Source organism: Schistocerca cancellata, chromosome 2 (genome assembly GCF_023864275.1).
Source record: "Schistocerca cancellata isolate TAMUIC-IGC-003103 chromosome 2, iqSchCanc2.1, whole genome shotgun sequence".
NCBI classification, from domain to species: Eukaryota; Metazoa; Arthropoda; class Insecta; order Orthoptera; family Acrididae; genus Schistocerca; species Schistocerca cancellata.
This window is the reverse complement of record NC_064627.1, coordinates 543,617,684-543,836,997: the sequence shown is the minus strand read 5'-3', so window position 1 is coordinate 543,836,997 and position 219,314 is coordinate 543,617,684. Positions and strand designations below refer to the sequence as shown.

Below are 219,314 nucleotides of genomic sequence, written 5' to 3'. Positions count from 1 at the left end.
ATGAGCCCACTTCGAACCATCTGATATTGTGTAGTAAGGTTCTGCAATCATAAAGGAATTTAACAAAACTCACCCCCACAAATTTACTGGCAGTTGTCATTGTTTCTTTGGTGGTTTTTGTTTTATGGTTATTATGCAAAAGTATATTCCTTTGCCTAACATTTTGCCTTTCAATTTGAAGACGTCATCAGAGGTTACAGATACTCAGATAGCAATATAAAGTTCAACAAGCTAAGCAAGCTGAGCTGTGTATATCTATCCATTCAATGGCCAGTTTGTGAAGTCATCAGACCGCTGCCTAATATTGCCAAGTCGTGCCAATATGTGTTATTTTATGGACTTTGTAGTTGTGAAGATTGCTCCTGTATGCTTTATTTCCATAGCAGCTTCAGAAAACAAGTTACACTTCATCCCACATAAAGATCATTGTGCTACAAGATCAGTGCATGGTCATGAGAGAGTACATTTTCCCAGTTTCGTACAGAGATGGTTCTGCTGTAGTATGGATAACTGGTGCATCACAATGTGTAATTGAAATGGTGCGACCAGTGGAAGTGGACACCGAAGTTGAAATATGTATGATAGTTTGATTCTTGTGGACAAAACACCTAAACTGGACACACATTCACCATGAAATTCAAGCAGTATATGGGCCAAATGTTGCATCTAGCTGTTGTGAAATTGAGCCAACAATTTGACCAAAGCCACACAGACATCAGTGGTTGTGATGTGGAAATTCATCTTTTCGGCAAGCTCAAAGAACATCTATGGGGAAAGAGATTTTTCCAATGAAGAGGACATTCACGCAGTGTTTCTTGAATGGCTCTGTAACCACAGAGTGAGTTTCAGCCACCAAAGAATTGAACAGTTGGCAGAACATTCCAAATGGTGCTTACAGAGACTTGGTTAATATATTTAAAAATGGTGACATGTATCTGTGTCACATTGACATATGGTGCAACATTCAATAAAAGTTACTTGGCCTGTCATAATAATGAGTAACTTACTTTTTGAAATCTCCTTTATCTCTAAGGCCCATAACTTGTCTAGTTTCCATTGTCCTTCTTTGCTGTTGAAGTTGTTTTTGTGATTTTGAATTTCTATGGCTTTTCAGTACATCTTATCATAGTAACGCTTGGGTCTAGATAAAACTATAGTATCTCGGAGAAACAAATCTCTACTGCTGCTGAGTAATCTGTGTTTTCCAGACAATTTCTTAAGTTGGTTGTTAATGCTTCTTGCTGTAGTTCTAGTGTACACTCAACTGTACACTCTCCTGCTGTGAGACACAGTGGGTCTAGGTACTTTGCAATGTACAAATAGTCATGCACCTTTCTTATTGGTTTAAACCCTGTTTTAATACTGTGTCTTCCTACTATGAGGGTGGTTTGAAAAGTTCTCAGAATCACGACAAGAGGTCAGCAATAGCGCAACAAGTTGTTCACATAATATTCATTGGGCTGTTGCTTCTAAATGTGTGCCACGTCAGTGCTTTTGGAAGAGAGCTGTGGTGGTGATGCTGTTGTGATACGGCTCTGTTGTTGTTCCCCTGTAGTGATTTGTGAAGATGGAACAAATTGAGATTTGAGCTGTGATTAAGTACTTTGTAAAGAAAGGTATGAAAGCAAAGGACATTCATGCTGATTTCCAGAATACACTGGGGGACTCTGCTCCTCCATATTCAGCTGTTGCCAAGCGGAAAAATGAATTTAAATTTGGTCTGGAGAGCTTAGATGATGATCCGTGCAGTGTTCGGCCAAGATGTGGCACTACTACAGAAATTATTGCAAAAGTATACAAAATAGTCATGGAGGATCACAGATTGAAAGTGCATGAAATTGCTCACGCTTGCCAGATTTCATCTGAGAGAGTATATCACATTTTAACTGAAGAATTGGAAATGAAAAAATCCTCTGCAAGGTGACTCTTGATGCTGGATCAAAAACGCACGAGACTGGACATATCGGAACGACGTTTGACCCGTTCTAGGAGAAATGAACAAGGTTTTTTGCGCCGGTTTGTGACCACAGATGAAACTTGGGTGCACTACTATACCACAAAGATAAAACAACAGTAAAGGCAGTGGAAACATGCTGATTCTTTGCCACCAAAGAAAGCAGAGACAATTCTTTCAGCAGGGAAAGGTCATGGCATCAGTTTTCTGGGATGCGAAGGAGATTCTGTTTTGCAGATTATCTCCCCACAGGGCAAACAATTACTGGAGAATACTATGCTAACCTCCTGGACAAACTGCAACAAAAGATACACGAAAAAAAGGCCAGGTTTAGCAAGGAAGAGAGTCATCTTCCATCAAGACAATGCACACATGTGCCACCACCATTTCAAAATTACCTGAACTAAGGTATTAATTGTTGCCACACTCGCCTTATTCACCTGATCAGACTTCATCAGACGGCTCCATCAGGCTTCCATCACTTCCCAAAATTGAAAATTTTTCTTGGTGGACGAAGATTTACTTCAAACGAAGAATTGATAGCCAGAGTTGACAACTGTTTTGCAAGCCTGGAGGAAACTAATTTTCGAGGTGGGATCAAGGCACTGGAACATTGTTGGACCAACTGCATTAATCTACAAGGAGACTACACTGAAAAAAAAGGGGGGAGGGGGTTTCAGTGATGTAAGTACTTTTTTCCTGTTCCACTTTGGAACTTTTCAAATCACCCTTGTATCATTCTAATGCAATCCGTGACTATTTTCACGAATCCATGAATATTTTTATGAACGGGAAGAAAACTTTCCCTTTAGACTATTCTTCTTCACTAGAAGCTCCAGATCTTTTAGGGTGTACTGTGCAATTTCTCTCTTTGTCATAGTAGCCATACATCATGTGCTGGGCCTCTATGACACAGACAAAGAGAAGAATGCAATGTTCATTCTCCTTGGAACTTCCACACAAAGATAAATCCATTGTGAAGCTGTATGAAGAACTGGGTTTCATCTGCAAAGACGGTGTGGCGCCACATCTGATTCCTGTGTTATTGGACATGTCGCGTGTGTGTGTGTGTGTGTGTGTGTGTGTGTGTGTGTGTGTTTATGAGAAGCCACAGTAATGGTCTCCATGCTTGACAGTCTGTGATACTATAGACATCATCGTACCGTCCATGCGGATACTTCTCTTGTTGCAAACAATCTCCCTTTCCTCACCCAAGGTAGGTGACATTGCTATATGATAATCAACATGACACTTATCATGTGTGGCCAATGATGTCCTTCATGGCATTGAGTGCGGCTCCTCAGTCCATTGACCCCATTTTGAATAAAGTAGTTTAGGGTATTAGGCCAAGTCATTGTTGAACACTAAAGCAACTAAATTGCCGTTATTTTGACCGACTTTGCAGCGGTTCTCTTCAGGGCAGTTAACTGCTGGATACTGGTAAATGTCTCCCCCTACATACAGCCTATTTTGGCTATCTGATGTTTTCTGATGTCAGATATCTGTGATGTCATTGGCCAATTTGAAGAGAGCTGTTACATAGGGGGGTTGGCTGTACAATATGTTATTGCATGTGGTACTCTGATAGGTGACCAGAAGAAAACTCTAGTTGGTGATTGTTAGGCAACAGCGAATCTGCAGGCTATTGCCTGTGTACTCTAGTAAGTGACTAGTAGGCAACTCTCGAAGAGATTGGTAGGCAATAGCAAATCAGTAGTTTGTAATCAGAAGTAGTGTTATCCTGCAGTGAAGCGTTCAAGCCACACGGCAGTTTCTCATGGCTGCTGTTTAAACTGTTAAACCTGGATTGAGTGGTGCTGCTGGCTGGTGAACACAGGTGGTCCACAGACTGGAATCAATGGTAGGCTGGCCATAAGGAACTTGCCTCCTGTGCATACTATTAAGGCATTTGATTATTTCAATAAAAACTCCACCTGAACAGGCCATGAAGGACCAACAGTACCAACCAGCCACCATGTCATCTTTAGCCCACAGACATTACTGGATGTGGATATGGAGGGGCATGATTATTTCAATAACCTCTCTTATTTTTGCTGCTGCACCCACAGCTTCTGGGCAAACACGTAATGTTCATAAAAACTGATACAAAGGCCACATTCCTGGTCATGTTCTTGTACAGCTGACTTGTTGTTCTGCCCCAGTCATACATAATGTTCATGCTCCAAAATGCTAGTGCTAATGAGTCTCCTGGTTTCGCCAACATAGATTTTGCGGCATTCGCATTGAAGTTCGTAGACACCTACAGTGTGGAGAGCATCTATAGGAGCCTTTATGGACCTCGACAGATCTCTAATCTTGCAACAATTGTGGAATATGTGTTTGATTTCTCCACAGAACTTTGCCGATAAAGTCCCTGACACCTCTCGCATAAAGTACCGGTAAGTGAGCAACAGGAAGAGTTTCTTCTGTACCTTTGTCTGTTTCGCCTTCACTGTACCTCAGAAGTATGTATCTGTTGCTATATCCATTAGCAACTAATGTTGTCTTGAGCTTGTACAGCTCAACTTGTTTGTGGTTAGCATCACTAATCCGGTTAGCTTTGGCTGTCACTACCCATAGAACAGCGTTCTTTTATGCTGGATCGTGGTGCAAATCTGCACATAGGTACCTGTTGTGTGTAGCTTTCCTGCAGACTTTGTACTAGTTTGCCACTAGATGTTCTGCAAACCTCCATGTCCAGTAAAGGAATTGCTCCATTATTCTCCATTTGTTGTGTGAACTATGGGTTGTTATGTAAGCTGTTGGAGTTATCATGAAATCTGTGCAGTTCTGCTTCCCCATGCAGCCATATGGTGAACATGTTCTTATGTGAGCTGTTAACCATGCAGTCATTGCAATGTAAAAACAAACTAATGGATTACATATGTATGCCATTTTCTCAACCAAAGAAAGAGGCCGTTGAATTCTGAAAATTTTTTGTGTGTTTTATATGTTACCCATAGTAATGTTCATTAAAAACTATCAACAAAAAGTAAGTACAGTACCTCATATTTGAAAAGGCAGTGAAATTTTAATAATGAGTCACAGTTTGAACTAACACGACATCATTGGCTTCGACGTAGTTTGAAAAAATATGCATTTATACAAATTGAAATCTAATCATGGTTTTTGGATCAAGACATACAGATGACCTTGGAATGACGGGGGCAAATGCATTTAATACCTACATCACACACTTTTCGTGTACTTCTATTTCATGATCTGCAGGTATAGCAGCAACCCACAGAACACCTCTGTGTCATTCACGAAGTTGATGGCTGACTTTCCACCAGAGAAACGCCAAGAAAGTCTTTTATTTTGAAGGGTGGCTTTCTTTTCTTTTTTTTCCCTAATCTTCGGTGAGTCAGAGGTTTCATTCAAGGCAAAGACAGGTCAATAAAAAAATCTCAACTTTGAACGACAGAGTAGTTTTGGTTCACTGTATAAATGTAAGATGCATTGAGGGTGCCAAGATACAACAAATCATAAAATACAGGAAAAACTATCCTTGAATTTCTGGATGTCATACAGCATGGACATCTTATCAACTAGATCCACACCTTGAGATCAATGATATTATCGTCCAAAAAAAGGGGCATGTAATCTTCAACAGTAGTTTTCTGTTGGGGGTTTGGGGGAAGAGACCAAACACTGAAGTCATGGGTCTCATCGGATTAGGGAAGGACGGGGAAGGAAGTCGGCCATGTCCTTTCTAAGTAACCATCCTGGCATTTGTCTGGAGTGATTTAGGGAAATCACGGAAAACATCAATCAGGGTGGCCGGACGCAGGATTGAACCGTCGTCCTCCCGAATGTGAGTCCAGTGTGCTAACCTCTGCGCCACCTCGCTCAGTAGTTTCCTGTTGATTGGTTCCCTTAGGACCAGGACGCACACATACAATGTCAGGAACTCTAGCTCTTAGTATATTAAGAGGAGAAGTCTTTGACCACATTATGTAAACTACACCAATGTAAAAATCAACCAGTCTGTTTCTCCGGGATGGTTCATCACATGATAATTCAGGACCACTCTCAGTTGTCTCACCTGGGCCTTCTCCCTCTTGTTTAGTCAGACTAGTGGTCCTGCTCTTCCAGATCTTCATCTTCTTCATTAGAACTTGAGTCAGGAATATCTTTCTCGTTCTTAATCCCCTTCAGCCACACTAGAGTTTGAGCTTCTTGCCTCTTGCCCATAATTTTGCTAATGAATTCACATGAGTATTTCAAATTTTTATACATTGTAAAACAATAAGAAGTTAATATAATAAATGTATCACAACAAATAATGGAAAAAACTGACTAAGAAATAACAACGTGTTTCAAAACGTACTTACATATTAAGTCGCACAGATTGCAATGTTAGGTCGCTGACTTTTCTGAGCTGCTGTGGTACAACCACATGACTGGTGTTTGCGCAACACTGAGAGGGTCGTCCAGCAATTCATCTTAAACTACACAGATGCTCGAAGCATTGTCGGTACTCGACTTCCAGATTTTTTTAAAAATTTCCACAAGTGGATTACATATGTAATCCCTGTGAGCAATGCAGGGTTAAGGTGCTGATGGAATCTGCATAGTTTTTACATGATAACTTCTGAATTTAGCAGACTCCAGCACCATCAAAGCTTTCTTCTTGAGAAACTTTGATATGATGGTTCGTTGATGACGTTTGAATGCTGCCATTTCAAATGCATTGTAGAACACATTTTGTCTTCTTTGTTTTTTGGCCACTTTTTTTCCACAGTTGCACATATACAAGTTGTATAGCTTAACTGCCATCTTTAGCAACTGTAATGAAATTCTTATTAAGACCAGACATGTTTTGCTTTATTTTAAAGCACATTCAGTGGTCATAGTAACCATATGGCTTTTATCTCGCAGTTTTGTTTGTTATGATTATTAACAGTTTGCATGCTTTACTTGTTGCTATAAACAGAGCCAAACACTCAGTGAAGTGAAAAACCAGAAAAAGAAATGTCAGGTATGGCCTTTCTGCCATACATTCCCAGAGTGATGGACAGAATCGGCCAAATATTGTACAAACACAATGTAAAGACTTATTTACAAACCGACAAAGATGATCAAAGTGTGTCTAGATCTGCAGAGGAGAAGAGAGACCCACTTGCAATGTTGGGAGTATACCGCATACTATGCACATGCGGAAAAGTCTTTGTTGGAATGACTGCACAATCAGTCAACACTAGGACCACAGAACATAAACGAAATTGCAGGTTGGGGAGGTGGAGAAATTGGCCATGGCAGAGCATGTGCTATTTGAGACTGACTACGTAGTAAAATTCGCCAACACACAAGTTCTGGCTATAGATAAGAACTATCACACCTGCTTGTTCAGAAAAATTATGGAAATACACACATGAGAATAGCTTCAACAAGAAAGCTTCAAGGTAAACTGATCCTTGCTTTCCATGCCACAGCGAACGACCATTGCCGCTAGCAAGAGAACCACACCGCAAGTGACCACGGAGAAGCCCTCGGATGTCGGCATGCCAGGTACGCGTAGTCTGCAGCCGCAAGCTCTGCTCCAGTCCACCACCAGCAATGGAGGGTGAAACTTTGACAACACCAGTCACTCGTGCTGGCGAAATGTCAGAAATATCATCAGACGAATGTCGGCTGAGGAACCTGAGACAGAAGCCAACAGGCAATTTGTTACTTTAAACAGTCTTTCTTTCTTTTTCTCTTTTTGTTTGTTGCATTCTTCGTCATCTTCCATATGTATGTGTTGAATATTTGCACACAGCACTTTCACTGCAATTAATGCATTTATACTTAGGTGTTGGGAAGTATCATTGTCCTCCTGCCATTTTGTGTGTTTTGTTTTGCAATTGCGGGATGCGTTTTGTGTTCCTTACACCTTATTTCAAAAGTTCTGCCTCTTTTTTTTAGACATTTATGTATAGGGTTGTTCCTTTGGTATGCAATTTTTATTCCTTGTTTCTTATGTGGTGATTTAATATTATTTTATGTTTTTCTGGATTTTTTCAGTTGTTATTGTGGATTAGTGGTATCGATTGTTTATTGATATATGAATAATTATATGCAACTCCTTGTTATAGTTACGTTTGCCATTTGGTGCTGTGCTTAATCTATGGATCATAAATCTGAGGGCAGATTCGTTTTGGACCCGTGAGTGGTTAGATGATTGATGTAATATTGTGACTGTTATGGTGTGTTTTTACTATAATTGCAGACTGAGTGTTGGTTACCTTTCCTTGTGATGGCTATATCTACGAAATTTATGTAGCCTGTTTGTTCAGTCTCTTAGGGGAAACTTGTTTTAGCGTTATGTGTTTATCGCTGCATGACTTCTATTTTGTTTTTTTGGTTCATACATCAATGTATCAACGCCAATAAAGTAAATGTATTTTTCTGGTGCTATTTTCTGGAAATTTTTGTTTTCATATATTTTTTGACGAGGATATGTGCCAACTTTACAGAAATGGGGTATCCCATTTGCAAGCCTTCTTCTTGTATGTTGGATCCTTTGTTGTACGAGAAGAAATCATGTTATAGTGACCACTGAAGCTGCTTTAAAACAACGCGAAACGCAAGACTTTTATTACAGTTGCTAAAGACGGCAATTACTTATCCAGAACACAATTTAAATCCAGAACACAATTTCATTGCATGCCTTCCTCTGTGATAACAAGAATGTAATTTGTTTTTTGCTCCGTCTGCGAAGCACCATATCTTTATTTATAATCTTTGCCGTGTGTACTGTGACCGGTTCAGACATAAACATGATTCGATTGTCATCATGTATGGCGAACAATATTTAAGTTGTTGTTTATGTGTTTAACCCAATTGTGCGCGATGTGTGTATGTTCATTCTCATAGTGAAAAGAAAATGATATGAAGTATTAGTGTTATGCAGTGATAAAGCTGTGGTTCGAGTTAAGAGCGGTCAGCGCTGATGACCCAGTGTTTACAAGGTAAAATTAAATCCCGCATCGCTGAATCTGCATGACAGTGGTAACTAAGATTTATTTCAGAAAAATTGAAGAGATTGGTTGAAGTATGTAATAGGAATGACACGAAAAAAAGTCCTACCACTATTTCGACCGGCTGCTTCGTTTTGGTAGGTGCTCCACGCTCGATACTAAAATGCGTTAGATGTAATGTACTTTTTGGATCTCCGCAGAACTGAGATAAAGAGCAGTTGCATCGCAGGGTCGTGAGTAAAGAACTCAGTTGAAACAGTTTTTAGCAAGGTATTTGTAATTGCATATGCCTTGCAACTATTGCCTTATTAGTGTGTGAATTGCAATCGGTGATGTTTTACATAATCCAGTTTCGTTTATATCTAATTGAAATTATTAGTATTGCTGGTATTATATGCTTTACTGCTGCAGTGATTTTCGATCATTACTTTTTTATTCAGTAACTTTCTTTGCCCTTTTTAGAACATTTAGTTCACCGTCTCGCGGACGAAAACTACTCCCCCTATACAGTTTTTGTCGTTTAATCCGGAATAAAATTTGTGTATTCATCCAGTAGCCGGCATGTAAAAATTTAAATGCACCCAGTAGATTCTGCTGTAATTTGCTTTAATTATAATATCAAGAAAAATTGTTTTATCAAGACATTTGGCACAATTATTTGCTCCAAGAAACGTAATGGCATTGCATCCAATTTTGATCTTGCTTTTCTTAATTACTGACAGATATTGACTGCTATTAATTAGATTTTGCCCTGCAGTCTGTGAAGTGTCTGCTGAACTAGTTGTTTGATGATAAATAGGTCATACGACAGTAAGTTCTTATCTTATCAAGCACTTCAAAGACAAAATACCAGTAGTTATACTATACAGTGGAAAATCGGTGCTTTTGGGATTTATGGCTAACAACATAACCTCTCCATGCGACCAACTTCAAAATTATATAGGGTCATTTTTGGCAGAAAGAAATGCCTCCCTCCCCCTCATAGATCCATTTTGTTGATACATTTTCCAAGGGATGAAACCAAAAAACTATGACTACAATGGCTCTATACCCCAGAAACTGTAGCATAATACGGAATTTTTAGAACATTATTGAGAGAAATAAGTCAAAGGAAGTTCAAACATTGCAGCTCAGTGATTCAAAGTAATATGTAGGTAGCTCTGTTGTTATGTGGAATAGGCCAAGGCCCAAAGATTAAGTGGTTGGAAGTATTAGACTGGAGAACTGCTGGCCTTGATTTATTTACTTACCATGGTATATTTAATATAACTGAGCCCACATAACTCCTATCAGCATAAAGAAGAAATTAATAGGTGGTCAAGTCTTGCAGATTTACTGCATGATAATGCTGTGGTAAAAGCAGCAGGTCTTGTCCAACGACTGTTGGAATGTTACTTTACCTAACTAATATGTATTTTTATTTTATTGAATCTTTGAATCTAAAATTAAAGAAATTATGGCATTGTTGGTTTGAACACTAAATATGTGATTCTGTCAGAGTGATAAGATCTAGCCTTTCATTCACTTGTGAGCAGTTACGGGGATACTAACAGTTAGTGTGGAAACTAGTCTTTGGGGTAACTTCAGAATCTCCTTGTGTTTGCAGAAAAATAATCTTAAACTATGCAAGTTGTAGGAACAGATGGGATTGGAAAGCCAAACATGCAGCTACCTGAATCACTAAACCAGTCTTAGATTGTGATATTTACTAAATTAAATGGCATTAATATTAGAAACGTAAAGACTCTCAGTTTGGTTGCCAAGATTGTACTAGGTGATATTTTACCTTGCATTTAAGAGTGAATCCAACTTCTTATGTGCACTGTTAGCTGAAAGTGGTGCTGAAAATGTATGTATTGGACTATATGGAACCTAATACATCGTATTAAAAGTTTTGAGAAGAGGATAGGCGTATAAATAATAGCCGGAAAAACAAACTGTAAAAACACTGATGTCATAAGAGAAAAATAATATTTTGTAGCACCATATGCTGTAGAATGGGGAGGGTGAAGAATGTTTGTAGCAGAGTGAACTGGATCTGTGCAGTGCTGAACTGGTGATAATGTGCTTTTCAGTCCATAGACTGGTTTACTGCAGCTCTCTATCTCTCCTGTGCAAGTGTCTCCACCTCTGCCTGAGTATTAGAGCCTTGGTCTCCCACCACAATTTTTATCCCACAGACTTCCCTCCATACCAAATAGTCTCTTTGGTTGATGCCTTGGGATGTGTCCTGTCAACCAGTCGTTTTAGTCACATTTTGTTATAAATTTCTTTTCTTCAATTTGATTCTGAAAACTTCGTCATTAGTTATTTGGTGTATCTATCTAATCTTCACTATTCTTTTCTAGCACCCAATTTCAGAAACTTCTATTCTCTTCTTGTCTGGACTTTTTATCATCCACATTTCACATCTGTACAAGGATACACTCGAGACAAATGTAGTCAGAAAAGTCTTTCTAACAATTGAATTTATATTCGATGTTACGAATTCTTTCTTTTTCAGAAATGCTTTTCTTGTTGTTGCCTTTTGGCATTTTATATCCTCTCTAATTATCCATCATTTCTTTTGCTGCCAAAATAGCAAAACTCATCTCCTAGTTTTAGAACCCCCCTTGCTTTCCCCTTCACACTCTTTGGTACTTACACCTGCAGTGCCTTTTCAGCATAAATTTTACGTAATCTTTACCCATTGTGTTATCCCTGCTACCTTCACAATTTCAAAGAATGTAGACCAACATTGTGAAAAGCTTCCTATTATCTCACAAATGCTATAAAAGTTAGTTTGCCTTTCTTTAACCTAACTTTTAAGTCATAAGGCCATTAGTGCCAGCATAGTCTTCATTTTTTCTGGAGCCCAAACTGATCTTCACTTCAGTTGTCCTCTACCACTTTTTCCATTCTTCCGAAAATAATTCATATCAGTGTTTTGCAAACATGACTTGTGAATTCACTGTTTGATATTACTCACACTTGTCAGCACTTGCAGTTTTTGGAATGGGAATTATTGCATTCTTCAAGTGTAAGGTATTTCATCTGTCTCGTATATTTTGTAAACTAGTTTTGTCATGGCTGGCTGCCCCAAATTCTCAATGATTCTGAAGGAATGTCGTGGTCTGACGTAGGTCTTTGTCACTGTCAAATTCTCGCAGACTTCTATCCCATGCCCTGTCTTCATCTACTTCCTCTTTCTTCTCCAGAAGGTCCAGAAGTTGGTGATAAATTAAGGAGTACAGTGTTGATATGATATGTTGTGACATCAAAGAAAGCAGTATCCCTTTACACGCTCGAGAACCTCTTTGTATTAGTTTTCACATTTATCACTGTGTACTGGACATACTCCATTGGGTAGCGTCTGGTCATCGTGGCTGTAATTATTATTTAATTGACAAAACATTCATACTTTGTGCTATTTGATGGAATGAGTCTATGACATTTTTCAGAATTAATGACAAGATGGAGCCAATTAACTTTGTTAAAGTAGCATCGTGCCTATGGAAGAGATGACACAAGGACAACATGAGCGCCAATCTTGGTTAGGACATGTCAGTGCTGCCTGCCTGGAATGTCAGGAATTGCTTTTCACTTAGTCGCAAAGGCGATGTTGTTTTTCTCTTTGAAACAAAGCTTGCTAATGGAATCTGGTTTTTCTCTTTTGAAACAAACAGAGTTTGGGATTGTACTTTCTTTGCCTTGCAGCAGATCTAATAGTTCATCGATCTTTTGCATCAAACCATAAATGTAGATTGCAACTTTTGTATTTGCTGGTTAAAGCCTCACCATTCATGCCTTTGCTTTGATAATTACTGCCTGGTGGTGGACGTTCAAGTCGCCAATGTGCAATGTGGACTGCCAGGTGATTATGTTGGTGTAGTTCTGTTTGGGGCCTTGTGGAGTTTAGAATTTTGTAAACATTTGCTGCTATTACATATCCAGTTTGGTATGTGACCACAAGCAGCCATGCATGTTATTGATGGAGCATATGTCAATCAGTACTGCATTTTCAGTTGTGTTTCGTATGAAGGTGGTAATGCCATAAGCTTGGTCATGTTGCTAAAATTCAAAATTAACATGAGTTTCTTGGGATAACAGTAAGATCACTATAATTATCTTCAATGAGTTTGTATGCGTCAAGTGTAAACCAGACATGCGCAAGCCTTGTTGACCTGCAGACCTGATTCGCATACTTACTGAGGCTCGCGGGCCACCTCTTCACATTGCGCGACAGCAGCGCTTCTATCACATGAAGTCCAACAGAAAGCGTCCATGACTGTTTGTGGCTTGATGTGCCAATATGAATGGCACAGCTTTTTAGACACACCACACCAACAAATTATGCCTCAAAACACTCGTTTTGAGAGTACATTCATTTTATGTTCTCCCGATCTTCCAGTGTCTACATTTCCAAGTATTTACATGTTGTGAAAAGAGTACCTTTACTTATGGCATTTCACAACTATCTTACTAAATTCTGTTGCAAAATTGTGCAATGCCATTAGAAGCATAATTAGTTTTTCCATAACCTTTCCAAAAGGGTTTTCCTTTCATTATCATCACAGGAAAAGGTAGCCTACTAATGAATGTTCACAAAAGCTGGTGGCATTAGAGGGCAAGAGGCTGTTACATCTCACGCAGTGTGCGTGCGTTCAAGTGACTTTGGGACCAAGTGAGGTGGCGCAGTGGCTAGCACACTGGACTCGCATTCGGGAGGACGGCGGTTCAATCCCACGTCCGGTCATCCTGATTTAGGTTTTCCTTGATTTCCCTAAATCGCACTAGGCAAATTCCGGGATGGTTCCTTTGAAATGACACGGCCGCCTTCCTTCCCCATCCTTCCCTAATCCGATGAGACCGATGACCTCACTGTCTGGTCTTCTCCCCAAAACAACCCAACCCAACCCAAGTGACTTTGGAAGGCTAGTTTGAGGTTGTTTCCCAGCTTGATGAACCACAAGGGTCTCATAATAAAATTGTTTGTCTCGACTTCCCATACATGAGTGTGATATGTTGTAAACAGTTACCGTTTACTCCTTTTGCGGAGGCACTTAGCTATGCTTGTGCTTCAATATTTAGTTTCAGGGTCAGATTGAGGCTTTTTTGCTTATGGGACATGGGTTCAGTGCAGTTATCCATTTTGATGCGTAGTAGCCAGGAGTGATGATAAGACTGGCTGTTAGTTTACACTGATGAACCAAAAACATTGAATACTGACAACCGCAAGACTGACTGCCGTTTTATGGTGTGGCGGGCATGTGACATAGAAAGGAGAGGAACAGAGATGAGTGAGGAGTCATTTTAATGATGATGTGGCCCGCAAAATGGGGAATTCCACTGACATAAGTGACTTTTACAAAGAGTAACATCAACAATGGAACATCCAGGAAGGAATAATGGCAGTATTATGAAAAGGATAGGTTGCTACTCATTATGCAGAGGAGATATTGTGTCTTAGAGAGGTACAACAAAAAGATTGCTAAATGTGTGAGCTATCAGCCAAAAGGTCTTGTTCTAAAGTAGGCAACCAACACACATTCACACAAACAACTCGCATACATGTGACCACTGAGGGCGGACTGCGAGCAGCTGCACATGAAGGAAGAAGCAGTCTGTGTGGTGGGGCTAAGGAGAAGGCTAGGACCGGAAGGGGGAGGGATAGCAGTGTAGGATTGGGGAGCAGCCTGTTTAGTGCTTGGTGGGGACAGGGAAAGGGATAGGTGGGTGAATGAATGATGGGAACTAAAAAAGCAACAGGCCTATGGGAGAAGCAATAGGCCAATGGGGTTACGAGGACATAGGATATATTGCAAGGGGAGTTCACACCTGTGCAGTTCAGGAAAGCTAGTGTTGGTAGGAAAGATCCAGAAGACACAGGCTGTGGAGCAGTCATTGAAATGAAGAACACATTATGGGTAGCATGCTGAATAACAGTGTGGTACAGATGTCTCTTGGCCCTTCATGCAGGCAGACAGCTTGTTGGTTCTCATGCCCACATAAAATGTAGCGCAATGGTTGCAGCTTAGCGTGTAGATCACATAACTGCTTTCACAAGTTTCCCTGCATTTGATGGAATATGTAATGCTTGTGACAGGGCTGGAGTAGGTGGTGGTGGTGGTGGTGGTGGTGGTGGTGGTGGTGGTGGTGGGAGGAGGATGTGTATGGCAGGTCTTGCATCTAGATCTATAACAGAGATACAAGCCATGAGGTGAGGGGTTGGAGGCAGGAGTAGAGTAGGGATGGATGAGGAAACTCTGTAGGTTTGGTGGGCAGTGGAATGCCACTGTGGGAGGAAAAAGATAGTGGGTAGGATATTCCTCATTTCAGGGCATGATGAGATATAGTCGAAACCCTGACAGAGAATGTAGTTCACTCCTAGTTGGTACTGGGTCACGACGGGAGTGCAGTTTTGTGGGCTGGAGGGGAGTGGGGGGAGGGGAGGGGGGGCACTTCGGGAGGTGGTGAGTGACTGGATAGATATGGCATGGGAGATCTGTTTCTCTACAAGGTTGGGAGGGTAATTTCGGTCTGTGAAGGCCTTATTGAGACCTTTGGTATATCTGGAGAGGGAGTGCTCATCTACAGATACAACAGCCACTGGTGGCTAGACTATGTAGAAGGGACTTCTTGCTATGGAATGTATGGCAGCTGTTTAAGAAGAGGTATTTGGTGGTGGTTAGTATATTTGATATGAACAGTGGTCCTGATGTAGCCATCTTTGAGATGGAGGTCAACATCGAGGAAGGTGGTTCCTTGGATTTAGGAGAACCAGGCGATGAGAGTGGAGGAGAAGGTGGTGAAGTTCTAGATAGGGTGTCCCTCACTGTTGAGTCACATAACGAATATGTCATCAGTAAATCTGAAACAGTTACAAGGTCTAGGATTCAGGGTGGTTGGGAAGAATTCCTGTAGATGGCCTGTGAATAAGTTGGTGTAGGGTGGTGCCTTGTTGGTGCATGACAGATTTGTTTATAGGTGATGCTTTTAAAGGTGAAGTAATTATGGGTGAGATTATAGTTTATTGTGACAAGGAAGGAGATGGTAGGATTGGAGTCTTTTGGCCACTGATAAAGGTAGTGTTCAATAGCAGCAAGGCCTTGTGCACTAAGGATGTTAGTTTAAAGGGAGGTGGCTTCAGTAGTAATGAGCAAGACACCTTGTGGTAGAGGAATAGGAACTGGTGGAGGAAATGGTTGGGGGTCTTTTATGTTGGAGGGTAAGTTTTAGGTAATAGGCTGAAGGTGTTAGTCTATGAGGTCAGAAATTCAGTCAGTGGTGGCACAATAATTGGCCACAATGGGGTGTCCTGGAGGGTTGGTATATAATAGGAAGGACAATTGTTGTTTGGTAAGGGCAAAGAGAGAGAGAGAGGGTTTATATATATATATATATATATATATATATATATATATATATATATATATATATATATATATATATATATATATATTCTTGGAAGGGCCTAAGGATTCGAGCCGAGACTGAAGATTCTGTTGGATTTCTGGAATGGTGTCACTGTGGTAGGGTTTGTAGGTGGACAAATTTGACAATTGGCAAAGTCCTTCCATCAGGTAATCTTTGCGTTGTAAAGCCATGGTGGTGGAGCCTTTTTCGGCAGGTAGAATTTTAAGACCAGAATCAGTTTTTAGGTTGTGGATTGTGGTTCTTTCTGTGGATGTAATGTCAGCTTCAATGTTGAGGGATTTGGGGAATGTTGGTGGGCAAGCTCTGAGGTTAAGAAATTCTGCAGTGTTAACAAGGGGTAATCTGGAGGCAGTCGATGTGGATCACAGTTAGATGGAGGAGTGAACTGAATCAGGCAGGGTTCCACATTGGTTTTCGTTTGAGTCTGATTGGTAGGGTTGGTGGTGAAAAAAATCTTTCTGCTGTAGGGACTGGGAGAAAGTGAGTGGGGCAATAGGTCTCTGAACCAGGGTTTGTCAGCTATGAGGGGATGTGGGGGAAGTTTGGAGGCTGTTTTAGAGGTGGTGGATTGTGGTAGTCTAAGGTGGAAGTAGGAGGTGAATGGGTCAGACAGTCTTTTCAGATAGCGTTGTTCATGCTGCTCTAGTTCCTGGTTGGCAGGAGTTTCAATCTTTGCTGCTTTGTATCCCATGCCTTATGGCTTACATCCTTGTAATATATCAAGATGCAAGACCCATACATATCGTACCACAACCAACTCCAGTCCAGTCACAAGCACGACTTATCCCTTCAAAGGTAGGTTGCATTATACATGGGCTTGACAACCAACAAGCTGAATCACATGAATGGCCACCAACAATCTGTGGCCAAGAGACAGTCGAACCACCCAGTTGTTGAGCAGGCTGCCAACATAACATTCTTCATTTCAGTGACTGCTTCTCAGTCTGTGCCTTCTTGATCCTTCGTACCAATGCCAGCTTTTCCATGCAATACTGTATACCCTTTGTTCCTGTAACCCAACTAGCCTCAAAATTCCTTAGTTCATGTCTTTCACCCACCTATTTTCTTCCCTATTTCCACTCCAGCATTATAGTCTTCTACTCCAGCAATGCATCCACAGCCTTTCTTTTATCATCCTCTTCTTTTCTGCTCACTTCACCCCCCCCCTCCCCACTTCCTCTAACCTCTGAACTGCAAATAGCTGCCCACCCTGTCCCCACCTCGCTATTTCCACAAGCATTGCTTAACTGTCCTCCACCCCTACTCTGCTATCCCTCCCCCTCCTCACCCCAGCCTCTTCCTTATCCCCGCAATCCGGATTGCTTCTCCCATCATGTGCAGTTGTTTGCAGTCTGGCCTCAGTGGCCAGATAGTTCTGATAAAAGGCAGATCATTATGCCTTGGCACCTGGGAATGAGCGTGTCAGAAATGGTGTAGCTGGTCAACTTTCCACATGCTACTGTTGTGGGCATCTGTGTAATTGGTTGAAGGACAATGAAACCACTAATAGGAGGCAACATGTTATGTACATTACTCCAAGGCATTATCATTTGAGGTTGCTGTGGCCAAGGGATAATTGAGAGAGGAGAATGGATCAGTGGAAATGTGTCGCCTAGTTGAATGAATCGTGATTCCAGTTAGACCACATTGATGGTCATATTTGGATATGCTGACATTCAGGGGAACTGCTGCTTGAAACATGCCATGGACACTTGTGGTTGGGTACAATATTATGCTATTGGAAACATTCATTTAGTTTTCCATGGGACCTGTAGTATGATCAAAGGCACAATGACAGCTGTGGACCGCTTGTGTCTCTTCATGCTTGATGTCTCTCACACAGCAATGGCATCTAGTAGCAGTAGAAATGTCCATGTCGCAAGTCCAGGATCACTGCATTGGTTAGAGGATTGTGGTAGTGAACTTAAGTTGGTGTCGTAGCAAACAAATTCGTCTGATCAGAATCCTATGGAATGCTTGTACATGGGTGACATTAACTGCCACCAGCTTCGCACCTACTATCCATCAGCCCATAATTTATGGCAACTGCATGACCTGTGCCATATACCCCGGGGAAGCTAGAAAGGAGTTGTTGAATTCATGTCGTGCACAATTACTGCTGTATTGGATTCCAAAGGTGGACCAACGTGCTGTTAAGTAGTTGGTCGCACAGTTTTGGCTCATCAGTGTGTTCCAGTACTTTTAGTGTTACCTGTGGTACACATGCACAGTTTCACTACACACACAACCTAGCTTTATCCTCCACTGTAATAACAGAAAATAGAGAATTTAAAAATCAGATGTTACTACAGTAGCTCTTCTGAATCCACAATTCAGTGGAATAAAACTGTATACAGTAATCAAGCAGATTTTGATGGATTACCTTTGCATGGTGTGTTTCACAGCTTAAAACTGAATGAGACTTCACAGCGATTGAGAAAGTGGTCTCGTATTCGTTAGGAGTGTGGGCAGAAACAGTCGAAGTACATCACCAGTGAGCAATGTTCAAATGTGTTTGGCTAAGTTTTTCCTTAATAATGTTCCATTCTCTTAAGTAGGCCTACAGAATTAAACGACAAGGTAGTCTAAATAGTAGGCTTTTTATCACAGTTTATGAGTATAATGACGTAAGGGGACACCCATTAATGATCTGTTTATGTGAGGGATTTTCTTAAAATTTAGACCCCCTCCTCCCTTGGAGAAATGTGGTGACCTCCCCACATCCTCCCCTGAGGTTTACCACGTAGTTGGATGAAGATATGTTGCAATGAAAATTGCTTGGTGTGTTTTAAACATTAATCAAAATACTTTAATAAAACCGTGTTTTATTTAGAAAGTATATTAAATAGTGTTTTTAATATGTGATTAAAACTTTTACACTGTCAACCCTGAGTAATATTCAGGGCCTCACGAAAATAGTGTAAACGTTTTTGATGGAACCCTAAAAAGTTGACTTTTTATTGGTGTATTATATGCGTTAAATGTCAGTATATTTTACTTCGCAGATGAAATACAACATTGTTTGTACCTTCCTTTGAACGATGTGATGACGTAGTTTTTCAATCACTTCATTCATTTGATCACTAAGAGAATTATTGTTGGTGAACTTCAGCTAGGCTTCCTTCCACAAACAATTAAATTCTTGTTCGCGCATGTATTTCGACTTGGCGGCATCCCACTTAATATACGCCTTTTAAAAGTATTGATACATATTGTGTTGAACACAATAACATAGCATTTATTTGCGTTGCAGAACATCACGAATGATTGACTGACTGGCACGCAGTGAATTCGAACGGCGCGGCAGAAAACTCCCGGAATGAAATCTGACACTTGTTTTAAATCGGGGAATCTCGGGCATGCACAAAAGTAAAGCGTTCAGTTCAGAGAGGCCATAAAGATTTGTGGGCACTTTAATATTGTCCTTTATAATAATATATGTCCCCTGAATTAAAAAGTTGCCGCACCACCCATTTCAAATGAGAGTTGGTGATATGACGCTGGTCCCCTCCCCCCTCCCTATTTTGAGCTCACGTAAATAGTGTCATACACCTGTAATTAGTGTCATACACCTGTGGCTTACATCACATTTCTTGAATTAATTTCGTTTTCCATTTGTCATTGCTACAGTATAGAATTATGAACTTGTAGACTCCATTATTTGAGTATTTGACACTACCGTCATAGGCCCTAGGTAAGGCAGTACACCAGTTCCTCCATTAGTGGACTCAGATAAAGACCACCCATGTGTGTCCTAGCCATAATTTTTTATACATTTGGAGTGTTGTTTTACAATATGACGCCATTCTACACCCAGAAAACTTTTACGTTTATCACCAATCTTTCTTCCTCGAATGCACACTAAAACTACTAGGTAGAGAGCAATTACATTACGGAGGGCATCAATCATTCCGAGTATTGGTACGTCCGAAAACGAATAATATCGAATGTGATTTGTGACAATAAACATTGTTCTCTTGATATAAGAAATAGTTTGACTCACAAACTGTCATCCTGGCAAACAGAAATAATCGGGAATTGCTCAGTTCTTGTAATATCGAGATGTTCGTCGCTTTTCACAAAAACTGTGCAAATGTGAATGCTGATTGCTTCCTCTTACGTGAAACCCCGATCCAATTACCAACCTCTTTAATTTTCTGTTCGAAACACATTAACTAGTTGGCAGCTTTTTCTCATTCACAGTTTCACGCTATGATCACTTCCGGTAAGAACGAACTTGATTAAAGTGTTTTAGATAATTTAGAAGGGCCATTATTTTTTTGCTGAACCAGTGTTTCGTTTAACCAGTTTTCAAAGCAGTTGCGTAATGGTCCGTCTGCACTCCAGAAAAATCGGAAAATAATTGCCGGGAGAATTTACTCTCAAGAATAAAATCTTTTCCTTTCAGCTGTATATAAAAGTCTTACTTTGCCAATTCTCTTATAAAAAAACCACACTGCGCAACGCACGTGAAGAATAACTTTTTTGAAACACCGTAATCGTCTTCCACTGCGATACAGAAGTTCCAAATTTGTCTCAAAGGAGTTTATAACCTTCTACCGTAGTGGCACCCTGCGACGCCACTCTCGGGGACGCTTCAAACCGCAAGGTCTCAGCACATGCAAATAAAAGGCGAGAGCTCAGAAGTTCATGTGAGCTGTAAGGTGGGTTAATAACGTCACATTGGCCCTCAAATTTCACCACACTTCTGACCAACGCCACTGTGGGCGTGTCACATGACGGGAAAGGTCATTATAACTCACTCCCACCTATATTTCACCCCTTACTTTAACGCCTCAGCAATGGAGGTCAGAACCACGACGTGTAGCGTTGAAATCATGTGAGTATCTTATTGTATGAATGGCTGAGGAAAAAATTTCGAACATACCACTTTTCGGAATCAACGCGAGAAGGCCCAAAGAGCGTCAATGAAACCACCCCTTCTCGTGGGGCGTTCATTTAGGCACATTTCGTGGTCGAAATCGATTCTTTGCAAAGTGATGAGCAACAGAACACTGTTTTTGTCAAATTTTGCCACTGCTGACCTCTCTGGGCCTCCAAAGAGCGTGATCTCACTCCGTCGGATGGTAGCGTTACCGCAACTTTTGCTTTGGAGACCGTTCAAAACCATTTGAAAGAATTTGAACGTTGATTCGAAACAGAAAGGGTGTGTATGCTTTTTCATCCTCCCTTCTTCGCACTCTCCTGTGGCGTGTGCATGGAGGGGTGCGTGCTGTATAAAGATAACACACAGTAAGTTTGGTACCAAAAGTCCCGTGGACGTCCCTAGAGCGGCAACGCCACAGGAAAAAAGAGACGCATGCTTAATTAAGTGTTCGAGCAAAGTTGTGAGCTACACGTTGTAAGCCAGCCCGAGTTACTAGGGAGTTCCTGCCTTCAAGTCGTCAGTGATATATAAGCAGCTGCCGATAGATAGTGGAAACAGAACAGTGAATAGAATGATTGTGTATGGACAGAGGCCGCCTGCCTAGAGATTTAAGAGTAGTGTTGGTTTGGAATTGTTCTTCGAATAGTACTTCAAGAGAGAATATTAGTTTCATTCTGACTTTAGTTCAGAGAACATTATTTAGTTTGTGTTCACGAAACTGTAGTCAGCGCAGGACAGATAAGCTGAAACTTCGCTGTTTTGTGTTACTTTCATTGTGTGTGTGTGTGTGTGTGTGTGTGTGTGTGTGTGTGTGTGTGCTGCCCTAGAATCCACGCTTCCCGTCCTACCAGGCCACCTGTATTAGTCTTTTTCATCAAAGTGGACGCATCCAGTGCACTGCAGGGTGCTACGTTCACACACACGTGAATGAAATGGCAGTCTGCCCTTTAAGACGCCGTCCCCCAGTTCGGCAACGCCCTTGGTACAACTCTAGCACCTTTGTTAGGCCTATAAAAATGTCCCTGTACTGAGATACTCATTCACAAATCTTTTCCTGCAGGCGGGACAGGAACTCACAGCGCACTAGCGCTTGTTGCCCGCATACGAAATCAGAGGAACGTCGAAAGGGTTGCCTGTTTGGCCGGTGGGTGGCATTAGGTAGATGGATGTCTCTGTACAGAGACTTTTTTTACAGTTCACAGGTGCACTGTGCGAACAGGGGTGAGGGAGGTCAAGGTCGTAGAGGGACCCTTTGCCATTTTAATCATGTGCGCTTCCATGTTGCATCTCTCGTACACAGGATGGTGCAATAAGGAGGGATGAAAAAGAGTACCACCCTTTCTGCTTTGAATCACGTTCAAATTTGGCGAATGGGTTTGAACAGTCACCAGGGCTTCCATCTAAAGCAAAACTTGCAGTCCAGCGATGTCCTTAGAAAACGGCTGAATCGCTCACGGGTGTCAAAATTTGCGATGAACGACGTCCTCTTGTACATCGCACAGCAAACTGTCGTTTTAGAGCACGAAATGTGCGAAAAAGAACGCCCTTTACGCTACCTCCTGCAGCCTTTTCGTGTCGATTCTGAGAGGTGACGAAGTTTTCTTGAGCCATTCGTAAGAAACTTGCGTGATTTCAACGCTGGGTGTCACGGTTCTGACGTCCATCACAGAGACGTCAAATGAAGGTGTGGAATATAGTTAACAGGGGGCGTGGCGGCCTTTCCATCGTGTTACTAGTCCGCGGTGGCGTTTGGCAGAGTTGTGGTAAAATTTTGTGCCAATGTGACATCATCAACCCACCGTAAACTTCACAGCGGTATTCGCATGTGTCGACACATTACTATTTGAAGCATCTACGACCCCGAGGATGACGTCACAGGCCGTCATGCCTTTGCTCCAATGTAGAGAAATTGGAGGTACCTCCGAGCCAAATTTCAAACTTCTGCGTCGCAATGGGAGAAAATTGCGGGGTTCCTAAAAAGTGATCCTTTAATTGTGTTGCGTTGTGTAATTTGTTGAGAAAAGCGTTTGAGAAACATTTTACACTCATGGTTTCGAGGGATTACAATATCGAAATTTTTGCACATTGCTTTTAATTAGCAACCAGTTCATCTATGCTCTGAACAATGTTTCAGTGCTTACTTTGTTCTTGGACGTGTCTTGATTGTTGAGATTCTACTGTTTGAATTATACTAGAAATATTATCTCAATCAGGGATCCATTTGCGTCGTTTTCTTCTGCGTGATATATCATAGACTGAGAAAGGTTACGTTAGTGTTTTGAGGTAACGTAAGACGTTCTAATACTGTATATTTTTCTCTCGTTGAAACGACATACGTACGAACATTCATACATACGAAAGTAGTTATACATATGGAGCAAAATATTCGTACCCCTAATACGATCCGTCAGAGGAAGTACGGTAAAGTAAGCGGCATAAGCAATAAGCTCGGCGTCATTGCCAAGCTGTCAAATAAAGGGTAATTACAATCATTCCGCGAGAGTAAGAGAACGAACGTAAATTAACGAAACATTACGAGGTAAATGGAAAACTGAGAGATTCCTCTATATTTCATAAATTAAAAAAAAAACTAGTTTCATCGGGCATTGTGATGGAAGACGCCTAGGGTGGTAGAAGGTTTTGTCCAATGTTCTAGGCCAGGCACATTTTTACTCTCTCAAATTTTGTTTCCTGTTTAGAGTGTAATAGCTATTTCTTGTAACGCGACTCTTTAGTTGTTAGCATTGGCCAGTGATAAAAATAAACTATCGCAACAGACAGTAGTATGCATGATTGCTTAAGATGTCCCATATTTATGCATTTGCAAATGTAATGGTAGAGTTAAGTATAAGTTGTGCGGATACCCTCAAAGGTTCGTCCTTATATCAGCCTAAATCATTTCATTTTTTCGCCTTTACTGTTACGTCTGCCGCTGCCATCGTGATAAACTGCGTTTAAAAAATGTAGTTACCGCTGATAGCGATATATACACCGTTTTTTCGGCCGCACGAACAGGCTCTTCACTCCAGTAAGCGCCACGAAAGAAAATAATCAGAAGAACTTAATTTTTTCGACCCTTGTCATTTTTGTTTTTCACTTATCCCACGAAAATTCCTCTGCTAATAGATTGGGTACGTGTTCCAAATATAGTTTATCTAGTGGCTACTAGTGGGTTTCAGTATAGTGAAGGAGCTACAAACAGGACGATGAATCGCTGATTGTTCTTTGTTTCTACTGAGCGAGTTCCATGAAATGGCTCTTTACATACTACTTCTACATGCATATGGCGAGAATCTCAAGAATTGCAGCGGACCTACTTTCGTTGACATGGGGCAGTAAAATGTGTATGTATAGTTGTCGAAGAGGAGCGGCAGCCTTTTCACTAATTGCAGTATGATTAACTGATCTGGCCTTGTAAAATTAGCCAACTGTGAACGGCTGAAAGCAAGAGGAAACTTACAGCCGGTATTTTTCCCGAAGGGATGATGATGATGATGATATCTTCTTGGGCAAAATATTCCGGAGAGAAAATAACACTCGAATCGCCGGGCGGCAGCTACTCAGGAGAATGTCGTCAGGAGAACCGAGATTGACGTTTTATGGATCGTAGCGTGGGTTGTTAATCCTCTAACTGGGTGGTCAGGTTAGAGAATTTAAAAAGGGAAATGGATAGGTTGAAGTTGATTGCAGTTGAAATTAGTCAACTGCGGTGGCAGGAAGTACAGGACCTCTCGTCAGGTCAGTGCTCTGTTATCAACACAAAATCAAATAGGAGTAATGCAGAGGTAGGTGTAATAATGACTAAAAAAGTAGGAATGTGAATAAGCTACATTGAGCAGCATAGTCAAATACAAGAAACATTGCCATCACCTTCCACAATAGTACAACAAATGCCAGCTGAGCTCCGCAAGTGAAGAGATTGAAACAATGTGTGATAAGAGGTAACAAATTATACAGATAGTCAGGGGTGACGAGTATTTAAATAACAGGTACTTGGAACTCGATAGTTGGAAAAAGGATGAGAAGGAAAAATAACAGAACAATGGAGCGGATGATGGGAAGTACCGAGCACAATTTAATCACAGGTAATACTTGGTTTAAACTATGAAAGAATCTTTTATACGTGGAAGAGAGCTTGAAACACTGGAAGGTTTCGAATGGATTACATAATAGCAAGACAGAGATTTCGAAACGAGATTTTAAACTGCAAAACATTTCCAGGGGCAGATGTGGATTCTTACGATAACTGTAGACTCAAACTGAAGAAACTGTAAAAAGGTAGGAAATTAAGGAGATCAGCTCTGAATAAGCTGCAAGAATCAGAGGTTGAGAGTTTCAAAGGGGGTATGAGGCAACGATTGGCTGAAACGGGGGTAAGGAATATAGAAAAAAAACGAATGGGTAGACTTGAGAGATGAAATAGTGAAGGCAGCAGATTATAAAATAGACAAAAATACGAGGTCCAGTCAGATCCCATAGATAAAACACCATGTATTAGAATTTAATTGACGGAAAGAGAAATATAAAAATTCAACAGATGAAGCAAGAAAATGGGAATAGAGACGCCCAGAAGATAAATTGGCAGAAAGGCCAAAATAACTAAACAGGTATGTTACGACAAATTCGAGGCTGTAGAAGCACGCATGAGTATGGAATAAATATATGCCGTCTACAGGAAAATTCTAGAGACGTTTAGAGAAAAGATAAGCACCTGTATCAGTATCTTGAGCCTAATGGCAGCCCGTACTAACCAAAGAAGGAAAAGTCGGCAGATGGAAGTAATACATAGAGGATATGTACGGGGCGAGATACGTAACACCTCTTTTATTTCGTGAACTGTTCTAGGCGCCGTAACGAGGTTTTCGGCAAATGGTAGCACACTAAAGGGGACGTACCTTCTATACGTGATAAAGAATCTTGTATTGATCCTGATATTGAAACATGTATGATTTTCGAAATAGAATGGTTTACTTTTTTAACGTCACCCGAAAGCTCTCGAAAATACGAGTACATTGATATAAAGCCTGTTAATTTTTAGATTTTAAATATTCGCGAAAGAATCTGGGAAACATTCTAAGACTGAAAGGCCAGTCGACCGGAATCTGCCATTCCGTTGTAAATACGATCATGCCACGCTCCGTCTCTGTACCAAGTCTTTCGATTGTTTACTTGTCTGCACTGCTGAACTAGCAGCAACTGTCTGCTTGAGTTTCTTGCATGCAGACGTGCTATTTTTATACGATGAATGCTGTCGAAATGGTACTACGGTGGTATAGGGATACCTCTGTCCGTCGCGCCAGGCAGTTGGATGAATTATTAGGCCACTGATGCGAACAGGCAGCTGCAACGCCGAACAGAGGTCGAAGACTGCGACTGACAGAGCGCTTGAAGGAGCTGTTCTGGCTATGATACTTATCAGTACTCATGGTGGCACGAATGTGGGATCAGCCAGAACGAGTGTCATTTGCATCATCATAAAAGCCACCCTTATCACGCGTCACTACGTCAGGCTCTCGGAGGTCGTGATTTCGAACGTCGTTTAGAATTTTATCGGTTTGCTCTGCAGCGCCTGGGAGATGACACTAGATTTTTGCAACGTGTGGTCATCACCGATGAAGTAACGTTTGCGAAGCACGATAATGTAAATTTACGTAACATGTTCTACGGGGCAGCTGGAATTTCACCGGCCTCGAGTACTGCAGCTCATTGTCGCCCGCCAGTCATCATTTACGGTTTCGAAGCTGACCATACGAATGCTGTCTTTCATCACGGCGGGGCGATCTGTCACACTTCACGCGAGTCAGTATCGCGAATCCATGAAAGGTTAACAGAAGAAAGAACTGTCGCAAAGGATTGTGCGGACCTAACCACTTGTGACTTTTACCTGTGGGGCAATTTAAAGGGAAAAGTGTACACAAGTAACCCAGTAACGTTAGAAGACTTGATGGACAATATTCATAACGAAGTTTTTAGAACTAATGTGTGAGAGTGGTGCAAAGTGTACGTACAAGGAGATGATGGAAGTCATGGGATAGCGATATGCACCTATGGCGGTGGTATCGCCTACACAAGGCATAAAAAGGCATTGCAGTGGCGTTGCAGTCACGATTTATGCGAAAAAGTTTATGACGTGATTATGGCCGCACGACGGGAGTTAACACACATTGAACGCGAAATAGTAGGTGGAGCTAGACGTATGCGGCATTCAATTTTGGAAATCGTTAGGGAATGGAATATTCCGAGATCCACAGTTCAAGGGTGTGTCGAGATACCAAACTTCAGGCATTACCTCTCGCCACTGACAACGCTGTTGCGACGGTCTTCACTTAACGATCGAGAGAGCAGTGGTGCTTGCGTAGAGTTGTCACTGCTAACAGACGAGCAACACAGCGTGAAATAACCCCAGAAATCAATGTGGGACGTACGACGAACGTATGCGTCAGGCCAGTGCGGCGAAATTTAGCGTTAATGGGCTATGGCAGCAGACGTACATTTTCTAACAGCACGACATTGCCTGCATCGCCTCTCCTGGGCTCGTGACCTTATCGGTTGGACCTTAGATGACTGGAAAACCATGGCCTGGTCAGATGAGCCCGGATTCAGTTGGTAAGAGCAGATAATCGAGTTAGAGTGTGGCGCAGACCCCACGAAGCCACGGACCCAAATTGTCAACAAGGCACTGTACAAGCTGATGGTGTTTCCATAATGGTGTGGGCTGTGTTTACATGAAATGGACTGGGTCCCCTGATCCAACTGAACCGATCATAGACAGTAAGTAGTTATTTGTGGACTTCACGTTACCAAACAACGATGGAATTTGTTTAGATGACAATGCGCCTTGGCCGTGCGGTTCTGGGCGTTACAGTCTGGAGCCGAGCGACCGCTGCGGTCGCAGGTTCGAATCCTGTCTCGGGCATGGATGTGTGTGATGTCCTTAGGTTGGTTAGGTTTAATTAGTTCTAAGTTCTAGGCGACTGATGACCTCAGAAGTTAAGTCGCATAGTGCTCAGAGACATTTGAACAATGCGCCTTGTCAGCGGGCTACGATTGTTCACGATTGGTTTGAAGAACATTCTGGAGAATTCGAGCAAATGATTTGACCACGCAAATCGCACGACACGAATCCCATCGAACATTCATGGGACGTAATCGACAGGTCAGTTCATGCACAGAATCCTGCACCGGCAACACTTTCGTAATTATGGACGGCTATAGAGGCAGCATGGCTTAATAATTCTGAAGGGGACATCCGACGACTTGTTGAGTTCTTGCCAAGTCGAGTTGCTGCACTACGCGAGGCAAAAGAAGGTCCGACACGACATGAAGAGGTATCCCATCACTTTCGTCACCTCAGTGTGTGTGAACATTTCAGGTCGCGCGTCAAAGTGCACTCTTTGCATTAGCTTATTTGTTATTTCTTTAATATATAATTATCACATGGTGCGGCATTGTAGGAAATTCCATTGAGGGACCTTAATTCATCCCAGTGGCGTTAAATGGTTATACGACGCACATTTTTCCTGTTCTTCTAGAAGAGGTACCTCTAGATAAGCGACTGTATCGTTCCAAGACGACGGCTGTCCATCACACTTTCCCCGTGTTCAACGCAAACACTGAATGACAAGTTACCTGACCGTTGGATAGGACGGAATGCTGCAGTACAATGACCGGCCAGGTCACCGTATTTTACTTTTCTTTATTTCTTTTTATGAGGAGCACTGAAAGATGCAGCCTGTCACGAAGCACCCAACTACGCCAGACAATATGCGCCATAGAGCAGCCACAGCATGCAACAACATATTATACAATGTACTTTCATCTTTTCATCTATCGATCGGCGATTGCAGTCGATGGTAAAAAAAAAATAATTGAGGACACGTTAAAGCGATGTTCAAAACTACATTTCCTTAAGAAAAGTATTTATTTTGTGAGTTCTGAATAAAATGTTTAGTTCATTTAAAGTGTATTCTAACTGCTGCAATTTCAGGTATACTCCATTAACACAGAAGATAGACAAGATTGTAAGGCTAAATTCCTAATGTTGTTGACTTCATATATTGAGCAAGCCGCAAGGGAAAAAAAGAGAAATTTGGGAAGGGTATTAAAATTGAGAGTTTGCCGGTCATATTGTAATTCGGTAATAGATTAGCAAGAGCAGTTGTCTTGAAAATAAGTTATAAGCTGAATATTAGCGAAAGTAAAAACAAGGTAATGGAATGTAAATTAAATCAGGGGATACTGATGGAATTAGATTGGGAAGTGAGACAATAAAAGTAGTAGATGAGTTTTCCTCTTTGTGGAGCACAGTAACTGACGATGGCCGAAGTAGAGACTGACAACAGCAAGATAAACGTTTCTGAAGAAGTTTGGGAACTCTCTTGCGAAGGCTATCTGAATGAGAGTAGCCTTGTACGGGAGTGAAACACGGAGCATCAGCATTTTGTACCAGAAGGTTTCGATATGTGGTACTACAGAAGAATGTTGAAAATTGGATGGGTAGATCGAATGACTGATGCGGAAATAACTGAATTGAATTGGGAAAAGAAGAAATTTGTGGCACAGAAAGGATCGGTCAATAGAACGCACCCTGAAGCATCAAGGGAAATGTGAAGGGTAAAAACTACAGAGGGAGACCAAAACTTGTATACAGTAAGTAGGTTCAAATAGTGACGTAGGTGGAGGCAGTTACACCGAGACCGAGAGTCTAGCGCAGTATAGACTAGCGTGTAGAGCTGCATCAAAACCTGTTTTCGGATTGAAGACAACAACAACAACAAGACTGCCCATCTGCGGTTGAACCAGCTAATACTGCGACACCTGCAGGCAGATGTACGAGGGCGTGCTGATAAGTAATGTCTCCGAATTTTTTATGTGAACACTCTTAAAGCTTTTCAAATAAAAAGAACTGTATTAACATTCTACATCTTAATTCTTCATTTCTCCATATTTTATTTCTCATCAGTCACCCTGTAGAATAATACATTTCTCCCAACGAGAGACCACTTTGTTGATACTGTCACTGTAGAATGTCTGACTTCGTTGACGGAGCCTCAACCTCATCTCTGCTTGCACCGCTTCATCACTATCAAAGTGAATTTTTCGAATGTATTCAATAAGTTTTCAAAACACTCCAGTCTCTTGTCACAGACGTTGAAGTCAGCACCAGCGTTTATTTCATTGCGAGAACGAACAATCTAGGGTCGCGGATTACTGATGTCGATACAATCATCACCGTACACAGCTTTCATTCTTCTATGGGTTTTAATTGGATGTACCTTTTCTGCAGGTAGAAACACTATTACAGAACGCTGTTTCTCGCGTACCGACATATTTACGTTACACACCGTGATGTTATAGCCGATATTGAGAACCGAATAAAAAAATTGAAGGTATTACATTTCAGTTCACCCTCATGTAAGCTGCAGTCTGAAAAATGATGCACATTGCTCTGACTTCTCAATGTATTTTATTTGGAATAGTCATTTAAGTCCGGAGATGGATTAGTCAAAATTTTTACCGTACATTTCCAAACATAACGAATAAAGTGGATTCTGTATGCTTATAATTATAGATAAGCATGAATTCCGACGGCAATTTAAACTATGTGTTCCTGGAATTCTGCGTTTAATGATGTGTTGGTATTGCGTGAAAAGTGGTAGATAATATCCAGCTGGATTATGTGCAACGAAAACCAAAAGATGTAGGCAGTTCTTTGTCGAACTTGTTCATCTATGCGCGAATATTCGCTTGGTAGTTACTCGCAAGCCTGCGAAATACACATTGTTAAGTATTTGAAAAATTTTGAATTTTTTCCTTCACTAAGTTGCAGAAAGGAAGAACGCGCCAAGAGGCCTTAGCGCGGATTACCGTTTTTTGTTACGACGCTGACGAGACAAAATACACAAAACAAGGCTTTGCTTACGCAAGTCGTCACGCCTACTGCTTTCCTTTGCTACAAAACAAGCCAAGGGCTTGAAGTAGAAGTCAGTGAAGCAAGCATTTGCAGGGAGCTTTATTAAAGGATCCAATACTGGTTATACCTATCATTTGCATTTCTGGTCGACGAAATGACAGCGGCGACGGTAGCTGCTACAGGTTAAAGTTAAGTTAGTCATCTGTTGCGTGGACATTACTGTCGTAGGACAGAAATCCACCCGAAATAATGAAGTGAGTGTTTCTGTGTCCAATGCGTCCTTTTATCTACAGAAACTTTACTGAAAAAGCGCAGGTCGTATCGGCGTGCTTGCTGCACCGTGCCCATTTATTGTAGAATCGGTTTGGTTGAAGCTGAACAAGTCCAACCGAATGAGATGAACTACTTTTTAGAATTTGAATTTAGCGTATCGCAATCTTCGAAGAGACAGGTAGAAGTCTGATTCCACAATGTCTTACCCCGCATATTATGTAATGTTCACTCTATCCTAGCGACGTAGTATTTATTTTTTCGAAATTACAGTTTGACTCTTCGAGGACAGTGTGGTACGTTTCGAATAGGAACCTTTCCAATAATAGCTCAGTCTAAAAACACGACGTTCCCGTGCTGCAGGAAGGAAAAGGTGGAAATGTATTCCAACGTCCTGCGTTTACGGGGCGAAATAGCGATAGGATTGTACCATGACACTCGTAATTACTGGTCCTACATCTGTAGCCAACTAACCTGTATGGGTACAGTCTCAGTACTAAGGGACCAAAGAAATACTCAATGCGTCTTCTTGACTGATTGTGCAACGAATTTTGTGCGCCGATTTTTGTGAGAGATTATTCAGACCAGAAACGAATCAGCAGTCAAAACAGCCTGTTGAGCTGATGAGTTCACAAGAATAATTGTAGTTATCATAACGGACATTTTACGCATATTGGATTTCGTGACCGGTTTATCCGCCATTTTGATGACGCTATGAGTCAAAAAATAAGGGTGGTTCGGCAAATACAGTTGGCCATCTATTGTTATAAGACGGGCAGTCAGTTGAAAACATGACAGATGGAAAAAAAGCAAGGAAACTGGTTATTATTTTAAAAGCAATCGCCGTATCTGTTAATATACTTATCTCACTGTAAGACAAGACGAGCATTGCCATTACGGAAAAAAATATTTGCGGTTGCCTGAGGAATCATGGTTGCAGCCAGGCGTGCGCCTCTTCGACCGAAGCAAGTCGACTGCGACGAATATCGTTTATCATCAGTCGCATGGGGAGAGTTATGGCAGTATGGAGGGTATGCAGGCCTTCCTAGCTAAACTTCTGCAGTTTAGTCGAAACAACTAGCCAACAAAATGGCCGCCCACATGTTGCCAAGGCGTTTCGAGTACACTGCAGAAGTTTTGCTGGTGATCTCCCACAGTCACGATCTATCCCCATGAGATTTTCGTGTTGTTGGTGCACTGGAGAAACACATTCGTGCCCCTCAATTTGCTTCGGACTGGGTACAGTCGTGGTTCCGAAGGCATCCGCAAACATTTTTCTTTGAAGACACTGACCGTCTTATCTCACAGTGGAATAAGTGTATTAACAGTTGTGGCGATTAGTTGTGAAATAATGTCCGTCTAAGAACTGCTGTAGGGATTTGAGATCGTTTTCGCTAACACGAAGGCGTGCTGAATAGTAATGCCTCCGAATTTTTTATGTGAAAACTCTCAAAGGTTTAAAATAAAACAAACGTTACTAACATTCTACAACTTTATTCTTCATGGCTACATATGTGCAGCGCTATGTTTCTGGAGTGTTCCGAATTGTAGCTTGTAACACGGTGGCGTGTAACGTAACTATATCGTTGCTTAGACTAACCCCTTGGGTTCACTATAATCGATCATCCTCCATACAGTCCCGACTTGGCTCCATCTGATTTTCACATGTTTCCAAAACGCAAAGAACATTTTCCAGGATTTCACTTTGATAATAATGAAGAGATGCAAGCATATGTTAGGTAGTGGCTCCGTCAACGAAGTGGATCATTCTGCATTGACATATCAACAGACTGGTTTCTCGTTGGGAGAAACGTGTTTTATCACCAGGGTGATTTTCTTGAGAAGTAAATATGTATACATGAAGAACAAAGATGTAGAATGTTAAAACGTTTGATTTATTTAAAAAGCCTTAAAGAGTTTTCACATACGAAATTAGGAGGCATTACTTTTCAGCACGCCCTCGTAGATACACTGATTTACGAGGAAGTTTTTTGTGTATAATTTGTAAATATTTCGACAAATTGAATTATAAAAGTTAAGGTGCGAAAATGATGCCACTGCGAACAGCCGCCATAACTCGAGAGAGTAGCAGTGCTTGAGTTAGCAGAAAGCATGACCAATTTCGCATGTGGTATGGTGAAGTAGTGGTAAAGCATTGGGCTGGAAACTGAATGTTGTTGGATCTAATCCCGGCTGGGTCACTTCTTTTCACTCATCCTTAATTTTAAGCTAGCCTTCCCCTTTAAACCATGTGGAGATTCGTCAGAAACGGAACGTGGCTGGGTTCCACATGACACTAGCTCCCCATTCCCCGGTTGGATAACTGGTTAGGGATATGCAAGTTTGCTTAAGTGACATCCAGTTGTTTGCTGTCGTTTCAGAAATAATGCATAGCGAAGAAGCATATTTTTGCCTGTAGTTTTCAATTATTTATGCATAGAGTAAGATGCAGCATCAGATGCAGCTTTACTTCCTTTACGTAAAGAAAGTTTTGCAGCAGCGCAGCAGATGTCTCACTTTTGTGCTTTCCTCGAAACAGATCTAGTTGTGGACACGATTCTTTGCATGTTACGGCACAACGGTCTGCCATAAAAAGTCCACGACAAAATATTGCGACAATGAGTCTCAACAATGCACCACAGTGCATAGTAAGCTTTACAAGAGGAGTACTGTAACACGACCTAAACATGTATGATATTTACATTGGTTGTAGACATTTTACTCAACACGTTCGCTGCCATCGGCGCACCTGTGCGCCCGGCCGATACTGGTGCACATGCCGTGGAAACGCCTGCGCGGCGAGAGACGCAGCTGTTGCGAGGCACCGCGATTTAGTCGGGCACAGCCATTCGGTGAGTTTTATTCCGCAGGCCGGTGAGTTTTATTCCGCAGGCACTCTAAGAACGTATTGTTTTCAATTTTTACGGTTGCGGTTCGGGTTTTTTCCCTACAGTTTTTCTCTGTTGTTGGACTGAAATTGGAAAACAATCGTGACACGGCGGGCCCTTCAAAACCTAAGAAACTTAAAATACGGGACACAATAAACGTACAAAAACTAACGGATGCGGAATTATTACGAATATTAGAAGAAAGCGATTCGGAAACTGAATTGGCCATTGGGGAGGACGGGTGGGAATCCAGTGAAGAGTCTGACGGAGCCGAGTTTACTCAAGCTGAGTCTGTAGAAATGACTGTGAATCCAAGCGACAGGGAAAGGGCAGATAGAGTGGTAACAAGTGGTAACGTAGCTGATACAAGTGTTGCATGGGAAAGAGAGCCAGTTGGAATGATATATTGCCCGTTTATAAAAAATGAGGGACTGCTGATTGAACCAACCGGAAATACTCCCTTAGATTATTTTTGCCTTTTGCTGACGGACGAATTTCTATTGAAAATTGTAGAAGGAACCATTCGAAACGCAGTTGAATTATTCCTTTCTGTGGGAACCAAAGAACAATCACGAATTAATTGTTGGAAAGATGTGACGGTTAGCAAATTATTAGTGTTCTTGGGAGTTTTCCTGCACCTGGGAAATGTAAAGATGAGGACTATTGGAAAAAGGACTCTTTATTTCACATGAAAGGAATTGCCGATAGTATTTCACATAAACGTTTTCTTCTAATACTACGTGCATTGCATTTTTCTGAAAATTCAAAACAGAACCAACCAAAACCATCCGACAGGTTGTATAAAATACGTCCAGTTCTCAATTTTTTCAATGAAAGGATGTGCCAAGTGTACTACCCTGGACGGGAACTGTCACTGGACGAATCAATGACCCTTTGGCGTGGAAGATTACTTTTCCGCCAATACATCAAAAATAAAAAGCACAAATATGGCATAAAGCTATATATTTTGACAACTCCCACTGGAATGGTCCTAAAATTCGCGGTATACACTGGCATGCTGGACGATTTAAGAGGCAATGCGCAAACAATTGTTCTTCATTTATTGGATGAAAAGATGAATGCTGGTCACCACGTGTACATGGACAACTACTATAATACCTTCACATTGGCTAAGTTGCTCCTGGACAAGAAGACTCATTGAACGACAACTCTGAGGGCGAATAGGAACGATACACCCAAGGAAATACAGAATGCAAAATCAGGAAAAGGTGAAGCCGTTGCCAGATTTGCATAAGGAGTTGATAGGTACGTGGCTTGATAAGAGGGAGGTTTGCTACATTTCTAATGCATTTACAAATGAAACTGTTGAGGCTGAAAACAAAAGAAAGGAGAAGAAATCTAAGCCCTTGGCCATTGTAAACTACAATAAATTTATGTCGGGAGTTGATCGGCACGATCAGATCTTATCACATTACCTCTCGGAACTAAAAATCATACATACACTGGTACAAAAACTTTTTATCCACGTTATGGAAATGATTCTGACAAACGTACATGCCCTACACAATAAATATTCTGGCACAAAAATGCCTCTCCAAGAATTTAGACTCATTATCAGTATTACAAGAACACCATTGCCACAAAAGCAGGTAGAACGGCCAGTCAGAAATCCCCAAAAAGTTGTGGTAAAACGAGAATCAACTGGAAAATCAAAAACACTGAGAAGAAGAAGAGATCATGCGCCAGCCGAGGACAACGAACAGACACGATTTACGAGTGCCCAGCTTGCCCAAATAAAGCAGGGTATTGTTTGGATTGTTGTGTTATTCACCACCTTCAAAGGCAGATAGCACTTTCGTTGTTCTTTCATTTTTCGACATTGATGCGTGGGTGCTATTCTTAAACTTTATATTTATTTTATTTGTTTAAGTGTAATCGGTTAAGTTCTTGATTGTATCTTTTCTGAGATTTGACATACATTGTATTCCAGAAGTTTCTTCAAGATCTTGTGTTGTTTTTGAATGCTGTTTCTAGTATATCTTTTGTTCAATAAATATGTCGTTTGTCAGTAGGATGTTTCGTTTTATTTTTGAATATAAAATAAAAATGTAGTACCCCGAACTGTCTCAATTTTAGGAAAAATAAACGAGACGCACTAGCGCGTTCATGGCCACCCGCTACAGAAGGTGGCCTGATATGCCACTGACGCCTTAGTGCGCAAAAAAAAAAAAAAATCACGAGAGTAAATTTTATCTTTCATTTATAAAATAAATTCATTTCATATTACTTTTAGCAATACAGTTTTCGATTCTATTAAAAAAAATAATTGGTTACGTGGCAACGCAAGGCCAATTACAGTGGCAGCGAACGTGCTAAAGGGGTCATATGCGTTCCAATAATTACCATGAAACGTCCCCTTAGAACAAATTATACAAGACTGTGCTTAAACTGACGCACAATATTTTTAGCGCAACGCAATCTGACTTTCAAAAATCCCTACAAAAGAATGGCCCTGACTAACATTAAACTATACCTTTCAGAAATCACTTACCTCACAAAAATCTTCATTACTCGAACTACTGCAATACAGCGAGCGCCACTACTGCCAGCTAAATAAAAGTTTCAAACTACTGAAGGCACTAACTACTGATAGGGATAGATAGCAAATGAAAGATATTAATAGAGAACAAACAATGTATTTACCTTAATAGTCATCACAAGTCATAATATATGTAATTTCAAAACTCCGCCATCTCTCTCCTCACTTCCACCACTGCTGGTGGCTCACCTCCAACTGCGCAACGCTACGCGCTGTTCACATCCAGCTGCCACTGCCTAACACTACAATGGCAGACAAAAATGCAAACTAGCCACAGACTGCACACAGCACAGCCAGTGATTTTCATATAGAGCGCTACGTAACGTTGCCAATAAGAAAACATAAACAGCCTACTTACATAGCCCCCATGCTCCCCAAAAAAAATTTTACAAAATATTTTTGGGCAGTGGCCAATAATGATTTGATAAAATTTTTCATAATTACAAAAACAAAGATATCAAATGCACACACTTATTTATACAATGTTGGTCAAAAGCTAAAATTTTCTCACAGTCCATAAAGATAGTCCTGATCATTCATCATAATAGTAATTACAGTTTTTGTTTTTCACAAAGTCTCATTAGTAAAAGAAATTGCACACAGAAGTAGTGGATCTCCATGCAGTCTTGAAGAAGTAGTGTTGTCCTTCCAACGGAAAGACAGTGCTGACTCTTGACATGCAGACAGGTAATGGGCCACAACAGAGCAAACCCACAGCAGAGTCAGTCGCAGTTTTGAAGAAGATTGTTAGGTAGGTCGTCACAGAGCAGACCCACTGTAGTCCTGGCAGAGAATATGGTATTGGTGGGCCACCAGAGGCGCAGACCCACTGCAGTCCTTGTAGAAATAATGGTATTGGTGAGCCATCAAAGATGCAGACCCACTGTAGTCCATGTAGAGACGGCCAGCAGCCATCTGTTGTGACTGTGCAGGTGCACAATCACCATTGAAGAGTCTTGCAGATAATATAGCAAGTCCATAACCACCACTTGTGCACTCACAATTTTTTTGGAATTCTCCTTAGAAACAGCAATGCTGTTATCCAGTCCCTTGCTGAATTATTAACACACGTGCAAACACTAACATTCCCTACTTCTCACATATTGTCCATATACTATGACCAACAGAAACGTGTGCAGTGAAATGTAACGTACAAGTTACTTAATTAGATGAACTGGTGTCAATTACAATTTTATAACATGAGAATACAATTACAAAGATACAAAATACACCATTAAAAACATAACAATACAGATAACATTTGTAGTAATATGGGCGTTACAAAAGAATTGAACTAACATATACATCAGTGTTACAGGAATTATGACATGAGTACATACATAAAAAATCAGAATAACTTGCGAAACATCAACTTCACACATGAGCATTAAAACAGAATAAATAATGTCTAAACATCTTTACAAAGTAAATAACATATTATCAGAAAAATTCTACAACATAGCTCTCATCAGCTAAACACATAAAGACAGGAAAAAGACAAATAAACAAGGGTACATAAACATATAGCGGAATAACACAAAAGGAAAGGACAGGGTTTGTTTTACTGCAGTATTTTGCATGGAGATCTCCCTTCGTTCATCATTATTCCCAAAAGTCCTATTTAAGCCTGCTTTCTGTATTCTGTTCACATCCTCTGTCAAAAATAGTTTTTCTCCACTGTACAGTATCCTTTTTTTTTTTGCCCAAACCATTTTCATATAGCTTCTCAATACATTTCTTCCAAGTCATCATAGTTAGTTTCTTATATAGTCTACCCCTCTTAAGCTAACTTAAATCTACTGAGCTCAGATATATATACCAAGGGACGAGGCAATGCAGCAGCATAAAACAATTAACACAAACAGCAATGACAAAAAAATGCCAATTTGCAAAGCAAGCAGCAGTAAATCTAAATTAACAGATAAAATGCAAAATTACAACTAATATGAGCCAATGTGCAGCAACAAGAAAAATAAATCTGTAGTAAAACTAGCTTAACAGAGTAATACAAAGTCAAATTTAGCAGCACTATGCCTGGCAAACAGCAGCAGCAAACATGACATATCTCAAGCAGAAAAAATATTACAGTAAAGACAACAATGCAGAAAAGGGAAATGTCTATTCACATCTTAATGTCTATGTAATTAAAGTGGTGCACCACAACAACTTATTGTAAAAAAAATATTACCATGTACTTCAAAAGAAAATTATGTGTCCAGTTACTGTTACTAGTCCCTTCTAATTGTTCTTTCCTTTCCAAGTGCTCCTTTTTTAAAGAATGTGGATTACAAAATTATTATTTAATAGATCTGTTGACAGAAAGTATTCACATTAGCAAATGCATTTTATTTTATAAAACTAATGCTGCAACACAGCTGGAAAACAGGTATCAAATGAAATAAGCAATTACGCAAACCAAAGCATAAAAACATCATTCAATAGCTATGTGGCATTTCGTAAGTCAGTAGCTCTCAATTCTAGAGAAAGACGCTTGCCATAATCAGGTGTGCAGATGTAAGCGTGTCGTATTTGCGGTGCTTTCTCTAAAGGAATGTCAATGACGAGGATAATGGCCTCTTTTTTCCTCCACCTAATGGCTTTCTTTTGTCAGACGACTACCTCTCAGCTGGGCGCCCAAAACGCATTACGCCAAGGTCACTTACCTTTCTTACTGAAATATTTACGACAGCAGTTTCCGCTACAGTGACAGTCTCATATACAAAATTTCACGGGTCGAGAATTTGCGTTGCAAATGTGTAGAAACAAAACCCTATAAATATAACAGTGCCCAAAAAAATTTTCGCTGGCATTGTGATACATTCACGCATTTACACACATTTCATAACTCTTAAAGTACGATTCTTGGTTTCCAACATCCTTTTTCACAAGTCAAGAGTCCCTAACTTCTATTCATTATTCATATACATATAAACACGTAATCACATTCCTCATATATGGTAGCATCATCTTATTGACATAAACATACCTCAACAGCATAATACACATCGTCGTCGTAAAAATAACATCATAACACCTCAGTCAAATCTCAAAATCGTCGTAGCTTCCTCCAATAATTTCAAAACCTAAAAGAATTCTCTGCTCATTTCAATAGTGTCATCTGCCTCAAACGTACTTTAAAAATCATGATCTCATACCAAATACATCATTCAAAGCTCTCATAGTATCACAATGGTTCTGAAAAAATATGAAGAGTTCACAAAGTACAGACAAAATACAATTTCGTAAGTGTGAAGTTATACAATAGTGTAATTACGTAAACATGTGTCACTGACGTAGTAAAAACATGTTTATCTCTCAGTTAAATGATCAGATAGCTGTGTAATTTATGTGTTAGAGGAATATGGTACCGATGTGTAAAGTTGTATAAGCAAATACCATATTAGCTAGGGCTCCTTGTGCTTGCCAAACACATGGTACACAAAGTAGGCGTGTACCCCCCTGAGGATTAATGTAATTATACCCTCAGGTGTTACAGATTACAGCAATGGAATGAAATGTATCACGGAAAACTTTCTTTGTAATTCAAAAATCTTTAAAAATAAATGTTTTAAGTACAAAATTAATCACTCAAATACATGTCCTGTAGCGCTAAATGTGCGTCTTGCTGTAAGATAATCTCTGTGGGAGTGTCGTAGTTATCGTCCTCCAAAAGCTAAGTTCTGCAGAAGTCAGTGTACTTACCTCATGATAAACAAAAGTGAAATGCTTTGCGTATAGATATCTTAGTTATTATGCTTATTGCCGTGATGAAGAAAGTACTGTGCTGTAACGTATTGTTGTGCTACAGAAAAGGCTGTCTCCTTGTAGCTATACCACAAAAGTTACTACTAAAACATGTTTTACTTTCCAGAAGAATTCAGAAAAACTGTGCAGATATAAAACAGATACACCGCAAAAGCAACATTGTAAATTGTCACTCATTAGTAGCGTCGTGATATAATCGTGTAGCTGTCACATAAACTAACCACTGTGTCATCTGGTATCTCACAGAAAGTACTTTAAATCCAGAACGTATTTTCAAGTAAACCAAAATATTGCATTAGAATCTCATTAGCAGTACCAGATATAATGTTATTTTTCTCGGAGCCAGCCGGCGCACGTGTATGCCTGCGGTGCGAGTCATTGTCTGTCTCTTTGTTGCCGCGCGTCGTTACTGGGATTAGGAGGCCTAACTTCCACAAATTCGCCTTGCCGAGAGGGCCCAGCTCTGTTTAAAGCTCGCCAGTTCTGATGGAATTCAGGTCTGTCGTTTTGTCGGTAGTTTACACAGTTTCTTTCATGTCGGTCATGTGGTGGAGAATTTCTCCCTGAATTATCAGTGCATGGTGGAGCGTTGCGTCTGAAGTTATTCTGTCTCCTGTGATAATAATAGTTCTGGTTGCCAAATTGTCTGTTTCTATGATTGTCTCTGTCATATTCATTACTACGGAAGTGCGATCTTTCTCTGTAACTATTATTACTCTGCCAGTGGTTGTCACATGGGTGGTGTCTGTTTTGGTCACGATTTGCGTTGTAAAGATAGACTTGTCGTGGCCATTTATTGTTTCTGTCATCACGGAATTGTGACGGATGTGACCTGTAGTGGTTGTTTTCCTGTTTTCGCACCCCGCGACTGTCTGTGTCAATTTCTAATTCTTGTAAGAGTCCCTGAAAAGCTTCAATGTCGTCTTTGCAACGTCCTGCCAAAATAATATGCCGTAAATGTTCAGGTAGTTTGATTAAGCAAATGCGGATGAGTTCTGAGGGGCTGTATGGGTTTGAAAGATACTGATTCTTATGCAACATGTCTTCAAAATATTTCATAAGACTGGAAAATTCAGATTGTTCGAAATGTTTCATCATTATGATGCCATGTTTTACTCGGTCTTGTGTGGCTTGAGACCAATATGCTGAGAGGAAGGCATGATAAAAATCTCCTTCACTGTGACAATCGTGAATGACCGATCGCATTCTTACAGCTGGTTCATTCTCTAAGTAGCCACACATAAATTCTAACCTGTGCTCCAATGACCAGTTGGGAGGGAAACAATGAGAGAATTGATGGAGCCACGCTTGTGGATGAATGTCGTTGGCAGAATTCTTAAACGTTTTGAATTTACGTGTAGTAATGAACAGCTTATAGTCAAAATCATCGTGTCGGCGAGTAGCATATCGGTCATTGTTACGACGTGTCGGCGGTTCCATCTCAAAATTCGGTGTACCTTGCCAATTTCTTTCATAGTTACCGAAATGCCCTGTGTTATTATTTTGTGGCTTTTCTGTATTTCTAAGTTCCTCTTCCCATGTTGGAGCGCAAGTGTCCTCTGAAATATGTAATTCTTGTATTACCTGCGTCAACTGATCTTGTACTTCCCGGATTTCTCTTTTGTACTGTGTATTGATTTGATTTTGATTTTGTTTGAATTTTCTTATTTGTTCATACTCTTCTGTGTCAGTGAAGGCTACGGGTCTTGTGTCATTCAGATCATCATCTACCTTTGTAGATAAGTTAGTGACCTGATCCGAAAGTTCGGCTACTTTCTCCGATAGTGTACTTATTTCCTCCATGTGTCTTTCTGAACCAATTTTCAGGGTATCTACTGTGTCCTTTAAGTTTTCCTGAGTTTTTGCAAGTTGCGTAACCGAATCGGTAGATGCAACTAAGTCAATTTTAGCTTGCAAGGTCTCATGATTTTCATGAACAATAGTTTGCAGTTCTTTTATGGCTGCTTCGTGATTCTGTAATGCATTTTCATGCCGCGAAAAAATAGGTTGAAAATGCTCACAAATTTGTGTTTTTACGTCATTACAGACTTTTTGACATTTCGATTCAATGTTATGTAACTCAGTAGTTAAATCTTCACGTGTCTGTTCAAGTGTAGTGTCTAACTTCCGAAGATTTTGTTCCATTGTGTCTAACTTTTTAAGATTTTGTTCCACTGTTTCTAACTGTTGCTGTGTTTGTCTCTGGTATTGTTACATTGTGTCTAACTTTTGAAGCTTTTGCTGTGTTTGTCTCTGATTTTGTTCCATTTGTTGCATTAATTCTAATAACAATGCATTAGTGTCTGGAATCTGTTCCTCTATGCTTTTCGGCAGTGCATTTGCACCGGCAACATTCACATTTTGACAAGCAGAAAATGTGTCTTGACTCATTTGAGAAAACGGTGAGGACCCAAAACCTGAATCTACAGTATTTGCAAAATTGTGTCCTATCATTTCGGATTCCTGAGGCGAGCTGTTGCCGAGCGATCGATCGATAATGCTTCCCTGTTCACTAATTGGTTCACTGCCTACGCCATTGTTTGCCGCCCGCTCCATTTCCCTATGCACAGTTACCAAATTACTATGTTGAACATTAGTTAATTCATTACATGGTGGCGCTAAAACACTACTTTCGTCTTCACTGTCATTTCTCAGTTTACTTTGGAGCCTAGTATTACGTTTTTCACACGCCATTATTGTCACAATATTTCACACGACAACACAGAAAAACACAATTTGAAGAGCAAAAATAAGAGAACACATTAACATAGCACTGAAAATAATATCTAGTTAATTGCAGCTGCGAAATACTTGGTGCAAATCTACATGCATGCCACAACTGCTTTACTGTGCAACAATGAAAAACCACAACTACCAAGGAAATTCTCTCTATAATTATGCACTAGCAATAAACAAAAGCTACACTAAATACACAAACTACAAGAAAAAATCAGAAGATTCCAGTGAGGTATCCTGGCAGGGTCGCCATATGAAACGTCCCCTTAGAACAAATTATACAAGACTGTGCTTAAACTGACACACAATGTTTTTAGCACAACGCAATCTGACTTTCAAAAATCCCTACAAAAGAATGGCCCTGACTAACATTAAACTATACCTTTCAGAAATCACCTCACAAAAATCTTCATTACTCGAACTACTGCAATACAGCGAGCGCCACTACTGCCAGCTAAATAAAAGATTCAAACTACTGAAGGCACTAACTACTGATAGGGATAGATACCAAATGAAAGATATTAATAGAGAACAAACAATGTATTTACCTTAATAGTCATCACAAGTCATAATATATGTAATTTCAAAACTCCGCCATCTCTCTCCTCACATCCACCACTGCTGGCGGCTCACCTCCAACTGCGTAACGCTACGCGCTGTTCACATCCAGCTGCCGCTGCCTAACACTACAATGGCAGACAACAATGCAAACTAGCCACAGACTGCGCACAGCACAGCCAGTGATTTTCATATAGAGCGCTACGTAACGTTGCCAATAAGAAAACATAAACAGCCTACTTACAACCAGTCCAATGTTGTTGTTATGGTGTTCAGTCCGAAGACTGGTTTGATGCATCTCTCCATGCCACTCCTTTCCTGTGCGAGCCTCTTCATCTCCCAGTATCTACTGCAACCTACATCCTTTTGAATCTGCTTACTGTATTCATCTCTTGGTCTCCCTATACGATTTTTACGCCCCCCCCCCCCCCCTCCCCCACACTTCCCTTCAGTACTAAACTGGTGATCCCTCGATGTTTCGGAATATGTCCTATCAACTGATACCTTGTTTTGGTGAAGTTGTGCTCCAAATTTCTTGTTTCTTCAGTTCAGTTCGCTACCTCCTCATAAGTTACGTGCTCTACCCATCTAATCCTCAACTTTCTTCTGTAGCACCACATTCCGAAAGCTTCTATTCTCTTTGTGTCTAAACTGTTATTCGTACATTTTTCACTTTCATACATAGCTACACTCCCTACAAATACTTTCACATCAGACTTCCTGACTCTTAAATCTATATTCGATGACAAATAACATCTTTTCCTTAAAAATGCTTTTCTTCACATTGCCAGTCTACATTTCATATCGTCTCTACTTTTCGCCATCAGTTATTTTGCTGCCCAAATAGCAAAACTCATTTACTGCGCAGACGTACTGATATATTATTTGGTGCCTTCTACACAGAAGAGTCAAAGAAACTTTACACCTGCCTAATATCGTGTAGGGCCCACGCGAGCACGCAGAAGTGTCGCAACACAACGTGACGTGGACTCGACTAATGTCTGTCCATAAATCTCTAAGAGTACGAGGGGACGGAGACCTCTTCTGAACAGCAAGTGGCAAGGCATCCCAAATCTGCTCAATAATGTACATGTCTGGGAAGTTTGGTGCCCAGCGGAAGTGTTTAAACTCAGAAGAGTGTTCCTGGAGCCACTCTGTAGTAGTTCTGGACGTGTGGGTTGTCGCATTGCCCTGTTGAAATTGCCCAATTCCGTCGGAATGTACAGGATGCAAGTGATCAGACACGATGCTTATGTGCGTGTCACCTGTTAGAGGTCTCATATCACTCCAACTCCACACGCCCCACACCGTCACAGAGCCCCCACCAGCTTGAACAGGCCCCTGCTGATACGCGGAGTCCATGGATTCATGAGATTATCTCCATACCCGTACACGTCCATTCGCTCGATACGATCTGAAACGAGACTCGTCCGACCAGGCAACAAGTTTCCAGTCATCAACAGTCTAATGTCGGTGTTGACGGGCCCGGGCGAGGCGTAAAGCTTTGTGTCGTGCAGTCGTCAAAGTTAGGGCCTTCGGCTCCGAAAGCCCATATCGATGATGTGTCGTTGAATGGTTCGCACGCTGACACTAGTTTGTGGCCGAGCATTGAAATGTGCAGCAGTTTGTGGAAGGGTGGCACTCCTGTCACGATGATCGATTCTCTTCAGTCGTCGTCGGTCTCGTTCTTACAGGATCTTTTTCCGGCCGCAGCAATGTCGGAGATTTGTTGTTATACCGGATTCCTGATATTCACGGTAACACTCGTGAAATGGTCGTACGGGAAAATCCCCACTACATCGTCACTTCGGAGATGCTGTGTCCCATCGCTCGTGTGCTGACTGTAACACCATGCTCTAACTCACTCAAATCTTGATAACCCGCCATTGTAGCAGCAGTAACCGATGTAGCAACTACGCCAGACACTCTTTTATATAGGCGTTGCCGAGCGCAGTGCCGTATTCTGCCTGTTAACGTATCTGTATTCGAAAATGCATGCCTATACCAGTTTCTTTGGCTCTTCAGTATATAGTTCACCACGTTTGTTATAATCGTTGAAATATTTGGTAAATTGGCTTGATTTCTCTCTGTTTTTTCAGGAAGCAAGTATACACAATAATTTATGTCAATTTTACACTCCTGGAAATGGAAAAAGAAACACATTGACACCGGTGTGTCAGACCCACCATACTTGCTCCGGACACTGTGAGAGGGCTGTACAAGCAATGATCACACGCACGGCACAGCGGACACACCAGGAACCGCGATGTTGGCCGTCGAATGCCGCTAGCTGCGCAGCATCTGTGCACCGCCGCCGTCAGTGTCAGCCAGTTTGCCGTGGCATACGGAGCTCCATCGCAGTCTTTAACACTGGTAGCATGCCGCGACAGCGTGGACGTGAACCGTATGTGCAGTTGACGGACTTTGAGCGAGGGCGTATAGTGGGCATGCGGGAGGCCGGGTGGACGTACCGCCGAATTGCTCAACACGTGGGGCGTGAGATCTCTACAGTACATCGATGTTGTCGCCAGTGGTCGGCGGAAGGTGCACGTGCCCGTCGACCTGGGACCGGACCGCAGCGACGCACGGATGCACGCCAAGACCGTAGGATCCTACGCAGTGCCTTAGGGGACCGCACCGCCACTTCCCAGCAAATTAGGGACACTGTTGCTCCTGGGGTATCGGCGAGGACCATTCGCAACCGTCTCCATGAAGCTGGGCTACGGTCCCGCACACCGTTAGGCCGTCTTCCGCTCACGCCCCAACATCGTGCAGCCCGCCTCCAGTGGTGTCGCGACAGGCGTGAATGGAGGGACGAATGGAGACGTGTCGTCTTCAGCGATGAGAGTCGCTTCTGCCTTGGTGCCAATGATGGTCGTATGCGTGTTTGGCGCCGTGCAGGTGAGCGCCACAATCAGGACTGCATACGACCGAGGCACACAGGGCCAACACTCGGCATCATGGTGTGGGGAGCGATCTCCTACACTGGCCGTACACCACTGGTGATCGTCGAGGGGACACTGAATAGTGCACGATACATCCAAACCGTCATCGAACCCATCGTTCTACCATTCCTAGACCGGCAAGGGAACTTGCTGTTCCAACAGGACAATGCACGTCCTCATGTATCCCGTGCCACCCAACGTGCTCTAGAAGGTGTAAGTCAACTACCCTGGCCAGCAAGATCTCCGTATCTGTCCCCCATTGAGCATGTTTGGGACTGGATGAAGCGTCGTCTCATGTGGTCTGCACGTCCAGCACGAACGCTGGTCCAACTGAGGCGCCAGGTGGAAATGGCATGGCAAGCCGTTCCACAGGACTACATCCAGCATCTCTACGATCGTCTCCATGGGAGAATAGCAGCCTTCATTGCTGCGAAAGGTGGATATACACTGTACTAGTGCCGACATTGTGCATGCTCTGTTGCCTGTGTCTATGTGCCTGTGGTTCTGTCAGTGTGATCATGTGATGTATCTGACCCCAGGAATGTGTCAATAAAGTTTCCCCTTCCTGGGACAATGAATTCACGGTGTTCTTATTTCAATTTCCAGGAGTGTATTTTATTCTTATGACTTAGTTCTATAAGGTTGTTATATAGATTTTAACACTTTCTGAAGGAAGCGGGTGTAAGTGCATGTCATCCGACCTATTTTTTCATCTGAGCTATGAATGTTAATCTCGGAAGAAACACTGAATATTAATTTTACGACATTACTCTGATAGTTTTTGTGCATACATAATTATGTCATCTGAATCCTCTGCTGCCATTTAATACTTGGCCAGCCCCCCCCCCCCCATGTGTCTTAATCACCACTTTGCGCCGTGTAGGCATTGATAGAATTAACTATTTGAAGTATCCCTCACGCCGTTCATGAAACCTTGCACGGACACGAGTCTCCAACAGTTCCTGTCTATTCCGTGGCTTCTTTTGTGTGACATCATTTTGTATAATCTTCCAAAAGTTTTCAGTAGGTTCGAGATTGGAGCTATTTACAGTCCTTCTCAAAGTTTGAACTCCATTTTGACTAAATCGAAAGTTTTTATCCGATATGTAGAAATTCGTAACAATGAAGTTGGAACATCCTTTCAAGGATGCTGGTGTATAAATTTGTACTGACTTTGCCGCCTTCGTTGGCCGAACGGTCCTAGGCGCTTCAGTCCGGAACCGCGCGACTGCTAAGGTCGCAGGTTCGAATCCTGCCTCGGGCATGGATGTGTGTGATGTCCTTTGGTTAGTTAGGTTTAAGTAGTTCTAGGGGACTGATGACCTCAGATGTTAAGTCCCATAGTGCTCAACAGCCATTTATATTGACTTTGCTATTTATGAAGCCTACACGACCTACTCCATGGGTAGAAATGCAGACCATCTGTTCTGCTGAATGTTTGAGTGTTTGTGTTATACACCAAGGCAAAAATTCTTGATTGGAAAGAATAGTTGAAAGAAATTGGAAGGTAATTTATGAATCTGTACACAATCCTAGGTGACTTTAACTGATACCAACACCAACAGATCTATAGTATTAATACATTCAAGGTCAATATTCATAATTTGCATTACGTAGTGCATCACATTAATTCCATTGTGCCAATCTGCCAGGAAGTTTCATATCAGCGCACATTCCGCTGCAGAGTGAAAATCTCATTCTGGAAACATCCCCCAGGCTGTGACTAAGCCATGTCTCCGCAATATCCTTTCTTTTGGGAGTGCTAGTTCTGCAAGGTTCGCAGGAGAGCTTCTGTAAAGTTTGGAAGGTAGGAGACGAGGTACTGGCAGAAGTAAAGCTGTGAGGACGGGGCGTAAGTCGTGCTTGGGTAGCTCAGTTGGTAGAGCACTTGCCCGCGAAAGGCAAAGGTCCCGAGTTCGAGTCTCGGTCCGGCACACAGTTTTAATCTGCCAGGAAGTTTCATATCAGCGCACACTCCGCTGCAGAGTGAAAATCTCATTCTGGAAACATCCCCCAGGCTGTGGCTAAGCCATGTCTCCGCAATATCCTTTCTTTCAGGAGTGCTAGTTCTGCAAGGTTCGCAGGAGAGCTTCTGTAAAGTTTGGAAGGTAGGAGACGAGGTACTGGCAGAAGTACGGCTGTGAGGGCGGGTCGTGAGTCGTGCTTGGGTGGCTCAGTTGGTAAAGCACTTGCCCGCGAAAGGCAAAGGTCCCGATTTCGAATCTCGGTCCGGCACACAGTTTTGATTAAAACCTATCTTAGAGGATATATCTCGTATGCTGAAACAAGCTGACGCACAAGCAGGTATAGCAGCTTTCTTCTTCGGCATTAATTCCTGTCCATCTTTCACCTCAATGTGTCAACACAAATTGACTATATGGACACTGATTCATATAGAAGTTCCCAGAACTTCTTAAGATAGAGTTGACTGTGGATATTGTATCACAGACACAGTCCCATTGACTGTTCAGAGATGTCACTACACCTGCCCAAAGATTTAAACAATCATGCATGAACAGTGCCTATTAGACGGAGGGGGTCCGCCAGCCGAACAGTTCCAGTCATTCCACCAGGAAGGAGGTACGCGGCTTGTGTTGTCTGTAGTTCAATCATGCCTAAACGGTCAATACCGCGATTCGATCGCGTACGCATTGTTACTTTGTGCCAGGAAGGGCTCTCAACAAGGGAAGTGTCCTTGCGCCTCGGAGTGAACCAAAGCGATGTTGTTCGGACATGGAGTAGATACTGAGAAACAGGAACTGTCGACGACATGCCTCTCTCAGGCCACCCAAGGGCTACTACTGCAGTAGACGACCGCTACCTACGGATTAGGACTAGAGGAATCCTGACAGCAACGCCACCATATTAAATAATGCTTTTCGTGCATCTACAGGACGTCGTGTTTCGACTCAAACTGTGCGCAACAGGCTCCATGATGCGTAACTTCACTCCCGACGTCCATGGCGAGGTCCATCTTTGCAACCACGACACCATGCAGCGCGGTACAGATGGGCCCAACAACATGCCGAATGGACCACTCAGGATTGGTATCACGTTCTCTTCGCCGATGAGTGTCGCATATGCCTTCACCAAGACAATCGTCAGAGACGTGTTTGGAGTTCAGCTCGGTCAGGCTGAACGCCTTAGACACACTGTCCAGCGAGTGCAGCAAGGTGGAGGTTCCCTCCTGTTCTGGGGTGGCATTATGTGGGGCCGACGTACGCCGCTGGTGGTCATGGAAGGGCAGCATATTGGCGAGGCTTCGCCTTCATGGACGATAATTCGCTCCCCCATCGTTCCCATCTTGTGAATGACTTCCTTCAGGATAATGACATTGCTCGACTAGAGTGGCCAGCATGTTCTCCAGACATGAACCTTATCGAACATGCCTGGGATAGATTGAAAAGGGCTGTTTATGGACGACGTGACCCACCGACCACTCTGAGGGATCTACGCCAAATCGCCGTTGAGGATTGGGACAATCTGGACCAACAGTGTCTTGATAAACTTGTGGATAGCCACGACGAATACAGGCGTGCATCAGTGAAAGAGAACGTGCTACTGGATATTAGAGGTACTGGTGTGTACAGCAATTTGGACGACAACCTCTGAATGTCTCACTATATGGCGGTACAACATGCAATGTGTGGTTTTCATGAACAATAAAAAGGGCGGAAATGATGTTTATGTAGATCTCTATTCCAATTTTCTGCACAGGTTCCGGAACTCTCGGAACCGAGGTGATGAAGAACTTTTTTTTATGTGTGTAGATGACAAGTGTGGCAACAAGGTGTTGGATATTGCTGGAAAAGGATGTAATAGGAATGAAACAATAAAGGCAAGAATATGTAATCGACGGGTTAATAACCATAGGCCGGCATAACCTGAAGCAGACAGCCACCAAAGACAAAATTATGAGAAATAATTGGTGATGCATAAAGAATTCCACCACTGTAAAATCCACTATTGTCTACTGGTTTGGAAATTTGTCCTAACTAATTAAAGAAAGTCGTATGGCATTGTTGGCTGACAGAATGCTAAAGGCAGGTTCAGCCGCCTAATTGGATATGTTTCCTGTCTGTCGTGCACAGTGACATTTTGGCGAATTGTGATAGTTGTGTATTTAAGTGTTTTTGTTAAGTGTAAGTAAGTGTTTTTGTTAAGTGTAAGTGATTGTGAATGGGCGTGTGGACTGTGATGTCTTGCTTGTGCTGGTTGATAGTGAGAGAAGCGAAAGGGTGAATCTCGATGCCGACACGTAACGAACTCCTGCCGAATAGCACCTAGCTTAACGTCTCCATGCGACCGACGGACCACCATTAATAGGTTCGCATGCCCTCACTTCATAATACACAGCAGAGAGGTTAGAATTTGAACCCATGGCATTGACATATAGACTGTTTGTCAGTAAGTTAACGCCATCATCTTCCCTCCCCTTTCCCGCAAAGGCAAAGAGAAAGCAGTCATGTGGCGTACCAATTCAGTTACCAATTCGAGTCCTGGCCACGCCCAACGTTGTGTAACTTCGGTGATCTGACGAGAATCTATGTACTCAACGAGGCAAGGCCGTTGGCCTCGCGACTAAGTAAATGGATAAAGACCGCCTTCGGAGAATTACTGTTGCCCTACCTGTTTACGGTAATTCCTGGACAAATAGGTGTGTAGTGGCGGCCGGTTATCATGTCCTAATATGCCACATCAGACTGTAAATGTCGCACTAATGGCCATTTTTCCTCGAATTCGAGCTGGAAATTACATTAAAAGTACACCATTTCTCTACGAATGCTGGTATGCAAAGAAAACGGATAAAAACATGTTTTGTAACACACTCTTTGCGGTAACTACACACCAGTATTGAGTGCTGAAATGATGGTCAGCCTAATAACGATCAAGTTAGGGAAGGGATGCAGCTGTCTGTTTTTGACTGTGTATGCTCTAATGTGACGTCATCCCTTCCGGCACTACGTATGCTATATTGCTCACAGCACCAGGCAAATATTTTTCTTTGAGATTGTGCGTAGCGTATTGTACAAGCGTAGAGTATGAGGAATTTTTAGGAACTGTTGTCATAACGTCACTGCAACGGTATTGTGACCAGCTTCTGAACTGCCCAAAACTAATCCATAAGATCGAATACAGAAACATTCCTCAAAACCTGGAAAAAGAGTAATTCCATCTATCAAAGACTTTGAAGAAGTTATTAAAAACTTACAAAGCTGGTGGAGAAGACTCTATTACAGCAGTACCTTTGAAATGTTCTCTACCAAAAATAAGAAAGGGCTAAAATTAATGTTTGAGAAAACCTGGAAAACAGAAAAACTCCCATATGGGTGATAGGTGGCCTTGATGCATCCACTACATAAGAAATGCAGTAAACAAGGTGGTAACACCTGCAGAATAATTGCTTTGCAACCATTTGCATTTTAGGCGCTTCAATCTGGAACCGCACGACCGCTACGTCGCAGGTTCGAATCTTGCCTCGGGCATGGATGTGTGTAATGTCCTTAGGTTAGTTAGGTTTAAGTGGTTCTAAGTTCTAGGGGACTGATGACCTCAGATGTTAAGTCCCATAGTGCTCAGAGCCATTTGAACCATTTTCAGACCTGTTGGTGCTTGCCCACTCATCTCGTATGGGGTGGCTAAGGGATGCCGCGTTCTCGGAATACTATACAACAATTCAAACAAATAACATCAGTAGTTTTATTTCTATAAAGCAGATTGATAATACTTAATTTTAATGTACAAAGGTGTCGCAAGCGATCTGCGTCATGCAACAGTAAATCCGAGTTCTTGCTATACACAATGCTCCTGCAAGTTTGACAAGCGTTACCACTAACTGGTCTCGTCGCGCACTCTGCTAGGCCGTCCACCAATGTCCGGCCGAGGCTGGGAGGAGCGGCGTTTATATTCACTTCTTGCAGAGGTCGCTCCTAGCGCGGCGCGGTTCGGATCAGCGGGCTATTGGCTGACGTTTCCTCACCGCCTTCTCTGGTCTTGCGTTCTTCCTCTTCGCTCCGGCGCTTGTGGTTACTCCAGAACAAAACCTACTGCAAGACTAGCAAGAACAGCGGACCACGATTTCATAAATGAAAGGTGGATATTGTGTAAGATGCTTCCGGATATCCCTGTAGCGTTGATGCACAGGCAATAAGTATTCGAAAAATTGTCTGTCGTAATAGCCAAACAGAATTTTAACAGTAGTTGTTTTAGAATCCGCCTATTCAGGATGTTTCCAGAGGAATGGCCAGTATTCAGGGATATGATATCCGCCTGTACAGGAAGGAATGGTCAGTATTCAGGGATACGACAGCAGCTATCAGTGGAAGCAAAGAAGTCAAGTAGACTTGGGCTCTAAAATGCATATCTTAAGAGCTACGAGCACTTCTTCATCTTCGCTGCTGTGAAACACCTATCCTGCTTTTAAGGTACGCTTTTTAGAGCCCATGTTTACTGAACTTTTTTGCTTCGAATGATCGTTCCTGTTTTATCAGTGAGTATTAACCATCCCTCCTGGGACACTTTGTATAGGATACATCTTCCACCAAGACCATTGCGCATCTGCGACAGTGAAGAAGAAGATGAAGAATCGAAACACTTATCCCACTGTTGCAGTATTAACCGAGAAAAAAACTGTTTAACTGATAAAACAGTTGGTGATGAGTGGTGAAAATGTGGTACTTCGGAGATATAATTATGAAATTCATAAATGGCTGTACAATTTCAAAAAAACTGTTTTGTAGTCCTCTGATTTGCATTTTCTATAAGTCACTTAAATATAATAAGTGTTGATAAGTACCGCACCTACAATTCTGAATTATGGTTTTAAGTGTTAACCCTGATATAAATATGCCGTGCGACTTAGCTCGATGTTTTAAGGCTCTAGACCAGTGGTCCCCGTACTTTTTTGCTAAAGAGCTCGGCACCTTGGGCCCCATATGCACCGATCTTATTATTAATTGGTGACCTACATAAATTAGTTTGTTACGAGCCCCCAGTACGCTAGCAGACTAGCTGTTGTAAGGACGCGATAACTTGACGACCGGCTACCAAGCGCTGATCGTTAAAAGTCGGCATCATTCGGAACACTTCATGACAATAGTTCTCTCTTTCGGATTGCTGCCACCCTCAGCGACCCCAAAGTTGTGGCACTGTAATTGCCTGACTAAGTGTTGTGTTGTCTCATTTAGCGCACGATTCATTAGTTTCAGTGCATTATGCAATATGACACACGATCACAAATGTTTACTAAATGTTTTTAATGTCATTTTTAGTCTACTCATTGCGTTGTATTAAAAATCCATAATAAGATTTCATATTCATTCCTACAGATATTAAGCACATTTAAAGATGACCGCCTCCGTGCTGCGCATTCACAAGTTCATGTTGTTTCCGTGTCAAAATTCGTACCGTAGCTACTTATCGGTACGAGTTGCGCACGCCCGTGAATTGTCAGAACTGGAAGACAAAAATAAAACATTGCCTCCCTGACGTCCTTAACCCCGCAGTGACAGCGCTTTTTAGCCCTCAGCTCCTGATATAAGCGACCAACTTTACTTGCGTACGCCCAAATTCTCCGACGTCAGTTACAGTTTAGAACATCCTTACACACACTATGTGATCAAAAGTATCCAGACACCCCCGAAACATACGTTTTTCATATTAGGTGCATTGTGCTGTCACATCCTGCCAGGTATTCCATATCAGCGACCTCAGTAGCCATTAGACATCGTGAGAGAGCAGAATGGGGCGCTCCGTGGAACTCGTGGACTTCGAACGTGGTCAGGTGATTGGGTGTCACTTGTGTCATATGTCTGTAAGCGAGATTTACACACTCATTAATATCCCCAGGTCCACTGTTTCCGATGTGATAGTGAAGTGGAAACAGTGGAAACGTGAACGGACACGTACAGCACAATAGCGTACAGGCCGACCGCGTCTGTTGACTGACCGAGAACGCCGACAGTTGAGGGTCGTAATGTGTAATAGGCAGACATCTATCCAGACCATCACACAGGAATTCCAAACTGCATCAGGATCCACTGCAAGTACTATGACAGTTAGGCGGGAGATAAGAAAACTTGGATTTCATGGTTGAACGGCTGCTCATAAGCAACACTTCACGCCGGTAAATGCCAAACGACACCACACAATGTGGCGATCCGATGGCAGGGAGTGGGTATGGCGAATGCCCGGTGAACGTCATCTGCCAGCATGTGTAGTGCCAACAGTAAAATTCAGAGGCGGTGGTGTTATGGTGTGGTCGTGTTTTTCATGGAGGGGGCTTGCGTCCCTTGTTCTTTTGCGTGGCGCTATCACAGCGCATGCCTAAATTGATGTTTTAAGCAGCTTCTTGCTTCCCACTGTGGAAAAGCAATTCAGGGACGGCGATTGCGTCTTTCAACGCGATCGAGCACCTGTTTATAATGCACGGCTTATGGTGACGTGGTTACATGACAGTAACATCCCTGTAATCAACTGGCCTGCACAGAGTCCTGACCTGACGCCTATAGACCACCTTTGGGATGTTTTGTAACGTCGACTTTTTCCCAATCTTCACCGACCGACATCGATACCTCTCCTCAGTGCAGCACTCCATGAAGATTGGGCTGCCATTCCCCAAGAAACGTTCCAGCACCTGATTGAACGTAAGCCTGCGAGAGTGGAAGCTGTCATCAAGGCTAAGGGTAGGCCGACACCATATTGAATTCCAGCATTACCGATGGAGGACGCCACGAACTTGTAAGTCTTTTTCAGCCAGGTGTCCGGATACTTTTTATCACGTAGTGTATTACTGTCTTTGCAGGCATTTTTATTTGTTACTGAACGGGAAAACCACATTCTTAAGGAGCTCGTAACACCAGTTGGAGTTTTCGGATTCGGCTGTTAATTGCTAGATGCATATTATAAAATACGGCTGAGAAACGCTTGCCGCACGAATACTTGATTCAGGCCGCATGCGGATCTTGGGTGCAGTTTGGCGACCGCTGCCCTAAGGCCCCCATAAACAATGAAAAGTGTTTGACAAAATCGCTTTTATCTAGCCACGGATTTGCCAAGCAAGACTGTACACGTTCAAACAATGTTTGTCAGTTTAACCTCAATTTTAAGCAGATGCTGTTCGTGTTCGTGTGTGTTTTCAGCATTGTGAGCACGTCCACAAATGCAGACAAAGCAGTCTTGGCATTGACGTTGGTACTGTGTTTAAAGAAGAAGAAGAAGAAGAAGAAGAAGAAGAAGAAGAAGAAGAAGAAGAAAACAAGACTCTGCTCCAGGGAACAGCTTAAAATGAGAGATTTACCCATGTAAATATGCCAAAGGAAATATTACTCTCAGAACCCGAAAATTATATCAACTTTCTTCGATTGGACAATGAAACATTTTAAAACGTATTAAGTCCCTCCTAAAAGAACAAACTCGCCTGTCAAGTTCGCTCTTGTCTAGCCACGGATGTGTCAAACAATTCCGTACTCGTACCAAGAAAGCTTTTCAATTTAACCGTGCTTTTGAAGCAGACACTTTTTGTATCTGCTGTATTTTGGCACTAGTGGGAACGGCTACAAATGCAGATAGCATTTCTAACACTACCTGTGGCACTGCGTTTAAAGGCGAAGAAAACAAGACGCTGGTCCAGATAATGGTTTAAAATAAGAAATATGCAACCGGAAACCTGTTAATGGAAATATTTCACTCAGTATCTGATGAGTACATCAACATTCTGCGAATGGACAGTGAAATGTTTAATAACTTGTTCAGCGTTATTTCACCCTTACCTGAAAAAGAAGACACAAGTATGCGAAAATTTGTTCTCCATCTACTTAGTTCTCATCAAAATACCGCAACGTGAGAACATATAGCCCACATCGTCCGTGGAAGAACCGGAGAATCTCAAATTCTTTTATTTCATTCGACTCCGCTTGTATGTCACTATATGGGTAAAATACTTTGTTCATAACCTCTTCATGCGTAATATATGGCAGAGAAAGAAGTGGTACCTCTGCCATTCTGGTGGTAATTGTCAGCGCTATTTTGCTTGTATACTTGATCGTAATCTCAGTAGTGATTGCAAACTGACGATACGGTGGGATAAATGGTAATAAACAAATTTTTCACTAAACATATGCGGCGAAACGTGAACACAAACAACGTCCGCCTTCTTGTCAAACTTTCTGCCACTCAAAATTTCTCTTAAATACGATTATGCTTGACAAACACCTCGAACTGCATCTTTCACAATCAAATATTTGGCAGGGATAGTTACGTCTGTCAAAATGTTTCATCGTTTACGAGGGTCTTTAGACTCATATTCGGGAGACCGCCGGTTCAAATCCCTGTCCAGCATAGTTTAAATTTTCCGTAGCTTCCCTAAATCGCCTGAGGCAAATACCGGAATGGTTCCAATGAAGAAGACGTGATCGATTCCCTTCCTCATGCTTCTCCAAGCCTAGGTCCTGCTCCGTCACTAATGGTCACGTCGTTGACGGGATATTAAAGACTGATCATCTTTCGTTCTTATAAAATGCAAATGTTTAAGTACTAGCATATGTACAATAAAGCCTTTTAAATTGTGATTGATAACTGAGCCCATAAAATACGGAAATTATATTAAGTACTATTAGCATATATAGCTACAAATTTCAGTCGAAGTAATTCAATTAACAGCAGAGCTACTATCCCAGTGAGGAATGATTATTCATTAACGAATATCTCGAAGAAGAATTTGTGTGTGAGTATATGAGGGCTTTCACAAGGGAAATAAACTTAAAAACTGAAAATACGATGTTGCAGTTGTTTTATAGAACACAATATACACTTTGATTGTCGTTGAAAGACATGTGAAATGTATCTCATTTCTGCGATGGGGGAAATCCACCAGGTTTACATTGCATAATACTGCTGCCATGCGTTTGACAAAGCAGACACGCGAGCAAAGGCTCATTGTGAACGATAGCTTGTAAAAGAAAGGTGATGCCAGCCTGATGGGAGTTCATTGTCATACTTCTAAAATAGACCTTCGGCGTGCATTACGAAAATGTGCTGACGTAACAGATGTCGATGTCACGTAAGGGCCGCGCGCATTGCGTGTGCGACCCACACGCGATCTTCGCTTCGTAATGCCTAGGTGAAACTTCGTCATGCGGCTGGCTATTATATTAAGACCATAGCACACAATAAAATAATTTGTCAAAGTTTACTATGTTTGCCACATATTTGATTGTGTACATTATTGTTTGACGGGTTTGTCAAATATACAGGGTAGTCCATTTGAAGTTTCGGATGAGATTATCTCGAAAACTATACATCAGGTAAAAATAGCGGGTAAGAAAAGTTCGTAAGCTCAAAGGGGGGGACATGAAATGATACTACACGTGCCCCCTTGGGTGGGCGGGTCAGCTTTTAAATCTTAAATGGAAACTCCTAGTTTTTATTGCAGATTCGGATTCTCCATAAAAAAAGTAATCAGGTTTTGTCTGAAACATATTTTTAAACCATTGGCAGATGGCACTGAAATCGAGAAAAATTGAAATTGGGGAAGAACTCCGATTTATTTAGAATGATCCGAGAAGGACGCATCGATACAAAATGTGCACCAATTCTTTCATTACGCCAAATTAAGCTATTTTTTTTACAAAGTGTATCTACCCACCACAGTTTTTGATAGAGGGAGGCGGAATGGTATTAAAATCTCGTTAGGGAACTCTTCACAATTGCACTACTCACCCGACTGTTGTGCTACCGTGGCCAAACTGCAAACTATGGCTCAATATAAAGGTCGGTGCAATGCCATCAGACGTCACTTCAGTTTCAGATTGTGAACCGTAAACATCAGCTAACGAAAGTAAATTGTTCTTTAGCAAAATATGGCTCACTATCCTCCTACAGAGATTGTTGATATGATGTTAATTTTAGGTGAATGCCATAACAATTACGCTGCAGATGCGCAATTGTATGCGGATCGTTTCCCAAACAGACGACATCCAAGCGAAAACATTATTCGAAATTGCACTCAACGAGCTCGAAATGGATTCATGCACCGTCCACCTCGTCATCGCCAATACATTGAAAATGGCGCTCGTACCGTTCTCGCCTGTGTTCAACTGGATCCCGAAATAAGTAGTCGTGCGATTCAGAGACAAACTGGAATACCGAAATCAACGGTTTTGAGGATTTTGAAGGCACATATCATGCATATCGTATCACACTGACACAGGCATTAACGCCGAAAGATATGCAAATACGCGTGCGTTTCTGCCAATGGGCCTTGGAAATAAGAGGTGACAATGATTTTTTTTAGATACGTTATATTCACCGATGAAGCCACATTCAAAAGCAATGGTGAATTAAATCGTCATGATTGTCATTATTGGGCCCCTGTCAATCCACACTGGCACAGACCCGTTAACAGGCAACACAAATGTTCGTTAATGGTCAGGTGTGGAATTTGAAACAGTTATTTGATAGGACCGTTTTTTTTTTTTTTTTTTTTTTTTTTTTTTTTACCGAAATGTTACTGGAGAATCTTAATTACAACTTCTCCGCGATGATTTGTTGGCGCTAATGGAAGATGTTGATTTAGAAGCTAGGCAACGAATGTGGTTCCAAAATGATGGAGCAGCTCTCCATTATGCTAAAAATGTGCGGAACGTTTTAAATTTACGGTACCCTGGTCGGTGGACAGGACACAGCGGACCAATTCAGTGGCCCTACGTCTACCAGACCTAACATCTCCTGATTTTTTCTTGTGGGGTTATTTAAAAAATGTTGTTTATGAAAGACAGCCCACAACCAGAAACGATATGGAGCAAAGCATTCGAAGAGCGTGTACAGCCATACCACGGGATGTGCTGCTCAAAACTGTGGACAACTTTCGTAGACGATTAACTTTATGCATTGAAGCAAATGGGGATAATTTGGAACAATTTATTCGGGCTAATTTCATTAATTAAGCACCCCAAGTCGTGAGAGGCAAGGGTACTCACACTAATGAAGCACCACAACATGTGAGAGGCAAGGGGACTCACACTAATAAAGCACCCCATGGGAAAATCGTTCTACTACGTCCGTGTCGTTGTTCCTGGGTAACGCTAAAAGTAGGATACAGTACATTTTGTACAAAATAGCTTAATTTGGCGTAACGAAAGAATTGGTGCACATTTTTTATCGATTTGATGTGTCTTTCTCGGATAATTCTAAATAAATCAGAGTTCTTCCCCAATTTTACTTTTTTCTCGATTTCAGCGCCATCTGCCAATGGTTTAAAAGTACGAGGGTTGCCCAGTAAATAATGCCCCATTTTTTTCCGAAATAAAAAATATTAGAAATGTGACACTTTAGGTGCGAGTTATTTGAAGTTTCCCGCGTGTGTACGCAAAGTTTCAATTTCCTCCGACAGAGAGCGGTGGTGTAGGAATGTTCTAAAATGGCGTCTGCAGGTGACATCCGTCATAAACAACGTGCAGTGATTGAATTTCTCGTAGCAGAGGAAGAAACCGTGGGCAATATTCATAAACGCTTGTGCAAAGTCTACGGAACATCTGCAGTCGATAGGAGTACTGTTGGTCGCTGGGCACAGAGGGTGAAAGCATCAGAGGGCGGTGCTGCGGAGCTCCGAGATTTGCCGCGGTCGGGAAGGCCTCCCACGGCTGTCACGCCTGACATGTTGCAGCGGGCTGATGTTCTCATTCGACGGGATCGACGCATTACGACTCGACAATTGGCACTGGAGTTGTCAGTAAGCAAAGGAAGTGTGGATGTGATTATCAATCAGCTTGGATACTCAAAAGTGTGTGCAAGATGGGTTCCTCGGTGTCTTACTGTCGATCACAAATCACTTGTGAACACATCGCGAAACTGGGTTGGATAGTGTTACCCCATCCACCCTACAGCCCCGATTTGGCTCCTTCAGACTTTCACTTGTTTGGGCCAATGAAGAATTTCATTCGTGGAAGACGTTTTGCCGATGACGAAGAAGTGATTCACGAAGTGACAACCTGGCTCCGTAGGCAGAGTACAGATTTTTACCGGCAGGGAATACACGCTCTTGTGTCTCGCTGGAAAAAGGCCGTCGAACTTGAAGGAGATCATGTGGAAAAATAAAGCAAATAGACAAAACATCAGTCTTTCACATATGTAAATTTGATTGTTGTGGAATAAATACTTCTGGAGAAAAAAAATATGGGGCATTATTTACTGGGCAACCTTCGTATATTTCAGACAAAACTTGATTACCTTTTTATGGAAAATCCGAATCTGCAATAAAAAAATTGTGGTTTCCATTTAAGATTTAAAAGTTGCACCCGCCCCACCCAAGAGGGCGGGGGCTGGAGGTCAAGTGTAGTATCACTTGATGTCCCCATTTGAGCTTACGAACTTGTTTCACCCACTATTTTTACCCCGATGTATAGTTTTCGAGATAATGTCATACGAAACTTCAGATGGACCCCCCTGTAGAACGTGTTTGACGTGTTTGGAAGAAATTTTGACTGCTGGAAAATTCGACAAGATGGCGAACGTTGCGCGCGGGATAAAGATAAATAATACGGAAGAGAAACTTTGAATAAGGAACAAACATGCAATTACGCTCTTCAACAGGAAGAAAAGTGGACACGCCGAGAACGGAAATTGTGCTGGCGATAATATACGAGTGTGCAAAACTTAAGGACGAAAGTAACCTACGCATGTTGTGTCACTGTCAAGTAATGTAGTTCGATGAAACATGGACCACAGAAAGAACTGCTGCAGTATGCTACAGAAGTCAGTACATCCATGCTGCAGTATAGCTCTCCACACCATAACGGTTCGACCACCAAAACAATCGTGTTCGACAATGTTGGACGTACTCTCACATGGGGAGAGGTGGAAACACGTAATGCAAGAAGGAATATTTTCGAACGTGATCGTTTTGGTGATCCAGGACTTATAGTGTGGGGAGGCATAATGTTGCATGGGCGTACTGACCTCCAAATCTTTGAACACTGTACACTGATTGGTAAGTCGTTACTGTGATACTATACTCCTTCATCATGTGCGTCTTTTCAGGGGTACATTCGGTCCTAACTTCCTTTTAATGCGAACAGTGCGCGAGCACATCGAACAGCGCAACTTTCTTCCAACCTTGTGGCCAGCACGTTGCAGAGCATGAATTGCCGTCCGTCGTGATAACACTCTCTTATGAGCCGGCCGGAGTGGCCGTGCGGTTCTAGGCGCTGCAGTCTGGAAGCGAGCGACCGCTACGGTCGCAGGTTCGAATCCTGTCTCGGGCATGGATGTGTGTGATGTCCTTAGGTTAGTTAGGTTTAATTAGTTTTAAGTTCTAGGCGACTGATGACCTGAAAAGTTAAGTCACATAGTGCTCAGAGCCATTTGAACCATTTTGAACCACACTCTTATGAATTTTTGGAAATTTGTGGTAAGGCCTTATGGGACCAAACTGCTGAGGTCACCGGTCCCTAAGCTTACACACTACTTAATGTAACTTATACTAACTAACGCTAAGGACAAGACACACATCCATGCCCGAGGGAGGACTCGAACCTCCCGACGGGCGGAACAGCGCGGACCGTGACAAGGCGTCTCAACCGCGCGGCTACCCCGCACGGCAAGTCACTCTATTGAGAACCATGTTGTCCGGGGGAACATCATAAATCGCGGCTGCTTCAGTGTAATTATTGTCTTTTAATAAAAGTGTCATTTGTGTTCGTCTCGTGGAGCTTTTCTTTCAGTTGCATTCTGTGCTATACTGTAGCAGTTCTTTGTATATACGTTCGAAGTCTTAGTCGAGCTGTGTTACATGGCGGTGAGACATCATGCGAAAGTTACTTTCGTCCTTGAGTTTTTTGCACAGTACTGTCGGATGGAGGATATAGAGCATTAACTTCAGCCGGCCGGAGTGGCCGAGCGGTTCTAGGCGCTACAGTATGGAACCGCGCGACCGCTACGGTCGCAGGTTCGAATCCTGCCTCGGGCATGGATGTGTGTGATGTCCTTAGGTTAGTTAGGTTTAAGTAGTTCTAAGTTCTAGGGGACTGATGACCTCAGAAGAAGTCCCATAGTGCCCAGAGCCATTTGAACTATTAACTTGAATGGAGGAAAATAAGGAATGATAATGATCGTGGCCTATTCAAAGAACCAGTTTTCCTGTTATTTCTCGGTTGAGTCGCAGTTACAAATTTGTGTGTTGACTTTTGTGGCATGTTCTCTTTTGTCTACCCTCGACCATTGGGGTTAAACTGTATTTATAACCACAGATCTTGCCCTAAGTGAATGTTCGCTCTTTCCCCAACACTTATCGAGGATGATGCACCTCGAATAGCCACAGACGTGTATTATGTAGGCGACAGTGTGTCCAAAAAAAAAACATATTTGTCGTTTTTGTACCATGTGGTGTCCGTACTAAGCTTTTTTTTTTTTTTTTTTTTTTTTTTTTTTTAACTGAAGTGGAAAAGCTAATCTGCGCATTCTTAGACAGTATTACAACGCTGTGCCGGAAGCTCTCCCAGATGGGTCGAAATGACCAATGGCGAAAAAGTATCTTCTTCTTCTTCTTCTTCTCTCTCTCTCTCTCTCTCTCTCTCTCTTCCTCTTCTCTCTTTCTCTCCCTCTCTCTCTCTCTCTCTCTCTCTCTCTCTCTCTCTCTCTCTCTCTCTCTCACACACACACACACACACACACACACACACACACAGGCGCGCACCTCACTTAATTTTATAACATTTACTTAGTGTCGTGTGTGTACCAGGGAGTTGATGCCTTAGGAAAGCCTTTGCGCTTAACACCCTGTCCACACAGAGATAATTACCATATCTTCTGCACTTTTATCTACCATTTCGCTGTTTACCGGCCTCATACCTCCTCGAGTAAGTGCGCTGGAATTACTGTTTTAGGAGGTGGGGAAAACGATATTTTATATTTTTTTCAATTGCTTTTCGTGTACTGCCAAGCTGCCAAAGCCATACCACATACACTCCTCACAAAAATTGCACCATTTGCTCGTCTATAAACGAGTCAGGGCGTAGATTGGAAGGGTGCAGGTAATGAAGAAAAAAGCTTTATAGGGAAAAACGTTTCTGCAAAATAAAAAGAAAGCAATGAAGGGAATAAAGGCAGTCTGATTAAAAATGCACGTCTTCCCATAGCCGTGAAATTAAAATATACTGTTGGATAGCATTCAGTACCGTTTTCAATATCATAGGCAATTCCATTCATTTGATTACTGACTGCTGGAGAGAGATGGTAAAGACATTGGTGCACCGAGTTTATGCATTACCTTTTTTAAAGGCGAAATCACCGCCAAAATGTTGATTCTAGAGCTGAGTAGAAGGTTGGAAGATCCTGTACTCACGCTGCACAGTCCTCAGATTACTCACGATGTCGATGGAGTCCTCGGGAAGATAAACATTTTTTTACATCGAACGTAAATTTGTGTGTCGAAGAGTATTTTCTGGAGCGTAGTTTTGTAAAAAAAATTGAAATGTGGAAAACAAATCGTTGGGACGGAAAAAGAGTAGAAAGTTTTGAAATGTGATGCTACAGAAGAATGCCAAAGACTAGATGGGTAATTGGTTAAGCAGTGAAGAGGTTCTGAATCGACTTTGAGGGAAAATAATGGGTTATTTGATAGGACACAAGGTGAGCATCAAGGAATCGTCAATTTGATAATGGAAGGAGGCGTAAGGGATAAAAATTTTAAAAAGAGACCTGGCTTTGACTTTAGTAAGAGGTTCAATTGTATGGAGGCTGCAGTAGTTCTCCAGGGTTGAAGTGGCTTACACAGAATACATTAGCGTGGAGACCTACGTCAAACCAGTCTTCGGATTGAAAACCACAACCCAAGGACATCTATACTGGCGTCAGACATCCGTACACGGCATTGTGTCGTTTTGCAGTGGACGCATGCAGCGTCTAGTTTGATAGCCTGAAGATGGTTACTTTCTCTCCCTGTCGATAAAGCTCTTCCAGTTCCCAGTGCGCTACAGAAAGCATGTGCGCAGTTCTGTAATATTTACCTCCAGGCACCTACGAACCATAATCTGTAGATAGCGGTTATGAGCTGATAGTGTTGACCTGGGCGACACTTAAGAGGCTTGGTTTGTGTCTCACTACAGCGCTTGGCTGTCCGGATGATGTCACTGTGATGCACCCCAATTCGGCGGACATGTTTCTCTGCAGACAACTCTTCTTGCCGTCAGATGAGAGTGCGCACACATTCTAGATCCGCCCTCACACGGCTCGGGGCAGCTAACACAGACGTGGACGTGAACGGGACATCTGACATCACTAAAGACAGCCGTCAGCACGCGGGACGGGCTAGGTAACGTGATTTGCGTGCTCAGCACTCTCCGGCGGCCATTATCGGCTGTGTTTGTCTCACAAACTACAGGGTTTCTTTACGAAAATGGACGCGCGTAAAGTAGCTGCGTTAACTCTGTTAGCGATTATCGAAGAAGACCGAAGAAAATGGTGAAGAAGATTCTGGTTCAGAATGGCTCTAAGCACTATGGGACTTAACATCTGAGATCATCAGTCCCCTAGACGTGGAACTTCTTAAACCTAACTAACCTAAGGACATCACACACATCCATGCCCGAGGCAGGATTCGAACCAGCGACGGTGGCAGCAGCGCGCTACCGGACTGAAGCGCCTAGAACCGCCGGCAAGAAGATTCTGGATTCATCGATTGCTTGAACAGCGAATTGTCTGTAGAGGAACACTACATAATGTTTTACAACGATATGAGATACATACTAGTAGGCTAGAAATTATTCGTTAACTGAATTGAATTTTTCTCCAGTTTTCGGTTTTAAACTGATTGTAGTTAAGGTGCAGAAGGAGTAGTCGATTCACGCGGGAATGATGTCCATATTCTCGATGTTGCACTGGCTACCAACACTGAAACAACATACTTCATCACAGAGTTTTCTAGACCGAGTTCCTTGTCGCAATTTCGTTCTAATGGAAGAGGAGATATTTTTTTTTTTTTTTTTTTTTTTTGAAGCCGCTCAATGTCACTGAAAATGATATTTACATGAGCTAGTCATTAAACCATTATTTTACAGAAAGTTTCATAATAGCAGAAACTTCCAGTTTGTAACTTCTGTTACTTTCATAGACTGGAAGTCACGCTAAGATTTCTCGCTTCTGGAGAAATATTCCAGTCGCTGGCCTTCGCAACAAGAATTACAGGAGATACATTGTTTATAATAAACAACATCAACTTTTGCGATCATACTTCCATTAAATGAATACGAAAGACTCAGAATCTTCTTGAAAACAAAAGGTGAGAAAAAGCTGGAAGGAGGTGGGCGGTCCTGCTACCTTTTCCTTCACAACTCTCGAGCTCACGACGCTCCCAACTGTGCTACAGCTTCAATATAGCAATCGGCATACGCTGTCTGAAGGCTGTGTTTTAAAATGTCATTATTTGATATTTAATAGGCAAATTATACCAAAAAGATGCGTTTTTGACAGATGATCATTGTGCCGTAGCAGTGAAGTGGCGTACTTCTGTAGCACACGAGTCATAACGCTAAAAACGTCAACTACAGGAAGCCTTTACGTACCAATATGTAGTTTCCTGCCTTTTGTTAGAACAAATTGTAAGTAAAACGACGCGTTTTGTTCATGCCACATACTCTGCAATAAAAAAATAACTACGGAATTTAGCTCTATACAGTATGGCGGCTCCAAAGCTCTGCTTGTGAGGTAAAAACGATGTCGCTTCTTATTGGCCATGTTCCTCTCCACGAGGCAAAAATCTGAAAGCCAGATTCTTTATTTTGCGCTCTGCAGTGTAGTGGAACCTGTAATTCCACGCTGTGATGTCAGCAGCTCCTCGTCCACTGCGTTTTCATGTTTCGTGAGAGGAAGGCTTAAGTGTGAAATGACCCTTCAAGGCATGTTAGCAGACCCTTCGTGCACTAGCTGCGTTGTCTCCTCGACGATTGGGAACAGAACGCGCTCTACTGAACTGCACTAACTATAAGAGTGCAGGCTTACTACTTTACCTCTTCTGCACAAGTGGCCATACATAGCGGTTTTTTGTTGTCAAGATAGTATTGAGGAAAGAGCTTTCAATAAAAGATACAAACAATACAAGTTATGAGGATGTTGCAATTTTGAGAAGTTTGCTTGTTACATTTGATTCTCGTTATAATTATTTCATAAGAACGTGTCATAATAGCTGATTTTGTTGTCGTGGTGAAGTCCGAAGACAAGACCGATGCAGCTCTCCACGCTACTCTATCCTGTGCAAGCCTCTTCATCTCCGAATTATTCCTGTGACATATATCCATTTGAACCTGCGTACGCTATTCGCCTCTTCGTCTCTCTATAAAATTTTTACTCACCCGCCCACACACGTCCCTCCAGTACCAAATTGATGATTCCTTATGTCTTAGATTATGTTCTATCAACCGATCCCTTTTTTTTAGTCAAGGTATGCCACAAATTTCTTTTCTCCCCAATTCTGTTCAGTACCTCTACGCGACCTACCCCTCTGATGTGATTTCTTCTGTATAACCACATTTAAAAAAGCTTCTATTCTCTTCTTGTTTGAACTGCTTATCGTTCAGTTTTCACTTTCGTACAGGGCTACACTCCAGACAAATACCTTCAGAAATGATTGCCTAACATCTAAATTTATATTCGATGTTAACAAATTTTTCTTTTTCAGAACGTTTTTTGTGGCATTGCCAGTCTTTATATTCTCTCTACCTCAGCCATCATCAGTTATTTTATTTCCCAAATGATGAGACTTATCTAGCACTTTTAGTGTCCCATTTCGTAATCTAATTCCCTAAGCGTAGCCTGAGTTAATTTACATTCTTTTGTTTTTCTTTCGTTGATGTTCATATTATATTCTCCCGCCCATTCCGTTCATCTGCTCACCCAAATATTTCTTCTCGAAATTTTTCTTTGGTCTCCTTTACTGTTTGCTCAATGTACAGATTGAATAACATCGGGGATGGGATACAAGCCCGACTCACTCCCTTCTCAACCACTGCTTCCCTGTCATACCCTTCACTCTTATAAGAGCTGTCTGATATCTGTAGAAGTTTACATTTGGTTCCCTATATTTTACCCCTGCCACCTTTATGTTCTAAAGAATGTATTGCAGTTTAGGTAGCCAGAGGCTTTCTCTACTCCTACGAGTGCTATAAACATAAATTGGCCTTTCTTCAGTCTGTCTTCTGACATTAGTAATAGAGTCAGTACGGTTTCGCATATTCTTACATTTCTCTGGAACGCAAACTGATCGTCCTCAAGGTCCGTATCTACAAATTTTGGCTTTATTCTGTAAACAATTCGTGTCGGTATTTTGCAAACATGACTTATTAAACAAATAGCTCGGTAACGTTCGAAACTGTTCGCGCCTTTTGTCTTCTGAATTGGAGTTTTCTTTACATTTAAGGATATTTGCCTGTTTCATATATCGTGCACACCAGATGGAATAATTTCGCCATGGCTTGCTCTCCCATGGATCAGTAGTTCAGACGAAATGTCGTCGACTACAGGTGCTTTGCTTCGACTAAGATCTTTCAGAGCTTCGTCAAATTCTTCTCGCAGTATCATATCTCCTGATTCAACTTCATCTGTTTCCTCATCCCTTTTTGTAATATAGGCTTATTGTTCATTACCCTTGTATAGCCTCTCTACGGATTCCTCCCATATTTTAGCTTTCGCTTCTTTGCTTAAGAATAGTTTTCCATCTGAGCTCTAGATATTCATACAGCTGTTTCTCTTTTCTCCGAAGGCTTATTTAATTTTCCTGTAGACAACATCTATCTTTTCCCTAGTGAAAAATACGCTTCTAAGTCCTTACATTTCTCCTCTATCCATTCCTGCCTAGCCATATTGCACTTCTTGTCAGTCTCATTTTTTAGACGTTTGTATTCTCTTTCGCATGCTTCATTTGCTGGATTTTTATATTTTCTCCTTTCATCAGTTAAATTCAATATCTCCTATGCTACCCAAGCATTTCTGATAGACCTCATCTTTTTACATATTTGATCCTCTGCTGCCTTGTCTATTTCATGTCACAAAGCTACCCATTCTTCTTTTATTGTATTTCTTTCCCCTGTTCATGTCAATTGTTCCCTAATGCTGCCTCTGAAACTCTCATCAACAACCTTTGGTTCTTTCAACTTATCCAAGTATCATCTCCTTCATTTCCCACCTTTTTGCAATAACTAATTATAACAAGACAGCATTGTAACTCGCAGTACGAGTAAGTAAAAATACTTTAAAACATTGAGAGGGGAGGAGACACGTAAGCAAAAAAGTGCAATATACCGACTTGGTGTACAAAACATTCTCGGACTTCTTGCCTCTCCAATGTAGGTTAAATCCTTATTCTAATACCGACTTGTTCTTAAGTGAAATTACGACTTAATCTTCTGGGTACACTATTGCTTACGTAAGGTAATGATTAGCAACATGTATATATCACCCAACAGACAGCCCATAGGGTGCATCGAAAGTTTTTTTGTGGTAGTCGGACTCATTTATATGTACGGAACCGTTCTTGTGCGTTGTTCATAAGAATTATGAGTTAAGTGTTCCTTCCGGAAGGGAGCACGTACATATATTTCATTATTTACAGGCTTTGTACGCCAGTAAAGTTTTCGAATTTTTGTGGATGGTTGAGGTGGCGCATCTGTTGAAAAAGAAAAGAAGGGACCATCTTTTACGTCTGGAGTAGGATAATTTCCATACGTCCTGATTAGATTGAGTATTTTTTCAGATATTTTTATGTCGGTCGCTACTCTTAAAACGCTGTCCCAGAAATCAGTTGTTCGTTTAATAATAAATCTTTTCGGTGTCTGTTTTCCATATTATATTCTGCTACCTCTGTTTTCTCGGAAATCTGTAAGCGGGAATTCGTGTGGTATGTGGCGCAGTTCTGTAGTGCGCCCAGTCCGTCCAACTTGAAACTGTCCACACCCACACGGTATTTTGTATGTTCCTGGCGTTCTTAGGCTCACATCATCTGTCACCAGTCTCATAAGTTGTCGAATTTTTTATTCTGTCGTGAAGTCTGAATCGATTCCAGGACTCCTTACAGGTTGGCTATCTTTCCTGATATTGAGCCATAGAACGGTAAAAACGCAAGCTTCTCTGTGTTCACCTCAGTGGGATTCCGTTTACGAGTCTTTGGTGAAATGGCTTCCTAAATTTGATGGTGGTTGTAGCCGTTTTCCTTTGACATTTCTGTAAGTGGCTCATTTCTTTCGGCAGGTTTTCAGCGGCTGAAATTGCTTTCGCTCAATGCCTTGAGGTCCTCAGAACAGAACGTGATGGGCGATAGTTGCCACCTTGTAGGTGCGTTGTCGGTAAACACTGTGGCTGAGGCACCGTCCGACAGCATTTCACATCCATGAGACCATACAACGAATATGTCGTCGACATAATGGTAAATGCAAGTAGGGTTTGCAGGAGACATGTCCAGCACGATGTTCTCAAAGTATTCCGTTAACGGGACGTCACAGATAGGGCAATACGGGATGTACATTAATAAAACCGACAAACTGCGAGGATGGCTTCCTTACTGGAAGTGGAGGGAAAAAAAAGGGCTCTATGAGCGTGTGTCCGGAAATGCATCGTTGCCACGGTAGATGGCACTGGCGAATGGAAGTCCCTCTTACTGCGTGCCGTGTGTTCCTTGCGTTGCAGACTGTGTGATTGACGCAGCGTATTAAGCAGCAGAATGATTCGGTATTCATGTCGGGAACAAGTCGATTGGTGTTTTCGTACGGCCAAGCAGGTGGAAACAATCGAGAAACAGCACGGCTATACCAAAACAAATACCATCACAGACACCAACCACATCACACAACATTTCAAACCCATTTTGGGCGCCGGCCGGAGTGGCCGAGCGGTTCTAGGCGCTTCAGTCTGGAACCGCGTGACCGCTACGGTCGCAGGTTCGAATCCGGTCGCGGGTTCGAATCCTGCCTCGGGCATGGATGTGTGTGATGTCCTTAGATTAGTTAGATTTAAGTAGTTCTAAGTTCTAGGGGACTGGTACCTCAGATGTTTAGTCCCATAGTGCTCAGAGCCATTTGAACCATTTTGGGCGTTTGTGTGTTTATGGGTCCTTTCAGACAGACGAACGTGCAGGGAAACGGCGGACTGTGCATACACCAGAATTGGAGGACTACGTTCTACAGGATATTGAGACGAACCGTAGTACAAGCTCCAGGCAAGTGGCCCGCCAACATGGTACAAGCCAAAGAACAATTATGTGTATCCCCCACGACAGTCACTACTATCCCTATCACCTGCAACGGGTACAAATATAATCAGCAGCGGATTCCGCTCAACGGGAAGGATTTTGTCGGTGGTTTTTGCACCAGACCATCACAACTATGGCATTACTGTTATCGGTCGTCTTTATAGACGAAGCATTCTTTACCAGAACGGGCATCATCAGTCTGCATAATCATCATCTGTGGGTTACAGACACGGCACGTGGTCCGAGGAACTTTCATTCGTCAGCGCCATCTACCGTGGCAACGATGCATTTCCGGACACATGTTCATAGGACCTTTTTCCCTCCATTTTCAGTCAAGAATCCGTCCCTGCAGTTTGTCGGTTTTATTAATGTTTACCCTGTATGAGGGCAACAACCACACCAGTCTCCACTTGACAGTGGCCAAGGACCACTTGACTCGTGAAGAAGGACCGGAGGAAATAGGACTAGAGGAAACAGGACTAGAGGAAACAGAGAATATCCAGAGATCAGCGACGCGTTTCGTTACTGGTTCATTTAGTAAGCGCGAAAGCCTCACGGAGATGCCCAACCAATTCCAGTGACACACGCCGCAAGAGATGCGATCTGCATCACGGCGGGCTTTGGCGTTAAAGCTCCGAGAGCGTGCGTTCCTAGAAGAATCAATCAATATGCTGTCTCCTCCTTCGTATACATCACGGAAAGACAACGAAGGTAAAAATTAGGGATACGAGTTGACGCGGAGGCTTGCCAACAGTCGCTCTTCCCGCGAGCCATTCATGACAGGAACAGGAAAAGGGGAAGGTGACACTGCTACTCAAAGTTCCCTGAGTCGCACTCAGTAAGGTGGCCTGCGGAGTGTAGATGAAGATGTAAAGGTTTTGATAACAGATTGATGCCGCGCAGGATTAGCCGAGCGGTCTACGGCGCTGCAGTCATGGACTCTGCGGCAGGTCCCGGCGGAGGTTCGAGTCCTCCCTCGGGCATGGGTGTGTGTGTTTGTCCTTAGGATAATTTAGGTTAAGTAGTGTGTAAGCTTATGGACTGATGACCTTAGCAGTTAAGTCCCATAAGATTTCACACACATTAAAAAAAAAAAAAAAAACAGATTGATAACTAGCTTAACACGAGCTTTACGTTCGCTCCATATTTGTATTAAGCGCCTTAAGGGAACTACGAAAAACCTAAATCAAGGTAGCGAGTGGACTATGTGATTCTTGTCGAGTGCGCTACCTCGCTTGGTTACGGAGTCGTAGAAAAAGCAGATGGTAGGATGAGATTGATTGCAAGAATCCTAATCCACGTAAGAAGTGGCGTGCGGGCGAAAAAAACACCACTTTCAGCTGGTTCTTGAGTATTGGTCTTCAGTCTGCGACTCTTACCAGGCAGGGTCAACGTGAAAGCTAGAGAATATCTGTTTCGCATGTCTTCGTTTAGTAAGGTTGGGGACGTTTCGAAGATGTTTATCAAATTGCGTTGGCAGTCGCAGTAAGACGTTTGCTGTGTCTACGGACAGTTTACCCTTAAAATTCCGAGATCATACGTTCCAAGAATGACCAGACAAAGCTTTACTTCTTCCTACATGCATCGTACTTCTTTTTTTTTCGGGTAGCGGGTATAGATCCTACGGAAGGCTACAATTTTTCTGTGAGCTTCATTCGCAGATCGGTTTGGGAATCTTATATTTTCACTACCAATACTGTACGTGGAAAGGAAAGGTTGTAAGTCTAAAACAGAAAGGTAAAAAATTACTCGTATAAGGTTTTTTCCCATTTTCTACAACATTTCGTTTTTTTATAAAATAAGGATATGATTTTCATACTACGCCAAATCTTAAAAATGGTTGAACATCATGACACTTTTTAAATTGTGCACTCAGCACAGTAGAGAGTGGATACGCGTGGGAACATTTGAATATTTTAACTGTGATGAGTGTAAAGTTTCAATTGTATGATTGTGTGCCGCTGGTACAACTTATTTGCGACTTGGCGTGATCAGGCAGTCATATCCTTTGTTAATGATTAATGAAAACTACCTCAGCTGTAGTATTATACATTTATTTTGTTACAACCCGTTTCGTTCGTTAAACACCTTCAGGTTGGGTAGTTTGCTATACGTTGCACGCCTTCTCTGCTCTCCAGGCGGTTGTCAGAATGTTTGTGGTCATTTCTTTTGGACTTGGTCTTCAACATAAACGTACGACAACCACACCATTTGCGCCATGACTTTAGCACAACTCGACAACCCGAAGATGTCCAACGAATACAACCGCTCGTAACACAGTAAATGTGGAGTAATACAGGTGAGATGATTTTCATTGTAACATTAGTGTCATTTGTGGTGCTTAACATGATCAATGATACCCTTGTTTTACAAAATAAGGAAAATGATGTTGAAAAAATCTAATATGTGTTTCTTTTTACCTTTTTGTTATTGACTTAACAACTTCTTCTTTCTCCGTACAGCAACGATGGTGGAAACGTTGTTGTTGTTGTTGTTGTTGTTGTTGTTGTTGTTGTGGTCTTCAGTCCTGAGACTGCTCTGATGCAGCTCTCCATGCTACTCTATCCTGTGCAAGCTTCTTCATCTCCCAGTACCTACTGCAACCTACATCCTTCTGAATCTGCTTAGTGTATTCATCTTTTGGTCTCCCTCTACGATTTTTACCCTCCGCGCTGCCCTCCAATGCTAAATTTGTGATACCCTGGTGCCTCAGAACATGTCCTACCAACCGGTCCCTTCTTCTTGTCAAGTTGTGCCACAAACTCCTCCCCAATTCTATTCAATACCTCCTCATTAGTTATGTGATCTACCCTACTAATCTTCAGCATTCTTCTGTAGCACTAAATTTCGAAAGCTTCCACTCTCTGTTTGTCCAAACTACTTATTGTCCATGTTTCACTTCCATACATGGCTACACTCCATACAAATACTTTCAGAAACGACTTCCTGACACTTAAATCAATACTCGATGTTAACAAATTTCTCTTCTTCAGAAACGCTTTCCTTGCCATTGCCAGGTTACATTTTACGTCCTCTCTACTTCAACCATCGTCAGTTATTTTGCTCCCCAAATAGCAAAACTCCTTTACTACTTTAAGTGACTCATTTCGTAATCTAATTCCCTCAGCATCACCCGACTTAATTCGACTGCATTCCATTATCCTCGTTTTGATTTTGTTGATGTTCATCTTATATTCTCCTTAAATTACTGACTTCTAGAGCGACCACGTACAAAGAAGTGACAGACTCCCTTTAAAGGCTAGAAATTATAAGTGTCGAGTATGAGAGTAAAGGCAATTTCGCCTAATACCTGAAGAGAGCAAAATTACTAAATTTTCTGAGTACCCTGTTTGCTTTCAAGCAACAGCTCTTCCAAGTCCTTTGCTGTCTCTGGCAGAATTACGATGTAATCGGCGAACCTCAAAGTTTTTATTTCTTCTCCATGGATTTTAATACCTACTCCAAACTTTTCTTTTGTTTCCTTTACTGCTTCCTCAATATACATAGGTTTCGTAAACTGGTCTACAAATGACATCGGAAGGAAAATTGCAGCAGTTTCCTCTGCAAAGTGGATTATACAGGTGCAGACCCAATCCAGTTATCCGCCACGTGGAAACGCGTCAAGATCTCGCGAAATGACCGTGACGAGAAAATGAGAAAAATTAGAGCTCGTGGAGTATACATGAAGACGTAGCGAATTTGGTGGCAGCGGCTTTTACTGTTGTACAGTTACGGTTGGGAGTGACTGCATTAGTCATTTCGGAAACGTTTGGAGAGGGTGCAAACCGTAGACTGCAGATGGCGCTACGTGGTAACGGGAAGAGCGGAAGCGCTGGGGCTCGATAAGCTGAAGCTGGTTCGCGAGCATTATGGTGCTGACGTAGCGTGTGCGGCTGCAGAGTGTAGGCCGTGGCCGCGAGTGGAGCAGTGTGTGCCAGCGGGAGGCGACGACGTGAGCTGGCCCGGCACGCGATGAGGCGGCGCGTCGTCCGTGAGCCGCGAGCGTGAGTACACTGCCACGACACGTGTGTGTGTCCGTCCGTCCGTCCGTCCGTCCGTCCGTACTGTGCGCTGGGCTACCGGTGCTGGGCCGTTCGCTGTTGCAGGTACTGTAGCCCGTGTTTCTCCGCGACACTGTCTCCCCGCAGACGACTGTAAATATCATAACTGACTGTTACTGATTATCCAAAAAAGTGAGGAACTTCAAATGTTTAAAATACTCAGTTTAATATGAAAATAATTACACACACACACACACACACACACACACACACACACACACACACACACACACACACACACTTGTAGCGCCTTTGAACGGTGCCCGAAATGATGCATTCACTTTCGTGCAGTTCCAAGGATTCTCTAAAATTTTTCTCATGCTGAAAAATTTTCGGAGTTTACTTAAATTTTCGGGCATAGATGGTTGAAATATGTCAAGGACATACAACAGCAGACGGCACGGTCTACATAATCCACCAAAAACAATCCTGGTACTCTGGAGATTCTTAGTTCAACGTCGTACATTAACTTCTCAATCGGCATTACATTGGCTCTACATGATAAACATTGTAGGCGCGTCAAATGTTTCTCTAATCAATTATGTTTCTACTTTTACACAAATAATTTCGCAAGACATTTGAACAGTTTTCCCAATTTTTTATTCCCAATTTTTTTCTCATTTTTTGTTGAAAGAACATTTGTTTTCCTAGCGTTCTCCTTTCCCTAAAAGTCCAGAATTTAGAACGTAATTCAAAGAGCCGTCTTGAATTAAATATCACATAAATATGCAAAGATTATGCTCAAAATAGCGGGGCCTTGAAGAGACGAGCTTTTTGACATTACGTTTTCCTAGCTAACAGTAGCTGCTCAAGAAATATTTTCCCTTAAATTACTGACTTTTGGCGCGAACACGTACAAAGAAGAGTGACACACTCCCTTTAAAGGCTAGGAATTGTAAGTGTCGAGGAAGAGGAGATAAAGGTAGTTTCGCCTAATACCTGAAGAGAGCAAAATTATTAAATTTTCTGAGTACCGTCTTTGCTTTCAAGCAGTTACTTGTTTCTTCTTCTTCTTCTTCTTCGAAACAAGTCGTCGTACTGCTAAATTTAATACCTTCCCTATTTGTCCATTTGCCACTCTTAGCTAGGCTATGAAAATTCGGACGAAAATCCAGTATGTAATTTATAGGGAATCTTCTCTCCTGTTGGTCCAACGCCTCCAAAACGGGACGAAGTGTTTTGGACGGTAGTTAGCGTTAACTGTTTCCATTTATGCTTACCATGTTTCAGAACTCTCTGAATGAAAACATTCTAAGACACTGCCGTTGTATGCCCGAGCTGTTCTAGGTGCTATAGTCTGGAACCGAGCGACCGCTACGGTCGCATTTTCGAATCCTGCCTCGAGCGTGGATGTGTGTGACGTCCTTAGGTTAGTTAGGTTTAAGTTGTTCTAAGTTCTAGGGGACTGATGACCTCAGAAGTTAAGTCCCATAGTGGTCAGAGCCAGTTTTGAACTGCCATTGTAGAATTAAAGTACTTTAATTTTGAGTCCAAACACCCAACAAATCCCTCAATGGTAAAAAAGTAGGGGTTAGGCGGAGCGTTGACGTGACCGTAAGTGTATATAGAACAAACACTAATTAAATGTTTAAATGAAGACAGTTGCCATTGACAGATCATAGTGTTCGGTATTATGTTATGTCACATTTCATAGTAATTGACTGGGAGTTTTCGTGTGAAGAGAAATGTGGGGTTAACTCAAGGAAGTGCTATAGGTCCTTTGTTCTTAATCTGTATGAAAAATGTAGAAGACAGTCTGAGCAGACCTCTCCGATTCTTTGCAACTGATGCTTTACTATCTAGTAGAATCACCAGAAGATCAAAACGCAAAACTTATTGGAAAATGATTGAAAAGAGACATGTGTGTGGTGCGAAAAGTGGGTAACCGCCACAGTTACTATTTACTTAAATTGGAACCATAACGTATAAAACGGCTTGCGGAGGCGAACTAAAGACAAGGTGTTTTCGCAGAACTCGTAGACGTAACAAATTTACCATAGACTGCCTTCACTACGCTTGCCTGCCCTCTTTTGGAGCATTGCTGCGCGGTATTGGTTACTTGAAGCCCTCATACGTTCAATAATATTGTCAAACCGCCAGTATATTGACCATCAGTGAGTGCGTATAGTCAGTGGTGAAAATACTGACGAGTAGCGTTAATGGCCCTCAAAATATTCGTAGTATCGTCAATACGTACAGAATGTGTGAGGTATAATATTGACGGTTCGACAATATTCTCCATTCAGATATTAAGAGCTTCATGTCCCAGCCTCGCGGCGTTAGTGTGCATTTAGTTTTTGTTTCGCCTTTTGTGTATATCATACCCCATTTTAAATGTTTAGTACTCTTTTAACACACGTACAATTCTAATAGATCTATGTAGGGTTAATCATTCTATATGCTATTTTATGCTAGTTAACGGAGGATTCTCTAAAACACTGCTTGCTTTATTAATTTGAAACTATAGTACAGATTAGTGAATTACGTAGCAGTTAGGAAAAATGCTTCCACTTCGAAAAACGTCATACCTTCGTCTACGTGTACGTGATTACTCTGCTATTTACAATAAAGTACCTCTGAGGGTTGAATGAACCACCTTCAAGCAATCTGTTTACCGTTCCACTTTCGAACGGCACGCGGGAAAAACGAGCACTTAATTTTTTCTCCCTATGTAGGTGGGTGCCAACAATGTTTTCGCAATCGGGGGAGAGAACTGGTGATTGAAATTTTATGAGAAGATCCCATCGCAACGAAAAACGCCTTTGTTTTAATGATTGCCACTCCAATTAACGTATCATGTCTGTGACACTATCTCCCCTATTTCGCGATAATACAAAACGAGCTGCCCTTATTTGTACTTTTTCGATGTCATCAGTCAGTCCCACCTGATGCGGATCCCACACCGCACAGCAATACTCCAGAATAAGGCGGACAAGCGTGGTGTAAGCAGTCTCTTTAGTAGACCTGTTGCACCTTTTTAAGTGTTCTGCCAATGAATCAGTCTTTGGTTTGCTCTACCCACAATATTATCAATGTGATCGTTCCAATTTAGGTTATTTGTAATTGTAATCCCTAAGTATTTAGTTGAATTTACAGCCTTCAGATTTGTGTGACTTATCGCGTAATCGAAATTTAGCCGATTTCTTGTAGTAATCATGTGAACAACTTCACACTTTTCCTTACTCAGGGTCAATTGCCACTTTTCGCACCGTACATATATGTCATCTAAATCATTTTGCAAGTCGTTTTTGATCATCTGATAACTTTACACGACGGTGAATGACAGCATCATCTGCAAACAATCTAAGACGGCTACTCAGATTGTCTCCTACGTCGTTAATATAGATCAGGAACAATAGATGGCCTATAACACTTCCCTGGGGAACGCCGGATATTACTTCTGTTTTACTCGATGACTTTCCGTCTATTACTACGAACTGTGACCTTTCTGACAGGAAATAACGAAGCCAGTCGCACGACCGAACGATACTCCGTAGGCACGCAGTTTTGTTAGAAGACGCTTGTGATGAGATGTCGAAAGCCTTCTGGAAATCTAAAAATATGGAATCAATTTGACATCCCCTGTCGATAGCACTCATTACTTGAGTGTAAAGAGCTAGTTGTTTCACAAGAACGATATTTTCTGAAACCATGCTAACTGTGTCAATAAATAGTTTTCTTCGAGGTACTTCATAATGTTCGAATACAGTAGATGTTCCAAACCCTACTGCAAATAGACGTTAATGATAGGCCTGTAATTCAGCGGATTAGTACTACTTCCATTTTTGGGTATTGGTGTGACTTGAGCAATTTCCCAGTCTTTAGGTACGGATCTTCTGTGAGCGAGTGGTTGTATATAATTGCTAAATATTGTATCAGCATACTCTGAGAAGAACCTGAGTGGTATAGAATCTGGACCGGTGGCCTTGCCTTTATTAAGTGATTTAAGCTGCTTTGTTACACCGAAGATATCTACTTATGTTTCTCGTCTTGACAGTTGTTCTTGATTGGAATTCAGGAATATTTTACTTCGTCGTCTTTTGTGAAGGAGTTTCGGAAAACCGTGTTTAATAACTCTGCTTTAGTGGCACTGTCATCAGTGACATCACCGTTGTTATAGCGCAGTGGAGGTATTGATTGCGTCTTGCCACTGGTGTGCTTTATGTTGACCAGAATCTCTTTGGGTTTTCTGTCAGATTTCGAGACAGAATTTCGTTGTGGAAATTATTAAAAGCATCTTGCATTGAAGAACGCGCCATATTTCGTACTTCTGTAAAACTTTGCCAATTTTGGGATTTTGCATTCTTTTAAATTTGGCATGCTTTTTTTTCGTTGCTTGTGCAACAACGATCTGACCCGTTTTGTGTACCATGGGGGATCAGTACCATCACTTATTTGCAATGACTAATGAGAGATGTTTGAAATGCATGTCTATTTCACCTAATTATCACGTATCGCAAATGTTTCATGTTAATTGCCTCAACATAGAGTTTCTAGGCATATATAATTGCTTCACAGGTTCCCATAGATTTTTACTAAATGCTTACTGATATTACAGAACGCATTAGAATTGCCCGCCTGTTGCCGGAAAACTGTTACTCCTATCTCCTGTAGTCTGCGGTTGCCTTTCTTATTAACGTACTTTGCTGCTGTTTCATCTCGTGTCGGTATTGACTTGTCGTACGATGCAGGACTCATCGGGAAATCATTTGATATCTTTTGGGTCCGTGGTCTGATGTGTCAATAAATTACCAGTTGCACCGTCTTTTCAAACATTCTCGGACCTATTTCCTCTTTTTCGTTTTCTGTTGCTTGCAAACTATAGCTAGTAAAATTGCAGCACGCTTCCTGTTGGGTGTTCGCTGTCTTAACCTTATAAAAAAGCGTTATCTATTGTCAATATTATTGATAGCGCGAGCTCGCTTCAGTGTACCGAAGATTTGACAAAATAGTCTTGTCAATAAATATTGAACCTTTAGTAGATAGGGTTGACGGAGGACATCGGAAAAGTTCAAAATGCAGCTAGTTTTGTATCATCGCGAAAAAGGTGTCACGAATATTATACGAGAGTTGAGAGTGGCAGTCGTAAAAACTACTTTCTCGTCAGTGCGAAAAGATTTGACTCTAACCTACATAGGAGACCAATGACCATCGTCATACAATAAAGCACGAACGGAAGGATCTAAATGTTCATTTTTTTTCACATGGTCCTAGGGAATGGAATGGTCGAGAAAGTGATTCTGTGAACCCCCTGGCTAGATCTTCGTGTGAATTGTAATCATGTAAACGTAAAATGCAACATGTCTTACGTAGCGAAGATGTTTCATACGACTGTATACCTAAATAGTAGTAATGCATAAAGGGGTAAAGGAAACTAGTATTTTGGTATGTAGTAAATGCTTGCAGGTTTTTAATTTTATCAAGATAGTGAAAGATTATCACGGAACTGAAGGGCCCAAAATGTTTTCGCACGTTAAGCGATGCATGTATGAAAATAAAAAAAAAAACTATGTTCGATCTTGTCAAGTTTTTATAGAGTACAATAGATTTCCTACTAAAATTCTCCTTTAGGTGCGTGCTGTACATTGAGCCTCTATACAGTACCCTGTATTTTCTGCATTTTGTTTCTCCGGTTCTGGTTTAGCGTCCAATTTTCGGCAAATTAAGTATGTCATTTTATTCATTTCGCCATTCGAATGCCCATCAGAACAGCTGCACGTATTTGTAACGAAGTTCTGCGTTCTTGATGCGGTGAGAAAGATAACTGCAAGATTTATTTCGTCGTCATACAGATCAACAGAGCAAGGGACGATCTCCAAAATGTCTATCATCGACCTATGTATACATTACATAGACTACAACGTTTCATCCAATGGGATTGTAGGATAGTGTAAGAATGTAAAAACTTCTCCAAATGTTTCATTAAACGTCGGCTCAGTTTCAGGGTCTGCGAATTCTTTAGGCTCAAAAGAACCTGGTACTTTAGAAAATTCCCCTTACCTCAGTGAAAAGCCCACTCGTCGAAAACAATTTGTAGTCATCTGACATGCAAAATTCTACACAGAAAGGAATGTGTGTAATCCTTCTAATAAATTGATGGAGAGATATCGCAATTTACTTAGATTGAGAATAAATATTTTCGGAGCAGTTGGTTTAGATAGTTCCCGTCGATTATGAACAATAGTTGCAACTTGTCTTGGGAAAACTCGCTTTTCTACTTCATATATTAAACTGTTAATGTTCTCATATTTTTAAAACCGCCAATTTTAAACTTTTTCTAATGACAAGTAATGGTAGTTTTCACATCCACCTGAACTGCATCCTACTACTATAGTATTCTTTCCTTAGATATTTTCCCCTCTGAATTACCACTAAACAATGAAGTTTGTCAGCTGCAGTAAAATAATCCAGTTTCGTCAACGCTGAGTCTTGCTTGTCATATTGTACAAATAGTGAAGGCAATGTAGACTGCAAGCAATCGGAATTCATACTCGGAAACATTTTCAGCACTGTGCCGTTTTCGTCATGTAACGTCACAACCAACCTGGATTTGCAGAAATGTCGATAGGCTTTTGTTCTGCAAGTTGATCAACTCTTTTTTCAACGAGGTAGGGTCTGATGTGGGCGCGTTCTAATACCTATCTTGTTTGAACAAAATACAATTAGTTTTTAGTCTTCCTCGAACATTTTCTGTCTAGACCATACTGCATCGAACATAGCCATAACTTAACCATAATTTTTGTCACCAGATTTGTTAAGTCACAAATTATTTACAGATTTACGTTTTTGACCTCCGTTTGTCATAAACTGTTAAGCAGCTTCTTTTTAAGCGAAATAGCGGTTTCTTTACGTCCCGGTATCTCAGCTATGTAGCCTGATAACAAATTTACGGGACATGTATCTGGAAAAACAGCGAAAAGATTTTGACACGAAATTCACAGATTGACACCCATTACTGAATTAAGAAACTGTTGATGGCGTTACATAAAGACAAGCGTTAACAAAGCAGCAGTAGTAGCTGTTTACTTCTGCCTCACGAAAGAAATTGAGCCAATAAATTTCGTGAAGTCGAAAAAGCAGAAGGAACGTGTACTATATATTTCAGCCTGAATTTACACAAATAGCATCATTACTTGTTAAGACTTCTTAGTAAATCATCATATGCTAATTTACAGTGAATCGCTCTATGTATTTGGGGAAACGTAACTTACAAATCGTTTAAATGGTCAGTATGTGGCTATATTTTTTGGTGATAGTGTACTATAGTTGTAAAACTACTTCTGCATCCTGGTAGGAAGTTGGCTACCATCATCAGAACATGCTAACTTCTAACTATGTTACATACTAAGAATTAAGTCAACAAGTTACTATGTAATGGTTACAAATCATGATGGCATGGTAGTAAGTCGAAAACTGTGATGAAGTTGAAATATATTTTAAAAAATGTATGGGTCACTGTATCGCTAAGCCAGAATGGCGTGTGGCGTGTGGCGGGTCGTGTGGATAATTTTTCGTGTTAAAAGGAAAAATCATTGATATTTCACAGAACAGATTTTTCAAGTAGTGTGTTTCTTGTGCTAAGCAATTTCACTGTAATAACTTTATGGGCGATGAATTCTTTGTGGCAAGCAGATAGTGTGTGAAAGTACTATTATAAAATAATTCGGTAATATATGTTTGTCAGTATTTGCAGTGTAACTGTTTCAAACAAATAGCTTGTCCTTTCAAAGCACTCACCCTCCTCCCCCTTTCGTTTTTTAGGTTTTATGCTTTGTAATCTATGTCCTAGATCCTTACTTCCAAATTTTTCTCTTAAAGAATCTTGGTCACAAGTGTTTGGCGGAAGAACATACAGTCAGTACGTTCCTTGGCATTAGAGCTACAGTAAACTAATAACGGTTCGTAAGTGACTGCACATTTTATTAATTTCTACACAGATCTTCGCGACAGTTATGTTAGTTGACAGGTCGTCTGTGCTGGAACCATATCACTACCTGCAAAAATCAGATCATCTAAAAACGAGTTGGTAAGACTCGGACGCTCCTTCTAAACCTGCGACGTTCATAGAACTGCCTCTATCAGGGACGTTACTTGCTTTCTGTAAGTCAATAAGTAGAAACTGAAATCTTACTCAGATCCAGAAAAGAGTTACAAGAATGTAATTTATTTTGCTGACATGTGTTTATATAGTTAGTATAGTTAGTATAGTTAATCCATCAGAACATTTCGCACCAGTGTGCTCACAACTATTATGAGTACATGCTTGGATACCATGGGACCCCGTCTGATGCATTACTTCCTTTCTGTGCTGCAAGCTTCTACTTCAACTATCCCTTGCCCCTTGTCCCTTTCCCTCTCCATCAGATGGTTTTCTTGGTTCTGCGTAATCCTAGTTTTTCTTTTTATGGCATTTACTAAAACCTGTCATTAAAGAAAAACATGATCCACATTGTTGGGTTTGACCTGCCACCAATTTTCAAAATTCTCCAGAAGTGAGGATCTTGAACGAAGGTCGCCTAGTGCAATGTATGCTCCACAGTTGTGCCCTTCCAACCTTACACCTTTCCTTTTAATAAGGCAATGTACCCAAAACCCAGTAAAGTAGCCATTTCGTAGTGAGTGGTGTTGTCAAGTACCTCCACGGTGGTAGAACCCTAACCATATAGGGATATCACTGATGGTGCCAGAGTTGTAGACTCTCCATGTGTGCCAAGGAGTAGGTGCCCACTGTTACTGGGAATGACTCCAAGCAATGGAATACTGGCCAGGTAGCCATTGCTCAGGCTGGGTGGTGCCCATGGGGAGAACCCACATTCGGAGTGGGTTGCACCATGGCAGATGATCCACAAATTAAGCAGATGAAATTATCTCCTGCTGGTGGCCACATCGGCCCAGCAGTCTCTTTGAAAGGTCAGTCCTCCTCTAATACAGAGAGATAAGACTCTGAAATGTTTCCTTCGTAGCTGTGCCATGGGAGAAACATAGGGCTAAGTAGCAAGCACAGAAATACTCCCCCCCAGTACTTAGGTGGGGATTCCTTCTTGGCCACAAAGCTTTTTGTATTTGTAGAAACTACAGAGAAAAAGTTTGGGAAGTTGCAGCCATCTTCAAAATGAAGAGAGTCAATTTTGATCAAAACAGTCAAGCTTGATGACATGGGTGACTCGCTTCCTTTGAAGGTCTTAATATGGTTCCGGACATCATTTTGCACAGAGACTTGCTCTTACACTTTGATGACGAGCTATGTGCGAATTTAAAGTGATGGGATATACACTTCGTGTGTCATATATGCAGGGGGCCAAAGGACAATAGGATCGCTACTGGTGCCTTCATCTTGGCCTTCGAGAGCTTTTCATTGCCTGAAAAGATATAGGTGATGGTATACTGATGCAATGTGAATCTGTATGCTCCCATGCGGTGCTTAAAGTGCTTGAAACTTGGGAACATGTCTCCCATTGCAATGCTAGCGCCATGTATAAGGATTGTGGAAGAGCTACATGTGAATGCTCTTTGTGTCCTTCCCCATCTGTGTCAACTGTGGAAAGCACAATTCTGCTTGCTCACTAGATTGCACTATTTTCCAGGGGGAGGAGATAAGACTCTCGACAAATTTACTTGTCAGGAGGCCAAGTAGTAGTATGAGCAGCACAACGATGTCACACGCCACATTTATGACATCGTTGCTTCCTTTGCGACGGTACTCTTGTGTTACCTCCTACTACAGTGGGTCCTCAGTGCTGCTCAACCAGGCCTGCTCCCCTTTTGCTACTAGCCCCGCACATACTTTGGAGACATTGGTCCCCACCTCCCAGCCGGAAACAAACAATCTTCTCTTGCCGCGGAGGGTGTGTTGGGGCATTCTTTACAACACTCCTGCCAGTCTACAATCGAACACCAGCTACTGGATGAAGCAGTCACAGGCTACTGGTACCATTGCTTTGCTATCATCTTTATCTGCAGTTGCTTCAGAGAAGCCTTCAGAATCATCCAAATCCTGTAAGGAGAGGAAAGACAAGAACAAGTACTCCAAGGACATTCCAGTGGCCTCCCTGTCACCAGATCGTAGCTGTTCCACTTCTCTGATGAGGGCGGAGATTTGGCGGCCCGAGAGGTCCCAGTTCACACCACACAGTGGAACCTGGAATCTACATATATTGATGCCATAACCCCTCAACCAGCGGCAGCATGTGACCCTAGGGCATAACCTGCCTGCTTGGTCCCTTCATGGCATCACAGAGTATCGACAAGTCTCCAATGGAATTTTAGCAGTTTTTACCACTACCTCGTTCAGCTAAATATCACTTAAGCACTTCTCCTGCCTCCTGCCTTCTACATTGCGCTTCAGAAGACTTTGTTTCCAGCAATAATGCAGACCCTGGCCTTCTGTGGATACTCGGAATGATATAAGAATCGTGCTAACTATGAGAGGGTGTTAGGCAGAGTTTGCACATGTTTTCTGGACACTCTGTATAGAGAACATGTGCCTGTTAATACACATTTAGAGGCTGTGACAGTTCAGATAAGGACATTTCACGATATTACTATCTGCAGTATTTACGTCTCTCCCGATGATGAAGTGCCTCAGATACTCCTTTTTGGGGTGCAAAAATGATCACTGGCCATGATAAATTTCTCATACGTACTGGCACAACTTCATCTTTGTCTCTCGAATACTGGAAGGAAGAATCTGGTTAATGACCCGTCGACATACGTTATTAGAGGACGGAGCACAAGGTTGGATTGTACGAAGGATGGGGAAGGAAATCGGCCATGCCCTTTCAGAGGAACAATCCTGGCGTTTAGGTGGAGCGATTTAGGGAAATCACGGAAAACCTAAATCTGGTTGGTTGGAAACTGGTTTGAACGGTCATCCTCATGAATGAGTCGAGTGTGCTAACCATGGTGGCGCTTAGCTTGGTCTCTGGAATACTTATGCCCCCCACACTTTAGTGTGGTGTACGGAACTTTATTGGCCAGTGACATTTCCATCAGCAGCCCTTTTCTTCTCCCATCCATCCACTGCGGAGTCCATGATAACCTATGTAGTAGTGACAATGTCCCAATCTTCCTGTCTCCCTCTCAGCATCACTCCCGTGGACGCTTCCCATGTGTGATACACAGTAAAATATAGGATTATACTCGTGATATTATGAAGACACACACATTTTTTAGGTGCATAGAAACGTAGTTGATGATACTTAACTAGTCCCCACAGGGGCAACAATGATAAAATACCAATAAGATTGTCATATTACCTGGCTCAGCATAAGGTGCTGGGTGCTCAAAGCAACTGTATCGTACTATACAAGAAGAGGGAAATTTCAAGTCATCTGGTGAAAAACCATTTATGTAGTGAAATTTTTTTTTTCACACATCAAAACTGGCCTGCAAAGTAGGTCGATAAGGCAGGCTAATAGTACTCCTAACGAACGTGCCTGTTATATAGAGCAGCCTATACATCAGGTGCTGGAAAGAAAATGTGTGTGCTGTCTCTGCTCCTTTTAAAGCTAGGCAATTATAATCCGTACAGTGCTCAAGTAAATACGTCCACAGAGAGATTGGCAGTGACGCACAACACGCGAAGGTCTTGATGCCTGCTGTGTCTTGTTGCTTGTCGTATCCCCCTCAGGGAACGCGCGCACCACTCGGGTAACTGTCGCATCGCACTTTCTTTATTGCAACGTGTCATATTGCTCATAGTGAGAACCGCGCCTAACAGTTGAGGCCTAGCTTGTTGACCAGGACTGGCTCATATCACGCTGCCATACATTTTTATTCATTTATTTTGTATGTCATGTTCTGTAGCCCATTTATTTTGTATGTCATGTTTCATAGGACCAAACTGAGGAGCAAGTCTTGATGGTCGTGAAATGAGTCGGTACATGAAATTATAACAGTGCTAATAGATCAAACGAAACATATACAAATCCTGTGCAGACAAGTCATAAATTTAAACAAACAGTATCAACAATGTAACAGAGGAATTAGCTCAATTTTTTAATCTTCCCAGGTGTTCCTTGACGGAATAGGAGTGAGCCATGAGGGGACTCGACAGTTTAGACATGAAACTGACTGGATTACTGCTAAGATTTTTGAATTCTTGTGGCGTCTTACTGAAAATGGATGCAGCAGAATACTGATTGCCTTTCAGCACAAGAGTAAGGGAGCTGTGTTCGAAATGCAGGCTGGATTTCTGCCCAGTATTGAGTGAAAGCTGCTAACGCTCGGGAGTAAGCTAGTTAAAAGTTGATTACTTAACTCTCTACAGTAAATTGTTGATAGGATGTTGACTGCTGTGTATGGCCACAGGAGGAGCTGTTTGTGAACAGCTGAACGTGCTGATGGCCAGTCAGCCGTCTTCAGGCTGCTGCCTCGGAGTGTAGCGGCAGTGGAGAGTCTGGTGCGTCGCATGGAACACCCAGGTGTTACATGCTTCACCCATGGTCCCTATTGTCGGTACATCTTCACAAGTACCAGGCGCAGTTGGTCCACCCTCTCCCCAAGGGGAGTGACGGGGTCAACGGCATTTGCGTCGCATGAGGTGGAGGGTCAATGTGGAGGCTGGCTGTGTGGCATTGCCCGCTCTGCCTGTGAGTAGACATGTGGCTGCTCCTTCAGCAAGGTCCGAGCAGGCACTGGGGGGAGGGGTTTATTAGTGATCGGGAGCTCCAATGTTAGGCGGGTGATGGAGCCCCTGGGAAATAGCGGAAAGGTCTGGGAAGAAGGCCAGTGTTAACTCGGTCTGCTTGTCGGGGTGTCTCATCCGAGATGTGGACGCCCTGCGGGTTCGGGGATTAGAATATGCCTGCGGGTAGTCCTGCATGTCCCAACAGGCGACTGAAAAGAGTCTTAAGTGTTTCGGCCTATATGTGATGGTCCACTCTTAAGTTTGACCTCCATATTTCCAAATTCTTCCAAAGAGTGAGCCAATTTTAGAAGGGCGCCATACATGGTGCATTGTGTCCATTGTGTCCATTGTGCATAGAGACGTTTAGCCAGCTGTCTCGTCGTCGCATTGCTGTCCCCCGGGCATGTACCCTGTTGGTTGTAGCCCCCTGACGACACAGGGACTGCTCTGCTGATGCCTGCGCCATTAACTCCCCATGTATGCCAAGGAGAAGATGCCTATCTCCCTGGGGCATCAGGACTCCCGACAGTGGCCATCCTGCCAGGTGGCCCTCGCTGAGGCTGGGTGGCACCCTTTGGGAGGGCTCTTGGTCAGAATGGGTGGAATCGGGGCAGATGACCTGCAATGAAGCGTGGTACATCATCTCTAGCTGGTGACCAGCTGCCAGTTGTCTCTAAGTGCTCTCGGGCTCAATTCAATGCTCAGAAATAAGATCCCAAAACGTTCCCTCCATGGCCACACCGTGGGAGGAGCATAAGTCTCAGGATGGCAGTGACACTTACTCGCCCCGGTTTCTAGTTTGTACGAAAGCTGATATGGAGTCTTTCAAGTCAACAAAGCCTCAGTTCTTTGTAGAGCATTTAGAGGACAAGTTTGGAGAGGTGGTGGGCTTGTCCAAAATGCACTCTGGATCAGTATTGATAAAAACGGCATCCTCTGCCCAGTCACGAAGGTTACTTGCTTGTGACAAGTTGGGGGATGTTTGTTACAATCTCACCCCATAAGAGTTTAAATATGGTCCAGAGTATTATTTTCGATAGGGACCTTCTTTTGCAGTCTGATGATGAGCTGCGCGCCAATTTAGAGTGTCGGGGTGTTCATTTCGTCCAGCACGTTCATTGGGGTCCGAAGGATAATTAGATTGCTGCTGGTGCCTTCATCTATGCCTTTGAGGGTGATATGTTACCGGATAAACAAGGTGATGGTCTACTGCTGTGATGTCAAGCCCTATATCCCTCCCCTGATGCGGTGCTTTAAGTGCTTGAAGTTCGGCCATGTCTTCACACTGTACTACCAGCCTCACATGTCAAGATTGCAGACGCCCATCACGTCCCAATACTCCATGTGCCCCGCCTCCCATCTGCGTCAACTGCGGAGAGCATCATTCACCTTGCTCGCCAGACTGCAGGATCTTACAGAACGAGCGGAAAATCATGGAATATAAGAACCTGGACTAACTGACCTATACTGAGGCTAAGAGGAGATATGAAAAACTCCATCCTGTGCGAATGACTTCCTCATATGCCGCCTCTACGACAACCGTGATAGCCCCATCAGTTCAGCAAATTCCAGTAGGCTCACCGAGCTGTACAACTCCCATGCCCCCTTGCCTGTGGGGGGAGGGGGGAACTACCCACCCTGTTGCTCCTGCACCACCTACCTCGGGAGCAACACCCCCCCCCCCCCCCCCAACCCATCGGGGTCGTCTGTCCCTGCTTCTAAGCTGGAGAAGCATCCAACTTCTTCAGCTCCTCTCGCTCGCAAGGGGTCCCTCCCTTCCCAGGTTTCCACAAGTGGGAAGGATGATGCCCGGCAATGGCACATAAGTGCCCACAAGCAGCTGGTCATAGAGCTTCGCGATCCTCGTCCGTCCCACAGACTGAATCAGTGAAGCCCTCCCAGCCAGTGAAACTCAAGGAGCAGCGAGAAAAGTCCAAGAAGAAGACCTCTAAGATGAAGGAACTTCAGGTGGCACCCACTCAGTCGCAACCTACAAGCTCTGCGTCTGAGGGCGAGGTAGAGATTCTGGCGTCTGCCTACTCGCTGGACTCTGACATAATGGATGTCACTCGCACAGGTACTCAATTGGTGGCAGCAGGTGACACAGTGGCGTAATCTGACTCCTCGGTCCCTTCATGCCTTTCTCGGCCATGGACAACGTCGTCCTCCAGTGGAACTGCAGTGTTTTTTTCCACCATCTTGCGGAGTTCCAACAACTTCTCAGCCTTCGCCCTTTCCTCTGCATTGCTCTTCAGGAAACTTGGTATCTGGCGATGTGAACCGCCGCCCTCCATGGCTATCAGGGTTATTATAGGAACCAGGCAGCTTATGAGAGGGTATCCGATTGCGTCTGCATCAATGTCCTTCACTCCCTTTACAGCGAGTCTGTCCCTCTACAAACACCTTTAGAGGCTGTTGCTGTTCGTGTGTGGACGCCTCAGGCTGTTACTGTCTGCAGTCTCTATCTTCCACCGGTTGGTGATGTTCCGCATCATGTCCTGGCTGTGCTGATAGCCCAGTTGCTGCCACCTTTCCTGTTACTGGGCGACTTCAACGCCAATAACCCTCTGTGTGTGGATCAGTGGCAACAGGCCGAGGCAGCGTTGTTGAGCAACTACTGGCACAGCTCGATCTTTCTCTTTTAAATAATGGTGCCTTCACACATCAGAATGGCGCATGGCACGTACTCAGCCATCAACCTTTTGATCTGTAGCCCTAGCTTATTACCATCTGTCCAATCGAGTGTGCATGACGACTTCTGCGGTAGTGACCACTTTCCGATCTTTCTGTCACTCTTTTGGGCGCTCCTGCAGATGGGCTATGAATAAGGCTGATTGGGACTTGTTTGCCTCCATTGCCACAACTGAGCCTCTTTCCAATGACGCCATTGATGCGGTGGTTCACTCGGTCATCACTGGTATCGTTACTGCCGCAAAATCTGCCATTCCCTGTTCTTCTGGGTCCTCTCTGTGGAGGACTGTGCCTTGGTGGTCGCCCGAGTTTGCTGAGGCGATTAAAGATCGCAAGTGGGCACTCCAGCATCACAAGTGGCATCCCTCATTGGAACATCTCATAGCCTTTAAGTGGCTCTGTGAGCGAGCCTGCTGCTTCATTCACCAACACAAGCAGGAGTGCTGGGAAAGGTATGTCTCCACCATTGGCCTCCATTCCTCTCCATCGCAGGTTTGAGCCAAGGTTAGGCGACTCTATGGCTATCAGACCACTGTCAGTGTACCTGCACTTTCACTGAATGGAGCAGTCTGTACTGACTTGGACGCAATTGCAAACCGCTTAGCGAGCATTTTGCTCAGAGTTCTGCTTCTGCGAATTACCCACTGGCCTTCCGCTCCCTGAAAGAACGGTTGGAACGTCGGAGCCTTTCATTTAACATGCGCCACCCTGGATTGTACAACGCTCCGTTCAGTGAGTGGGAATTCCAAAGTGTCCTAGCCACTTGCCCTGATATGGCTCCCGGGCCAGATCGCATCCAGTCAGATGCTCAAACATCTCTCGGTGGACTGCCAGCGATGCCTCATGGACCTTTTCAACCGTATCTGGGTTGAGGGTGAGTTCCTGTCACAATGGCAGGAAAGTGTCGTAATCCCCGTGTTAAACCTGGTAAGAACCCACTGGAGGGGGACAGCTACCGCCCCATTAGCCTCACCAACATTCTTTGCAAGTTGCTTGAACGCATGGTGAACCAGGGGTTGAGTTGGCTACTTGAGTCTCGGGGTCTTCTTGTTCTGTCTCAGGGTGGGTTCCATAAGGGCCGCTCTGCCACCGATAATCTGGTGTGCTGGATTGTGCCATCCATATGGCCTTTGCCCGCCGTCAGCATCTGGTCGCCGTCTTTTTTGACATGTGGAAGGCATACGATACGACATGGCGACATCATATCCTCTCTACGCTTTATGGTTTGGTTCTTAGTTGTCCACGCCCGATTTTCACACACAATTTTCCGTCACTTCGTTCCTTCCGTGTGCAAGTTGCAACCTCCCATAGTTCCTCCCAAGTTCAGGAGAATGGGGTACTGCATGGACTGTCTTAAGTGTCTGCCTCTTTTTAATTGCAATTAATGGGCTCGCTGCGGTGGTGGGAACATAGCTCCACTGGCATTGCAGCTGTTGAATGGCAGCTGCAGGGCGCTATCCGAAAGGTGCAGTCTTAGGCTGTAATGCGTGGTTTCCAGTTTTCAGCTGCCAAGACCTGTGTTAAGCATTTCTGCTGGCGTCATACTGTTCACCCTGAGCCACGGCTTTATCTTGACGGCGAACCCCCTGTAGGGGTGGAGACGCATCGGTTTTTGGGATTGGTTTTCGATACCCGGCTGACTTGGCTGCCTCATATTCGGCAGCTTAAACTTGCTGGCGGCATCTTAACGCTCTTCGTTGCTTGAGTCACACCAGCTGGGGTGCCGATCGGTCTACCCTTCTACAGCTGTACCAGGCGTTAATTCAATCCCATCTAGATTATGGGAGCCTGGCTTACGGTTCGGCATCCCCTTCCACATTGCGGTTGCTGGACCCTATCCTTCACAGCAGCGCTGTCAACAGCATACTTGCGGAGGCAGGTGTCCCTCCATTGCAGTTCCGGTGCCAACAGTTACTGGCTGCTTACACTACACACGTTTGTAGTGTGCCCGGGCATCCCAATTATCGTCTCCTGTTCCCTCAGTCAGTCATCCATCTTCTGGAACGGCGGCCCCAGTCGGGGTAAGATCGCGGTTCGCATCAGAGCTCCTCTCTCTGGGCTTGAGGTTTTCCATCTTCCACCTCTTTTCCGGCCCCTCTGCATATACCCCCGTGGTGTGTGCTCGCCCGTGCCTTCAGCTTGATTTGGCACAGGGCCTGAAGGGCTCTGTCCCTCCTGAGGCCCTCCGCTGCCACTTTCTTTCAATCCTTACCACATTTCAAGGCTCCGACGTTGTCTGTACTGACGGTTCAATGGTTGCTGGTCAGTTTTGCGCCACAAGGTACTTCACACCTCGTGTGAAGAATGGTGCCCTTCCTTCATTCAACAAACTTTGGGCCATCAAGGAGGCTACCGGACCTTGGCGCTCTTCCTTGCGGGTCTCTCGCAAGGACCCTGTTGTCCCTTGTTGGCTGCACATTGCCCACACTTGGATAATGTACAGCTATTTATTGCATCGCAGAGGACCCACCTTTGTCGCTGTGGGTCAGCTTTGACTGGTCCACATCTTGTTAGACTGCCAGCCTTTTAACTCCGCTCAGGCTGACGTTTGCACTGCCTCATAAGCTTCCTGCACTTTTATCAGTTGATATTGCGATGGAAGATTTAGTTTTGAGTTTTATTCGTGTTGCGATGGAAGATTTAGTTTTGAGTTTTATTCGTGCAGGGGGTTTTTATCGCTTGATCTAAGTGTTTGTCCTTTTTTGTGTTGAGTCTGGCCATTGGCCTACGATTTTAGACTGGGGCTTTAGTGCGTTTCTTGGTGGTTGTCATTTCCTTTTTTTGTTTGGTTTCTATGGTTGGCCAATCACTGTCACACTCAGTGTGAGTTTAATTCCTTTTGTCTGGTCTCTGTCTGTGTCTTTCTTGTCCTGTGTCGTCTCTTGTCATCTCCATTGTTTGTTTTTATTCCTTGTGGGGGTTTCAAGTTCATGGAAAAAGGGACCGATGGCCCTAGTAGTCCGGTCCCTTCAATCCCACAAACCAACCAACCAACAGAGATATGGAGGAGGCCCTGCCTTCGTCGATAGAGCACTGGGTGCACCCAACTGCAAATTGTTGCTCTTGTCAGCACCAATGACTCCTGCCGCCTGGGTTCAGAGATCATCCTCGGTTCATACAGGCGGTTGGCGGAGTTGGTGAAGGCAGAAAGCCTCGCTCGCGGGGTGGAATCTGAGCTAACTATTTGTAGTATCGTTCCCAGAACCGATCGTGGTCCTCTGGTTTGGAGCCAAGTGGAAGGCTCGGGGGTTACGTCTTGCGACCGGAGCATTCTACACTAGTCTTGCCGAGAGTCTTTATGCTGAAGCTGCCGAATTACCATTGGCCTACCAGCGCGACGTACTGCTTTGTCGGTATGCCTGCCGGCTGTTGTCAATGCCCCTCTTATCAGTCCTCCTTTGACGATTCTCTCGACCATCAGTGTGGGTTGTATGTGTCTGCCCTGCTGCCCCCTGGAGTCTGCTTTCGTCGCCTGCTTCGACAATTGGATTTTGCCCTCCATACCACCTTCAGAGAGGGCGAGAACCCGACACCACCTTGGCTCCAGGCCTTTGTCGTCGGGGAAGTCACCTTTAAATACTGGCTCCTCAACCAGTCTTCCAGCTTTACGGCCGAGCTTTTTGCTGAGGCCGTTCAGTATGTCCGCCGCCACCGCCATTCTCCGTATGTACTCTGCTCTGATTCACTCAGTGCTCTTCAAAGCCTCGGAGCTCCATATCCGGTCCATCCCTTGGTGCAACGGATCCAGCAATCCCTCTATTCTTTTGCTGATCATGGCTCTCCTGTTAGCTTTATGTGGGTTCCAGGCCATATAGAAGTGCCTGGGAATGAGGCTGCTGATGGTGCGGCCAAGGCTGCAGTCCTCCTGCCTCGGCCAGCCTCCCTTTGTGTCCCATTGTCTGACATTAGTGGAATCCCATCGTCTGACATTAGTGGGGTTGTTTGTAAGAGGTTTGTGTCATTATGGTGGGATACTTGGTCGTCACTTCAAGAAAATAAGCTCCGGGCCATAAAACCATTCCCAACAGCTTGGACAACCTCCTCCCGACCATCTCGGCGAGAGGTCATTTTGGCCAGGTTGCGGATTGGGCATTGCTGGTTTAGCCACTGGTACATGCTATCCGGTGACCCCGCCCCGCAGTGCCCTTGTGGTCAAGCATTGAAAGTGAGCAATGTTTTATTGTCGTGTCCCCATTTTAATCAGTCTCGTGTTGTCGTGTCTCTGCCGTCTATCTTACAGGAAATTTTAGCTGATGCCGCTCGAGCAGCTGCTCGTGTTATTTGTTTTATTACTTTGACGGACTTGTCCAAAGACATTTAACTCTTTTAATTATTTTATCTTTTTTGTAAGAACTTTCTGGTGTCCCCTCCCCCCCTTGAGTTTTACCAGATTTATATGCACTCACATTTGTGACTGGGCGCTAATGACCTTAGCAGTTAAGCGCCCTAAAACCCCACCAAAAAAAAGTGGAAGGCTTAGACCAGCGGCTCAGACGATTCTGCTATCTGGGGTGCAAATTTCTCGACCTCCGCTATCGGGTGGAGAAATGTAGGGTCCCTCTGAATAGGACAGGCGTGCACTACACGCAGGAAGCGGCTACAAGGGCAGCGCAGTACGTGTGGAGTGCACATGGGGTTTTTTAGATTAGAGAATTCCCTCCCTAGGCCCGACAAGACACCTCCTGAGACGCGACAAGGAAGCAGTAGGCAAAACGCAACAGGGAATGACAATATTAATGTGGTAATAGAAAACTACAGGAGCGTCTATAGAAAGGTTCCAGAACTGCTCACATTAATAAACTGTCACAATGCCCACATAGTGCTAGGGACGGAAAGTTGGCTGAAACCAGATGTAAACAGTAATTAAATTCTAAACTCAGACTGGAATGGATACCGCAGAGACAGGCTGGACAGTGAAGGGGGGAAGCGTGTTTATAGCGATGAAAAGTGCAATAGTATCGAAGGAAATTGACGGATATCCGAAATTTGATATAATTTGGGTGAAGGTCATGGTTAAAGCAGGCTCAAACATGGTAATTGAATGTCTCTATAGGCCCCCTTACTCAGCAGCTGTTGTGGCAGAACACCTGAAGGAAAATTTGGAAAATATTTAGAGTAGATTTCCCGACCATGTTATAGTTTTGGGTGATTTTAATTTACTATGTATAGACCGCGAGACTCAAACGTTTATAACGGGTCGCAGGGACAAAGAATCCAGTGAAACTTTAAGTGCATTATCCGAAAACTACCTTCAGCAGTTAAACAGAGAACCGACTCGTTGCGATAACATATTAGACCTTCTGGTGGCAAACAGACCCGAACTATTTGAAACATTTAACGCAGAACAGGGAATCAGCGATCATAAAGTGGTTACAGCATCGGTGATTTCAGCCGTAAATACAAATATTAAAAAAGGTAGGAAGATTTTTGTTTAGCAAAAGTGACAAAAAGATTTCAGAGTACTTGACGGCTCAACACAGAAGTTTTATCTCGAGTACAGATAGTGTTGATCAGTGGACAAAGTTCAAAACCATCGTGCAATATGCATTAGATGAGTGTGTGCCAAGCAAGATCGTAAGAGATGGAAAAGAGCCACCGTGGTACAACAACCGAGTTAGAAAACTGCTACAGCAAACATAAACATAGCCAAAGCCTTGCAGACAAACAAAAATTACACGATGCGAAATGTAGTGTGAGGAGGGCTATGCGAGAGGCTTTCACCGAATTCGAAAATAAAGTTTTATGTACTGATTTGGCAGAAAATCTTAAGAAATTTTGGTCTTACGTCAAAGCGGTAGGTGGATCAAAACAAAATGTCCAGACACTCTGACCAAAATAGTACTGATGCAGAGGATGACAGACTAAAGGCCGAAATACTAAATGTCTCTTCCCAAAGCTGTTTCACTGAGAAAGACTGCACTGTAGTTCCTTATCTAGTGTCACACAGATGGCAGAATGGTAGATATCGAAATAGATGACAGAGGGATAGAAAAACAAGTAAAATTCCTCAAAAGAGGAAAGGCCGCTGGACCTGATGGGATACCAGTTCGATTTTACACAGAGTACGCTAAGGAGCTTGCCTCCCTTCTTGCAACGGCGTACCGTACGTCTCTAGAAGAGAGTAGCGTTCCAAAAGATTGGAAAGGGCACAGGTCATCCCCGTTGTCGAGAAGGGACGTCGAACAGATGTGCAAAACTATAGAACTATATCTCTAACGTCGATCAGTTGTGAAATTTTGGAACACGTATTATGTTCGAGTATAATGACTTTTCTGGTGAGAAGTAGTCTACTCTTTAGGAATCAGCATGGGTTTCGAAAAAGACGATCGTGTGAAATCCAACTCGCGCTATTCGTCCACGAGACTCAGAGGGCCATATACATGGGTTCCGAGGTAGATGCCGTGTTTCTTTACTTCCGCAAGGCGTTTCATACAGTTCCCCACAGTCGTTTAATGAACAAAGTAAGAGCATATGGACTATCAGACCAATTGTGTGATTGGATTGAAGAGTTCCTAGGTAACAGAGCGCAGCATGTCATTCTCAATGGAGAGAAGTCTTCCGAAGTAAGAGTGATTTCGGGTGTGCCGCAGGGGAGTGTCGTAGGACAGTTGCATAAATGACCTTGTGGGTAACATCGGAAGTTCACTGAGACTTTTTGCGGATGATGCTGTAGTATATCGAGAGGTTGTAACAATGGAAAATTGTGCTGAAATGCAGGAGGATCTGCAACGAATTGTCGCACGGTGGAGGGAATGGCAATTGAATCTCAATGTAGACAAGTGTAATGTGCTGCGAATACATAGAAAGAAAGATCCTTTATCATTTAGCTACAATATAGCAGGTCAGCAACTGGAAGCAGTTAATTCCATAAATTATCTGGGAGTAGGCATTAGGAGCGATTTAAAATGGAATGACCATATAAAATTAATCGTCTGTAAAGCAGAACGCCAGAAAGATTCATTGGAAGAATCCTAAGGAAATGGCAGTCCAAAAACAAAGGTAGTAGGTTACAGTACACTTGTTCGCCTACTGCTTGAATACTGCTCACCGGTGTGGGATCCTTACCAGATAGGGTTGATAGAAGAGATAGAGAAGATCCAATGGAGAGCAGCGCGCTTCGTTACAGAATCATTTAGTAATCGCGAAAGCGTTATGGAAATGATAAACCCCAGTGGAAGACTCTGCAAGAGAGACGCTCAGTAGCTCAGTACGGGCTTTTGTTGAAGTTTCGAGAACATACCTTCACCGAGGAGTCGAGCAGTATACTGCTCCCTCCTACGTATATCTAGCGAAGAGACCACGAGGATACCCTCCAGGGGGTCCACAACTCTTTTGTGGATACGTGCGTGGCGAGCACGGGGCCCCGAGCCATTGCAGCCTTCTTTCTCTCCAGGGCTGCATTTCCTTTCCCTTCCCCTCCTTGCTCCTTTCCCCTCGTCCTCTCCTCTCCCTCTCTTGGTGTCCTTGCTTATGTTGGCCCCGCTATCCTCCTGGTTCTGTTGGTTTTCTAATTCGGCTTTGTTGCATAATCATCTCCTCCTTTTGGCATTCCTTGGTCCCCCTCTGGGGTTGACCTCCATTACAAAATTTCTCCTCCGTAGTGAGAGCCATTTGGGGAAGTGCACCTTACCTAGTGTCTCCGACGTGCGCCCTCCTAGTACATTCCATCTTTTCTTTCACGTCGTTGTCTGATGCTAGGGTGCATAGCCAGCACGGTAGCCAGTCCGTGTGGTGGGGTCGCTATGTACCCTTTTGGTTGAGCCCCCGGAATACACAGGGATCACACTTCTGATACCTGAGCTGTGACCTCCTCATGCATGCCTTGGAGTAGTTGCTCGTCCTCCTGGAGCATCAGAACTCCTGGCAATGGCCGCCGTGCCAGACGGCCCTTGCTGTGGCTGGGTGGCGCCCGTGAGGAGAGCCCCTGATCGGAGTGGGTGGTATCAGGGCGGACGCTATGCAAATGAAACGCATACGGGTCCAGAACTCTGGCTGTTCTTCTGCGGCCGTCTCTCTGCGTGGAACTGATTCCTCAAGTGCTGCTTCTGTTGCCCCTTCGGCCTTCCCTTCCATGGCTACCCCCTGGGAACAGGGTCAGGCCCGTCGGCTAGGAGCAAAACCTTTCCCCCGTTACCTAGTTTGCACCAGGACTGATGGAGATACTTTCACCAATACCAAACCTTTATTCTTTGTGGAACACAATGAAGACAAGTTTGGCGAAGTGGACTCCCTGAGCAAGATGCGGTCGGGTTCGTTGCTGATAAAAACTGCTTCAGCTGCCCAATCTGCGGCCCTTCGTGCCTGTACCCATCTTGGCACAATACCTGTGTCCATTACCACCCCCCCCCCCACCCACCAGTCTCTAAATATGGTACAATGTGTGATTTTTCACAGGGACCTCATCCTTCAAACTGATGAGGAACTTCGGGACAATCTCGGACGGCAGGGTGTTCACTTTGTTCGGCGTGTTCAGAAGGGTCCTAAAGACAATCGTATTGATACTGGTGCCTTTATCCTGGCCTTTGAAGGGGATACCCTTCCTGACAAAGTTAAGATTATGGTCTATCGTTGTGATGTGAAGCCGTACATCCCACCTCCTATGAGGTGTTTTAAGTGCTTGCGTTTTGGACACGTCTTCCCGCTGTTCACAGGCCCCTCTCTGTGGTGACTGTGGACGTCCACTCCATGAGGGGAGTCCCTGTGTTACCCCTCTTGTCTGTGTAAATTGTCATGGTAGTCATTCTCCACGTTCACCAGATTGCCCAGTATATAAGAAGGAAAAAAAGATACAGGAGTATAAGTCCCTCGATCGTTTAACCTACACAGAGGCCCGTAAGAAATATGGAAGACTCCACCCTGTGTCCATGACATCTAGTTACACCTTGGTTACATCTTCACCCCTTCCTCCCCCTTCCTTACCCCCATCCCGGACCCCTCTCCTCCCCCCACCCCTGCGGCTCCCACACCTACTCCTATGGGCGCTGCTCCCCCTCCCCAGCCGGAGAAGTGTCCCACTCCTTCGGCGTCTGCCGGTCAAGGGCGCCTCTCCCGGGATGCCCCTTCCCGGCACCTTCCAGGCCAAAGGTCTGCTGCCGCGCGACGACCGCGAGAGCCGCGGTCTGTCGGCCCCCAGGTCGCCCGGTCTCTTTCTGTTCCTGATCTTGCTGCAGCTGGCTCCTTCATGCCACACAGCCCTCGTCGATCGCAGCCTGAACGGAAGAAGAAACATAAGTCCCGGGACAAAGAGCCTCTGGTGTCACCGGAGGTCCCTTCCCCGACTTCACAACCGGATTCTGACCTGTCGTTCATGGATGTCGCCCCCTCCTTGTCGGTGATGGGTGGGGACCCGGCGGTATGACTGGATTTAAAGTGTTCAGCCCCCATTTAAACCATCGTTCTGTGGTTCTCCTATGGAATTGTAATGGATACTATCGCCACCTTCCAGAATTGAAATCCCTTCTTTCGTCCTACTCTGCAGCTTGTGTGGTTCTCCAGGAATCCCATTTTACTGATGCTCACTCACCAACCCTCCATGGTTTCCGTGTTTTCTGTCGAAATCGGGTCGGACCCCTGCGGGCTTCTGGTGGCGTTTGTACATTGGTCCGTACAGACGTTGCTAGCACGTGGATTCCTCTTCAAACTACATTGGAAGCGGTTGCTGTTAGGGTCCACTTTGACTCTGCAATCACAGTTTGCAATCTTTATCTCCCTCCTGACAGGACTCTTACACCTGCTACCTTAACCGCCCTTCTTCAGTAACTCCCTCCTCCCTTCCTCCTCCTCGGGGATTTTAATGCTCATCATCCTTTGTGGGGCAGTGCCTTTCCATCTAGACGAGGTCTTCTTATAGACCACTTTATTGCAGACCACGACCTGTGCCTTCTTAATGATGGCTCCCCTACTCATTTCAGTGCCGGTCATGGTACCTTTTTTGCCATTGATCTTTCTCTTTCTTCTCCCTCTCTCCTCCCTTCATTACACTGGTCGCCACACGACGACCTTTGTGGTAGTGACCATTTCCCGCTGATTATCACGCTTCCTTCCCGCTCCCCGATGGACAGTTTGCCTCGTTGGTCTTTCCAACGCGCCGATTGGCCTCTATACACTGCACAGGTCGCGTTTTCTCCCTCTTTGTCGAGTTGTATTGATGACGTCCTGTGTGTCGTGTCTGACGCGATTGTTCGCGCTGCTAGCCTTGCTGTCCCGCGCTCATCTGGACTATTTCGTCGCCGGCAAGTCCCGTGGTGGAGTACGGCTATTGCCATTGCCATCCGTGATCGCCGTCGAGCTTTGCAACACTTTAAGAGGCACCCATCCGTAGCCAGCCTTACTACCTTTAAACGCCTTCGCGCTAAAGCCCGCTATTTAATCAAACAGAGCAAGCGGATATGTTGGGAACGATTCGTTTCTTCCCTTGGTTCTACTGTCCGTCTGTCATGGGTATGGGCTACACTTCGCTCTCTCCAAGGTTGCCATCGGCAGTCCACCCTCGCAGGCCTTCACCTCCCGGATGGCATTTGTACGGACCCATTAGTTCTTGTAGAACATCTAGCGACCCATTTTGCAGTGGCATCAGCGTGAGCCTCCTATCCAGCTGCTTTCCTTCATCAAAAACAGCGGGCTGAAGCTTCCACCTTATGTTTCACCCCTTGTGAGTCAGAATCTTACAACGAACCTTTTACTGAATGGGAATTTCTTTCTGCTCTATCTTCTTCTCATGATATGGCCCCTGGCCCAGATTCCATTCATAACCAACTGCTTCAACATCTCAGTGCTCCACAACGGCAACATCTTCTTCGGGTGTTTAATCGTATCTGGCTCCAGGGTGACTTCCCTTCTCAGTGGAGGGATTGCATTGTGGTTCCTGTCCTTAAGCCTGGTAAGAACCCCCTATCTGTTGACAGCTATCGGCCAATTAGTTTGACCAATGTTGTTTGTAAGTTACTTGAACGGATGGTAGCCCGTCGGCTCAATTGGGTCCTCGAATCTCGGGATCTATTGTCCCCTTACCAGTGTGGCTTTCGAGAGGGACGGTCTCCAATCGATCATTTACTCCGCTTGGAATCCGCAGTCCGGCAGGCTTTTTCCCAGCGCCGCCATTTGGTTGCAGTGTTTTTTGACCTTCGCAAGACCTATGACACGGCCTGGCGCCATCACATCTTACTTACCCTTCATCAGTGGGGTCTTCGGGGCCCACATCCGATTTTTATCCGCCAGTTCCTGATCCATCGGTCATTCAGAATCCGAGTTGGTACTGCTTTTAGTTCTCCACGGACCCAGGAGACGGGCATCCCACAGGGTTCTGTCTTGAGTGTCCTTCTTTTCCTCATTGCTATCGATGGACTTGTGGCCTCTGTCGGTCCCTTGGTCGCCCCTGCCCTGTATGTGGATGATTTCTGCATTTGGGTTAGTTTCTCCTCGATGGCATCTGCAGAACGGCAGTTTCAGGTAGCTATACGGCGTGCCTCTGCATGGACCCTCTCACACGGGTTTCAATTCTCTCCTTTAAAATCGCGAGTGGTCCACTTCTGTCGCCGTACTACGATCCACCCTGATCCAGAGCTCTATCTCGCTGCACAAAGATTGCCTGTGGTCCCACAGTTTCGTTTCTTGGGTCTTCTTTTCGACAACAAGCTCACTTGGCTGCCCCATATCAGAATCCTGAAGGTAGGATGTTTCCGTAAACTCAATGTCCTTCGCTTCCTTGCCCACTCCTCTTGGGGTGCGGACTGTTCCCTCCTCCTCCGTCTTTATCGTGCTCTAGTTCTGTCTCGCTTGGACTATGGTTGTCAAGTTTATGGTTCAGCTGCTCCTTCCACACTGCACGTGCTGGATCCAGTCCACCATTGTGGTATCCGTTTGGCCACTGGTGCCTTCCCTACTAGCCCTGTTGATAGTCTCCTGGTTGAAGCTGGGATCCCCCCCCCCCCCTTTCTGTTCGGCGGTCCCAGCTTCTGGTGTCTTATGCACTCAGTATCCGTTCCTCTCCCACTCATCCTTCCTATTCTATCCTGTTCCCAGACCATGGACGTCGCCCACCCGATTCCCGCCCTCGGGCGGGTTTACCAGTTGGGCTGCGCCTTGCGTCTCTTTGCCGTGATTTTCAGCTTCCTTGTTTGTCCTGTCTTCCTCGCTCCCTCCCCTCTACCCCTCCTTGGTTAGTTCCTCGGCCTCGAATTCGGATGGATCTCCGGCGAGGTCCGAAAGATTCCATCCTCCCCGGTGGTGCTCCGTTACTTTTTCCGCCAAATTTTATGAGAGTTTTGGGATGCTGTAGTTTTCTACACTGATGGCTCTAAATCTGCTGATCATGTGGGGTATGCCTTCACGTCCTCTGTCGGAACGGAAAATCCTCTGCTGCCACCTACATGTGGGGTGTTTACTGCGGAATTGATGGCAATTTCCAAGGCCCTTATCTTTATTAAACAGTCCCAACACAACCGCGTTTTGTTATGTACGGACTCGATGAGTGGCCTTCTTGCTATTGACAGGTGTTTTTCGCGCCATCCCTTGGTCTCTGCCATCCATGACCATCTCGCTGATATTCACCGTGCTGCTTGTTCCATTGACTTCCTTTGGGTCCCTGGCCATGTGGGTATCCTGGGTAATGAGCTCGCTGATCGTTTGGCTGGGGGAGCAGTCACTTACCCCCGTTTTCTGTAACCCCTCCTGCAGCGGATTTACGGCTTCACATCAAATCCCACTTCGCACAGTCATGGGCCACTTCTTGGGAGGCTACTCCCCTGTCTAATAAACTTCGTGCAATTAAGGTGACACCAGGCCCGTGGCGTTCTTCCTTTCGCCTCTCCCGAAAGGACTCGACCACACTGTGTCGTCTCTGCATTGGCCATACCAGGCTGACCCATGGTTTTCTTTTGCGTGATGAGCCACCCCCACTATGTGGTTGTGGAGCCTTCCAGTCAGTAGCCCACATTTTGGTCGAATGCCCCCTTCTTTTGGCTGTGCGTGCTAAGTACAGACTCCCCCACACTTTACCTTTGATGTTGGCTGACGATTCCCGGATGGTCTCTCTGGTTCTCGGTTTCCTCAGGGAAAGTGGTTTTTATTCTCAGTTTTAAGGTTTTTAATCTCTCTCTGGTGTTGGGGCAGGGCGGTGAGTGTTTGGGTGTTTCCCACTGTAAGCAGTGTTCGGAGATTCCTGATTCACCTCCCTGACCGAAATCCTCTTTTCTTCCCCTTTTACTCTGTTTTTACCCTTTTTTTAAGGCTTGGTTAGTCTTTCTATTCCCATCCGTACTTTCTACATCTAGTAGTTGTACCTTTTACGTCACAGGTGGTCTTGCCTATGCTGCTTCAGCATAGTGTTGGGTTCGTTCTCTTGCCGACTTCCCTCATTTTGTGTTTTACCAATGACAACATGACTGCCCTTTTACGTTTTTACCTTTTTCCGTTTTATTGTTCTGACTTTACTGAGATGTCCCATTAGCGGAATGGACCATATTTGAAACAAGGGACTGATGACCTTGCTGTTTGGTCCCTTAAACCTCCAACAACCAACCACGAGGATAAAATCAGATAGATTAGAGCCCACACAGAGGCATGCCGACAATCTTTCTTTCCACGAACAATACGAGACTGGAATAGAAGGCAGAACCGATAGAGGTACTCAAGGTACCCTCCGCCACACACCGTCAGGTGGCTTGCGGAGTATGGATGTAGATGTAAGCTGATATTGTTAAAAACAAACGACATTAAAGAAAGTATGTATGGAGAGGCCAATGTCAGAATTCTCAAAATACTGAACAGGAGTCAAAAAGAGGTTTGTGAACTTACCTCACATATTGCCCGAAAACTGCCCATTTCTGAGCCAAAAATACCTTTACTGAGTCAGAAATGTTACCCCAAACAACAATACCATACGTCATAAGTGAATAAAAATAAGCAAAGTAGACTACTTTTCATGTTGAGTTGTCATTTATTTCAGACATTTGTCCAACGTTAAAGAAAGCAGAATTTGCTGCAGAACGTGGTCTTTCCAAGTCAGCTTACAGTTTATCTGAACAGCTAGGAATTTTAACTTTTCAGTATCACTAATCATATGCCGTTCTGTGTAATCAGAAGGTCTGTTCTGTTGAAGTTTGTCAAAAAGGTAAAAAACTGCGTCTTACTGTAATTTAGCATCAGTTTTTCTGTAAGCAATGAAATTCAATTGCATTTTTTATACTTCGCCAATATTGTACACAGACTCCTTCACTACCAAGCTGGTGTTATCAGCAAACAAATATTTTAGACTCACCTGTAATACTAGAAGGCATATCATATAGCCATTTCAGTATTTAGGAGAATGACCTTCTGTCTGTTCTTAAAGTAAGAGGTGTACCAATTGTGAGCACTGTCTAAAACTATTTACAATTTGCTTCTGTTGTTATCAGTAACAGGAATGTCAATTTCTCTGCAAGCAATGTATATGAGATTACGCGCAGTTAAGGTAAGGGTTACTCTAAAAATAGATCTGTGTTGGAGTTAATTCTGAAGTTCCGATAAGTGTGAAATTCATGTTCCACTTTCACTTTCAGATTTGTCGGGTATTGACGACCCGTTTCAGTAGAGTTTCTAATGGCCATAAACTAGTTTTTTCAGCAGAATTTAAAAGCGGGATCTCAAGCTTTGCTGCAGTCTGAAAGTTATCGATGGAAAGAGGATGATTCGGTTATGTAAATAACACAAAACCTGGACTGACAGCCAGTGTATAGCCTTTTAATGATTTGCGAAGTCTATCTCGCAACTACTAACAGAGTGCGTGTTTACGTACACCGTTCGTCTAAAAAGTTGCGTGACTGATTTTGTTCCTGGCGTACACGCGACGTCAGGGTAGTAACTGTAGTGGCAGTTTGAACTAACGACTGTAAACTACAGATATGCATTAGTCACTTCTCAGTAGGCTGTGTTAATGTGGTGGACTTGCTACTCTAGTGTCAGAGTTGTCACAAATGACAATGAAGCAACATCTCTAAAGTGTTAAGACATTCTCCAGAATGTTTTAAAGAAGAGAAAAATTAATGCGACGTCCGTGACTTGACTGAAATGCAAAGCACGGACGATTCTTTTCTGGTGAAAATCGCCACGAAAGGTGAGACTTCGCCTTATCAATACGTATCTACCACAAAACGACAGTGCACAAATTGACCTGGAGGGTCAACACTTTAACGACGTAACGGACATTCAAGCCAGTGTGAAGTGAGAGATGCACATTCCAAAGAACTACTTTCTGACAGTTTCGCATGGTTGTAAGAGCTTTCTGTTTTATACTCAAGAGGGATGCAGAACACCTGAAGCGTTAAAACCACCATCTTAACGTTTCTTGATATTTTTTTAAATATTAATCCAGACTCGGAACGTCTTCGACTGACGGTTACAAATGGCGAAGTCTTAAATAGTCATCAGTTGTGAAGCTTGTGGAGGTTGTGTAAAAGTCTAGGTGGTCGTATTGTAGTTTTGTAAAGGTGTCTGAGGTCTCTGTGAAAGTAAAGCTATTTCTGGTAATTCATCCTTCACAATAGGTCATTCCGTCGAAAAACTAATTATGTATCAGTTGTGCTCCATTTGAGAAACTGTATGTAAATTATTGTTCCTGACTGGAAAAACATTAATCAGATGCGAAGTTTTAATTGGTAATAATCCTCCTCAGATCAGGACAAGTTAAATATTGCATGGGGCTATGGCACTGCTGAACTGCAGAGCCTCTATTCAGCCATATGCAGTCACATTATCGTAACTTGCTGCTTTACTTATGCATAATACACAATGAGAGGCCAAAGAAACTGGTACACCCTCCTAATATCGCGTAGGGGCACCGCGAGCACGCAAAAGTGCCGCAACACGACGTGGCACGGACTCTACTAATGTCTGAAGTAGTACTGGAGGGAACTGATACCATGAATCCTGCAGGGCTGTCCATAAATCCATAAGAGTACGACGGAGGTGGAGATATCTTCTGAACAGCACATTGCAAGGCATCCCAGGTATGCTCAGTAATGTTCATGTCTGGGGAGTTCAGTGACCAGCGAAGTGTTTAAACTCAGAAGTGTGTTCCTGAAGCCACTCTGTAGCACTTCTGGAGGTGTGAGGTGCCGCATTGTCCTACTGGAATTGCCCAAGTCCGTCGGAATGCACGAAGGACATAAATTGGATGCAGGTGAGCAGACAGGATGCTTACGTATGTTACCCGTCAGTCGTACATATACGTATCAGGAGTCCCATGTAACTCCAATTGCACGCGTCCCACACCATTAGAACCCCCACCAGCTTGAACAGTCACATGCTGACAAGCAGGGTCCATGGATTCATTAGCATGCTGACAAGCAGGGTCCATGGATTCATTAGCATGCTGACAAGCAGGGTCCATGGATTCATTAGCATGCTGACAAGCAGGGTCCATGGATTCATTAGCATGCTGACAAGCAGGGTCCATGGATTCATTAGGTTGTCTCCACACTCGTATACGTCTATCTGCTCGGTGAAATTTGAAACGAGGTTCGACCGACGAGGCAACATGTTTCCAGTTATCAACGGTCCAATATTGGTGTTGACGGTCCCAGGCGAGGTGTAAAGCTTCGTGTCATGCAGTCATAAACGATAAGAGTGGGCCTTCGGCTACGAAAGCCCCTACCAATGATGTCGTTGAATGGTTCGCATGATGAGACCTGTTGATGGGCCAGCATTGAAAACTGCAGCAATTTGCGGGAGGGGTTGCACTTTCATCACGTTGAACGATTCTCTCCAGTCATTGTTGATCCCGTTCTTGCAGGATCTTTTGCCAGTCGCAGCGATGTCAGAGATTTGATGTTTTACTGGATTCCTGATATTCATGGCACACTGGTCAAATGGTCGTACAGGAAAATCCCCACTTCATAGCTACTTCGGAGATGCTGTGTCCCTACTTCGGAGTTGCTGTGTCGCGTCGCACGTGCGCCGACTATAACACCACGTTCAAACTCACTTAAATTTTGATGACCTGCCATTGTAGCAGCAGTAACAGACTTAACAACTGCGGCACACACTTGTTTTACATAGGCGGTGCCGACCGCAGCGCCGTATTCTGCCCGTTTACATGTATCTGTATTTGAAAATGCATGCCTATACCAGTTCTTTGGCGTTTCAGTGTATAAAGGGAACGTTTAATAAAACTTCATTTCACTAATTTAAGCACAAACAGATTTACACTTTGGCTTTTGAAATATTTCATCAATGTAACAACTATTAGTTAGGACACTGGACTACCAGCCAAAGTTGCCTTTTGGTTAGCTCCATTCAGATAGGAAAACAATAATCGGTAGACGAGGAGACAGTTAAATGCTACCCCGTCGTGTGTTCCCCTTCCGCATTAGAACCCTCGGAGGAGGCTACACGGTAACGAGTGACGTCTGGGTTCTAACGCAAGTCGCCCTGAGACCGTTCTGCTTTTCAGCGTTAATGTGTTTTTCAAGCCGTTACCCGCATTCATCTAGCAACTGATGTTCCTGGTAAGTATTTCCACATCAGTTAGGTCTTCTACATATGAAGGAAGAGTACAAAATGCGCAACCACACTGAAGTGATAAATTTGTCGTACACACACACACACACACACACACACACACACACACACACACACCACCCCCCCTGCGGGTCCGGGGATTAGAATAGGCCCGAGGTATTCCTGCCTGTCGTAAGAGGCGACTAAAAGGAGTCCATCCCCCTCACGGGGGTAGTTAGCGCCTGTGTCCGGAGACGGACGGTTCCACGACCTATAATCGTGGTCCTTTTGGTTTTCACTTCTCGTTTCTTCCTTCCTTTGTTGGTTCCTTTCTTTGCTCTTCTCCACCTCACTGTCTTCCTTACTCTTTCCCTTAACTTCTCCTTGCCTTCTCATTGCCTTTTTCTCCTTGCCTTCTCATTGCCTTTTTCTCCTTGCCTTCTCATTGCCTTTTTCTCCTTGCCTTCTCATTGCCTTTTTCTCCTTGCCTTCTCATTGCCTTTTTCTCCTTGCCTTCTCATTGCCTTTTTCTCCTTGCCTTCTCATTGCCTTTTTCTCCTTGCCTTCTCATTGCCTTTTTCTCCTTGCCTTCTCATTGCCTTTTTCTCCTTGCCTTCTCATTGCCTTTTTCTCCTTGCCTTCTCATTGCCTTTTTCTCCTTGCCTTCTCATTGCCTTTTTCTCCTTGCCTTCTCATTGCCTTTTTCTCCTTGCCTTCTCATTGCCTTTTTCTCCTTGCCTTCTCATTGCCTTTTTCTCCTTGCCTTCTCATTGCCTTTTTCTCCTTGCCTTCTCATTGCCTTTTTCTCCTTGCCTTCTCATTGCCTTTTTCTCCTTGCCTTCTCATTGCCTTTTTCTCCTTGCCTTCTCATTGCCTTTTTCTCCTTGCCTTCTCATTGCCTTTTTCTCCTTGCCTTCTCATTGCCTTTTTCTCCTTGCCTTCTCATTGCCTTTTTCTCCTTGCCTTCTCATTGCCTTTTTCTCCTTGCCTTCTCATTGCCTTTTTCTCCTTGCCTTCTCATTGCCTTTTTCTCCTTGCCTTCTCATTGCCTTTTTCTCCTTGCCTTCTCATTGCCTTTTTCTCCTTGCCTTCTCATTGCCTTTTTCTCCTTGCCTTCTCATTGCCTTTTTCTCCTTGCCTTCTCATTGCCTTTTTCTCCTTGCCTTCTCATTGCCTTTTTCTCCTTGCCTTCTCATTGCCTTTTTCTCCTAGCCTTCTCATTGCCTTTTTCTCCTTGCCTTCTCATTGCCTTTTTCTCCTTGCCTTCTCATTGCCTTTTTCTCCTAGCCTTCTCATTGCCTTTTTCTCCTAGCCTTCTCATTGCCTTTTTCTCCTAGCCTTCTCATTGCCTTTTTCTCCTAGCCTTCTCATTGCCTTTTTCTCCTAGCCTTCTCATTGCCTTTTTCTCCTAGCCTTCTCATTGCCTTTTTCTCCTAGCCTTCTCATTGCCTTTTTCTCCTAGCCTTCTCATTGCCTTTTTCTCCTAGCCTTCTCATTGCCTTTTTCTCCTAGCCTTCTCATTGCCTTTTTCTCCTAGCCTTCTCATTGCCTTTTTCTCCTAGCCTTCTCATTGCCTTTTTCTCCTAGCCTTCTCATTGCCTTTTTCTCCTAGCCTTCTCATTGCCTTTTTCTCCTAGCCTTCTCATTGCCTTTTTCTCCTAGCCTTCTCATTGCCTTTTTCTCCTAGCCTTCTCATTGCCTTTTTCTCCTAGCCTTCTCATTGCCTTTTTCTCCTAGCCTTCTCATTGCCTTTTTCTCCTAGCCTTCTCATTGCCTTTTTCTCCTAGCCTTCTCATTGCCTTTTTCTCCTAGCCTTCTCATTGCCTTTTTCTCCTAGCCTTCTCATTGCCTTTTTCTCCTAGCCTTCTCATTGCCTTTTTCTCCTAGCCTTCTCATTGCCTTTTTCTCCTAGCCTTCTCATTGCCTTTTTCTCCTAGCCTTCTCATTGCCTTTTTCTCCTAGCCTTCTCATTGCCTTTTTCTCCTAGCCTTCTCATTGCCTTTTTCTCCTAGCCTTCTCATTGCCTTTTTCTCCTAGCCTTCTCATTGCCTTTTTCTCCTAGCCTTCTCATTGCCTTTTTCTCCTAGCCTTCTCATTGCCTTTTTCTCCTAGCCTTCTCATTGCCTTTTTCTCCTAGCCTTCTCATTGCCTTTTTCTCCTAGCCTTCTCATTGCCTTTTTCTCCTAGCCTTCTCATTGCCTTTTTCTCCTAGCCTTCTCATTGCCTTTTTCTCCTAGCCTTCTCATTGCCTTTTTCTCCTAGCCTTCTCATTGCCTTTTTCTCCTAGCCTTCTCATTGCCTTTTTCTCCTAGCCTTCTCATTGCCTTTTTCTCCTAGCCTTCTCATTGCCTTTTTCTCCTAGCCTTCTCATTGCCTTTTTCTCCTAGCCTTCTCATTGCCTTTTTCTCCTAGCCTTCTCATTGCCTTTTTCTCCTAGCCTTCTCATTGCCTTTTTCTCCTAGCCTTCTCATTGCCTTTTTCTCCTAGCCTTCTCATTGCCTTTTTCTCCTAGCCTTCTCATTGCCTTTTTCTCCTAGCCTTCTCATTGCCTTTTTCTCCTAGCCTTCTCATTGCCTTTTTCTCCTAGCCTTCTCATTGCCTTTTTCTCCTAGCCTTCTCATTGCCTTTTTCTCCTAGCCTTCTCATTGCCTTTTTCTCCTAGCCTTCTCATTGCCTTTTTCTCCTAGCCTTCTCATTGCCTTTTTCTCCTAGCCTTCTCATTGCCTTTTTCTCCTAGCCTTCTCATTGCCTTTTTCTCCTAGCCTTCTCATTGCCTTTTTCTCCTAGCCTTCTCATTGCCTTTTTCTCCTAGCCTTCTCATTGCCTTTTTCTCCTAGCCTTCTCATTGCCTTTTTCTCCTAGCCTTCTCATTGCCTTTTTCTCCTAGCCTTCTCATTGCCTTTTTCTCCTAGCCTTCTCATTGCCTTTTTCTCCTAGCCTTCTCATTGCCTTTTTCTCCTAGCCTTCTCATTGCCTTCTTCTCCTTGCCTTCTCTGGTCTCCGCCTTGGCGTTTGAGACAGTCTGTCCTCTTTCTCCCTCTCTCTCTTCTTTTTCCTCTTCTTCCTTCCTCCCTGTGCGTGCCTGAAGGCCGACCCACGCGTTCGCACGCGTAGCTGGTGACGGGGTAATGCGTAAGTCCCCGCCCTGGGTAGACATGTAAGGCACGCGGGTACCCCCTGGTAAAGGCCAGGCCCGGGGAGGGGTGATTGCCTGAGCTGATACCTTCTGACCATGCCGATTGGTCCCTCCGTCTGTTTCTCGGGAGGTGTGACCTGAGGTGTAAACATTCACCTAAGGCGGGAGTGCCCTCTGAGAGGGTCCCCACAAGGAAGGAGCGCGCCATCGGAGACGCTGGCAATCATGGGGGATTCCTTCGCAATGGATTCTACTCCATCTCTCTCGACTTCGACCCAAAAACGGAAACGTGACCAGCCAACAGTGACAAAAGTACTACCGCCTGCCCCACAGTTCCTCGTAGTTTCTCGATCTGAGGACGGAAAGGATTTTTCCTCTGTCAACCCTTTCGTTATTCAGAAGGGCGTAGATGCCATAGCCGGATCTGTCAAATCTTGTACCAGGTTGCGTAACGGCACCTTATTACTAGAAACTGAGAGTGCCTTTCAGGCACAAAAACTGCTTCGGGCCACCCTCCTGTACACGTCCCTGTCCGAGTGGAGGCCCACCGAACTTTGAATTCGTCTCGTGGTGTAGTCTATACTAGCTCCCTCGACGGATTGACTGACGAGGAGCTTCAATCTTTCCTCGCTGAGCAGGGCGTGACGGCTGTCCATCGGGTCAAAAAAGGTCAACAATGACCTTGTACCGACCCGGACACTTTTCTTGACCTTCGATGGTGTTAAGCTGCCATCGCGCATCAAGGCGGGCTACGAGGTTATTTCTGTTCGCCCCTATGTCCCGACACCTACGCGCTGCTACCAGTGTCAGCGTTTCAATCACACTCGACAGTCTTGTTCCAATGCGGCTAAATGCGTCACTTGTGGCAGGGATGCCCATGAGGGTGACTGTCCACCTCCGTCTCCTCGTTGTGTGAACTGTCAGGGTGACCATGCCGCATCCTCCCGCGACTGTCCTGTCTATAAGGACGAACGCTGTATCCAAGAAATTCGGGTCAAAGAGAAAGTGTCCACCTCGGCTGCTCGCAAGCTATTGGCTAGTAGGAAGCCCACGCTGCTCCCAGCGGGGAAATACAGTACTGTCCTCGCCTCTCCTCGGACTACCCGGGAGGTAGCAACCCAGACATGCGATCTGACCTTCAGCACCACGGTCGTCCGTTCGGCCAGTGCTAAGATCGCGCGGTCGACGTCTCCTCTTCCTCCCATCACCCCACAGACACCAGCCCCTTCCTCAGCTTCTGCTAAGTCGAAGACCCCGAAGTCAGATGCACGGGCCTTCAAGAAGGAACCATCCCGTGCAGACTTCCTCCGTCCCTCGACCTCCCAGCCTTCGACCGGTACTTCCACCAAACGTCCTTCCAAAAAGGCTCATAGGAAGCACAGTTCTCCTTCTCCGCCACGGCGCATTTCTTCTCCTGCGCCACCCAGCGGTTGCCGCCCCAGGCCGTCATCCGTTTCGCCTGGCCGCACCGCCGTTAGCCGTACATCTGGCCGTTCACCGGCGGAGGAAGCTCCCCTCCCGGCCATCCTCCCGAGATGGCCGATGACCCTATAGACCCCATGGACGATGACTGTCAGCCTACTGCTAGCGGCGGCAGTGCTCGCTCGAAGCCAGGCCCTAAGCGGCCTTCGAGGTGACCCCTTCTCTCATCTTCCTTTTCTTACGATGGCACTTATTCACTGGAATATTCGCAGCATTCGCTCCAACCGAGAGGACTTGAAGTTGCTGCTCCGCTTGCATCGTCCGCTCGTCGTAGCCCTCCAGGAAACGAAGCTACGCCCATGCGATCAAATTGCCTTGGCACACTACACCTCTGTGCGTTTTGACCTACCCCCTGTGGTAGGTATCCCAGCTCATGGAGGGGGTTATGTTGCTGGTCCGGGATGATATTTACTACGATCCCATCACGTTGCACACCGGCCTGCAGGCAGTTGCCATCCGCATTACTCTCCCCACTTTTACGTTTTCCTTTTGTACCGTTTACACTCCATCGTCATCTGCCGTTACCAGGGCAGACATGATGCAACTTATTGCTCAGCTACCTGCACCATTTTTGTTAACTGGAGACTTCAATGCCCACCATCCCCTTTGGGGCTCTCCAGCATCCTGCCCGAGGGGCTCCTTGTTAGCAGACCTTTTCAACCAGCTCAATCTTGTCTGCCTCAATACTGGCGCCCCTACTTTTCTTTCGGACACATCTCACACCTATTCCCATTTAGACCTCTCTATATGTACTCCCCAACTTGCACGCCGGTTTGAGTGGTATGCACTTGCTGATACATATTCGAGCGACCACTTCCCGTGTGTTATCCATCTCCTGCAGCATACTCCCTCTCCGTGCTCCTCTAGTTGGACCATCTCCAAGGCAGACTGGGGGCTCTTCTCTTCCACGGCGACCTTTCAGGATCAAACCTTCACAAGCTGCGATCGTCAGGTCGCACACCTCACGGAAGTCATTCTCGCTGCTGCTGAATATTCCATCCCTCACCCTACTTCTTCTCCACGTCGCGTACCGGTCCCCTGGTGGACCGCGGCATGTAGAGACGCTTTACGTGCTCGTCGACGTGCTTTACGCACCTTTAAACGCCACCCTACAGTGGCGAATTGTATTAATTATAAACGATTACGTGCTCAGTGTCGTCGTATTATTAACGAAAGCAAGAAAGCCAGCTGGGCTGCTTTCACAAGCACCTTCAAAAGTTTTACTCCTTCTGTTGTCTGGGGTAGCCTGCGCCGGCTATCTGGCACTAAGGTCCACTCCCCAGTTTCTGGCTTGACGGTCGCGAATGAAGTCCTTGTGGCCCCTGAGGCTGTCTCCAATGCCTTCGGCCGCTTTTTCGCAGAGGTTTCGAGCTCCGCTCATTACCACCCTGCCTTCCTCCCCCGCAAACAGGCAGAGGAGGCTAGGCCACCTGACTTCCGCTCCTCGAATTGTGAAAGTTATAATGCCCCATTCACCATGCGGGAACTCGAAACCGCACTTGGCCGATCACGGTCCTCCGCTCCAGGGCCTGATTCTATTCATATTCAGATGCTGAAGAACCTTTCTTCTGCGGGTAAAGGTTTTCTTCTTCGTACATACAATCGCATCTGGATTGAGGGACATGTTCCCGCATGCTGGCGCGAGTCTATTGTCCCGATTCCTAAGCCGGGGAAGGACAAGCACTTGCCTTCCAGTTATCGACCTATCTAGCTTACCAGCTGTGTCTGTAAAGTGATGGAGCGAATGGTTAACTCTAGATTGGTTTGGCTGCTCGAGTCTCGACGCCTACTTACCAATGTACAATGTGGATTTCGTAGGCGCCGCTCTGTTGTTGACCATCTGGTTACCTTGTCGACCTTCATTATGAATAACTTCTTGCGGAAGCGCCCGACCGCGGCTGTGTTCTTTGATTTGGTGAAGGCTTAGGACACCTGTTGGAGGACGGGCATTCTCCGCACCATGCATACATGGGGCCTTCGTGGTCGCCTCCCTCTTTTTATTCGTTCCTTTTTAATGGATCGACAGTTCAGGGTACGTGTGGGTTCTGTCCTGTCAGACACCTTTCGCCAGGAGAATGGGGTGCCACAGGGCTCAGTTTTGAGTGTCGCTCTCTTCGCCATAGCAATCAATCCAGTAATGGATTGCCTCCCAGCTGATGTATCAGGCCCCCTTTTCGTGGACGATTTTACCATCTATTGCAGTGTGCAGCGTAAATGTTTCCTGGAGCGCTGTCTTCAGCGTTCTCTTGACCGTCTTTACTCCTGGACTGTCGCCAATGGCTTCAGTTTTTCTGCCGAGAAGACGGTCTGTATTAACTTCTGGCGCTACAGAGTTTCTCCCACCGTCCTTACGACTTGGTCCCGTTGCTCTCCCAATCGTGGAGACAACCAGATTTTTAGGCCTTACCTTTGACAGGAAACTTAGCTGGTCTCCACATGTCATATTTGGCCGCTCGTTATACCCGTTCTTTAAATGTCCTCCGTGTTCTCAGTGGTATATCGTGGGGAGCGGATCGAACCGTCCTACTTAGTCTATATCGGTCGATCGTCCGCTCCAAGCTGGATTATGGGAGCTTCGTATACTCCTCTGCCCGGCCATCCATCTTACGCCGCCTCAACTCCATACAACATCGGGGTTTACGACTTGCGATCGGAGCATTTTATACCAGTCCCGTAGAGAGTCTTCATGCTGACGCTGGCGAATTGCCACTCACCTACCGGCGCGATATACTGCTTTGTCGGTATGCCTGTCGGCTACTGTCAATGCCCGACCATCCGTCTTATCGTTCCTTGTTTGACGACTCTCTTGACCGTCAATACGGGTTGTATGTCTCTGCCCTGCTACCCCCTGGAGTTCGCTTTCGTCGCCTCCTTCAACACCTTAGTTTTTCACTCCCTGCAACCTTTCGAGTGGGCGAGAGCCGCACGCCACCTTGGCTCCAGGCTCAGGTCCGCGTTCACCTTGACCTCAGCTCGCTCCCAAAAGAGGTCACCCCCAGTTCGGTCTACCACTCCCGTTTTTTGGAACTTCGTTCGAAGTTCATCAACATGACTTTCATTTATACAGATGGCTCTAAGACCAATGACGGGGTCGGGTGTTCCTTTATTGTCGGGGCACAAAGTTTCCAATACCGGCTCCATGGCCATTGTTCGGTCTTCACAGCTGAGCTCTTTGCCCTCTACCAGGCTGTTCTTTACATCTGCCGCCACCGACATTCTGCTTATGTCATATGCTCAGATTCCCTGAGCGCCATCCAGAGCCTCAGTGATCCGTACCCGGTTCACCCTTTCGTACACCGGATCCAACGCTCTCTTCAGCAGCTGGTGGACGTCGGTTCTCCGGTTAGCTTTATGTGGGTTCCTGGCCATGTCGGTATCCCTGGGAACGAAGCTGCAGATGCCGCGGCCAAGGCTGCGGTCCTCCAGCCTCGGACAGCTTCTTGTTGTGTCCCTTCGTCCGATTTTAGCAGTGTCATTTGTCGGCGAATTGTATCGCTGTGGCATGCCGATTGGGCTGCACTTACCGACAACAAGCTTCGGGCCTTAAAACCTCTTCCCGTGGCTTGGACGTCCTCCTCACGCCCTTCTCGGCGGGAGGAGGTCGTTTTAGCCCGGTTAAGAATTGGACACTGCCGGTTCAGCCATCGCCATCTGCTGACGGCTGCGCCGGCGCCGTTCTGCCCATGTGGGCACTTGCTGACGGTTACACATTTTAATGTCCTGTCCAGATCTTAACACACTGCGCCTCGATCTTAACCTGCCTAATACTTTCGATGCCATTTTAGCGGATGACCCACGAGCAGCTGCTCGTGTTCTTTGTTTTATCAATTTGACAAACCTCGCTAAGGACATTTGATGATGTTGTTTTTTAATCCTATGCCTGTCAGTCTGTCTTCTATCGTGTTTTCCCTTCTAGTTGTTGTTGTCAACTTGTGCCTCGCGGTGCATTCTTAGAGTAGTCAGGGCGCTAATGACCATTGAAGTTGTGCGCCCTAAAACCACAACAAAAAAAAAAAAACCACACACACACACACACACACACACACACACACAAACACACACACACACAGAGAGAGAGAGAGAGAGAGAGAGAGAGAGAGAGAGAGAGAATTTTCGCCTGGTGTTACCGAACCTCAGGAAGCTACCAAGAAAAAAGTCAGAACATGGATACATCTTATGGTGGGCGATTTTCTTTGTTCGTGTAGCTGCTTCCCAATAAAAGTAAAAAGAAAAAGAAAATTATAAATGTGAAAGTAAAAAGCAGTGGTGAATTTCTGATCAGTACCCCTCAAAAATAAAACAATTATACTAACAAAAGAATGTTAAGACGAAATTGAAATAAATATGGCAGTTTACGAGAATTACGTAAAGAAATTAATAATTCAGCACAGGAAACATTGGGTCAACCAAAAATAAAATAAGGTGGAATGACAGTATTTTAAACATAGCTGCCCAACAGCAAAGGTTCCACGTAATAAGACTAAAAACAGCCGACCAGTTGCAATGGATAAAGTAATCTTTACCTAGGTTTCGACGGATTTAAATCTGTCTTCTTCAGAAGGCGGCAGTATTACATTAATATGGAATGATGTATCATCGTCGTTTTTACAAATATCTGCATAGATCCATTAGTCCAAATTAAAATATAGCCTCTGCAACATCCATGTACTAACTTTTATTTACATGACAAACCCTATTTTCAGGGCTATATTTTAATTTGGACTAATGGATCTATGCAGATATTTGTAAAAACGACGATGATACATCATTCCATATTAATGTAATACTGCCGCCTTCTGAAGAAGACAGATTTAAATCCGTCGAAACCTAGGTAAAGATTACTTTATCCATTGCAACCGGTCGGCTGTTTTTAGTCTTAGTTCATTCCACCTTATTAATAAGTGAAACCATAACAGTGGGGGGAAAAGGAAATTCTCAAGGAAAATCAAATACTACAATCAATTTGAAAAGGAAATGAAGGAAACGGAAGAATAATTACAACGAAAAGAGACTTTGAAAAAAAAGAAACTTGCAGAAATTGAGAACTTTCCAAAAAATAACTCCTGTCATTTATCGGACGTTTAAGGACAGGTAATAACGGAAGGATCCCAAACTCTGTGTGCGTCATTAGTAAAAATGGCGTCGTTGGATTGACCAACATTGAAAATTGCGAAATACTTCAAAATACTTTGATTAGCTTCTTAATTATTCAGGAACAATACATAACTGGAATTCACTCTCATGAATATCTGGACGAATTACTAAGGTGAATATGTTGTCTTAAAAAGGCACGACATGTTCTGAACAAATATTTAATCTGAAGTCATTTGCCACAGTTTACCGATTTCAAAAGATATTGTAGCAATGAACGTTAATTTAAAAAAGTCATTTGATTCTTTGACTAATTATATAAATTAATCTGTGAATATGGTTTAAAGTCTAAATTAGCAAATCTAATGTGTGGAACTCTTGGACAGTGTCTCAAGTAAAATTTGTGGGAGAAACATCTCAGCTCTTTGAGATACACGCGTACAGCAAGATGATGGCCTATCAATTCTTTTAAAATGTTTTAGAAAAAAATAGAATTAGGAATGAAAAACTGAGATTTCACCAATACGATTGTGAAGAGGACACAAATATTATAATAAACTTCACATTTTTGTAGGTTACTGCGCCATACTGTCTGAAAATGTGACATCTGCTGTCACACACATTCATTAATTTGGAACAAATAGCCACTAGAGTTAGCTTAAGAATTTCTACTGGAACCAGATTTTTTTCAGAAACATTAACATTAACCCTTTGTGTGCCAACAATACAAAAATATAATTTCAAAAAATTTCACATAATCGTGATCGTGGTAAGCAACGAATACAAGAAGAAATTGGTAAAAAGTAAACAGTCGTTTTATTCTGCTGCTTTCACTTTGGAATCACTGGCGCACAGTTTTCAACCAACAATCATTTCGACTTACTGAAGGCAAATTCACATTTTCGCACATCTCGAAACTTCAGTGACCTCATAATGCCTAAAACGGATTATAGTTCTAACTAACAAGGAAAAATGGGCCTGAAATTTAATAAATTTTGTATCCCAACTACATAACTGCCCAATGGTTTCATTTCGATAATACTTGGAAAAATATAGTAAAACTCAACTTCGTTAAAATAGCTATGATATACTTATTTTAAATGTTGATCAACATATATTTCTAAAAGTTTCGTGCATTGTACCTTTCCTCATTTCTGCCCAGTACGAGATGGAGATCTTGGTTTTGACTAGTCTTCTCAAAGTGCATATAACTTTTCCACATTTAGGGTTAGCCTCTTGGCATTGAACCATGAATGAATGCAAGGACTTAGAATTCAACAACTGTAGTCACAGTTACACTAGTGTCATCTGTAAATATGATCTTGACTGCAGTGTCTGAGCCGTGTGTATCCTTTGTATAAATAAGGAAGAGAAGGGGCCTAACCCACTACCCTGTGGTATACCTATTTCGACTTTCCTTGCTCCAGGACCTGTAATCATATTTTGCAAATATGATACCACCTGTTTTCTATTCCTTTTATTTCCATGCATCCAACTTACCGAAAAGGATTTCATGACTGAACGTGTCGAAAGCTTTAGACACCTAAATTAACTCCTACAAATCATTCTTGTTATCCAAACTACTGTTTCGTTAGTGTAATCGTTTCAGGGCTTCAGTACTTCTACCTGTTCAAAAGCCATGCTGATTAATATTGTAGGCAGCGGCCGTCAAAGTATTTATAGATTCGTTTTTTTTAGTAATTTCTCAGTTTAGAGAATGCCAAGAGGAGTGAAATGGGTCGTTAATCTTAAATTATATGCCCATTTCTACGTTTGAAGAGAGGTACCACTTTAGATATTTTTAATCTTTCGGAGAACGCACTCTTAGTAAACGATAAATTAACAAAGTGAGCCAAGAGTTTTGCAATATGTGAAGCTGTGTAAATTTTAAGTGACCTGAAAAATCTATACCAGCTGACTTTTGCATTTGAGGCATTTAATCACCTTTCACTACTTCATGCTCGTTTGTTGGAACTAACCTCACTCTGAATGCCAGTGTGCGAAACCTAAGTTTATCCCCATTTGTGAAATTTAAACCAAGTGTGATTTTTCACAGTAATTTATGAAATTTCAGGTCTTTCCTTCCAGTATTGGTATCATCTGCACTTGTAAGAGTAATTTCCTGTTCATGTACAGCCCTCGTTTTACTCTTACAGTATTCCACACAAATTTTGATTTCCCAGTCATTCTTATTATGTTATTTCTGAGAACCTTTGCAATTATCTGCACATGCATCTAGCGGCAGAATATATTAGGGAGAAATTTACAGTGTTGGCGACTTTCCAATGCCGGCACAATTGATTTGCTATCTTTAATCGTTTCAGCCGAGCTAGTACTGTCATTTTTTCTTTCCAAGACATTCGACCTCTTCCTTATAGTAGTTGTCCTCGTATTGTTTCGTATTCGTTGTTTGCCCAGACGAAGACAACTAGGGAAGTTGTCGAAACGTCTTGAAAAGAAAATGACATTGACTTGGCTGTAACCCAGCACTTGGAAATTAAGTTGTGCTATTGCCACAGGGGCACAGTGAAGGTTGGCTCCGAAGCTATGCAGTCACGTACGGTGCTGCCTGGGCATTTGATGAGTCACCGAGTCTTGTAAATTTTTGCTGTCGCAATTGTCTTACCTGTTCCTGTTTAGACACACTCATAGGGGCCCCTTTTGCTTATCTGTCGATGTCCAATACTCGCTGACTGCAGAAACGTGCGTAAAGCTGCTCAAACAATTTCTCCGAAACGTGCAGAGAACATCATTCTCGAGGTGTTCATGACCTAACTATTTTCTCGTGCTTTCACAACACTCACTTCTTGATCTTGTTTCCAATTGTTGTCGACCACTACGTCTACATAAAGAACTGAACGATACCGTTTCAGAAAATGTGATCAAAAACTTTATTCGAAAGGATGGGACGGGGAGGAGATGGGAGGTGGTACTAATGCAGGTTGTGTCGTCGCGTGTTAAGATTCTAATGAGCGGGGCGCAGTAAATAGGTCTGAAAAATGGCATCTTAACGAAACGCTAAGATGTTGCGATTTGTACTTCGCTGAATCGATTAATATTTTAAGAAACTACATGGCGCTACCCATAATTGTGACGCAATTAAAATTCCCTTGCTGCCTGTTTTAGTACCTATTAGATACCAGATGTAACAGTGTAGTCGATACATACCTGTTGAATTTTGAAGCTGCAAAATTTCATTTTACGACGACGACTATCATAGAGTATTGTGCCTAACATTCTACCGTACGTACTGTACCGTTATTGGAATGGAAAAATGGAGCGTTTTTGTATTTTGAGCTGCCATTAGTTACCTTGTAATACAGAGTTTGGTAGACGGCTTCCTAGTGTTAAAACCGTATATTCCCATTATTACGAAACTTCACTAGAACGTTTTAGCGCGTTAAAAATCACATAAACCAAATACGACTACTAAATAAAGCAAAGAGAATCCAAAATTAACTAGTGAAACAATGTTATTTACAGGTAAGTACAGCACAATTAGATAATAGTAATGTTTTCAGTGTACGTCATAGGTATCAGTAATAACACTTGTTAAGATTATTTTAGTAGTAGTAGTAAAATATGTAAATAATCCGTGCCTTGGTACGTACGACCCACTAGAATATATTTGAATACATTCGTTTAAGCTTGAGAGGTGCTACTGTTGGATTTGTGCAGATGATGATTTTCACTTGACTTTCGAATTTTTGCGTAAGTGAACACTGTCGTATAAAAATAAAGAATTGCTTACATCTTTCACACTCTACAGCTCACCTTTCCTTTATACGAAAAAGGAAAGAATAAATGTACAACTACAGAAAATTAAAAAAAAAAACTTCTAGTGATATTGATTCATATACCGAAGATGATACGTAAATTAGGTTTACCTGGAGCTCGTTAGCCTGATAAGTGGATAGAACAAAGAGTAGGGTTTAATGAGCCGTCTGGTCCTTAAATAGAGGTAATTAGATGTTCAGATGGGCAAGGACAAGGATGAAAATTAGTCTCCTTTCTGAAAGAACGATCATGGTGTTTCAGTTTGGTTAGACTTAAATCAGGTTGGCCAGAAAAGGTGTTCTCCCTACTCCCAAATGTGAGTCCATTGTGCTAAAAACTGCACCATATTGGATGCATAATACCTGATACCAAGGATTGGACAAAGTTATTAATGCAGAAACGAGACCCAAGGATGGCATAGCATGCAGAACTAGATGGAAATTTAAAGTATGTAACGACAGCAACAAACAAAATTAGAAATCTACGAAGTTAATGAGGTAATGGTGGGGAAAAAGTCGAAGGTAAGAGCAGAAATTGAAGAGCAAAATGTAAATAAGGCGGTGGAGGGCAGAAATCTGGTGAAAAATTGTAGCAGAGCCAATTAATGTCCAGACTGAAAAAATTAACGTAAGAGCTGTTCCTGGTAATGGGATATATGTTTTGTGTATCTGTGTACACTTCTTTTCATTTATTTTCTGGAGTGCGACATATACATCACTTCAAGAAAATAACGTTAATATATTTTTAACCTTGAATGATGTAAATTGCTTTCCCTTATGAGTATTAATTTAATTTAACAACTTTAGGGATTTTTCCATAGCTACTGTTTATTGAAATTTATTTTACATATCTGTTAATAAAATTATTATTTTTACTGTGTAACTAAACTATTATTATTCTGCTGCAGAATTTCTTCCAAAAGTCTCAGATGAAAATATTTGCAAACAATTCTTTTATGGAAGGAAGTTAAGTTTTATTTTATTGAGTGAAAACAAAATTACTATCTGTGAACTGTTTACATTGAGTGCAATTCTAAATTTGTTCACAGATGAATATGGGCAGAGAGATTGGAATAATAAGATAGTTCTGACTTCATTTCAGCCAAGGTAAGCTAAATTTGCAGTGAAGGAATTTTATCTTCCTTAATAGTTTAGTTACACATCAGGAAATACATTTGACACTTACCAATCACAATTTATCATCTCTCGTCAGTTGTTAATATTTAGAAATTTAATATTGAATAAGTGGTGTTTAAACTGTTAATGTTCATATTATTATTATTATTATTATTATTATTATTATTATTATTATTATTATTATTATTACTATATTATTATTATTATAGCCTAGCTTGCCAGAGTATTCTGTTCTCCTTTCATAAAAATTGCTACCAAAAACTGTATTTCATGAATGTTTGGGCAATACTAAAATAACAAAAGAGAGGAAGCTAACAAAAGCATCACATTAAGATTGTTAATGTTTCCAGTCTCGTGATTTAAAAGATAAACTGCTCTAGTTTATCTTGTTGCCCTAAGGAATCCTGTTGATGTGCATTTGTATAGTACACACAGAGAAAGAAGAGTCCTGACATTTAAAGTGGGTTCCATGCAGCTGCTTCACTTGTTTTCAATGACTAATCACATAATGCGGTGGTTTCTCTTTTATGACAATGCCTTGGCGTTCATGCAGCTCTGAAGAGTACTGTTGTTTCAAGTCATGTAGCTTTGATACTGCCAGAGACCATTTGCACTTAGCTGGTAACTGCACTGCCAGCTGTTATGGCTCTTTTGCTGAATGAACTGTAGTGTGCTTTAGGTACATGAAAAATAAAAATTCAACAATATTAGGAAAAAGGTAGATTGCTACAAACCATGAAGATGACCTTTTAGAGTTGGACAGGCACAATGAAAACTGTTACACATTATAGCTTTTGGTCAAAGGCTTCAACAAAGGAAATGCACACACATTCACACAAGCAAGCACACTTCACCCACATATGACCTCTACCACCAAATGGAGCCAGGAGGGTTACAGTAACTGGCTATTTTCTAGATAAGTTGCTCAAGAGAGAGAATGTGAATGGTGCAAATGTTCAGCTAACAATGGCTGGATGTACATAGGTGTAGTGGCCTTGAAGTCACCACAAGCTGCAACATAGTCCCTAATAAAAACTGTAATCTAGGTGGTGTGGAATTCTACTTTTATTCCATTGTAGTCACAAAAGTTCTCAGAATATTGATTTTGGCAAGTAATGATCACCTGAGATGTGTTTAAAAATGGCAATTTTTTATCAGAATGTGCTTTGAGCAGATCTGAAGATGGTTGCTATTGACAGATATCCATAATCTTAAGGACAACTTTTATGTTTGTAGACTGTAATAAAGGGAAAAAAATAAAGTTGCCAGTTCGGTGTCTGGTCAAATCCACTAGGTAGACATCTATCCCACTGTAAAGTCCATATGTTAGACAATCACAACAGTTAGATATGTGATGGAATATTGTATGTTACAATGAGTTTGTAGTTCGGCTCAATTAAGGAAGATGAAAACCTTCAAAAATAATCTTAACCTACCTAGTGGACTGTGCTGGAGAGGGGGGGGGGGACAAAGTTGCATACTGTGGACGGTATCCCATCCAGCTGCCACAGCTCAGTTGAATTTAGTGTATGCAGATAAATGATCTTAATAGCCCTAACATGCTTGTTAACCCAGAAAAAGAGTGTGTAATTAATTGTTCGCTGGTTCATGTTTGCAGTCCCGGTACACACTGAAGCCCCTGCACCACAATAGTGTAGCACACCACAAGAGTATATCAGGTCTGCAGACATGTACTTCCAAATATAAATAAGTATGTAAAGTACTAACACAAAAATTGCTTCAGTACTGTGTGGAGTTCTAACATGCAACAAGAGAAGGGAACAAGAGTTGGGATTGCTTGGGGGAAGAGACCAAACAGAGAGGTCATCAGTCTCATCGGATTAGGGAAGGAAGTCGGCCATGCCCTTTCAAAGGAACCACCTGGAGCGATTTAGGGAAACCACGAAAAACCTAAATCAGGATGGCCGGATGCGGATTTGAACTGTTGTTCTTCCAAATGAGTCCAGTGTGCTAACCACTGCACCACCTCATTCGGTAAAGGAACAAGAAAACACTATTTGTCATTGCATTTTGTTTCCAATGTCACTAAAAGACTTAACTGGATACAAATTTCTTAAAACATGTTTTGTTATGAAGAGAGATAATGGGCCATTCTTAAGTGTCCCCATTGTAAACCAATGAAAGTTCAAAAGGGATCCTGGAAATCTGTAGTCTATGCAGAGTCAAAATGGAACACATTTAGTTGAAACTACTATCTCAGTAGCCTACTGCCATCTTTAAAAATGACAGGCTAGGAAGTTTCCCTTGAAATCGAACTGACCAACACCTTTAATTTTAGCAAGAATGTTGTAATGTGCAAGCTCTTATGCATCAGAACTAGATAAGGAGTAGGATGCAAGTGTCGCACATGCAACATTAAGATCTATGGATAAAGGAAGAATTGTAGAATACAGTGGCTTTCATTCTTTGCTTTGGTTTTCCAGTATTACCTGAAAACTAGGTACAGCTCTATACCCCAAACTTCTAAAATTGCTGTAATTGTCAAAACTTTGAACATACAAATTTTACGTGTATACCCACAGCAACATACAAAAACTGTACTTCAGCTGCACATTAGACACACAGATCTTTTGCCTGCCTTCCATTTTGCACAAATTGCCTTCATTCATCTAGTGTCGAGCAATGTCTGTGTCATTTGCTGAGGAGAAAATTCAGTTAGAGCCGAAGGTCACCAAATGAACATTGTCTTAATACAAGGATGACATTGAAAAAACTATTATTCGAACACAATATTTTTGCACTTGGGAGTGAGAGTGCTTTAGTAGTCTTATCATGGGTTTTTATTGCAATATTTCACAAAAATACTCAAACACTTTATAGTATATGCACAACTGTGTTAAAATTGTGTGATGTGTTTTCCTTAATTACCACTGTACTTGTTTACTGCAACATCTCTGCATGTTCCTGATAATGACCACGAGGCCAAGTGTAAAAGTATTGTACACTGCTGGCCACCGTAAATACAACACCAAGAAAGACAAGAGGTAGCACAACAAAATTTATTTTGTAGATAACGTGTTGACCAAGTATCAAATGATTACGTTTACAGACGTCTGTGACATCTGGTTCCTGCCAGAATCAGTAGCCAGAGTAGCCGCCATTGTTGGAGATCACCGCTGCCACACGTCTCGGCATTGAGTCAGAGACGTTGGATGTGTTCCTGGGGTACAGCAGCTCAAGCAGCTTCCACACATTGCCAAAGATCACCTGGTGTGGCAGCTGGGGATGTAATCTGGGTCACTCATTGAGCAACCATGGACCACATGTTTTCTATCGGCGAAAGATCCGGAGAGCGAGCCGGCCAGGGAAGCAATTCAATCTGGTTATTGACGAAGAACCTTTGGACAATGCGTGCCATGTGTGGTCGCGCATTATCCTGTTGAAATATGTTTGTGGCCGAGCCCTGAAGGTAAGGAAGGACAACTGGCTCCAGCACCTCAGATATGTAGCGCCAGCTATTTAAAGTACCGACAATGCGTACTAGAGGCATGCGAGAGTAATATCCAATACCGCCCCATACCATAATACCCGGTGCAAGACCAGTGTGGCGGTGCATAATGCAGCTGTCCAGCATCCTCTCTCCACGGTGTCTCCACACTCGAATCTGACCATCGTGGTGCTGCAGACAGAAGCGTACCTCGTCAGTAAAGACAACGTCATTCCATTCTGCCGTCCACATCCATCTGTCATCACACCATTGGCGACGGAGACGTCTGTGGTTCTGCGTCAATGGTAGACGAAGCAATGGATGTCTTGCAGACAGACCACTCTGCTGTAAACGGCGTCGAATGCTACGCGCAGACACTGGATGATGCGTTACAGACGCAATGTGCTGTGCTATGGTTCGGGATGTCACTGAGCGATCCGTCACTACCATGCGCACAATTTGCCTATCAGCACGTGCAGTGGTGCACCGAGGTGAACGCGATCGACCACGTCGGTCCGTCATACCCTCCTGCATCCAACGGTCACATATCTGCATTACAGTTGTTTGGTTTCGTCCAACACGACTAGCGATTTCTCTGTATGATAATCCACAATCTCGGTAAGCCACTATCCTTCCTCTGTCGAACTCGGATACTTGATCAAGAGATGTTCGCTGTATTCTACGAGGCATAACTGATCGTCTTGTGAAACAACCACAAGGTAAACACACGTGCTGAACGTACACTCGTCGAAATCGCCAAGCCTTAAATGGCGCTATGAGGTGGCGCCACAGGCGCGCGTGATGTGCGTCTGCGCAGAAATTCTAATCAGTTGCATGTCTCATCGCTGCAAACTCATGGTGTAAATTTCACTTGATTCGGATGCTTCCTTCAGGGTGTTGCATTTGCGGTGGCCAGCAGTGTACTTGGTTAATATATCCCCCAATGATTTGCCCTCACCATGAAGAAAACTTAAAAGTACATAGTGCTACATCTACCATGTGATACTAACACACACCTGCAAAACAATACCTAAAATTTCCTGAGATGAGCTCACAATTTGTGAAACAGAAGGAAACAAGTAAGAGAATGTAGTGTAGAGTCCTTTATTTTTCCAAAAACATCACACTCAGGAAAACAATGTAAAGTACAAAATAAATCTCCAGTCCCGAAATGGTTCTAGTGAAATGCGGCATGCAGCCAGGGAGACAGAAGACACTTTCCACGGGTATCTTGTGCTCATTAAAATGATTCCCGTGAGTCAGTGTAATATGAATTGATTACTCCTGCAGAAGAATTTAAGCTCCTTGCCCAGGGAAAATACTTTCACTTATCTCCAGGAGGTAAATTTGAGATACCTGTACACCTTTAAGGGGTTACAATCTCCATAAACTGGAAATTTTAGTAGTGACAAGACAAATTAATGGGAGGCTTGCGTTTGCTAATGAGATTTATCATTCCTTAGCAGCCTCACGTATGACTATATTACAACAATGCTGTACACAGTACTATACAAAAATGTGTGCATCCATTATGGCACTATAGTAAGAAGCCATCAAAGTGGCAACTTTCCCTCCTGCATTGACTGTGTGCTCTAGAAGGCATAAAATAAATACACAACAGGGAAATGATTTAGACTAGCAAAGCTGCCATACAGAGAGATAAAAAAACCGTGACCAAGAGCTATAATTCTTCTGTGTGCTAGGGACCAGTGAAGGGAGCATTTAGAGGCAGCATTATGAGATATTGTCCATTGCCCGTCATTTTATTATATCAATTTTGGGCATAAGTGTTATAACCTGTGCAGCAAAATGATAGCATGTACGAAAATGTTCGGGAATGAAGAGGGAGTGACATGATGTGTGGTGCTCTCAAAAACAGTGTGTCAACAGAACTGGCATATAGTCTAAAAGCTCATTCAGGGACAAACGTGGAACTATCAGGGCACGACACCATGAAGAATTCAAAATTTGAATACAAGCGAACATAATCCAAATCCAAAGGCACTGCCCAGTGTACATGCACTCACCGACTTACAGTGGAGTTGTGGATCCCTCTATCAAACCCAAACAACTCGTCTGTCAAATCCCTCCTGCTTTGGTATGTAGGGCTAAAAATGCTCTGCCCTATGCCAGTTCCCAAGTCAAGGTGTGAGGTAGTGTGTTGGTTGTCATAGTAATATCCATTATGCTATTTTGTCTAAAACTGACATGGTGAGACTGTGTACTGTGTAAAATTAATGTAGGTTGATTCTTACAAAGAAGACAGCAACCAGCCACTATTAACACTGCTATTTATTTCAGTAAATAGCGCCATAACCAGTTTCGAACTGACAAGTTCATCATCAGACGGCTGCCCCAAAATTTACAAGATGCACTTTGTATAATCATCAGTTTTCGATTTTATTCTTCCACTGTAGCGAAATATTCTTGGTGTGTTGGTGCCCTATGGTAGAAAACAGTGTTAGAAGTGCCCTATGTGAACATAACTAACCCCAAACGATTAAATACAGAGTAAACAAATATATGAGGTTAAGTGGTTATAGCACTTACATTGAAAATTCCGCGCAATTTTGTTGCGAAGTTGCAGGATTGTATTTTCAAAATATTGCAAAATATATGCAGCATTTATGATTCGCATCTCACACACACACACACACACACACACACACACACACACACACACACGCACACACACACACACACACACACACCAAAAAGTATTTGCCACATGTGAAGTTCACACAAAGATTGCAGTTTTACAAATACAGCAGTGCCAGAGATGTTCTCTCTGAGACATTACAATATACACATTGCTTTGATTTCACAGTATGACTGTTTTTAAAGAATAGATGTAACATAATGAACATTAAAACACAAAGATAAACCTTAAATTATGAGCATATAATATTACAGATGAAGTTGACAGATGTAGTAACCAGCTTGTGTGAATGTTTCTTACATGGTATTATGTAAATACTGTGCTGTATACAGGGAGCAACATAGAGGTGAGATAAAATAAATAATATGACAGTAACAATTATATTATCATATGGCTCACTGAAATTTTGAATCAAGTATAGTAGCAATAAAGTGTGACTAAGCAGGCAGCTATATTTTTGTGTAAAGCAGTGCCAAAGTAGTTCATGTATACATTGTTTTAATTTGACAGTGAATTTTTGTCTCAAGAATCAAGGTAACATTACAAATATTTATATTACAGAGAATAAATGTTACATTGTGAGCGTACCATATTCAGTGAGCATTAATTACAAATAAATTAGGAAAATGTGGTGACCAGTTTGTATGAATGTTAGTTACATGGTTTGTATGAATATTATTTATATGGTATTGTGCCATAAACAGGCAACAACATATAGATGAGATACATCAATAATGTGACAGTAGAAATTAATGTAGTGTGGCACACCACTTTCTTAATCAATTTTTAAGTTGGAGTAATGTGTGGCTGAGCAGGCAGCCATATTATGATGTAATACTTTGTTTCTAAAGAACATCAGAAAATAACTTGTAGGCATAACAAAAAACTTGGTCTGAAAAGTAAAAAAGGTAGCTTCAGTGCCAAAAATCCCCATGCTAACCTACATCAGTTAGATGAAATAGTTATTTATTCAACTAACATCACTTTTACAAATACTGAACTTGCCCTCATAAACAAAGGCCTTAAGCACAACATAGAACCAAATCCTAATGGCAAAAACCTAAAAAGCCTTGTTGCAGCTGCTAAGCTTGCATGTGATGCTGCTAAATAAAATCCCAGTGAAACCAATGCAATAGCCTTCAAAGCCAATAAAATAATCACAAGACATCTAAAAAATACTTCACATCAAAACAGTGACCAAAAAGACACTGAATTGCATCAACTTCAAACTTTCTGACAGTAAAACTCTAATAGTGAAGGCAGACAAAGGTAACTGTGCAGTTTTAATGCATAAAAACGAATATGTTGAAAAGACCATGGAACATAATCGAATTAGACTTTGATCCCACTTTTAAATTTCAGGCAAACTTAAGAAAACTCTTAAGAACTGAAATTTCCTCCTAACTGAGAAGTGTGTGACTGCATTGCTATTGAACCCCACTGCCCCTCACCTTCCGTCACAGCCTAAGATAAATAAACAGCATTGTTCGATCAGGCCTTTTGTTAACTCTAGGTACAGCCCTTCATATAGATTAAATTACAAACTGCTAGCTCTTCTGAATACCCATTGTACTTTTGAAACCAACTACTCCATTAGGAACACGAATGAGCTCATTGACACAATTAAGGATGTGCACATTGCACTGACAGCCAGATTTGCGTCACTTGACATGTTATGTCTCTATACTGACATCCCTATACAGGACACCATAAATATAATCAAGAAAAATCTGCTTGAACATAAGAAACTGAGCATGGCAGAAATCTATAAGCTCGTTGAGTTACATTGGTGCTGTCATACAAATTACTTCAGTTTTAATAATAAAATTTACAAACAGAATGATGGGTTGGCAATGGGTAGCAGTCTAGCTGGGAATTAGCAGACTTACATTAACCACTTAGAGCACACATTTTTCAAAACTGTCACATCAACATTAAGATCATCTACTATAAAAAGGTATGAAGATGATACAATTATTCTTTTTGATGGAGCTAATGAAGAAATTGACACATTAGCAACCAAGATGAGCAGCATGCACAGTAACATCAAATTCGCTGTTGAACATGAATCCAATAACAGCATCAATTTCTTAGATTTAAAAATTTCCAGCAAAAACCAGAAACATCACTTTGAAATTTACAGAAAGCAAACAGCCACAGATGTGTGCATCAACAGCTCATCTTGCCATCCAAACCAACATAAGATAGCATACTTCAGATCCATGCTGAATCGCCTGCATAAAATACCATTGGAACCAGTTGCACAACATAAAGAAACCAATATCATTAAAGCCATAACTCTAAACAATGGATATAACCTTCACGTTATTGATAAGTTATCACAAAAAATCCGAAGAACAAACAAAGCCTCGCACCAGACACCTAGTCAACACAAAAGTCTGTAGAAAGCAGCAGAAAATATCTCACTTCTTTTCTAGGGAGCATATCCCATAAAATAAGTAATCTTTTCAAAAACACAAACATAAATATAAACTTCCACACAAACTGTAAACTTCAGCAGCTAACCATTCATAATAAAAGAATAACAACCCCCCAATACAAAAGATAAGGTATATTATAAACTCAGATGCCAAAATTGCTCCTCCTTCTATATTGGACAGACTGGGAGAAACCTTGAGATTAGATTCAAAGAACATTTAGATGCCATATGTTTGAACACTGCTACAAAATCTGCATTTGCAATGCACACAATTCTCTGTAAACATGGAGTAAAAAACATTGAAGACCACTTCCAAATATTGCATTATGCTGAGAAAGGTAGCCTCATGAATCTGCTTGAAGCAATAGAAATATACACACACAAAAGCTAATCACCACATCATATTCTCAAGGGACAGACTGAGCTAGCCAATGCAACCTTTCTACAAAATTTTACTCACTTATTATCCAGTTTAAAACATAAATAAACACTACTCCTTTTAACATGTTATCAATAAGCCAAACATAGTATTACATCATAATATGACTGCCTGCTCAGTCACACATTACTCCAACTGTAAAATTGATTTTTTAAAAAAAGTAGTGTCCCATATAAATTAATATAATTCCTACTGTCACATTATTCATGTATGTCATCTATATGTTGTTGCCTGTTTATGTCATAGTATTTACACAATACCATGTAAGTAACATTCATACAAACTGGTCAGCACATTTTCCCAGTTTATTTGTAATTAATGCTCACTGAATATGGTATGCTCACAATGTAACGTTTATTCTTTGTACTATAAGTACTTGTGATGTTACCTTGATTCTTGGGAAAAAATTCACTGTCAAATTAAAGAAATGTATACATGACATTCTTTCGCACTGCTTTAAACAAAAATATAGCTGCCTGCTTAGTCACACTTTATTGCAACTATACTTTATTCAAAATTTCAATTTATTTATTTATTTGCATTTTCTTTGCGTGGTATGACGTTAATATAATTGTTACTGTCATATTATTCATTTTATCTCACCTATATGTTGCTTCCTGTACACAGCACAGTATTTACATAATACCATTTAAGTAACATTCACACAAGCTGGTTACTCCATCTGTCAACTTCATCTGTAACATTATATACTCATAATATAAAGTTTATCTTTGTGTTTTAATTTCACTATATTATGGCCATTCTTTAAAAACAATCATACTGTGAAATCAAAGTATCTGTATATTGTAATATCTCAGTGAGTTGTATTTGTAAAACTGCAATCTTTGTGTAAACTTCACATGTGGCAAATACTTTTGCGTGCGTGTGCGTGCAATATGGTGATATGCAAATCAATTCCAAAAATACGATCCTGCAACATCGCAACAAATTTTCGATGCAAGTACTATAACCACTTAACCTCACATATTTGTTTACAGTTTATTTAATTGTTTCAAGGTTAGTTATGTTCACATAGGATGCTTCTAACACTGTTTTCTACCGTAGGGCACCAACACACCAAGAATATTTCACTACAATGGAAGAATAAAATCGAAAACTGACGATTATGCAAAGTGCATCTTGTAAATCTTGTAAACAGCTGTTTGATGATGAACTTGTCAGTTTGAAACCGGTTAAGGCACTATTTACTTAAATAAATAGGAGCATTAATAGTGGCTGGATGCTGTCTTCTTCTTTGTAAGAATCAAATTAAAATATTCATTTTCCATAGGAGGAAATTCGAATTGTTGTAAATATTGCTCGCGGTCTTTTACGAGAGCCTGGCAACTATTCCTGTGGTCAGCCAGAAAGTGATGGAGACCATACTGACCATAGTTCCCAGTCTGAAAGTCCACATTCTTGTACAACCCAGTGAAAGAAATATTTCATTTCTCTATTTGCTCAGATCAGGACTATGGCTATAAATGAAGGTTTTGAGTTCTAATCAATTTATACATTTGGTAAAGTTTCACATGCACAAAACTGTAATATTCGTGATGTTCATACTGGCAGTAAATCTCTATCCTAAACAGCACTATGAGCAGTTCAGAGGCGACGTATGGTAAGTCCCTACCAAATTGCCTTTAGCCCTGACCACTGATAAACAAAATAAATGCTCGCAACAAAAGTGAAAAATAAGTCACAACTTGCCACATGGAATTGTTAACATTCCGGGCGTCACACTAACAGTTACTTTTGTGAAATCTAAGTGATCCAGGACACTGTGCAATCCTCAAGAGTTCACTTCTTATTACTGAAAATGAGGGTTTTGTAACAGCCTCCCTCTGACGTCATCTGAGGGAGCGCGCACTCCGGCGTTTGACTAACGCAGATCTTATGATGGCTGGGTGCGAAGTCAAGCCTAGTCTCGCCTCTTGGACTGTATTTATATATGTGGCGTGCGGACGGCCAGGGGAACATTTGCTGTCATTCACCCTATGCAGACGGTAGCAGCCTCTAAAGGGCCGCTTTCTTGGACACACAATATTTAATAAGTGTTATGAATTCAGGCATCTAGGTAAGTTAGTTAAAATCACAGAAAGTGTATTTAGCCTTCTAGAATTTTTAGAATGGAGCTGATAGAACAACATGATCTCTGAACTACAACTTCGAGACCTGATATTAGTTATTAACATAAAGGTCCTAAAACTTGTTATAGCTGTATTATTTAATAGGTTTCATCAGCTTGGCAAGTCTTTAGCTGACAGTGGGTTGACACTCCACCAGGGACTGGTGGTGAAGAACTAATGACGACTAAGGGTCACTTTCTGCCAATTGTGGTAAAGATGAAGGGAGGTACTCAACCTGCATCAGATTCAGCTCTCCTACCCCACCCCCCCTGCCCCCACCTGCCTCCTGGCAAATGTACAGCTGTTTTCTAAGGCAACAGTGTTAATTAATTATATAACATTATGCACAGGTGGGGAACCTCTGGATGCCCTGGGTGCTACTTGGTGCTGGGAGCAAGGTTTGGTTTGGTCCTTGCTGCCTGTGCTAAGGGCTCCTGTGCAGCTGATTTGTGGCTCTGGCTACTCAGTTTGGCGTGGGCATGGCTAGTTCACATGAAATGTCAGGTGCTGCTGACCTACAGTGACGTAATGTTGTCACCCCGTATGTCTCACCACAATGCCTTACTTCTAACTGTGTGGCTACCATAAAATGTATTACCAGACAGTGGAAACTTGCTGATCCGTGGCATGACTTGCTGACAAGATACCTGTGGAACTGGGGACAAGAGGTCAGTCAGCATGGCTGATGATGATTGTTCAGCACCTCAGCAGTCTGCACCTGTTGATTTCAGTTGTTTGGTAAGACATGAAAAACCTTGTCAGGTTATCACGTCTAAATACTGCTGAGACTATTTTCTTCAGTTGTGATTTCAGTGTCAAGATAAACCACTCGACCTGTGTTTGATGCCAGAAGGAAGAGAATGGTGGTCAAATGCTGAATTGCATTTTGGCAGCAAAATGCTTAAAAATCCTCAGACATGAATTGGTGACCATAGTCAGAGACTCAGATGTGTGGTGCATCCTTGATAGTGAAAATGATGGCTAAGGTCAAAATTATAGTGTGAGACATTGTGGAGGGCAGGTGAGTAGTTCATGGTAAATTAAACAAGGGGTCTCATCAGAAGCCACTTGAGTCCTAGAAAGGGGCTGGTGACGTCCACATGCATCCGGCCTCATTGGTGTTCCAGCACTGGTCATTGTGAGAATGTTTGTGGTGGGATCTTGCTTGTGAGTGCACAGTTAATAGGCACACACTATGTACTCAGCAATGGAATCAACTGCTCGCCAATAGACAAGTTGCTAGACCAGCACTTTCATGTGACGTAGCAGCCACGGTATGCATTTAACATCTACAAAATGTGTTGTTGCAATGATGGTGGAATAACAGTGTGACAGTTATGGTCTGTAGGTAGCAGTAAGATGTCGTCAACAACGAGCCTATCACAAAGTTGTAAATTTGTCCAGAGCACTGATTATGACCCTGTGTGGCAAACTTTGCAGCTAACATTGCTCGGCCACAACATTAACACTGCGCAAGAGGATCCTCACTTGTAGCTCCTGTGACTTCCCAACCACCAAAGAAAACTCGTTGAGGGTATCTTGCAAATTATGGTCCAGGCAAAACAGACTTCCTCCTGCCTGTCATTGGTGTCTGGACTCTACAGTAATAAAGTCAAAGCTTCCACATTCTTGTGCTGTGATGTTGGTCTGTAGTGAATATTACAGGAGTAATTACTCAGAAACGAGAGCCAGTGCTGTAAAATTCTGCAATTCTCTCCAGAAACTAGGACGGGGGATATCTCAGATAAGCTGCTTGCGGTCTGTAGGCTGGGGGAACCTAGTGCCGTACAAGAATATGTGGAATAGTTTTACACTGTATATGATCGTGAGTGCGTACGTCTCAATCTGAGAGTAATTTCTGCATGCTTTTGATGAGGCCTTAGAGGTGAATACAAAGGATGCTTTGAGATATTGGGATTTCTGTGTGAGCACAGAAATCGCAGTGGTGCAGTGTTGGTGGAAACTTGAATAAAAGGCTTACCGGGAGTGAAAGAAGCCAAACACAGTGCTTAGCAGAGGTGACATGCTTCATATCACAAACTTCACTTTATGACGAAGCAGATTCATTAGTGACAAGTGCATGGAATGGATTTTGTGTAGTAGTTTACTTTTCCTAAATAGTCTGTAAACTCTCTAATATTCTCAGGAATTGCTATTTATGCAACATGCTATACCATTCTTACTTACCATGCCCAAAGAAATGCACTCTAAGAGGAAAAAAGCTAAATTTCCAAAGTTCATGTAGCAGCCCATTGTCCAATAGTTGTAGGAAAACCACATATGAAGTTTGCAAATACTGTTCTGTCATGGAGCCAGTAACGCAAATGTCTCAATAACTGATGCAGCACGGAATGTTCTTAAGTTGCTCAAGAAAACACTGAAGCTATCACAAACAGCAAATGGTTAAACTGATACATCCCAAAAGAAATACTTAATACTAAAATTCGCCATAACTCGATGTCCACTGTCAACTCCAATTCTGTATCCATGAAGTCAGCTTTGGAAAAATCCTGACTGCTAGCCAACTTAGCCACAAATTCCTCAGGACACAGTACAGGATAAACATATGTTTCACATTGTGCATTGATAGTGTGCTTAAAATGACTGCAAAGTTTAAAATTGCTGTTCGGTTTCTGTATTATGAGGTGTCCCATTGGCTAGATGAAACCAGTGACACCACCCCAAGATTCTGCCATCCTTCAAGCTCCACCTCCACCTTCACTTTCCAGTATAGCAAACAGCAAGAGGTTGGCTTGACAGAACATAGGAACAGCAAACTGTTAGTGTTGTGTGGACCTCAAAATGGATGTCTGTACCCAGATCCCTGCCTCCAAGTTCCAAAATAGTACTACTGAGGGACAAGGTTAACTTTATCGACTACTTTAAATCAAAAAATAGTGAAAGCATGAAATCCTAGTATTTTTTCTGCCAATTGTGAATTGACAACAAGAAATGTGAGTTGCCATCCAACATTTTTGCAACAACATGCTTGGTGCCGAGGGTTGAGTGCACCCACTGGTAATAAGTATCCAAACTATTCAGACTGGCTGAGGCTACTGTGTCAAATTGAAACATTATGCAACACCCAGCTATCTCAGTCTGCTATCCCCCCTGCGGGTCCGGGGGTTAGAATAGGTCCGAGGTATTCCTGCCTGTCGTAAGAGGTGACGAAAAGGAGTCCCTCCCCCTCAAGGGGTTAGTCAGCGCCTGTGTCCGGAGACGGACGGTTCTACGACCTATATTTGCGGTCATTTTTGGTTTTTCATTTCTTCTGGTTTCTTCCTTCCTTTGGTTGGTTCCTTCCTTTGTTCTTCTCCATCTCACTGTCTTACTTACTCTTCTCCTTGCCTCCTTCTCCTTGCCTCCTCTGGTCTCTGCCTCGGCATTTGAGACAGTCTGTCCTCTCTCTCCCTCTCTCTCTTCTTTTTCCTCTTCTTCCTTCCTCCCTGTGTGCGCCTGAAGGCCGACCCACGCGTTCGCACGCGTAGCCGGTGACGAGGTAACGTGTAATTCCCCGCCCTGGGTAGACAAGTAAGGCACGCTACGAGGTTATTTCTGTTTGCCCCTATGTCCCAACACCTACGTGCTGCTACCAGTGTCAGCATTTTAATCACACTCGCCAGTCTTGTTCCAATGCAGCTAAATGTGTCACTTGTGGCAGGGATGCCCATGAGGGTGACTGTCCACCTCCGTCTCCTCGTTGTGTGAACTGTCAGGGTGACCATGCAGCGTCCTCCCGCGACTGTCCCATCTACAAGGAAGAACGCTGTATCCAAGAAATTCGGGTCAAAAAGAGTGTCAACCTCGGCTGCTCGCAAGCTATTTGCTAGTACGAAGCCCACGCTGCTCCCAGCGGGGAAATACAGTACTGTCCTCGCCTCTCCTCAGACTACCATGGAGATGGCGACGCAGACATGCAATCTGACCTTCAGCACTACGGTCGTCTGTTCGGCCAGTGCTAAGATCGCCCAGTCGACGTCTCCTCTTCCTCCTGTTACCCCTCAGACACAAGCACCTTCATCAGTTTCTGCCAAGCCGAAGACCCAGAAGTCAGATGCACAGGCCTTCAAGAAGGAACCGTCCCGTGCAGACTTCCTACATACCTCGAACTCCCAGCCGTCGACCAGTACTTCCACTAAACGTCCTTCCAAGAAGGCTCATAGGAAGCACAGTTCTCCTTCTCCGCCACGGCGCATTTCTTCTCCTGCGCCACCCAGCGGTTGCCGCCCCAAGCTGTCATCCGTTTCGCCTGGCCGCACCGCTGGTAGCCAAACATCTGGCTGTTCACCTGCAGAGGAAGCTCCCCCTCCCGGCCATCTTATCAAGATGGCCGATGAACCTATAGAACCAATGGACGATAACTGTCCGCCTACTGATAGCGGCAGCAGTGCTCGCTCGAAGCCAGGCCCTAAGCGGCCTTCAAGGTGACCCCTTCTTTCATCTTCCTTTTTCTCTCACGATGGCACTTATTCACTGGAATATTCGCAGCATTCGCTCCAACCGAGAGGACTTGAAGTTGCTGCTCCGCTTGCACCGTCCGCTCGTCGTAGCCCTCCAGGAAACAAAGTTACGCCCATGCGATCACATTGCCTTGGCACACTACACCTCTGTGCGTTTTGACCTACCCCCTGTGGTAGGTATTCCGGCTCATGGAGGGGTTATGTTGCTGGTCCGGGATGATATTTACTACGATCCCATCACATTGCACACCGGCCTGCAGGCAGTTGCCGTCCGAATTACTCTCCCCACTTTTACATTTTCCATTTGTACGGTTTACACTCCGTCGTTGTCTGCCGTTACCGGGACAGACATGATGCAAATTATTGCACAGCTCCCTGCACCATTTTTGTTAACTGGAGACTTCAATGCCCACCATCCCCTTTGGGGCTCTCCAGCATCCTGCCTGAGGGGCTCCCTGTTAGCAGACCTTTTCAACCAGCTCAATCTTGTCTGCCTCATCACTGGCGCCCCTACTTTTCTTTCGGACACATCTCACACCTATTCCTATTTAGACCTCTTTATATGTACTACCCAACTTGCACGCCGGTTTGAGTGGTATGCACTTTCTGATACATATTCGAGCGACCACTTCCCGTGTGTTCTCCATCTTCTGCATCATACCCCCCTCTCTGTGCTCAACTAGTTGGAACATCTCCATAGCAGACTGGGGGCTCTTCTCTTCCAGGGCGGCCTTTCGGGATCAAACCTTCACAAGCTGCGATAGTCAGGTCGCACACCTCCCGGAAGTCATTCTCACTGCTGCTGAATATTCCATCCCTTACACTACTTCTTCTCCACGTCGCGTACCAGTCCCCTGGTGGACCGCAGCATGTAGAGACGCTTTACGTGCTCGTCGACGTACTTTATGCACCTTTAAACGCCACCCTACAGTGGCGAATTGTATCAATTATAAACGATTACGTGCGCAGTGTCGTATTATTAAAGAAAGCAAGAAAGCCAGCTGGGCTGCTTTCACAAGCACCTTCAACAGTTTTACTCCTTCTGTTGTCTGCAGTAGCCTGCGCCGGCTATCTGGCACTAAGGTCCACTCACCAGTTTCTGGCTTGATGGTTGCGAATGACATCTTTGTGGCCCTGAGGATGTCTCCAATGCCTTCGGCCGCTTTTTCGCAGAGGTTTCGAGCTCCGCTCATTACCACCCTGCCTTCCTGCCCCGAAAACAGGCAGAGGAGGCTAGGCCACCTAACTTCCGCTCCTTGAATCGTGAAAGTTATAATGCCCCATTCACCATGCGGGTACTCGAAAATGCACTTGCCCGGTCACGGTCTTCCGCTCCAGGGCCTGATTCTATTCATATTCAGATGCTGAAGAACCTTTCTCCTGCGGGTAAAGGTTTCCTTCTTCTTACTTATAATTGCATCTGGATTGAGGGACATGTTCCCGCATGCTGGCGCGAGTCTATTGTTGTACTGATTCCTAAGCCAGGGAAGGACAAGCACTTCCCTTCCAGTTATCGACCCATCTCGCTTACCAGCTGTGTCTGTAAGGTGATGGAACGAATGGTTAACTCTCATTTGGTTTGGCTGCTCGAATCTCACCGCCTACTTACCTATGTACAATGTGGATTTCGTAGGTGCCGCTCTGTTGTTGACCATCTGGTTACCTTGTCGACCTTCATTATGAATAACTTCTTGTGGAAGCACCCGACTGCAGCTGTGTTCTTTGATTTGGAGAAGGCTTAGGACACCTGTTGGAGGACGGGCATTCTCCGCACCATGCATACATGGGGCCTTCGTGGTCGCCTCCCTCTTTTTATTCGTTCCTTTTTAATGGATCGACAGTTCAGGGTACGTGTGGGTTCTGTCCTGTCAGACACCTTTCGCCAGGAGAATGGGGTGCCACAGGGCTCAGTTTTGAGTGTCGCTCTCTTCGCCATAGCAATCAATCCAGTAATGGATTGCCTCCCAGCTGATGTATCAGGCCCCCTTTTCGTGGACGATTTTACCATCTATTGCAGTGTGCAGCGTAAATGTTTCCTGGAGCGCTGTCTTCAGCGTTCTCTTGACCGTCTTTACTCCTGGACTGTCGCCAATGGCTTCAGTTTTTCTGCCGAGAAGACGGTCTGTATTAACTTCTGGCGCTACAGAGTTTCTCCCACCGTCCTTACGACTTGGTCCCGTTGCCCTCCCATTCGTGGAGACAACAAAATTTTTAGGTCTCACATTTGACAGGAAACTTAGCTGGTCTCCACATGTGTCATATTTGGCTGCCCATTGTACCCGTTCTCTAAATGTCCTCCGTGTTCTCAGTGGTATATCGTGGGGAGCGGATCGAACCGTCCTACTTCGCCTATATCGGTCGATCCTCCGCTCCAAGCTGGTTTATGGGAGCTTCGTATACTCCTCTGCACGGACGTCCATCTTACGCCGCCTCAACTCCATACAACATCGGGGTTTACGTCTTGCGATCGGAGTGTTTAATACTAGTCCCGTCGACAGTCTTCATGCTGAAGCCGGTGAATTGCCACTCACCTATCGGCGCGATATACTGCTTTGTTGGTATGCCTGTCGGCTACTGTCAATGCCTGACCACCCGTCTTATCGTTCCTTTGACGACTCTCTCGACCGTCAATATGGGTTGTATGTCTCTGCCCTGCTACCCCCTGGAGTTCGCTTTCGCCGCCTCCTTCAACACCTTTATTTTTCACTCCCTGCAACCTTTAGAGTGGGTGAGAGCCACACGCCACCTTGGCTCCAGGCTCAGGTTTGCGTTCACCTTGACCTCAGCTCGCTCCCAAAGGAGGTTACCCCCGGTTCGGTATACCATTCCCGTTTTGTCGAACTTCGTTCGAAGTTCATTAATATGACCTTCTTTTATACAGATGGCTCTAAGACCAGTGATGGGGTCAGGTGTTCTTTTATTGTCGGGGCACAAAGTTTCAAATACCGGCTCCATGGCCATTGTTCGGTCTTCACAGCTGAGCTCTTTGCCCTCTACCAGGCTGTTCTTTACATCTGCCGCCACCGACATTCTGCTTATGTCATCTGCTTCGATTCCCTGAGCGCCATCCAGAGCCTCAGTGATCTGTATCCGGTTCACCCTTTCGCGCACCGGATCCAACGCTCTCTTCAGCAGCTGGTGGACGGCGGTTTTCCGGTTAGCTTGTGGGTTCCTGGCCATGTCGATATCCCTGGGAACGAAGCTGCAGATGCCGTGGCCAAGGCTGCGGTCCTCCAGCCTCAGACAGCTTATTGTTGTCCCTTCATCAGATTGTAGCAGGGTCATTTGTCGGTGCATTTTATTGCTGTGGCATGCCGATTGGGCTGCACCTACGGACAACAAGCTTCGGGCCTTGAAACCTCTTCCCATGGCTTGGACGTTGTCCTCACGCCCTTCTCGGCGGGAGGAGGTCGTTTTGGCCTGGTTACGAATTGGACAGTGCCGGTTCAGCCATCGCCATCTGCTGACGGCTGCGCCGGCGCCGTTCTGCCCATGTGGGCAATTGCTGACGGTCCGCCACATTTTAACGTCCTGTCCGGATTTTAATACACTGCATCTTGATCTTGGCCTGCCATGTACTCTAGATGCCATTTTAGCGGATGACCCAGGAGCAGCTGCTCGCGTTCTTCGTTTTATCAACTTGACAAACCTGTCTGAGGACATTTGATTATACTGTTTTTTTAATCCTATGCCTGTCAATCTGTCTTTTATCGTGTTTTCCCTTTTAGTTGCTGTTTTAAACTTGTGCCTCGCGGTGCATTCCTAACATAGTCTGGGCGCTAATGACCATTGAAGTTGTGTGCCATCAAACCACAAAAAAAAAAGCCTGCTATGGTACATTGTGGCTGTAGGCCTGCTGAGGTGTTTGCAGACTTGTTGGCTAATATGGGAACTTTATCCCATGGCATTGCTTGTCATCATTCCTTGCACACCTCTGCGAAGTGCCCTGGTGAATGTAAAGCTGAATAAGTTGAAAAGAAATAGGGGCAGTGTATTTTCTCATGTAATGACCAGCAATCAGGACAAAACTGCCATTCCTGTGGCACAGAATCTGATGCTGGGAATGCAGGCACTCTGCACCTGCTATGAACTCAATGGTGTTTCTCTTGTGGCACACACAGAGAACAGTCCTCTGTGGGCCCACTTCTTTCTTACTGGTATTGGGGTGCTAGAGAACCTCCTGTCACTATGGTCAACTGACCAACTTGTTCATGGTTGCCGAAGCCTGAATAGCTTTTGATGGGGGACCTGCCCTCCTGGTGGGGGTCTCATTAAGTTTTGCCACCTCCCTCTCATCCAAATGTACATTCTGTGCGGCAGTGATAAATTCTTCTCATTCTGCAATTTATGCTACCTCATCTGAAGTCAGATCTGAATGTGTTAACTCGTTACTTTGCAGCAACCTGTTTGGGGCCAGTCACACCATTTCATCAGTAATTAGTGTGTCGAAAGTTAACATTATTTTTCCAGGGTCTGTAAGGGGGTTTCAATTTCTGTACCACCTCATATGAACTACTGCTACTCCACAATGATGACAACAAGTGCTTTGAGCTATAGAGTTGATGAGCCTTACCTGGCAGTATACATTATTTATACTCATTGTTGCTATAACATCTTTGCTAACCCTTGTTTCTGTACACACTTTCAAAAAGATCCAGCTTATTTGAGCTATAAGGCCCATTGTGTGTGGGCTGCTGAGTGAGCTACTCAGACAATTTTCAGAAATGTTCAAAAGTGTTTTGCATGACTGTCTGTAATCCTTTAGCAGTTTGAAAGCCCTCAACCAGTGTTAACTTGTCCTCCCTTGGACATGGCTATGTGGGATACCCTGTATGCCCTTGACCAATGTGGACACTAAATGACCTTTGTGTGGACCCCAGGCCACTTTGGGATCCCAGGTAATGAACTTGCTGATAGCCTGGCCAAACTGACTACGAGTAAGACTCTAGAGATTGGTATTCTGGAATCAGACCTCTGATCAGTATTAGGCCATAAAGTTTTAGGTATCTGGAATACAGAACGGCTCTGTTTTCACAAAACTAACTATGCGTGATAAAGGAGACTGCAGATCTGTGAAGGTCCCCAATGCAGGCTTCTCGCAAAGACTGTACCATTCTTTGCAGGCTCCACATCAGCCATATTTGGCTGACTCGTGGTCATCGCCTCCATCAGGAGGACCCATCCCTCTGTCGTCGTTCACATTTGGTGGTGGTCCATACATTGCTGAAGTGTCTTAACCTAGCTGTCATGTGGCAGGGTCTTAAGTCCCTGGCTTGTACCCATGGTGTTAAGAGGCGGCGCCTCAGCAGCTGACTTAATTTTACATTTTATTTGTGAAGGGGGGCTTTCACTACTTTGTTTAAGGGGGCCACTAAACCTTATCAGCCCATTGAGTGATTGGCAGAACACAGTTGCCTCTTCTGCCCAGACCAGGTTGCATCTGTCTGGGCTACGTGGTCCACACAAATCCTCATCCAACCTGCTCTTTTACTCTTCTTCCCCCCTCCCATGTAGTCTGTTCAACTTTTTCATCTTTTATTTGTTCTTCTCTTGTCCTGTCAATGTTGCTAATCTTTCCCAGACAGTATCTGATTGTGGTATTCAGATAAGTAGTGAGGGGTGGGGGATGTTTATGCCCCTTCATTGCCCTGTTTCAGGGGCTTCTGGCTGCTCCCTATAGGGGGCATCACATTTGCCTTTCTTGCTATGTCTCCCTTTCTTTTTTCTCTTATCTAACCTTCATGGACCTTTGATAGACCTTGGAGTTTCTTCCCCTGGGCTTTGTGCAGTAGGGCATGTTTAATCTACAGTCATGTAGACCTGTCTGAAGCAGAAGACTAATGACTTAATAATCTAGTCCATTTAGTCAACCAACTAACACAACTTTCCTCAATTTGTCCCATGTCATCATTTGACACATGAATTTGACCTGTACTCAGTCCCTTACAGACCCATAGAGTTTACTAAAATTGCTTAAACCAATAGTTCATGCTTTTCGTGGTTGGTAATTAAATGCCGAGTCATTTGAAATGTCCTCTGCAAAGAAATTGGCAACTCATTTCTTCTGAATGCAAGAAGACAGAAAACCTTACATTGCATGTCAGCCATCTTACACGCTATTGATGCAAACTGTCTGGCTGTTACTGGGAGCACTCTAGCAGTTTATGCAACTGTCAGTGCTCTAGTGGCGGTAATTGAAATGTCTGGCCCTCTTCTTTAATGGTATGCAGATATTCAAATCCAAAGGAATAAAAATTAAATTGGGTCCATAATTTTAAATAAACTCACATTTTTATATTTAAAGTATGCATGCATGTTACTTTTAAGCATTGATTGGTAACAATTTACATGTCTAAGGTTTATTTGTCCAAGCTACATTTTTATGTGTGACAGTGACTCAAGTGTAAGGTTTGCTAGAATAACTAATTGCCCATTTGAGTAACTATGGACTAAGATTGTTTTGCAATCTTGTCATCTGGACCTATTTCCAAAATACCAGCAGGCTGCAATGTTTTAAAAGTTTTGTCAATCTAGCTTTCAGACACTAGCCACATACACCCATTTGACCAAGCAAGTTGCACTGGGCTTGCATTCGAGATGCCAACTGTTCAAACCCACATCTGTGATTCCCTAAATCACTTCAGGCAAATGCCGGGATGGTGTTCCTTGGAAAGGGCATGGCCAACTTCCTTCCCTAATCTGATGGTACCGGTGACCTCACTATATGGTCTGTGTGTCGTTCCCCCCCTCTCCTCCTCCCCCAAACCAACGAACCAACCAACCAACACCTGTGTGATGATTTTTAGGATTTAACAGTTGTTCTGCTTTTCTTTAAAGATTGACAGGTTCTGCTTTTCTTTAAAGATTGACAGGACTCTACTGTCCTTTCCACACTCTAAAACTTTTTGTTATTATATTTTTGCAAGTAACATTATCTAATTATCCATTGCTTACATCATTTCTCTTCCTCTAGTGTTAGCTTTATATAAAGGGGCTCAATCTACCAATAAAACAATTTGTGTACCATATGAATATATAGGAATGCAGGTGAATTTTGATGGAGTCTTCTCAGGTTATCAGCCAAGTCAGGGCTTCAGCCTGTGGCCAGTGTGACACCCTGACTCTGCTGCTAACCCGAAAAGACTGTCATATATGAATGGTTATGAATACGAATAAAGAGTGAGCTGGCTGTTCTTTGTTCCTTAAAATATTTTGAAAATATTTCCTCCTTCAGGAAATATTGTTATATTAGAATGGTGTCCATTAAAGTAAGTTTCTATTTTCATTTTATGTATTAGCTTTCAGGATGTATATAGTCAAAATTGAAGTTAAAAGTATGATTGCAGTTAGTAATAACAAACTCTTAACTTCAATTACAGTGAGATACTTTTAATGACAACTTTATTACTGAACACTAGAAACATAAGGGAAGGAACTAATTTTCTCAGGTGGAAAGATGATGTAAGTGGAGCATGCAAGTGGTGATTGGAAATATAATTGCAATGGGTTTTACTTGGCAGACAGTTTTCTTAAGTAAATGCTAATTATCTCTTTCAGACAATAGTTGTAAGAGAAAGTGCTGAACAGATTGTAAAAAGTTGACTTACAGGGGAATATGCTAAGATTTCAGTATCATATCATCTGTATAATAGATACATTAATATTTCCTGATTCAGTTTCTGTCTGTGTGTTCGGGGTATTCTCAGGAACTGCTGTAGAGATATTGATAGGGTTTCCACTGATGCAATTATTCATGCGTAAGGTTTGTGGACACAGGTCTGAGGCTACCACAATGGCAGTGCCAGACCGGCAGTATTTACCACTACTGGGAGGCCCCTGCAAGATACTGCAGAAACTGTCCAGGAGTAAACAGCTTAAATAGTTAGTTATATGAAAGTGATGATGAGCAGCTGATTTTAATCATAAATCTGTGCAATGGCCCATAAACAAAATTACATCTGCAATTAAGTCGTCTGGCTGTAGATACTTACTGCAACCCCGAGAAGCTGGGTGTAGGTCGATAGTCGGGTATAAAGAAAAACAGTTCCATCTGTTTGTGACATTATTTGCCGGTTACTCCTTTGTTCTGAGGACATTAACCTCTATTCCAATAATATGGTGTTACATAACTGATTTCATTGATGTGGTGGTGTAAGAAATGTTTGCTGGAAATTTAGCAATTTCATGCCATCACATATTTTTGAAACTTCAGAGTAATTTGAAAGTTTTAATGGTATACATTAAATGACAAATTTATATTTTAATTTTTTACTGTTACCAGGTATGGGGCTACCAAACAGTGAGACAACTGAGCCAACCACAGCCTTGGTGAGACGTGTTGGTTCTGCTGTGTTGTATGGAGCGTGTTCCTTTCTAATAACCGTAAGTTAGCATGCCTATTGCGAATTGCTGGTCTCAAACGTAAATAATCTAAATCACTTGATTTATGTACAGAAAACACATCAAAATTGGGGTTAAACTTCACTATAAACATACAATAACTAATGATGACAGCATGGTGGTGGTAATAAAATTTTGTTGTCTAAAAAATCGCTCCTAGTTCCGCTCCTCCCATCTGTGTCAGCTGTCAAAAGTAACATTCTCCCTGCTCACCAGATTGCACTGTTTTCCAGAGAGAGGGGAGAAGACTATTAGACTCGGTGCAAACCAACTTACGAAGAGGCCAAGAAGTAATAAGAGCAGTAGCATCCAGAATGTAGAATTGTCTCTTACGCTATAACTAAGACATTGTTGCCCCCCTTTGGCAATGGTACTCATGTCTATTACACCACCTCCTACAGTGGGCCCACTGTCTAATTGTGTTTTCTAGGTTCAGGTTGGTGCCTCCAACAGTTCTCTCCATATCCAAGAAAATAGGGTCCCACAGGGGTCTGTACTCAGTGCCCTCTCTTTTCAGTAGCCATAAAAGGTCTAGCAGCAGCTGTGGGGTTCTCAGTATCACCCTCCTTGTGTGCTGAAGACTTTTGCCTCTACTATTGCTCATCTAGAGTGGATATCACTGAATATTGACTGCAAGACACCATACGAAAGGTGTAAACATGTTTGCTCATCCATGGCTTTTGGTTTTCAGCTGCCAAGACTCATGTCGTGCACTTAGGTTGGCATCATATCGTTCAACCACAACCTTACCTCAATGACCAATTACTCAATGTGATGGACTTACCACTTTTTAGGACTGGTCTTCATGGCTCAGTTGATGTAGATTATCCATCTTCGCCAGCTTAAGTGAAAGTACTGGCTGCACTTTAATACACTTTACTGCCTGAGTAGTACTAGCTGGGTTGCAGATTGCACTACCCTTCTGCATCTTTACAAAGCCGTGATACAATCCTGTCTTCGTTATGGGACTCTGACATACGGTTTGGCATCACTGTCAGCATTACGGATGCTGGATCCAATTGTGGCGTTAAGACTTGACAGGAATCTTTCAAACTAGCCATGTTAGCAGCTTACTCTTCGAGGCTGGGGGCCCCTCTATTGTGGATCAGGTGCCAACACCACCATATCAGGTACGCTACATACATTTGCAGCTCCCCTAAACATCCAAACTGCAGTCTCCTCTTACCAAATATAGAAAGTGATCTCCCACATGGTGGCCCCAATCAGGGATTACAGTAAAAATCTGCGTCCTGTGCCGCCTCTCTGAACCCTAGTTGTTTCCTCCATCGCCTCTCCTCTAGGCCCACTCACATAAAACTCCATGGCGCATCTCTCGACCACAGCTTTGTCTTGATCTGTCACAAGTTCTGAAAGACTCAGTTCATCTGAGGCCTTCGGACACCAATTTTTCACCATCCTTGGCACATTCTGGGCTTCAGTAGTAGTGTATACTAAAGGCTCAGTGGTTATTGGTCTTGTAGGCTTTTCTTGTACTCATGCAGGACATACTGAACTGCACTCCTTGCCAAATGGCTATAGTGTTTTCACTGCAGAATTAATAGCCATCTCTCATGCTCTTGAGCATATGTTTCCGCTTCAGAGAGCCTTTCCCATCTGCAGCAACTCCTTCAGCAGTTTACAAGCCCTTGACCAGTGTTAACCTCACCATCCCATGATACCTTGTGTGCCCTTGACCAATGCGGACACTCTGTGATCTTCGTCTGAACCCCAGGCCACATTGGGGTCATGGAGAATAAACTTGCTTATAGCCTGGCCAAACTGCCTACCAGTATATAGACTTGAGAGTGGTATTCAGTAACAGGACTCTGATCGATATTACACCATCAAGTTTTAGTATCTCTAATACAGAATTGCTTAGTCTGGCTTTGCCAAACTGTGAGTGGTAAGTGGAGACTATGAATCCATGGCAATCCTCCCTGCAGGCCTCTCCCAGGATTGGAATGACTCCTTACCCTCTCCCATAAAACCCACATCCTTTCATCTTTCCCTCTCCTTTCCTCTTTCCTGATTAAGCAACCGTTTGTTTTGAAAGCTTGAATTTTGTGTGTATGTTTGTGTATCTGTCGACCTGCCAGCACTTTCGTTTGGTAAGTCACATCATCTTTGTTTTTAACTACATTATGGACAGGTAGACAATTTAAGAAAATTCTTTCTAGAACGAGCAGAAACTAGCAAAATACACAAAGCAATCACTCATATAAATACATCGGCTACACCACTGCAACTTCATAACCACTTCTGCAACCCTTTAGATCACATAACATCAACAGATACAAAGAAAGTAAATTGGAAAAAGAAAACACTACATGGCAAGCACCTGTATCATCTAACACAGCCACACATCGATCCAGATGCATCCAATTCATGGCTATGAAAAGGCAATATATACAGTGAGATGGAAGGATTCATGAATGCAATACAGGATCAAACAATAAATACCAGATATTACAGCAAGCGTATTATTAAAGATCCCAATACCACAACAGATAAATGCAGACTTTGCAAAAAACAAATAGAAACAGTAGATCACATCACAAGCAGATGTACAATACTAACAAATACAGAATACCCCAGAAGACATGACAATGTAGCAAAAATAATACATCAACTACTTGCCATACAACATAAACTAATAAAACAACATGTTCCCACATACAAGTATGCACCACAAAATGTACTGGAGAATGATGAATACAAATTATACTGGAACAGAACCATTATAACAGATGAAACAACACCACATAACAAACCTGACATCATACTCACCAATAAAAAGAAGAAATTAACACAACTAATCGAAATATCCATACCCAATTCAGTAAGTATACAGAAGAAAACAGGTGAAAAAATTGAAAAATACATCCAACTGGCTGAAGAAGTCAAGGACATGTGGCATCAGGATAAAGTTGACATTATACCAATTATACTATCAACTACAGGAGTCATACCACACAATATCCACCAGTACATCAATGCAATACAGCTACATCCAAACTTATATATACAACTACAGAAATCTGTAATTATGGATACATGTTCAATTACCCGAAAGTTCCTAAATGCAATGTAACATATACCGTACAGTTAAAAGGAAGTCACTCTTGATCAAGGTCCGTGTTTTTTTTATTATTATTATTATTATTTTTTTTTTTTCCTGACGCAATCTTTCCACTTAGGTTACTGTCTGTCCTTGCTGCATGTATAACTGCCTTTACATTAACCTTAGCTGCACTGTCTAGTTTCCTTAGACCTCTGTGCACTGAGTGGCTGGACTCCTGTGCAAGAAAAGCTTATTTTGTTTTGTATTGTATTGTATGTAAACAATCAAATATTGACAAAATTATTTAATAGGATAGATAAAAAATCTACTCACAAAGTGGCGGCTGAACACAGACACATGATGGTCGTGATTGGCAAGCTTTGAGCCAGTGGCTGCTTCTTCAGGCAGAATGGTGAAGGAAAAGGATTGAAGAGGTGTAGGGAAAGGTGTAGATTTCAAGAAAGTCACCCAGAGCCGCACATTAGGGGAGACTTACTGTATAGGCTGAGAAGGAAGTCTCTCTTTCTCATCCCATATGGTAGGTCTCTCCTGACCTGTGGTTCTGGGTGACTTTCCGAAAACCTAGCCCTTTTCCTAGACCTCTCCAACCCTTTCCCTTCACCCCTCTTCCTTCCCCTCCAATCCATCTGCCTGAATGAGGGGCCACTGGCTCGAAAAGCTTGCCAATTGGAACTGTATTTTATGTATGTGTTCTGCTGCTGCTTAGTAATTTTTTGTTCTGTTAAATTATTTTGTAGTAACATATGTAACACATCATCACTGTCTTTAATTATGCCATCATCTCCATGCTCTACTAGTGTAAGTGGTTGTTTGGAACTGTGATGTGAGTGTGTATATATATATATATATATATATATATATATAATAGAGGGTTCCACGTGGGAAAAATATATTTAAAAAGAAAGATGATGAGACTTACCAAACAAAAGCGCTGGCAGGTCGATAGACACACAGACAAACACAAACATACACACAAAATCTAGCTTTCGCAACCAATGGTTGCCTCGTCAGGAAAGAGGGAAGGAGAGGGAAAGACAAAAGGATTTGGGTTTTAAGGGAGAGGGTAAGGAGTCATTCCAATCCCGGGAGCGGAAAGACTTACCTTAGGGGGAAAAAAGGAGGGAAAAAAGGACAGGTATACACTCGCGCACACACACACACATATCCATGTCTGCTTGTGTCTGTGTATATGAGGATGGATATGTGTGTGTGTGCGAGTGTATACCTGTCCTTTTTTCCCTCCTTTTTTCCCCCTAAGGTAAGTCTTTCCGCTCCCGCTCCCTTAAAACCCAAATCCTTTTGTCTTTCCCTCTCCTTCCCTCTTTCCTGACGAGGCAACCATTGGTTGCGAAAGCTAGATTTTGTGTGTATGTTTGTGTGTCTATCGACCTGCCAGCGCTTTTGTTTGGTAAGTCTCATCATCTTTGTGTGTGTGTTTGTAAATTTTTGCACAATTTGCTAATATTGTGTACTCCCTAAACTCATTAGTGCTGGAATTAATTTTTTCGTGATTTTTTTTTTAAAAAATTGCGTTATGTCTGTAAAGGGCATAAATTACACAACAGTTGTTTCGACGAAAGTCATTACTGCCATTAGCGAGATATTTGATGTCGCCATATGGCAATGCTAGGTGCTTTCACTACCTAAATTTGTGTGGATTACAACTTCAACTGAAATAAGTATGTTATTGAAATTTCTTATTACATATACAAGTTTTGTGCAAATTTATTATTCAGTCTTCTTCATACAATTGATACTTTACAACACAGTACAGTTAATAATCAAGAATCAGACCTTGAACTCAGCATTATTTTACATGAAATGAAATGGAATAAAACAGACAGTACACAATCCCACATTACACTTCGAACACATTGTTCTCACAATAGATTTACAGTCCTTGTGTGCACACCTTTTCTCCTTTCCTTCTATGTGCTGGACAAGGTGGTCAGTCTTATCAAACCTAATTGAATCTGATACGTGGTTGTCAGAACATGCCCTTAATGCAGATGGTCTCCCAGCTCCTTTCGGTAAAGCTTGGTGTCTTTGCAGGTACACTGTTGCTACTTCTCTCTTGAAATCAAGCTGAGAAATAGTTTGGTTTCTTGCTTCATTATACAAAATCCAACTGTTTTGTATGGCGACATCTAACATCCATGTAAAGAGACATCAGTAAAATTTCTTGCTTCTTATTGCAATGTGATAGCATGCTAGATTCTGATCAGTACCTCCCATATATGTATTATATTTGGCTACCAGTTTTGGTCTGGGAATCATATTTCGCTTTTTTAGTTGCGAGAATCTCTTGACTTGGCCAACTACTTGTGCAGCACATGAAGAGATCATTGTGACAACTGAGTTGTCCAACCACTGCACATACAATAATCCATCATTCTTCTCTATTCGGATCTGGGGTCTCAACAAACACATCACCTTCAATATCGTCATTATAAAGAAGAGAGAAACCTCTTCTAAAACAAAAGAGAAAATTCGCCATTTTACTGAGTACAAGCACCTAGCGTTGCCATATGGCAACACCGACATTCAAACGGCCTAAATGAACGCAATTTATTTCACAGCAAGCAGTCACCTCCAAAGAATATATATTTGAGTATTCAAAGCACAACTATACTAAAAAACCAAATTATATATTGTAAGTTACTGTGTAAAACATACATACTCGAACTTGTACTCCATTTTTCTTTGTCATTCAGCAAACGACGACTTCAAACACTGCTTACGCCGCAGAATTTAAATGTATTGTTAAAACTGTTGCTTTGTAGTGATCTTTACAGTCTTGCAGAATGGAATCCAGTGCTGCCAACACAACCCGTATGATGTCGTGGAATCAACGATTTTTAAAAATGTGTTACAAACGTTGCCATATGGCAACACGTGGTGCTAATGGGTTAATACCGTCTAGTGTCAATATATTCACAACTGGTTGTCTTCTTGCCTGCATTGAGACATATTTGTAAAATGGTTCATTATTGCTGGAAATAGTGATGTTTGTGTATAATTTTCTTTTGCATTATTTTTTGAAACAGTCATTCCTAGCATTGTACTTTGTACTGTACAGTTTCTGGAACACTGCAGGCACATAAACAGTTACCACTTACAACAGAGGGGGCTTTTAAAAGACAGTAAAAGTCATTTCTTGTTGCAGTAACCTTTACTTTCTGGGAACAATTACTTGAAAGTCATCCAGTATTACAATGTTTCTGGTTCAACTTTTCTTGATTAATTTCATGTAAATGCCACACATCAGTGTGTTTTGGCAAATGGAAATGTGTTTTACTCCCCATATTACAGGATCTGTGTGTTTCTTCATGGCTGATATTCCCTAATGTTGAATCTTCTGGCTGATGGACTGTGTTGTGCATTGCTTGCATACTTCATTTCTTGAAGAAAAATTACCTCAGGTGGAGCTTTTTATTAATTATGGTTGTTGCTGTTACCAAGACCTCTTCCACTTATTTATTATGAAACCATACCCTTCTATTATATTGACTAGTTAATCTGAAGCTTTGCAGGCTTTTTGTCATTAGCTCTTTACTTGAAAGTCAGCCAATATTACCACTTCAGCATCAGCATTTCTGTAGTGTCATACAAGGTAAATAACCTAATACTAGGCCAGCATGATAGTTAAGGACTCCGATCAAATTGTTTGAGGATCTTGTGAACTTGCATAAATTCCAACTCTTTCTTCATCTGAGTGCCACAAACATTTGCCCTGGCTTAGGTACATAAAAGTCCACTTGCCTGTGTTGAGAGCATTTCTTGCACAAATAGCAAATATCGTACAGGATTTGTAATGATGTGTCATCACACATTTGAATTGGGCTCAGTATTGCCAATTTATTTACAGGATGTTTCAAAATGAACATGCCAGTTGTAAGGCATTGTAGCATTTATTACATTCAACTCAAAATTGTAAACAATACACAACATGAAAGAGCAACTCACAGTTTCATTTGTATGTCTGTGTGCAGTGGGAAGAGTATGGAATGACAGAGTGCCTGAAAAATTTGTTGAAAGAGTGTGTGTCTTTCATGCTTAGCCCCAAGAAATATCCCCACACAAAGTTTACGGGCCTCTCTTCTTCGGTGAACCAATGATAACTACTGATTCTTATCTTGATGTGCTACAGCTATGGCCTGTGCCTCATTGGGAAGAAGCTGAATACCACATCTTTATTTGGGAGCAAGATGGTGTGCCGCCTCACTGTCATAACTCGATACGCGACTGGTTAAACGAAGTTTTATCCGGCCGGCGGATTGGGTGCAAGGGGGCAGGTTGACAAACAGCATTTTTTGCGTGTGCCTCTGATACCAGCTGATTATCCAACTTTAGAAACAGTGTTTTTGCAATAGTTACTCCTAACACATTGATCGAGGTTTTAGAGCAACTTGCCTGTTGACTTGACTTGTGATAAGTGTTCACACTGAATAATTGTAAGAAAAAGTGTTTGTATTTCTCTTTCATTTGGTGTATTATTTATAATTGTAAGGTGAAAGTAATATGTGCTACAAAGCCTTAAAACCCGTATATTAATTTTGAAACACCCTTCAGTTTGATTCTACCATGTATAAACACATGCCATGGAGGAATCCATATTACTACATATGTCATAAGTCGGTGTGCCTTGGTTTACTTGAAACACCTTGTTCCCATGTCACCTGTAATGGTTATGGTAACTAATTAGGATTAGAATTAGAATTCTGTGAGTGGTTCCTTCACACACCATCTTGTTGATGGGTTTCCTGTTTTGTTCCCCATCAATGCCACATTTGGACAAGATATCATAAATGTATAGAATGCATGTGGGCACATGCTAATCTATGTGGATATACAAAATACTGATTTTGACTTGATGTATTGGGTGATGATATTGGTGTTCAGTTGATTGTCCCACAAGCACTACCCTCAACTGACTGAACCAGCATCTGTGAACTGATGGAGAGACGTGCTGCATCTATCCTTCAAAGTTTAGTGCACATTGTAATTCATACCTTAAGGAGCTGCAGTTCACTTGAGTTTGATTTTATGCTAGTTTTTAGACATTATGTTCACAATTTTTTTTGTGACAAAATCTTTGCTGACAGCATTTGAAACAAGAAAGGATCAAACTGACATTTCAGTTTGTTAAAAAAATTGTTTTTGCTTGTTTTCACAGCAGAAAAATCCAAGGTATGAAGGGACTTAAGTACTATAAAAGTTTTGACTAAATCAGTGTTTAATTGGTATTTTGAAAGGAAAAAACTTAGTTAATTATGTTACCAAATCTGTTGATTCATCTTTTATTTCAGCCTAGTGTGTGTTGAGCAGGTGAAGACTGAAATATTTTTTTCTCTATACCTCGTTCAGTCTTTCAGAAAAATTGAATGTCGCATTAAAGTGGGCGATACCTCATTGTGCTTGAGATGGAAAATTTCAACTTGCATGTCCTGCCAGATCCAATGCAAAAATGAGTTGCTTAGTGGAATGGAAAATTGGGTATATTAATTATATTCTGAAGGCCCAGGAAGACCAATAAATGAATCATAGAAATGACAACAGGCAATTAAGAGGAAAAAGTGGGTGTGTAACCAGAAGAGATGTTGAAAAATGGAGCAAAGAAAACATTTGGTGGATTCCTTGTGATAAGAGAGGACCTATCTCCAATTTAAACTCTCTTGCAGTTAAAATGACTTCAGTAACTCCTGTCCTTTCTTGTAGTCACTAGTCTCCTTGCTTTGGTAAAGGATGAAAAAAATTATGGGATAGGTAGGATGTGACTGCATGTGAATCTGCTCAGGATCGTAATAAAGTAGCATACTGGACTTCGTCTCTTATGCTTCAGCATTTGGCAGACTTGCTCTAGTTACAAGCCTTTTTAGATAATTTGCAGAAAGTTGTTTTTTCTCTCTCAACATAATGCATTCAACATGAAATTTTTTTGAGTGCTCTGTACATTAAATAAGTTTTTATTCTGGAACTTTGCTGCATTATTGTGAATATTTTGAAAATGAACTGTTACAGGTGGTGAACAAGACTGTATTGACAACTTATGGATTTCCTTCTGCTCAAGTTCTTGGTCTGGGTCAGATGGCTGCTACCGTAGCAGTACTCATTGTTGCACGGAGCATCAATGTGCTATCTTTCCCTCCATTTGATAGAGGCATCTTTCGTAAACTATGGCCACTGCCCCTGATTTACATGGGAAATGTTGTCTTTGGGCTCTATGGGACAAAACAACTTTCCTTGCCAATGCTTACAGTAAGTATCATTTTTTGTGTGTTAAATAGCTGATAGGATCATTATGTCTACAAATTTCATGAAAATAATGAAAATCGCAGGTTTTCTTCCAAATGTATAGCAGTAGATCAACCATTATTCTTCAGGCCATGTGATAAGAAAGCTCAAAGTGCACTTTCGCGTTACTAGCTTATTGTTATTTTCGTATGTACCATATTGCACAAGATGATGATCTATTCACTCAGTCTGATGCTTAACTGTGCTGTTCCTTAATGAAAGAAATGATGATATATTTATCATTGTAGGTGACAAAACAGTGGGTGCATTATAGGTAAAAAATAACACTGCTTTCACATTTGTGTGTGCCTGACAATTATAGCCAGGTAGCAGTATCGTGCAATGCATAGTAAAGATTCCTTATTTGCTATACACAACCCCCCCCCCCCTCTCTCTCTCTCTCTCTCTCTCTCTCTCTCTCTCTCTCTCTCTCTCTCTCTCTCTCTCTCTCACAGACAGAGAGAGAGAACTAATATTGTAATGAATATGTAGTGGCCATCACTGCAAAGTAATGTTAATAGCCACAATGTGTATGGTATCTAGTACTATTCATGACTGTTGAGAACAGCATTGTATAAGAATGACTCACATGAAATTTGTATTGCTTGCTTGATGACCCGGCCATTTAAAAAATTAGTGAAATAATGTTTTCAGTGAAATAAATCTTAGGTAGGTAATCATAGGATTTGTGAATTTTGCTTGTATATTGAAAAATTCAAACTACAGAAAACAGTTTCTTATTGAATTGTTGTTGGGCCATACACAAATTGATTTTAATGATTTGATGCATTAACATACAATAAATTATCATAGAAACTATATAGTCTTGTGTAAATTGTTTTGAAAAAAAGAGCCTCTGATCTAAATATCTCTTACTACAGGTTCTGCGACGTTTTTCGATTCTGATGACAATGGTAGGTGAATTTTATTTGCTGGGTGTTAGACCAACTACAGCTGTCCAAATATCTGTTTATACAATGATTCTTGGTGCAATAATTGCTGCAAGCAATGATCTAGCCTTCAGTGCAGAAGGCTACATATCAGTTTTGCTGAATGACTTCTTCACTGCAGCAAATGGTGTTGTTGTGAAACAAAAGCTGGATGCAGCAGAGCTTGGAAAGTATGGACTAATGTTTTATAATTCACTGTTCATGTTACCACCTGCCACTGTGTTTGCATGGGCCACAGGGGAACTGGACAGGGCCATTGCATTTTCTGATTGGGATCAGCCACTTTTTTTGGTGCAGTTTGCTGCCTCGTGTGTGATGGGCTTCGTGTTGACTTATTCTGTTATGCTTTGTACCATGTACAATTCAGCGTTGACAACTACAGTTATTGGATGCCTCAAGAATGTGTGTATTACTTATCTAGGTATGGTGATTGGTGGAGACTATATATTTTCTTGGCTGAATTTCATAGGCATCAACGTCAGTGTTATTGGAAGTCTTGTGTACACCTGGGTGACATTTAGAAGAAAACCAAGACAAGAGCCAAAGTCAAATGCTGCTGTCACAACAGTTGTATGATGAAGACTAAAGTGGTGGTATTCTCAGTGACAGTGTGCATCTTACAATACTACTGAAACTGTGATTTCACTTGACTTGTGTATGTGTGTAACTGCAACTGAACATGTGAAAAAGATCTCAAATTTAGTTCTTTTTGCTCACCTGCGATTCGAGGTGGTGATATGTTTGCTCTGTAGTATATCATAGGTTGAGAATGGTGAGAGAATGCAGAAAAAAGGCGCACATTAATTCCAGTACATCAAACTAAACTCTACCCGGTACTTCATACAAGAGGGCAATGATCACAGCATTGACAAGTTTTTATGCAATGCTACATAAGTGCTTTGAAAAGCTAGTCTGAAATTCTTCCTAGTGTGGTATATTTTTCTAAACATAATGAATGAAGTCAGTAATTGAGATTCTAGTATATACTGTAAGAAGTTCTTACTTCAACAAATGTTAAACAGGATCTGTAAAATTACCATGTGTTAAAATATTTATGTAAGCACATGCAAAATGTGTGTGTGTGTGTGTGTGTGTGTGTGTGTGTGTGTGTGTCAAATTTCAGACTCTTGATTATGGCCTGAGCTGCAGAAACTAGTTTATATTATTGATGAGGAGAGACTCACGTCGATCCACAAAAATACTTGTCATATGTCAAAATAATAATAATAATAATCATAATGCCAGTGCAAAAATTAAGATCCTCAATTGTACACATACAGACAATTGTCATTTGAGTGCAACAAATAGAAATACAGTATTGTGCTGCAAAATCTGGTAAATGAAACTTGCCATTTATTACCGCACTGAAGACACGTGGTGTGGAGTTCCATACACAGTGTTCGGACAGATTTCCGGATGTGCATTAAGTCTGATACCTCTCTCTCTCTCTCTCTCTCTCTCTCTCTCTCTCTCTCTCTCCCTCTCCCTCTCTCCCCCCCTCCCCCCCCCCCCCCCCCCTCTCTCTTACTCTAACTCTGCTGCGATGCACTCTTATGGATCACTCAATTAAATGAGTGTATTGATGGTTGTAAAATCTAACTCCAGATATTTGTACATAGGTAACTTTCAACTGCTACTTAAAGAGACAGATTTTCAGTTAACAGCAAAGTGTTGCGCAGAGGCCTACCCGTGTGTATGGTTGTTGTTTTCCTGCACATTTCGTGACAATGAAATATCAGTTACTTGTTGAAGGTGCTAAGCCTATTGTCAGCTTCATGTTGTAACACTGGTAGCTGTGTACAAAATCTCATGTGTTATTCAGTTTAGATTCATGCTACCCCCACTTCACATATTGTAGAATGACTAGTTTTTATGTGAAAATTGTGCCATTTTTGGAAATGTTTGTGTTAATTATGTGCCATAATCAAACATTTTGTGCTCAGAATGAAGAATGTTACATTTTGTGTTTTAGTAACTGGAGGGTTAATGATTAGAGGTCTTTGGAGATATTCCTTATTAAGTATACCAATAATAAGTTGTCAGATGTCTTCTGTAATATAGTTTTTAGCTGACTTTAGTTTCTCAGCATCCTTCAGTTTTAAAATTAGTTGTCACCTGCAGGAAGGCTGTTAAGACAATTCTTTAGGTTTGGGCTCTGTTGAGACAAGACATTAACATACTTGATGAAACAATTACATCTCCTAGAAAGTACATTCCTATGGACTGCTACAGTAAAAGCCAGAGCGCTGATATAAGCAGTTTGTGCCTGTCTTAATCATTTTCAGTCAACTCCTGTTTACTGAAACTCATTCAGAGTTCTGCCTTTTCCAAGTAAGCTTTCACAATTATATTTAGCAACCCTAAAAGCACAGACATCACTGTTCCTGTCAACATAACAACTAGACCATTTGGTGCTCTCACCTATCTTTGTCTGTACCGATTGTTGCATGGGCTCTGGTATGTGGTAATTAGTCCTAATTTTATTCACTCACAAATTATCAAAATCCTCCAGATGCACTTAAATATTGTCAGGCACCAGATTAAAATTTTTTGAACCTGTTCTTGGTACATTAAGCAGTTCTACACATCCAGAGTGCACACTGCTTTTACATTTGATGTTCTACATACAGGATGCAGTGAATCATTCAGCTGAGATGCCTGATAATGCTTACACACACAACTCATTTTCTACATCTTTTGTGCTATGGCACACTGACTGCTTCACTTGAGTGTCAACTGACTGCTGTTTCACATACCTTTATGAAATTTGCAACAAAAACATTACCATGACCATGGTTACCAACAGTGTGATGTTAAAGATTCCCATTCTATCTCAGGAATTCGTAAAGTGGTCTGTCCTCCTCCTCCTCCTCCTCCATGTAGCAAGATAATGGTGGTACTATGCACAAGCTGAAGCCAGTTTAATTGGCATGATGGTCAGAATTCACACAACTTCCAAGGTTCTATGAAAAGGTGTGCTTCTGTGGCTCTCTCTGTATACTTTTCTGCCAAACTATCAATTTGCAGCATTTATTATTTCACTTGAAATGCATTTATCACGCAGCGTTGCATGAACACTCAAATTTGATGTGTTTAAGCAGTTATTCTGCCCATGTTCCATATGTGAAAGGATCAGGAACAACCCCTAATGTATCATACAGAGGGAAGTACCCTCTGCCATGCACTCTAGTGACTTGCAAAGTATAGATGTAAATGTAGAATATGCTTGCTGTAATTTTTTCCACTCAGTTAGTAGCAAACACCTTACTTTTAAATTATAAACAGCTCTAGAAGATAAACAGACTGTGCAGGTGTGTACTGGCTGAAGTTGGTAGAACACCTCTTACATAGTAATCAAAAATCAATCAAAACAGTTGCCTCAAAGCTTGAGAACTTCTCAATAAATGTCTTGAGAGACTCGCATATACCAGTCACGTGTGTGTGTGTGTGTGTGTGTGTGTGTGTGTGTGTGTGTGTGTCTCCATCCTGCACTCTGAGGAGGACATCAGGCTGTGATATCTTGTACAGTGAGGCAATACCCTAGATCATGAACATATAAATTTAAGGATGAATGATATAGATGCGAGCTAACAGATGTGATACCTAATAAAACTTAAAACTATCAGGAAGAATAAATTTAATTTAAGCTCTTTGACACCATTAGCAAAGACTGATAAAATGTCATTGAAGCTTTTGTAGGTTAGTGGATAGTTTTTTGGTTATTGGTGCAGAAGGCTTTGATTTTATTCCCAAGACACAGAGTTTATAACAGACAAATTTACTCATAGAAAACCTAGAGGGAACAGGGTACACAACTTCCTTTAAGGGAAAGGTTATCACTGATTATGAAGGTAACCAGAGAAATCAAGATGTTGTTAGTTAAAATACCATACTATCCTTAGTGTGCAGGCAACACTGATTACTGAATGTTAACATGCTTCCTGGAATTATTGAAAATTTAGCTAATTGCCTGTAGAAAGGAAATTGTCATAAATATACAGGGTGAACACAGTCTTGCCATGATTATAAAAATTTATAACCGAATAACTGTTTGAGATAAGTTACATTTGATGCCTTTACATAGGTTAATATTACTAGTTTTTGAAGACCACTTAAGTCAGTAAACCTCAATGTGTGCTCCCTTGGTAGCTCGGAGAATGTCGAGGCGGATTCCAGTTCCCTCCAGGTGTTTCGTAACATGTGTTCTGTCACAGTACCCACAGCAGCTTTTATCCTAGCCTTCAGTTCGTTGTCAGCAACTGGTGTGATGAAGACTCCCTCCCCCCCCCCCCCTCCCCCTCCCACACCGGGGCTATATCAAGGACAGAGTTTTCGTCACACCAGCTGCTGATGTCAACGAACTGAAGGCTAGGATAAAAGCTGCTTTCCAGAAATCTAGGAATGTGGAATCTGCCTGTTGTCCTTCATCCACTGTTAGGATGTCATGCAAGAAAAGAGCAAATGGAGTTTCGCATGAGTGATGTTTTCTAAATCGATGATTATTTGTGGACAGATTTTCTGTCTCAAGGAAATATATTCGAACTCAGATATATTCAAGAATTCTGCAGCAAACTGACACTAAGGATATTGCTCTTTATGTGGGTCCATTCTTTTATGCTTCTTACCTATGGGAGACACCTGCCAATTTTTTCCATCCATTTGGGACTTTTCGTTGGGTGAGAGATTTGAGATACATACATGCAGGCTAAGGGGCAAGTGCCGCAGTGTATTTTTTTGTGAAACTGAACTGGTATTCCATCCAGATCTGGCAACTTACTTTTCAGCTCTTTCAGTTGCTTCTCTATGCAAGGGAGCCTATTACTGTGATTACTGTGTTCTCGATACAGCATTCTGTGTGACAGTCAAATAAAAATGTTTGCAAGATCCTCCTGTGTGAATGTTTTCCTGAAAGCAATCGTATAACAGGTCATCAGTTTTATTTTTTATTCTCCTGTATGATTCTTGTCAGTAACTTAGAGGCATGAGTTCTTTAGCGGATTGTGTGATACTTCTGACACTTATAGACTCTGCTGCAGTTGTTATATACAGCAAAATTCTTCTCTCTCCTGGTTCAACAAAGACAGTCACCTGCTTTGTGCTACACATACTAGAAAACTCTGCAGATTATGGTTGAAGTTTGAGGTAAATGTACTGCAGTGTTCTGCAGCACTAGGATTCAGTATTGATAGGGATCCAACATCAGATGAGCTATCCTAATGATCCAGCTGCACCACTTCTCCTCTGAGTCTCACTAACAGGGATGGGTTTGCCTGCAGGCCCAAATGCACTTGTAAGAGTTCACAAGTCGACATGCATTCAGATATGTATTCTTGATGGCATTGCAGTTCTGGCTGTACTCCATTGAGAATATGAGAGCTGGGTTCTATCCATGTTTCAAACATGTGAGAATAGGACTATGCATTTCTAGGCTGAGATCAGTCATTGCTAGTAGAGACACTTTACCATTACACCAAAGAAAATACTCACTAAACAATGGGAAATCTATGATGGAATAATGACAGTATATCAAAAGGATAGATTGCCTCAGCCAAAAAGCCAATGTAACTCATCACAGTTCGCTCCTCCATCCAACTGTGATCCTCTTCCACTGGCCCCAAATCCCCCCCAATTAACTTTCCAGAATTTCTTAACCTCAACCTTGTATCATTATTTCCCAAATCCCTCAATATGCAAGCTAACATTAAATCTGCAGAAAGAACCACAATCCACCGTCTAAAAACTGAGCTTAGTCTTATAATCCTACCTGCTTACAGACTGCAGCACTGTGGTTTTGAAGTGAAAGGTTTATCTGCCAGAAGGACTCTGGCAGTTGTCAGATTTGTCCACCTAAAAACTCTGCCACAGTGACTCCATTCCAGAAATCAAATAGGATCTCGAGCCTCTCCTCAAATCCCGAGTGCCGTCCCAGAACCTCTTCCCGGAGTCCATCTCTCTCCTCACCCCTGCCGTTCCCCGCACACCTACCTTCTACATGCTTGCTAAAGTCAATAAACCGAACTATTCAGAGTGCCCCATTATGTCCAGTTACTGCGCTGCCACTGAGGCAATATTTGCCCGTGTAGACCAACACCAGCCTATTACCCACAACTTACCTCCTATATAAGAGACACCAACCACTTCCTTCAGACACTCAGCATTCGTGTTCCTTTACCACAGGGTGACCTGCTCGTCATTGTTAATGCCACCTCCCTTTACACTAACACCCCTAATGCCCATACACTTGCTACGATTGGACACTACCTTCTCCAGTGCCTGATAGATTCCAAACCTAGAGTCTCCTCCTTGGTCACAATGACTAGTTACACTCTCACCCATAATTACTTCTCCTTTGAAGGCATCACCTGCAAACAAATCAATGGTATGGCAGTGGGCACCTGCATGCACCATCCTATGGCAACCTATTCATGGGCCATCCAGAGGAATCCTTCCTAACCACCCAGAATTCCAAACTGCTCACCTAATTAAGATCATTGATATCTTTGTGATCTGGAGTGAGGCTGAGGACAGTCTATCCACATACTTCCAGAACCTGGACACCAGGTCAAGCAAGATACCTTCGTCAACGTTGCCCTCCAACCCAAAGATGGTTACTTGAGTACCTTTGTGCACATAAAACCTACCAACCACAGCAATACCTCCACTTCAGCAGCTGTCATCCATTCTGTACCAAGAAGTCCCTCCCCCATATAGCCTAGTCACCAGTGGTCGTCCCATCTCTGATGATGAGCAGTGCCTCTTGAACTGTACCTATTGCCTCATTGAGGCCTTTGCAGATGAAAACCTTGTACAGAAACAGATCTCATGCCTTACCTCTCAAGTCACCCACCACCTCCTTAGGTCCCACCATACAGCACCAAAGGAGCATTTCCCTCATGATTCAGTAGCACACCCAGGACTGGAGCTGCTGAATCACATTCTCCACCAATGTTTTGTGCCCTGAAATGGAGAATATTATACCCACTACCTATCCAACCCCTCCCACAGTGGTATTCCACTGCCCACCAAACCTTCACAATATCCTTATTCTTTCTTGCACAACTCTTGCTCCCAAACCATTGCCTCTTGGCTCAAATGGTTCAAATGGCTCTGAGCACTATGGGACTTAACTTCTGAGGTCATCAGTCCCCTAGAACTTAGAACTACTTACAAGCATCACCTATCCCATCAAAGGCAGGGCTACCTGTGACAGCAGGCATGTGTTCTAAAACCTAAACTGCAATCACTGTGCTGTTTTATGTGGGAATGACAACAAACAAGCTGTTTGCATGGATGGTCACTAACAAACTGCCAGCAAGGAACAGCTGGACCACCCAGGTGCTGAGCACACTGCCCAAGGCAGCGTTCATCACTTAAATGACTGTATCACAACCTGTGCCCTCTGGATCCTTCCCACTAATGCTACCTTCTCTGAACTGCACAGATGGGAACTCCCCTGTAACCTTCCTGGCCTCAATTTTCATTAGTCATTGCTCTTCACCTGCCTGTCACCTTCCCTGTTACCACTCCAGCCCTACACAGCCTTCTGTTCCACCAATGCACCCAGTCTCTTTATCTCTCTCCTCCCATTCCCCTTCTGTCTAATCTGTTAGTAGATGCCCTACTTATCTCCCCGGGCCATCCCTCTGATCCCTTTTTGTTGTGTATTTGTGACTCATCTTCACTATATTGTCATAATCACTAAATAAGGTTGTTTACATCTCACGAAGTAGAATATATCGAATAGTTTGAAGCGATCTTTATTCATAAGATCACATGTGGCAGTTGGTCTGAACATAATTTAAACAAACAACTGCTACAATGAGCAGCCTCCTGTTTTCAGCACAAAAATTGCAAAAAATTACGTTTAACTGTCTTCATGTTAGGAAAATTATGCACGATCATTTGTTTGACAGGTGAATGGGATAAAGCATATATACCTCAAAGGAAATTCATTAAGGTGCCACTACTTTTGGAAGAAAGTCTAAATGTGCTTGGTTTTAGATTAGATATCTCGGGAATTTTTGACATTAGATAAATATTGCTAAAGTCTATTTCCTTGGCACAATAAACCATGGCTTCTACATGCATATTGTGCAAACCTTTGTGAAGTGCATGGCAGAGGGTACTTAGCATGATACTGCATGTTAGTTTTTTTTCTGTTCTTCTTGTGCAGACTGTGGGAAAAATAACTCCTCAAGTGCCTCTTTGTGTGATGTAATTATTCCTGTCTTTTCTGCACAGCCCCTACAGAAGTGATATGTATGTGAGCTGAAGAATATTTCTAGATTAGCCACCTGATATTAGTGTTTCAAACTTTGTAAGCAGGGTCTCAAAACAGAATAATTGGCTTCTTATCTTCATCTGTCTGCCAATTCAGATGGCTTGTTAAGTTTTTCTCTTGAGACAACCTCAAAGACTGTACTGCGATAATGAAAGTAACTGCATAACAAATTATAGATAGATTTTACTGATTGTTAAATTGTGTTTGGAAATTTAATCATTCTGTTATGTATTGTTTTTTGTATATTTTGTCTCTCTCTCTCTCTCTCTCTCTCTCTCTCTCTCTCTCTCTCTCTCTCTCTGTGTGTGTGTGTGTGTGTGTGTGTGTGTGTGTGTGTGTGTGTGTGTGTGTGTGAACAGATCTGTTGCCAAAGAAGTGTAGCTGGAGAACTGAAAGATAAATATGGAAGGAAAAAAGAAATGCATGTCAACGTATTGTTTTATAGTTTCCATAATTTTAGTTACATGGTGTCCATTAGTTAGCTGTAATGAAAAGATACACCCTTACATGAAACTGTCTCGAGCAACTAAAGTGAAATTAATGTGAGTGTGTGAGATATGATTAAGAAAAAGCTGTACATGTACAAAATTGTCTGTAATATAAAAAAAATGTCAAATATTATTTGGACTGCTTTTGCTGTGGGTCCATAATTTTTAGTGTAAATTGTTAGTTCTTATCATGTTAGGCCATGTGTTAATACTGTAACACCCAAATGAATGGGAAAATAAGTGTGGTTTTCAATTTCCTTGGCTTAATTGTGATATGATCAGTATTTTATGTTCATTTTCAGCATTTCAGAGAAAAACAGGCAATGTGTGACTGTTCATTGCTTGGTTGGTAAGAAGTTTGATAATATTTGTGTACACAAGTGGACTTTAAGACTTTTTCCTAACATCTGAATATTATGCCAAAGTTAATTTTATTCTTTGCTGATTTATGATCAGCAGTGCAAAGTACAATTGTGCACTCAAAATAAAACAATTCTTTTAAATATGCTGGAGTATCTTTATTTATCATTAGATTTTAAAAATCCTAGGGCTCATTCATTACCATAAAAGGAGATAAAATATAGGTTTCAGAAATACAGTCTACATACTGTGAAAAATGATTTATTGTATTGTATAGTTTGTTTTCACGTGTTTATCAGTAGTTGATTGTGAAACACACAATTGTGGTACTTTTATGCCGACACAAAGTAGATATATAAAACTACATGCAGCTCTTATTACAAGCATGGGTCAGCAAGTAAATCTGCCAGATTACATATCTGGATTAGATAGAAGAAATTCATAAAAAATCAAATTAAGAGAGCTCTGCAATTGAAAATGCCAGATAAACCAAAAATAAGAGCAAGAAGAAAGACGTGAAGTCTACAGCCTTTCTACTGTATATAGGGAAATGTTTTTTCAAAACTTGCAAGAGTAATGAGCATAAAGTGAATGTGAGCTTCCATCTAATGGCAAAGGTAGCAGCTCGGTTGGGACCTATGAAGGATGATCACCTCTTTCAAAGAGTGGGTATGTATGAAATTCCTTGCATGTGATAAAAGGTACATAGGACAAATAATAAACACTGTATAAGAATGTTTTATTGAACACTAGTGATATACTTGCCTTACACAGCCCAATAAATCTTCAGTAGCTCAACATTCCCACTGGCCATTCCATGGGTTACAGGAAAGAGACTGGCCACAGCCTCAACCCACTGGGATTCAGAGGTCAAGGAAGCTGTGAAAACACAATTAGCAGACAAGCCGCCCAACTGAGATAAGGGTTTCTAGCTCCAGAAATCACAGAAAACCTTCATTTCCATCTGCACTGTCAAATGAAATTTTAAGTTTTTACTGCCTGGCATTCCAACATATGCCATCCATAATATACTTTGTAGGCACTAGATTCCCTGCACTCTGTGCTTGCTTTGTATTATCTGTAGGTGCATAGTTTTATCTATGACTAACATTCTTTCAGTGGCACTTTGAGAATGGCTGAAAGGTTGTCAGCCTAAATATTTGAACAATAATTAACAATCTCCTAGAAGCATGCACAGAAGATACTATTCTAAGAATATAAATTGTTATATTCTAATTTTTATGTTGACTTAATTCTATTTATTTTATTTACATTGTGATGATGTGGGCTCTTCAAGCTTTTAGCCCAATAGACTTAGTAATATGAAACCAATGTAAATGTTATGGATCCACCTGAATGTAAAATATTTTGGTACATTATAGCATCAGAAAAGTTTTCCCGTGAATGGATTTCTAATTCTCAAGTCTCACAGCAGCTAACTTAATGAAATGCTGTCACTGCCTATTGTGAGTAGTGTTTTCAGTCCCATTCTATAGGTAAAATTGTTGAACTTAACAATATTCAGTTCTCTTAAAATTTTAGGCTGGTCACTGAAAAATTTTGAAAATGTCTTCTAGAAATATTGAACTTCCCTAACAATGCTTAAAGAGGTTTCCCAATGTCAGTGACTCATTAGTAACAGAGCCATTGAATCAATGGTACAATGAAAATAGTGTGACTGCTCACTGATAATTTCATGCGGCAGTAGGCATTAAGTCAGTAACCACTGAGAAAGTGGAATGTCCATTTATATGTATGAATAACTGTACAGATTCAAGATGGAACATCGCATATTGCATTTTTCTCTGTGATTAGCAAGTAGTGTATTAAAAAGGTTTTACCTTTTTACCATCATATTGCGGTCAGGTAGTTGGAGTAAACAGATAAGCAGTTTGTCACAGGAGATGTAACGAGGTAAAGCATGCTTCCTACTTCATAACCATAACCATAACCATCACCACACCACACCACGGCAGTGGGAAGTATTAAGCAGTGGTGGCAGATGTGATACAACAAATTTTGGTGTGTTTGTGTGTGTGTGTGTGTGTGTGTGTGTGTGTGTGTGTGTGTGTGTGTGTGTGTAACAACATGCTGTACTTTCTTCTGTTGGTACAAATACTTCATGCAAGTAGTGTTAATACTGAGATGTTCAATGTCTGGTGAAGGCTGTAGTGACGGTATCATCTCTGGGTGATGCATGATATCTGTTTCCCTAGTCGTACATTTGCGAAGAACCATATTCATTGTTTACGGTAATCAGTAAGTGCAACAAAGTTGTTCAGTGTTGAGGCTTTGGTAAAGTTATATTGAATTACCACAGTAGTGGCTAATATGGTCTGAGTTAAAATTTTATTTCTAACTGTGTGTTATGCAGGGACAATTGTAATTTTCAGAAGTCAGTTTCAGCCAGATGCTGAGCAGTATGGTATCGTCAGAAGGGCATGAGGAGGATTTCATGGCTTGAACACTTTGCTGTCATGTGCATATCACTGTGCACTTGAATTTAGCAGCCTTCCTTTATTGAAGTATTTCTCCTCATTCACTACTGATATAATTCAGAGTAACAGATTTCTCAAGGGAGATCCTTGCTGATGTGCTATTGGAGTTTTCTCCATGTCGAATGTCTGTCAACACTGAATCATGTGCTGACACTCAGTGTACTGCTGTTCTGTTAGTGGTAGTTCACAAACAGGAAGGCTGCAAAAGATTGAACTTCTTGCAGAAAATTCACCGCTCTGTGCCATGGCATAGTGCTCTCATCAAGAGAGCATAATCCAACTTGAAGGTACAGCTGCACCTACAAAAATGTTGATGCTTCACATTCTCAGACTGGTTTTGCCTGTTAACACAAGTAAGAATAAAGAAACTGGTAGATGACCACAAGGAAGAGCAATTTAAATCCCAGAGAAATACAGGAATACGAGACTACACTTAATATAAGAAGATAGACTGAAGAAAGACAAACCTTCATTTATGCAATTAACATGTTTAGAGGGCTTTTAGCAATATTAATTGGAAAGCATTGGTTGAAATTACAAAGTAGGAAAGGGGGGGGGGGGGGGACAAGGAGTGAAAATTTATTTAGAATTTGTGGTATTTTGCAGTTCTGAGAACTGACGGACATGAAAGGTAGGAGATAGTTACAAAGTGAATGAGACAGGATTGTAGCCTATCCCACCTCTCATTGAGTAATAAGTAAAGGAAACTCAGGAGAAACTTTGACAGTGAAGTTCACATGGAATAAAAAAAATTAAAAAAATATTGAGATTTGTTGGTGACACTGTAATCCTGTTTGTGATGGCAAAGAACCGGGAGATCAATTAAGTGGACTATAAGGGTGTATCTTGACCACCCTAAATAACTCCACCCTAAATAACTGATTGTCCAGATGCAAATTACAAAATGTTTCAAGCAAATGTTCTTTAGCTGTCAGGGGGACATAAGTCAGCATGATTGCCTTCGTTGTAGCTTTGTTTTTTACAAAGATATGAACAGCAGTATGACTTTTTAAATGGCACCCTGTATTTTTTATTCAGTAATTCATTTCCTCTCCTAAAGACCTACCATATTCAAAAATGTATCACAGTGTACCATTCTCTTAAACACAAAGTTATTAATTACATTACATAACACGACATTGACACTCGCAGCCCTTAGTGCAGATACTCGGGGTAATGGAACACATCCAAGTGCTGACTTTCAGAGGACAAGTGTGAACATAAGTAGAATGTACACCCGTCATTCCATCAACCATAGTCAGTTGAAGAGTTGTGAGTGTAGAATGTACACCAACGAAGCGAAGGTAGAAATTCTACTAATCTATGGGGAATGGAAGTTAGCAGAACAGTAATTGCAATACTGTTTTCTTATGTATGGGTACATTTAGTACAGTAGTTTAGTCCTTTTAAATACTGTTGCTTAGAGTAGGCATACAGTAAAGGCTGTCCTTCCTACAAACTGCATCGACAAAACGTTTTTTATTATTATTATTATTGCTGTTGTTGTTGTTTTTGAAGATAGGTGAATTGCTACGCAGGGAGCGGAACTGTACAGAGAGCGATATCCTGACAAGAACCCACCTTCCCAGTGGAAGTTTCAATCCACGACAATGCCATCGTCATAGCACTAAAACAGACAAAGTTGCCAAAGTTACCTTTATCGCTTCCATTGCTATGAATCCACATGTGAGCACATGACATCTTGAACATGAGATTGTCATTCCTATAACCAGTGTACATCATATTCTTAAACGTCACTGTTGCCATCCTTACCATGTACACCTACATCAAGAATTGCATGGGAATGAGTTCCAGAATCGTGTACAGTTCTCTGTGGGCACAGCAGCAAATCCTAGTCAACCTGAACTTCTTTTCCAATGTTCTATTTACCAATGAATGTTTCTTCTCAAAGGACAGGTAAATACAAGAAACATACATTATTGGTCCAGCGACAACTCACAATGGTTTAGACAGGTGGAATATCAGCGTCAATAGAGTTAACTTCTGGTGTGGGATGCTTGGTACTAAAATTATTGGCCCTTATTTCATCAATGGTAGTCTCACACATTCACTGCCATGGTATAGTTGCGTTACCAATCCCCTGGGGCCATTTACTTTCTTTCAATATCCTGTTTTAGTTTGCTCCAAGTAAACTTGTCAACTGGAAATAAAGTGAAAATATGCCGTTTTAGTACCTTTTTAAATTTTTTGAGAGAGTTACATATGATTCTCCTGGCCCCAGAGTAAAGGTACCAGGTGTGTCATTTGCTACGTCGCTAATAATTTTCGGTTTGTACTCCTGTCAGTTTTTCATTCCACAGCATTATTCGTGTACAGTTCCATTATCGCTTTGCTGCATTGTTGCTACAGTCTTTATTCAGTGTTGTTTGCTCCATAACAAAGTGATACTGTGGCAGAAGAAAATATCTCGTAGAAGTTATGAAGATGAACAAAGGCATGTACAGCAGCTTTTAGATGAAGTTATGGACATAAGTGATGAAGATTCTGTGTCTTTATTTGGAGATAGCTCAGACGAATTTATACCAGAGGAGACCGGAAGCGAAACAGAAGTTCTGATGATGGAGTGACATCAGTGAAGGTAGGAAGAAGAGTTTTATGTCCACATTCAATCAAAGAACCAGATTTCACAGCTGTAAAAATACTAGGCAACAAAGCACCTCTAACCGTGTTAGTGCCATAACTACTGCAGTTGATTCAGGTTCAATTGAAGCAAGTGTAATATCAGAAAGTTCTGAAGATGAAGAGACCCACTAGGAACAAATTCTAATGAGATTGTCTGGGGGTCAGTTACGGGTAAAAATATGAAAAACTTTAAATTTATTCATTCCAGTTCTGGTGTAAATGCTTCTCTTGCACTAATTCTCAAAGGCAAGACACCATAAGATTTCTTCAAATATTTTGTAACTGATGAAATTTTAGAATATGCGACTCGACAAACTAATTTGTATGCAAAACAAAGCTTAGAAACTAATTCAGTAACTGTAAATTCACAACTGAAAAAGTGGACTGATGTCAGCAAAACTGAAATTTTTTTAGGATTTTTGTTATGGATGTCACTAAAAGGAAAACCAAGGATTCCAAATTATTGGTCAAGAAATATGCTCTATCACAACAATGTAAAAAAAATGTTTTGTCACGCAATCATTTAGAACTGCTTTAACGTATGTGGCATTTTTCCGATGATGACCTCTGCAGTTTGGTCCCTTTAATCCTCAAACCAACCAACCAACCATTTTTCCGATTATAACAAGTGCCCACCGGAAAACCACTTATTCAAAATTCAACCTCTTAGTGATAAATTACTGCAGAGATTTCAAAGTGCAGTTGTGCCGAAGAAAGAAGTTTGCATTGACAAAACACTTATGCCAGTTCGAGGAAGACTTAGTTTCGTTCAGTATATAAAGAATAAGCACCATAAATTCAGAATTAAATTGTTCAAACTTTGTCTAAAGGGTGGCTATGCCTAGAATAAGAAAGTTTACTGTGGGAAGAATGCGAATCATGGTGTTCCCACAGTCTAATATACACAGTTGTGACACACTCGCTGATTTTTGTTATACACAGCGACAACAGCGCCCCAAGCGGTGGAGAAGCTATGCTGCTGAATACGGTATTCAGTAAATGTAAACAGTATTCATTTATAAGATGGTTTTTACAAAAGGCAGCGTATGTAGCGCAATAAATTGCAGTAATAGGAAGAAGACACCACATTTGTCATTCTTTAGGTTTCCTAAGGACCCTGAGAGGTATGAAACATCACATTAGAGCGCTCTTTATTGACAGATTTTTTTCTAAACTGTATTGAATTAATGAATTTGTTTTTCTTATTTAGGAGCAAGAAATGGTTAATAAATAGTAGAAGACAGGACCTGCTGAAAAAAGATGTCCTTTATTTGCACAATAATGTGAAGTTTTGTGCGTTACATTTAGAGTCAAACCAGTTCATGAGCGCGGAAAAGAAGACATTAGTATGGAATGCAGTTCCTACGTTATTTGACATGCCGAATAAGCCACAATTGGTGACGATGAAGAGAAAATTGCCATACAAATGTGAAAGTGTTGCTGCAAAAACAATAAAACTGTCTCCTGACACAGAAGAAACAGCTACCACAAGTGTTCTACACAAGACACACACACACAAAATCACTAACAACGGAATCTGCAACAGACATCTTTTGAAGATGAAATGCTTAGATTACGTGAAATTGTTCGCGTGTTGGAAAATTGTGTGAAATGTAAAAACGTGCAAATCATTAGACTTCGTACAAAATTACTACTTGTAGGAGCAAGAGAAGAAATAAAAAAGTGATGAAGCTGGCTCATTTGGGTTGCTTAAGTGTTAGGACTGACTCATTCGTTTAATTTTATTTTCGTTAAATGTATCAATGGGATATAATAAAATTTTAAAACAGTCATGCTTTTTATTGAGATATCCTGATACCACAAAGAATAAGATGGAAATTGTATTTTTGAAAGCAGGCTTCCTACAAAGCAGAACGTAATGAAAAGTGCTGTGTCGCTTCATTTTTACACAAGAAACATCTATATACTTCATATGTAGGATATACAGTGGAATAAGTGCAATTGTATGCTACTTCTTAATTATTTCTTCAAGAATATGTTGCAGCTTATGTCACTTCATTCAATAGTTCGTGCTCTGTTTACTTATATTTCATGATCATTTATGTCTCTCGCTGTTCTCCTAACACTTGACGCAAAAATATACTAACATATTTTGTAAATTATGTACAAAATGAATTAAAAACAAACATTATTTTTACGTTGAATCTGCCGTCAGAGGAAGGCGAGCTTTCTGGCTGCTAGGGGCGCTAGTGTCACTTGAACTGTCAAATTGTAACAATTTTCACAGCAGTAAGTGTCACGACTGTGTATATTAGACTGTGGTGTTCCTCTTGCCACTTCTGTTGGTATGAGCCTTATGAGTGACTTACTAAATGAGGGCAGAATCTTACATACAGACAATTTTTACAGAAGTGCTCATCTAGCACACCAGCTTCTTGAACAATCAAATTGTTCAAATGGCTCTGAGCACTATGGGACTTAACATCTGAGGTCATCAGTTCCCTAGACATAGAACTACTTAAACCTAATTAACCTAAGGACATCACACACATCCATACGCGAGGCAGGATTTGAACCTGCAACCGTAGCGGTTGCGCGGTTCCAGACTGAAGCGCCTAGAACCGCTCGGCCACTCTGGCCAGCTCTTGAACAATCAACACATTTAGTTGGTACTCTAAGATCAAACAGAAAACTGAATCCTCAAGATGTTGTACAGGCAAAACTGAAGCTACAATGAAGGCAATCGTGCTGATTGATGTCCCCCTGATGGTTAAAGAAAATTTGCTTGAAACATTTTGTAATTTGAATCTGGACAAAGTTAGAGTGGTCAAGATAAGTGGGACACCCTGTATAGTGGCTTAAAAAGTGGTAAGACATTAACAAAATTAACAAAATTAGTGTAATAGATGTAGTTGAATTAAATCAGATGTTGATGAGGGAATTAGAGTAGGAAATGAGATTCTTACTCATTAAATGAGTTTCTGCTTTTTTGGTAGATAAGATATAAAATGAATAGTGCAATATTGATTCACTCAGTGAAAAATATATGTTCATTAGGATGAACCCAAAAGCATCACAAATGAGTGCACAAATTGAGTTGTATGCCGAGAATAAATCTGTGGGTTATTTGCAATGGTAAGGAATCTGTTAATGAGCTCCTGCATAAAGCTTTATACTGTAAGTTGAAGTTGGCGTACACTTTCAGCATGCTTAAGATGTCAAAAATAGTGTGCACTTCGCAAATGAAGTGAAAGATGTAGCTGTTCCAGAAGGTGCCATCTTGGCCTAATTAGCTGTTCTGAACATCTGCACAAACTTGATTTCAGAAACTACAGAAATTAAGAACAGCCTAATAGAAAGCAGGTCCATGAGCTTTTATATATACTAGAGCTCATGTTGGCTTTAATTGTTTTATCTTCAGTGACAAGATTTTTGTGCTAGATGAATGGTTGGCCATTAAAACTGCCTATCAGCTGAGATTTTTTTATGGCTGACTTAGAGCATAAATTTTTTAGCTCCTGTCTAGAAATTAGACAGAATGATCTATTATAGATGGTACATCAACAGTTTTGCTTTGCTCTTGGAAGGAAGGAAGGAAGGAAGGAAGGAAGGAAGGAAGGAAGTAGTAGTAGTGGAAATGCTGGCCAGAGTGGCCGAGCGGTTCTAGGCACTACAGTCTGGAACCACGCAACTGCTATGGTTGCAGGCTCAAATCCTGCCTTGGGCATGGATGTGTGTGATGTCCTTAGGTTAGTTAGGTTTAAGTAGCTCTAAGTTCTATGGGACTGATGACCTCAGATGTTGAGTCCCATTGTACTCAGAGCCATTTGAGAGTGGAAATGATATTAAATGAGCAATGTCCAAAAATGTGCTTTGCATTAGAAATGGAGGACAATAAAGCAGTTAACTTTTGGATTTGACTGCAACAAGGTAGGGAGGAAGGGGTACTTCTGGCATAGTATACATGCTTAGACAGTATTATTGGAGCAATATCATGCTACCCAGCCAGCAAAAGAACACACTTTTTATGCAATGTGCAATAGAGCCCAGAAACTTGACCCCAAGAAAGAGAAATTACGAAGAGAAACAGATTGTACTAATAAAGTGGCTACAGCCAATGAGTAGAAGACACAAGATGGTATGCATATGTTTGGTAAAATTAAAACGAGTTTTTCAGTAGAAGTAAGGAGAATAACAAGATTAAAGTTAAGAAGGAATTTGGGTCTTTGACATACATAGCGCGTGTCAGAATTGCTAAGTTCTTTCCAAAAATCCATTACCATAACACTTCAAAATGATGGGCAAATGGCACATAGATTAAACCAAAACTGTGACAAAGCAAAATAAATCCAAGATTTCTGGGATGTACATCAAATGCACACATTGTGATAGGTATTACGTAGGACAGACGTGGCAAAATTTCGAAATTGGGTACAAAGAACACTGTGGTCACAGTAATTGAACATCTAACACTTGAGTGATGAGAGAGAGGAGCTGACAGCATTTGAACATACAAATAGTGTGAACAAATGGGTGAAAAATTTCCAATATGATCCACCAAACAGCTCGTTGATCTATTCCAAAACTGATTTGAAAACTGTGTGCTGTACCAAGACTTGAACTCGGGACCTTGCCTTTCGTGGGCAAGTGCTCCACCAACTGAGCTACCCAAGCGTGACTCATGACCCAGCCTCACACTATGAAAATGATTCTAAACTTGGTGATTCTAGACTCAGTGAGACTAGTGTTGTAAAGAGTTTTCCAAAAAGCTAAAGATTAAGGGGAAGTCCCTGACATATCACATACAGTGTACATGGTGTCAGTTATTTGTGTTTAGGGAAAGCCTTTAAGGGAGCAGGTACTGTCACATGTCCTAACTGGCCCAGTGAAGTGCAGCCAAAAATTCTTAGTAGTCCTTACCTAAATGCGTCAGTGCTGCTTGGACTGGATTGGTTAGAAAAGCAGAGGGCAATATTGGATTTTGCCCATAAGTAGTTAATTTTGCCAAACCCAGGCCATATAATAGAAATTTTGTTCTTTGGCAGTGGGACAAATGGGGAAAGAAGGAAAAACCAGTTGTTGACTAATCAAACTCCTGTAAAAAGACAACTGTAGGTAGAACTAAAGAAAATAAATAATGGTGATTGAGGATAAGGAATTTTACCAGAAAATAATAGAGAAGGTTCTAAGTCATGAACTCTTAGGTAGACAAGAAAAGGAGTAGGTAAGACATATTTATGCGATATAAAAAACGTATGCTGAGGTCAACCTGGGACTATCCAGATTTATGAGTGTCAGTAGAATATTAAAGAGATAATCCTTTCCTTGTGAAACCTTACACGAAAGCCTGAGCACTGAAAGAACCCACTACCAAGGAAATTAAGTTGTTAATACAAGGAGCAATAGAATGCTCAGATAGTCTGTACAACAGTTGTCTTAGTGGTAAAAAAACTCTGCCGTGAGATATAGCTGGTCTTGATTCGTGCAGACTAAACAAGTGCAACAGAGCCCTTGTAATTAGAGCCCCAAAATTTTGAGGTTCCACAATTTCAGCTGGTCTTTTAAAAATAAAATTTTTATGATAAAACTTGAATAAAAATAAATTTTCATATGTTGTCTGCATGTACGTTTTGAGCTTTTGAGTGTGTTAGATATTGAACTTTACCTCCATGTACAATACAGGTAAAACTTCGGGTTTTTGTTCATAGTGTACAGAAATGACTTTGGCCTCAGACTGGTAATATATTTCTATTACAAATGGACAAGTACCATTAAGTTTAGAGGATAGCACTTGGTCTTTCTTTAACATTTCACTAATTGGGACTGCCTGACAATCAGTTGTACAGTGCATACCATCCTCGTGTTACCCTTATTGTTGTGACTACTCAGCGAAAGTGGTCATAAAATACAGTATACCTAAGTAACAATGCTGTAAACATTTTAAAAGATTGACTGACCATTGTTGTATGTACTGTAATTGGTTGTATAGTAACATCTATACTGTAGTGAACCCACCTGTTGTATGTGTGTACAGCGTATTGTACATATGTAGCTATGTTTCTTAATGTGTTACCATAATTTGTACACCAGTGAGTGCTGGTAGTAAGAGAAAATTTGTGCCAGTGAATGTGAAACTGGAGTCTTTAAAATGACTAGACAAAGGAGAAACATTAAAAAAAAACCTTGATGAGTATGGAGGCAATGACTGGACAGTTAGATTGGCATAGAAAGAGACAAAACTGAGAAGTTTTCATCAAACAAGTTGTAAGGTACCCGTTATTTGCGGACAAGAGTGCATTTTACGTTATTTCCAGTTTTGCCATTTTACATATGTGAAGTGAATATATCAGCACTGCAGTATGTACGGAGTAAGGAGTGAGCGATAGGTTCCCCCACTGGTTAGCAGAGGTTGTTGGCCATCTGGCACTTTCAGAGCCAGTGGGTCAAGTGCTCCTGCAGAAATCACTTGTGACATCAGCTAAGAGATACAAGGGAAAGTACATTTATTCTGGCATGAATCAAGTAATTGCTGTTAATAAATATTTGCTTACAAAAATTGCCTTTTACCACTTGGGCATTAGGTGGAGGCTATGGGTCATAAATACTATCTTTCAGTAATTTTTATTTCCAGAAAATATTAATAAAAAAATAACTTTGGCATAACTGAAGATCTACAATCTTATAAAAACTAAGATTGTAAACTCAATTTACAGACTTTGCGCCATTGTTGGCAGTCGTTGATAGGATGCCTTTAGGTCTTGTTAAGTGGTGGACTGTGCTCCTGTACTGTTCAGTTATCTTACAATCAGTACAAGCAAGTTCATTTTATGGTGTTTCTTAAGTAAACTCCCCATAATAGCATCCTGTGTGAAAATTAGTTGCACAAAAAAATAAATAAATCGTAGGCACTAGGCTCTATAAGGGAACATGAAACTAAGAGAGGATCTCCACAGGTATGAAGAACTCAAGTTGAAGAATAGACTAGCTTAATTATTAGAAAACTTGAGTCGGAAAGTGTGACCAGTTACACCGTACACCCCCTTACATCTACAATCTGACAGGCTTAACTGAGACATTTCTGGAAGTTTTGTATGAGTGTGGAGTTCTTGCAAAGTCTTCTATTTCATAATGAAAGTCAACGAAGAAATCTTAGTATTGAAAAAGATTGATTTTGTTTACTTGACAGACAAAAAGGAAGTCCAATTTCAGAGCCTATTCTGCAAGCAAAAGTTTGCATTTTTAGAAATGAGTTAAAGGAAGGTGAGGGTGATTTTACTAAAAGTTCAGGATGGCTGAGTAGGTGAAGAAGCGATTGGTTGATTAGGTGAAGAAGCTATAAGGCATTAGGCAATGTGAAATTTGTGGTGAAAAACTTTCTGTGGATTTAAAACTCTTGTACAATTTTGTGAGAAATTAAAAATTATACAGGAAGAAAAATCTTACTCCTGGTCAACTTATTAAATGTGATGAAACAGGGCTAAATTATAAATTGCTTCCATCTAAAGCTCTAGCCTCAAAAGAAGAAAAGACTGCCCTAGGCTACAAAAAGTGTAAAGAGAAGTTAACAGTTCTTGTTGCATCAAATGCAAGTGGAGACCATAAACTGAAGCTGTTGGTAACAAGGAAATCTGCTAAGTCTTGAGCTTTAAAAAAATATCACTGCTCGTGTAATGCCTCTTATGTGTGTGCGCCAAAAATCTGCTTGTAAGGACAGAAATATTTTTAAGAAGTGGCTTTTTGAAGATTTTGTTCCAGATACCAAAAGAAACCTAAAGAAAACATACTTGCTTCCAAGACAACCTTAATGCTTGGCAATGCTGGTTCATACCCTGATAAGGAAGAATTAAGACTTGTGACAGTATTCATTCATTGATCTTACCTGCAATGTGAAGAGTTTAATACAGCCTATGGATTAAGGCGTTTTACAGTGCTTAAAAAAGTGTCATCACTGTTTGCTTGAGATGCTTCTACAAACAGGTGATGGTGAAGGAACCATTAAATAAATTCTAAAAAAAATGTAGTTTAGTAGAGAGCTGATTCAAGGTCTGAAATAAAGGTGGAGACACCGAAGTCTTCAAACCAGTTTATGGAATGAAACGAATACCTACAGTACAAATGAAGATGATCTACCATTGACAGAACTGATGGAAAAGCTTGCTGGATGTGTAAAGGCAAATTTGAGTGATGTTTCAGAATGAATGAACAGTTGTGAACAATCTTAAGTGACCAATCTTGCAATTGTTGAACCCACTGAAGACAGTGAAGAAGAATTGCCTGAAGAAATTGTACCAGTGATCACTCACATTGATGCTTTGGCAGCACTAGATGTGGCACTGCATTATATTGAGCAGCAAGTGGAAGCTACTCCCAACACCATGCTTCCAAAAGATAGCACAATATTGCTGCTAAGAGGTCCTATTTTAAAACAAAGGACAGGACAGTTTCTAATATGTGACCTATATTTTTTCAACTTGCAAATGTGTGCCCATATATGTACATTGAACATGGATATGTATTCTCTGCCTCGTGACGACTGGGTGTTGTGTGATGTCCTTAGGTTAGTTAGGTTTAAGTAGTTCTAAGTTCTAGGGGACTGATGACCATAGGTGTTAAGTCCCATAGTGCTCAGAGCCATTTGAACCATGGATATGTGCTGTATTGTTTTTTATTTATTTTTTAAATCATTATATGCTCATTAAACATTTATTCATGATTTACCCATTGATTTAGTGATACTCCCATTTTATCAGTTTTTTGTAATTTGAGATAGCTGTGGCCCCAATTAGCTCGAATTATAGGTGTTCCACTGTATATGTAAGTAGATAGAGAGAGATTAATTCTGATAGAAGAAATTTTGGTAAAATCAGAAGGCATGAAGTAAGTAACCTAAAGGATTGGTTGGTGGTTGCTCTGGGGAAGGAGACCAGACAGCGCGGTCATCGGTCCCATCGGATTAGGGAAGGACAGGGAAGGAAGTCGGCCATGCCCTTTGAAAGGAACCATCCCAGCATTTGCCTGTAACCTAAAGGAAACCGACTGCTGGATACTGGCAAGTTTGATTACATCAGATTTAGACCTGTAATAGTTTACCTCTTTGAAGGTAGTATATCAGTTTACCATTGTATTATTTGGTCTGCATGCGTTTGTGGGCTCTGATCCAGGCTTTAGCTCCACACTTGGTGCAAAAGCTCCTGATACGTGTGGGTGATGCTATGTCTATTACTAGAACATGGGAAGAGCGTAGACACATAGTGGAAGTAGTAATGGACAATGTTTTTTAAAAAAAGTATTTACATAAAATTGAGCAAATCATCCTTTGGAGTCAAAGAAGTTAAATATTTGGGTCACAGTGTCAGTACAGCCTGACACAGAGTTGAAGCTATTGCCAACTGCCTCCTATCCAAAGTAAAAGAAGCAATTAAGCCATAGCAGTTTCAATGCATATTGATGCACCATCTTTGCCCAACATTTTAGAGCAACAAGGATGTACTTCACTCCCACCCCTACCTTTGGGTAAAGAGCCATAGAAGGCAGTTGTACATAAATCCCATGAACTCTTAAGTATTGTTGGGTAAAATTTTATTCGACTGTAGTGGTGCAGGTACTTCACTCTCTGGCATTCAATACAGTATGTAATATTGTCCTTCACTGACCTGACTATGTTCTTTCAATAATAATGCTTATTCATATAGAGCAAGCAATTTATACCAAAATGTCCATATTGGTGCTGTGTATGTGTTACCAGCTGACCCATTACAGGTATAGGTACTCAAATCTTTCACCAATTACTTTCCACATCACTTCTCCAGCGTAATATGTTCTGGAGTATCGACCAATGATTACTTTCCTCTCTTGGCCAAGATTATTCTCCGAAACTAGAATTATGGGGAGTTCATGAGGATCTACCCTTTCCTCCCTCATTATCGCTTGTGCTAGGATTTGTTCATTAATGTTTTCTGTGACACTCAAAAAAAGTGAAATAGTTTTCCTTCTCGGCTACTAAGTGGTACACCATACATACCTAATGATAAACAAGAGAGTATCTGCAATTACATTGTTTTCCTTCTATATACAATACCAAAAAATCAAACTCTCGAAAAAAGTACCCACCACTTAAATTGCTCTCTTAATCATTTGCTATTATTAACAGTGACAGAGCTCAATGATCAGTATAATTTTGTGTATGGCTAGTGGATAACTTCAGTCACTGTTTAATTAATTTATGCTTGTTCAACATGTGACTTGCAGAGGCAATGCTTCTATGGTTCTCAGGAACCACAAAATCTTCCTGAAATATTTCACAAGCAGTCACTTACAACAATGCATCTGAAGCCATTTTAAGTACTTCATGAAATTTTGTATGATTTTATGTATTGGCATTTATTAATTCCCTTTTTACATTGTTGAAAGCCACTGCCTGTCACTCACTCTGTGGCCACTTATTGTTTTGTCTCAATAAATTTGAGAGGTCTGATTGGATTGGTGGCAAGACCCAGTAGATATTGTCTATATAATCCTACAATGCCCGAAATCAGGTGTTTGAGACGCTTAAGAGGCAACTATTTGATAAAATATTGCGTGCCAACAATGATATTCAGTTTATTGAGAAAAAATTCAGAAGATTCTTAGACACCTTGGGAGTGAAGCACTTAAGAATATGAAAGTTCCATCCTCAAGGAAATCCTGCAAAATGGATAATGAAAGAAAGAGGGCAGTTATTCAGAACTTACTGCATGAGTAGACACAGTAAATGGGTATATCATCTTAAAGTTCCTGGCAATACTTAACGAACTGCCACAAGGGTGTACAGTGTTGGCACCATCAGAAATTTTGGGCTGTTATACAACAGGAATGCCGTTCTTAAACATAATAAAATGGGCAAGCCAGTATAAAAGAGAGGTAATTGTTACTCATGATGTAGCTGCACAAAGATTGTAACAGAGTGCATGGAAATGAATAAAACAACCTAGTAAGATACTGAAGATACCTAAGTTTGATGTTAGAAATATATTAGTGGTACAAGCACAGGAATGTAGCATCGAGTCTAAAAAGAAAGTAGTTTTACCCAAGAAACCATGCACCTTGGGAAGCTGTGGTAGTTGAACATTCTAAGGTATTAACACTAAAAAATGTGGTTATAGGGGAATACAAAGTCCTCTGCAACACAGCACATGTCCAGAGAAGCAACACAGCACATGTCCAGAGATGCAGATATTGCTAGTGAGAAAGACCTCCAAAAGCTGCCCTCCAAATTTCATTGTGGTTATATTTAAGGTTACTTGTATATGGTAAGAAAAAACCTGGAGCAAAAATACATAAGAGGATGCAGTTCTACGTTAATTAGGACTAGAAATATCACATACGAACACAGCATATGAACAAGCACAGTAAAGCATATAAATTTAATCAGACAAGTGATATGTGATCTATTCATCTCATTTCGTACAATTTTCAAATCATTTGATTTGATGTACAGGAGACATGTCAAGGTTTACAAAAAGAAACTTTTTTTCTCTTTTTTAAGAGAAATACAAAAGTTTACATTATATTTTACATTTATAAGTTACAGCTACACAAGCACATAAAATAATCCAATCCCTGTGTTCAGCCTTTGAGGCTGTCCTCAATGAATTCTTCTACAGAATATCAACTTTCCCACCAGAAGAGTAAAGAGCAATCTTTTCAGTGAACCAAGCTCCATCTCAAATATATTACTGCCTTTTATTTTATTGAAAATTTTTAACCCCATATACTCCGGCATTTGGGCATAAAGTTTTAAACGATGTGTTAGAAGTTTGAAATTATCTCTGTGGCGAGTGCTGTAGTTGGGGTCAAAACAGAAAGTGTCTAGTGTATGTTGATTTTTATATAAGACCACCACCACCTCATATATGTAAAGTGAGGGAATAGATAGTATTTTTAACAGTGGTGACAGGATTCTCATTTTTTTGCAACACATTTCTAATTACTTTCTTTTGTAATACTAGGAGCCTAGTGACATTTGCTGAATTTCCCCAGAAGATTATGCCATAACAAATAAGTGACCCAAAGTAACAGTGATAAACTATCTTTCTGGTATCCATGTTTGTGGCACCTGACAAAATACACATTGCAAATACCAAGCTGTTCAGTTTATTTGCTAAGTAATCTGTGTGTACCTTCCAGTTTAAATTTTTATCAAGATTTAGGCCTAAGAACTTCACGTGGTTTGCTTCTGTGATATCCTGATCATTGCAAGTTATCTTTATTTTAGGCCTTTCTACTGATTTAGCTTCAAATAGCAGCATTTTGGTTTTAGTTACATTTGGTTTTAGTTACATTTAGTTTTAGTTACATTTAGTTTTAGTTACATTTAGTTTTAGTTACATTTAGTTTTAGTTACATTTAGTTTTAGTTACATTTAGTTTTAGTTACATTTAGTTTTAGTTACATTTAGTTTTAGTTACATTTAGTTTTAGTTACATTTAGTTTTAGTTACATTTAGTTTTAGTTACATTTAGTTTTAGTTACATTTAGTTTTAGTTACATTTAGTTTTAGTTACATTTAGTTTTAGTTACATTTAGTTTTAGTTACATTTAGTTTTAGTTACATTTAGTTTTAGTTACATTTAGTTTTAGTTACATTTAGTTTTAGTTACATTTAGTTTTAGTTACATTTAGTTTTAGTTACATTTAGTTTTAGTTACATTTAGTTTTAGTTACATTTAGTTTTAGTTACATTTAGTTTTAGTTACATTTAGTTTTAGTTACATTTAGTTTTAGTTACATTTAGTTTTAGTTACATTTAGTTTTAGTTACATTTAGTTTTAGTTACATTTAGTTTTAGTTACATTTAGTTTTAGTTACATTTAGTTTTAGTTACATTTAGTTTTAGTTACATTTAGTTTTAGTTACATTTAGTTTCAGTTACATTTAGTTTTAGTCCGTTTTGATGAAACCAAGATTCGAGTTTTTCTAAAGTATTTTTGGCTTTTTCTAGAATACTTTCAGATACCTCATTTTCAATTAGAACTAAGCAAATAAGACATAATGAACATCAACAGCAAGTGTTTGGTCATTTATGTAAGAAAGAAACAGATAGGGACCCAATATTGAACCTTCTGGGACTCCTTGGGAACTGTTTTCCAGTCTGAGGAATAATTGGTTCCATTTGAAGTTAAACTTACTCTTTGTTTACTATCTGACAAGTAAGAGCTAAACCATTTTAAAGCAGTGTCCCCGATTCCATACATCTGTAATTTGTGGAGGAGGAATGCAAGGTTCAATGAATCGAAAGCTTTAGTTACATCCCAGAATATTCCTGTGACCTTTCTACCATTATCTAACGTAGAGCATATTTTTTGGATAAACTTATTTATAGCATTCACATTGCTTTTACCTTGTTGGAATCCAAACTGGTTTTTAAAAATTACATCATTTACAGCAAGAAATTTATTAATTTGTTTTGCTGCAATCTTTTCAAACACTTTAGAGAAGGCCGGCAAAAGAGAGAAGACAGCAATTCTCCATATCTTCTATTGATCCTTTCTTCAATAGGGGTTTGATCTCAGCATATTTCAATACATTTGGAAAGCATCCCTGTTCAAAAGATTGATTTATAATAATTGACAGTGGTTGAGAAATAATACTCTACACACACTTGATTACAGATGTGGTTATTTCATACCACCCATGTGAGGTTCTGTTTTTTGGAGACAATATTTCCTTTTCCACATCTCTTTGAGTAATTTTTATTTTTTTTATTCTTTTTTATTTTTTCAAATTGTTTAAAAGATGTGCTTCCCCCCGTGAACCATGGACCTTGCCGTTGGTGGGGAGGCTTGCGTGACTCAGGGATACAGATGGCCGTACCGTAGGTGCAATCACAACGGAGAGGTATCTGTTAGAGGCTAGACGAACGCGTGGTTCCTGAAGAGGGGCAGCAGCCCTTTCAGTAGTTTGAGGGGCAACAGTCTGGATAATTGACTGATCTGGCGTTGTAACACTAACCAAAATGGCCTTGCTGTGCTGGTACTGCTAATGGCTGAAAGCAAGGGGAAACTACAGCCATAATTTTTCCTGAGGGCATGCAGCTTTACTGTATGGTTTAATGATGATGGCATCTTCTTGGGTAAAATATTCCTGAGGTAAAATAGTCCCCCATTCGGATCTCCGGGCAGGGACTACTCAAGAGGACGTTGTTATCAGGAGAAAGAAAGCTGGCGTTCTACGGATCGGAGCGTGGAATGTCAGATCCCTTAATCGGGCAGGTAGGTTAGAAAATTTAAAAAGGGAAATGGATAGGTTAAAGTTAGATATAGTGGGAATTAGTGAAGTTCGGTGGCAGGAGGAACAAGACTTTTGGTCAGGCGAATATAGGTTTATAAATACAAAATCAAATAGGGGTAATGCAGGAGTTGGTTTAATAATGAATAAAAAAGTAGGAGTGCGGGTAAGCTATTACAAACAGCATAGTGAACAGATTATTGTGGCCAAGACAGACACGAAGCCCACGCCTACTACACTAGTACAAGTTTATATGCCAACTAGCTCTGCAGATGACGAAGAAATTGAAGAAATGTATGATGAAATTCAAGAAAATATTCAGGTAGTGAAGGGAGACGAAAATTTAAGTCATGGGTGACTGGAATTCGGTAGTAGGAAAATGGAGAGAAGGAAACGTGGTAGGTGAATATGGATTGCGGTTAAGAAATGAAAGAGGAAGCCGCCTGGTAGAATTTTGCACAGAGCACAACTTACCGTATTTACTCGAATCTAAGCCGCACTTTTTTTCCGGTTTTTGTAATCCAAAAAACCGCCTGCGGCTTAGAATCGAGTGCAAGGCAAGCAGAAGTTCTGAAAAATGTTGGTGGGTGCCGCCACAACTAACTTCTGCCGTCGAATATATGTAGCGCTACACAGGCATGCTTTGTAGGCACAAAGATAAATACTGGCACCAAATCCTCTGCGTCAGTAAATAAATTTAAGGAAAAGGTGGAAGACGAGTTTTTGTTCTCCGCCCCGAGTTTCGAGCACTGCATTTTCATACATTATCCAACGAAGTAAATACAAATTCCGTATTGTTCATCTTCGAATGTATCGGCATTTCAATGTACTACGAAAATCCGAGTGGCAAGACTGTTTGGGATGTTTGTCAATATGGCCAACTCTACGTTCTGAAATAAAATAAATAAATAGGAACTTCTGTGAATTGTGAATCACATGCAGTATTCTCTTCACCATAAGAATAATACGAATATAAACATTTTGCCATGTATTGTTTCGTGTTTGCTGCTATCTCATTTAAATCGTGTCAGCCTAATAAACTACGAAACTAGAGTGAGACAACAGCAAACGCGGAAGAATATACATATAATGTCATGTTTATATTCGTATTATTCTTATGCCTAATAGTGATACTGTCATAAATGAAGCACAGCAATTGACTAGATTTTTAAATCTAAGATGACTCTACTTTCTGTTCATAATGTAATGTACTAAAGAGGTGCCTGCAAAGATTTTCAAACAGAGAAAAATTTTCGCTAAACTCTCATTCAGAACATGTTCTATCATACGCAGTGTATTTGGTTCTTGTTGATCATTATCAAAGAAAGCAGCAGTGTAACAACAAATAGCAGTCTCTTGCCATTGTTTCGCTAATGAGACGATTCCCCCCCCTCTCTCTCTCTCTCTCTCTCTCTCTCTCTCTCTCTCTCTCTCTCTCTCTCTCTCTCTCTTTTTTTTTTTTTTTTTTTTTTTTTTTTTTTTTTTTTTTTTTTTTTTTTTTTTTTTTTTTTTTTTTTTGTAAGCCGCACAAAAGCAAGCCATGCCGCCGTGAGCAGCGACAGGCGGTAAACACGCACAATCAGAATGCGACAAACAATGCGTGACGCAGTACAGCAATGCATTTCAGCTTAGAGTGACGTAAACACCTATAACAAAGAAAACGGCGCTTATCAGATCGAAGAAAAATAAGCAATCAATTCAAACCAGACGAAGCACTTGAAAAAGGAAGGGTACGCGTATAAATACGGACGGAGCGCCTGACATAGCAATGGCTACCTGGTAAAGCTTAACTGCTAAGGTTACGACTCGAACCAAACTACTGTAACTGTATCGTCATTCATTCGACCTAAATTGTCTCTCATATTACAATGGACCAACTTTGTTTCGATTTGGAGATGCGGCCTAAAACTTTTCTCTACCATTGAATTTAGAGTCTCAAATTTCAGGTGCGGCTTAGATTCGGGAAAATTTTTTTTCCTTGATTTTGAGTCTCATTTTTCAGGTGCGGCTTAGATTCGAGTGTGGCTTAGTTTCGAGTAAATACGGTAATCATAGCTAACACTTTCTTCAAGAATCATAAAAGAAGGCTGTATACATGGAAGAAGCCTGGAGATACTGACGGGTTTCAGATAGATTATATAATGGTAAGACAGAGATTTAGGAACCAAGCACTAAATTGTAAGACATTTCCAGGGGCAGATGTGGACTCTGACCACAATCTATTGGTTATGAACTGTAGATTAAAACTGAAGAAACTGCGAAAAGGTGGGAATTTAAGGAGATGGGACCTGGATAAACTGACTAAACGAGAGGTTGTCCAGAGTTTCAGGGAGAGCATAAGGGAACAATTGACAAGAATGGAGGAAAGAAATACAGTAGAAGAAGAATGGGTTGCTTTGAGGGATGAAGTAGTGAAGGCAGCAGAGGATCAAGTAGGTAAAAAGACGAGGGCTAGTAGAAATCCTTGGGTAACAGAAGAAATATTGAATTTAATTGATGAAAGGAGAAAATATAAAAATGCAGTAAATGAAGCAGGCAAAAAGGAATACAAACGCCTCAAAAATGAGATCGACAGGAAGTGCAAAATGGCTAAGCAGGGATGGCTAGAGGACAAATGTAAGGATGTAGAGGCTTATCTCACTAGGGGTAAGATAGATATTGCCTACAGGAAAATAAGAGACGTTTGGAGAAAAGAGAACCACTTGTATGAATATCAAGAGCTCAGATGGAAACCCAGTTCTAAGCAAAGAAGGGAAGGCAGAAAGGTGGAAGGAGTATATAAAGGGTCTATGCAAGGGCGATGTACTTGAGGACAATATTATGGAAATGGAAAAGGATGTAGATGAAGATGAAATGGGAGATATGATACTGCGTGAAGAGTTTGACAGAGCACTGAAAGACCTGAGTCGAAACAAGGCCCCCGGAGTAGACAACATTCCATTAGAACTACTGACGGCCTTGGGAGAGCCAGTCCTGAAAAACTGTACCATCTGGTGAGCAAGATGTATGAGAAAGGCGAAATACCCTCAGACTTCAAGAAGAATATAATAATTCCAATCCCAAATAAAGCAGCTGTTGACAGATGTGAAAATTACCGAACACTCAGTTTAATAAGCCACAGCTGCAAAATACTAACGCGAATTCTTTACAGACAAATGGAAAAACTAGTAGAAGCCGACCTTGGGGAAGATCAGTTTGGATTCCGTAGAAATGTTGGAACACGTGAGGCAATACTGACCCTACGACTTATTTTAGAAGCTAGATTAAGGAAAGGCAAACCTACGTTTGTAGCATTTGTAGACTTAGAGAAAGCTTTTGACAATGTTGACTGGAATACTCTCTTTCAAATTCTGAAGGTGGCAGGGGTAAAATACAGGAGTGAAAGGCTATTTACAACTTGTACAGAAACCAGATGGCAGTTATAATAGTTGAGGGGCATGAAAAGGAAGCAGTGGTTTGGAAGGGAGTGAGACAGGGTTGTAGCCTCTCCCCGATGTTATTCAATCTGTATATTGAGCAAGCAGTGAAGGAAACAAAAGAAAAATTTGGAGTAGGTATTAAAATCCATGGAGAAGAAATAAAAACTTTGAGGTTTGCCAATGACATTGTACTTCTGTCAAAGACAGCAAAGGACTTGGAAGAGCAGTTGAACGGAATGGATAGTGTCTTGAAAGGAGGGTATAAGATGAACATCAACAAAAGCAAAACGAGGATAATGGAATGTAGTCGAATTAAATCGGGTGATGCTGAGGGAATTAGAGTAGGAAATGAGACACTTAAAGTAGTACAGGAGTTTTGCTATCTGGGGAGCAAAATAACTGATGATGGTCGAAGTAGAGAGGATATAAAATGTAGACTGGCAATGGCAAGGAAAGCTTTTGTGAAGAAGAGAAATTTGTTAACATCGAGTATAGATTTAAGTGTCGGGAAGTCATTTCTGAAAGTGTTTGTATGGAGTGTAGCCATGTATGGAAGTGAAACATGGGCGATAAATAGTTTGGACAAGAAGAGAATAGAAGCTTACGAAATGTGGTGCTACAGAAGAATGCTGAAGATTAGATGGGTAGATCACATAACTAATGAGGAGGTATTGAATAGGATTGGGGAGAAGAGAAGTTTGTGGCACAACTTGACTAGAAGAAGGGATCGGTTGGTGGGACATGTTCTGAGGCATCAAGGGATCACTAGTTTAGTATTGGAGGGCAGCGTGGAGGGTAAAAATCGTAGAGGGAGACCAAGAGATGAATACGCTAAGCAGATTCAAAAGGATGTAGGTTGCAGTAGGTACCGGGAGGTGAAGAAGCTTGCACAGGATAGAGTAGCATGGAGAGCTGCATCAAACCAGTCTCGGGACTGAAGACCACAACTACTAAGAGATGTGTTCTGGCCGTTTTCCAAATTTGTGATGCCTCGATAGAATGTCATATCCACATCTGATCTTACTACATTTAGGACGAATTCATTGAAACAACTTGACATCTGAACTTGGTTCACTATGATTTCATTTTCATGTCTAATTTTAAAAATCTCACGAATTTTTGCTTTGTCTCCTAATTCAGATTCAACAACTGACCACACTGCTTTTGTCTTATTTCTGTGTTCTCGTATGAATTTATTGTCATTCTTTTAGCTGCCACTACAACTTTCTTAAATACAGCGTTATACTGTTTGACATAAGCAACAAAATCCGGATTTTTGTTTGATTAAAGCCATTGTGGAGCTCGCTCTTTCTGGTACTAGAAATTTTTATTTCTGTTGTAATCTATTTGAGTTTAGCATTTACTTTCTCTTGTTTGGATCTACAAGGAAATGATGCATTAAATACCTCTAAGAAACAATTTAAGAATTTATCATAGTTTATCGAGCTTGAACTATTGTGTTCTACAGGCCAGCTTATTATACTTATATTTACTGTGGAATAAATCCATTTTACTTTTGCTGAGATCCTTTTTTATATATGTTTTTGGAGGCTTCAGGTTATTTGCTTTTGGGAGCTCAATAAACAGAGCTGGCTGATCTGAAACACCCAAGCCTAAGCAGTATTTGTGCTTATTTCCATTGTCAAATTTGTAGCTGGTAATAATATTATCAACGTAGGTCACTGGTCTGCTGTTTTCCCTGGTGCCTTCAGAAAAGTTTAGCTTGAAACCAGATTTCTGAATTAAGTTACGAAATTTAGTGGAATCATTGCTTTCAATTAAGACATTTAAGTTGAAGTCTGCTGCTATAACAACTTTTTCCTTACTTTCTTTCTGGACTTTTTCTAGGAGGCATTCGAATTTGGCTAAGAACCCTTTTGTTACCGCACATCCAGAAGTTCTGTAAATTGCTATAACCAGTGTGTTCAGATAACTTAGTTCCACAGAGCAACTTTCAAACACGCTCTCTTCATTTAAATAATTAAAACTGTCTCTTACTTAATAACTTACAGAAGAATTGACAAGAATGCAGAAGCCTCCATGAGATTCGCTTGTTCTACAAAAGCTAGCAGCTACCGTAAAATTATTTATACTATTTAATACTTTTTAATACTTTTTAATACTTTTTAAAGTGATCAGGTTTTGAATACAGAAAAGGCATAATCAACAGAGTGGTTCTGAGAATATCATCTGAGGAAAAGAGGAGGGACAACAAGAGATCTAGAAACGAGGAATTTCAGAGAACAATGCTTGTGATTGTTAGTGCCACACATGCAAGTGATCTCGTAATGCAATGCAGTGCTGTACACACAAATTATAAACTGGTGTTGATACATTATAAGTATTAAGTTTGCAGTATGATGTTAAACAAGTAAATACTGACTGCTTAAGAAAACACTATTGTGATGGACTACATGAGTTACAGAGCTTATTAGTATGGGTCCGTGCATGACTGGGGTTTGAAGTATTTAAGGACAGACGAAAAACTCTCAACAACTCAATAATATTAAAATTTGTGAGGGATTTAGCATTGTCTCTGGGTCCCTGAGCTTTGTCTTGATGGGACAGTAATACCCTTGTTATGGGATGATAATAGCAACGAGAAAAATAATTACTCTATGTACAGTTTGTGTAATTTAAATTTGTAGTTCCATTTCCAGAGGTGGTGGTGACTTCAGACTGTCTGTTAAGAGGCCAGTAGTCAGTAATATAATAAATAAATGGAATGATATATGTATGATGACCAGAACTTGTGATATGAATTGAATATAAACTGAGTAGAGGAAGCTGCACAACACTTCAGCATAAAGTTAGTTTTAATCAATGTGTGGGAATGGCACTAAAGAGATGCACGCTTGATTGATTAATTTGATGTAATGAAATCTGTACTAATTGTATTACAACAAGAGTGTGATACAAAGATGATAGATGATGTGACTTACCAAACAAAAGCGCTGGCAGGTCGATAGACACACAAACATACACACAAAATTCAAGCTTTCGCAACCAACGGTTGCTTCATCAGGAAACAGGGAAGGAAAGGGAAAGACGAAAGGATGTGGGTTTTAAGGGAGAGGGTAAGGAGTCATTCCAATCCCGGGAGCGGAAAGACTTACCTTAGGGGGAAAAAGGACAGATATACACTCGCACACACACCCATATCCAACCGCACATACACAGACACAAGCAGACATTTGTAAAGGCAAAGTGTTTCAGCAGAGATGCCCAAGTTGGGCATCTCTGCTGAAACTCTTTGCCTTTACAAATGTCTGCTTGTGTCTGTGTATGTGCGGTTGGATATGGGTGTGTGTGCGAGTGTATATCTGTCCTTTTTCCCCCTAAGGTAAGTCTTTCCGCTCCCGGGATTGGAATGACTCCTTACCCTCTCCCTTAAAACCCACATCCTTTCGTCTTTCCCTTTCCTTCCCTGTTTCCTGATGAAGCAACCGTTGGTTGCGAAAGCTTGAATTTTGTGTGTATGTTTATGTTTGTTTGTGTGTCTATCGACCTGCCAGCGCTTTCATTTGGTAAGTCACATCATCTTTATTTTTAGATATATTTTTCCCACGTGGAATGTTTCTGGAAACATTCCACGTGGAAAAAATATGTCCCTGTACCAGTTCCAAACTGAACAATCCATTGCCCTCACCCACCTAATCCTTCACCTACACATCCAACTCAGCTAATGAACACACCCGTCAACTCCTATCCTTAATAAAAGTCCTCAATCTTTCCACATCCACACCGGCTGTTCAGAGCATCCTCCTACAGGCCAACCGCAAATTAGAACAGCATGCCACCCTCCACCTTAAAAAACTATCCAATCTTCTGGTTTCCCACCTCCGGAAAGGCAACTCACTCACCGTTCACAACCTTTCCATCAAACCTCAACCTCCTCTCACTGCACACAAACCCAATCTCTCCCATCTACTCAATCTCCCACTTCCAGCTCCACTCCCTCCAAAACCTCAAAATTCCAATCAACACAATCTGAAACCACAACACCCCAATTCAGTAGTTAACCTTTCCTCCAAACCTCTCTCCCAATCCGAAACCTCTGTCCTATCCAAAGGCCTCACCTTCAGCCCCACTCCCAGATTCAACCAAACAGCCCTTGTCAAAGATTTACTGTCCTACACTTGTACTCTCTGCTGGAAATATCACTTTGCCACAAAGAAAAATGATCCTAATCCTACTCCTAATGATCCAACTCCCCAAGGCACTATCCAAATTGAACCCTACCTGGAACAGTTCCGTCCTCCGTCACAGTGGGACCCACCTCCTCTTCCTCAAAATCACCCCCTCCAAACCTTCCAGGAATTTCTGACTTCCAGCCTTGCCTCTCAATCCTTCATAAAAAACCTTAATCCAAGCTATCCATGATCTGAAGGCTGACCAATCCATTGTCATTCTTCCGGCGGACAAGGGTTCCACGACAGTGGTACTTGATCGTCGGGAGTATGTGGCTGACGGACTGCGTCAGCTTTCAGACAACACCACATACAAAGTTTGCCAAGGTAATCCCATTCGTGATGTCCAGGCGGAGCTTCAAGGAATTCTCAGAACCTTAGGCCCCCTACAAAACCTTTCACCTGACTCCATCAACCTCCTGACCCCACCGACACCCCGCATCCCTACCTTCTTCCTAAAATTCACAAACCCAATTATCCCGGCCGCCCCGTTGTAGCTGGTTACCAAGCCCCCACAGAACGTATCTCTGCCTACGTAGATCAACACCTTCAACCCATTACATGCAGTCTCCCATCCTTCATCAAAGACACCAACCACTTTCTCGAACCCCTGGAATCCTTACCAAGTCTGTTACCCCCGGAAACCATCCTTGTAACCATTGATGCCACTTACTTATACACGAATATTCTGCATGTCCAGGGCCTCGCTGAGATGGAGCACTTCCTTTCACGCCGATCACCTGCCACCCTACCTAAAACCTCTTTCCTCATTACCTTAGCCAGCTTCATCCTGACCCACAACTTCTTCACTTTCGAAGGCCAGACATACCAACAATTAAAGGGAACAGCCATGGGTACCAGGATGGCCCCCTCATACGCCAACCTATTCATGGGTCGCTTAGAGGAAGCCTTCTTGGTTACCCAGGCCTGCCAACCCAAAGTTTGGTACAGATTTATTGATGACATTTTCATGATCTGGACTCACAGTGAAGAAGAACTCCAGAATTTCCTCTCCAACCTCAACTGCTTTAGTTCCATCAGATTCACCTGGTCCTACTCTAAATCTCATGCCACTTTCCTTGACGTTGACCTCCATCTGTCCAATGGTCAGCTTCACACGTCCGTCCACATCAAACCCACCAACAAGCAACAGTACCTCCATTATGACAGCTGCCACCCATTCCACATCAAACGGTCCCTTCCCTACAGCCTAGGTCTTCATGGCAAACGAATCTGCTCTAGTCCGGAATCCCTGAACCATTACACTAACAACCTGAAAACAGCTTTCGCATCCCGCAACTACCCGCCCGACCTAGTACAGAAGCAAATAACCAGAGCCACTTCCTCATCCCTTCAAACCCAGAACCTCCCACAGAAGAGCCCCAAAAGTGCCCCACTTGTGACAGGATACTTTCCCGGACTGGATCAGACACTGAACGTGGCTCTTCAGCAGGGATACGACTTCCTCAAATCCTGCCCTGAAATGAGATCCATCCTTCATGAAATCCTCCCCACTCCACCAAGAGTGTCTTTCCGCCGTCCACCTAAGCTTCGTAACCTCTTAGTTCATCCCTATGAAATCCCCAAACCACCTTCCCTACCCTCTGGCTGCTACCCCTGTAACCACCCCCGGTGTAAAACCTGTCCCATGCACCATCCCACCACCACCTATTCCAGTCCTGTAACCCGGAAGGTGTACACAATCAAAGGCAGAGCCACGTGTGAAAGCACCCACGTGATTTACCAACTGACCTGCCTACACTCTGAAGCTTTCTATGTGGGAATGACCAGCAACAAACTGTCCATTCGCATGAATGGACACAGGCAGACAGTGTTTGTTGGTAATGAGGATCACCCTGTGGCTAAACTTGCCTTGGTGCACGACCAGCACATCTTGGCACATTGTTACACCGTCCGGGTTATCTGGATACTTCCCACTAACACCAACCTGTCAGAACTCCGGAGATGGGAACTTGCCCTTCAGTATATCCTCTGTTCTCGTTATCTGCCAGGGCTCAACCTCCGCTAATTTCAAGTTGCCGCCACTCATACCTCACCTGTCTTTCAACAACATCTTTGCCTCTTTACTTCCGCCTCGACTGACATCTCTGCCCAAACTCTTTGCCTTTACAAATGTCTGCTTGTGTCTGTGTGTGTGCGAGTGTATACCTGTCCTTTTTTCCCCCCTAAGGTAAGTCTTTCCACTCCCGGGATTGGAATGACTCCTTACCCTCTCCCTTAAAACCCACATCCTTTCGTCTTTCCCTCTCCTTCCCTCTTTCCTGATGAAGCAACTGTTTGTTGCGAAAGCTTGAATTTTGTGTGTATGTTTATGTTTGTTTGTGTGTCTATCGACCTGCCAGTGCTTTTGTTTGGTAAGTCTCATCATCTTTGTTTTTAGATATATTTTTCCCACGTGGAATGTCCCCCCCCCCCCCCCCTCTCTCTCTCTCTCTCTCTCTCTCTCTCTCTCTCTCTATATATATATATATATATATATATATATATATATATATATATATATATATATATATATATATATATAAGCTTAAAGAGATACATAGCATATAGGCCTGGTCATCACCATGGAGAAAAATAGAGTAAGAGAGTAAGATGCCAGTAGGATGTTTCCCAATTTGTACCAGAAAATTTCTAAGGACATTTTGTTGGGAATGGAAATAAAAGGAATCAGAGATATTCTGAAATTTAGTTTTTATTTTAAGAATTCTGATGTGAGAGTGTCCTCACTTACATCTGATAAAACCTGTTTATACTGTAGCTGTTCCTACATCTATAGGATAAAGATAACTGTAATGAATGTATTGTTAAGATTAGTGTGATGGCATGACAGGAAATAAACAGAAAGTTATCAATTGAAATACTGTGGATGCTAAAGTTCAAACAATAATTAGACATTACCCTTTATGGAATGGTGTTACAACATATGTAATAATCAATGTAAATGGATAAAGATTGTAATATATTTGGAAATGCTGTTAGCAGTGCAACCATTAATAAGAAAAATGCAACAGAATTTATGGAATAGAGATGATCACCCAAGTACATTGGGCATTATGGTAAACATGTGGGAGTGACACAACCGATAACAGGAAGTGAACCATAACTGTACGTTCATAAATTGCCTGCAGCGATTATGCTTTCTGTTGGCAGTCACTGATGATTCACACATAGTATTGGTGTGTGTGTGTGTGTGTGTGTGTGTGTGTGTGTGTGTGTGTGTGTATGTGTGTGTTGTTTATGTAGTGTAGGTGCTACTTCAGCCATAATCTTGCAAAAAGGCTGTCAGTGAACAACAACATGAAAAGTGGTCTGTATTTATTATCAAGTATGACATGAAATGAATGAAAGTGAATTAATTTTACTTACCTTTAGTACCTAGCTTAAAATGTATAGCAAACATAGATGACCATGAAAAGGAAAAGAAGATAATAGAATTAAATCAATGCTACTCTAAAAATATAACTGTGCTATTCTTTATTACTTAAGAATGATTAGTATTAGCATAGTAGATAGGGGAAGAGCTGTATTGTAAAGGTACAGCAGCACCCAATATGTAGGATCATAGGATAGAAGGGCCAAAGTACTGGTGGAAGGGGGATAGGCAACCTGCACATCCAGTGATATGATAATGTTGTAACTGATAAGCATTAGGTTGCCAAGAAGAAAATGAGGCCAGATAACAATCTTATCTCAGTCATCTCTGGTGTCGGGTTACACAACTGGGTCACCCCCACACAGGAAATTTGCTGGCATTTGTATGGGGTGCATTTAAATTCATCCAGAAAACACCCTGCCCCCCTTCATCCCTCTCTACACTACCCCTCCAATCCCACTGAAAGTGATGAGAATCAAGCACCCATAGCCACTCCCCATCTTCAGCTTTCGCAATGGGGTGCTTGAGTGACTGTACTGTTCTAGAGTGAAGCCTCACTCTGGAACTGTACAGTCTAAGGAGAGGATCAGCTGTGTAAATTCATTAATAACAAATTATTGTAATTATGTCAAGTCATGTCATTCAAGATCTGTTGATTAGTAACAATTCAATATAGTGCAACAATCGTCATTCAAGGCACCAGCAGAGATTTCACCTAGGCCAATATATAGGTACTCTGATTCTTCCCTATTTTCCATAATTTCATGCAGTTACATAGTTAAATCCCATGCTCTCGACATGATGCTCTGTCGATCATAATGCTGCATGTGTCCAGAAGTATCCAAGTTATTGGGTTGGTTTGTAAGTTTGCAGCATTTTTTCAATAAGTGCAATAAACACAAAGGATAAATATAACAGAGACTTAAGTCATAAATAATATTCTCCTTCACTAGTTACAGTAGTCTGCCCATGCTGGGGTAATCTTTAGATTCTGCAACAGTAGAAATTGTGTGGTTTTGAGATGAAGAACTTGTCAAGGCATGTTTCAAGCAAATTTTCATATAGAAAGGAAGTTTCTTGAAGGTTGTTAAGAGTGGGAAACTTTTTTTTAAGCAGAATGTGGGTGGATGTTATGGTGGAGTAACATCACTTCACGCAGTCTTCCTGGTTATTGTTCTTGGGGGACATCGAGACATCCAGTTGTTGACAATAAAGGTCAACAGTGGTGGTTACACCTTGGGGAATAAATTTGTAGTATATCACATCTTTGCTGTTCCACCAGATGCATAACACTAACTTTTGTGGAAGGATGCATTTCTTTGTACGGGAAGCTGTTACTGTATTTGGGCCCAACCACTCCTGTCTTTTCCATATGTTAGCATAAAGACACCATTTTTTGTCAACAGTAATGTTACTGTACAGGAATGGTCGGTGTTGTTCAGGAGCCACGGTTCATCACATTTGCCAGTTCTTGAGCATACTGATGTGGATCATTGTGGAATAATGTGTTTAAAAGCTCTTTATCAAACCTCAAACGTCTTCCCAAACGTCGAAATCACCATTGTCAAAATGATCCACCCTAAAACGAGAAAACCATTTTCTTACCCTGTTCTGTCCAGTGACATTATTCCCATACACATCACAAATGTTTCTGGCTGCCTCTGCTGCTGCCAACCCTCTATTGAACTAAAATGGAAGAATATGTCAGAAATGTTTAGATTTCTCCATATGCCACTTTATTTTCTAGCATCCGTAGCTCCACTCGCTATCTTCAGATGACAAAATTACAATAAGTGAACTAAAATAGCAGCAGTGAACAAAAGACTTTTGGTAAATAAACCCCCAGCAATTGAAATACCAGTCTTTCAAAATAAAAATGCTACGAACTTATGGACCAGCCTAATGTTTCAGTGCTAAGCCACCACTACATTTCTAATGCTTGTTTGGGTGTGTGTATGCATGCACTAGTAATGAACTTTTTCCTCTGTTGGTAGAAAGAATGATGTCCAGCATATTATGTAAAACAGCTGTAAACATTAATGTAGTTTGTGGTATAAGACACTGACAGTGCAGCGTGTGGGTAAATTGATGCCATGCTATATTATGCAAAATGGTGGTAAATATTACATATTTTATGATGTAGAACACTATGGGAATGCAATATGGTTAAATTAATGATGTCACGGTATGTAAAATGGCAGAAAAAATTGTCCAGTAAAGTGGAAGACTCAAACATCATCATAATGAAGCAAGATCTTGTTCCTAAGCTTGATTCTTCTGAGCTCTTAGATGTTTTAGCAAATAGTGTGAAAGTTTTTGTCCACACCTCTAGGTGAATTGTGTGCATCCATCACCTCTGTGAAGTCAGTCAAAGCAAAATTCTGTAAGTACTGCAGTTCTACAAATTTCCAAGACAGTCAAAGACGTTTATAAAAGTGGTAGGTATAACAATTAACACAATGCTACAAATACCCAACTAGGTAAGGATGACTTTGCATCCCCCCCCCCCCCCCCCGCTGGATAGGGTGTGTTGAATGAGCCTAGTGAGATGCTGGCGGGGTATAGAACTCATTGAGCAGCCCACTATGGTACCACTGAATCCCCGGCCACAAACGAGAGAGCTCCAGCTGAGCAGTCAACACTGCACAAAACCACTGCCTAGAAATGGTAGAGGAACTTGAATTATTTAAATAATATGTACCAACTGGTAGCTGGCAAAAAAGGCACTGACACAAAATCAGGCATTCTGGGAGGGAGCATTTCACTGTAGCAAACCAGTCAATACTTTTCAACATCCGCATGTCCATATGTGTAAATCAGTTAAGCATTGCTAATATCTTGTGCACAAAACACTTCCCTCCTCTTTTCTGTCTGGACAAGAAATAAGCTCTCCTCTCTCTCCCAACTGTCACATTTCTAATACTAGAGCCTATGCATAGGTGGCATGCTTCTTGTTCTGTTCACAGTAGTAAGTGAATGATCATGAAACACTAACAGCAGGGATCTAACACCAAATAAACTCTTGCAATATGGATGTGTGGCATCACTATAAGATGTCTTATATTGATGTCACATATATCTGATAACAGTAGAATGCCTCCATTTCTTCTTGATTCTTGCAACTGCCTCAAGTGAACGTTGCCTCACCACCTCTAGGCTTCACGAAGCTCAGAGGAATGCAGGTGTCATCGCTATGGCACTCATTACTTAAATGAAATTCTTAGCCCCACGGAGGAAGCACCATGGCCTCAATGAGCAGACATTGGTTGATGGTAACAACTGCCAGGTACAGTAGAAGAGATTTTAAATGGGCAGATAGTTTGGCAGTGAGTGGACTATGTCACAGGAGGAACTATTGACTAGAAGTCAACTATCAGTCAAAGTGATTCGATAGATATGAGATGTAAATGCACGAATATAACAAAGTAAAGCAACTACAATAGGCTGCGGTAAAGAGTGCAGCAAACGGTTCCCAACAGGGGTGAACCAGGGTTTAGGTATTGCATCAACAGTGTGGGGCATGGAGGTATCTTAATTTCCTCTAGAAAAATGCAATTTCGCTGTCTGTGACTCAAGTGTGAAGTGACAAAGTAGAACATGTGGAATATAAGTGCAAAGCTGGGAGTTACAAAATCTGTTTCTGAGGTGTATTTCAAACTGTATCATACGATCTGCACAAGGCAGTAGGTAAAATGTTGGTAGGAACCTGTGGGGGTTTATGGTAAGTAGTAAAGATTCATGATGATGCACTGATGTGGCTTCACACTCAAGTAAATCATTGGGTCATTCCCATGTCAAACAACATCTATAATGTAATGAAGGAGCACGAAGTCACTATGAGAATATGGATTAGACGGAGGTATCACCTTCTCATTTTTGTTTACAAGGTGCAATGGTTAGCCTTCCTGCGGAGGTAAATACAACAGAATACTGTTGTTTGATTTATTTGCGGCCAAAACGAAAGAGTGCCAGAGGCTAGTAATTCCACACGCTGTGCAAGTGTACAGGTCTTTTGCTCAATTACAAGAAAGAAATTATACATATGTAACGAATTGCTTAAGTAATGAGGATGTCGTTTAAGTATATTAAATGTATTACCAATAGATTTAGATTTGAATATATAGAAAAATGTTATAAGGACTTGAGGTGAGTTAAGAAGCGATTGTGCAATAGGGAGTAAGAGGGGTGAGGGGGGGAATGACTCTAGTATTGCAGCTACTCACAGACATGATTAGTTCATGCCAATACTAATTAAATCATTTGAAAAGAACAGCTGGCAGAACACAACATGAATTCAAAAGATGGGAATGAATAAATGACTAGAAAAGGAGGTGCAGTTAGTTATTGTAATTATTAAGTGATGTATATTTAAGCACACAAGAAAAGCAAGTGTTTCTAGATAACTCGTATTTCAAAAGTCCCGAGTTCGAGTCTCGGTTGGGCACACAGTTTTAATCTGCCAGGAAGTTTCATATCAGCACACACTCCGCTGCAGAGTGAAAATCTCATTCTGGAAACATCCCCCAGGCTGCGGCTAAGCCATGTCCTCTGCAATATCCTTTCTTTCAGGAGTGCTAGTTCTGCAAGGCTCGCAGGAGAGCTTCTGTGAAGTTTGGAAGGTAGGAGACGCGGTACTGGCGGAATTAAAGCTGTGAGGATGGGCTGTGAGTCGTTCTTGGGTAGCTCAGTTGGTAGAGCACTTGCCCGCAAAAGGCAAAGGTCCCGAGTTCGAGTCCCGGTCCGGCACATAGTTTTAATCTGCCAGGAAGTTTCATATCAGTGCACACTCCGCTGCAGAGTGATAATCTCATTCTGGGAACTCGTATTTCTTCTGTCATCTCATCAGCGCCCAAAAATCGTGAGAATCACTTTGAGAGTGAGGTGGTTGTCCCCATAAGTACACGTAGGAAAAGAACGAATCGAGAATCAAAAGATAAAGATGACATAGATGAGGCTGGGCCTGTGTAGGAATGCAGTCGATTGTAAGTGCGCATGAATACAGTTTCCCACTGTTGCTTAACGCTTATTGATTGATTATTGACATACTGGTTGGTTTAACGTTTGGCTTTTTGCTTGAATATCTGCCTGAGAAGCTGTCATACTTTGTGATAGATTTTCAGGGAATACGTAAGGGATACTGTGTCAATAGAGGATCGACACTTCAGTAGATATTGGCTGGTAGTGTAAGACAGAACTGGTACTCTGAGTGACGGAGTCGAGATGAACCCATACCAGCATCTCTTCGACAGAAGATGAAACAAACAGATTTCAATGACATGGCAGTAGAGTCAATATTAACAGGAAAAGGTTCAAAAATTAACTACAGTGACATGCGACTACAGATTCCTACCAGCAGTACGGGTTGCTATACAGGGTTATTACAAATGATTGAAGCGATTTCACAGCTCTACAATAACTTTATTATTTGAGATATTTTCACAATGCTTTGCACACACATACAAAAACTCAAAAAGTTTTTTTAGGCATTCACAAATGTTCGATATGTGCCCCTTTAGTGATTCGGCAGACATCAAGCCGATAATCAAGTTCCTCCCACACTCGGCGCAGCATGTCCCCATCAATGAGTTCGAAAGCATCGTTGATGCGAGCTCGCAGTTCTGGCACGTTTCTTGGTAGAGGAGGTTTAAACACTGAATCTTTCACATAACCCCACAGAAAGAAATCGCATGGGGTTAAGTCGGGAGAGCGTGGAGGCCATGACATGAATTGCTGATCATGATCTCCACCACGACCAATCCATCGGTTTTCCAATCTCCTGTTTAAGAAATGCCAAACATCATGATGGAAGTGCGGTGGAGCACCATCCTGTTGAAAGATGAAGTCGGCGCTGTTGGTCTCCAGTTGTGGCATGAGCCAATTTTCTTTATTCGTCGACTTCCGCGGGCTACGCGTGAAACTTGCCCGCATGCGTTCAACCGTTTCTTCTCTCACTGCAGGCCGACCCGTTGATTTCCCCTTACAGAGGCATCCAGAATCTTTAAACTGCGCATACCATCGCCAAATGGAGTTAGCAGTTGGTGGATCTTTGTTGAACTTCGTCCTGAAGTGTCGTTGCACTGTTATGACTGACTGATGTGAGTGCATTTCAAGCACGACATACGCTTTCTCGGCTCCTGTCGCCATTTTGTCTCACTGCGCTCTCGAGCGCTCTGGCGGCAGAAACCTGAAGTGCGGCTTCAGCTGAACAAAACTTTGAGTTTTTCTACGTATCTGTAGTGTGTCGTGACCATATATCAATGAACGGAGCTACAGTGAATTTATGAAATCGCTTCAATCATTTGTAATAGCCCTGTACATCGTGCCTTGTCAATAGCATAAGGAACTGTCTCATTGTGAAATTATCCCTATGCCACTTTGTTTACAGCAGGTACACGCAAACATTTTCCATGAGTTAATCAGCAAATGACCATGTTAATAGAGGTGAATGTGATGCTTGGTATCTAGTGACAATGCCATTTGCTCATTGAAAAAGCAGACTGGTATGTCCAGATGCCCAGATGTATCTGGTGCCTCTGCTCATAACTTTGGTGTAGGGGAGAGTTGGACAAAACCAGGCCATCCTATCTAGCGGTTGAACACTGGAACTACTAGCGGCAGCCATTTCATGCAGTTGGAGAGATTGTCTAAAGATAGAGGTAAGTGCAAATCTTGATTAAGTATATTTCACTGCATATTTTGACGTTTTTTTCATGTGCCTACAGCAACACATAACCTAGTGACGCCATTTTCAAGTCAACAAGTCGCTGTTGGGTCAAACCGGGTACCTAAGTGTGGGGCAAAACAGGGTACCCGGTTTTCATGTCAAGGCCACTGCCAGCCATCCATTCTGTCCCACCCCCACTGATCCTGGCCAGCTGAACTTCTCGTCATTGCCCAGTCTGTCGATGCATTGCTGGCAGGGGTCCGTCCAATGCCGGCCCTGCCCCAGCTGACTCTCCTACCACTGCTGGCCCTGCCCCAGCTGACTCTCCTACCACTGCTGGCCCTGCCCCAGCTGACTCTCCTACCACTGCTGGCCCTGTTTTGGCTGGCCCTCCTGCCGTCACCAGCTCTGTTGACACTGATGCCAGCTGCCCGGCCGGTGTGGCCGTGCGGTTCTGGGCGCTTCAGTGTGGAACCGCGTGACCGCTCCGGTCGCAGGTTCGAATCCTGCCTCGGGCATGGATGTGTGTGATATCCTTAGGTTAGTTAGGTTTAAGTAGTTCTAAGTTCTAGGGGACTGATGACCATAGATGTTAAGTCCCATAGTGCTCAGAACCATTTGAACTGATGCCAGCTGTCTTGTCAGTGTGTTGGATTCCGGCATGCTGTAGCTGAGCCCCTCGCATTGCTGCTGCAGCTGCTGCCATCGCCACTGTTGTGGCCAGCCCAGCTGATGTCACTGTCATCACCATGGCTGCCCACACGAATGCTCCAGTTGTGGTTGCTGGCCTGGCCACCAGTCTTGCTGTCTGCACTGGCGTCACTCCCCTCATATCTCCTGTTGACGCCATGGGTTACACCTTCCTGGAAATTTCTTCACAAGCCCTGCCTGTGTTCAGGCAGTTTCACTGTTGAATGCAGAGGCCACTAACAGTTCCTCTACAAGGAGACAGTTTGTTTGTTGTTTTGGGATCAAATTCTGGTGCTGTTTAGTAGTTTTGTCCATATTTTCGTGTGCTTGATGGTGAGCTTTTTCAAAGTTTCTGTACTATTCTTGTGTATCCGAAGTCATGGGTCCCACACCGCAGGCTCTGCAGTTTTGTCAGTTGTCTTTTTGCAGTCTTATTCAGTGGTTATGTACTTTACAATGCTCTTATGTATGCATGGTGTTTTTGTTCAGTTCTATGCACATGGGATGCAAGGTTCTGTTACATTTTTTGGTTCATTCTCGACCACGTTTTCCTTTGGCTGACTCTATTGTTGATCGTTACAGTTCCCTGGACAGCCAGTGCTGACAGTGAGGTCCCTGCGCCTGTGTGTGTGGCATGTCTTTGAGACGATTGTACCATCTGTTTTTAATGGGGAGGGTGTTGTATCTGCCTTGTAATCGATTCTCCCATGCACCCGGATGGCCCTTGGGCACTTGCCCTACCACGAGGATCTGCATAAATGGCTCTCCTCAGCACAAAGATAATTTCCTTGCAAGAGTTGGGCTATTTACCATGGAGATACACGTCCTTCCACAGCAGATAGGGGTGGCAATCTCGCTGACAGGCAGTGTGCCTGTCGCAGCAGAGTGTGCTGTCAGCAGAGCACTATGTTGCGACACCAGGTCATGCTCCCTCATAGTGCCATGTGGATATCATCCCATGCCTGACTATTTAGGCCGCCGCTGGACCATCCTGCGTCAGTTATGCCGTACGTGTCAAGTCGGCAGAATGAGCAGTTCTATCTGAGTACATCAGCATTAGAAGTTAGCAGTAACAGAAGTTTTGTCTCAGTGTTGTATGGCTGCTAACCCGTCCCAGCTCGTCACGGTCTTCACCAGCCATATGTCAGCCACCATATATCGGCAGAATCAGCCCAGTAACATCCCAGGTCTTCGTGCTGCTGCTCATTACGACTATGGAGCTTATTGCGTTGGCAAATCATAGACAGTGTCACGGGAGAGACATTTCTGTTGTATGCATTGTGTCGACATTCATCCAAGGACAAATGGCTCTGAGCACTATGGGACTTAACTTCTGAGGTCATCAGTCCCCTAGAACTTAGAACTACTTAAACCTAACTAACCTAAGGACATTACACACATCCATGCCCGAGACAGGATTCGAACCTGCGACCGTAGCGGTCGCGCGGTTCCAGACTGTAGCGCCTAGAACCGCTCTGCCACTCCGGTCGGCCCATCCAAGGACATTACAATTGACTTTTGTTAATAAACAGTTATTTTTTCATAGTGTCTTTGGTCACTCCTCAGTTGGTTCACAGGGTATGGGCCCTCATAACTGAGGCGTGAATTTCGTAGTTTTTCCTTTCTTGACACAGGGTTTCGAAGCAGAATAAGGTCTCTGGGTTTCTACTGGGGAAGCATAGCGTCTTTGTTGTTATGTCATAGTTGTTTCTGAGTGGCTTTGGAATTATTTTGTTTAACCTTTTCCCAGATAGCTTTAAGGTGTCAGTCTAATCCATTCACTTTAGCCTCAGTAGCACTTGGTGGTAGCTTATCTAGTTAGAAACCGAATTCATAGGTCTTCTGTAAACTGCCAGCCGAAGTGGCCGAGCGGTTCTAGGCGCTTCAGTCAGGAACCGCTCGACCGCTACGGTCGCAGGTTCGAATCCTGCCTCTGGCATATATGTGTGTGGTGTCCTTAGGTTAGATAGGTTTAAGTAGTTCTAAGTTCTAGGGGACTGATGACCTCAGAAGTTAAGTCCCATAGTGCTCAGGGCCATTTGAACCATTTTTTTCTTCTGTAAACTGCGTTATAGGGAGTATACCCAGTTCATTCGTGTATACGACTGTTATGCGCTGAGGATATGTAAGTAGTGTACCAGTCCCAATCTGAGTGTGATTTGATGACATAGCAGCACCACATTCGGACAGTTGTCTTACGGACACGTTTGAGATGATCATTAGCTTTCAGACGAAAAGATGTGGTACGACATTTTTTGATTCGCTACACTTTGCGTAGTTGTATGAACAGGGCGGACAGAAAATTAGTTCCTTTATCGGTCAAGATAGCATCAGGGCTTCTGAACGACAGAACTAAGTGACTGACAAAGGCGGTGGTAAGATCTTATGGGTCCAAACTGCTTGGGTCATCGGTCCCTAAGCTTACTCACTACTTAATCTAACTTAAACTAACGTATGCTATGGACAACACAGACATCCACGCCCGAGGGAGGTCTCGAATCTCCGACGGGGGGAGCCGCGTGGACCGTTACAAGACGCTTTAGACCGCGCGGCTACCCCGCGCAACACTGACAAAACCGAGCGCGGTGGCGCAGTGGCTAGCACACTGGACTCGCATTCGGGAGGACGACGGTTCAATCCCGCGTCCGGCCATCCTGATTTAGGTTTTCCGTGATTTCCCTAAATCGTTCCAGGCAAATGCCGGGATGGTTCCTCTGAAAGGGCACGGCCGACTTCCTTCCCTAATCCGATGGGACCGATGACCTCGCTGTTTGGTCTCTTCCCCCAAAACCAACCAACCAACACTGACAAAGGCACACTGAACAGTTTCTGCAGTCATGTCTGCAAGTAGTACCAGAATTAGATACCTGAAAAAGTGATGGTTGATGGATAACATGTATTTATTAATCTGTGCGCCTTGTGGGAAGAGGCCAATAATATAGAAACAGACGGTTCGCCTGCCTGGAAGCATAACCTATGGGTCTTTCTAGTAGCTTGCGGGAGGGCTTAAAAGGGATTTTTTGGTCCTTGGTTAGAGTGCCCTTTGAGCACAAGCCAGACAATTCTGTATGTGTTTTCGAACACCAAAAACAGAAGGCTACCATAACATTTATGGCATATCGCCCATTATGGCATGCCTGCCAACTGTCTTGAAATTATGCTATGATACACTGTTGCAACTCTTTAGATATTATTATTGTTATCCAGGGGAAACTTACGGTATAAGATACCATCTTCTGTTATGAAATCTGGGAGGGAAGCATAACGGTGACAAACTACGTCTCTCCACCTGGGCTTCTTTTAGTTATTCTACCTAATCATCATACATCTGAAAAACCCTAACTTTATGGCCTCGTGCATCAGATTTCTGGTGTAAACGGATTGGTTTGTGGCTTGCTTCATAGTCACATTCCGATAAATGATTCCATTGAGTTAAGCAATTACTGGGTTCCCTTAAACTCAACATCCACATAAAGGCAGCATGGGAAGTGACCACAGTGAATTTTCGCCCGTAAAAATAGCGTTTGAAATAATTTACTCCAAAAACAAGGGCTAAAATCCTTTTTCAGTGGTACTGAAATTGATCTCTGCTGGGTTCGTCTGCCTGGAAGCATAACCTATGGGTCTTTCTTCACCAGTACATTCCTGACTAAGGACAGCTCTGATACCGTAATCCGAAGTGTCCATGGAAATAATAAAACGTTTCTCAAAGTATGGGTAGATCAGCAAAGGTGAACTTGTCAAAACGCCCTTAATTTTTCTCATAGCTGCCATGTACTTCTCTATTTACTCAAATACAGCGCCTTTTATCAACATTGTAGTTAATGGTTTAGCTACCATGGCATAATGCTTCACAAAATGACGATAATAATTAGCGAGACCAAGAAAAGATTGCCACTCTTTGGTATTAGTAGGATCTGGAAAATACTCATCTGCTTCTGTTAGTATTGTATCTCGCTTAACTCCATCTGTGCTAATAATTTTCCCCAGGTACTGAATCTGTGATTTTGCAAAAGAAAAGTCTTTACTTTGAAGCTTAAATGTTCAGTTTGCACTTCTTCTTAATCTCTCCACATGTTCCTCAACTGATCTTGAAAAAATTACATCACTTAAATATATGAGACACATATGGCTTACAGACCTCTTAACAACAGCTCAACGAATCTTTGGGAAATGACAGGCGCATTCCTTAGACACAAAGGCATGCATAGAAATTCAGAATCTGGAAGGAGCCACAAAAGTGGTCTTCGGTCGAACTTGTGTTGGAATCGGAATTTGGTAGTAACCAGAGCGCATGTCAAGGGTAGTTAAATAACTACAGTTCCCTCATCTACGGGGTAGAAGGTAATTATCGGATATTGTGACTTTATTCACCTCTCGCTTATCATCGCAAGGACAATAGCCCCCCCCCCCCCCTCCCCCCTTGATTGACTTCTGAGGTACCTCAACTATTGGCGATGACCATGGGCTTGCAGAAGATTGAATTATCCCTGCAGCCAAATGTTAACGGATAGTGTTTTCAGCAACAGATTGTAGATGAAACATTAGTCTATATGGTTTGTGAGTACTCGGTCTAGCATCTCTAGTAGGAAATTTGTGCTGTTGGAGATCAGTTGCTGCCAAATACTCCATTCCTCGAATACCAACACGTACAAAGTGTTGCTATAAAATAACAGTGCTGATGCTGTCACAGAGTTAAGTACGCATGTGCGAAAGATGAACAACGAGCGGCTGTGAAGTGTTTGAGGTCTTCCAGTGGAATGCAGCATCGCTGGTGTGTGTAGGCAAATCGGCGTGACCGCGGCCTTCGTTTGTGTAAGAGCTGTTACTTCGTTTTGCCGTAAAAATAAGTGTAACAATGCAGCAACGAATGGTCGTGAAGTTTCATATGAAACTTGGAAAAACTGCTACTACAAGAAGTGTATGACGTAGACTGTTTATCACCTATGTGAGGTTTTGAGTGGTACAGGCGTTTCCAGGATGGCTAAGAAGACGTTGAAGATGACTCACGCCTGGAACGCCCTACAACATAACAAAAAAAAAAAACGGATGAAAATATCGAAGAAGTAGATAATATGGTTCTATCAGATAGTTGGTTGAGTATTCGATCAACTGCTGAAACTGAAAAAGAATATGTAATGAAATTACAATGAAATCCCGACCGTTAGCTCCTTACAGACGTTGTTAAATACCAACAAGGACAGTTGAAAATGTGTGCCCCCGATCGAGCGACCGGGACTCGAACCTGGCATCTCCTGCTTACATGGTAGACGCTCTATCCGACCCCCATTTTTTCCATTGATCTTATTTTATTCTAAATTGTTGGTGGTATTCGTTCGGGGCGGACATCCCATGACACGTCCGGGTTCTTCGTTGATCCGTTCACTGAGATTTTTTTTTTCAGAGGGTAGCTAGCCCTCCGACCGAGCACACTGAGTTACCGCGCCAGCATTGAGCCAGCGAGGATACAGGATACAGAGGACAGTGCAACTGCAAGGACTTATCTCTGGCACGCTTCTCGTGAGACCCACATTTCTAACTTACTGTCCACACACTACATTTGTAGTGCCCCTGCCCACTATACTCATTACTCGCGGTAGTCAATCTACCCATTCCCGTAAGAGTTTGAGCAATGTGAGTGCATCCGCACTGAAGAAGATCATTGGCCAGTAAGCCTTACCTAAATGAAGATGGTATCTGTTAGTTAGGACATGTCCGGGAATCGGTAGATTGGGTATATTGACTGCCGCGAGTAATGAGTATAGTGGGCAGGGGCACTACAAATGTAATGTGTGAACAGTAAGTTGGAAGTGTGGGTCTCACTGGAAGCGTGCCAGAGATAAGTCCCTGCAGTCGCACTGTCCTCGGTGGCTCAGTCGGAGAGAACGTCTGCCGTGTAAACAGCAGATCCCAGGTTCGAGTCCTGGTCGGGTAACACATTTTCAACTGTCCCCGTTGGTATTTATCAACGCCGGTAAGAAGCTAATGGTCTGGATTTCATTGTAATTTCATTCTTCGAGAGCTGCAAGATCACTAATTGTATCTGTTCTTTCGGACATCTTCATGCATCTTCATGCATAAAGAATGGCTCTGAGCACAATGGGACTTAACTGCTGAGGTCATCAGTCCCCTAGAACTTAGAACTACTTAAACCTAACTAACCTAAGGACATCACACACATCCGTGCCCGAGACAAGATTCGAACCTGTGACCGTAGCGGTCGCGCAGTTCCAGACAAGCGCCTAGAACCGGTCGGTCACAACGGGCGGCGTTCACGTACACTTTTGATTTCACAAATCGCCTCACAAGGCGTAAGGTCGAATGATCTGGCAGGCCATTCCTGGTTGCCACGCAAAGAGAGAATTTTTTGAGGAAACTTTTCATTCAGCAGAGCAGTCGTTTCACGGATTGTGTGACATGTCGCACCATCTTGTTGAAACCAAAATATTCATTTTCTTCAATAAAAGGGAAAAACCAATCAGAAAGCATGTTTCGGTAACGGTCGCCTTCCACTGTGACGGCAGTTCCCTCATTATTTTCAAAAAAGTACGGGCCGATCACTCCTGCCGTGAAACCACACCACACAGTCGTGCGTTATGGATGCATCTCATCTTCCATAGCCATTTTTCTTTTTGTGAAGTTCTCGTTCTCCGCTTGTCGAGCCAAGACCCATTGAGCAAATCGGTCTCTTTCCATGATCTGCAGGCTTCAACTCTTGTGTAAGTTGAATCTTGTGCGCATGCTTTTTCAGATGTTTTGAAAGCATTTTATGCAGTGAACTTGGTGATAAATTTAATTGTTGAGCTCGTCGGTGAACCCTTTTTCTGGGGCTTGCGGTCACATTGTCACGCACGACGGCGATGTTTTCTTAACGCGGTCGTCCTATTTTCTTAACGTTTGAAACAGAACCTGTTGTAACACTTCCGCCCTGTCGGACGTGCGTTAGCTCAATAAAGCCTGTACTGTAATAAGTTCACGGGCTTCACCTTGTAAACAAGGATTTAGTACATAAGTTGACCGCGTGTACCTAATGGAAGCAATTCGGACTTATATTCAGTCAGTAACTACAGTGAGGCGTCAAGCAAAAGTAAGGTACAATTACGCGTTCGTATGGACAAGAAGTATACACAGTAGATACTACCAATGATTAATAATACGGTCGCCAGCCTAATTAGGCATTGAGTGAGTTTTTCCTTGTACAAGTGGTAGCATGTACAAGCATAATGACACGTAGCAATGTTGCGTTTTATAGCAAAATTTAGAACCAGAAAGAATCTACTGAACTAAGGTTTTCTTCTTTTGTACTAATTTGGATGAGCTAAAATTACACAACACCACACAGCAATGATTACTACGAGCTGCACTTTGTATATTGATCAGACTGAAATCGGGCATAGATTACCCTAGAATCAGCAATTTTGAAAACACACATACAATGTCACTATTAAAATTGGAAAAAACACTAATACACTTAGGTTTAACATAGAAATTAATTTTTCTATTCAATTCTGATCAGTACACTTCAAAATGTGCAAGAATAGGCAAGAGAAGGGGGGGAGGGGCCCTGAAACTGTTACGGTCGTTATGCTGAAACTAGTAAGTCCTGAAGGTACATTAACACTCAATATTGTCAATCTGTGGATAACTACTTTATTCCTTTTATTACTGAATCAATTAGTTATTATTCTTTCAGTCTCAAATTAATTAACTAACATTGCTAGCTCAATTCAAATTTTATCTTTCAATTTAATCGCACTGTTGTTCTTGGCTGGATCGAAGCGTTCCTCGCCTTCTAACAGCTTCGTAATTGGTGCGCCATTACAGACCACACCAGGCCTATCTTTAATTCTGCTCTCTAGATCGAAAATTCTGCCTTGAATTTTCGTAGCATTTTGTTCACAATTCTGAACACATCCGGTTACTTTTTGATCTAAATCCCTTTCAGTGTCTAAAACTACCTTTTTCAACTGTGATATCCCGTGTTGACATTCGTTCACGATCTCAGTTTTAAGACCGAAAACTTTTTCGTCTACCTTAGTTTCAACCAGAGGTTCTACTTTCTCTTGGATGTTGAGAATTTCAACATCGAATCTACTATTAATGTTTCCAATTTCCTCCTGCATAGTATCCATATTTTTGTTAATAGTATCAATTTCAAATTTCAGAGTATTTACCACAGAACTTAAATTACCTACTTTTTGTTCTACTTGTTCTATTTGTTTACTAATTTTAATTCCCTGTCCTTCAACCTGTGCTTTAATCTGATCACTCTGTGTTTTGAGCTGCTCGTCAACGTGCGTTTTAAGCTGCTCATTCTGTCCTACAATTTGTTTGGTTAATTGTTCAAATAAGTCATTCATGCTTAGAATTTTTACACTGTTTTGTTCTACGGAATCCGTGTGTTCCGGTCCTACTTCATAAGTTTCTTTCGGTTCTTTCTTTATTTGCGGTGAATCAAATATGTCAGTGGATTCGTTCACGTACCCATTATCATCTACAAAGTCACCCTCTACTTCCTGTTTTGTCCCTTGCTGTGTTCGAGGTGATCGCGACATTTCAATCTGTTCGTTGACGTGTTCATGGTATTGTATGTACGCCAATTGTCTTCCGCTAACGCCATCTGTTATCTGGCCGCGTAGACTCCTGCTACTGCTAGCCGCATTCTCCATTTCGCTCGGCACATCTACCCTGTCCCCGTTCCTGTCCATATTGAATGCCAATCACACCGCACTATTATACTTGACTCACGCTATAGTTTACTTTGCTAAACTTTATTGCTGTTCGTGCCACTGAACATCCACTGTTCGGTCTTTACGTTAGTGTATAACCGACAACAACTGGATGTCCTGTCACCGGGAAGCCACGTGTAACACTTCCGCCCTGTCGGACGTGCGTTAGCTCAATAAAGCCTGTACTGTAATAAGTTCACGGGCTTCACCTTGTAAACAAGGATTTAGTACATAAGTTGACCGCGTGTACCTAATGGAAGCAATTCGGACTTATATTCAGTCAGTAACTACAGTGAGGCGTCAAGCAAAAGTAAGGTACAATTACGCGTTCGTATGGACAAGAAGTATACACAGTAGATACTACCAATGATTAATAATACGGTCGCCAGCCTAATTAGGCATTGAGTGAGTTTTTCCTTGTACAAGTGGTAGCATGTACAAGCATAATGACACGTAGCAATGTTGCGTTTTATAGCAAAATTTAGAACCAGAAAGAATCTACTGAACTAAGGTTTTCTTCTTTTGTACTAATTTGGATGAGCTAAAATTACACAACACCACACAGCAATGATTACTACGAGCTGCACTTTGTATATTGATCAGACTGAAATCGGGCATAGATTACCCTAGAATCAGCAATTTTGAAAACACACATACAATGTCACTATTAAAATTGGAAAAAACACTAATACACTTAGGTTTAACATAGAAATTAATTTTTCTATTCAATTCTGATCAGTACACTTCAAAATGTGCAAGAATAGGCAAGAGAAGGGGGGGAGGGGCCCTGAAACTGTTACGGTCGTTATGCTGAAACTAGTAAGTCCTGAAGGTACATTAACACTCAATATTGTCAATCTGTGGATAACTACTTTATTCCTTTTATTACTGAATCAATTAGTTATTATTCTTTCAGTCTCAAATTAATTAACTAACATTGCTAGCTCAATTCAAATTTTATCTTTCAATTTAATCGCACTGTTGTTCTTTACTAACATTTACATTTGCACTCCTAACTTTCAAACTGCTTTATAACATAGATCGATCTGCAGATAATTTAATACTAACTGTAGACTTTCAGTTCGGGATACTCGGGTTGCACAATATATGGTAAGGACCCTGTCTAGGTCAATGATAAGGATAAGTGATGGCTAAGGCAATTCTGATAGAAGTCACGTTATTATTGAACAGTTAGAACAGTTTCAACACTGGTCCACACAGATACACTTCTAAAGATGAAATAAATGTTTGACCTGTGCACGTAGTTGCGGCGGATGGCGGGCCGCGAGATAGCGGGCAGCACAGCACACATACAAGCACGGCTAAGGCTCTCACAGTATCGGCACTTTCATTCTTCTTAGCGTCGTAATCTTTCCAATTTTGTGCCTGAGGAAATAGCCATGCCAAGTAGTCGTCGGAATCGGCCCATCCGAGGCTCAATGGAATCCACTTTTCCTAGATAGCCTCCTCGGTACAGTACATGTTCCTCTGACCGATACTCAACTCCGACTGTTTCACTGAGCCCGTTGTTCCGATCCGCGCCAGTGTGCGTTTTCCCGCGCTCGCCTGCATCCACCTTTTCCCGCGCCCCTACAGGTAGGGTATTCACCACAGGTTTTCTACTACACATATTCTAATGCATTACCTACGTATGGACCAAGTGTTTAAATTACAATTTACACATTTTATAATAGTTTTAACATTAAATACATTTTCCTTTGGTTATCAAATTGCTTAAAATCTAACATAAGTAATGACATTCATTTCAAAAGTTGTGTACAGTTTCTTTAACATGACACGAAAAGGAAAAATCTAAAATAATATTTACATTATTTCACATAAATTCAGAAAGAAACATTTATCTAAATACATAAAGAAAAAAATTATTATAGGTACATTATTGTTACACATGCCCCTGTTTCCAGAAAATTTTCTTAAGTCCAAATTTTATGGGAACACTAAATTTAACAATGATACACTGGTTCTGAATCTTTACGTAAAAGTTCAAGAAGATTCACACTACATATTTCCTTCCACTCACTGTATATAGGTTCACACTATTTTAATATATTAAGACCAATATCTTGTTATTTACTTAAGTGCCTTTTGCACAGTCCAACTTCCCATTTAAACATTACTAAAATAGCAATTTAATCAATTTTTCCCAAATTTCTTAAAGAAATAATTTAAAATTCTGGAATACACACATTTAACTACAAAAACAAATGCATATTTCGTATACACTATAGGATAATTTGTCGCTGCTTGCTTTGAATAGCAGTCCAGTTCTTAATTTACTAAACAAAACACACACACCAAATTTTCAGAAAATTAATTGCACATATTTACTTCCTATTATGTGGATTTGGGCAGTCCATTTCACTTCATATTGTCACATCCTTTGGATTACATTTACTATTTTCCATCGACTATTTATCTGCCCTCATTGGTATTTGGCAGTCCTTTATATTATGGTTCATACTCTGCCCATTTTCATTTTTGACAGTTCCACCTGTTATCTGTCTGAAAGCATTTACCCTTTCCTATCAGTCCTTTCCTCCATACATTTTTATAGTTACAGTACAATTGGTAATCTGAAACTCACATAACTACATTAGTACACTTTCAGTGGGATACAGACATTTACAAAGATCAGTTACATTTCAAATAACTTGGGTTCAGCATAAAATACAGCACAATTACTCGTTTCTGGGAACATACAGTTTCAGATCCACAATATTTCTTACACCTAAAGGTCTTCTGGATTTTGGGTAGATTAGGTAGTAAGCATTTTCGTGTGGAATGTTCTGTATTATATATGGTCCATTATAGATATATTTAAATTTTGAAATTTCATGGTTTAGTTCACTAGATTTTTCGTGGGTTTTCAGAAGAACATGATCTCCAATTTTAAATTTTGAAACTTTTAGATTTTTATCGTGTCTTCTAGATCTAGATTCGGCTTTTTGCTTTGCCCTTTTTATTACCAATTCTTTCTTTTGATACAATCCCAAACTTGTACAAGGTGGAAACTCTAATTTTTCTTCAATTAAACTTTTACTACTTCTACCTAACAAAATTTCTTCCGGTGGGAACCCTGTATTTTCATGATGTAAAGTGTTCATGACATTCTCAAAATCCGATATGAATCTGCCCCAGGCTCTAATTCGACAAAACAATAATTCACTTTCAAATAAAACTGAGTTACAGTAATAATAAAGTCATGCATAATAATAATAATATATACAAATACAATATCCTGCCCCTGCTCGTCTCTTTATTAACAAGGCAGTCTTTTATGGTTCATAAAACAGTCACTCAAGTCTGGTGGCTTCTTAGGCCTCTGGAGTTCAAAGTCTTTGCTCACTTGAACTCTTCGCAAAATAAACACTGAGTCGTCAGGCGGCTCTTTCTTTCTTTGTTCAGTCACAACATCTGGATTCTGTTTTGACACTTCGTCATTGTTAGGTACAATATCGTACTTAACTACATCCTCTTTGATTTCACTGATTTTTTCATACCCTCTTTCAGTAAAAGTATATTCACTTTCTTTTACACCGAAAAATACATCTTCACTAGAGTCATCACTACTCTCTTCCTCCACATCAGATTCATTTAAGTATGCTACTTTTGCACAACAGGGAAAGTTAGTATATTCAATTTTGTCTGTATTTACGTATATTTCATCATCTGAACTATCGTCGGAATCCGACCATTCTGGATCGCTATCAAGTTCTAACATAAAGGCTTTTCTGAGACAGGCACTAAGTTCTTCCTCGGTATTGTCATCAGGCTTAGATTTTAATTCAATCTCCTCTTTTGGTGAAACGGCCTCATCATCAGCTTTATTTACCTCTACTGTGACTTCATATTCGGTGTAATCCTCGTGGACTTTAATTACTTTCATGTAATCATCTGCCCCTTCTCCACGGTGCCTCTCGGTAGCAGCTTGCACTATTGGCGGATTGTTAGCAGAAGTTATTTCTTCGTCAATGCTGAGGATTTCATCCTCCAAATCCTTCCTATCATTAACCTTCCCCTTATCGGCAGCACGCGTACTTTTCGCGGCGCTATTTATTCTCCCTTCTTCACATTTGGGCCACGTCACTATATTGACGCCCCTATCATTTCCCTTTCTATTAACTAATTTCTTCGCCTCATATTCCTTCTTAACATCCTCCCACTCACATTGCTTTAGGCCCTTGTACAGATCGTCGATCTGCACACGCCAATCAGTCACTTCTGCTAATTCATTATCGCCCTTTTCCTCATTGCAAACACTGCTAATCGCACCTCTCTGTGTACTCACAGTCTCATCTATTGTTTCCTTTGCCACGGAATTATCACTCGTAAAATTTTCATTATCTCTTACGGCTACGTTCGCACCTACTGCTGCCGTATTGCTAGCGGCTTCTCTCTGAACAGATGTTCCACTAGGCTGGGCCGTTGCCCTCTGATGCTCTACTCGCCCGTTAACCTGGAGCTTTCTGTGCGGCATAGATGACTCACGCTGGGTCGCACCTGACGCTTGTCTCGCCACAACACGTCGCGTCGTTTCACGCCTGTCTCTAGCCTGTCTCATTACATTACGGTCGGTCCGGTATTTGTTCTTAAATCGGGGCCGGTATGTATTGTCCGCTTCCGTTTGGCCCGCAACGTTCGCGGAAATTAGTTTCCCGCGTCGTTATTGTTTTGCGCGGTGTACTCTCGTCCGCGACCTGGATAACTTCCTCTGCCTCTTCCTCTGCCTCTTCCTCTCTGTATTACATTGACGCGAAATCCATCGCCGTCATTCCTTTCGTCATTGTGTCGGGTATTACGGTTGCCAAAATTTTGATAATTGGCACGACTTTCGCGCCAATGGTCTTCGTCTTCGACTCTTTCGAGAAATGCTTGGAAGCTGCGATGATTGCTTCCTACATACCTCTTTGAATCTTCTGGGAGCTTTTTATACAGCTCCCAGATAATTTCCGAATCTGATCTTCTACCTCTTAAATGCGTCAATTTCCTGTACCAATACTCGCAGAAATCTTTCAAAGAATTCCTGCCCCTGTTATCATGCTGTTTGGCCATGATAAACTCGCGCCATAAATGGTCCTGCTTTTGTTCAGACCAATATTCTTCGGTAAATTTTTGCCTAAATTCTTCGAACGTCATTCGTTCGGTATCTAAATTTATTCCCCAGCGCTTAGCGTCACCTGCTAAAGCGCTAATTACAACGTTTATCTTTTCCTGATCAGACAAGTGCCCAGGAAATATTCTCTCGCAATTTTTTATGAAGTCTAACGGATGCCACCCGTTATGTTTCTTGGCTGGATCGAAGCGTTCCTCGCCTTCTAACAGCTTCGTAATTGGTGCGCCATTACAGACCACACCAGGCCTATCTTTAATTCTGCTCTCTAGATCGAAAATTCTGCCTTGAATTTTCGTAGCATTTTGTTCACAATTCTGAACACATCCGGTTACTTTTTGATCTAAATCCCTTTCAGTGTCTAAAACTACCTTTTTCAACTGTGATATCCCGTGTTGACATTCGTTCACGATCTCAGTTTTAAGACCGAAAACTTTTTCGTCTACTTTAGTTTCAACCAGAGGTTCTACTTTCTCTTGGATGTTGAGAATTTCAACATCGAATCTACTATTAATGTTTCCAATTTCCTCCTGCATAGTATCCATATTTTTGTTAATAGTATCAATTTCAAATTTCAGAGTATTTACCACAGAACTTAAATTACCTACTTTTTGTTCTACTTGTTCTATTTGTTTACTAATTTTAATTCCCTGTCCTTCAACCTGTGCTTTAATCTGATCACTCTGTGTTTTGAGCTGCTCGTCAACGTGCGTTTTAAGCTGCTCATTCTGTCCTACAATTTGTTTGGTTAATTGTTCAAATAAGTCATTCATGCTTAGAATTTTTACACTGTTTTGTTCTACGGAATCCGTGTGTTCCGGTCCTACTTCATAAGTTTCTTTCGGTTCTTTCTTTATTTGCGGTGAATCAAATATGTCAGTGGATTCGTTCACGTACCCATTATCATCTACAAAGTCACCCTCTACTTCCTGTTTTGTCCCTTGCTGTGTTCGAGGTGATCGCGACATTTCAATCTGTTCGTTGACGTGTTCATGGTATTGTATGTACGCCAATTGTCTTCCGCTAACGCCATCTGTTATCTGGCCGCGTAGACTCCTGCTACTGCTAGCCGCATTCTCCATTTCGCTCGGCACATCTACCCTGTCCCCGTTCCTGTCCATATTGAATGCCAATCACACCGCACTATTATACTTGACTCACGCTATAGTTTACTTTGCTAAACTTTATTGCTGTTCGTGCCACTGAACATCCACTGTTCGGTCTTTACGTTAGTGTATAACCGACAACAACTGGATGTCCTGTCACCGGGAAGCCACGTGTAACACTTCCGCCCTGTCGGACGTGCGTTAGCTCAATAAAGCCTGTACTGTAATAAGTTCACGGGCTTCACCTTGTAAACAAGGATTTAGTACATAAGTTGACCGCGTGTACCTAATGGAAGCAATTCGGACTTATATTCAGTCAGTAACTACAGTGAGGCGTCAAGCAAAAGTAAGGTACAATTACGCGTTCGTATGGACAAGAAGTATACACAGTAGATACTACCAATGATTAATAATACGGTCGCCAGCCTAATTAGGCATTGAGTGAGTTTTTCCTTGTACAAGTGGTAGCATGTACAAGCATAATGACACGTAGCAATGTTGCGTTTTATAGCAAAATTTAGAACCAGAAAGAATCTACTGAACTAAGGTTTTCTTCTTTTGTACTAATTTGGATGAGCTAAAATTACACAACACCACACAGCAATGATTACTACGAGCTGCACTTTGTATATT

The 219,314-nt window shown here is 42.0% G+C and overlaps 1 protein-coding gene across 4 annotated transcripts; it reads left to right on the top strand.

Annotated features, from left to right (window-relative positions):
- The first annotated feature begins 8,698 nt into the window (after positions 1 to 8,698).
- LOC126162113 (UDP-sugar transporter UST74c) lies at positions 8,699 to 172,847 on the top strand. Of its 4 annotated transcripts, none has more exons than XM_049918395.1 (5): positions 8,699 to 8,907; positions 146,418 to 146,518; positions 155,640 to 155,876; positions 156,794 to 157,032; positions 172,343 to 172,847. In XM_049918395.1, exons 1-5 carry the CDS (start codon positions 8,889 to 8,891, stop codon positions 172,740 to 172,742), a joined length of 996 nt encoding a protein of 331 aa, XP_049774352.1. In that variant the 5' UTR covers positions 8,699 to 8,888; the 3' UTR covers positions 172,743 to 172,847. The 4 variants fall into 4 exon arrangements, with proteins under 4 accessions (XP_049774352.1, XP_049774353.1, XP_049774351.1 ...); XM_049918396.1 differs by lacking the exon at positions 172,343 to 172,847 and adding an exon at positions 122,474 to 122,531 and having other exon boundaries at positions 156,794 to 158,260; XM_049918397.1 differs by lacking the exons at positions 8,699 to 8,907; positions 172,343 to 172,847 and adding exons at positions 75,151 to 75,190; positions 122,474 to 122,531 and having other exon boundaries at positions 156,794 to 158,260.
- The last annotated feature ends 46,467 nt before the right edge of the window (positions 172,848 to 219,314 follow it).

Bases quoted from the DNA above. Each gene is read 5' to 3' on its own strand.
- LOC126162113 (XM_049918394.1), top strand. The intron at 146,519-155,639 runs GTAAGTTAGCAT...GAACTGTTACAG, and splicing joins CGTGTTCCTTTCTAATAACC to GTGGTGAACAAGACTGTATT. The intron at 155,877-156,793 runs GTAAGTATCATT...CTCTTACTACAG, and splicing joins TTTCCTTGCCAATGCTTACA to GTTCTGCGACGTTTTTCGAT.